This window comes from Platalea leucorodia (genome assembly GCF_965183815.1).
Source record: "Platalea leucorodia genome assembly, chromosome: 6".
NCBI lineage: Eukaryota > Metazoa > Chordata > Aves > Pelecaniformes > Threskiornithidae > Platalea > Platalea leucorodia.
This window is the reverse complement of record NC_138828.1, coordinates 50,718,598-50,983,365: the sequence shown is the minus strand read 5'-3', so window position 1 is coordinate 50,983,365 and position 264,768 is coordinate 50,718,598. Positions and strand designations below refer to the sequence as shown.

Below are 264,768 nucleotides of genomic sequence, written 5' to 3'. Positions count from 1 at the left end.
TATAGCCACTACCAGAGAAAAGCTCATTTGTAAGAATCACCACCAGCCATTGAGAATAATCTCGTGCTAACGTGCATGTTCTACGCCTATGGTTTGGAAAGAACAGGAGACAAGTCTCTTGATCCCACTTGATCTCTTCACCATCCCTTTAATAAATATGATAAGCTTTTCTCCAGAAAAGACAAGGAGGTTAAAGTTTCCATGTAGCAAAAAAAAGATTAAATGATAGCTAAATGCATACAATCACAGATGAAATCAAGAAATAGGACTAATTATTGTAGAAATACAAAATGAGACTTTGCTTTTATTAGCAGTATTGATGGGTGTCTGAAGAGTTGTGTTATGGTAGATACATGTCATTACACACCTAATGAAGTATTTTAATTGTTTTCTGAATGCTGCTCTATAATATGTACCATGAAAGAATTTCCATAAATCTAACAATTCTATGCATTATTTGTTCAGGTAATGTTGAATGGCAAGCACATCAGAGAGTTGTTTAACAGCCACCTTGCATTGGTTAAAACATTAAGTGCCAGCATGCTAATTTATGAAGCGTACTGGACTTATCTCCTGGCACAGAGCCTTGTAACTTCATTCCAACTTTACTCTTTTGGAATGAGCTTATTCAGTTTCCAGTGCCAAAACAGGCTTTAACTTTAAACCAAATAAGGCATCAGCTTGCCAGATTTGGACATGACGTTTGACTGTAGCTATTAAAGGGAGCAGAACCACTGATGAGTGAATGAGCTGAAAAGAAGAACAACAACTTCCTCACGGTCAGCTTTAAGATTCTCCATCAGAACTTCTACAGGCTGTCAGAACAGAAGGGCAAACTCTTTTCCACACACAACAGGAAAGCACATCCTCTCAGAAACCATTCAACTCTCATAAAAGTAATTAAGCATGAAACTTGAGAAGTGCAGCAGTTAAGCATGAATTTTGAGAATTGCTTTGCAACTCACTTTCTGGCTCGGAACCATAATTAAAATATTATCTGACATTACATCAGGCTCACAAAGAAACCAATAAAGGATAAAAAATTCCTTCCCCAGTCACAACAACATCTAACCCCTGTAAAATAGGCAAAAGCACAGTAGAAATACTATGGCAGAAGCAACACTTCAGGTAACTAATGCACTAATCAGAATCTTAGCAACACATATAGAAAGTCAATACATGCATATGTCAGTTTGCAAACAAGTTATAGGGAGGAGTTTTCAAAATGAAGGTGAACAGTACTTCAGTGCCTTAATGTGACTTAAGCATCTCATTCCATTCAAAATGCTCTTTAGATTTTTTGGAAACACCAGTCATTCCTTTATATATGCCCCCAACTCCTCCTCTACATTTTTTAAAAATTAAAAGGAAAACAAGAAAAATCAGTTCACAAATTTCAGATAAGATGAAAACTAAAAAGAAAACAAGCACATCTGTAACTGTTGAAACAAGTTTTTTAAAGTAGAAGATTCCAGTTTCTACTTTCAACTTGCTTAGAAGTTTATGAAACAGTTCTGAAATATACCACTTCAGTAAAAAAATTTCTTTTCACTTATTTGCTTGTTGATTTAGATCAGGTCCTTAATGTAGGCTTTAAAAGGCTCTAAGACGCCTACTCCCCACTTGCTAAGTAGGAAACTTCTTGGAGAAGGTGAGTAGGCTTGAGTCTTCAGTTTTTGCAGTATTTTCAGAACAAATTTATCACCCTTGAAAGATTAATGAGAAGAAAGAAGGAAAAAAAAGAAAAGGAAAAAAAAACCAAAACAACAAAACAGGACATTCCTGGCTTCCTGACCCTGCAGACAAAATTTCAGAAAATGCTTATCAGTTGCATTTTGAGCCTAAAGAGCAGGGAACAGTACCAGAGCTATATGAAAATGATAACTGAAAGTTTAAAAGGAGAGGACAGTTGAGCCAAATCACTGTTTCATAACAACCACGAAGCTGGGGCAGGTGGGGAGGGGTTATAGGAATGTCCTTCTGCACCTCACGTGTATTTCCAGCCTAGAAATTTCTAACGCCTGGGAGAGGGCTACAGTACCAGAGCTCCACTCCTCCTTTCTTTGCCCGGTGCACGAGAAGAATACCAGAGCTGCCTGTCATACCAGCTAGGAAAAGGAAAGAGGATTTCTCCTTTGCCAGGAAAATCTAAGCGTACTGCTAATTTATCAGACATCCACTAACCAAAAGCTGATATGAAAAGTTCACCAGGATCCAAGTTATTAACCATTCCTGCTCCCTGACTGTGCAATTAGGAAAAACTTCAAACTGTACATAAACAGTCATACCTTACTGCTTTGGGAAATTGTTTTAAAATAAGTAGTATTTATTATAAGATTTCCCATATACCCATGTGTTTTGAAATTGAAAGCAGGCTGTGCATAGGGAATACTCTGGCCTTTCACCTCTGGAGAGCCAGTTTAAGTACATGCTGTTCCACATGTGCAAGTGATTTTCAAGCTCCATTTGGTATCCTAAGCTGTTACTGTCTAAACTTCACAAACAGTGGCGTAGTCCAGTACAGTTTATCATGACAGAGACTAAGCTCTGAAATAGGACAGGAGATTTATGCCTTAGAATACACACTCTGGAGAGTTTTTTTTGTTTCTGCCTCTACCAGAGTTTATTCTAGTTCTGCAGCCTACAACAGAGCGCCCCATGAGTTTACAGAAGGATGAATTGGTGTAAGCATTTGCTACTTATAACTTATTTTTCAACTCTCAGCCTGCCAAAGCGTCAGGAAAACAACATTGCCTTCCATCAAGGCAGGGACACACTGGGAGAGAAAACAGAAAACTGACATCCAAAATATTCTGACATGAGTTAGGAAGTGTGCCTTTCAGTAACGCCAGAGGAAAATGATGCTGTGCTGTGGGCACAGGGCTTTGATTGCCCAAAGCTAGTGAGGTGGCACGGCATGCAATGATGACTTTGTACACCACGCTACTACTCTGATACCTAACTTGTGACCCCACTCCCCAAATCTCAAAAGCTTGAGTGATATGAAGAAAGTTCACACAGCTTACCCTGTTCCTGGGTGAGTTTGGAGAGAAGAAAAAAAAAAAAAAAAAAAAAAAAAAAAGAGTGGTTATACTCTTCCAGATTGCATTGAGTAGAAAGATAACGTTTGGCACAAAAATGAAATGAAATACCAATCTAGAGAGCAAGAGCCTGCTTCAAACATTATGGTTAGTCATACTACAAACCAAAACGCTATATTACGATTCTCAGAAGGCTACTTTATGTATAAATTCATAGCACAGCCATTAAATCAAAGGATGTATATCTGCAGGTAAGAAAAGTTGTAACACCAATGGTCTTATAGTATAACAAAACAATAAAAGCTATTAAAAGTAATTGTTTTCTTGTATGGAAGCTTCAATGGAACAAGAAAAAAAACCAACTTAAAATGTCATACATATTTACAAAAATCCATTTTCATAGCTAGAACTATTACAAAATCCAAAATGATGAGGAGAGCTACAGCTAGATACATAGTTTGAAATCTGTACTGTCATTATCTTAGAAGACTCGTCTTACTCGGTTTCATAGTGTTTCATTACAATGAATCTTTAATTTCAAGATTTGCTTACTTAGAAGCTACTCGGTATGTCTAGCAAAGCCTGCCCTAGGATGATATTCTTACATGTAAGTTGACTTAAAACCAGACAGAGGAAAAGAAAATAGCCTTTACTTTACTGATGGGAATATACCTTTATTAAGTGGATAAAAGGCTCTAGCCTCCATCCAGCTCAGCTGGTCTTCTTGGTCTGGCATGAAAAAACAGAAGGGCTTTAGGGAGATTAAACAAAAAATGTACGCATACTCTGTCAATGGGTGAAGTACTCTCTTAAAGGCAGTCACTGAAAAGAAACTAGGAAACAGCCTTATGTCACAAGCATCAATTCAGTATTCCCCTTAAAATCATATGGTTTTTTGAGAGTTATAGGGGAAAAAAAGTGTCAATAGACTCAAAGCTCAACCTGTGATACATCAATAAAACAGGATCTAGCAAGTGGTGTCTGGAATAACAGCACCTTGGAGAGCAAGTCACCCTTCCCGTAAACCAGGCAGAAAAAAAAGAAATCTTTGGTCCAGAGCTCGGTATCATGTGAGTATATGACTTCCACTGAAATTAAGAGCACTCACCTGCCTAGAAAAAGGTTAAGCCTGTCCTCCCCCTACATGTATCTGACAAGATTAGAAGCTACACATGAACAGATGTCAGTATAATAGAGACATGAACAAACTTTATGGACACTTAAGCAATCCCAAATTATTTTCACCAACTAATAGCTGCCCCTAAATGACCACCCCATTAGCAGGATTTGAAATTAAGGGGATTTCTAAAATAAAAAAATAAATAAATGTAAGGCTACCTATTAAGATATAAGCCAATAACTTATCAACAGGAATTTCAAAGAAACCTCCCAAGTGAGCAAGTTATTATAGAAGTATCTGATTTCTGACACTGGAAACTCAAGAGTCTGATCATGGGTTTGATGTGATACAGAAATTCTTATATTTCTGAATCTTTATCTATTGAAGTGCACTGAAGAATTCACTATTTGAGATAGCCAGTACTCAAGGAAAAAGAAAATGCAAATTGCACATGAAGGAACTCTTTAAATGAATACATCTAATATGCTCTGTGTTCCCAGCTACAAAAGACATCACAGGATTCACTAGGAAAAGAGGAGAGGAAAAAAGGGTACCAAACACAAGAGTGTTTTCACTCGAAACAGGTATCAGGGAGGAAGAGAAAAGGTAAGAAACTGCAGTACTACTAAGTGATAAATTGTGGCCCTGAACACACAATGCAATCCAGCAGGATGAACCACACAGAGCATCAATATATTGAAGGCATACAGTGAATCAACCTCAAAAGATGTCAGAACATATCAGAGTATATACACTGCTCACAATCAATATGAGTTTTTTTTCCCCTCAGCTCCAAAACATACAAAATACTTAAGCTACCAAGATTTATATACCCCTGAACTACATATCTGCCTTGCCTTATTTCTTTCAATGTGCCTGTCTTCCTTCACATCCCTAATGCAAGCTATGCCCCTACAAGCTCATGACAACTGTCACACTGCAAGATCTTTGTGATATAGGTATGTTTTCTGATAGTTTTCTTTGAAACAGTTAATACCATTTATTTTATTCCAGTGAGGATGTCAGATATATTCTAATGGTACAGAAGGTCTTTGAAACATTCTGGACAAGAACACAAATACAAAAGCCCATGATGAACATTACTATCTACTAGCAAGCCACAAATAAAGGACAAACACCAGAAGAAAATTCTGAGGCTAACCTTCATAATACTAACAAACCAACCAACCAACCCCACACCACTAAAAAACCACCACAACTCCCACCACAACTCAGGATATCTTACTGAGGACTTCAATTATATAGACATTAGCAGCAGAGACAGATAAAGGACATTCAACAAGTCAGAATAAGAGGTTTTTATTTCGAGTTTTATTCTTTCCAAGCTCTCACTGACTTCCTGTTGACTCGGGGGGGGGGGGGGGGGGGGGAGGATAAAAATAAGGGGAAAAAAAGAAAAATTTAAAAATCCTGCCTGATGAGAGCTGTAGATACTATCCTAGAATAGGCCAAACTTTGGGCAAAGAAATGCTTGAAGAACATTACCCATGCACATATTCACTTTGCTAACACCACATATAAAGAGAAATCTGTAACAACACAATATGAAAGTGAGTGAACACGTACACCATCACTGAAAAATTCTCCCTCTCTTTTTGAAGAGAATATAAGGGATATGGAATTCAGAATAAAGCTGATCAAGCTGATGCAAGAAAACCAAAGTATTTGTTCACTAACACCAACAACCAACAGAAGGTATCTGCAACTACCTTAAAAAAAAAAAAAAAAAGCTAAGATTTCTACAAAGAGAAGAGACATCATCAACTAATACTGCATTTCTTTTCTCAGTATGAGAAACATGCATGACATCAGTCCAGATTTTTCAAGCCGTTAGAGCTGGTGCATGCCATGGTCTCAAGTGACTGTAGCCAAAACACTCAGCTGAAGGGCTGGAAGGACTTTGTAGTGCAATAAACTATTACATTACAAATAAGACGAGATGTAAAACAAGAGCTTGAGAGGGGAATCTCCTTATCGATATTTCTGTTTACATGAAACAGAATCGTGTACAAAGTTAGAACTATGCATTGCATAGTTGAAATAGGCACCAGCAATGTAATCAGTGTGATATCAAATGAGCAACAGGGTTGCTTTAAGAAACCAGAAGGACACTGCATCCTGAAGCTTACTGATTGTCGAACTGAGGGGGACGCTGAAGCAGCAGATAAAGCTGATGTATTTGTTGTAAACTTTCCAGCATTCGGGCTTTATTTGTCCAAGTTTGATACTCCCCTCTGTGGGTGGAGAAGCTGAGGGACTGGCTGACGTCACCCCGAGAGCGCAGATAAAGTGCAGTGCCTGCAGCTGTGGGATGAGTAAAACTTCCTAAGAGGTACTCAAGGTCGGCTGCCCTGTCTGGCAGGTGCTCTACTGACGGCACCCTTCCTCCTACAGCTCAGCTCCTCACACAGACCTACGGAAAAAAGAACAGTAACCAAGAAAAACCTGCCCAGAATGCCACAAAACGTTATTCTCCAAGGACCGGCACCCTGGGGATTCAGGCTCTCAGGAGGAATAGATTTTAACCAACCCTTAATCATAACCAGGGTATGTACTCTTTCTATTTATTACATTTATTAGTGATTGGAGATTTTTGCCCTTTACTTTTCTGGAGTTCAGAGATGCAGATGAAGCTGTGAGTAGATTAGCAAATAGCCGCTAGTTCTGAGGAGAGCCAGCTGAATGCTAACAGTTTTTTACAAGTTTCGTGTGACGTGTTTCTGGGACTGCTTTATTGGTCTAAGAGACTTTAACTGCATTTCTACTTATGCCTCAAAAAAATTTAATTTAAGTGCCTTGGCGGCAGAAAAACTCTGGCATGATCTCCCCAGGCATTCAGATGAGAAAATTAATTTTGAGCCTACTAAAGGCCAGACCCCACTTTTATCATTTTCACAACTAGCCTCTGTGATCACCGGGGGAGAAGACTACTTGGCAGCAGCTCCTCATGTCTGGAAGTTTGTGCTTTGCAAACTCTGCCAACTTTTAATCTGACTCTCATTTAATTAAATCAAGTTCTGATTATTGCCAGCAAAGGCAACAGCACCTGTTTTTACATATGTAAAGATTTTCACTTTCATGAATGTTAAATCTGTGATTTATTAGAAAGTTATCGAGTCCTGAACATGAAGGGGAGAGTTCTTTGGTGTTTTCTGCCATATTTAGAAACAAACAATTTACCTTACCCCCCTAATAAAGGGCAAGAATCCGAGTCTTCATTTTTTCAAGGATTTTGAGCTATTAATTGCAATTTATTTAAGAAACCAGTTAATGAATGGAACACATAAAGCACTGTCAGCTGCCCTGCATCTACAGACATATAGACTCAAAAGACAGGATATGTATTTTGATAATTTGTATATTTTGAAAATTGTGTTCAATGCACATCAGATTAGAATTAGTTCTCCGTATATTTTTGCGGCTTTTCAGAACGTCAGACACAGTGAGCCTGTGTTCCATGAGCCTCCAAAGCACCAATGCTTTTGTTTTTTTTAAAGCCCTGCACTATGACTCAATATATACACTATGCCTGGTATTAAATAAACGTCAAGAGCCTTGAAGGATGCATACCACTGGTGATGCCTTGCAGTAAACATGCTTCTAAACAAGAGTCTGTAGAAAGTTTAAGGACCAACCTTTCACATATTATACTAGTAAAAATTAATTTCATTTATTCACTTAGTCCAGATTTATATAAGCATAAAAGATTTTACTGATTTTAAGCAGAAGTAAACCAGAATGCTATTATTTGACTGTATGTAGCTTCACAACAAATACTTCGTAGGACATAGCAAAACCTTTAGAGAAACAGAAGACAAAAACACTGAATAAAAAAGAAAAAAATCTCTGGATGTTTTGGGGCCTTCGTTGCCTTTTATGGGCCTCCAAAAGAAAAATAGTTTCCATTATCTCTAACGAAAAATATTTTAGCGGTGTCTGGTTTGTATTTTCTTTCTGTTTAGATTAAGTGCAATGAAGTTTAAAACTGCAATAACAAAGCATGTTACTATAAATGTAACTTTCTAAAGAATAAATGATTTTGCAATTGACTCATACCTACCAAATGCCTCACAAGACATAAGCCATTGGTTTCTAGTACATTACAGAAATGCTCAAAATCACATTTCAAGTAGAATTATGAAATAAAATATATAGGGGAAAATGGCATATTTAAATTTGCTTAGCTCAAGTTCAAGAATATTAATGGTAGATTTCTTTAAAATTAATATTTTTGTTGCCGGAGCATACATTTAGAAGAGTGCCTAAATAAGTATTCATGCAGTACCCTTTAAGAAGGAATTAATATTTTGCAAGATTCATATGCCTCGCTTTTTGGGACCTAGGCATTCCTTTCCTAAAGGGTATCACCAGCAGCCCATTCACATTTGGCTTAGCTGTCCTGGCAAGAAAAAAAATTATTAGCCATTAAAACAATAAATAGAAATTATTTTTAAACACATTTTGAATAAAATAATTGGACAGGTGTTAAATTTGGTTGGATATAGCCCTTGTTCAACAAAAGAAAGCTTTTACCAGGACTTGTCAAGAGACAGAGACAACATAGGAGACCATCATCCACCTGTCTAAAGAACAGATGTCATCTCAAAAGCCCATCTGCAATTTCCCAAGCACGGCAATTCTCTTGACTGTTTCAAGCAAATGCAAAAACCACAGATCATGATCACTGGGAGGGTAGGAAGAACAGGAGGGGACTAAAAATAGACATATTCAGATTCTATTAGGGTCGGAAACAACAAATTAACTAGAAATAATGAAAACATTTCTTAAAATCTTTGAAACTTTACATAGATGCAAAGAAATTACGTCAATGAAACTGATCAAAACCCTAGTCTTCATGAAACTGAATACCTTCAGTTTATTCTGACCAGAAGATAACATTTTGGGTTAAGTGTTTAGAGGAATGCAATCCTAGAATTTAAGTCATATTGAATAAAACATTACAGAAACAATTAAAACTTGTAGAGGTTGGAGGGAATGGTGAAATATTATCAAATCTAGATTTAAGTTCTATTTTAATATAAACCTTTACAGATCGCAATGCAAGTATTTATATTAACTCAATTTTATGTTTAGCCACTCTGTCTGCAGACATTCATAATTCTCTTCAGAAAACGGAGCCCAAAATATTTATGAAGGAGTGCCATGACGAGCTTCACAAGTCTATTAACAGATGCAGAGAGGTTTTCTTCAAAGTTTCATAGGAGACATTGCTCCTCATGTGGTTAAATAGTTACCTAGTCTCTGACAACATCTGAATGCTTGACACACATCCTTGCATTTATCCAAATCTGAGATACCTAGGATACAGGAGCAACAGGCATGCCATATAGACATGTCCTGAAGAGCAAGGCAAAAATTTTCCCAAAGCACCAGTAGAATCTACCTCATGCAGCAGGGGTGAGCAAGCAACAAACGCTACAGTCATAATATGATTCTCAGTGTTCACAATACACATTTAATACATCACTAATAAAGTTCTTTAAGAAACAGTATCACTTACATTATCAAGATACCCACAATATCAATATTATACCCATGATATGGTGTGATCTTGCAATGCACAACCTGGTCCCTTTCTATAAAATGTAGGCTGCACTACTTTTGTCTGCCCCCCTTCCCCACAAGCAACAGTCAAGATTTGCCCCCGAAATACTGAGGAGAGAGAAGAGCTGGCACCCGGCCATATTCCTCCTACCCCATCCTAGCAGCAGATCTCCAGCTCTTTCCACCAAACCCAGGAAGAGCAAATGAGGGAAAGGATTATACGAGGGCAGGTAGTTCTGCAGACTACCAGAAGGCCTGGGCAAGTAGAGCTCAGCACCCCCATCAAGGCATTAAGGCCCAACAGACACATCCCAGAAGCCTGGCAGTAATCAACTGAGCTAAGGAATAGGAAATACAGACTCCTGCCCCTTTCCCTCCTTGCTCCCACCAAACGATGGTAACCCCATCCAACCATATAGCGGTATCACTGTAGCTGGTGACAATATGTTAAGAAAATCCAAGGGATTGCACATTATTACCAGCAACACAGAGCGGGTTAGGTCCTGCTAGCAGCACAGCTGCAGCTGCTAGACAGATATGCTACTTTATAAGGTAGGATCATTCTCTCAGTACACTGCTGAGGTATGCCACAGATACAGCAGATTATGCTTTTTACGTGCCACAGCAAATTATCTGCTGAGTAACCTACATAATGGTTATTCAAGCAAGCTTACTCTTGAGAGGGAACCAAGAATGGCTGGTTTTGCCCATTTTGGGTATTAGAGCATCAACAGTTACACTGGAACGCTAGGACTTCTGCTGCAGTTTGTCACTCCACGCATGTCCACAACACGCTAAGTCAGGAGCCATTCCAGGTTAAAGGGAGAAGCATTATCATACCTCTACCCTGGTCTTATTACAATAATGAAAGTGGGCTCAGTGTAGTTTATTTACACTTACAGATGTTGAAGTTTGAGAAACAGAATATTTTGGAGACTCCAGACTTAGAATTTATGAGCAAATTCCTCGATTCATCCTCAAACAGATTATTCAGGCACCTTAACACTTACGTTAAGCACACAATACATGAGTCCATTCTTTTGGAGGGCGAGGGGGTAAAAGATTCCAGCTAGCCACAAGTACCCATTTGGAAAGTTCGCCTGACTTGATAATAGCACATGCATCGCAGCTTGTTACAGTGAAATAAAAAAACAAGTTTACAGGCTGGAATTCAGAAAAAAGCCCACAAAACAAACTCTAAGTTCTTTGAGCATTCAGACCCACCTAACAGAGATGGACAGCTGGAAAGAGGAGAGAATGACTCTATTTGGTTGATTTTTGCCATTGTTTCACTAATACAGTGCAACACATATCAGAAAGAATATTTCTATTTGACTTTTATGCTGATAGTTACTACCGTCACCTTCAGAGGCAACGAGTCTGCCAGGTTTACCATAGCTAGGGTTCAGAACATACTGGAGGTATATTGGGCAGCTTACTCTCTTCATCTCCTGGAAAACTGGGAAACATCAGAATTGAAGAACGTCTCCATAGCATGTTTTCCTGTCCTCCGTAACACTTAATTACTTTTAATAATTGAGAAAGCACTTGCTTTGGCTGTAGCAGAACCCACTGTGAGATAAATTCTCTCCAACAGCTTTTTTACTTCATACACGGCACAGATCAGAGAACTGCTCTTGTAAGTAAGGCTGTATTAGTATTTTTGTCCTTCACATTTACTTAAAAATAAGCAGCTAGTGTTATTTTAGATGAACCAACCTGTCCCCTTTGTTCTGTTCAAGAAGAGCTTTATTCCAGAAGCTTATGTGCTACATCCATCAATTTCACGTTGCTGTCTTGGTTATCAAAGGTCACCTAAAATGGCAATACACACCTAAGGGACCTAAATCCCACTCAGTGACCAAAGACCTGTTTAAATGGTGTGGTGGTATGAGAAGTCGCCCGTTTGCAAATAAACGCCTGCAATTCTAGAACAAGCTTTAGTAGCACCTAAGGTCGTGGCCTCTCTACAGTAGTGACTTTAAAACAGAATTATGATGCATTTCAATTATTTTAACTATGATGTAGAAGATTATCAACAAGATCAAAAAAAAGCTAGCATAGAAAGACAAGCTTAGGGCTATTTCTATGAATGTCACTGACATTGGTACATTTCCGTGAGGTATGAATTGCACCACGCAGATCACTTTGAAGGATCAGTGTCACTGTTAGTCAAATGCAATGGGACTCAAAGCTAAGCACTTTAAAGAGTTCACGGCCTGGATTAGACATGAAGAAAGAGAAAAATATCATTTCAGTATTATTAGCATATTTGTGATTATTTAGTGATACAACATGAGATGCCAGGCTAGCAGAAAACACACTGCTGTATTTGTCCTTAAATGTGGTAAGACCACAAGTGGCTTTCTATATTATCCAGTCAATGGCACATCATGCACACAAACATTAAGTAGCACAATTTCTTAACAGTTCTATTCTTCTGCTATTGCCTGGAGTTGTAAGGGAAAAAACTTAACTATTTTATCAAGCAAATTACACAATGGCAGTTGAGACAGAAGATTCAAAGACAAGTTACAGTAACTACAGAAATCAGAGTGGAAACTATTCAATGCAGAAGTGTGAAGATAATTTCCATCTAATTTGAAGTTATGATGAATAAAGCATTTATATGGTGATCTGACAACAGAACTACAGAGGGCCTGGCAGGATTAAGAACTCACTTTTTTTGTAAGCAATCATGTAGTTGTTTACAGGCCCACTCCCCCCCTCCCTCCCCAACCCAAGAGGAAATAGGGAAGTATGGTGAAGTTTATTTTCTCTATCAATTTTCAGGTATGCATGGTGCTTAAGCAGTTAAACTTTGGTTTTTTTTCAGATCACACCTGGAAGCAAGGCTTCAGCTGCCAACCTGTGTCCTGGTGATGTTATTATAGCTATTGATGGGCTAAGCACAGAGAATATGACACATAACGATGCCCAGGAGAGAATTAAAGCAGCTACACATCAGCTTTGTTTGAAAATAGAGAGGTATGTGTACCTGTCTGCTTACTTCCGAAAGAAGATACTACCCAACCAACTCATTATACAGTACAACTATTATATAGTGTAACTATTTTAAATAGTTTTAAGAATTTCACAAAACCTTTAAAATGACAAGCACACAGACCTACCTCACCAACTCCAGATCAGGCAAGACTCCCCAGAAGATATCTTCATGGGCACAAGAAGAATAGCTTCCTTCAGGCTACTCACCACATTTATTGAGCTGAGAAACAATCTGCATCTTCACATCTCCTAAATGAGTTTGCTCAGCCTTTAATCAGAATCACCTGGCACACTCTTTCAGGTGTCTCCAAGAATCAGACAACTCTGATTGTCCTGAGGCCCTCAAGGAGGCACAGCACTTTATTACAGCTGATCACAATACTCCTTTCCAAATACAGAAGGTTGGTTTTTGGGGGGGAAGGAGCATTGTCTAACTACTAGAGCACATACCACAGTTAAGAAATTCCTGCAGTTAATTCCAGATTCTGTTACAGATTGATATGTGCCATTTAGCAACTCTCTTAGGAAGTAATTTTCAAAATATAAGTGTAATTGTGCCTATGAAATATGTGCACATTTTAAAATGCTAAATATTTGTATTTATATAACAAACTACTAGATTAATATTTAGCATTAATATTACACTATTTTACAATTAGCTGCCAAATTTCGCTTTGTCAATGAAGACAGAATTGTAACTGGTATTTGTATGTTTGTTATCTCTGCTTCAGTGACTGAAAGAATCGCCTATGTGCAACTTCTATTTACAATTGCACATATACTTTGCATACATAGATTGCACTCCTCCTACATTGAAAAGCAAGCTTTGCATGGATATTGTGGTCATAAAAAAAAGAAATTTATATTGCTCTAGTTTAGGATTATTACTAATATATTCACTGATTTGTGCAAAATAGTCTGAGGACTCAACATTCCTTCTATCAACTATTAAAAATACAAAACTGTAAAAAGTTTGGTCAGCTCAGGTCAGAAAAGCACTAGTTTCCCTTTGCTTTTGGTAACTACTAATAAATTATTTCCCATTGTTCATATTATATGTAATTTTTTAAAAAGTAAATACACTTTTTATATCTTGTTCACATATAGTACACATTATATATTGTTAAAGTATTTTCATGTCAAAAACATTAAAAAAGCATAGAACAAACTGCAAATTTTCAAGCTGCATTATATTTTAGAGGGACATATACAACTCTCTAGGAATTCGAGTTATTTAAATTCTGCCTTTCTTTCTTTCTAGGGCAGGAACTAAATTATGGTCCCCACAAGTTTCAGAAGACGGCAAAGCACATCCCTTCAAGATAAATTTGGAAGCTGAACCACAGGTATGAACTCTTAAAAGTTACCTAACCATTTCCATCTGCCTTTTTACACTCTAAATGATCTCCCTTGTGGTCATCAAAATTCTTTGAATAGCACTTCCTCCATTATCTGCCAGTTTAAGCTAATACAAACCATCACAATTATAATATGTATGAACATCATTTTATCTGACTGGATGTTTTTGGTTTTTCAGCTATAACTGAAACAAAACATTAACAAGTTACAACACATTCCCATTGTTCTTTAAAACTGTACGTATTGCCATAGTTTTATTATGGAAAGAAAATATCTCCGTTTATTCTGATACCCTTTAAGTTGCTTTAACTTTTTTAGAGATTCTTCACCATATGAGGAAGTTCTTCAATCAAGAATAAACGTCAAGTACCAAAAGTCATTGTGATGTAACAGTCAGTTAAGATCCATTAATACTGGGTCTCTTTACTTCCGTACGTTTTTATACTACACCACAGAACTGGAAGTTACAAATTTGTACAAAACCCATGTACTGATCAATAAGCAAACCTTTCACCACTTCTGGCCAGCAAAGTCTTGATCCTTGTATATGAGCAAAGCAAATCCAATCAACTAAAATCTTCCTCTCTCTTCAAACTTGCACCCAGTCCCTTGCACAAAGCTATGAGCCAAAGTCTCCGTATTGTTAATAGTTAATTAGCTAGCAAGTGTTAAATAAAGTGTGAATAAAGCTAGTGCTTTATTCCTTTGTCATTCCTCTTTAACCTACATGAACATTTGCTGTTCTCTCAAGAGGGGGGAGGGAAGAGCATTCTGCTGATCCTGGCCTTCCAGGATCAAAGCAAGTATGTCAAAGTATTTTTTCTGTGCTATCCCAGAAAAATGTAAGTGCAGATTCCGTTTCAGTAAATTCTATGCAATAAATATTTCCACCAATTCTCTTTTCATGGAGACACTCCCTAACATTGGCATCCCTAAATATGGCATTTCAGTGTTCCAGTTCTCTCTCTTCCTTCCAATCTAAGTGATACAGCAAACTTCATCAGAAATAACATAGCCCCTTCAGCAGTAAGAGGTAGCATAGTGAAGAAACAAAATTATTTTAAATGCATATTTTTGTAGAATAGCTAGGATGTACATAAAATAAATAGCAATGGAACAAATTCACTAAAAAAGCTAGAGCGACCACGTAGGCATGTATGACAGGAGAGTAATCCGTTTGCGTGAAAGCTGCATTCCTAAAAAGGATAATTGCTTAAAAATAAACCACAAGATTTCACTAAGTGCTATTTGGCAGACTATTGAAAAGCAGTCTCCATTGGGCAATCAGAAAAACTATTTCTCCTAGATTAAATTGCCAACCTGTTCATTTTAGTATGTATCCCTCTTTCCTTCCTAGGAAAATCAGGAGTACTGAGTATACTTAATAAATAATAGGCCCCAGAAAAGTAGCAATGCTTGTAAAAATATATGCTAAACCATTCTAGGGATGATTTACATTTTAGATTAAATTCTTCCATCCAAGAACATCGATCACTCTGATCTCCCTGTGGAAAAAAATATCGCCTTTTTTTCTACAATTGCTGAAATTTTAAATTACATTTTACTGCATATTTAGTCACAACATGAGACCCAGCAACAATGTATAAGTATACTGTGTATACCAGTAGTGAAAACAGTACAACATCAAAATTTCTTTAACCTCAGCTGACAAATTATTGCACAACTATAACCTGTGCTGTTTAGGTCATATTACAGTTTACTGAAGTCCAACAATAAGTAAAGGCATTGAAGCCCAGACAAACGGAGAAAAATCCAAAAGCAGGATAGCATTCCTTCAAATGTAAAACACTTCTATCCAAAAGTATTGTACACGTTGACTGGTGTACAGAAATGGAAAATCACTCCATTCTATAAAAAGCATTTCCTCCATTTATGTAATAATGAAAATTACTCAAGAGGTCATAGATGTTATAAATGTAGTCAGATTTTTTTTGCTCTTGCCAGATAGACATTTTAAAGTTCACTAAGAAAGCTTCACAGAGGGACGTCAATAATTTAAAACACATTATAAGCCAACTAAATAACAATAATAGATGCAGACTTACAAAGCCTTCTTAGTAAGTATCTAATTTCTATTTGCAAGCTAATAAAAGATAGTTATAAATGAAAGTAGAACATATTTTAAATCGTTCAGCAATTTGGCCAAATATTTGGCCAAAGAATGCTTACTTTAGCTTAAATGAACAAAAATTATTCTACAGATGCTTGGAGATGCTTATGTGAAAACTGATAAGCAACTAAATACTGTGCCTACCTGCAGCTATGGAACAAGGAACCTTTACCACCGTAGCAAACTTTTGCAACAGGCTGAGCATCCCCAAAGAGTTATTTGGAGATTGATATAGGCAATTGTCATAGGACAATGAAAGCTCTATTTTTTCCTCTGGGAAGAGGAAACCGAGGCAACAATTCTAGTAAATAACTTACAGCAATAAGTGGCTGACAGAGAGCCACTCTTGAAAGCTACACATTCCCACATAAAAAACAGCCACCTAATTTCATTAGTCTGAAGCAACCTATAGCATGATGGATAAATAATAGGAAATAATAGGCTACTTGAAGTATTACTGATACAATCACATTGTATTCTCTATAAAAGCAATTTAGGACATAAGGTTCTCAAAGAACATAATTAGGAAATGAAAATAAAACAATCTAAATGGCAAACTGTATCTTATAAAATTATTTTTTAAATCCTTTCTGCTGTATTGTCAATGTAAAACAATACTGTGACTTGTAAATTTTTTCTCAGTTATAATCCCTTTAACCTCATCTAAAATGAATTTGTTTCCATAACCACAATTTCTTGATTTGTTTGTATTCGGGCTTTTCTTTTTTGCTTCTATCTTTGCCTTTGCACATTTTGTTCAGTGTGACTAGGCTTTTGGCCATGAAAAACATTATAGATTCCTGGGAGATATAAATATACTATACACACAGATAAGTATAAAAATCTAAAAAAAAACCCCAAAAACAAAAACAAAAAAACCAACAAAATCTACTGTTCTAAAAAGTAAGTTTATAGTCTATTACCACTTATAATCAAGTTTTGAAACATTAATTGTGCTAGTCTAGTTTTGAGGACCTACTCCCTCTTCCATAACAGCATTCAGAGATAAAGATTTTAGTCACATGATACCTCCAAAATGTAAACGTCTGTGTACTTTCATAGCAATTATGCCCAAGGAGTATCATCACATGGTCCATGTTGTATGCATTTTGACAGACTTTGGGGGCATTCATTCTATTCCTGATATCTATATCAATGCAAAATGTAGTTGGCCCTGCAAAAAGGATATTGGTCAGCTAGAAAAAATTTAAGAAATTAAATACTGTAATTCTCGACTATTCCTGATTAGGAATTTCAACAACCTCCAGTTCTCATTTAGCTTTTGAACTAAAGGAGGACTTTTCACAGATTCAATGAGATCCAATAAACACAAGAGCTGGACTATTTTTGCTGCTGTATGTTCTGTCACTGACATTTTGTATGAATAGCTGAGTTAAAAAGAAAATGGGATTTAAGTCTAACTAACTGCAAATACTTGTTTCACAACTGTTACATTGTAAACATGCTACTATGGTGCCACATGTCTTCTGTGCTGTTCATTTGTCAACAAGAAATAAAAAAAGAAGATGAAATTACAACGTTCACGGTTGGTTTTGTTTGTTTTGTATCATACATGGATTTAAATCAATTTTAAATACTTTTACATTAATATCTTTCATTAAGTAGACATAATCCTAAATACTAGTAGATTATTTCCATTTACTAATACATTTTTTTAATTGCAACCCAGTTCTATCAAACAGAAACAAGGAACTGCAAGTAAAATCTTTGTGCTGATTTATCTGGTTGTCGCTTTCAGTAGCCTCTTACAGTGCAATGCTGCTAAACATTTTCATTTAATAAAACTGCTTTTTACTGTTTGCATTTTCTGGTTGCACATTCTATATAACCATGACTTTTCTTTAGGTCTGTTCCTAAAAATATTTCTGAAACTGTTGTTTTAAATGAAAACAAAGGGCCAATTCAAGTTTTCATAATTTTTATAAATTATTCACCAAAACTTTGAACAGAGACTTGATATTGTCTGAGAAAGGAAATAATACTCTGAGAAATGAATAAAAATCTACAGATGTAAAGAACATGTCCATGCTTATCTAATCTGCTCTAATTATCTTGATTTATTCTGTGGATTTGAGTATTCAAATACTTATTTTGTTTTTTGCTAATAGGTTGTATTTGTTCTAACTGGAAATTTGTCTAGCATTCCTGAAGTTTACAGTAATTTTAAAAAGGCATTTCTGCATAAGAAAAACTACTTCGTTCAGAGTTTTATTTAGCAGAACAAGGAAACTAGTTTGTACAGCTTGCAAGACAGAAGTGAAAGACCACAATTGCACCTGAATAATTTTAAAGCTGAAGATGTTGGGTGTGTCACCATTAAAAATATGTGATAGCAAATACCAGACAGCGTAAACTGTACACAGTGATTAAGCCAAAAGCTCTGGTACCTAAGACACGAGTTTCAACCATTTGAAATAAATCTCATTCAGCAGTATCAGAACGTAGACTGTCTACAGGTCATATGACACAGTGGGATAGCAACATAAATACAGAAATGGTCGATAGTATTGTAGATGTATTCCTAGTACACCTATCACACTCAAAAATCAGAGAATTGGCAAAGATTTCTATGAAAATTGAAGTATTAATAACCTGTGCTGTCTTCTTTAGAGACTGGAACTTGCAACATTAAGAGATCAATTCAGATTGTAGAAACCTATTTGTTAGGAACAAGAGCTTTTTATTCCATATGGATGGAAGTTCAAGTGCTCTTGCAGTACTGTCTCCAAAGAGCACTGCAGGACATCAGCCAAAGGTGATGGACTACAACAGCAAAGTTCTTCACCCACTAGCTCAGAAGGAAAAAAAAAAAAACTCAGCAGATGACAGCACTATTTTTTCCAAAGTCTGCATTTCTGTGGATTAGGGATGGACCTGAGCAGGCAGGGACTCAAAAGAGACTGTACTCAATGTGTACAATACAAGTAAGTGAATTTTCACACAGTCAACAGTCTTTATCATTCCTGGCCAATCACCACAGAATAACATTGTAAGTTATTTGAAAGGTCATCACAGATTTTGTTTTCCAGATCTTATCCCTATGAATTCCACAACTGGAGGATTTTATCTGGGCCAACAGTAAACAAAATCGTATTCCAGAAATAAACAAACATAGGCAGAATGATTTCCAATTTACTCATTTCTGGGTTCTACCTATTTATGATGATTTCACATTATCTTTAAATTATACAGCATCACAATTTTTGATGCACAGGTATGCTTCAAAGTATGGAATAAATTCAGAAGAATGTCCTCAATCTGATGTACATTCAAGACTATTTCATTTAAAAGAAATGTTAAAAATTATGTGTTTTCTAGGCAAGACGTTTACAATAAAATCTTCATACTTTTGTGAGTCCCTCCATCAGTACATGACAAAAAAACAGAAGCCAGAGATTAGCACTAAAGTAAAGCAATTAAGTTAACTATACATCAAATGTATACTAAATCTACAAAATCTAGAGAACAATACGACAGGTTACTATAATATTCATCCCTCCCATTTCTTCTTAAAGTTGCATGCTATTTACAAATGTGGAATGCCTTCTCTTTGCCCTGAGGCAGGAAAATAATAGTGTCTGAATGTGTATGGCTGAAGTAGCATATAGAAAATTCATGGAAAAATATAGTATGCTTGCACCAGTTAAAAAATAACAAAGTCGCAAAAGTAAAAAATGCAGAGATTAACAATACTGATGTTGTCGGATTTACTCATTACTAGCTTTGGTGTGCATTGTAGCTTTGTGTATTTTGTCTGCCTATCATGTACAGGAATTCAAGCCTATTGGTACAGCTCACAACAGAAGGGCCCAGCCTTTTGTTGCAGCAGCAAATATTGATGACAAAAGACAGGTAGTGAGCTCCTCCTATAATTCACCAATTGGGCTGTATTCATCTGGCAATATTCAAGACGCGCTTCATGGACAACTGAGGGGTCTCATTCCTAACTCATCGCAAAAGTGAGTACTGGTATTTACTTATAATACATAGTCATTTGTGGTATATCACTATATGTTCTGTTTTCAATTTAAAAGTCCAGCTCTTGCTGTTTTTTTCTGATAATCAGGAGTTTATTGATTATCCAAAAAAATGGTGATAAATGAAGCAATTTTTTCCAACACAGGAAACTATCCATTTTCTCCGTAGCAGCAACGCTGCAGGTTGCTAAAATTTGCCCTCTGTGTTGGGCTGCAATACTACCTACCACCCTTCTCTCTTATAACTGCACTTTACTCTGAATGTTTCTGAACACTAAAGTGATTATATTTTGAGTACCAGGAATGTACAAACGAAACACAATTACTTCACGGTTACAATTTTAAAACCTCGTTAGCTACCTTCTAACTAGAAATAAGTATTTATAGGCCAAATAAAGTTATTTTAACCCTCTTTTCTTTACAGGATATGAACTACTTTGAACACAGGCATAATATTCGGCCCAAACCTTTCATAGTCTCAGGCCGAAGCAGGTTATAAACTCTGAGTGCTGTGCTGGATTTGGATGCATGGTGTTATTTTTTAATGGATACTCACTATTCACATTAATAAAGCATACTGATGCATTTGAAATTTGCTTATAGTAGTATACAGCCTAACACTGAAATAAAAAAAAAAAAAAAAAAAAAAGAAATGGTTGACTTGCAGAGATCAGGCTTGAAATTCAAATTTCTGTTTCCAAAAGAAAGCAGGTCCACACTCCCATCTCAGTTATACTGATATGAGTCTGAAGGAACTGTATTCATGAACCTGATTCAGTTTACAGCGTAGCACCATATATTGTATACTTATAAACCTCTGGCACTCTGAAATTCTGTCCAAATGCACATACATGTAATTTGTTAACCTGCTAAATAAAAGATAGCTAGTTACATGAGGTATCATCTAGGCTCTTCAGAGATTTTAAGTTTGCTTTTCGGCAGATCTCTATTCAGAAGGCAACCTAATGCAGAGCTAAAATAGGAGAACTATCTCACGCCACAGACATGTAAAGCTCTAAAATGCAGAAAAGCTTACATATTTACATCCATCATTCTAGTGTAATATTCCTCTGTCATAACTGGGGATGAAATGCCTCACTATTATTTATATTATTAAATACAGAGGGGAAAAAGCAATGGAAACTCTGTGGCTAAAAATGCAAGGAAGCTCAAAAGTGCCTGAGTGATGCACTATATTGTGATGCTACCCTTTATCCTTTCTAGCAGTAGCAGTTTTTACCAGTGGCCTTAGTGTTCTGCATTTCATTCTGAAAGTTTAAAATGCTTTCAATTATACTAAAGTCTGACAAACTAGACCAGAAAAACAGGATGATAATTGATACCTGCGTACAAAGGATTATCAGTTTTGTGACGTGTTAAATTTTTCAATGACCTGAGTGATAAAGCGGAGACTGTAGAAGATGGACAGAGTCCCATCCTTCTGTGAACAAGAACTATCGATGTAGAACACTGCCGCAGCAGAGAAAAGGTGCCCATCTCTCCTTGCAGTCTGATGTTAATACAGGACAAATGACAAAACAGGCTGCCTCTAACTGTAGGCAGCACTTGCATACTGTACCTAAACTGACTTCTGGACCACTAGGCACCATTTACAGGTATCTAATCAGATTTATGGAGATTCAAATGAGTCTATCAAGAGCCTAATCTCCTAATTCAGAAACCTCAATTACACAATATTTTCTGTGAAAATATTGAAGTAAATGGCCATTTTCCAGCATGTCAGATGGGAGAAAAGACCTGCAAAAATTAACCTGACAGTGATGCAACAAGTTTCAGAACTCTGGTTGGGCAAGGTCTCTCAGGTGTTCCAGCACTGGAGAAGTCTGTGTTTACAAACTGCAGAATCTCTGACAGAGGGTGCTACATCTGCAAAATCTGGGTTGTTACACTGTTTGTCTGCTACTTTTTCATCAGTTTGGCTCAAGATATATCCTCTGCTAAACACAGCAAAAACCAAACCTGTACACATCCCTTTAGGACAGAGAGCTGAGGCTAAATAGGACTTTGACTAAAAGAAAAGCTGATTCTGGTCTGTGGGTTTGAGCTAACGGATTTGACATTAGCCATGATATTGGACTTTACTCTGGCAAAACTAACTGGAAATTATATTTAATATATTTTATTTATACTTTATTTATAGTTTATTCTGTTTTAACATTCCTTTGGCTGCTCTAGCAAGAGTTTTGCTTTTTCTAGCCTTTTCCTGCTACTTTCCATTTACTAACACTATCAGCACTGACAAAACTTATTCTACTGCAGGATCGAAAGGTGGTCTTGATTCTTCTAAAAGAAAAGACTGCAAATTTATAAGTTGCCCTCATGTGATTTTTTTGGCTGGCTCATGCTAGGCGAGGATGCAGAACTGTGCTTTTGCTTTAAGGCTTGCCTACCATTTCTGGAATTAGGTTTCTTTTGATATGTTTTTGATGGTAGAGTATATACTTCCCTTTACATTTTTGAGAAAGTGGTCCTACACAAATTCCCTTCTGAATCAATGGGAGAATTTTGGGTATTCTTCTTCTCCACCCAAGAGTAGCTACTGGGCAGAGTACTGTACTATCAAACTGGGAAACAGAGTTTTCTTCCAGGTTTACGCAGAATCATTCAGCTTGGAAAGAACTAACCACAACCCTGATATGCAGGTTGAAGGAAAGAGATTAAGCATTTGTCATCTCATAGCTCTGAATATCACAAAAATGGTAGCCAATGAACTGTGGAAATCCTGGGTTATGTGCCGTTACACAGCAACAGCAAAGAAATATCCCGTAACAAAGAAAGCCTCTGAGGTGCTCTGGAGAAAAGACTGCGGTGTTCAAAATAGTGACACTGAAAAAGACTCTGGCCTTAACGTTCACATTATTTTACTAATCCTTTTCCAGAGATGTCAAATTGGGTGTGCAGTAACTTTACTTCAGTAATGTCAAGCAACATTAATATTTCTAAAAAACTGTACATCTTTTTTATGATATATAAATTATATGTAAAATCGACTTCAAAAGCAGTAAAATTAATTCTCTGAATACATATCCATTGTTCTTGTGAAGGACCACTTTACATTTTACTGGAAACACTGTAATTTAGAAATGCAAAAGTATGCCTGGCTAGTTTAGTATCTTTTCTTCTTTGAAATATTCAACAAATATTAAAAAAATGAAACATATTGTTAAATTAATTTTAAAAGATTAATAAATATCTTATTGTAGAATTTAAGGAAATCTAGGAAATGTCACACTTATTATTTTACACTACTTCACAGCAGTCTCTTCAACTGTGGACTAAGTTGGCTGTGAGGTACAGGACTGGAATGATGTGTCTAGGATTCCAGTACTGCAGGTGTTTATTCTGTCACTGACATGGACAACTCACAGAACCTTTGTATGCCACCCTTTTGTAGATGTTAAGAATTACTCATCTAGAACAAAGAATTTTAGGGAGGCTTAATTAATCCTCAATAAAATCTAGCATTAAAAATGTAAAGTAATATTATATTCTGAATTAGTCAATCTATCAAAGAATTATTACTATCTTGAAAGAAAATGCATGCCAGAATTTTAAGGACTGCTTTATAACTGGCATTGATACTTTTTACAGGAAAATAGTTTTCAATGAACACACATACTTTTGCTTTTCTACATCCGTTCTATTTCCGCTTTTCAGCCCTGTTAACATCACCGTATTCCTGTACTTTTGTCTCTATTCTCTATAATCTGACATGCGTTGCACACTCTTCTGTAACCTGGCTATTAACACAGTGGATGCAGCACTCCTTCGGGGATTGACTGTGGCAGTGGACGCAGTACCCCCTCTTCAATTAGCACGGTTAGCTCTATCTGCCCTACCGAGCTGAAAGCGGTGTCTAAGATGGCCCCTAACATTCCCTTGGAAATGGAGCTTCCCGGTGTCAAGATTGTACACGCTCAGTTTAACACACCTATGCAGTTGTACTCAGATGACAATATCATGGAAACACTGCAAGGCCAAGTTTCTACAGCTCTGGGGGAAACACCTGTAATAAGGTAATTAGAGCAGTATCTTTAATATTTATGAATATACAAATTTAGAATATACCAAAAATCATCAGCTTTAATAATATCCCACTGTTTCTACGAAAATGGGTAAAAGGGTTAGAGAGAACCTAAGTCATTTAAAGCCACTCAATATTTGCATTAAAATATTAGTAATTTACAATTTTAACCCAAAGTATTAAAGGAGTCTTTCAGAATTTACAAAAAATATTTCATAGGAAATAATCTTATATTTGTAGTTAATAAATAAAAACTGATGATACTACCTGGACTATTAGCTGACTGACCACTCCAAATCAAGATTCTGATTCCCTCCAAAATTCAAAGCTTTTTATTATTATCATAATTATTTATTTAATAGCTTATTAATAAAATATTATTATTATTAACTCAAATTTATTTTAACTGTTGAAATTCAGGTTATGAATCTTAGGAAATCTTGTAGATGTTTATAGTGTTCTAGATATTTAACTCCCATTCAGGACAACTCATTCAGTATGACTAGCTCTTGTCCAAAAAGAGCCAGAATTGACTTTGTAGGCCTACTAGTCCATCTCTGACTTATGAATTTTATCCATTACAACGACTAAAAGTCAGGTAGGAACCTTATGTATCTGGATAACAACGATGATTATACAATAAAAAGTTTTAAAGCACTATTTGTTTTTTCCAAGGGACAATTCATCATTCACGTTGCTTTATCTTTATTTTTGCATAATAGTAACTTATTTTTCTGTTTTACAACAGTACTTAAGTTAATAATTCATAATATGTAAGGCGTAAACTAAAGCTAGTTACTAATATTTTAAATAAGCAATAATCACTGGCACCAATGAGCCTTCTTCAGCACCTTGCAGAATTGGGCTGTTACTAACCATAAAAATCATAAGTTCCCCCTTTCTGATGAAAAGAAAACTGTAGTTCATGAAGTCTTTGCAGAGTGATGTTACTCTACTGCATGAATATTTATCCTCAATCACAACAATTAGAGAACAATAAAAGAAAAAATTGCTTTTTCTTTATTCTGAAATCACAGATTAAGCCCAGACTAATCAGATTTCAGAAATGCCTGTGGCATTCCCAGCTTGAGAACTGACTCTATGCAGGTTTGAAATGTCTTTTTTGTTGTGGGATTGGTTTTCACTATGTAGGCATTTAGAAATGTTATCTCACACCTTTGTGTCTGGTTTTTTTTGCCTTCTGAATGTAATTGTATTATCACTTGTTTGATGTTTAGAAATATTTTAGTAAAGACGAGAGAATCAAGGGTTTAATTAGCCGTTGATGAGAACTGTAAAAACTAAGCTCCTACTCATTAAAATCTTGCGACGAGAATAAAGCAGTAGTTTCTTCACCAGCTTAAAGACAGCTCAGAGAAATCTGTTGATTGATGAAGATGCAAACAATTAACATAAGCAACAGGGGTCACTGCCCAACTGCTGCTGCTCTTACTGTGCCATTTGACAGCTTAGATATTACCCTGGGAAACAAATCAAACTGTATAAAAAAAAAATCCAGTCTAATTCCTTGTGGAATTAGTTGCTGATTTCCAGTGGAAACTTAACTAAGGTTTAACAGACAGTAGGAGGCCAGTTGTAACAGGAAATTTAAACTGGACATTTATATATATATCAGTGAGATAAAAGACTTCATCGAAGTAAATTTGGACCTTTCTAATTAGTCCCAGTAGCAGTTTGAAATTTACAGATGCCGCACATTCAGTCTAATTCCTGCTAATGCATATAGTCATCTACTCTTCTTAAGATGTTAGTAATCATGATCAATTTAAAACACTCAGCACAGTTTAAAACAACGTGAAATATTCTTGGTAAAATCTTTGGCTCATGGGTCACTGGAAATTCAACTGTCAACTGTTGTTTGGACAATAATTTACTTTATATTTTTATCTTAAAATTGGCATTACAAAAAGTAAGCCACATCCCATTCTAATTAAATAAGAAACAGAATTTCCATTCATCGGTGTTCACCTTACAATGCTTCCTACTATGCAATACCTACTTCACTCTTTTTTGTCATCTCCATGAGTTGAATAAGTAACAATTATCTTAGCCAAATAATCACTATATTAACTACTGATTGAGCCAACTTAGAAAAGGAAGAACACCTTCATGTCATGATACTCTCCCAAAAGATTTGTTTGCTTAGGTTTTGGCTGACCTTATGTAAAGATAGAAGCTGTGATTTTAATATTCTCGCAGCCAGCTGCTGTGAAAATGGAACTTCTGGATACCGTACCAAAGAGCAGCTGGTAATACACCAGTTGATTACAGGAACGCAACTGCTTTGAGGTTAAACACAGGTACTGGCCTATTTCCAAATGCCATCAGAGCCAGAACAGTAATTATGGAAATACTTTCATGAGTTTGTAGATTTATTTTTGTAACAATTGCACAGATTTTTTCTTCTGCACTTTTTAGATCAAGAGGAGGCTATATAAAGCAATGCTACCTGGAAGAGTCTTTCAGTAGTTATAGAAACACATCTATGTGTTTCTTTATGTTTGTTTCCTGAATCACATTCTATGCCTGGTAGAGCTATTGCTTTAAAGTTATGTTTGTTAAACTGCTTTATCTGCTCTTCCTCCCTGTGATACAGTGATCCACCTCCCAACTCAGTGCCTCAGTCTGACGTGTACAAGATGCTGCATGCCAACCAGGAGGAGCCCAGTCAGCCTCGCCAGTCTGGCTCCTTTAAGGTGCTCCAGAATTTAGTCTCCGAGGAAGGTGGTTAATAATGACATATTCTACCTGTTCAAAGCATTTTACATGTTTGTGGGAAGGGGGAATCTGAGAAGAAAATATGAGAGATCAGAGCTATAGGAATTTCTGAAAGCCCAAGTTGTTCTGAATCTTATGGACAGCACACTAGCCTTCGAATGGTTTTCCCCCTTGGGGTCTCCTCAGTCTCCTGTGTGAATAAAATGGGGGGAGGGGGGTGTAATCACATTTTTCATAATCTCTTCTCAGATTTTAAGATTGTTAATGTACAAAGCTGACTTTAACTGAATGATAAAAAAGTTTTATGCGAGAGAAGTTTTGGGACAAGCTGCATATAGTCATGACACCAAGAAAGAAAACACTCCTCCACATCCAAGAAAAGAGAAATTTAAACCAACTCCTGAAATAAGTTTCACCCATCCCCTCTTCATTCTAAATAAAAATTGAAGAGGACAATGTAATTTACAGTTGTATTTCCTTCAAATGAAGAAGTTTTGTAAATAACATTACTAAAGGTTGCAAGTTTGTTATATTTACAGTAAGTGTAAAGAATAAAATACAACCAAAATTAACCTAAAAGGTAAGTATTTCAAATTTTAATTTTTATATCTCGATATTTGCCAGAGAAGGGATAAATTCATCTAATTGTCTATATATATCATTGTGGGATTTTGTTGGCATCTTCTTGTATTTTGCTATAATTTTGTATTCATATCATGTTGCTCATTTTTCTGAATTTGTTGTATGATTAGTTATACAGATAAGAAGCTTTCCAACAATAGGTCTTGACTATGTTATGTTGCTACGTTAAAGCCAAATCCTCCTCCCTCTCCTGCTACACCCAAGACCTCCTATGAGAGAATCAGATGATGTCTATGAGACAGAGCACTATATATATAATCATTTTTGTACTTGCTTTTTGGCTACAGCTACACAATATTTTCTTGATTCCAAAGAGGTGAAATCTGGCCACTAAACTTGTACAGAGAAACTTCATTGTTTGTTGATATAAGTGAAAGCCTGTACATCCAGAAGTGTATTTACAGGAAAAGTATTTAACTGCATCAGATGCTTTTATATTAGCCTGTACATAACGGGATTGTTTTGGTTCTCAGATGGACGCCCCATGGGTACAAGAAGTGTGAAAGCACCTGTAACGAAGATACCTACTGCCATGCCTGGTGCCCAGAAAGTGCCACTGTGTGACAAGTGTGGGAATGGGATTATGTAAGTTCTTTCTTTTTAGTTTTGGAAATCTCTAGTTCAAGCATATGTCCCCAAACACCACTGCAGACTACAGGAATGCTTTCCAAGTGATGGTCTTGGTCTCCATCTGCACTAATAGAAAAATGTTTCTAGAGAACAGAGATATAAAAATATATCGTTCTAAATCCCAAATTGTTAACCTGTACCTTAGACACTTTCGATACACATGATTTCAGTTTTGACAATGTACCATCAAGGCTTTAATTAAGGCTTCTCATGACCTCTTGCAAGTCAATCATTAACACATACATTGTGAAACCAGCAGTTACCTCTGATGCATTGTCTCGGGCTATGAATTCTCAAAAGTTCCTTGGTAGTGTAAAGCATCCTTCTCCAAACCCAGCGGGAGTATCCGGAAAGCTCTGTGGGCCTCTTTTAAAACTACCAGATTTCTATCTCGATGACATCACTAACTTCAGCAAAGAACATGGATAATGACAAGCTCAGAGAAGAACACAGTCACTGAGGAAAAGAAATGTGGTTTTTAAACTCATTTTGTCACCATTTTGATAGGTTAGACTGTACTTTCTGTGTTGTAACCGAACTAACATGTTTCTTCAAACTCTAGTTTTCCAATGAACTATTGAACTATGTGATCAACTCTACAGCATTTTATGTCACTTACTCAAACTCAGCTTCCAACCTTAAATTATATAGCAGTTGGCAAAACCACCAGACAAACAACCTAAAAGCCTTAAGATAAATGTCATACTTTGAGTCATACTGTAGTTTCTCCTCACTTTAAATTAATACGAATTAATTGTTTTTTTCTTTTCATTGTTTCCATATAGAGGAACAGTGGTGAAGGCACGTGATAAATACCGGCACCCGGAATGTTTTGTGTGCTCCGACTGCAATCTCAACCTGAAACAAAAAGGCTACTTCTTTGTGGAGGGCCAACTATACTGTGAAGCTCATGCGCGAGCTCGCATGAGGCCACCAGAGGGATATGAAGCAGTTACCGTTTACCCAAAATGCTAGTCTTATGTTAGCACACAAATATATGCATGCACACAAAAAGCCATTAACAGCTTAGAACTGCAGTACAAGTGTCAGGACTTCTGTCTGATTCCAAAGTAGCAGCTTTTAAACCTTTTCTTGTGGGATTCTGGGAGGTGGAAGTCCCTATTAGCCAGCAGTAGCATATTATACCAGTAAAATTCTGCTAAAATGTTATCTTTGAAGTTGCCAATATAACTCAATGAAGTATAAACTAAAACAGCTGTACTGGAATAAAAAAAGTGAAACAGCTAAGGTGTTAAATTATTACTGCAGCATATACATAAGTGCTGTAACCAAGACACTATTTTTAACATAAATTAAGTATCTGTGCAAACACCGAAGCCAAAGTGTTACAGGCTGGGCCCTAACAAATGTAGGAACTCGACAGATCATTGGAAAAGCAGTTGTTCATGTCTGCTTCCAGCATCTATTATTCAACTACCATTAATGTATGCCAAAAATAGATTTTGCTTACTTCGCTTGGAATTTGGGGTTACACTGACTTAATTTTCTGATGCAGCAACTGTGATAAGGAATAAATATCAAGTCATACAATAAAATGGCTAGTATAATAAAGACTGTTTAGTAAGAAGCAAAACAGAAGTTCTACCTTGTTTTAATGATTTGTAATGAAATCAGCTTTCACGTCACTTAGCAGAAAATTGTTCTGAGGCATGGACATACATACATTGTTTTTTAGGGGGAAAAAAAACCCAACACTAATAGGAACTCACTGCAAATTGAGAATGAAAGTAAATTTAAAAACCTTTCTGCAGAAAATGGTACTGGGTTTTTGCATCTTCATGTTTCAATTTCCATAATAGAAACAATGGAGAAATATCATCATAATATCTTTATTGCTGGTAAATTAAAACTTGGACAACTTTAAAAATAAATGTTAATTAAAATATGCAAAGGAAAAATCTTTTTTAAAAAGCCTGGTGAAGTCCTAAGGGAAAAAAAAGGCTGAAAGAATACAGTTTTAAATAAATTTCTGAAACTTTTTAAAGGGCTACATTGCTTTCATGTAGGTGCCAGCTACATATACACACCTGACTGACAAACTGAACCTTAGCATTTTCAAAAAATTTCAACACAATTCATAAATTATTTATTGGGGTATTTTGAACCCACTTTAAAGTAGAAATATCTACAAAATTTTATATCAACTCTACAAGACTAGCAGAAATTAACAACTCAGTGGGAAACAATCTTGTAGACTTTTCCCATTCTACAATACAAGAAGCTTAAAATGTAAGAAGAATATGGAATCAAAATAAGAAGCTGTACATACTTATTTTAAAAATTCAGATGAGTCCCAAAGCTTGAAATACAATATCCACATAGTCAAAGACTTTTCAAAATGTCTTAAAGTATTATTTCAGAATTTAAATGTTTTAAAAATGTGTGTGTCACTGCATTTATAATTTATGTCTGCATATCAAAAGCAGACATAAAAAAAAGTGTTGCACCCTTTTAAAGGTTAGTTCCTGAATTATTTTTGGGCACAAAACATAATTCTGCTCCTCATTATCATGGAGGCTATGTGTAGCATTGATATTTTTCCACTGATAAAGCCCATAAAATAAATCTGAAAATCTTTTTGAAAGTGAGAGTGCACATAATGTCTATTTTTACAAACCTAAAATGTCATCGGTATTTTAAAATATTTGCTTAATGTTCATTTCTTTGTGGAGTAACTGAAGGTAAAAATAAATCTACTACATATGATACAGATTCTGTATTTCTTTTCAACTGGTATGAAAAATGAGAAAGTGTGAGTGTCAAGTGACTTGACAATAATAGAAGTTTGGCATTTTCAGCCTGACAGAGGAGTATGCTTCAAATTTATCAAACCACTGGCAAGAATGAAACATAATTTTTGTTTTAGGTATTTGAGTATGTAACGTGGGCAAAATTAGCTTTCTAAAACTGAATGAGAGCATGTGCTTTCAAAACTGAAGACCCAAAACTTCCCTCTTTTGAACAGGGCAAACATACCAATTGTAAATGTGGGGAAACACTCAGAAATGTAGATACAAGAACTGTTAGCTTAAAAGAAAGTCATAGAACATGACCCGATGCCAAAACTTTGGGGAAAGTTCAGTGGCATTGCATCATCACATGGTGCTATTTTGAGAGGTTTGAGGTTGGACATGATTTTGATAGAATTAGAAGGTAAGCCTATCTAACTGCAAGTACTGACCTATGTGAAAACCTTTACGCCAATACAACAGAAAGAAAATGTTTTCAGTTAATGCAGATTCTAAAATCCTTGATCCTGATAGAGGAGAAAAACAGGAAATCTCATCCTACAGTCACTTCAGTCTGGAGGAATTGAATCTAAAGATTTAAATGTGAGACAAAGATAGAGCAATTCTCTCTATTGCATGCTCAAGGCCAAATTCTTTATTTCGGTAGGGTGTCAGTGGTTCCTGGCACTAATCCTTTACAAACTGTCCAGCTAAAGAACTATCCACTTTATCTTCTAGCTTAAGAACGGCATAGCCAGTAAACCATGATAGCTTAATGGTACTATGCCTCTCAGTTGTGTCCAGCTATTTTATATATATATTACAAGCTGAAGAGAGCCATGGCATTTATTTTTAGATGGAGAGAAAGATAGTAAGTGTGACTTCACATGCTCGTTATCTCGACTCTTCAGATGTTGATCAACAGGTGTGAAAAGCTTTCCTCAGCTATGCTACTGCTGTATAAAGAGCAGGGCTGTTCTGGGAGATGTTAAAAACTTATATGAAACTGCAATTATCCAAATGAGTAAGCCAAGAATTGCATCTGAAAATACACAGATTAATTTATATGGTACTTTTGTATCAATTGTTCCAAGACAAATGCTTTTGGTCTTTTAAGTAATGCTGAAGTGTTGCCAACAATTTGAAGCTTAAAAAGTTCTCTAAAGTAGTTAAAAGAAACTATGTTGTTTCCATCAACTCAACAACTTTTTTCAGTTTTTCAACCACATTTCATCCCTTAAAAAAATCAGACTAACACTTCTGTTCAGATCGGAAGTATGCTATTGAAAGTAAACACTCCGTCACTCGCACTTCTTGCATTTTGGTTCACATCACAGAACAGCTTCAGAGTGCACAAAGTGGTTTCCTTTACGATGAAATTCAACTAGAAGATGATCTTTGCGAGCACTGCTAATGCACACCAACCCCTAATGGGAATTCAGTCCATAGAATCAAACTAGAGCTAAATAGCCCCTCCCTGAAACACATACTAGGTAGATGCCTCAATACCAACTGATCTGCTCCTACTGCACCACGTTGCCTGCTAATGCAGACATAGCTTGAAGCATTTCTTGCAACTTTCATAGAGCAAAAGTTTCTTAACAGAAATTAAATTACTGACTGTTTAAAACTAAAGATATATCCAGTCTCAGAATTTGGACCCGGCTTCAGATGTTCCAAAGTTCAGAGGTGTTTGATCAAGAATTTTGGTTCAAATTTCTATAAACCATATAAAAGGGAACAACTGTGCAGTCGGGTATACACCTGACTTGCGTGTAAAACACATGCACTTGATATAACTTTATTTTGGGGGGAGGGTTTCACAAGGCCAAGATTGTTATTTACGTAGTGGGTTTATGTATTTATAAATAAAATGGTGGGAAATAAAACATTTTTGTTGGCATATATCCAGCAAAATTTATCTCTAAAGGCAACCATACTCTCCAGATTTGCCCTTTTGTGTTTCTTTTTTTTCCTGCTCTCATCCAAGCAAGCTATTCAGATAGCTTCTTTTGAAATTGTTAACAAGAAGCTTCCACAAGGAGATTATTTTTTTCTTAATACATGAAGTTTTAAAATAAAATGCATACAACAAGCCTTCAGCATATGCTAAGTACCACCAACTAAAATCTTTGTCTCCACAGCATATGCTTGATAAGTAATATTATCTACACAATGTCCAAGTTCACAGAGGATTTTGTTTCTATATATGGTAAAGCACACATTTGTTTTAGCATACTGAGCAAGTGTTTTTAGCTACACTCGGTCTACCTAATCCTCCCTCTCCCCACACCAGGGCATGATCCAAAGACCAGTAAAGCTTTTAGGAGAGTCTTGAAAGATTGTATACTATATTACTCTGAAAAAAATGCTGTCTTTGGCACAGGCTAGGACAGTTGTCCAAAATAAAACTTCAAAAAACCACCGTTTCATACAGTCCGTGTGCTGACAAAATTACAGCTGTGTTGGAGTGACAAATCCAGAAACACAGTAAGTGTAGAGCAGTTAAAGATTATTATTTATTAATCAGAAAACAAAATATTCAGTAAATACCAAGAGGACTCTGAGAAAGAGGAAAAATCTCTTGCAAGCTTTTCACAGTCTTTCTTTTCCAGACACTGTTCATAAACAGATTTTTATAGATGTCTCATTCTCTGTATAATGATTTTTCTAAAAAATTCTTTGTATTATATTCTTGATTTAAGAGGTTTTTAATTATCCTGCTAAACCAGCAGCCTATAAAAAGTTAAATATGAATTAGATCAGGCACACTAGAGAGAGATGACTGGAACAATATGTTCAATGGCAAAAAAAAAAAAAGAGAAAAAAGAAAAAAAAGTAATACATGCAGCCAAATTGTCAGCACACATTCAGGCCAAAAACAAGTTTCTATATTACAACAAAGAACAATGTTGTTTATGATTTTACGCAAAACCTGTAGGGCGTCAGTAGCAACACCTTACACTCCTGCCACAAGGCATAGAAATATTCAGTCCATTTGCGTATAGAAAGGAATCTAAGTTTCCCAGCACCAGCTTTGCAGCCAGTGTAATTACAAGGTGCTTGCAGGTTGTGCAGATACACAAAGCACAGGCGCAGGTAGTTTTCTTTCACCAAGAGTAAATCCCAAAGAGAATCCATGATTGCACAAATTACAATCAGTCTTTTGGTCTACTTACAGGTAAAATATCCTTTTCACATATTGAATATTCAGTTTGTGTATAGAACTCATTCAACTTATTAACTATAAATGAATGCTATCTACTTACTAATCATATTTCTGACTGAAATTTCTCTAATTGGCAGTGTCACAAATAATTCTCACCACTGCTATACATTGCGGAGATTGGACTTGTAATATTGTCACTTCTACAGCCTGCACATTCAAGAAAGTTGGGAGTCGGTTAAAATTGTCAAATATGAGACACTTAATTAAGACGCTTTTATTTTAGCTTTCTAATATTTTCCAAGAATTGCATCCCTTTCTGCTGTTTTACTTTTGCAAATTCCCTCAATTTCATTTTACTTTCACTGCAAGAATACCCCTGCCTTCCAAACCCCAGTCACTTTTACAGAGAGCTCCTGTTCACTGCTCTAGATTTCTTGCACCTCTTTGAGCAAGCCAATTCAAAACTATACACAAGTAGGATGTATGAAGTGAAAAGTATAATTGTTTCAAAGTGAGATTCTTCCACTGTCTACCTTATCTCATTTTATTGCTTATAAGAAAAGCATGTATTACAAGAACACTCAGAAGCAGAGATGGCCCAACTGTATCAGCCACTGTATAGAGAACAAGAAATAACTGGTAGCCCACAGTTTAAAATTCAGACTAAGAAGACAAGGCAGTTACAGTATGGCAGGGAAAAGACACAATATGAAGGATAAATGGCATGATAATTTATAAACATTTTGTTCTTTTGCTTTTTTTTCACATAAGGTTGGTGGACTGAGGTTGAAATAAAGAAGCTGTAAGAATTACAAAGTGAGAGAAAAAGGCACAAATAACCATCCAGCACAAAGAAAGAACACACAGAGTAAAACGTGTAACAACCAGTCATACACCAAGACACCAGCAAGATCTTTTATCAGCTGATCCACTTGCTGGCTGGCTCATAACAATTTCTCTCTTCCCTAAACTGAAATGAATTGGAAAAATGAGAGATCAGGTAAGGATCCTGCACTGTGTTAACAGGACTGGTTCTTTACACTTCTGTTCGAGCATAAATTAATTTATGACTACACAATCTCAGGGATTTCAGGACATTCTTTGACCCTAATACAGGACTATAATTCTAAAAATGTTCACTTATCTATTCTCTGATTCATCTATCCTTTTCCATCCTCACTATGACTTGTTATGAGATTCTTCTCTATGAATACGTACACCACACAGCTCTGTTAGTTGCCTTTCCTACATACTTCCTATTCACTGCTTATTAACAACCAGCCTTCCTGAATCAAGAGCTACTCTCACCTTTGACAGAGTATGAAAGTGTAGTGTTTCAGAAATGAAAGTAAGGGTTAAGTAAGTAATAAAAGTAAGGACTGAGTAAAATATGCTTTACAGTGGTAGCATCTGGGCAAATAACGAGCTGTCAAATCAATCATGGTTCTACTGTGGCATGTAAGGAAAAAGGCAAAACCTTTGAGGCATTCAGACTGCAGCATTGCACTGGATCTCATTGCTGTTTGCCAAAAGGCTTTTCACAGCAATTAAATTTCCTGAAAACAACCCCTCCTCCTGAACGTTCAATGGGCTCAAACTCATGTTCTCACCACAATACAAAAGACAATATAGTAATCTGAAAGGAGGACAATCTCTTTTTTCCCCAAATTCCAAGGACAGACAAAAATGTTAAGCATCTAACCTTATATCCTAAGTACCAATAACAGAGGATACTGGATACACAGTAAAAATGCAGTAAGGTAGAACAATATAATAGTTACACTCAGACAGATTCCTACACATAAAAGTGGGCAAGTTTGCCACAGTGGTGATAAAAGAATCCCCTTTTGAATTTATATCTTAAATGACTCTGCCCTTGATAGTTCAGACCTCCCTGAAAGACATCAATTTATGTAAACTGACAGAACCAAACTGACACCTCCAAATATTTAACGTATTCTGTCTCTACGATCACCCTGTCAGATCCCAATGCCTCACATACTTCTGTACTTACTGCTATCATGTTTTAATAAACCTGTCTAGGTTGCACCTGTTCAAAGGTTCATGGAACATGTCCACTCATCGTCTCACAATAATCAAGAGGTGACAGCTGTCCCTGTAGCTGATTCTAACATTTCTATCATATTTAGGAACACAGACAAATTTAATTAGCTGTTGATATTTAGCCCACATTTCCCTAAGAAGATTCATGGGGCTATAAAGACCTGAGCCATACAGTCTCAAGATAGGTTGGCATCTGATACTGCAAGTTATAAGAACAACGGACTGTTTCCAGATATCTCTCTCTCCTTTTTTTTTTTTCCTCTTTTTTTTTTTTTTTTTTTTTTTTAATAAAAACGGTTAGTGAATGCTGTTGCTGACTCTTTCTGTGAAAGCTTTCTTTAAGGAAGAGACAATGTCAAATACCAGTTAAGGAAAACACTAATAGTCCTTGGCACTACTTGCACCCTCATATTAAAATAGCAATGCCTGTCATTTTTCTAAAGTTTTGCATTAGATGATGTTGAAGTGTTTTGTAAAATAAATCAGTACTTTTGCAATATTTTTAAGAGCGGGGAATGTATTCAGCATCAGTTTTTAAAAAGATAGCAGTTCTGATTTTATTCAAATTATTAGCCTCTAATCATACCTGCTCATTGGAATCATAAAAAAAAAAAAAAAAAAAGGAAAAGAATTCTCCTCAGATCTTCAAGAAGAAACCATTTACCTTCATCTTCAGCGAATGTCTCTTCCATCTTAAAATGACTACCTGTAAGAGGTAAGAGAAAGACTTAACTCATATTAGCAACCTCTTCCAAAGGTTTATTTTTCCTGCTTAGCTCAGCAACTCAAGACAGGGGCCAAGCAAACACAGGGTTTTTCCCAGGCAAAACATTCACTCAAAATATATCACTTTCCCTTCCCCCAAAGAAGAATGTTTCAATCCAATAGAGATTCGCATTTTTCTAAGTTATCAAAGAGTTTTAGATCTTCACATCTAAATGACTATAGTTGGAAGAGGCAAGGATTTGGTATGTAAAGGATGCTTACTTTCTGCTCCTTTGAGATGAGACCTAAAGACTTCTCCCATCCCTTCTTTCTATCTGCTCTTGTCTAGTAAATCCATCAAGGGAATCACTTCATGACAAACAACTGACTACTTTGTACATGTATTTACCCAAAAAAGGCATTTTGAAATTGATCTTCCTCATTTATTGGAACTTGTTCTACAGTTTATGTACTCTTCCTGAGGCCTGGAATAGGTACTCTTTGTCAGAAAAAAGTTATTTACTTTCTGTTTTCAAGATCAGGTTTTACCTCCACATCCAATTCGCCTACCCACAAAGCAGAAATTATTTTCCTGTGATGTGACCAAGCAATTACATACTTTCATCCCACAACTCTTTTTTTTTTTTTTTCACCAAACCCTTTAATGTGACATTAGATTTCACATTCACGTGTTGTAGCACTTCCCAGCTTAAAAGGGATCCAGTCAGCAGCCCTCAGCTCTTAAGGCAAACAAAGGGGAATGAGGTGACTAGGCCACCCTAGGTACTACACAAGCATAATGGCATCCACACGGTCCCGTTCAGAAACTAATGCCAAAACCATCTTCTGGGGCACAAAGGGAACCTCCACCGCTTGTACACAGAGAGTGGGACTGTGCAACAAGGGTTCTGCTGAGAGATTTCTCCCCTGTTCCTGCCTTGGTGGCTACAGAAGTCCTGGTCCAGCAAGCTCTCTGAAGAGCCTCCACGTCCCAAGTCATGGGAGAACACGAGCAGCTGGGAGGTCCAGAAAGTTACCTTTGAAATATTCTTCATCGCACAAGGTGCTGTACATTGTTTCTTTACAGGTTTGTACTGTTCCTGTTTGCTGGCTTTAAGATGGTTTTTGCTCTTGTACACACCAACTGGTCACTGCGTTTGTTTGTTTACTTCCATTAAATGCAAGCCCAACTCTTCCCTACAGTGTAACCGCTTGCATCATATCATCTCCTCCTTAGTTTTTACTTTGCTTTGCCCCTGCGTATTTCAGCAGATTTTCTTTTCTGTTTTCTTTCCCAAGATTGCAATCTGATAAATTACTGATAAACTTAATTTATCAAGCCTAGCAAATTCCAAAATATCATCTTTAAAGTGAACTTTAGGCTTCTTCTACTGGACTTTTCCCCCAATTTTTACTCTCTGATCACCATTAACCTTCGGCTGGTGCTGCACGGCTAGAAGGCACGTCCCCTGGGTGGTGGATAGGGGATCCCTCTCTGGAGGGTGCACCGGATAAAATTGAAGAAGGTGCCGCGAACCAACACAGCCTAAGGGAAGGCCACCCTGACAGAAAAACCACTGGCCCTCCAAGTCATGGGGGTTGGGCAGGAGGCCAACTACCTCCTCCCGGAAAAAAAATAAAAAGTTGCAGAAACGACGAGCATCAACTTGGAGATGGAGAAAATCAGTAATGAAGTGAGGAGGAGGAGATGGAACTGGATCGGTCATGTCCTGAGGAAAAAACCAACAGAAGACTGCGCTGTGGCCCTTGGGACTCCAGAGCACGCAGCCGCAGACCGATCGAAGTGGAAGAACGATGTTCGCGCCTTGTGTGCCTCCTGGCACTGAGAGAATTCAGAGAGAGAGAGAGAGAGAGAGAGAGATCACCATTAAAATTTGAGCCCAAATCATGGATTCTATCCGCTCTTCCAAGCTAGCTCAACAGCCTGAAAATTGTTAAGAATGCTTCATAAATGTCTTCATACTTTAAATCTGTCATATAAAATTGATACCTTTTGGAAGTGTGGTGTTTTTTCTTTCCTCAAACACTACATTATTCCTCAAACTTAGTAACACAATCTCATAACTAATTGCCTTGTCCTTACTCAGGTAACTGCATGCTGCTAAACAAATCCTGTATCTCAGAATCCTGACTACTCCTTTCCTCATGTTACTTGTCAGTGCTTCCTGAACGTCATCCACTCATTGCTGTTTCTGGCAATTTTCAGATGCACTGAATTTTCAGCTGCCACTCTGTTTTACCTACTCCTTGGGTTTCAGTTTCTTTTCCCTCCGCATCTCTTGTGAAGATTTTTGGGTGGTTTTTAATAAGAAGCCTGTTGTGCTGGAGCTGCAATTTAGATGCGTCTTTATCTTAAAAACAGGTAACTAAAATATTAAGGAAAAGAGCTCATGAGAGAAGGAAGGACAGCTACATATATCTGCACTGAGTGCTAACACAGAACTAACTCAAACTGGCTAAACCAATTCTTCATTTGCAGCCAATTACCTAGTGGCCCACTGTTGTTTTCTGTGATTTCGTGCAGTGTTTAACTTCCTGGCACTTTTTTCTGCACTGGAAAATTTTCCTGTACATTGCATAAGAAATTGAAAAAGAACATTCTGCTATTTTTCACTGTATTTCTTGCTGGAGCAATACAGACCTCTCACGGATCAATTTCCAGACACATGTTTATATAAAATGAAGCGCACAATATAGTTTATTTCTAAACAAAACAAGGTACTGGTCTTGTTTCAGATAAACATCTATATCAGAATGTTACAATGATCACATTGTTTTCAGGTCAAGACTTCCATCTCCATTTGTCTCAAAGGCTTTTTGTCCACCAGGCTTTCATTGTTGTCCTTACTGTTCTTAATGGCTTTTCAGGAATCCTGGAAGATCACAATGCAGATATACTAAGAACAGTCTCTGTAGCACACACACTCACTGATGGCGCGAACAGGCATCAGAATACCATGAAGAAGCTTCCAAGTAAATGTTCTTCCATGAAGAAGCTTCCAAGTAAATGTTCTTTTTCAGGGTAGATTTATAGTTTCATTATTTAGAACCTTTCTTTGGTCTTTAAACTGGTAGTATACCACAGGATTTACTCTCTCACTGACTGAGATTCACACACAGACTCCTGGTAATACTAACTTGATGTGTTGTACACGCCAACTCCTACACTATCAGTGGCAGAACTCACTGGTCTTAATGGTTCTATCTTCACTGACAAAGAAGATGCAATATTCTGAGAAATTTCCACAATTTGGATGGCTTATACCAGAATCATGAAGGAGCTGAGCCTGAAAATTATTTTTACATTTATTCAAATGGTGAATTTTTCTTGCATCACTAGTTCATTCTTCTTCCTCTTGCACTGCTTGGCAGCAAAGCCTTCTGCTATCTTCCAGATCTTTCACGGTATAATATGGCCTTTTACAACTTAAAAATATTTTGTAAGTTATCTTCGAGGAAACAGCCAAATGTAAAAAATACTTGATTTGCTAGCATAGCTTAAGCACAAGCTGAAAGGCCCAATTCAAAAATCAAAAACATTAACCGTTAAAAAGCCATTCCTGAAACTTTAAGGGCAAATTTCTCAATCAGTGACTCCTGGTAAAAGGTTCTGATTCTAGTTCATGGAAGAGTACTGAAGAAAAACCTCTGGAGACAACATTGTCACTAATATTAGAATAAGACCCAAAAAAAACCTCAAAAATTGTAAGCGGGGGACAGATTACAGTGACAGATTTTACGTTCTATTAATTATGGATTGCAAACATAAGCCAAAACTTGTTTTTCCCCTTATGATGCCACAAAAATGAAAAAAATTCATTTCTGCATTGGAAAGTAAGTAGCTAAATATAAGATTTATGTTTGTTGGTGTTGCGTAATGCTGCTGGACTAATTCCAGCCACTAAACTCTTCAGCTGTCCCTCGACAGGTGTAAAATGGTTTCACTAACTTTGTACTTCTGCAAAAACACATTAGAACTATTTGGAAAGCCTGAAAACCTTGAATATTACAGTTATGCCATTCCTAAGGGCTGAGAGTCGTGATCCCAACTTAAGTCTTTTATCTACGTAATTGCAAACTATCTTTTCAAAATGATGTTCAAATGTACCACTATCAATGTCTTTGCTAGCCTGTGGAACTATAATCTTCTGATACTATAAGCACATGTGTAAACTTTTAGCATAAGCACTGAACGACAAGTCCCATGACTGAATATTAAAAAACTCAAATTTCTTCAACATGTCCCACCACTAAACTAGCTAACCAATTATATTATAGATTTCATCCACTTTCTCTCTATTAAAAAAAAAAAGTTAAAAGAAATAACTACACACAATTTGAATGTTAAATAAAAAGGTTGAGGTTGAATTTGTTCTTTCATCAGCAAGTCCCACCAGATCTTTAGCTTTTATGCAATATTGGGTTTAAAAAAAATAGATAACTTTCACAAATTAACTGTTATACAAGCTTTAACTTAAAATCCTGGCACAAACCAGAATTAAAATAAAATTAAGAAAAAAACCCACCACACTTTACCTTTGGTAGTACTGCTTTCCAGAATAATGTCAACGACGTATGTTAGCAGTTGCTCTTGCAACCAGAAGTTTCCCATGTACCTCAGCCTTACAGGTGCTTTATGAGAAGCAATCAGCCTTAAAAACTGGTCTCTAATATTACAGACCTGATTCACCTGACGCCCCTAGTTACATGAGGCATCTTTCAGTGAGCCTACTCACGCAAGTACAAGTTACTCATAGTGAACGTCTGGCTTTTGTACTTCAAGCACAGAAAACACTAACAATGAATATTGTTCACATACATTTTAAGAGCTCCAAATATTTTGGCAGGGAAAGTTTTTTTTTTTCCTGGCAGGATGAAACTACACCCATGCCATCTGTCGTACGGCAGAATATTACTTTTAAAATGTAAACGACAAGAACATGTATCACAGGTGTGACTGAGCTATAGAGCAAGCCTGCTCAGAGTGACACCACATGGAGGTGTGTGCAGTAAAAAGTAAACAAACAAACAAACCACCGACCCCCCCCAGCCGCACTTGGCGCACAGGCACGCTCCCCTCAGGGCTGCCGGGCTGATCCTGGGCAGGCGGCGGGGCCGGGCCGCCAGCGAGGGGCGGCAGGCCAAGCGGGCCGCCGCGCCGAAGGCGCTGGCGCCAAGGCCTCCCCGGGGCACTCGCTTCCCGGCCTTCCTCCGCCACCCTGCGGGGTCTGCGGGCTCTCCGGGCCGCCGAGGGGGGCTCACGGCCGGCTGCAAACGGAGCGCGGGGCGGCCCGGGCCGCCGGAGGGGAGAACGGCGTCGGGCAGCGCCGCCGCGCGGGGGCGGCCGGACTCGAAACCGTTGGGGCGCGAGGGGCGGCTCGAGCGGGTCCCCTCCGCGCGGGCGGCGCCACCGCAGACTGTGATGTCATTGTCAGCGAAGGGGGCGGCACGTCTCGCTGCGCCGGTGCGGTGAGGGGACGGCCCGCTGCGCTGCCCCGGGTCGCCGCCCCGCTCTTCGGGGGGCCGGGGATGGTGCGGCCGAAGCAGCCTCCTGCCGAGGAACCGGCGTGGGCGGGAGGAAACCAGTGGGGGGGGCGCTGGGATGAAGGGCGCTGCCGCCTCCTCCGGGGGCCAGCCCCCAGGGGCGGCCGGCGCGGCGCGGGCGGCAGGCCCTGGAGGTACGCGCTCACCGCTTTCAAAGAGGCGGCCGCTCTCGGCCCAGAGCCCTTCCAGGCAGTAATTCTCCTGTAGGCGATCCTGCCCTGTGCCAGGAACTGCAGCAGGGCTCGGACAATCCAGAGCGGGAGAAGCAAGCAATTCTGTCCTTCCTCAGGCTGAATAGCAAAGCCGAATTCTCTCCGTTTTCCCTTGTTAGATCTGAAATCGCTCCTCCTGTGAACTTCAAGCTCTGCTAATTGTAGAAGTGTCTTTTTTGTTTGCAGATAATCACACAGTAGGAGCAGAAGACCCGGCTGACCCGCAAACATTGGAAGTAAGCTGATGTGATTCTGGCTGCAGACGGGAGCAGGATGACTGGGCGTAAAGAGCCCTAGCTAGCAGAATTCCCATAGGGTGCATTTATTTAAGTATATGGATGTGCCTGGTGCCAAAACCCCACTGACGAACTGGCCTGCACCAGGCTTCCCCAGAGCAGCAAGGGCAGCTCAGGCTGCTACTGATTACAGGCCTCATTTCAGGAGCCGCTCCGGTGAAGTGTTAATTCTTGGTATTCCCAGACTTCTCTAATTTAAAGGTAGTCTCTTTTACATGGCTCAACAAAGTGAAGTGGTTAATATGAATATAAATACAGTGATTGTTTGATTGTTTCAATATAATTCTAACTGTATGCAGGGCTAGGACCATACAATAGCAGCTGTCACTCTTCACTGATGTTTTCCAGTAAGAAATCAGACTTGCTGAAGTATTCTGAAATTGACAGCGTGACTTGCAAACTACAATTTCCACGTGAATAACGACTAGCAAAGTACATTTGGGTTTTGGCTTTAATATCAGTATAGTTGCATAACTCAGGTATATGATGTACAGGACTTCTCTGTCTGCCTCTTTGCTTCCTCTTTTATGTTTTGGGGAATTTTCTTCCAAAGCAGAATCCAGAGAAGGGTAGACAAATCTTGCTCTGGGCACGTGCTCATTCCTTTAGCGGAGATTTTCACTGAGCATCTGAATTCCTGTGACCCAAGAGCGATTCATTCAGAGAAAAATCCTTTGATCTATGTAAAGAATTTGCACTATTTATGTTAAAGCATTTCTAAGTCGTTAGAGCTTAGTCAATATTACTTCTGTTGATGCAGAACACTGGGGTTTCCCTTTACTAATCCTAGAGACAGTCCAACTTTCTTACGTTGTCCAACCAGTACACTGCAGTCTAAACCAGAAAGATGATTTTTGGAACTGGAGTATGAATTCTAACAGAAGCACATTTGGTCTCACTGCGAAGACTAAGATCTGATGTAATGCCAGATGTGACAGTGCTTTCTGTAACATGAGCAACTGTCTGTGAAGAGCTATGCTGAAATCCTTCCAATACCGCAAATAAGTTTCTAAATGGCTACTGAACGGTGAAAGCAGCATTTGATGAACTCCCGTTGACTTAGGCTGGGTGAAAACAATCTTGGGACTGGAAAAGAAACATAATTTCAACTGAGAAAACATCCTAACTCATCTCAATATTTAAAACAAAAAACAACAACAAAAAAACCCCTACCAACCAATTTTCTGATATTTCTTTTATGCACTTTAGATTCTTCAGCAACAGCTGGAATCATTTCAGACATTTCAGCAAGAGACTCTGGAGGATATTAACACGGTAAAAGTAGAACACAAATGCTCTTAAAATACAAAAGCCTCCTCCTGCATTTTTAGATACTGCCATAGGTGTTTTAAGTAAGATCTATTCTCAGACTATTGTGTACATTAAATACACATTTAATCATCTGTCCATCTTAAAATAGCTGATAAGATAATCTCACTTCTAGGTTCTTTCTCTTTCTTAGTCACAGTATTATTTGGGGGCTTATAAAAACTATTTTAAAACCTCCGAAAAACAGAGGAAAAAACTGAGTTAGGAAAAAGAAAAGAGGAGGAGTAAATCCTTCTCTCATATCACTGTAAACTCAAGGAAGCTCTGTTGTTTTCAAAGAAGTTAATTCCCCATTATGTCACTGTCAGCAGAACCTGTTCTATTGTTGCAAACCGCCATGTTTCACAAAATGCTAAGCCACCTTTTCAGGAGCATTCTTCTGCCATCGTTTTATCTGGTTCTTTATATAAAAGCTAAATATCTGATGCTGGAAGGACATTTAGCATTACACTTTGTTGGTTATAAACAATTCCGTATTCCTACATGCCACTTTCATCTGGTCTGTCCTTCCTAAGAGACAACTTCTTGAGTAAGAGGATATTTTTGGAAAATGAAATATTTCTACAGTTAAATTTTCTGTAAACAATCTTTTCCAGGTACAGTCTAAAATCTGTGAGATACTAAATACAAATATATTTGAAATGAAAACTCCACTACGTAGTTCAGACAAGATTCTGATGACTTGCACACCAAGCGATGCATCTCTGGTATGTTTAACAATCTTTACCTACAAACAAGTTATTCTTTAGCTGGACCTTGGTTTTTGAGAGTGACATGTTTTTTTGGAAAATAACCCAAGAGGTATTCTGGATTTAAAAAAAAAAAAAAAAAAAAAAAAAAATCTTCTTCCTGAGATTTTTCTGGGTAGCAGTACTTTAGCCATAATTACATATACTATTCCCTCCCACCCATTATGATTAAAACCCAGTTTCTCTTCTGCACAGGTAAAACTGTAACTTGGTCTTCCCCAGGTTAATTTGGATTATCTTCAGTGGGCATGGAATGCAGTGCAAACCATATAAGGAGACAGGGCAGAGAGTCAAGGAGAGAAGAGAGAGAAATAAGGACCGGGAATAAATTTTGTCCCTCTCCTATGAAATGCTGCATAAATCCCACTTTTTTTTGGTCCTTATTTCACAGGCACTGGGATAACAAAAACAATCAAAGACAAACTATATTCTCCTTAAGTCATCTCTCCTCTGCTGGAAGTATACTTAATCAACTTAAGACACTTACTTGGTATTTTGTGCCTGCTCCAAAGCCCAGTACTGAATGAAATGGGGCCTACGATAATTGTTTACATTCTTTTAATGGGTAAATGGCATTGGCAGAGGTAAACTGTACAAGTCTTGACTGATAAGTGGCTTTGGTAACAATGTAGTAGTTTTATGCTTCCAGTACTGCAATGTTTCACAATTTTTACAGAATGACAGTTTTTTGTACATTTGTTTTTAATTTTGTGGGGTAGCTTATGGAAAATCCTGAATCACTGCCTTCTAAGAGAAAAGTTCATCATGATCAACAACCCGGTTCAGATGAGCATGTGGAAGCAAATTCCAATACTGGAAATTTCGTCAGCGATATAAATATTCCACACAGGATTTTGCTTAAAACTATAGCAACTGAAAAGGTTGACAATTCCAAAGATCTGTGTGGAAACAACAGGATACTTGCAACAAAAAACGAACGTAAATGTGGACATTTACTATCTGGCACTAATTTGGAGACAGAAAGGTTGAATGCTGCCCATGAGAAGGTCATTTTGAGTAAATCTAATCATCATATACCTTTTCCCAAATTTGGGGAAGAATTTCATAAAATAGATAATACCAACTATCCTACCAAGTTGCTGAAACAAGAATTTCAGAAGTCAGTCCGTAATGATTTGGATTTGTTAGCAGATAATACAGAAAAATCTGGCTTTTTATCCAGAGAAAAATTAACTAACTTAAAAGAAAGTGCAGAAATTGTGACCTCTGTAGAGGAATCACATATTGGTTTAGTTCCAGTTAAAGAAAAAGGCCTCCATTTTGATCAAGAATTTTATAAAGACTCTGAATGTGCCAATGTATGGGGTGGTTCTCCTACAACAGTAGACAGTGAAAAAGCAGAATCTCAAAGCAAAAATGTACATAAAGAATTCAGAACCAATTACAGTGAAGGTGACAGATTCCAGGTTAATTCTTTTTCCGAGATGGTGAAAGATAAGCTACTAATGCTTGATAACAAAGAGCAACTAAAAAAAGAAAAAGAACAACAACAGACTACTTTAAATCTAATGTTACTGAGACCACGAAATCAGAAGTTCAGCGAAATCAAAGTAGCCTCTGAATATGATGGCAAAACTGAAGCATTGCAAAAGTCCCTGAAAAATTCTGGGCATTTGCAAAAAACAGTACATGATCTTCCGAATGAAAATTTAGCTCTCAAGAACAAAGTGGAACCTCTTACCATTACCATACAGTCTTCGAAAGAAAAAATATCAAAATGTAATACGCAAATTAAGGATTTAGCTGAAGAAAAGAAAAGTGTGCAAATCCCGTTGGTTAAATCACAAGAAGATAACAAGGAATGTATTAAGGAAGCAAAGAACTTCCTAAGGAAATGTAAAGAACTCCAAAACCAGAAGAACATCCTTGAGGAAGAGAGGAATCAACTCCATAATGGAAACCAACATTCAATACAGACACAACATGATTTTCCAATTGGGAACCAGAAAGAAGAAAAGGTGACTGCCGTTACCTGTGAAAGAAAGAGGCTCAGTGCAACCCAGAAGTTCTTGCAAAAGGAATGCTTCAAGTTACAAGAAACAAATAAAAAACTTAAGATGGAGATATCCCAGCTTACAAAAGAAAATAGTTCCCTAGAGCAAGAGCTTGAAAGAAATCGGAGTGAAATGCAACAAATAAAAGAAAAAGAAGCCACAGCGAAATCTGAACTGGAAACTCATCTTCAGTTAATGCAAACACTGGAAGCCAAAAAACTTAACCTTGAAATGACCCTGCAGGAATGTTCTGATGCTAAACAGATGCTGCAGAAGGACTTTGAGAAAATCCAATCGGATAAAGCTTATACAGAAAAGAAACTCATGACTGAACTCAGAAATGCAAAAGCAGATATTGATCTTTTAAAGTCTAACTTGACCAGTGTAAACAGAGAATGCGAGAGGTTATCAACAGCAGTAACAAACGTCACAGAGGAAAATCAGTTACTTAAGAAAGAACTGCAGGAACATAGACAAGACACTTCCAAATATGAAGGTGACATTAGAAAATTGACCGAAGACTGCTTACTATTAGAAAATCTCCTGTGGACTACTGACATGAGAGAGATGTATTACAGGTTGAATTCAGCCACTTGCATGAGGATTATATTTATCTCCAATGCCAAGTTACATCCCTAGTGTGTGGCAAAGGAAACCTGGTTACCAGGTACTATGGTACTCGTACCTTGCAATGTAACAGTTGCTCTGAATATTCCACCAGAATTTGTACAGAAATTTCTGTTCTAAGTATAAAGCCTTGGAATATGATTCCCAAGGTATGAGCTTTATTCTGCAATATCTTATTAGCTGATTTCCTTTTCCAGGCAATTCCTGGTAACCTACAACAGTCTATTGCTTCAAATAAATTGTAATAAACCATTTTCTTTTGCAAAACATTTACAATTCTGATGTCCAGTCATTTCCATGTTTTTGTTATGTTCTAAAAAGAACTGCCTGATTTTTTGATACTTGGCTGAATTTCACAGATTCACAAAAGCAGATCCTTACACAATGTAAGTAGTATAAAGAACTTTAATGAAACTGTGACAGTTTACAAGAGCTAGAACTCTGTCCCTAGGATTTCAGAGTCAGAAGGAAATCTTAACGACCTTTTAGCTGAACAGCTTAGTACATGCCACAGCATTTCACTGGTTATTTCTGCAAGAAGTCCTAAATTAAGTTTGATCTATGTTTACATATGGTTTAGATGACATCTAATTCTTGTCTATGGTTAATCAACACATGGTGCCCTTTATCTCTTTATACTAGATACTGACTTAGAAAACTTATTAAACATGAATTTTAAGATTTTCAGTGTAAACATTTTCAGAGAGCATGGTCATAGCTACAAAAGATGCAAAAATCATCCTCTTGGATATAATCACTGCACAAATACTCTGATTTTCTCAGCCAAGGGACCATAGGGAGGAAGAATTTCTCAAAAATACTGCATGTAATATTCTGTGAGGTTGAAGCTACCTGTATGCAGTATCTCTACAACACTATTATTAGCACTATTTTTTTTAGGAACTTCTTTTTTTACTCCTTAATAAATCAATCCATGAAAGTAAAACCATGTAATTAGTTATTCGTGTTTCCAGAACAGACTTAGAGGTAATTATTTATCTCCACTTTCCTATTAGTACAACACTAGGTGTACAAGCTCCTGGCCAATAAAAGGCATGATCTCTTCAGAGACATAAAAGTAATCCAATTCTTCCTATTTCCCCAGTAATTAATAAAGACTGATTGCAGCAAATCAACAATTACTTATCTGGTTTGTAATACAAGATTGTAAAGGTAATAGAGCATGTTTTTCTATCATGACTGATACATATAGTAGGCTAAAAACTACATTAAAGATCTAAGTCTAGTTCTTAATGCTTTTTCCTGTAAAGAATGTTTAAAAGATACAAAAGGGTTTGTTGTGGTTTTTTGCTAGAGATAGGCAAAAGTATTATGCCACAATTTTGCATTGCACACCCAAAGTCAATAAGGACATTAAAATGGTAAATACTTGGGCTATTGAGTAGATGGTCAGGTCTTCAATTGCATTTAACGCTTGCATAAACATGAAGTTGCTTCAGATTGTAACTATTAAATTGTGGTCAGAATCAGTTATAAAGGTGACTGGCTGTATCTATACTATAAGAAAAGAAAGCTCTTATTATGAAAACAATGTAGGTAATGTCTAATGTCCTCCTTACATTAGATAACTGGGTAACCAAATCTAAGGAAGTTCTAAATTCCACCATTACAGTCAAAAGTACTGCCAAGAAGCCAAGGGACAAAATTATCATTTGTATTAAAACAGCATACTGAGGCCCTAGCTAAAATTGGGTGTCAGCTCCTTAGGACCACGCATTTTCTAGTGCGGACTTAACAGGTGAAGTTATTGGCTCCCAGGATGAGCACACGAGGCTAGTCCACATACACTAACATCTTCTCAAACAAGCTGGATTGTTTTTTTTAATTAAGCTCTATACATTTTAATCAGCTTTCAGTATTTCCATCTTGTTACTGAATGAAAAGATTATTGAAATACAGAAAATAGAAGAGGAGGAATTGCAGAAAGAGAAGAGACAGAAGGACATAAAGAAAAACCTCATAGCAGTCTTCATCAGCTATGCTACATCAGAACAGCAGTTAGGAGGAAGTAAAGTACAGTTCAATCTACCTAGGAACACTGTGTCTGCAGACCTCACAAGTGAACAATATGGAAGATGCTCCTGATGATACTAAGGTACCTAAGGTCAGCACCAGTACCATTATCTAATACAAGGTATAAACAAAGAAAGAATGAATTCTGTTATACGTCTTTGGATAGAGAAAACATCGAAATTCTTGTATAAATTAATATTTTAAAATATTGTTGGGTCCTGTTGATCTCAAGGCAAGAGTTTTTATGCTTCAACACATGCTGGAAGACCTGACCAACAGTTCTTGGTTTTATTTTTCTTTTCATTGATGCCAAGAAATGTGAGATCCAGTCTGGAATTTGTTTAAAAAACTATTATCCTGTGAAGAGCAGGAAGGATACCATTTCATGAATATTCTACAGTAGTACGATAAATCTGTAATAAAAATTAATAAAGAAATTTTGTCTTCGTGTAAAAATTTGGATAAATAAATGATGAATATTTTTAAAATTTTTATAATAAATTAGCTTTGATTTACATGAACAAATTTCTTGGACCACATATAAAAACCTGACAAAAATAATTAAGATGGAGGTAAGGTGTACATTTAGGATCACAGTTCCATCTGAGAAGCAGCAAGTTTGAAAGACGGATCATATTTGTTAGGAACCTTTCATGTACGCAAAATTAAGCTGCTCTTGGGGAATATGGCAGCACTTACGGTCGTCAGGAAATTGAGGAAGGGCGGTAAATAGACGCTGGTAAGTAGAGATGACTCCTCCCTTCATACCAGCCTGCTTGTGGTCTGGTTTTGAACAATGCTTGATATTGGTCATTTTGAGAAGGTCATCAAAACTAAAAATTATATATTTTTAAGACAGCTCTTACACAAAATTATAGTTGAAATAAAGTACAAGTCATAATTTTACTAAAGGGAAACAATGACCTTAGTTTCAGTGTGGGCCACATGTGACTAACTTGGTTAATACATACACTGATACTCACTTTCAAGTACATGTCCTTTCTTCCACTGCAATATATAGTCAATTTGCAACCCAAACTACTCATTAGAGAGTATGTTTTCTAAAAGTACATTTCAAAAGTCCTGTTAAGCAATAAGATGAAAATTTATATAAGAATACAACCTTGGACTTAATGATCTTAAATTATTTATTATAGCTTTATACTTAGAAACAAAAGATTGCATTCTCAATAATTAAACAGATTGGATTGCCCTGTATACTTGAATTCCACTTTTCATGTTTATTCGCTTTGTTAACATTTTACAGAGTCTAAAAAGTGTACCCTTCATTTCACCTTTTGTACCTAATAAGATGTCAGCTGTGCAGTCTTGTAGTTCTTTACATTTAATGATCTGAAATGTAAATGAAGAGAAACTTATCAGATTTTTGTAGAATATCACTGTACAAATTACAAGAGTTTTTGTAAAAATGAAAAAACTGTGGTACATCCAGTCCTGTGATTAGATGCAATGACTTGAATCCTCGTGAAGTCAAATTTATTTCAATAGAGCTCTGCGGGAGAGGAAGAATCTACACTAGCAAATCCAATCATAGGATTATGGTCCAAATATCAGAAGATAAGCTTTCCATTGGAAAGTACATAAAGAACTGTAATTCAGTGGGGAAGCAGATGATTTGAAAAATGTCTTACCACATTTCTTAAAATTTATGAGCTTCATACTTATAAAAAATTTCGTTCACGATTCTCATTCTATTAAACCTAGATATAACGAACGAAAAATAAATACATTCTTTAAAATTCTTAGGATGGAAATAGTAGTGGAGAATACAAAATACTAGTTTTAATTTCTCTCTGTGGAATTCCTGTTGGATATGTGAAATTTTTTGCTTTACAAATATTTTTAATGAGTCCATCCTAACTGTATCTGTGAGCACATAGTGATACTTCACCATCAGTCCCCCCCTTTCAATTTTGAAACCTACTTCACATACAGTTAGGGTTCTTTTCCAATAAACACATTTCATTTGGGAACATGAATTTTTATTCTGTTGATAAAACAGTAATACAATTACACTGATAAGAAGGCTACTCAGACCAATATACCATTCTTTTTCCCTTTTACTAGTTTAAAAACACCAGTGCATACGTAGAAAGTTGTACTTTCTTACATTAGTGTTGGTAATTACCACGCTTTTTGGTGTACCAAAAAGTTACTTTCAATTCTTTCTTACTTTCCATTAGTAATGAAAAGCAATGTGGAGTAATACGTAGCTTCCGGTTCTGCCTTGTCAGGGTAAATAAAAATGTCAGACTATCCCTGCAACTTAAAAAGTGATCATGCAAATGCCAATACGTGGTGAAATAAAGTCAATAGAACAGCAATGGGTGAATAAGGGAGGTGTATTTCTTAGCCTTCACATATGATATGTCAAAGACAAATCACAAATGTGAAGCAGATTCCCCTACAACAGTTTTTCAAATTTTAATCAAGTATTTCAAAAATATTTCATGTTACTCATGGAGTATGCAAAATAATATGCTTAACTGTTCTACATGCAATCTTAGAAGTTTGCATTTGGAAGTCATTTCTCTAAATAACTCTAAACACAGTCTTGATTTTTTGCTTGAATTACAACAGAGCCAAAACCAGAAAATAAATTTGTTTAAATATAAGGGTTATAGCTTAGCAAGATAAAAAACAAAATAATTATGTGCTTATCTACCTACATACAGACACTGTGTACTATAAATCTACCATTGCACAGTGACATGTTTGTAGTTAGGAATCCAATTCGAGTGCCATTGTTTCAAAAGCTTCACAGGCTTAGATTACCTAATATTATGTCTGCCAGCAGAGGGAGCCAATTTTATTCCATAAACATAAGGGAAAACAAAACCCGATTTTGTTTTTAACAGGAACATTCCTGGTCTTTTTACATTTATCAAGTCAGAAAAGAATAAAAAATTATAATTTTCAGTAACATCTGTACAGCATGATTTTGAAGGTCTCTATGATACATATAGCCTTATAAAGTAACCTGAATTTACAGAAGAGAGTAGGAATAAATTTTGAAGGCCAAGTTCCTTATACATTTCTTATCCTTTTGTTAATAATTCGTTCCTTCATTTATTCAATTATTTTAGATGGTAATAAGCAGCTGTGCTAATGACTTTTGGTAGACAGCATACATGAAACATGAACTCAAATTAAAGGAGCTTACCTTGTGACATTTAAAGTTATTATGCTTGTAACAGGTCTGCTTTTTGGTCCAGGAGGAGGATGAAAAATCTGTCGTTCTTTATTAGTTGTGACAGCCTTAGATTTTTTCATTACATAAGGGTCAGCGGAATGGCTTGGGTAAGGATCAAATGTACCTCCTTTCATGCCCCCTGACTGAAAAAACAAACAAACAAAACAAAAAAAAAAAAAAACAAAAAACAAAAAAAAAACACTTTTCAAAGTTTCAGTGCTTTCTGACATACAGGATTGAATACAGCATTGGCTTTTCCTGAATCGTTATGTCCACTAGAACTACAAGAGTGGCAAATTTTAGTTAAAAAACATGCAGAGACCTGATTAATTCTTTGCAATCCCCTAGTACAGCTAAACCCCACAGTCTGCTGAGGCTGCATTCCTGCAAGTGTAGGAGTAAGCGATTCAGGCAACAATAAAGCAATTTTTCCCGTAACAATTTATACAGCAGAGAGGGAAAGCGTGCAGTAGCTTGGGAAGTACACATAATTTAAATATACAGGGAAAGCATATATGGTGTGAAGGATGGGGAGCCTGGAGCAGGATCACCAGCATTGTTAAGCAGATGAGGTGCTGACTTTCTAGCAGCTAACATTTCTGAACAGATTTCCATTCTGAAAGATCTCAGCTGCCTCATCTATGAAGCCAAACATCCAACACAGTTATTTGTGTGTAAGCATTTTTGCTGTCTCTTTCTGAATAGTTCTATTTTTCCTTGCTATCATCATCTTCCTCAGATGAATCAATGTCAGTGAAATAAGTTGAGGACATAATAATAGGAAAATAGTGGTTGGCAGAGCACAGAATCAAATGACTGACAATCGAACTCCAAAATGAAGAGATGAAAAGTGACAGATTAAGGGGTGTTACTGTATTAGATATCTGGAGTCATTTAAGAGAGAGATTTATGCATCTTAAACCCATTCCAAAGTGAAATTAAAGTTTAGCCTAAGGTGAACGGCATAAATTTAGTATTGCGTCTCAAAAAAATAGATCAAGATGGAATGCTTTATGGAATGGAAATATATCCATCTAGATGTTAAGGAATAATGACAAAGCAACTGGAAGTCATGAACTATGTTCCTAATATAGCCTTCATACTAACTCCAGGCTTTATTTCTTATGCCCTCCAAGCCCTTCCACGTATGTTTATTCCCATCCTTTTCCTCCTCTTCTCCTAATGACTGAAGAGTTGGCAAATTCTAAAGCGGATTCCAAATCTGTGTCTGCTGATGGACAAGCAACAGATAACTCCTGAGTTTATTCTGCAGCCTCTCCCTGAGCAGAGGGACTAACCTGAGGTTTTCTGCTCCTTCCACCTATCTATTCCCATGACACTTCTAGGAATTATCTTTTAGATGTTTGTGTATACAGGCTGAGAGTAATTAGCAGGTTCAAAACTGGTATGAGTGGCTGACAGAGTCCAAAATAGGAGAGCATTTCATTTTGCTACAGTAATCTAGTCTTACTGTCATTTATTGCATAACCTCTGCTTTGTATCTTTTTGTGATGTATGCAGTCAATTAACTGTATGTTAACAGCACTATGCAGATTTTAAAGAGAAACACTTTTTAGGTTACTTGAAACTGGTTAGCAGTTGTTCGGTCAAAAAAGATTTCATTGCTTTGTAAATTGAAAACAATGTAAATGGAATAATATATTTTGTAGGAAAAATAAGAAATTAATAGAAAAAACAAACATCATGTATCGTAAGCAAAGCTTTTAACAGGAAATATCTGAATATTTATCTTTTGCCTCCAGTAGCTATAAGACAAACTAACCTTTTTAGCAGGAGAACTCGGTTTGAAAGGTGGTGCAATTGGCTTCTCTGCAGGTGGTTTCTTCACAGGTGGGAAAGGTTTGTCATTAAAATAGGGATTCATGTCAAAATACTCCTGGGGATATAGATTTAACTTGAAAGGCCCTCCTTTAACCAACCGTTTATGTTCCTCTTGTGCTTTCTGTAAAACAAATATTTTGAAAGAAACAATCTTGAGGATTTTTACTGTATGTTATTCTAAGAGAAAAATGGAAAGCATTTAAATTTAGTCTTGGAGAATGTTCACTCAAACTTTCTTTGCTCTTGTCTTATGATCGAGGTATTTTATATACCCACCACGTATAACGGAGCATAGATTCACTGATCAGGAAGCACAACAATCACTATGAAGGTATAGCAGGAAAATGTCAGGAAAAGCACTATGCATTTAAGATGTGTCTAACAGTATTGTATACCGGTATCTTGGGCATACATGCTTGAAAATTCTGCTTGCATGCATCCCAGCTGCTCACACTTGTGAACCCTGGCCACTACATTTCCCAGATTCTGAGCATCTTACTAAGCTGAGCTTCCCTAGGAATTGGTTCTTTGTACCATGGGAGATGTTGACTATTCTTCCCAGATTCTGTTTTAAAATAAAATAGGTTAAAACATTATGAACAATTAAAAGACAAGCATAAACTGTACCATCAATAATATAGTATCACCTAGTCATTCATGCCAATGTCTCAGAACAAATTCCTTTTTTTCTATCCAGTGGAAACAATCCTACCTCCCTCCTTCCTCTGTTGTTCTCATTTTCTGCACCGAATGCTTAGCTTTGGCTCTGAATTTGTCTCAACTGCAGTTAGCCAAATTGTTTCTTCTAATCTTGTTCTTACCCTAGACCAAAACATGTCCTCCTGCTGCTGTTTTTCACTACATATGATGAAAATATATAGAACAACTAAAATAATTGCAAGCAAATTTATGAGTTTTCTTAGATTTATGAACTTATATGAAAAAAGGAACAGGTTTTTTTATATAGCATCTAGGATAATGAGGTCCCATTCTTCTGACAACAACATAGAAATATTATTGTTCTTGCTGTTGGCATTGTTTGGTCATTATTGCATTGTAGCTTAAGGTCTCCAAATAAGAAATTAAGGTAAAATCCTGAATGGTAGAACTTGTGTGGGATACTGCCAGATGTCTCAAAGAAAAACTAATAAACGAACAATACCTGAATCTTTTTTATACAGGATGGTCATTAATTTGTTTTCCTTCCTCTGCTTTGTAAATAAACATTAGTGATTTCAAACTAAAGGAGACACCACAGGGCACAAAAAGTTCATGTAAATTGTAATAAATATTCCTAACACTAACATACAACAAAGACCAATATTTTTACCTTTGCATTTATTCTTTCTACTTCATACCCATCAGGTTCATGCGGATATTGTTCACCTATGGTAAGGTTTGCATAACTGTAAAAACAAAATTAATTACTTAGGTGTTCAAAACTCAAGAAACATTTAATAAAATACTCCGCAAGAAGCAATATTGTGAAGTTACCCATATCCAGTTCCTTTCTTTCCTGGATTAGTATAAAGATTCTTTCCAGGAGGAATGTATCTTTCTTTGGCTTTCAGTTGTGGACTGAAATATGCATATGAACCTCCTATAGTTCCATAATAGCTGCCAAGCCCACATCTAAAAATAGCAAATGAACACATTAATTAATGTTTTGCAAATATTTCAGGCTTTCCATATCTAGCATGCTAAAATGACAGTAAGTAGAAAACCCAAACAATATATACATCTCAGGAGTTAAATATAAAACCAGATCAGATCCAGTATCCATGGTTCTACTACTACAGCAATTCCGTGCACAGTGTTGTGGACAAAAAAGAAAGAAGATGGCAGCAGAGATGAAGTTTTAAGGTATCTTAATAATATAAATATGCTTAATAGAGGTTGTTTTAATTTTGCGCCAACAAGGTAAAGTAACACTGGTAGAGACAGATTCACAAACAGAGACCCGGAGGAATAGGTTAAACAGACATGCTGCTTGATGACAAGAGGACAGTCTTTCCCACAAGTTTACAGAGAACAGTAAGTTAGCGTTGGTATGATAATGAAGTGGCAGGCAAAGTGGGGTACTTGTCTGAAACGTTTTTTTTCTGGGAGATGTTAGGACTCGCTAACTGTCTTGTCACAGAAGGAAAGTAAAAGGAGGTACAGCTCATTTAGGAGAAATATCTCTGCCTACAAAGCTGTAGGAGTTCACAAAGACTGTTTTTAAAGACAACTTGAAAATCAGTATTTGCTGACAACCGTATGTCAAAGTACACGATCATACAGCTGCTAAAGGAGAAAAGGACAGAGACAAACTAATGAAAAGCTGAATGGCAATTTGGTCCACTAAGCTGCATCTACAGTGGTCCAAAAAAACCCCCAACAACCAACCCTCTGTCCCCACACCCCAAAAACCCAAAACAGAACAGAAAAAAATAAACAGGGGCTACTGTATGAGATCTGTCAACTACTCCAGATAGCCAAGGCAATCTGCTTTGCCTGTACTGTCTGCAATTATTGTGGGGAGGGAGTAAAGTGTCTCAATGAGTTCCTACTTAAAAGGGCCATTAATGAATACTGACAGGTTTAGGATGCCAAGGTAACATTTGTCATCTTTGCATAGGCGGCTAACCTGCCTGTTCATTACCCTCCCTTTATTTAGGGACTTCATAAACTCATACATAGAAAAAAATGGGCAAACTGACAGTGCACAGACAACCTTTATCTTGGTATTTCCTAGTTCTTAAGTGCTTTATTTCATATTCTTTAAATGTCACTTCTGTGTGTAGGCTTTTTATGTGCCAGTAACAAAATAACAGAGAACAGTCACATGAAGAAAATAAATGCCCAGGCTTCAGTCAGATCTTCAGAATATGACATCTTTGCAACCTTTCCATTGGCAGCCAACAACAAATGTGGCTCCAATGTAAACGAAAGATTCCCAAGAGCTGCCTATCGTTCAGGCAGCCAAGAATAACAACTCAATGAACAGCAACAGAGCTCTGCCCTAGTTCCTTAGTTACAACGGGAGTCAGTTTTGGATGTAAGAAACGTATAATCGCTCACCATAATTGCTTCAGGATTCCATTAAAAGACAACCTAACCACTTTCCCAGCCTCTGCCAGTACAGATTTAGGGGAAGATAAAGACAATAAAGAACCTGTCCTAAAGTTCATACCTAGAAGAATTCAAAAGTCTTACAACAAGAATAAGAGCATGAGCTGCTGCACCCACAGCCAACAAGTGCATTTGTGGAGGCAGTACGTGGAAGAGAGCACATCAGCAGGTCTTCGTTGTAAGCAAGACTCCCACTGTTGGACTCAGAACCCAGAAAGTAAGTGAACAGGACTCTCATTGACTGACATGGATTTGAAATCAGTGCCTAGGTGTTTCTAACAGTTAAACCCTTATAAATAATTTGGTTGCTATAAAGTCAAGTTGTAGTTGAAAGAAAGTTTTGAACACATTGTCTGTCCCATCAGAAATAGCACACGTATATCCAACAGAAAGCCTACACACCATGTCTTACATTCCTATTAAAAGCTAAGATGTTCCTGTAACATATAATAGAACATAGCTAATCCTTGCATCCTAAAATACATATACATGAAATAAACAAGACATTACTCTGCAAACTTTCCAAAAGCAAAGCTGGAGAAAGATATGACTAAATAAAACCATGAGACTGTAAGAACTAGGCCCTGTACACAGACTGAATCCTCCTGTTTCTTATTGTAGCAACAAGAACAAAACAAGATTGCATAGTTATAAATGAGTAACCAGGCTCTATCTGTTTTTTACATGTGAATAACAACAGTTACGTGACACCAACTGCATTGGTGTCATTCTGTCATGCAATTAATGTTGTGCAAATAGCAAAGATGCATTTATTTTAATATTCTGCATATATTCCTCAGCTCTGTAACATCTTCTGATCATCCTATAGGATAATTGGTATTTTTTCTAGCAAAAAGATAATGAATATAGATTCGCTGAGAGGAAAACGTTGCACCTGGATAATGGCCCCTTTTCCTACTGTTTATGCAATATATATGCCATCTCTATTTTGGGAGGCTCAGAACTGGGAGGGAGAAGATACTGTATTTGGCAAGTTCCAACGGATTTCCTCCTGAATTAAAATGAAATATTAATTTGTCAGTTATCCACACCCTTTTCCCATAGCCATTTTCATTGAAAATAAAAACCTAAAGGGTAATAAAACTGCTTACAGCAAAAAACAGTATTTGAGAGCAAGCATCGGGACCCTATTTCTACCTGTGTTCAGCCTTCCCTGTACTGCTGCTCAAAATTCTTTGCTCAGTACTGACTAAGACTACATTGTATAAAACAACACTATTGTACTCTTACTACAGGTTTTATAAAAAATAATCTGTGAAAATCATCTTTAGTGTACAGAAAAGAAAAAAGGTCAATTTAAAACATTTTCACAACACTTACGGCCATTTGTCTCCATTACTGGGAAGGAAAGCTTTGCCCAAATTTTTCTTTGATTCTGCCAATCTGTAGCGTCTTCTTAGCTGAACAGGGTTTGAGTAGGCTTCACCATCAAAAATCCTCACAAACTGGGGCTCAAAATAACCTGCCTGCAGAGCTGACAATGCTTTGGTCCCCCCAGGTAACATCTGTCTGTTCTTGCTTGCAGCTTCATTAAAAGGGCCTTTAAAAAAGTAGGCACTGTAAATAACTGTTTGATGTTAGTGCTTCTCTTAGCCTACATTAAAAAACTAAGGTCTGGATCTGGGTGGCTCAAAGAATGTAATACAGAGCATTTAACTTGTAAATCATACATATAATGGTTGTGTCTTGAGGACAATGCTATGAGAAGGTATTCACAGCACCCAGTTCTAGTTTTCTAACCCCTGCACTTGCTTTACAGGTAGTAAAGAGAGATTGGTTACCGCAGACTAGAATTTAGAGCTAGAGCTGACGCCTATTTATACACTATGAGTAATACTTCAGAGAAGCATCTCTCTCTCCCACTGATTACAGATCAGGTTGAATAGCTTAAGTGCCTCCAGCTGGGTTCTGAATCCCCAGCAGCTCCGTGTGGTAGAACTGTATCAGCTGGGGTTCTGATGGACATGTTCTTCACTGACACAACAACACAGCAGAAATGTCTGTATTGAGAAGCCAGGATTATTTTTCTTTATCACTTCAAAGCAGCTACTAAGGGTTAACCTCTGTAACCTTACTAATTACAAAAATGACCTTTCTCAATGAGTAGTCCCATTAAACAAAAAGGAGAATATTCTTTAAAAAGACAGGATGGGGAATCACACACCTGAGTCAGATCAGAACAGAAAAAAAATTGCAACACTAATTTAAAAATAATGACAACATAATTGTCAATAACGGAAAACCTGCTGAAAGAGCACACAAAAAACACAAAAGCAGGAGAATACTGGTAACTTGCAGATAATTAATATTAAAAATAAATGTATACGCTAAAAGATTTTATCAGCCTATTATGCATACATATTTTTCAGTTCTACTGGATTTTTCCTTTCTGCGATATATTCATTCCAACATATCAAGCCTTTCTTTTAATAATACAGACCTGAGCAAAGAATATGCATGAAAAAGCAGTTCCCTCTAACAAAAAAAAAAAACCAAAAACATTAGAAAATAGCGATTCTGAAAGTAGATGGATACTAGAGGTGGTCCCTATCACTAAATAGTGATTAGAATTAAATGTACTTACGCATATAATGTGTTAGATATTTATCTCCAATGGTAACATAACCCATTTCACTGAAGAGGCCAATCCTCTCCATATCACTTTTCCCTTCTGCAGGCATGGCTGGATCTGTGTGACAGTGCACTGCACTAAAAGAGCTGAAGTATCTTTGTTTATTTGTTCTACTGCAAAAGTCTATGAACAGTCCACACCTGTAAACCAAAAGTTTATTTAAGTAAAATACAAGAAGTTTTGGTTAAAAATATTAGCAATAAATGTAATCTGAGGAAAGCAATCTACAATATGATTGACAGCTTTGGTGCTTATAGGACAAATGGACTACGTAGGATTTAGACACCATCCTCTGTTAAACAAATTCAAAACATGAGCGGAGAGAGAAAATCAAATGCATTTGTAATACAACTGGAGCAACTCTTACTGAATTTACATAGTTTAGGTCAAAAATTTATAACCAGTATCTTCAGAGTACTAAGATGAGAGGTTTTGGTGGCATTAACAGCTAGTGATAAAACATGCTGAGCAGCCTCCTGCTTCATCTTGTGGGTTATCTCTAGCAATCGTTTTCAGTCACCTTCTAATAATGGTATAGAAGGTCAGTGTATGGACAGATCTGGGGTAAAACATAAAAGTGGAATTTTGGAAGCCCTCTAACTAATCCAAGACCTGGTCATGGTAAATATCTCCAATTTCTTCTTGGTTTTAATGCAAATGATTAAAAGTAAATGTTAGTTTTTCCTCATCATCACCTTCATTGGAGCCTGACAGAACTAAGGAAAATGCCTAGTCAACAAGTGTAAGGAACTCAAGGGCTTGAAAAGAGAGCAGGCTTAGCACTAGGATTACCAGGGATCTGATTCCCAGAGTGAAAGCTTTGTTTAAAATATGTTAGGAAAGCTATTTCTTGAAAGTAATGAAATATAAGAATTATTCAAAAAGTCAAGGGTATGCAAACAAATAGTTGAAGTATCTGCGTCCATACAGCTCGAAAAAGAGCAGGGAAGTTAAGACATTAGGGTGGAAGACAGATTAAAGACAATGTAGATCAAGTCCCATGTTGGTATTAACTATGGGGGCAAAGGCAAGATGGAAGATAGGAATGAAAATAACTTAGAGAGCAGAAAACTCTGAGAGGTTAATATCACACATTAGCTGTATCTGGCATGTGGGTGCAGAGTAGAAAAGCAGCAGCAGCACAGCAGTGGAAATCTATATAATAATATAGATTTTATACATTCTATTATAAAAAATAATATGCTGGAACACTGTGTACGATGGAAGGGCTAGCCACATTTTGCTTAAACTCACTCAGCACACAGGAGGGACAGCATGCAGAAGTTTTAAAAAGTTTGAAGCAAATTGGTTTTGCAACGTGGGGAGGTTCACACAGTGTAAAATGCACCATCGCTTCATCAGGTAAACTCAGTACTGTTCTTTGATTACTGGTAGATCTAGACATTGGGTAAGAAACCAAAGGGCAGGCGACGACAAATAGCACCGACAGAAGAGATGACAGAAAACTGACCCTTGGAAACAAACTTAAGGCGTCGCTGTTATGAAGCTGGTTGGCATTACTGGTGAGGAGGATAGGAATAATTTATCGAAAATGAACAGGGCTGGAATTAAATTCTACAGTGTAAAGCAAAGATCGTCGATCAAGGGATTAACGGGAAGGATTTTTGGACCGCAGCAGTTCGATGCGACTGAGGAGATGTAACAAGGTGGACGAGCCCGGCCTTGAAGCAGCAGCATTGCGAGGCAGCAGGCGGGCAAGCACGGTCCAGGAGCGTCTCCCAGGGAATTTGTAGGAAAGGTGAGGAAATACCAATATTTTGCCACAGAGCGCTGATACCACATAAACTGGATGAAGTACAGCTACGGCTGGTTGCCCAAGCTAAAGAAAGCTCAACTCTACGCGCTGCACCACAGCGCGCCGGCCCACCGGCAGGGCACCAAGAAACCGGCCGGTGAAACCCAGAGGGAACCGAGCGGCGCCGCGGCACCTACTTGCCGGAGCCGGCACCTCACTGGGATGGGACCGCCGCCGACAGCAGCGAGAGGCGGCCCGGCGGCGGGGGGAGGCCGGCGGCGGGGGGCGCCCAGGGCCGCCGCCCGCCCTCTGTTGGTGCCGGTTGCTCCGGAGGCGGGAAAGTCCAACAGGCAGAGCGGGCGAGTCTCGTCTATCCCCCGCCCCCCCCCCGGCTCCCTGCAGTGGTACGGCCCAGAGCCGTGGCGGCTGCGCAGCACCGCACTGCGGGGGAGGTGGGGCATCGTCCATCGTTTCTGCCGGGGGGGAAGCGGGCAAACTCTCTCCCCGCCTCTTCAGCGTGCGCCTGCGCGGGGGGACGCGGCGCAGAGGGACGTGGTGAGTCCGCCCGCCCCGGGGACCCGCGGCTGGGGCGGCCCGTCCTCAGCGGGGAGGGGGGGCTCCCGCTCGGGCTGGGCGAGCAGCGGGGCCGGGGGGTGCCCCACAGCCCCCCTCGGCCGTTCCCCCCCGCACCCGAAACGGCCGCGGGGGAGCGGTCTGAGGCGCTGCCCGGTCCTGTGGGGAGCGGGGCGGGCTGGTGCCCGCTGCCGGCTGGGTGCTCCGCGACGGCGTTCGGGCCCCCAGGGGCTCCTCGGGGGGAAGGTGCCGAGGCCCCCGGGGCAGCTCAGGGTGCGAGGCCCTTTCTGCAGGGCCCGGGTTGTGTCGGGCCGGGCAGCGGCAGCTCCCGCGCCCCCCCCCTTCGCCCGCCCCTCGCGGCGGCCGTTCCCTGCCCCCCGGCACCCTGGGGGTCTCGGCCTGCGCGGCTTTCGGCGGGCGTTCGTCGGGAGACCTCCTCGTCCGTGATGAGCCGCTGTCAAAAGGCCAAATCCTCTCTTACTCCTTTTGCAGAGCTCTCCTTTTCATTCGTGAGCGTTATTGTTGCCTTGTAATAATTCAAATGAAAAACGTCTTTCACGTCAGCCCAGGCAAACTTCGTATCACGTGCTGGCGCCTGTGGGTCCCACACTCCAAGGCCTTTTTAACCGTGTTATCTAAAATAGTTCAGGATTATGCACTAGACATTTCAATCTTGCCTTTTTTTTTGTTTCTTGGAGCAAATTTTAGCACTCTAGAATCACAGAAACCCAAAAACCCTTCGTCCAGCGCTAAAAGTGTAGATGCTTATATTTCTATCAGGCGTGCATATTTTTTAATATATTTCTGTTTAGAATACTCTTAATGGAAAGAAAATGAGTCCTATGTTTTGATTCTTTTATTTCATGAATAGTGATAGCGCTGCACCTGCAAGTTTCCCATACATTGTAAGCAAACAGGTATGCGATAAGTCTTTCCAAAGGGTCTTAGTGTAATTATTCTTACAGGTGTTTGCTGGGGGTTTTTTTAGAGCAATTAAGGCTGTGAAGCATTTCTTTTTGTGCACTGTTAGATTGAGCAATACCCACACTCTTCTGGCCTGTCGCCTTTTGTTCCTCTCTGTACTGGCACAACTGTTTTTGTAGTGGTATGTTGAACTTGGCTGGGAGTTGATCTGGCTGAAAAAGTTATCTCTCAATAAAAGGGTGGTTTTCCATCGGGACGAGTTCTCTGATGAATTTCATGTTAAAATGTCTGCAATGAACAGTTGCAGGGACACAGGGCAGGGACTTCAGAAGGGGAAAAAAAACAGCTGGGTGGTCTCTGTGCAGGCAGAAGCAGCTCTTCTGTCAAACATGAAACAGCCTGGGTTCTAGAGGTTGTATTCCCCCTTCCCCCCCTTTTTTTTCCTTCTCCTTTCCCTGAAGCTGTGATTTCCTAACCAAGATGAATGCACACTTACAGATGTGCGTAGTTAACCTTTCTGCTCCACTGCTCAGAGCAGTCCTTGGTTTACTTGAACTGAAAGAAGACGCATAAGAGAAACACATTTGGATTGAAACAATGATATTTTACCCAAAATATTTCTAAATGGTAAAAGTACAGGATTAAGACTTTCTTGTTTAGGTAGGAAATGTGTTTTAAGGACTGTTTGTAGCAGCACTCATGTAACGGAGGTACTGGCTCTGGCAACTATGCGCTGCTGTGCTGCTCTGTTCCCTGTTTATTCACTGGCCTTTCGTACAGCAGCTGCAGTAATTACCGGTGTGCTTGCACGCTGTGGCATAGTAACAATCAATTGTAACTCCAGAGAAAGCATGTTGAAATAACTATTCATTTTCATTTGCTCTCTTTTTCTCCTTAGGTAATTCTAGAAGCTATGGACATACTCTTTAGAATAAGAGGAGGCTTGGATCTTGCATTTCAGCTAGCAACTACTGATGGTGTGTCTATAAGACTCTAATAGATTTCTTAATAAAAGGTTATTTATATAAATGTTGATTAACTAGCTATGATGTTTGTTTTCTTGGCGTTTCACCAGATGTTAAGTGCTTCTTCCCAAACCTGTAAATATTAAGTACAAAAAATGTTATTCTTTATCTCCATTAATTTTCGGACAGTCTTTTTCCATCATATGTTTTTTATTTTAATTTGAAGTAAAGTGTAAATGCCATTTTTGGATTGTTTTATTCACGTATTTTTCCTACTTATTGATATGGTATTGGGATTGCTTTTCAGTTTGAATCCAAAGTTGTCCCTGAAATTCCAAACAGAGAATAACTTGATGAAAATGAATTCCTTATAACAGGATTATATTAATAATACAGTTTTGAGATTATGGTCCAGTCTTTCTAGAGAAATAGAGAAGATGAACAAGCTAACTAGTTACTATACTGAATTTAGGTGGGATGGGCTACTGCAATTCTACGTGGAATTGGGGCTAGACCATATGGTGTTAAGAGGCTCCTCTAGTCCCATGTTCTTACAGTAATGTGACTTTCACTTCAGAAAGTCTGCTCGAAGCTGCCCGTGGCTATTGAGTATCATAGGGCGGAGTGGGGAAGGAGGGTGTCTTTAACTCAGCTGTAGCTCATTCTGCATTTTAAAAGGATGTGTCTTTACTAGGAGCTCTGAATTCAGTGCTAGTGAACCTTGGAAAGGAGCTTTGGCTCATTACAGTTCATGATGTGGAATAGTAGTTTTGAATGGGTTGGCCTTATGCATAGCGACTTTTTGTGAATTGCGTCCTTAGAGGAAGGCTATTTATTTGACTTTGTTTACAGTGTAGTGAAGTTTAACCACAGTGAAGCAGAGTGATGCTGAGGTTGTCCAAGTGCAGCATAATATTCTACAGAGAAATAGTTAGTATGTGAATATGGCAGACCACTCCTTTGAAGGCAGTGAGGTTTTTCTTTTGGAGGAGATCTAGCTAAGTATGTTGGGATTTGTTTAATTTTGCTAATACTGTAGCTTTTATAGACTTCTAGTGCAAAAGTCAACTAATAGTGGCCAAATCTAAGTTAATGTGTTAAAGAAATACAGTTCGGCATGGTCTTTGGTAGCTTGTTAGGCTTTGTATAATAGCTTGCTGCATTCTAAGTAATGGTTGTTAACCTCCTTGGTGAGGAAAGCAATGCTGGAAATGTGCAAAAGTTGCTCTGTCATATCCAGTATTGGTTCAGGTTGTAAGGAGTGGGTGAAACTTAAAAAGACAAGTCAAGCCCTGAAAGACAGATATCTATACCAGTAACAACGATTCAGGCTGACCAGGGTGTGGCTTACAGTTGCAGGCGTACATTGGCCAAAATTTGCTCTGCAGCTGGACTGTAGGCCCTGCTTTTCCAAAAAATTAGTATGTTTTTGGTTTGTATTTCTGGATAATGATATGAAGTCAGAAACATGTGACTCAGATTGAATCTTTCCAGTATTTACTCAAAAGACTAAACATAACCATATGTAGAAGTTTGTCTGTACACAGAAGCTTGTTTGCAACTGTAGGCTTGGTTAAGAGTTACTGCTGTGAGAATCGACTGTGGTGTAGGTTATTCTTCTGGGATTCATTCAGCTCTTCGTATTTGACAGCATCTGAGAGAAACAGTACGCTTTTGTTCAGGCAGCTATGAGTGTGAATGTTTGAGACAGACCTGCTAAGTGAAATCTTATCTCATTTTTTGTTTACGTGGCCATTTTTCTGATCATAACAGCACTTATGTTTTTATTCCAAGTCAAAACATATCTTTTTTTTAAAATGTATGCCCAGCAGCTGTAACAAAAGTGATGGAATTTTCTAGGCTTATTGTGTTTGTTTTGTATCCTTATTGTGTTTCAGAAGCATCAACAAAAAAGGCATTAGGATATGTTTTCAGTGATCTTGCAAACAAACTGTCCTCGGATGTTCTTGTATTAAGAATTTGCCACAGTTCAGTCTACGTATGGCCTAACAACGGTATGAACACTGTTCCAGAGCTGACTGATGATTCTGCTTGTAAGGAGATAAGACGATTTATACAGTGAGTATATTTAAAAATATATAATTTTTTTAATAGATTAACTTCATATTACAGAAATTTCTCTTTCTGTTGACACTTCAGATTTGATCAAGATGATGAGACCAAACGAAAGCTTGGCAAAAAAAAGGATAAAAAGTTACAAGATACGGTATGTGTCTCACCACACTAATAAATTATATCAGACAACCTATCACTTAAAAATTTTTAGATCTGCCCTCTGTAGGCTTTTCAAACAGACATTGACATGACTTAAAGGAATCCTTTTAAAGTCACTGAGACTCGGTGTGAATGCACAGATCCATCTGCAGTAGATCAGCACATAGAAGTTTGTCTTTAACGTTACTAGCTTCTTTTAAACCCAGCTATTTCATTACTGAGTTTGATAGGAAATATCTACAATCTTTCTTTTGCCTTCTTGGTGCATGTGTTGTTGGAAATGTACTATTGGTGCCTGTATTCTCTGCAGCAGCAGATAGTCAATATAGACCTCATGTTGGAAATGACGTCTTCATTGGCTGCTTTGGCTCCAGTCATTGAAAGGGAAAATAAGGAACACCACTACGTTAATATGACGTTACCAGTTGATGTTGTTGTATCTGTTTCTCCAGAAGAAACGTGGGGACAGTAAGTGTTATCCTGAACTTGAAATTTTTCAGCTTCATTTCTGCTTTTTCTTGAAATAATGAAGTAAAGCTATCATATCATATCATTAATCAGTTTAATGAAGTAGCATATGGTATTTTTGTAATGGAATTTAACTGTGTAAATAATAAAAGCTCCTGTAGACAGCTGTTACCTTTAATAAGCTTGAGGCACAATCCTTCTGCTATCTACAAACAATTCAGTTTATCAATGTCTGATAGATTTGATAACTCATAACCATTGCTTAGCCTGGAATTGAGAAAGTCAGGAAGATGTTCTAAAAATTCTTGTATGTACATGAGTGCGTATAAAAGTGAGAGCTGGAGTGTATTTGATGAGTCTTTGTAATCTCAGTACTACGTGAGGGGCTGCAGCTGGGTGGGTGCAGGCGAAAAACATTAAAGTCCTCCTCTGTGTTTTTTCGTTGCATTTTTTCCATAGGATTTGACTCTGAAGGATGCTAAATGGGGTGGATAAAAATGAAAAAAAAAAAAAACAAAAACAAAAAAAACCACAACTATGTATTCATATATGTAACTTTTATTTTGGCGAATGCTCATAATGGTTGTATTTCTGATACGAGGCCAGGGTACCTGCGCTTTGGAGGGTTGAATCACTCGGGAGTAGCTTCTGTATGCAGGCATGCTTTGAGTAAAGCACGATGAGGTTCTGTCTCTCTCTCTGGGAGTGGAAGCATGGAAGTAGCAAGTTCATCAGACCAGGGGCAAATATGCATATAAGTATTGCATAACTATCAGAGCTATGAGAGAAAATGATCCACTGTCACTGTTCTACTTCTTAATTATTCTCCCTTTTACTTTGCAGGGTACAAAATCTCCTGGTGAAAGCAATTCACAGGCAATTAACTGACATGGAAAGATGTATCATGAAATATGTGAAGGGAACATCGATTGTTGTACCAGAGCAATTTCATTTCATGTTACCAGGAAAAAATCATCTTGTAACAATCTCGTATCCTACAGGTATTTCAGATGATCAATTGGAAAGTTACAGAAAGGTAAAGCCAACAAATACTAACAGAACCTGATTTCCTAAGTATATTATTATTACTACTGAAGTAGTGGCAAAGCTTTTCATTTAGCCAACGTAGAATACATACTAACAGATACTGCTCTTTCTTTAGTTTATTTTTATTATAACTGAAGCAGTATAGTGAATGTGGAAGCTTGATTTATTAGAAACAATTTTATAAAATGTATCAGATCTCATTTTTGTAAGGGAACAATAGAAACTTTAGAACTACATAGGATTTGTCTTAGGTTTTATCTAAATTATACTTCTGGTACTGTATTCTTTGAATTTCTCCACTTCCATCATAGAATATCAGATTCCTTGTAGCGTGTTGTTACTTTCAGGCTTTAGCATGTGTCCTGAAAGGGTCAGGGTTGGGGTTTTTTTTGTTTGGTTTGGTTTCTTGGGGTTGTGCGTTGTTGGGTTTTTTGTTTGGTTTGGGGGGGCGCTGCTTTTTGTGGCTCACAGCTGACCAGCCTTAGCTAGCTTTTGCCTGTTTTTTGCCTTCTGGGTTGGCACATGTAGAAAAAGCAGTATGGATGCGGTGGAAAAATGTTCTGATGTGGCAGTCCTTTTGGATTGAGACGCGTACCTGGGAGATACCAGTTCAGATCACACAGTTACACATACCGAGAGTTACACGTACTCTTCTGCTGCCTTAGAGGTGTAGAAGGCGTGGGGATTTTTCATTTTCATCTTCTGTGTGAAGCATTACCGGGTATCTAAAACCCAATCTATTTTGATACAAAAATTCACAGATGCTTCTCTCGCAGCCCGAATCTCCCTGAGGGGGAAACGGAATATTCAGAGTCCCTGAAATAAAACTCAATGGCAACAAAGTTACTGTTAAGCAGGTATCCTTTATTGCAGCTCTGGGGATTCTCCACCATAAGTGCTCCAATGAGTTAATGAACTTTCAGAGAATATAGACTAATACAATCATACATATTCATAGGATTTCCGGGAATTCGTTTACATAAACATGAGATTTCCAGGGACTTATTAACATATGTAAATATCCGATCTGCATGCGCAGTCATCTCCCGTGGTGGTCTTCATGTGGTCTTTGGGGGTCTTCAGATGAAGGCTCGTAGTCGTCTTCACTGTGTTCGCTGATTGACCTTTGCTTCTGCGCAAACTCAGTCCCAGGATCGCGTAAACGGTGTCCTTCAAGGCTGTTGCTGTCATTCTTCTGTGACTTCCCATCTTCATGGTTCCGTGCATCTGTTCTCCCAAGGCCGAGTTGTCTGTAACGAGATTATCCCGGAGCCCCCAGTATCTTAGAGCTGTTCTTCTAGCTGCTCCCTAAATCACATCAGACCGTCCTCTTGTCTAATAAGGTATTCACAACATCCTTAAATCACAACAGGACCTCTTCTTATCTAATTGAGTAACTAAGGCATTTACAACACCTTTCTTACTCTTGTGGGTTTTAACCCTTTCAATTCCTTGCATTTGCAGAGGCCTCGGGCACTGGTGGCACATGAGCCTGTCCTGCTCTCTGACTGCTGCTCGCTTTTATCCACGACTGCTCAGTGTTACTGTAGCTAATGTAGTTGGGGTCAGTGTTAGGCTGTCTGTGTGACATGTATTACCTGTGTTGCACACGTTATCCTAGATGATCTCATCATTCCTTTCGCTCTTAAGCTCTGTAAAATAAGACGATGTATCTCTTTAAATGCGGTTGCTGTGTTGTAAGCAGTGCTTAAAAGATACAAAAATGGACTGAATCTGTTTAAACCATAAGGTTGATATCTTTACTTTGTCTCAGTATGTGGTATATTTGTATGTCTTCAATATTAGTTAAGATCATAATTCAGAGTGTGTATATCTACGCTGCTACATAGGTAGAACTGTAACCCTTTTCTGTTATGGTGTATTTTACCCTACTTTCATGAGACACTTGTCGCTTATGATAACCTCAGTGGGGCTCCAGCGGCAGGTGTTGTGTAACAGGACTGCATAAAATAGGGGGCCCCTTGGACAGGAGGTAAGCCTCCGTGAGCTTCCTTTTGAGAGGTGAGATCTAGCAGCAAACATACCCGCTGAATATTAATATATTAAAATCTGCTTAAATTTACTGAACTCTGCTCTTAAAATTGTTCATGTCTCTATTGTTACTTACAGTGTGGTGTTTCTCTTAATCCAAAATTTGAATTGCGGTCTTTATTTTTATTCTAACTTGTATGTAGGAATTACATGAGTTATTCAATCTGCCTTGTGACAGACCATATTTCAAGAGAGCAAATGCTTATCATTTTCCAGATGAACCATATAAAGATGGATACCTCAGAAATCCACATTTACATCTTAATTCACCTGGTACAGAGTCTGGTACGGTAAGTTTAAATTGAAACATTTGTAAGAAGTATTTTTTACTTTTCTTGAGATTTGTTGTTTAAAAAAAAAAGTAATTTAGACGGTCAGTATTGTATAGGTGAGAGGAAGTGAAGGAACAGACTTGGCCTTTTAAGCAAAAGGGCTTCTTTGCGCAACATGGCATTGCTTTAGCTATATTTGTCCCAAAGAAATCATATTTTCTTGGAAAAGAATGTACACACTTTTAGCGTGTACTTTAAAAGTTTCTCAGAACCAGGGCAAGAAACTAAAACTATGAACAGAGGTGTTTAGGAGACAAAAACAGGAGGAGTAATCGTGTATGAATAACAAACCTTCAATTCTTCCAAAGATTTGCAGTCCCCGACCGAAAGCTTTTACAGTGCAAGTGACATAGGCGCACGACTTCTCTGAAAACTGATGCGAGTGTGATCAGATTAATTTGTATTATCTCTTTCTGTGCAGGTTTATTTAGTACATGGTGTATATAGTTATCACCACTATATGCAGGATCGGTTTGATGACAGTGGTTGGGGCTGTGCCTATCGGTCTTTGCAGACAATCTGTTCTTGGTTCAAGCACCAAGGTTACATTGATGCACCTATACCAACACACAAGGAAATTCAACAGGTACCGAACACTTAAACAGATTAATTATTTTATGCATATTTGTCTAGAAAAGTTTATCTAGATTATTTTTAAAATATCAAATTCATATATTTTAGACTTCAGATTTGTGTGATATTTTTAATTTATCTCTTAAATTGAGCTATAGTAGTTCTGAATTATTATTTTTAACAAGTTTTATTATAGTAGATCTGTCTCCAAATGTTTCAGTGTCGGGTGACGTTATCTGTACAAATAAGACTCATTAAAATAGTCTTCTAAATATTTCCTTGGACTGATGTTCTATTAGAAGCTCAGATTATGACATTTTCCCTGTTTTTGCCAAATGAAAGAAAACAAAGAATCCAATGTGTCATATTTAAAATCAGTTTTAAAACCGACTTTTGTATTCAGTGACAGCTGGATTAGTCCCCAGATGCTATGCATTGATTTACTGCTTTCTTTTGCTACTTTGCCTTTGAGAGTAGTGGGCTTTTCCGGTCTTTCGAACTCTCCTTCACTTCTTTTTCTGTTGTGAATTCAAATGCATACCTGAACATGTTCATTTCTGTGAACAGCACTGAAGGAAGACTGTAGGCTTGGGTAGCTAATATTGTATGCCTAGCAAGAAATACTGCAATGATCTTCAGTCTTCTAAAAATAGTTCTTTGCGTTATATTTATTTACTGAACATTTTTAGCAAAGTTCGATTCATTCCATAAAACAACTTTCATCGTACCTAAAAGGGATGTGAGCACTAAAGTTAAAACTGCATTTCCTGAACACTTCTCAGTCCACACCTAAACCTAACAGCAACTGAAGTCCGTGCGCTCCTGCAGTGTTTTGAGACACCTAGAAGAGGGCAGTAGCCTTCAGGAGACTTTGTGGGCTTTGTATCCTGAGCGGAAAAGGCCCCCTTCAAGCACTGCATGTAATGTATAAGCCTCAGAATGGAGAAGAGTTTAAAATAAACCACAGCCCTCGGTGTCTTTCAGTGGCCTCTCCCTCAGAGCACTGTTTTATGGATCCTTTTCTGAGATGCTTTGGATGGGGATGCAGGTACTTCAGTCCGTGAAGCGGATTCTGCAGTGCAAACGGTGCGCTCCAGTGCTTGACAGCTCGGTGCTCACCATCCCAGCCTGAAGTCTGCCTGTGGACCTGGGGTTGTATTCTGGCCTTACAGGCACTGTTGGCATGAGTGACAGTTCCCAAACAGAACTGCAGTGAATGAATTCAATACCCGTTTGCCTGCTTTTGACCAGCTAGGGTTAAAACACGTTCCCATATATATACAAACCAACTTTGTTCACAAAAAGTGGTAGAATTGCCTGCTAAATGTTGTTGATGTTTGTTTTTCTTCTTCATCATGATGTTACAAAGGCACTGGTTGATGCTGGAGACAAACCTGCAGCGTTTGTTGGGTCACGGCAGTGGATTGGTTCAATTGAGGTACAGCTTGTTTTGAATCAGCTTTTTGGAATAACATCAAAAATACTATTTGTCAGGTAAGAATCAGATCTGTTTAATAGCTCAGTAATTATTAAAAGACTGAATGCTGTAAAATGCAAATTACGATTACAATACATGAGATAATAGGGATAATAAAAGAGATAATAAATCTTTTAAGAGTTCCTTGTTCATAAACCCTGTATTCCTGCCTCTGGTTGTGCTGCGGTAAGTGCTTACAAATGAAGATATTGCTAAACTTCCTGTGGGCTCGGGGTTCCAGTTTACAGTTGCTGTAAATTGCTTAGAGATATGCAAACTGATGTGGAATTCAGCCTGTTCCTTTGCACCACAAACATAATTTTTGAAGCAGGCACGCAGTCCAGCAGTCATCATGACCTGAACGCACGCTAACAGTGAACGATTACTTCGTCCGCAGAGCGGACATTCAGGATTGAGGCAAATTGCTGAGCAGCCTGGAAATAGTGTTCTCTTTTCTGGATTTGTGTGACAGATAAAACAAGGGATTTGTTTCCATTCTGACATTCTCATACACAATGAAGATCCCTAAAAATATGTTTGGGAGAAAAAGAATAACGTTCAGCATTTATCAGAAGTAAAATTACTTGGATTTTTGCCATTTAGGCAGCACTAAGCAGACTAAAAATCCCTGAATGTTTTGTGATAAATACAATAATGAAATAAAGAATATAGACTAATTTAGCAGTATGAAAATTCTAGTCAAGTAGAATACTACTCATGTTTATTTAGACTAAATTCTACTGTGGATACTCTAAAAGAGCGTGCGGTGTTGGTGATTCTTAACAGTAGGATAATAGTTCAGGTCTTCAATATTTTGTAGAGCTTTATACAGCCAATTTTAATCGTTTTTGTTCCAGAGCTTATATTTGCAGACTGTCCACCTATTATTTATAGCAGCTGTGACAGGCCGTGCCAGTATGAAGGTTTTTATTCCTGCACATAAGAATATCAAATAGATTCCTTTGTGAACTGGGTAGAATCGCTCATAGTGCTGCTACAAGGGAGCACCCATGTTCTTCAGGATTACGAAAAGCCAGCATCGCTGCCACGCTGAGAAGAAGTGTCATGCATCTTTTTCAGCTGGTCACTGGCAGAGGATAGCATTTTTGTCGGGGGCTTATTTCCAGCTAGCACCTCTTAACTCTTCATAGAAATAAGACTTCACAGCTGCACCAGCAACACTAGTACTGAATCCATTATAGTAAATGCACCATTTCCCAGAGTTCCAGTTTCGTATTCTGTCTGCATTTCATCCATCTCTCCAGGAACTTGAGAAGCAGGCCCACAGGCTTTCTTTGGGTTTGCAAAAGGTTAACCACTATATGGAGAAATCTAAAGACAAGATATTAAAAATATCTGTATTAATTTCCTTGCCTAGCTTCTGTCACCACTTTTGGGAGTACTGTCGGTTTTCTAAGGGGAGTATGAGTCTCCGTCAGACACGTCTTCTGCTCCGAATCCTGGAGTATGTGCACATATTGTGTGCGCGCACCTTTCTCTTCCATGTAGACTTCTCTTGTCTGTGGCTGGTCCCCGTAGTTGAAAAGGAAAGCGGGGAGATTATAACAAAGCTAAGTTCAGTGTTGCTTTGGACAGATTACTAATGTTATTTGAGATTTGATTTTTGTTTTTTAAAAGCCAACTTGGGTATAAGTACTGCAATTGCTCGTGCAGTTACAGTGGAAACCTATCTTAAGAGGCGTCATTATAAACACCTTTATCAGCACCTTGTTTTTGTTACGTTTCTGATGAAGGTCTGTTACTTCGGACTCCCCCTTGCTGACGGATGTAGCCAGCCTGTGTTTCAGCCACTTGTAGGGAGCCACTGGGGCTTACCAGCTGTCCCCACTGTGGGAGGCAAGCAGCAGACAAGTTACAGAAGCTGGCCGACTCCAGGTGCTCCAGTGGCAGCTGGGCTTATGGCAGGTTCATTGGTCCAAGCAGAGTCTCTAAGTTGCATTAAAAATTTGTTTCCCAGTTGTCCCAGGATGTTTACACAGAAAAACTCCAAGCCACTTTCAAACCAGTTACCTGTGCAGTTAACCAGTATAATGGATAATTAGAGAATTAAGCCTAATGAGGATGACAAATCGATTGTTGTTTTTCTTACCTAGCCAGGGTTCTGAACTAGCGTTGCAGGGAAGAGAGCTTGCTAATCATTTCAAGACTGAAGGAACTCCAGTTATGATTGGTAAGTGCTCGAGTATGGAAGAATGCCAGTGAAAGTGTGTGGACTCCCTATGCTAAATTTCATTTCAGTTAGAACTCATTCCGTTTACTGTACAAGAGTTAATCAAAACTCTAGGTGAATTAAAAATCATGCTTTTCCCAAGGGAGCCTGGAAAACAGTACAGTTTAGTCTGGCTGGTATCTTTTCACTCAGTATTTCTCCTAGGCCTAGTATCAAACCTGGTAACAAAAGTCAATCCTAATGGCGTTCTTAAAAACTGCTGTTAAACTCGGAACTCGAGAGCTGACTTCTGCTCTCTAGAGGAGCAGAGGTTCATACAGTTCCCCAAAACTTCCCATCACAGAAGAGCAGTGTTTATCTGGCTTTGAAAAGAAGGTTGTTATCCAAATTCTTTTTAAGACCAGTTTTAATAAGCTGAAATGTTGGTAACATAAGAAATGTCATTCATAAGAACGCCATAACTTTGAGTTATTTCCAAGACAGCTGCGGTTTAGAAAATGAAGAATATTGAAAATACCATTTTCAGCTTTAATAAAATCTTAATTTTAGCAATTTTCGCAATCTGCATTTGGCACTCCATAAAGATAGTGTTACTCTCTCAAATGAGAGGTGCCAGAAGTCCAGATTTTTGGTATGAAATATTTTTGGCCTTTCAGCATCCTTTTTGTCTGCATTTCAAGAATTTAGAATCCTGTGTTGAAAAATCTTGTAGTCTGTGACTTACCCTTCCCTGTAATGCTCTCTTGTGGATTGGTTTAATTTTTGTTGTTGTTGGGGGGGCAGAGGTTGGCTTTTTGGGGTGGGTTTTAGGTTTGGGTTTGGGTTTTTGGTTGTTTTTTTTTTTGCTTGTGTTCTTTTGGGATTTTTACAATTCCTATTTGTTGTGTGGAGTCATTACAGCAGTATCCCAAGGACGTAAACTCCTCATGCTATCTGAAAGAAACATGCAGGAGTCGACCTATGGCCAGCGCATCAAAATATCCCCTTTCCCTGTTTGCAGCCTAGAGAAAAGGGAGTCAGAAATTGCTACTCTGTCCCTAACATCCACTGATGGAACTTAGTAGAAAACAGCAAATAACCCTTATCCAGAAATTCTGATTTCTGTTCTAATTTTAGTCCTTTTACAACCGGCAAGTCTTCCAGATTACTTTTCTACAGTTAAGTTTCTTTAAAGAAAAAGTGAGCAAAACAGATGTTTGAAATATTCTTGACTTCATTGGGTGGAAGTGCTGAGGATTTAACCTGCCTTGCTGACAGGGAAGAAATTTCAAAAGTAAATTCTCTAGTTGTAGTAAGTAAAGTAAAATAAGTAACCTCCCCTAGTTGTAGTAGAGATACGTTCTTTAATAATCTGAAGAATTTTATGTAGGACAGCTTCAGAATCATTTTGATAACCAAGCTAATTGGTTAATAGAAAGTGTTGATATACTTTTATTTTAGGCTTGCATGTTTAGCCAATCTCAGTGAAAAATTTCTAGCAATTTGTGTTCCTCCTGTTTTAGGTGGAGGTGTTCTGGCTCACACAATATTAGGAGTGGCTTGGAATGAGATTACAGGGCACATAAAATATTTGATTTTAGACCCGCATTACACTGGAGGAGAAGATCTGCATGTTATTTTGGAAAAGGTGAGGCTTGATGCATATGCACATATATATATACACACGCACGTATGTATTATGTACATATATTTTGGCATTATACAAATAATGTACAGCCAAATACAAACTGGCTGTTCCGTAGCTTCTCCGTTCTGTATGGAGGAAGTGCTGATCCCGGTTAACCTGTATGTACACTACTTATTCTTAGTTTCTGAAACTTAGTGTCTTTGGAGCAGATGTATTGGGTCAGCAACTACATAAAGTTATTAAGAGTACAAAGAAATGTTCTTCACTTCTTCTGCATTAAACCACCTCCCCTTTTACCCAGTAGTATATACAATAAATGCGTTTGGTATTTTGAATGGAACAGAAAAACCTGTTCAGCCTGTAAAATGCTGTTACTGAAGTAGAGAAGATAATCATTTATTCAAATTTTTTTAAAAAATCCAACACTAGGCATTCTCAAATCAGGCCTTTAACTAAGGTTAAAGGGCAGGTACTGAGCTGTTTTGAAAATCTGGGAAAACTAAAGAACTAGAAGGCATGCAATATTTCCTTATTTAAAGCTACTAAAAGGGATGACATAGCACATTACAAAACAGTAAACGTAGTGTCAGAAACTTAAACTGTGAAAGTGGTTAAATCATCCTATAGGTGTTAAGTAATTAATTTCTTTTCTGTTCTTCATATCAAGTTGCAAATAGCAACTTTTATTTCATATCTTTATTTAACACCCTTGGGTTGGACCCAACTAGGAAAGCTGTTGAAGAAACATTTTGCTAGCCCCATAATGATCAAAGTTTGAAATGAATACAGAAAGAAGCAATTTCCAAAGAACGTGTAGAACCAAAGGCTGTTACAGCTCCAAGGTGTTCAGGAGGATAAAATACATGCAGAAGCCCCTTTCCTCATCAAAAGTGGCAGGGGAGGGGAGGAACTGAGGTGGACTTTAAGTTTGTCGCTCTTTTCTGCAACAACACCTCGTATAATTATGTGGTACTCTGCAAACTTAAGAGCTTCGTTAGACTGTTTTTCTGCTAGATCATGATGACCAGCACACCTTCTGATGTGAAGAGCTCTGTTTGGCTTTGAAATATCAGCCATTACCAAGGAAGGCAAGGGTTCCTCAAGACGAGAGAAATGGCAACTGTGAGAATTGCAGAGTTTCAGGATAATATTAGTCTCTCTGTAGCAGCAGAAGGTAGTGGGATGTGGGGGGAAGAAAGAGATGCTACTTTTCAGGAACTGAGCTGGGGTGGGGAGGGAGGAGGGGGGAGAGAGACTGTAAAGTGCTTTCCGTCAATGTGTTTCCAGGCAGGTAGAGAACTTTCTGAAAATTGTGTGTCATTGCATTCTACAGATATTTGAAAAGAATTCATACAGCTTGGATTAAAATTAGTAAAATAAAATAGAACCAATAGTAGTAGATAAGAAAAACAGAATTTGTGGTAGAGTTAAACACTATCTTGCTTTTTCTTGGACAGGGCTGGTGTGGATGGAAGGGCCCAGACTTTTGGAACAAGGACGCCTATTATAATCTGTGTCTACCTCAACGACCAAAAACTATTTAAATTCCAAGTTTATGCTGGAACATGCTAAGCCAGAATACGAGCTGATCTAGATATAACTGTCTTGTTAATTATCAGAATAATGCTTTAAGTCAATCAAAACCCTGTTGAAATAGAAATGTTGCTTGAGTAATTTAAATTAAGAAATATTTTTTTTTAAATGAAACCTCTAAAAATAAGAGTTATCTGCTGTGAAGTGTATTTCTTACAAATACATTTATTAAGTAACTAATACTCTTTTCTTTTGGCTAGGACAACTTTATGTTTATATAGCATTTTTTATTATGCTAAAATCTTTGCAGATTTTATTTTATGGAATTTTTTCTTGCCAAAAAGATGAACTGTCCTCTACCTTTTAGGTTCCATATAGCCAGCTGTCTTGTGCACTATGAATCTGTTCAAAGGCATCGTTTGCTGCCGGTACTGTTGATAACAGCATTTTAGAAGAGGAGTGGGAGCAAAATGGCTATATGTAGTGAATTTTATGAACTTTGTTCTCATATTTACACAGAAAAAATGTGAGAGAATTAATTGTTATATGCCCATTTATTTATAGCTGTATGAATACAACTATTCTAGGAGAGAAAAAAAAAAGTCTTCTGTAAGAAGTAAAAATAAACGAGCTTTCCTCCTTCTCAGAAGGAGACAATGTACCAGCATACATCTGGCTGCTCAGTGGACAGTCCAGTCATGTTTCTTCAGGCTTCGGCTTCCCCTTGATTTCATTTTGGGATTACAAGACATCTGTCATATGAACAAACAAGAATAAGTCTGTATCTAATGCCATCAAAACATTAGGATACACCTGCGGTCCTAGTAACAATGCTGTCTTTGTGAGCTACTCCATCAGTACAAGTACCAACCATTTCGGGTCTTATTTCCCCCATGTTAAAGTAGCCTTTTCAGTGGCATTCCCCATACACTATGCACTTTTTTATAAGACCATAACCTTAAACACCTATGCAAGTTGATCCTTACTGGCAGGCTTCTAAATCTAACTGCTACATATCTAACACCAAATTTATTTACTTAAATGCCAAAAGCATTAAAAAAATGAAAAATATTGTATTGTAGTAAGGCAAGGGTATTACACACCATCTGATCTTCTCCTCTTCCTGCTTATGGATCTGCTGGTTTCACTTTCTTGTTTCTGTGCAGCTGGATCCTCTCTCAGCAAGCCCCGTTTGTTGCTCAGCGAGCAGCCAGACCCTCCTCCCAGTTTCATTGTCTGAGTGTGCTGAATTGTCGTGAGGAACTTGGCGCATTCCAGAAAGCCATAAGCCAGCGCCAGGTCTGCTGCTGTTTGTCCACTGTTGTTGCACAAGCTGAAACACAGAATTAACAATACCTGTTCAATTAAATTGGAATATATATTATGGGTGAGCACTGGTCAAGATTAGTTTAATGATAACTTTAGACAGAATTACAGAGAGTCACCGAGAAGGCTTGTCAAGGGTAGCGTGGGAATCTGCTGGTATTAAATGCAGCAAGGAATAATTATTTTAAAATAAAATCGTCACCAGACTATGACTGGCTTAGTGTATCAGAAAGGCAAGAGGAAGGTGAGCACAGCTTTAATCAGAATGGGAATCTAACAAGGAGATCTTAGGGTCAGGAACGTTCTCTTAGCAGTTACTATGGAGGTCTTTAACATGGAAGTAAACAACAGCATATGCTCTATGCTACTTTGGTGTTTATGGCAGTTTTTAATACTCCTCTTAGGACTACAGTCATGCTGTATTTACAGTCTTAGCATGCGCGCTCTGAACAAGAAAAAGTACCGTGTAAAATACATGTATGCTTTGATACTGTTACTGAGGTGACTAAATGTCGTTCAACTTACTCAATTTTGGCATCGCCAGCAACAAGGAGAGCAAGACATTCCAAGCTCCCAACTTTTGCTGCTTTATGAATCGGGGCTTCTCCAAGGCAATCCTAAAAACACAATTTACACGTAGCAGTCATTTGAAAGAAGGGGAATAGGATGAAGCCATCTTGTTCTCCAACATGACTGTGATGGAGTGTTACCCTGTATACCAGCTGCTTGTGAGCTGAGAGAGAGATTAAAGGAATATAGCTAGCAAAGTGTACTCGGTGACTACCATTGCATGTTTAGTGTATTTATCACAGCAAAGCAGAAATACTGTCCCATGCAATAGTCAGTGTTTAACCTTTACCTTCTAGAAGATTATTTACACAGAATACACTTTGTACACTGATGAACAGCATCTTTCAGCACCGTTCAGGGATTCCTGTGAGCAACAACTTGCTGCTACCAGCTCAGATGTATAAGCAAATTAAACTTTGCAGCTAGAGGAAAAATCCTTTTGTTTACTGGAAGTAGAGGTAAAATTTCAGGGGAAAAAGGAATACCCATTTCTGTAAGAGAACTAAGGGGTTTTTTTACATTGCATGCAGCACTCTAAGTGTAAAAATTGCATTATAGGTAGCAAATGAAATAGCTAATGCAATATAGGATTTCTGGATCATGCTAGAATAAAGTTACTCTAAAATAAGCGAACCTAGGTACCTCATGCAATACACCTGTGCACATAAAACCCTTCTTAAATAAAAAAATATGTAAATAATATAAATTGGATTTACTGACATGCCAGATTAGAAGTGGGAGAAACAAAACAAACAACTGTATTTTTACCTGTTGGTTCAAATTCGCTCCTGTCTGCAGTTGCCAAAGTAGGAAAAAAGCTTCACCGCCACAAGCAGCCAAGTGAGCTGGAGACTGACCAAAGGCATCTGCAGGTGCGTTCACACCGGTTCCTGCCTCAAACAGATTGCTGAAACTACCAGACTAAAATAAACAAGATAGCAAAAAAAAAAAAAAAAAGCACACAATGTTATTGGCAGTCTAAGCCACAGCAAGTTTTAAGAACACTGTATCATAGCAGAAAACAACCCCCTCGCAAATCATCGGACCTTCATGCTCCACGAGACTGCCCTTTTACAAAAAAGCAATCCAAGCATGGCTTTTTTGGCTTTTCATCTCTTAACCAGAAATGCTGATGGACATCGCCAGCAGCCCAACGTATCTAGCAGCAACTCCAGGCAAACTGCACTTCATACAGCCCCGTGGCTGGGCGCCCGGCACGACAGGAACAACAGACCCACCTTCCCCAGACCTCACCTCTGAAGTGCAATCCGGCACCAGCATCGCCGCCCTTTTGCTGAGCGCGCCTGGCTCTCGCGGCTCCGGGGTGGCCGAGGCGGCGGGGCTCGGCAAGCAGCTCTCCCTCCCGTCACCCCGCCTCGCCGGCCGTAGCAGGAGGGGAACCCCTGGCTGCAGCCCCCGCCCACCGCCGGCAGCCGGCCGCGGCACGTACGCAACCGGGGGCGCAGGGGCGGAAAGCCGCCCGGCCGGCCTCCCCGGGGGCGCTGGGGGGCCGGCGGCAGGGCCCGCCCCGCCCCGCCCGGGCTGGCGGCGCGGTGCCGGGAAGCGGGCGGGCGAGCGGCGGGCGGGGCGGCCATGGCGCGCGGGGCGGCCCGGCACGTCCCTCACACACTCGCGGCGCGGGCCGGCGGCCGCGGGAGCGCGGGGCGGGAAAGGCGGGCGGCGGGGCCGGCGGCGAGAGGGCGCGGCCAGAAACCGCTGCGGGCCTCCTCACCGCGGCTGCCGCCGACACCCGGGGCGGCTCGCTCACCGCGCGCGCAGCAGCGCGCTTGCTTCGTGTGCCCTTGCCGAGCGCAGCCTCCAGCGCGGGCCTGCGAACGGACCGTAACGCTGGTCCGGAAAGACGACGTCGAGGCAGGCTTGGATCTAGGACTGAAAAACATAACAGAGAGGATTAACTTGGAATTCTTCCCCCCAAAAGCTTCCCCGCTACCTTCCTGCCGGAGCCCTGGCACCGGGGGAAGGAGACCGAGCAGGTGCCAAGGTCAGCCGCCTGTGAGCCCAGGGCTCCGGCTCGGCGCGTGCGTTCCAGCAAGCCCATCGCCAGTGCGAGCGGGGCTGGGCCTGGCGGCGATGGCGGAGGTCAGGACAGCCGCCTACTGCGTCTCTGTTCAAAACATTTGCAAAACCTGAATTTTCATTTTCCCTTCCCTGAGCCCTGAATATCCCAGAGAGGGTCAGACGTACCACATGGGCCAAGGTCACCAACAGAATTTCCACCTATAGACCGGTCTGTGCTGCAAACCAGAACCAGCCGCAGCCACGCTCACAGGCAGTTACCATCAAAAAGAATTACTTGACATCTACTTTGAACATGGCGACAGTGATGTTTCATGGCGAAACCCGCTTTCCCCCCGCAGAGCTTTAGCGCTCAGCGTCCACGCTTGCTGGGGGAGGCGGGGGGAAGAGGTGCATGCTCTGCTCACGCGCAGAGAAACCGCAGTCCCCATCACTGACTGCTTTGCGTTTTAAAGAACAACTGCATTAACTTCTTCCTGCATGGACACAGTGTTTCCTCAGATTATGTTTAAAAGCAACTGCCTGTCCTTTCCATGCTATAATATCCAATTTAACAGAGGATTCAATTACCACTAATCATGCTTCACAGTTAAAAGCCTGCAGAGAAGTGAAGAGCATCTTAACCCAGTGTCCAAGGTCTACGATTCTGTTTCCTTACCACTGCAGTATTTCCTTCTGTGTCAGATGCCTACGTGTTTGTTATGGAAGTTACTCATAATCACTACCATCATTTAAAAAAAAAAACGGAAATCAAAAGTCATGTGTTTAAAAAAAAAAATGCATGGTTTTGATAAACAGAGTTAAGGGAAAAGAAGCCTAACAGTGTTCCTTTAGGGGACATATAGTTCTGAAATAAACGCACAAACATTACAATTACCTCCTGCTTCTCCCTTGGGAAAGCAAATATAAATCATTTAAGTAGTGGAATATGAACATACACAGTATCATTCTTAAAGGGGCAGAAATCCAGGTAAAGAGGCAGTGTATCAATTCAGCAGAATTATTTAGTAAGTGACAGTTCTCACCTCTCCTTTCATACAGAAAGAAATACACCTGTGTAATTACCACATGGGTTTTTTTTCCTGAGCAGCTAGCCAAGCAAATTAGTTAATAAACAAATAAAAACCCTACACTTCTACCTATGCATTGTTAGGGATGAAATACCCCTGCATAGATGCCAGAAATCCACAATCATTGTTTACGCAACTATAAAGACTCTTCTGAAAACACACATATCCAGGAGTAGCTTAAAACTAAATAGTCTTGGATCGCCCAAGAGGTTTTTTTTAAAGGCCTTCCCTCCCCTACATTACCTCAGCGATTCATAGGTTTCAAGCTGCACCTGAGGAATCCCATTTTTCCAGCCTAACCACCCACACAAACTCCTGCATCCTGCCAGCCGCAACGCTCGTCAAATTCGTGGTAGTAATTAGTTCTTGAGCTTCGTGTCACATTTTGCTCATCTCATTAGTGCCTGCAAAACTTTTCTGCCTGTGAATAACTGATATGTATATTGGTTATAAACACAGATGCAACAATTTTGATCTAGTTTGTATGGCTCAGCCCAAGTGCCAGTTAAGGACAAGGCTTCCAGGCTACAGCTGTTCTGGAACATAACTCGCTGCAAGTTCCTCTGCGTTCCATATCTCAGACCACACATCTTGCATAGGTATCAAGAAAATGGAATTGGAAAAACTGGTCCTAATAAATGTGTGTAAGCAATTGGATAAACCGAGGCGTGCTGTTGAATCTCACACCCTTCAGCATCAAAAGCAGCAACGCGGCCCGGTGTTAATTGCCTTTGCTGAAGGGTATCGTTGCTTTCATAGGCTGTTGTTCGCTCTGCCTGTTAAATCAAGTAATAATTCACTGACGCTTTACAAAAAGTTTACTTTCCTGTAGACTTCTTAGGCTGCATCATCTACGCAAAATGAATCAGGATGAGTTTTAGGAGTTTTTTGGCACTTAGGGACTGTTGGAAAACATCATGCGGAGCCCACAGGTTTAACCACACAAATCCACGAGCATTACTCTTCTGTTTTGACCGTTGCCTCTGTCCCTGTTGCTACAGAAACAGATTGCACTGCCAGAAATGGAACGATGATAACCATCGGGGGGGGGGGGGGGGGGGGGGGGAGAAAGAAAAAGAAAAAAAAAACTGGGAATGCAGCTAAAGATCATTTTAAAAGCACTCTCGCAGCATTTTGGTATTGTATCCCTTTTTGTAAGAGAGACAGCCAGAAGCTCTCAACAGAATGGAAACAATGCCCTGCATTTCAGGAGAATCAGCTTCAAACAGCATTTTCCCTCAATTATCCTTCTAAGTTTTGTAGTATCTATATGGGGAAAACAAACTACATTACAACATACAGTTTCTGATCACTGGAAGTAGTGAAGTCCCATTTGCTAGACCGAAGTTTCACGGCCTATTGCCCTTTTAACTGAATTGCCTTCGGGGTTTCTGTTATTTTTGCCTATAATCGCTTTCTGCGGAGCATTTTGGGCTTCTGTGTTTAATTTGCAACAGGACTGGCACGTAGTGGGAACGATCCGGTGGATGCCCGAACCGCAGCCTGTCCTATCCCGTCACGTATTTTCACATTGTTTGGCACCGGCCAACAGCTAGGAACGTTACCTCCATAGACCCCTGGCCTACATGACACTGTCACTCTCCTTTCCTTCGGAAAATGGACCAAAAGCCAAAGGGAAAATGCCAACGTTACTTTCCCCACCTTCCTTCTGCTGCCTTGTCGAAGGCCGTGGCACCCCCAGGCCCAGCCACGGAGCGGTGCTTGATGCCACCTCAGTCCGGGCTGGGCTGCGCGGGGCTCTGGGACAGCGAGGGGGACGACCGCCAACCGCCGCCGGCCAACCGCCGCCCCCCGCCGGCGGCTCCCGAGTCACCGTTACCCGGCGGAGCCGGCGGGGCGGGCCCGGGCTCCCGCCGCCTGCCAGGCTCGGCCCTCGCCCCCTCCCGGCTGCGGGCCGCCCGGGAGGCCGCTGGCCGCCGGGGCGAGATGAACCTGCGCAGCGACCCGCTGCCCCGGGCCGGCAGCGCCCAGCCAGCCCCCGGGGGGCCAGGTAGGGAGCCGGCCTGCGGAGCCGCCCCCCCGCCCCTCAGCGGGGCCCCGCGGGCCGGGCGGGAGCCGGGCCGGTGAGCTCCCCCAGCCCCGCTGCTTCCCGGCAGGCACTGAAAGGTATTTTGTGATGTGAGGGCCCCGCTTTTGTTCAGGTCGGCTTTTAAGCTCTTCCATGGCAAATTTCACGTTCACAAGGGTCAGGTTGTCTTCACTGAACTTATCTATTTTATAAAATAGCCCTCTCTTTCACCTTAGTCTTGTAAAAAAGGTAACAAAAAGGGGGCACTGCCAGCTTCAGACCTTTAGTGTGCTTATTGATGCTGTTCCGTCTGTTTTGGGAAAAAACCCAAATGTCTGTCTATTTTTAAGCAGAGAACTGCAGCCGTGCTGCTTTATTTGCAAAAGCAGAGGAGCTGTTGGCGAAGAGAACGGCAGGTGGAGATCCTCTGGCACATTTTCTGAAAGGACAACTGTACTACGAAGAGGTTGTGGTTTCCTTCTTTTAAGTAAATGTTAGAAAGCTGACACTTTTCAGTACCATTGCAGTGCAGAAAGAGACACCTTAAAGAAACTGCAAGAGATGCCTATGCCTGTTTCTTCCCATGAAAATCACCAGGTGTTCCCCCTAAATATGCTTTTCCTACACATACCCCAGGCATCTAGCGGTGTCTTCCAGTTCCCTCTCGGGTCTGCAAAGGACCAGATAAGTAAGCGGCAGCCTACCCCTACAGCTAACTTCCAAGCCAAGTTGGTTTTCGGCCAGCTGACTGGCCAAACACACCACACTCTGTTTTCAGTTACGTGGTACGGGTTCCTGACCCAAGACACAGCTTTTGATCTTTGTTCCCTACCTAGCCACCAGTTTTGATGAAACCTGTTGAAATATGTTATCTTTTGAGATTCGTGTCCCTGCCCACTTCGGCTGAAATTGGTTGCCCACATATTGGAAAGTAAATGCTCAGGGAACAGCGTACGGCTGGCTGGCAGGTGAACTTAAACTTCAGTTTCTTAGGAAAATTAGAATAACTCAGTTCAGGAAGATGGACAAGAATGTAGCACAAGTACTGATTCACGTATTTTCAAATGTGACGTGCATGGATTCAGTACTGTTTATAATGCAGCTAGTGGCACAGTGTAAATCAGTCTCAGGGTTTGCAGCAGGAACAGAATTAACTCACTCAGGGTTTCTGTTTTCTGGGCCCTGTCCTTCTCAATGCTTTCGTTAATGCATGGCCTGATTTTGGCACGATGAAGACTGGCCCCATGGAGCAGAAGACCTGTCTGTTTCTTGATGAGCTGGCTCGGATGTCCATGTTATATATTGCTGTCCATCCCTGAATTTATTCTTCGAACGGGTTTTTATTTCCAGATTTTTGGACATACATCTGTAGTGCCTAAAAATGCATGTTCTCATAGTACTGTGATTTCAGATGTTAGAAAAAATCACTGCCTGATCAGAGCCATATGACTCCTTCTCATAGCACTACCTTCTCAGGAAAGGTGAGAGTACAGGTGCCTCCCCTACTTCTTTTTCTGATACTCATGACAGCTGGTTGTAAAAAGGCACCGTTGTTTTTTTTTTCCCCCAGAGTTCTTCAAAAAAACAAAGCCCACACAGTCATAATGGCTAAGCTCCTAAGCCAATTAGTAGTTTAGACAATTAATAGTTTGGACAGTATTAACAAGGGGCATTTTGTCATTGTGAGGATGTTTGACGGCCTGTCAAACTATTGCTCAGTTCTAAGTTTTTGCAGTCTGGTATTGTTTTATCAAAACATACAGAAAATTTGAAGAAAAAGTATAGAGAACACAATTTCAATACTGTTTTTACTTAGTATGCTGATATGCATGCATAAAAAAATTTTAGTAAGGACACCAGATGCAGTTAACTGTTACATTACAGTTGTTCAACTGTATATTTTTAAATATAGTTTCTTTGACTTAATGCAGAAGCAAATGCTCTCTAAGATTCTTTCTCAGAAGTGAAAAGTATCTCTGCTGTTGCAGGTGATGCCTTCATAAGAAAAGCAGGACAGACAGGTGGGTCTGTAAAGTCTTCAGACACCTGAGTTAGTCTTTGTGAAACCAACCCTTAGCTGAGATGTAAAAGCAGACTCAAACCCTCTGGGTGTAAGAATAGCTCACCTAAGTTAAGGGATGTCAGATAGATAGGACAGGGCATCTGAATTAGACTCTAATCTCCTCAAATTAAAAAGATGGCATTTGGGGGGAGGGGAAGAAATGTTGTTAGAACATCTTTTGGGTTCAGAGATGGTGTTTGTATGCCACTACTCATATTTAGTTTCTTTTTAATATATATAAAAACAATGAAAACTTGTTTGAAAGTCCTAAGTGCTTCCATCCTGTCTGACTTTCTTGTGGTTGTTGACTTACTCTATTTCTGTTTTCTGCCACTTCTGTGGTTGCAATTTTTTGTTCTTTGCTCATGAGGGAAGTGCTCCAGGTTGAAAAATTGCAAGAGAGTATATACTGGAGAGTTAAGCTGCCGTACGTACTCTTCGTTCTGTGCATTTCATTGTTTTTTCTGTCTTTCCCAGGGGTTGTATGAAGAAGCATTAATACAATTTGAAAAAATCAAGGATACGGATTTTCAAGCAATGTATCAGCTTGGTGTAATGCATTATGATGGACTAGGCACTAAAGAAGACCCTGTGAGTAATCTAGCTGTACACTTTTTACTTTTCTTTTAATATTAGCTGATAATTACCAAGACCATCTTTGTAAGCTTGATTATTTAGTTTAAAATAAACAGGTCTTTGATTTAGAATTCATTTCATAAGTACAGATGTTTACAAAGCATCATTAAAGAGGGAGGGTTCTGAGCTGAAGAAGTTTTCAAAAATAGCTATAATAAAATAGGTCTGAAAAATATGATAATTTGTATTTTAAAATACAACTTCTACGGGTTTGTACTTTGTGTGGAAGTGATGTTTAAAAATAGCTATTAATTTATTACTTTTTAATAAGCAGTGTATATAAATGAAAATAAAATGTGTAAAAAGGGAAATCAACCAACTGTATTTGAAAGTGTAAAACGTTTGTTGCACAAAGATGTTTTTTAAGGTACTTTCTATTCTATTAACATGGATGCTAAAGAAGATTGTGCTTCTGCCAGTGGTTGGCAGTAGCATTTTTAAATTAGACAAATGAAGAATTACATTTGCAAGAATTTGAGAAATTCAAATAGAAGAATTACATTATAAAAAAGGAAGACGAATGAATGAATTGCTACAATAAAAAGAGGAGAGTTAATTTATTGGAGAATGTGATCCTGAAGAGTGGTATGAGGAAGGAATACAAAGAGGATGAAAGAAAGAGTAGATAACAAGACAGGAAGGCAAGAAAATGAACCAAACAGTGTATTAACGAATCAGATTCTTGTCTGGTGCTTAGAGAATTGTCAGCAGAGCAGAAAATATTCTGCTGGTTTTTAGAGGTGGTTTTGCCTGTATAATTACCTCACTGGTTTACTTGCATTTTAGTAAAGTTTCTTTCTTTTTTGTGTATTACAATATGAGAGGTGAATAAAAGAGGAACCTTTTATAAAGGACTATTTCTAGTGTATTTAAACTGGGTGTCCATGCTAAATCCTAACAGTGTAAATCTTGTTTCCAAAATACTTATGAGGTCCTTGGATGATGCACCATACAGCTGCTCATATGCAATGTTGTCCGTTTGCTTATTTAACGTTATAATTTCTTGTCCATTATGAAGCTAAGGTATTTTTAATGGGGGAACTTCAGAGTGTGCTATTGTATCACTTTGCCTTCTGTTACGGTTGTTTTATGATTTCAGATACATCATGCAATATGAAAAGATCACAGAAGTCTAAAATTGAAAATGTAGCAAGTTTAGGATGTGACATTCATTTATGTAAGCACAAGACTATTTTTGAGAAAATTGTTATTAATGAAGAAGAGTAATATAATAGCAGATGAACATTTATAAGGAAGTGTTTCACATTAAAAATATGCTGGAGTCAAAAATGTAGGGGCTGTCAAGTAACCAAAGATCAGTTCTGCTTTGGTATGACACTGTTCTCCAGAGTGTCCTACCAGTATGCCTCAGCCTTTCTTCAAAGTGGAAAAATTGCCTGTCTTGCAGAAGTTAGTGGATTCTTAGATTATTTCCCCCTCTTCCCAGCCCTAATGTAATAATTAAAATATCTCAATTTTAGGAAAAGGGAGTGGAATACATGAAGAAAATACTCTACTCTGATTCCCCAAAAGCAAGACACTTGAAGTTTGCGGCTGCATACAATCTTGGCAGAGCGTATTATGAAGGATATGGTGTTAAGCAGTCAACTAAAGAGGCTGAAAGGTAACGGCAGTCAGTAATTTTCCTAATGAGCATAAGATGCTGTGTTACTTAAACTTTCTTTGTCCCCATTTCCTTAGGTTGTGGCTTATTGCTGCAGACCATGGGAACCCAAAAGCAAGCGTGAAGGCCCAGAATACTTTAGGAATGCTTTATTCTGCGTCAGTTCTAAAAGATCTGAAGAAGGTAAAGCCCACTTGTACCTTTTGAGTTTCATGAGTCCAAATTAATTTTTAATTTCACAGGAAGAGTACAGTGATATATTTGACTCTGACAAGTGTATTTTAAGTACTGCTAGGCATTATCATCCATTTAAGCCAGATGGCCAGAATCCCTCATTTTGGCTCACCTGACACTGCTAGGTGAGATTTTTTTTTTTTTTTTTTTAATTGGGAATATCAGGGAGAGGGAAGTTATGGATTAAAGTTTTGGCAGCCTTGGTACCCTTCAGAAATCAAGCAGGTGTCACTGATTGACAGCTCTGACAGTAAATGAAGCAAGTTTAAAAGCCTTACAAGGATTCTACTTTGGTTTATGTGTAAGCACTTATAGGCTGGTTAATGCAAAAGCTTTTATGGAAACAGTATGCAAGAAAAGCAGCTGAAGTGAATATATACTCCAACTTTGTGCCTCTTGTTTAGGCCTTTTTCTGGCATTCAGAAGCATGTGGCAATGGAAACCTGGAATCACAGGGTGCACTTGGTGTTATGTATCTCTATGGACAAGGTATATGTCAAAACACTAAGGCTGCTTTGGAGTGTTTGAGAGAAGCAGCAGAACGTGGAAACATCTATGCTCAAGGCCATCTTGTGGAATATTATTACAATAGAAAATTTTACTCAACAGCTGCTGCAGTAGCCAAAAGGTGAAGTCAATTTCACTTTATTTTTTATTATAGTTCTTCATGTAAGACCATGGAACTCATTAAAAATTATTAAGTTCATGTTCTTGTCTCTCAAACTCAAGACATTTGAGATAATGAATTGCAAGACTTCATCTTTCAAGAGGGAACAGCAAACCAGACAAAATTAGTATTATAAGGTTCTCAGTTATTCAGTATTATTGAACTTTTCGATCCTCTGAAGCAAAACAGCCTTGAACTACAACCCCAAGTAGAAGCCCACACTCAGCCCTGCTTTCCTGTCTCCTCAATCCCCAATCTGCTCTAGGCTCCTGGCTTCACCGTTCCCTTTTAAACCCCTACAAGTATTCTTCCACTCTCCGCATCCCCCATCCTACTGTCATGTCTACCCACTGTCTTCCACCCCATCACTTCCTTGCTCCGTGGCTCAACGTGCTTTGGTCCAATTCCTGTGTCCTTTACAGGAAATGCAAGTATTTGCATTTCTGGGTGGGATCCTGCAGTAAGCGCTCTGAGCTGCACGGCCTGCGACCCAGAAGCAGCAGCTGCACACAGTGCCAAGTTGCCACCCTTTAGCTTTTCATCAGTTGCTGCTTATGGGGATGCATACTGCATAGGCATTTTTAAGCGTGGACCACAAAATAGGCATCTGCACACAAGTGGTTTCTGGTGATTATCTGCTTGTGCTGGTCTGAGCCACAGCTAGGCAGCACTGACTGGCCTTTTCACAGGCAGCGACTGGGGGACTCGCCACTCTACCTACATGCTCTGGAGTTGTTTGTGTATTGCAGAAATAGCGACTTCTGTTATAGGCTACAATATTTAAAATAGCCAGTCTGTATCAAGTTTCTGTGTCTTGAACTAGTCACGGAGGAGAAAAGCAACGTCGGTGCCAGTTCTATAGCTGATAAACAGCACATTTCTGTGACAAACCTCCAGAGCTGGCCACTATATGTTACAAATTCAATCTGTCAATCAGATTATTGATTTGCTGGAAATAGGATAGACTAACTGACTACTTATACAAGCTGCGCACAACAGCATTCGTGCTTTTTGTGGTATGTTCATGAAGCTGCTGCTGCTGCCCAGCGATAAGCGTGTCACAACTTACCATCTTACAGAAGCTGCACCCTGTACATGCCACTGCATAGCAGCAACTCTGGTAATTCAGTACTTCAGCAATGAATGACATTTGCTATACTCATTGCTGAAAAGGATTGTTTTCTCTCTGAACAGCAGCTTTTCTTTCTCTTGCACTGTAAGCAGACTGATAGCTATGCAGTCTAGTCTCACTCTGCTTGCTTGGAATGCATCCTGTTCAATGATGCACAGTAGATTATTCAGACAAGTAAACAGCGCGCTTCATCAGCTGCAATTGTGATTGCAGAATATAGCAATGAAATCCCATACTACAGCCAGAAATTACAGCTTCTGAACCAAAAGATACTGCCACCATACTTGAAACAGTTCCACTTATAATTAGGATTGCAGTTGGCCTTGAGGCAAAAATCTCATAGCAGTTCAACCAGTTGTATCAAGCATCAATACCTTTTCTGCTAAAATTTGTTTGTCCTTCTATGTTCATACCAACATTATGTGACTATGCACAGTATAACCTTGCCTAATATTTGGAGTCTAGATTAGCTACTGATACTTCACTTCAGATAACAGTTTTGTTATCCCATACAGTTCTACTTACCCATTGCCATGGTATGTTCTTGAAGTCAACTGTGCTGAACTAGAATTTTTGCCTGACTGGGTGGTGGTATTTGCATCAGCATCCTGTTATGTATCTTTTGGAAAGGAAGGCAAAAATGCTGTATCAGGAAAGATAAAAAGAGGTAATAGGTTACTGTTACTATATTTGAATGATCTTGCTAATAAGTCTGGGGTTTTTTCTGTTGTGTTACTGTATTTGTTAATGGGACTAAATCAGGTGGGAGAACACTGCTCTCAACACATTCAAGTGATTTAGCAGGCACTGACTCGCAGAGGGTTACTTCAGAACAATCTTTCATAAACACTGATTTAGAGTGAGGAGCTATAAACTGAAATGACTTGCACTTTTCTTTTTTCTGTCAAGTCTGTGACTATTTGACACAACAACAAACTAAAATGATGTGTGAAGAGGCACGTAATTACTGTTTGGTATCTAGAAAAGATATGGGGCTTGGGGGTTTCTGTTTTAAGACAACAGTTCGAAAAAAAAATCAATTCCCACTTAGAAAATGTTGTACCTAATAATATAGTAACAGTACTAGGTAATTATAGCCTGATAGTTAAAACAACGTTTGCTTTATCCCTCTGGTTCTTAAAATGGTTCTTAGTAAAAACAACATGCTGAAAATAAGGTGACAGCAAGCAGATGCATGCAGAAGAAAGAAAATAATCAAGCTGAAACAGTCGTAATTTTTCATCATAAGTGGGTGTTATAACCTGAGGCTCTCATGTATGTCCAAGACCTTCAGATTACTATGGCTTGCCAATATCCTAGTAAGAACCTGGAATTTTAGAATCTTAGAATCATGGAATGCTTTGGGTTGGTCCTTCAAGATCACCTAGTTCCAACCCCCCTGCTGTGGGCAGGGACATCCTCCACTAGATGAGGTTGCTCAGTTATATGAAATAAGAGCTTTGCCTTTCTTCCACATATATATTAATTTCCATGAAGTATTTTAATAGGAATAATTAGCATAAAATATGCTGCCTTTTATAACTAGTGTAACTACAGTGGAAGTGACTGCAAAAGTTAAATATTTATTTACTATTTAATATCACAATATTCAACTAAGAGTAACTTCAAATCAAATACTGAATATAAGAATCATCAGGCTGCTGAATACATGTAAACTGCAGCTTATTTTGGATAATGATATAAATGGAAAGGAGGCATTGTCAAGTCATATATGGTCAACTTCAATTATTGCTTGAAATAGCATTATCTAACCTAATGCTGTAAATTCCACAACAGGATTACAGAAAATGACGACATCAATACACTAGCAAAGATAACCGATTGTCTTCCTACATATGTAGCCAAGGGGGTTGCTATGGCTGCTTTCTACTTGGCTAGGTGCCTCCAGCTTGGCCTAGGAGTACAGCAAGATCAAGCTGCTGCTAAGAAATACTATTCTAAGGTAAGCTGGGTAAGTCTTACAGACTAATTTACATCTCATGAAATTGAGTGATACCTTGGATTTGAGTCTTCAAACTTGCTGTTTGGTTAAAGACTCCAACATTATTTATGTTTAAAAAAAAAAAAAAAAAGAAAAAAAAACCTGTGCAAGAAAATGAAGAGTGATAAGAGTATATTGAAAACGACTTAAAACAGTCTTGAAAGGATACTATCTACCAACTTGCTTAAGGAAACAACGCATTCTGCCAAACAAAAAAATCTGTGATAATCACCACAGCAAAGAGCTTGGTAACTTGCAAGATAAATTAGTTATACAATTTGAATAATTTTATCCCCAACTGATTTGCTGTCTGTCATTCTCTCAAACTGAAAAATCGTTCTAGAAGAATCTCCTACCTGAAGCAGTAACTTTAGAACACGTAAAAGACAAGAGTTGTGGGTGTGTTCATTTTCTTTTGTACCTGGAAAATAATTCTCATGTTAACTGTACAGTTATACCCACTTAAAATTAAAATCATGTTTGCTTTTTTAATTAACTGCTCAGCTGCGGTTTTGGCCTACCATCCTTAGACCCAGTCAGTTTTGAAAGAGGTGAGAAAGAGAAGATAGGTGTCCCAGAGGGTACTGAAATAGAGGATGGAAGTGAATGAAACTGATCCAGTCTGTAAGCAGATGTATGTTTCTGACTGTGGTGCCAGCACATGCCATACCAACAAACAGAATAAAAAAAAAAATAAAACCAAGCCTAACACTACAGTCAAGTATGCTCATGTCAAATACTGAATTTCTCTTATGTGGCATCAGAAACAGGGATTTAAAGCTGAATATATTCAACTCTCTAATATTTTAATAAGTTGATTATCTCAGATAATGCCAATAAAACTTAAAAACGTTATTAACATTACATTGACAACATACAATTTTATTTTAGCTATAAACTAGAACTCCCTGTTCTTTGTTTTCAAAGGCATGCCTTCTGGATCCTGCTGTTGCTTCTGACCTTGAACTGGCAGCTAATCTTGGGAGAATTTAGTGTTTCCTTTAACTGTGCCTGGTATACAAATGTGCTTCCTACAATAAACCATCTTTAACCTCCAGCAATTACAGACTGTTCGTCACTTACTGCTTGCTTTTCAACCTTCTATAAATCATTACTTAAAGCAGTTTACTGATTCTTTTTTATCTAAAAAAAAAAAAAAACGCAAAAAGCTCACACTCTAACGGAGATGAGGCAAAGGCAGACTTTTTAAAATGGTATTGAAGACTTAAAGTTTATTAAGGACATTTTACTGGGACAGATGTCCTGTGTTTTCTTCATGTTATACTGCTATATAGCACATGAATCAAACCAAAACAAAATAAAAATGGTGGTTTCCTTTTCTGCACTTTTAGTATTTAAACATTAAATTTTAATATTCCGAAAAGCTTGAACCCAAACTTGCCTGGTTTTTACATACAACCCATTCACAGGTCACGACCATTTTTAAATCTTACCTTTGTTAGTGGTGTGCATACTTTCTTTCACGTGCTTTTCTAATGCATCTAGATCTACTTACATGTCTTAACACATTTCACTCTCAGACTGCAGAGATTCAAAGTTGGAAATTGGCCTGTATGACACTAAGCTTTACAGTTCAAACCACTCCAGCTTCTAAAACTAGAAAACACAACTTACAGAACTATGGGGGAAAAAAAAAAAAAAAAAACATTAGTATGGAAACATTCAATATACATGTCCTCTGCACAAGGCCTGTTCTCCTCAATCCTCCTTCTTACTGCATTTACACTGCCTCTGCTTGTATTAGAAGTAGTTGAAAACCTTTTGGCTAGGAGTGTGTATGTCTGAGCAATGTTATGTTGAATCTTTTATCAAATGATACTTTGATTAACCACTAGTAATTTTTACTGATTGCTATGGTAAGCTTGCACATTTCTAAATACCTATTTACTTGTAAAACGTCGTATATGCAGAATTTGGCTTGCTTCTTAGGAGTGTGCCGTGACTTGAAAACTCTTTTGAAACTGTTGGAAGAGAAGGCTAGTTGTTACTAAAAACATTGATTTAAATATAGCATATGCATTTTATGTACCTTACAGTATAGCCAGTCTTAACTGCAAGTAGTTTTTCTAAGAGCACAACTGTACTGAATTTAAAAGAAAGTAATGAGTGTCACCTAGGGATTTTTTATGATGTTTAATTGTTTAGATGTGCATTAAGATCATATTTACATATTTTTTACATAAATTAAAAAAAAAAACCACTGAAGACATCGTTTTCTTTCCTTGTATAAAATAAGGGAAAGATTTGAAGGTTGTTTGAAATTGGGGTATTTGAATAAAACAGCCCTGAGTAGTATCAGGGAAGTTATTAGAATGGTTTAATTAAATGTCTACTTAATCATTCATAGAAGCAATTCATAAGCACGAATCTCTGAACTAACGCTTAACACAGGCATTCTGTTAGGACATACCAGTTTACAATACGTATTTTCGACACAGACTTCAAAGTAACGTAAATATTCCTTACAAAACCAGCGCTGTCAAACTCATTTGTTAGTTGTCACAACAGCCTCATTATCAAGTACTGCAATCCAGTTGTGTTATTTATTGCTTACAAATGCTTCAAACTACGGGAAGTCTTTGGTAAAAACAAAATTGATAAAATTTTCACAATAGCTTTACATGTAATATTGCACGACAAGGCTTTTTCAATACACAAGAAAAAAAGGAATGCTCAAATCCTCAGTGAGGAGATTAGAACTGTACAACATTCATTAGTTTACCACTATAAGCAAAATTTCTTTTCATAAATGTTTAAAATATTTTCTGGTTTCTTTCAGCTTATATGAACATTTATTTTTCAATCTATATTTGAAACAGAAGAGTAGTCAAATAGAACAATTTAAATAAAAATTGGCAACTATACAGCATTGTTTTGTCTACCCTACTACAGCATCAGATCTTTTCAAGTCTCTTTACTTCACAAAAAAACTCAAGAGGAAAGAAAAGCGCTAAAAATAATCATAGTCCTCAGCCCTCTATGGAAAAGAGGAAATAAGTTTCATGTCTATTATTGGACATAGACATTTCTCTAGTGGTCCAATTGTGCAGTTTCAAACCTAAGTGGCATTAAGCTGCTCTAAATGAGCTCTGAGCTCAGGACACAGTTCAGTTAGCAGCAGTTCCAGCAAAACCTGAAAAACAGAAGAGAGTTAACATGAGCGCAGGTGCCAATTGAGAATTTCTCTTTCCTTTCTGACATGTTCAGAGCATCACAGGTAACAGAAGCACGCAGGGTCATTCCACTCGTCATTCGCGCAACTACTTTTCTTTCACCCTAAAGTTAGCACGCGCCCTACGGATAACATGGGAAATGCCTGAAGGCTGAAAGAAGGCACGTGCCGCGGGCAGCTTCAGCTTTCAGGTGGGGATTTCCCACCCCGTAGAAACTGGTGCTGTTCTGTCAGAGCCGCGGTGGCTACCCAAGCAAGCACCAGGGCACGCGCCTCCTGAGCGGGCTGCCTCCGCTCCTGTGCAGAGGCTGCGTTACGTGACTGGCTGCTGAAGGAAACGAGCCAGAAGAGACTGAGAGTGAAGGGCTTGTACTTGGATCCAGCTGCATGCTCGACCGGCCCCGACCAGCCGTAGAGGAGCGGGACTTCGGGAGGGCTGTCACGTCCTGGAGCTCTCCTTCCCTAGGATTCTACAAGGTACGTTTCTTTTTCTCAGCTATATGAAGAAATTAGTTTGCACCTTATGGAGTCAGGCAAGTTGGATGTGGTAGAGGATCTCTTTTAGACAAAAGTGATACTGTTTTTAAACTTGAACAGCTTTTTGTTATTCAAAATTAGTCAAATGATGGAACCAAGTACGTCTTTTTCTGACTTAATAACAAACGAAAGTTACTTGCACACAGAATAATAGTCCAACATAAATCTCTGCAAAAACACACACCCCAGGCTTTAATATTGAGCGAGCAGATCTCAGCAATTAACAGGATTATAAAGTTAAAAGGCTACTTTTCTGGTTACTCACGTAGAGTAGATGCTTGTTCGCCTTTCTTTCTTGCAACGCATTGAACACTTTCACTACACCGTGACGGGCATTTTGTTGTCCAACAAGACTCTGCAGCGTATCTGCAACAAACCTTACTTCAGCTTATATTGTTTCAGTCGCGCTAGGCAAAACCTCCAGCTGACACTACTGCCCGTAAAGGAGGGGAAGCAAAACCACTGCACTTCATGGCCCTCGGTTACAAGGGACACAGTCCCCGTTCACCAACCTTTAAAACACAGAGGTAACTCGGGTCACAGGTTGAAAAGATACCCTTATTCTCCAGTTAAATAATAGCGTGTGCATCTCGATGACAACATTTTAAGTGTTTTAACATGATGTATAGTATGCCTTTTAGGTAGTTCACCTCGCAAAGTCTAATCTCATACATCATTAAACCATTCACTTAAATACACTTTCAGCCACAAAGACAGAATTCCTACAACAGTTCTAACAGATTTAGCACTCTAATTGCCTCTCAGTCTTCACAGAAAATACTTCCCACAAGTAAGCAGATAAGAGAATTCTCTTAAGTCAATTGTTCACATTTTGGATTAAATTAGAGAATAAATAGTGATTCAATGCTTCATCATTAATTTAAGGTGCATTCAGCTATGTGCTGACATCTCTCTCCAAAGTCGGAAGCAAAGAAAGAAAACCACAAACCAACTATGGAAGGCTATTCTAGGCAAGTAGGTGAGTATAACAGAGAGGGTAAATGGGCGGTTGTTTACACATCAAATGACGAATATTTTGCATGCATATCTGCTGCTATTTTTGCAGTAAAAGTTGATTAAACAACCTAGTGCAAGGGGGTATATGAGATCTCAGTGAAGCCATAAAATAGCTCATTAAAGTACATTCTATTCAGATGGAGGGGAGATAAAAAGCATTCAAGCTATGTTTAAGCTCATTTCCAAGGGCTAAAGGGAACGAATTTTGGTTCTTCCCTGTTAGGTGCCTTTGGGTTTACGTGATCTCTGGAGTCAGAATTCTGTAACTGGACTCCCTGCCCTGTGAATGGGACGGGCGGGATGGAGCATCTCGGAATGGCGCCCCAGAAACGTGCATGCTGAAGAGGAAGCTGCCTGGGCTTGGGAGGCAAGGGTAGGCAAAGGACAGTACTGGGAACCCCACTCAACCTAGGACGCCTCTGCCCAGGCTGCAGGTCCCTCTAACATTCACTGCCCTGAAAGCTCTTATCAGAAACAGACAGCAACACACAACACTGACAGCCTGGGCAGGCCTCCCTCTTCAATTCTGAAATGTAAGAGGAAGAAGCAATTGGGGTAGTGCCACTCTCCCTATTTGTCAAGCAGTTCCAGGTAGCAGAACCACCTGGTGTTTGCTCGCAGAAAACCAGCAGAGAGAGGCTTGACTTAGGTTCCTTGTTGAATACGTACAGAAGTATACAGTGATACTGGATTTTGCATCCACCAATAATACCCCAATCCATGCCCTTTACCAGACAGACAGGAGAGGCAAAGAGTAAGGCCAAAGTTATCCTTATTTATGCAAATAACCATAATTTACAACTCTACAGGAAAAAACTAAAATGCAGCAGAACAGTATTTGATTAACCAGTTTCCTTACCAGTTATTAAATCCATGATTAAGCAGAATGAAAGTGATCTCACCTGGAATGTTTTCAAGTAGTTTTTGCTGTGCTCTCTGTTTTGTCTCTTGCTTTTGTTCATCGCTCTTGGCTCTCAGTGGTGGTGCTAACTTTCCATTTGGCCAAAAAGCATCTCGAAACACACCAATGTAATAAACCAGCATCGGTTCACTGAACATCCAGTGTACAGTGTCACGGATTTGCCTGTAAAGAAGTGTAAAAGGGAGCAAGCACATCAGAGCTGGTCTTTCACATTTTATGCAGATTTATTCTTTTTACTCCTTAAAGTAGTGGAAGCGATGCTCGTTTTCATGTAATCATCCCAATTTATATGAGCTGATTTGACCAGCATCACAGCAAGTCGTATTCAGCTCTGGGTGCTCCAGGATCTCGGTCACTCAAGATACCTGACTGAGATGTGGAGAAGGCTACATTTCAATGTAATCCACAAACATGTATCACAAATTACAAGTACTACAACTGAAATGTGTATATATTTCAAGGATGGGCAGTACAAAGGCTCCACTGGGTAAAGACATAAAAATCGGCTAACTAATTGTAGCGAACTCCAAACTAGTTGCACGCACAGATGTGCCTGGTGAGATAAAAACAGATGAAGTTTTGATAAAAGCATGGCAGGTTTCCTCACAGATACCAACAGCGCATTACTGAAGGGATTACAAATGGAAACAGCAGCCTCCTCCTGTGGCTGCAGTCACTTACTGTAGCCTTCAGCACAAAGAGTCTGAGGCAGACAGCAGGCTCCAGGCAGTACTGCCTAACTCTGCCACAGTACAGCCAAAACCCTTAAAATCAATAAATGCAAAAATTCAACCAACGTGTAAAAAGCTATATAGGAACTTTGCACGCACGCTGTGCTCACACACACTCTCTCTCAGGTGCCTTTCATGTTAGTTATCAGCAGTGTGTGAACAAAAGAACCTATCAATTAAAAACTCGGCAAATGGATACTGTCAGAGACCATGAGTTCACCAGGAGTCAACTGCGTGACTTTCCATCCCTTCTTGTCCAAGTTACGGCTACATAACATATGTGAGAGGTTTTAAAAGCCAGGCTGGCATGTGCAAATTTAGTCACTGACTGGACGAAGGAACAGCCTGTTCTGCTGGTAGATTTCTGGGCTGTGACACTTACCTGAGTAATAGTCCCACTGCTACGGCAAAGCAAAATAATGCATTTCATCAGATTCTCAGTGGCCCTTTGCCTTTGTGATTGTGCTACAGAAATCACAGATTCACAGACTTTCATAAGAACATCATCATCTTGCATAAGAGCATCAGTACTGACCGAAGAGTCATGGGAAAAGTGTTTGTATCAATCATCTGCTCTATTGAATCCAGTTTTACTGTAGGCCTTTGTATCTGACAAAAAAGGGAATGCTTTCCCAAAATTCTTCTGACCAATGATATAGCTTTCCACATGAAAGGTGTGCAGGCACGCACGCTTAATTCATAGCCTCCTTCAGGCCTTACTTGGCAGACATGTCATCAAATGATACAGAAAAATACCCTTATGAAAACACATCACTGTTACACATGTACAGGCTTCACGTATAAATTAATGGTTCTCGTCATGTATAAACATTATTTCAGTCTCTTTAGAGAAACATGAATGTGATTTGAAATTACTTAAAACAGGAACCTAGTTTCAGATCTGGCAAAAATCTTCATGGGATTTTAAGATAAATCAGAAACTAATAAAAGCCATTCAGAGCCAGGCCATTCAGAAAAACAGGATAACAAGGCTTTATATATCTATCTATCTATCTTTAAAAATATTAAAAATTTTATATATATATATATATATGAAAAATGAAATGCCATGAAATATTGTGTTCTTCCAAAAACAAAGCCCTGCGTAGGGAGAAAAAGTAAGGAAAAAGATAATTCACGTATCAGTGTCTTCCCTAATCAACATATTTGTAAATTGAGCTGTGGAAAACAAATGCAGATTATCACCTACCACAGAATGTCCAGATTTTATTTTTTTTTTAAACAATTCTGCTCTCAGACTTTTTTTTCATAGAACAACAATGCAGGTTCAGTTAAAGTAACAGCTACTTACTTGTTGATAGTTCTCCCAAAAGTGACTTGTACTAGTGCAATTAATGTTTTTCTGACCCACTTGAACACTAGAACAATGAAAAATCACAGAAAAGAAAAGATCAAGAGAGTAATAACATTAGGGAACCCATGATCATGTCCGAAACCTTCCCCTCTGTGCCCCCCCCAGGAAACACATCTGTTATAGTCCTTTATAAGATTTCACTAATTGTACGTGGTTCTCATTTTTCTTGACTGCTTTCCCTGCACTGTTTGCTATATGGTTTTTAAGTCTTGCAGATTACATAAACATATCTGTAATATGCATTTGCAGTTTATACTGTAAACTTTTATGTTTAAAAATATTTCAAGTTTACTGAGCCATACAACTACCCAAACCCCTTTTTCTACCAGAAAAAAGAAAACCCCTCAGAATTCACACCTTTTTCATACCTACTAGTATAATGTACACACAGCAGCATCATTAAAATTCTGAAAACATTTTCACTCAAATAAACCAAGCAGTTAGCTTTTCATTACAAATAAAGGAAACAAATGCAAGTGCTTCCTAGTAATTACTGGTTAATCTTTCTTTTGTGCTGCTCACATGCACAAGAAAGTCTATATTTGGAAGATACATCTGCCATTTTTGGAAGGTGCTGCATTTTGTAATAGTTACCCTGTAAATAATTTTATAGAGCATCAAGTGCAACTGCACACTCAAATAGCAACAAAAGTACTTTTCTTTATTACCATCACTCAGTTATGTAAAGGAGGAAAAAAAATCTGGTACTGAAAGATGCCACAATTCTAGAATCTTTTCCACTATAGAAATTGTAGAACTAAAATGCATACATAATACACTTAAAATGGATATTAAATTTATGTTGCTTTTTCAGTGACATGTTCCATAATAAAGCCGTCCTTCCTTCCTCATAATTCATACATTCTAACATGCAGCCTATTTACAGAAAACATGCCTTTGTATTTTTCTGTTTTTCCCCAATTTTTTTTTTTTTAATATTAAAAACTTAAGCATATTGAATGCAAATGTTCTCCCCTACCAGTTACATTTTTACTGCCACGTTATATTGGAATTTCACTATTGAATGAAAGCACCAAAGTTATGAACTACTGAAGAATAGCTCTGTTCCAAACAAACTGGCTATATAGATTGCAAGAAAATTTCCACTTATTGAAACATCAGAAAAATCCAAATAACAAAGCACTCCAGATTTCTTGGCCAACAGATTCCACTAGCAAATAAGCAGGTATACAGCTTACTTCCTCGCAGCTCAAAAATCTCTCCAATCAGCATGAAACATGGTTCAGCAAGAGAGTCCCTTTTCCCATCCACCTCCTCTCCATAGTCCGACAGGTCACTATCCTCTTCCGTTTCTTCCTAGGAAGAGAAACACAACACAGGTATGCACTGCAGTTCCCCATCCTTCTTCCAGAATCGATTTAGTTACTGCCATGCTCTGGGGAAGGAGCACAGCCAGCCCTCTCAAGAAAGGGCATTAGAGCTACCAACTCTGCTGCTGGCAGGATCTGGCAAACAGGAACCTCCTCACCAGGGATTTTTGAAAAGGGATTGCACTTCCCACCGGTCAAGAGTGATGGGGACATGCTGCACTGCTGGAGTTATCACCACTGCCAGATCATCTTCCTGCAGCCCTACCACAGTAAGCACCTCAATGTTGGGTGGATCTGCCCAGATTTGCAAGGTCCACTGCCTATATTGCCCTGCCAACACTAGCTGGATAAGGGAAAGCAGGTGATGTGGGAGCCACGTACTGCTAGGAAGCAGGTGAGAGCTGTAAGCAGGAGATGGCACTCAGAGGCATTTGTGATTGCAAAGCCTCCTCTGACACAACACCCATGAAGGACATCCAGGATGGGGAGCTAGCCAGCTGGAGCTGTTTGCAACCCAAGCAGCTAGGAAGAAAGGAAGAGAATCAGGTTATTGCACAGGGAGAAGCAGGTAGCTGTCTCTCCTGGAGAGCAGATGGTGCCTTGCGCAGCTGAAGCCCCTCAGTGGAATCAGGCACCAGCAAGTTGTCCTTGCAGCAAGCCAGGAGCCAAACCCGGCAGCAGAAGAGGAACTGGCCACTGCAAAGACAAGCACCATTAACGAGTACCACTCCCAGGCAGAAACATAATACAGTGATAGTTAGTGACCTGAGCCTGAGGATGCCCAAGCTGAGGGTACCTAAGGGAGTAGAGTTATTCAGAATAGGCTCACAGGAGAAGAATGGATTAAACCACGTCAGTTTTGGCGGTACCACTTATTCAAGAAGGAAGAGCAGACAACACGTTGTTTCTCAGTGTCATGAAGATCTGCTTCAGCATCAGGATTACACCACCTACCATAATTCATGGCAGCCAGCACATCCCTTTGCTTTCCTGCATCTTCCCCTGCCCACCTACGGTTAGAGCAAAGCCGCAGTGAGGCAGACCTGACGCCCACGGAGACTGGTGCAATGTCGCAGTCTCTGGTTCAGGAATGGTCAGAATGGCGTGCAGACAAATTTTCATTCTTTGGCCCTGGTTTTCAAAGAAATCCATCATCTCTTCCTTTGCCTTCCTTTCTTTCTTATCATTCCCTCATCTAATACTGCCTCCCCCCCATCTAGTCTGGAAAACCTGCTTCATGGCTCGCTCTCTTGCATTATTTTGGTGTCTTTCTTGGCCTTATTCTTACGGTCACAATCTGTCAATCATCCCTTGCCTGTCATTTGAACCCTGCTATACAGAGAGTATCCTACAGTCCCTCAGCTGTACATCAGTTTGTCTGACTCCTTCCTCACACCCTCCAAATCCTACCTAAAGCCCATCATTGACTTCGGGTACATTTCCAGTCCCTGAATATTCTCCAGTCATGGCCCTGCATAGTACTCTATACGTAAGTAACTCCACAGCGTTGCATATTCCAACACTTATATATATATCATCCTGTACCCTTCACTTCCTGCGTCACATTTGGCATTTTCTCTAGCACTGCTTGAGATGCTGCTTCTCTCCTCATAACCAGAAAAACAAAAGAAAAGAAAAAAACCCACAGCGCTGAAGTGCACTGTAAACGTCCAGGTACACTCCCCTGTTTACTGACTTCCACAGCTTGATGAGTCCCCAGCTTTTAAAGCTTTCTGCTAAAGATAGGCTGAGCTGTGACTGAGGGCAGGGAATAAAAAGGCACACCATACTGACACGAAATGCCACACAAGGAAACCACAAATCATTGCCCATCTTACCACACAAGCACACAAATTCACTGATGACAGAGTTTTCTCCAGGGATGCAGCCTAGAGCAAACTCCAGTCCTGCTCGCTATCTTCCTCTGGTCAACAGGCTTCTTGGCACTTTGTTATTTTAATTATTCAAGATACTATGTTTTATTTAATTTTTCATAGCAGATATCATTCCATATTTTCATTAAGCAGTTGGGCAACACAACAGAAAATAAGCTTATGAGTTTGCAGGTGAGCTTACTGAATTTGTCACTGAGCCCACAGGGGCAGTTTGATAAAGACAGATGCAGAGCAGCAATAAATCACTGTAAATGCAGGAAACAGAACAACTGATATTGATAGGACTACAGAAAAAGATCCCAGGGCCACACAGCTGTGGAAAATGCAAGTATAATACCATGATGTTTAGGCACGAACATTATTTGTATGACATACATACGCATATAGATATAAAAATTATTTTCATACATGGGAATAGGAAAACATAGTGGGAGCATCGTGTTTCAAATTTTAGTCACCACATTTCCAAGAAAAATATGAATAATCGGGTAAGTCCAGAGCAAAACCATAAGAACTAAATAAAACATAACCTAAGAAAAACTAGGAGAAATTGGGGCTGCTTGGTCTAAGAAATAAAAGAATGAAAGACAAAAGGAAAGTAGTAACTCCTGATAACGGAGATGATTCTAACCCAAACTGTTCTGTGTTTGCTGCAGACAAGAGCTAGCTGGCTAAAGAAAGGAGATTTAGGCTAGACAGTAAGAAAAGGTTTCTAACCATGACAATAGCTGAGAACTGGGATACGCTGCCTTGCTTGGCTAGAGAACATCAGTTATCAGAGGTTTAAAAACACGTTAGACGAACGTGTGCCAGGAATTTTGCCGGTACAGTTGAGTCTGCTTGGAGGAGGAAGGTAAACCCCATGACCTCTCCGAGGTCCCTGCTCTATTTTTCTCCTGTTCAGTGAATCCCCTATCATTTAGAAAAACGCGATGAGAAGAGTAAATTCTTACACCACACTGCATTTTCTATCCATTAACACTTCATCAACATAAAAGCCCTTCCTCTAGATGATATCAACTGAGTTTTTCCCTCTGATTTGGTTTTGGTCTTGAGAGCTAAGAAATATGTTCTAAAGCTAGCCCTGTCCAAGGAGCGGTATATATGAGAGATCTGAAATTGCTGCGATATTTAATCCTGAAAACAGCACTCAGAGGTAATATTGTTGCTCTAACACATATTTGAAAAATGTGAGATGAGACCTAAGAGGCAAAGAGAGAGCTGTATCAGAACATTCTCTTCTATAAAGTCCAAAAATACGAACTTCACCAGGAATTGTTAGTTACAAAGGGAACACAACTGTAACAGCTTTGTAACGTGTGGTTTAACACAACTAACTTCATTAATGACCTTGTACCAAATGATTTTATCCTAGTTTAACTGCTTTAGTTAAATTATCCAAAATGCCGTCACTGGGCAAGACTGAGCTAATCTAAAGCTCACACTGAAAGACAAGGGTGTCCAAGAAAAATTAGAGCAGATCCCAGACTGCCTCACAATTCCCCTCCCTCCACTTAATTTTATCATTATTTTTAAACTCGGACAAACGTTTGCCATACTGATTCAGAGGGTCTAACAGTTTCCTATACTCCGTCCATCTGTATTCTGTTGTCTCATCTCATGTTTAAGCTTAGGGAAGGAGAGGAGAGGAGAGGAGAGGGAAGGTGGATGTGAAGCGGGATGGTCCTTGTCTGCATTTGCGCAGTGCCTGGCATAATACAGTCTAGCCAAAATTAAGCTCCGAGTCCCACAAGTAACAAATAAGAAATAGTATTAAGTTTAAACTGAGTAAGAAGGTATGTTCCGACTCCTCTGATGCCACATTCTGCGGGCATTTTTTGCTCTACTTCCTTCAGCTTTTCAGTACCAGTTGCTTCATTTCTGCTTCATTTCTTTGTTCTCTGTCCTTTCTCACGCACTCTCATTAAAAACTCGCTTTCCTTCTCCCATATTTCCTATCTCCTCCTACGCACTCATGTAATACAATATACGTGCAGTCTGGCTTTTTTCCTCGAGGAAGTTTTTCAATTAAATAGCGAAATACAAATAGCTTCATGCTTCTATGCTTTTACGCTACTTCTACCTAATAGTCATTTTAGTGAATGCACTTCTGTTTTTAAAACTGCAGTACTTCTATCGAAGTGTAAAATTGGTTTCTCAAACTTTCTTTATATTTATTACTCTGAAATGAGACATATGCATTCAGCTGCTAGGTGCAAATACAGTGCAATTTTAAAAAATGAAAATATATAGGATTTTTTTATTCCCGAGATATGTTAGACCACCTTTTTGCCTATTAACAGGCTAGAACTGTACAAGTTCCCCAAACTCCATTTATCCTGCCCAAGGCCCATCCACTGCAGACAACTACAGCATGCAAGAACAGAACTATATCATATAACATATAACCAAAAAGGGGAATAGAATCAGCTCCTTGGAGGCTGCCTATCTGCAACATGAACCACACAGAATAGAGAGCCATGGAATTATGGTAAATTTTAGTCAATAAGCTATTTTAGTCATTAATCTATTCTTCACTGCATTTTGAAAGACAATGTTTTTCTATGGCTTATTATCAAATTCTCCAACTGGTTTGCTCACATGGGCTCCCGCCCGTATTTGCAAATTCCCTCAGTGACCCTGTACCATTTGCCAAAATTCTTTGTCAAAACTAGCTTTGCTTCAGAAGTTGTCCAGGAATTAAGGACACACAGCTGTTCCCTACCAAGAGAAGCTTCCTAAGAGAGAATTATTTTTACCTGTCAAGACCCCTCTGAAATACACGTCAAGAGCACAAAAAGTGGGAAATTCTGCTATAAAAAAAAAAAATAATTCCACATGGGCTGCAATTTGTTTATTTGTGAAAGGTTACACATTTGCCTATATATATTTATCAAAAGGCAGGAAAATTATTGTATTAAGAAACACCTTTTAAATTCATAGACAGCTCTTATTTCTGACTCTTTGTTCACTTACAGTAAATTAAAAATGACCTTTGGAAATGCCTTCCAATATTACCTGCCATCCAAATGCATTATATTAATGGCTCTCCCTGCTTACTTTGGATAAGTAATTTAATTTGGGAAGATTACTTTTCTACCACTTACCTCCTGATGAGAAAACAAATCACCAGGAAGTCGTTCTAGAAACGAGGAGAGTGAAAAAGATGACTTCTTTCCTTGCACATCGATAACTTTGAGATGCTCTGGGGAAGGGCTCAAGAAGGCGTAAAGTGCTTCACTCTGGCAGAGTCTTTCATCAGAGAGCAATTTCTATGAAAGAAAAATGATGACAGAAACAACACATCAATTAAATATTTCTTGTTAAGGAACAAGATGTGTCAAGGCCATCCAATAAAACTGATCAAGACATGGCTCAGAGGTAGAGTGAGAAAAAAAATCCACATCTCTCAAAGATACTTCAAGAAGCTAGTTCTAAAGTATTAGAATTAGTAAGATTAAAGTTTTTAATCTTATAACTTACTTTTTAAATAAAAAAAGTTCTAATTTTTAAGAAATTTGTTGTGAAATGTTGTAGTTAAAAGTGGCAATTACAGGATTCATTATTTACTATTTCTTAATTAACTGAAGTTTAAATGAACTTACCACTAGAGGAATGGTTACTATCAGCCAAACTCATCTCAACTTGAGGCATTTTAGACAACTTTGACATTTACAGCATCAAACCTTACATCTGACCTATTTGTTCTAGGCTCTCTCTTCAGTCAATAGAGAGGCAACATACACTCCAGAGGCATGATTCAATTCTCCTGTTTAGACATCTGTTGGTTTTGTCTTTGTTTTCTTACCTGCAGAAAGTTATTAAGCTGGTTCTTGGATTTCTCCATGAATTTCTGGTCTATGGATTTGAAGGGCAGCTTGCTGAGGGAAGGCAACTGAACTTTCTTTAATGATGGAAAACACTGTGTAGAAGAAAAGAGAGCTCACGTAACATATATGTGCAGAAAAACACAGGTGGTTCAGAACGGAAATGAAAAGACTCCTTTGTACTCTTCTCTCCCTTCCACAGCCCTCTCAGCACCTTGAAACACACCTTCCCTTACTCACTATGGGCTGACACATCTAAACCCTTTCCCTTGACAGCACCATCATTATCTGTCCCTTATCAGACAGAAAGGTTAAAGCACTGTAAAAGGAAACCTTCTCTGTCCCCAAAAGCTGTCTTTTCCAATACTTCCTTGGAAGCCAGAGACAAAATCTAGTTTTTAAAGCAGGCTCTTGCATGACAGTGCAGAGCATATACAATTTTGACACTGGGTTAGTCCAGTAAAACATGCGTTATTAAGAAAAAAAAAAAAAATTTATAAACACATTTTATAAGCATCTGGCAGAGGCCAGAGATATGCAGATAGACAACTATCTCTAAAAGGCTAAAAGCCAAAAGGCTGGCATAAAAACTGGCAATATTCATTTTTTTTATCTTGTTTTCCCCTCTCCAAGCAGCCTTCTGACAAATTTTAGCAATTTGCATCTTCTCCCTCCCCTAACTGAGATTCATACCTCGCTGAGCTTCCGGTGTAGGTTCTGAAACTCACTGAGCTTCCTGGGAACAGTCCAGTTCTTGGTTTCAGCTCCACCAACTTCTTGTAAACTCACCATGACAGAGTAACAGGGCACTTGCTCTCCATTCTCTTCTAAAACCTTGTGGGGAAGAAACCACCAGATAAGGTATACTACTGTGAGAGCAAACAGTGGAACATTTGGGCTGCCAGATGACTGGCTTGCGAATTCAGTCATCATCACTGTCCCATGCTTCTCTTGCAGTTTGAAGGCTACGCGTGGAGCAATTCCCTTAATGGACTAAACTTTACCCAAACTGCTATGTCAGTCCTGAATCAGTCCTCCAGCTAGCCACTATTACATACAGTTTTGCAATGCTGTCCATCAGCAATCAAACCTCCCTGACATGTCTTCTTCAAACAGCTGCACGTATTATTACAGTTTTTAGAGTACCTACCATATAGCTTTTGGATTGCTTACCAATACTCCATCTCTCCCATCTGCATTTTCCTGACTGTTCTCCCGTTATTCCCACCTCCTTTCCCAGCGCTTATGCCAAGGCTCACCCACACACCAGGCACAGCAGCTCTGCAGCTGGGCCCTGCAGCAGCTGGTGCTGTCTCGGAGCGATTTCTCTGCTCACTTGAGCTATTCTGCATACACAGAACATGTGGCATCCATGTGGTGTTTACTTCAGAGGGGCTCACAACTTTACAAAAATACTAATGAATCAAGCTGTACAACAGCCAGAGGAAGGAGGAGTGATTAACCACACGGTGCAAATGGGGAAACCACAGCAAAGAAATTAAATGATTTTTCTTGAGACAACAGCAGCAGTGTGACCATATTATTTCTTAATTTGAGGAGCCACCCAGAATTTCACCCTTATATGTCCTAATAGTAACAGATTTTTGTTTACTTATTTTAAGGAGACAGCCAAAGAGATTATGAAAGGCAAATGAGGGAAATGCACAAAATACACAGCTTTTTTTGGCCAAGCCAAACTCTCAAATGCTTGTTTTAATATACATGCAAATAACAGGTAATTTTAAAATATCACTCTCACACAATCTTTTTGAGGAAAGTAGTAATTTTTAAGCTTTTGGAGCCTTTTTTTTAAAGAATATTTAACTAATCCAATTAGGATAAGAATAAACTTTAAAATTTATATAATTATGACACATTTTCCGAGAAGCCTGTACAGGTCTGATAACACTTAAAGCCAGTGGCAGATAATTTGACGAGCAGCTACATCACCATCATAAAAGACACACAGCTAAAATGTATCTTCGTATTTTACAGCTGTTCAGAGCTGTACATGGAGAACATTCCCTGCAATGCACTCCTCCTGAAGCTGCACATGGACCACTGGGAAACCCGATTTGAGGCCTAAGTTTCACATCTCTCTGTAAAAAAAGCTGCAGCAGCACCCGGACAGAATACAAAGCACCAGCTTGAATGCCTGAAAATGTGCCTGGTTCCCAGCACAGCTATTTGGGGAACTGCCTTTCTCCTGCCAGACTACCGCAGAAAGAGATGCTTGAATAGCCTCCAAAATGTAGGTCAGAGGGAACGGGGACAGAGGGACTGGGATCTCCTGGGACAGTCCCTGCCCTGTCTACCCCTGAGCTAGATTGGATTTGCGTTTGCAGGTGACTCACAAACACCTCCTGGCAGCCGCTTCTGAAAACTGGGAGATCCCTGCTGAAAATGCTGACCTGAGCCAGGCGCATCCTTCTCCGTTACACATTCGTCCCCAGGGCAGGGATCTGCCCCTGCGCAGGGTCATCTGAACTGTAACTGTCAGGAGAGAGTCACCCCTCTGGGTGCACATTCTCAAAACGGGAGGACTTAGTACTCCTCCTGCTTTCAAGTTAGGATCCACGTTCAAAATCATTTAAATTCCGATTACTAGATGGAGACACATTACAACTCCCTTCAAATACCCTCATATAAATATCAGAAAGTCTTCAGGATTTTCTTAAGAAAGCAAAATTTTTGACCAGCTTAAGTACTTGTGCATTTGTTTTTCAAAATTAATGAGATAACTGGAAAATGAAAAGAAAAATGGGATGTTAGGGGGTCTTCTAAATCAGGATATCTAGCCCCTTGCTATAACAGGCACCATCTCACACAATTGCTATCATGAATGAATTCAAACTTGTGAAACAATTTTTTCTTCCATCCCCGTTACACTAAAAGTCTGCTCTAGACCCTCACCCTGGTCACTGGAAGTTTCATTTCAATTTCCAAACTCATTTCCCATTTGTTCCAACAACTCTTCACCCCTCCCTTACCTTTACCCTTATTGATGTGTTTTTATAGACAGGCTTATTCCTCTGAGTCTCCTTTTTGCTAAGCTAAGCAAATGAAAAGTGCTTTCACAATCACTTCTCATGGGAGAAGTTCCTCATTCAGCTCCACCCTTCTCAAACCCAACAGCCCAGCACCTGCAGAGCGACTGTAACACTTCCTCATCTCGAATGGAAACTCCTCTCCTGATGTATTCCAGGGATGCATTTCCCTTTTTCACACCTGCAGACCACTCAAGACAAACCGCACATCTGACAAGCCACCAGCCTACCTACTGCTTCCAGCCAAAAGGCGCTCCGATGGGTCGGAGCCGAAGCCCAGAGTTCATGCTGAATGCCAAACCTCACATGCCATGCCGTGAGATCTCACCACGCTTCTATTACTCCCATCCTAAAAATCATCCAATTCTTTCCGAGAACCATCCTAACCCTCTTCCAGCTCTCATTCTTCATGAGCATAAGCTTAGCATTTGTACTCTGGTTTGGTTTTCCAAATCCAAAAGTCCTGTGATAGTCTCAAGCTCTGATCGCTTCACAGCACTGGCGAGGGCTTCAGAATCAGCCCCTGGGATGGAATTTCCACAAGCCGCCTCCTCAGCCCTTTCTCAGTCCCTTTCCTCAGCTTACACATGAGTCTTTCAGGTTATTCACTGCTACTTACTTGGCAAGGACAGAATCAGCCCTCAAGTACCCAAAGCAGCTTCAGGCTTTTTTTTTTTTTTTTTTTTTTTTTTTTTTTTTGCATTGGCAGCAACTCCATAGCCTCAAGACAATGTAAAGATTAATTATTTCAGAACTTACTGTCTACTAGCATGCCATAGATACCTAGGCCACAGAGGGTAAAGATTTCTGCCTTCTCCCTATGAGGCACAAAGTCCCAAAGCGGACAGAGACACGAATGAAGATGACATACCTACACCCATTAATAAAACCTACAAGGCGCACGCCAGAAGCAAGCACCTCTTACCAGGGTGTGTGGTGTGGTAACGGTAAGAAACATTCAATGAAATATTGCAAAAACAAATGAGGAACAAATATTATTAAATACTTCCCAGGAGAAGCTATAGCTATTAGCTGCAGTAGGTAAAATGTACACTTAGCACTAACAAAAACTGTAATAATAGTTCAGTAAAGTAACAAGCTGCCAAGGAAAGCCGTTCAATCACCTGTTAGAAGCACTAAGGGCTGGTCCAGACATCCGTCAGGAATGATTAAACATTAACAAAAACTAGCCCAGTCATTAAGCCAGCAAAGAACTGCATGACTCACCAGAAACTTCCTTCAGTCAGGGCAGCTCTCTGAAACAAGCCACCCAAGCTGTGCAGGAGTGAAATAGGGTCTAACCAGACTGCTGTTAAAAATAAAAAGTCCCTTAGAAGTCCCTTTTAAACACAGAAAGGCCACGTAGAAGGCATATTGGGCACACTGTTCTTTTCCTCAATGCACAAGAAGCTAATTTTCTTAACTTCCACTGAGCAGAAACATCCTAAATTCCAAGATATTTAAATGAGTAAGACAAGCTATTTTTTCACCTTATTCAAATCTACAAACTCCATTCCCTACGAAAGTAATAGACTTTTAAAAAGATGTTATGCTCTGAAACATTCTTCTTTCTTCAGACAGAGGAGGCAGAACATCTGCTACAATACAAAACAAGGCCAAATACAAATACAATACAAGGCCAAAGCGATTAAAGCAAGTAGAGCAGGATAGGTTACGTAGCTCTAAGTTTTATACCTGCTGGTATAGGGGCAATATACCTGTCATGGGGAAGTGACTCACAGAATTAGACAAGTCATTATCATGGCTCGCTCCCCTCAATCTGCACGTTCTCACTGTCTTTTTTCAACCTCTACCAACCAGCCAAAACACTGAGTCTCCAAAGACAGTTGTATCAGAAATATCAGTTACCAAAAGACACCTGTAGGTTATACCATTTACATTGATTTTTTTATATATTTCACACACACAGAGCTAGTGCATTTATGTGACTAAAAACTATAAAGACTGAAAGATTCAAGCTAAGAGAGTACAAACAACAGTTTGGACATGCAATTTTTTCCCCAAGTCTTAAGTAATTCTAGTTTTTTTATGCACTATCTATTAACTGGTTTAGTAAATCAGTTTAAAAGGTCAATGACAGGCTATTACACTTTCAGCTCAAATTCTATAGCAAAATTTACTTTTACTAAGCTTTTCTGCAAATAGGTCCACCAAGTTTTTCTCTCTCTAAAAATCAGAGCTACGTGCTAGGATTAGCAACGGCGTATTTTGCAGATAGGACGACAATGTCACCTACTCACACCCCCTGAAATCATCAACTGCAGCCAGAACATTCCCGAGCAATTAATTAACATGGATAACTACAGCATTAATGTTTTCTCCAGCCTACCCTTTGAAGCACAGAGCTGCAAACAGCACAATTAATGCAAGCCTGCATTTAATTATCTAATCCAGTACTACTTATAAATTATAGTTAAGGCAGCAAGTAATGAGAAGCCTCTCCCAGCCTCCCTCTTATTTAGCCAAACCACCTTGGCATCTGGTAGTAAGGGAGATGCATAGCAGTTCTGTGTGGTGCCCCTTACCAGAAAGCTGCTGTTCTGCAGTTTTGCTGCACATGGTATTGCTGTTTTTTAAAACCAGACTTCAAAAGCTACAGAGAACTCTTCAAGAGAACTTAAAGAGTTTTACTGTTCACAACTGTGTCACCTGCAAACAGCATTAAAAAAAACAAACCACAAACGCAGATGCTTACACATTGAGAATCTGATTTTCAAAATGGCACCTTAAGTTTTTAACCTGTGGGTTTATTTCTTCTTTCACAAACAATGAGTTTAACTGTTGACAGACCTATTAATAGTTTGCAAGAGCTCAAAACATAAGCAAATAAACTCAACAGCATATAATTTTTAATTCCAAGAAAAATTACCTCAAGGAAACTACTTATACTTATTTAAGGAATATTTTATTAATAGGACAGGAAGGCAAGCCAGTAGAGATCCAATTAATCTTTAATTCTCTGAAGTGATACTGTCAAGAAGATTGCTTATACACAGTGTGAGCCTACAGTTACCACATAACAAGCATTTGTTGGGTTCCTTTCATGGCAAGTGTTAGTAGAAAGCCATGAGATGGTAATAGTTTTTAGCTCCATTACAAATTTTTTACATTCATTCTACAATTGTCTGCCTACACCGAAACAGAAGAGCAGATCAAGAAAAAAAAAAAAAATTAACTACTTCAACTCACTCACAGATTTAAAGCACTTTCTGGGTATTCTAGTCCCTTGAAACTGTACTGCCATTAAATATAATAATACAAAACACAAACACTGGAAGTACTGCATCTTTGAGATATAGCAGAGACACAACTGCACCCAAGTGTGATAGCGTGGTAATATAACAAGAGACAGTTCTCATGAAAAACAATGCCCCCAAGACAGCAAATTGCTTTACCCAGTGCCAAAACCAGTTCACGTACATGCAGGTATTTTTATAACTCCATTACAACAGTCTGAGGACTAGAAATTTTGTATATGCATCGTAGTAGTCACTGGGGAAACAGAGGAGTTCAGAAGAGGTTAAGGTTTCCTCCCAAGTAAATATGAAGTATACGCAGTGTACACAAAGGTGTAAGGAAAGTAAATACAGGTTTTATTCTTCTCTTCATGCAAGTTTGAACTGACCCAGAAGATAAAAAGCCATAAAAACCCCATACCTCGCCTGAGACAATGAAGGCTTTCCACATGCCAAGATTCTCGCACCACCAGTCCGTTCTTGCAATGTGCAGCTGAAGGTCATTGTGCTCTCTCTCCATCAGAGTAATTTCATCCTTCAGCTTAGAAACAATCTGTGGAGGAAAGTTTATTGATTACAATTGGTAAGAAAAAGCTTGTGCAACACGCCTCGTGCGTTTAGGGACACTATTTGGAAAGGAGAAAAGGGACAAAAGCAGGGAGAGAAAGAACAATTCACATGGGGAAAAAAAATTATAAGAGAGAGAATCCATGATGCCTTTTAGAAGCTTTTAGAACACACAGTAATCTTAAAGGTCAACCTCAATACTAAAAAAAAAACTAGTTAGAAAGACATGCTACTATCACATTATCAGCATAAAGGCACTTTACATAGCATTATGTATTACACACATATTACACATTATGTGTTTTATACAAACTTGAAATTGCAATTACTGAAATATGAATTACTAAAGACACCTTCCTTACCGTTTTCAGATGTACACAATGTGACTGAAGAACCTGGGAATAGACTTCATTTCTAGGAACTTAGCTATGTTAACAAATGCTCAGAAAGTTACTACTTAATTCATTTTCGTTTTGGAAAGGAAAGGATTCACTATTGTGGAAAGCACACATTTAAAAAGATGATCTCATCAAGACATAGCTCACCATTAAAATCTCATGAAAGAGAAATAGTTTATCTTACCATATAGGCAAAAAAAATAAGTAACCATACATACTACCAGGAGACAGTATGACAAGAAAAGGTGGAAGTATACATAAGATGTGACATTAGAAACACAGCAAAAGCAGCTGACACTTTTTTTAAAATATGATATGCCACATAGTCAAATTTATGAGTCTTAGTTGTACCACTTGCACAAGTGGTACATTCTACAGACCTACAGTAATTTTGTCTTTTTCAGAATTTCTGTCTCATATAAGATGTGAAATATTATCTACACAGCAGCTGTGTAACAACCTTCTAGCATATGCCTAACCTTCAGAATAATTTTGTATTTTATTTTATTTAGTATCGACATACAGATTGCTGTGCAGTCACCCTACATGGACTCCTATAATGACATCCAGGAACAATCCATAAATACAGAAGAACAGGTAAGGTTTCATCATAAGTAAATAGCTGCTACACTTATAAAACAAATACTGAGACTTTAGAACGATACTGGACCATTTTATTATTCTGTTTCAAAGTTGTATATATTTTCAAAGGCAAAGAATATTTTAGGAGAAACAGGGAAAAAAACACTACTTGAGACACACACTGAAGGTGGCACCACAGTCGCAGACCTCCAAAGATCAAGCTATCTTCTACGGCAGTGGGCGTTGTACGTGAGAGACATTGCCTGAGACTGCTCGTCATCTTTTCATGTCATTTAAAAAAAAAGGGGGGGGGGGGGGGGCGGGGAACAACGGGACGGACGACACACATCTGTCCTCTAACCGCTCTGAACAGTAGTGGTTGGATGACAAATAAGAGCTATCTTCTGCCAGCTGAGGCCACACACACAGCAGAGCGGCTGTGAGCAGGACACCCCAGACCAGCCGCGGACACATTTCCAGTTGTCTGCGGTAACCTCTGGCAGAAGGGGGATGTGGAAGGGACACAGGGAATTAAGGTAGCCAGGGCGGCTTCAAACGCTACTGTCCGCATCTTTCTCTTAGAGGTAGCTATCCCCAGAGCTGGGACAGCAAAGAATGAGTGGCGTGTCCACTTCTATTCAGACCAGCATCTTAGCACTCATCCTCAGCGGAAGAACAAATGTATGAAGAACCCAGGTCCTGAGCAATGACTAATGCCCAGGTACATTTATGCCATCCCTAGCAGGAGGCCATTTTAGGGAGATGCCTTGGCTACTTGTTCGTCTCACCCACGGTCTACCATTTGCAACCAGTCTCATTACACCTGAAAAGCTTGGCCCAGCTGCATCTGAACAACAGTCCTGTAATATCCTCCTCAGTAGCAATGCAAATGAGTTGGCCTAAGCCAAATGCAAATCACTTGCTTCTGCCTCAGCGCGTTCTTTAATTGCTTAACTGTTGCATTTTGCAAAAAGAAATTTTTTTTTTTAATCCAAGCTCAGAGAGCCAAAGTTTCATATCCCTCAGAATTTTTAGTCTGATAAAAGTGTGCCCTGCAGATTTCTCCTAGCTCCTTATAAAGGAAATCCGTCACTTTTATAGGTTTGGGGGTTTTTTTTCTTCCCTTTATTTGAGCAAGTCAGTCACAACCGTAGATTATGAAATTGTGCTGTGCTATTTCAAAGCCAGCAGAGGGAGCAGAAGTTAACGAGCACATCCCTCCCCTGCAGTGCTGCAGATGTGGCAGGGACACAAAACCAGCTGCCGTGAATTACACAGATACAGGTGGGTAGAGATATAAGGAAGAAATACTATTTGCCACCAACAAAGCAGCAAGACCACTGGGAGAGAGGTCGTTATTCTATGACAAACAAAGCAATATAAATCATATCTGCAATTTTAGTTACAATAGCTTTAAAAAAATGGAAAAAAACCCCAAACAATTAGAACTAAGCTCTGATTTCACTTTCTATAACAGGCTGATTGAAATAGCAATCGGACCTGTCCAAAAAGAGCCTGAGACAAGTGGGTATTATACACGCACAATATTAAAAAAAAAAAAAAAAAAAAGACTGAAGACACTAAAGGTACTTACCTTTTTGTCAGGTTTTGGTGAATTACATATGGAATTTAGGGCCTGTTTCTTATACTCAAGCTTGTCATTTAGCTGGCGAAGTTTATTTACAGCATAACTGGCCTGTTCATTAATTCCTGTGCTGCATTCTTCAGTGGCTTCTTCACAACCTTGGCTCTAGGAATAAAGGATGGGAGTAATTGCATCATTAATATGAAAAAGGAGACAGTTATTGTTTGCTCCATAAGCATTTTATGTATAAGAACACTTATTCTTGATATAGATGAAAATGTAGGTATAACAGATTCTAACAGATATTCCAACCATCAGATCCAACATGAAACCTAAGTCTGTTAAAAAAAAAAAAAAACCACCACCAAAAAACCAAAAAACACAAAGACCAAAAATGGACAAAGCCTCATTACCATTTACACTACAGCTCTTCGGCACTTCTTGCCAACTGTGTAAAATGACCTTCAAGCTAAAGGCTTTAGTGTAAATGAGAGGAAGAATCAAAGTTTATTTTAAAAGCAACAACAGCTTAGTAGTCATGATCAATATTCTGAGCCAGATAGAAAAGCAAATACTTAGCTCTGAGCCGAAAGATAATGAGATGGGGGGGCAACAACAAAACAACAAAAAAAAATCACCGTTCTAACAAAGTCCTGCCTCCCACAAATCTTCACAAAACGGATTTATCAGCCTGCAGAACAATCTAAACCAAGTCCTTTCTCTTCATAAACAGATTTTACTGCTGTTTTTAGAAGTGTTAATAAAAATGTGCTAAAAGCCCATATGCATTACCCTAAACTTGTACATCATTTTCTTACATTCATTCAGATAAACCAATAGCTTTTTCCATCTTGTGTACTACAGGCATGCAAAAAAATAGAAAACTTCACACCTTTCAGTGACATTATCTTTAACATCTTTTGGCATTTGCCTCAGCCTCCCCTTGCTTACTGTACTTCCCCAAATAGGTATGAAGACCTTGAGATCCAGCAAACACAGCACTGTGATGTTACTGTTGCCATGTTCAAAGATCTTTGAGGTCTGTTTGTGACTGAATATATCTTAATTTATCTGTGGGAAGCTATGAATCTAATCTCATGAACGAGAGTTCTGTGTTACTTAATTATATTCCCACTAAGTAAGCTGTATCTTTATATAATTAAGAAAAAAGGCTAACAGAAGGAAGTCTCATACTTTACTAAGTTCTGTGAGTTTTAGAAGAGACAATCAATCCTACTGTAAATTCTGCAGTATTTTACATCTTAGGAAAAAAAAAAATCTGAGAACAGATACAGTAGCAACAATAATTATCTCCTTAGTGTGAGCCTCATAAGGGAGGGTAACATAATGAGAAATCAGGAGTTGAAGGCTAAGAAATCCACGCCCTTTTCCAGCTCTGCATTTGCCTGCTACGTGGCTGAGCAAATAACATTAGTTCCATGCCCCGTCCTTTCTTCTGTCTATTCTGCATGGCCTGTAAACCCCTCAGGTCAGAGACTGCCTCCAAGCATGCGTAGCATGGAAGCTTATTGTCGTCTCCTGGCACTACAATAATACAAAAAATAATAATTAACAACACGGGGCATTATTCGAGACACTATAGAACAGAATCACAAAATAAAAACTCATACTTGCTGGGAAGCACAGAGGTCAAAAAGAATCAAAAATGCTATTTTCAATGCTGAAGAATTAAAAGACTTTTCATATGAAGTTTGGTTCTATTTATCAAAGGATTGCAATTAATTACAAATCAGTAAGGCTCTGCTCCAGAGGTAGGCTACATGATTTTTCTGTCATTAACATTTCAGACACTTACAGCAGAAAACACTGCTGAATCACTAGGTTTATCACAAAAATGCTAGAATTACAAGATAACAAGTTGCCTGTATTCAAATTATCAAATAAACAACCAAAACACTTGAAGTTGAGCTCATAAAGGATTGTGCTATTTTCCCCTGATTGCTAAACTGATAATGACTTCCATTTCTGAGAGGGCTGCAGAATGCAGACTTTGGGCTTATTTTAGCCATCTGACACATGCAGCACCGACGCAACGACCAGGCTCTCTTTCTCCGAAGTGCTAAATGCAGGCACTGCTTGCCTCTGTATGTTTACATCTACTCATGACCTTTTAAAGGAGGTTTGTCCAAGGAGTGAAAAGCGGTGAGTGAATGGAAGGAAGAAGAGCGAGCTTGTTCCACGGGCAGCAGAACCAGCAGAGTCTGGCCTTGCCCCAATTCCTATCTTCTGATTTGATTTTCTCACGTTTAATCAGGGCTTACCCTTTTGTCCTCCCTTCCATGAGGACACTAGGTGGCTTTTTACCTATCCAGCTGTAACAGCAAAATTTATAGAAAATTAACATAGGTGACTCCCACAGCACCGAAGGAAGTGAGGAGGTAGACTTCCAAAACCCAAACTAAAACAAAACTGATTAGTGTTTGCTAACAATATGGATCCCTCCAGAAACACCAAATTTCTCAGCTGTGGTTTTCTATAAATGGGGAGGAAAAAAATGTATTAGCCAGTAGTGCATTTTCACCAACATTTGAAAGCCCACTGGAAGCTTCAGAAATAAGAATTTCTTATAATTTATTTCCACCTCAAAGACTCTGAAGCGTGGCACAGAGCCATTAGGATTGCTCTATTCAAGAGATGCTCTAACCGTATATGCAACTTCATACTTAATTTGTTATTAAAAATGCAAAAAAACCTTTAACCATATAAGCAAACCTGGCAATGTATTAGTCTTTAAGGTTTCAAAGCAGATGCAGCCTTCAAATCTGGCACATAGGTATCTAAGGACTCAGAGAAAGGACAGATGATGCTGATGTCAAAAATCTAATTTTTCAGCAGCTATAGTAAATGTTATCTGACAGAGGACAGCTACCCCTTAAGTGTTGTGTCAGTTTTCTCACAGTTATCTCTGTTAGACTCTGAATAAAATATATAAAGAGATTAAAAAGCACAACATTTAATACTTAGAAAGTTCTGGATAAAACCAGTAGCAGCCTTTTCTCAAAGTCCCAATGACTGCAAACACAAGGACAGAAAGTCTTTGAAGTACCTACCACCCTCAACACAGCTGAGTTAGCAGTTAGAAAAGCAGAAAACGCGTCTTGAATCTTTTATCAAGGAAAAGAATACAGGGAGAAACAAACAATGAAAAATTCAGCAAGCTCTAAAAGTTCATATTGGAAGTAATTTACTTATAACAGCTCATCTCTGCAGATTTGCTGATATGCAGACTACAGAGACTATAATAGCTCACCTATAGAAATGAAAGTCATATTTAAGCAGTAAATACAAAAGCCTTAGGTTCTGGAAAAACTGTTTCTAAATGGCAGAATGCAGATCAGCACCTCAGGATTCTGCCTCTTGTTTGTCCATTTAGATCCAGCTTTAGACAAGCTATCACACTTCATTGTGTTCTGAGCAAGTTCACATGTAAAATGAGGATATCCATGCTGATTTGAAGCGGCAGCCTCACTGAAAGATGCTCACTAGTCTGAGAGATGCTCTTGTCAAAATGTTCTCAGATAAACACAACACAAGTTCCCCCAACATGACTGATTTAGAGAACCCACTGAAAAAAACTGCCCCAAGAAAGCTGCTGTTAGGTTATTGCTTATGACATTTGGAATGCTCTGTTTAAGTATTTCCAGTTCTAGTGCTATTTTAATCAGTTTTATCTTCCAACATAGCCTATTAATTTATTCAATAAATTAATAAAAAAGCACTAAGATTACATTTTTCAGTACTTTTTCTCCTCTTTTGTGAACTTTTAATACCTATTCAGTACCTAGAAAATGCATGGGGGACAGGGACAGACACTGTCTAGACAGAAACCTACTGATGTTTCAGTGAGATTTCCTTCATTGAAAAGCAGAGCAGCTGAGCTTGTATGAGGTATGTTTTGCATTCTCTGATACTAAGGAGCATAACAAACGATACAGAATATAAAAAGCTTAGAAATCTGAAATATCTGCTTTAACTAATTTAAAGTAGTCAGTCATTTTGTATCATTTTGTTTCAAAGAGCTTGTAAACATACCAGGTTTACCTCATGAAACTACAAGACTGATGATATCTACAAATACATCAGAAAAAAAAAAAAAAAAAGAAAAGTAGTCCAAAGCTCAAGGACAGAAGATCCTACAACATGCTTTACCCAGGATTGTCTTCAGATCATCTTAAAATAACAGTGAAAAAAACCTGTCCATGTGACTCACCACTTCATCTTTGTCCTCAGGAGTTAGCTGAGCAGAACTTCTTTCTTCTTCCTTCTTGACTGATCTCTCATATAAATCACTGACAATGAATGAGGGGTAGTATCTGTCCTTTAGAGTTTCATAAACATCTGCTTGAATTCTGTAGAATACTTCAATGCCTTTATTTCCCACAAGACTTTGCTGTATTTCTTTATAAAGGGACTTTTCCACAGGTATTTCTCTGCTTTCCACAAAAAAATTCTGATAAATTTCACTCACCAGTTGAGGTATTTCAGCCTAGGAAGCAAGGAGAGAGAAGGAGGGAGAAGAGAATAATAAAAAAATGCTAAAATTACTAAAAAAACCAGGATGCCTCAAGATCCAGGTACATAATTTGAAGGATAATCAAGCTAATTTCACACCCAGATGTATCAGAACATGTCTATTAATCTCTTAAACACTGCCTACCTATGCTAAGCAGTCACTTTCACAAGATAAATATCGGTATTTGTTAAGTGAAGAAACAGCTGTGCTCTAAAATTACCATAGGTTCCACATCCACCACTTTTAAAAGTATGCTCCAAAAGCTGGTATTAAAAGGGAAAAAAGTACTAGAGCAACATTGTGGTCACCGTTTTAAGTTCAGGTTTTAGAGTTCAGCTGTATCGGCTCTCCTGTCTTCTGCTGGATAGGATCAACTCACTTTATACGTGACTATAATTAATTTTTGAGGGGGAAAAGGAAAAAAAAAAAAGGAAAAAGAAAAAAGCACACCTGAAGAGACATTTAGTGGTACGTGAGGCCAGGTATTTTCACTGAGCACAGAACCGTGCACAGGATTGAACTTTGCAGTAATGAACAGGAAAGAGAGGTAGTAATGCAGCACAGCCCATCATCATCTCTCTAAATTATCATCTCTCTGAACCGACCCCAATTAAAAAGGTTTTACCCACTCCCTTAGCATGGCACAATGTGCTTGCCTGCCTGCCTTATGTGACAGTATCACAGCCACATGGCTGCATGATGCTACTTCGTTGTAATCAAAGCTGCCCCTGCAGTGGCAGACAACCCTTATGTTCCATGGAGCAACAGGAGCACAGTATGTTAGAAGCTCTTTAAAAGAAATGGGAAGTCTTGAATAAAGGCACTATACTTATTGTTTTGAAAGCAAGGAGAGAAATTACAGCTGAAAGGTCATAAAATGATTTTAGCACCTTTTCCAATCACGAGCAGTTTGCAAATCAAAACTGATTTATACAACTCTCTTCACAGTGCCTGACAAACCCTTTTCGTGAACACCTTCTAGCCCGAGCTGGTTGTTAGCCATTTCTTCAGATCATATTAATAGCTCACTACTCATGCTCCACAATTTGCCACTTTTGTTACAGGATGTTATTTGTGTTTTCCAATGGACTAGAATCTTTTTACATAGGAGAGTAGTACAATTACAGTGAATAAAAAGTTAACTGATACTTAATAATGAAATTTGTATTTCATGCCAGTGTGAATCCTGGAGATTTAAAACAGTTTCCCCCCAAAATCCACCCCACTGCTCACAAACAGCAAATTTGTCCTCTACATTCCTGCTCTGCACCATTGCTCCAGGATACCTCTTGCAACTTTAAGTGATATTTCTCATTCCTACTTTATTTTAGCACAAATGACAATATAGCATTGTTTCTTCCCTCTAGCAGTAATGCAGCATTCCTGGAGAAACTTAGCTGTTTATGCAGCAACAGAACAGGGAGAGGAAGGGATCTTTTAAAGCAAAATCTCTCTTTCAAGAGGATTTTAAAAGCATACATACACAAATTTTCACGGTTTTGGATTGAATGGGCTACCTGTAATTGGCAAGATAAGAAGTTTATGTACAGACTATCAAACTAATGTACTTTTAAGTTTCATATTGGCTTTAGTTGTATCAGCTCATGTATAACTGCAAGTTTTTCCTCCAGTGGAGGGGAAAACAGTTCTACTACTTTTGCACATCAAGTATCCTTTTTACAGGTCATGTTGCCACGCAACAGTAAACCATCATCGCAACAGTCCACAATTTTTAATTGCCATTTATCCCAAAACATTAGAAAAAAACCAAATCGCTTAGCACTCATCCTATGCTATTGCTATTTTAAAAACATAAATACGAAGACATTTCCTAACATCAAGATCACAACAAGCAGAGATTCCCATTAATGTACAAGCCACATGGACTTGCAATTTCTTCCACCTTGTTAGCGTTCTTCAGATACTCCACAGACTCCCAAAGACCGATCAAAGCCATCTTGTCCATCCTTTCCATGTAGATTCGGAAGTGCTCTCGGTATGAAGGGTTGGCCAAAATTTCTTCAAACTGAAGAATCTGAAGAAAGGAAAACTAAGAGTAAAACCTGGGAAAATACCTAACTCTAGCTTCTCTCCATCCCTTATGGGGAAAATCTTTTCACTTGATGTGCCCCAAAGCACCATGCATCCCACAAACATGTAAACTAGATTCAACTGCACAGACCTTCTACAGGAATAGTTCTGTTTCATTTAAACAAATCAAAAATATGAGTTGTAAGTATTTAGAAGATAAATGCATCTATGCTCCTACCAGACAGAAAAATGTTTCCACATGTTTTCTGTCCAGGAGGTAAGACTACATTTCAAAGGACTAAGATGGCATTTCAAGTCATTCATGAAATGCTATTGCCAAAAATTTAACTTCCAACATTCCTGCAAGGCAGAGGAGCCAAGCTGAAAGCTAACTGGTCTGTTCTTTGCCTGATTCAAACAAAGAGCAACACCAGCAGTTTCCATGCCACAGGCCACAGAGCTTTGAGATGTATCTCAGTTATTCCCAGGGACACAGAAAAGATGGAGGGCAGTTCTTCACCCTGGCAGCTAGGGCATTTGGTGGCCAGTTCCCATTAACTGAGTGTTATTGAAAAGCATCTATCAGAAATGAAGCCAGGGAAGAGTACGGGCTGTGATATAATGCTCAGGACTCTTCCCAAGATGAGAGAGGAAGGTGTACATCAAGCAGAAAAGGAAATGAAACGCAGACTTCCCACACCCAAGCAGATGTTGCAGCCAATAAGCTGTTGGATTAAAAAAACCGTTATTGCTTCCTTCATCCTCTACTGTTTTTGTGAATCCAGGCCTTTTCTTTAAGACAAACACCTGAAAACAAAATACCTCCCTGACAAAATGAACGGATCTTCCCATGTTGAACAAAATGAACAACCTTGGCTTTCTTTGAAAAATAGGATCAATTTTCAAAACACCCTATCAAAACTAAACACCCCTTCCTCTCCAACTTTTCAGTCTAGCAGCTGAACTAGTTTTCATGTAGCTCATTTAGTGCCATTACTTATATCACCACGAATCCAAATACACCAGAGTGGTCTTGGTCTCTTGCTTTGTACCTCACAGACACCAACCAACCCCCACTTTTTCCTTTGAAAAGAAAAGCACGTCCTTAAGCACTGGGGCTAATGAATCTCAGCTTCTTATGACTTTGCATTTTATAGCAAAGATAATTTGGTACAGAGCAAAATGTGAATGCCAACCAATACTGAGGCGTTAATAATTTCTCTAATAGCAATACAATTACCTAATAGTAATACAATTCAGGTCACGTATCAGCACCTCTCTCTCTGGGAAGGCCACCTATTTTCCTAAACCTAATACCTGGGAAACTCACCATCAAGTTACATTTAGGAAAAACAGTTTGCCGGACTCAAGCTGTATGGGAGGAAACCACATACACGTGCATGTACGCAATGACTAGCACAAGTCACTTCCTTAATGAACCAAGCTAAAGAAGGTTCTTTAAAAACTGCAGCCACCTATGTTTTGTCTGAAACAGCTCCCCCAGATTTTGGGCAGTGTTTAAGCAGATTGTGTTTGTCTCAGCTGAAATGCTCATTTTCATCTTCAAAGTTCCTCAGTGACAGTCATGTGCCATTCCTCTCCATTCTTTACCCTACCAGTATCGTCCGGACATGGCTTGCTCTTAGCTTAAGAGCTATTCAGGTATACGAACGTAAACTTCTGTCTTTCAGAGCTCACTCTATAATCCTCACTGAACAGCACAGAGGGAGAGGCTTGCTGAAGCTAGGCTTATTACAGAAACGGTGATCCGACTGTCAAAGAGAAGAATACAGAGATGACAATTCAAAGGCCAGTCTTTGTTTTAGCCTCATTGTTGTGCATCATCATACTTTCTATTCAATCATTTTATCAAGGACAATGATTTAAAATACAAGCGGAAGAGGGTCTTCCAGCCTCTTGAACAGAGATCTTCACCATCTCCAGGACCGTCAGCTCTGTAAATTATAACAGAGGTAATAAATCACTCCCAGTGCAGAGCATGTGCTGTCACTTCTTGAGCTAGAGGTCACCTTGGTCTCTATGCCTCTGTTATCCAAGGTATCCCCACCCAGGCTGCCAGCAAGGAGGATAATTAGCAAACATCCCCTCTCAAAAGTAATCGTGGGTAAGCACTGCTGCAGGGAGCACAGCAAGTGCAACCATCCCTCTTGCCTGAGAAAGGGCTCATTGCACAGGTGCCCCAGGGTAATTAAAGTGGTGGTGCCTAATAAATGCTGTTACACAAACCTCCTAATAGTTACCTTGCAAACTGAAATATTTTAACAAAATAAATTAATGGCCAGAAAAGCTTATTTAAACTCCTCTTGCAGAAATGAGACCTCACAAGCTTTTTTTAGGTTTTTGTTTGTTTGTTTAAGCCTTGACTATCCTGGAATTATTAAATATGTTACAAACACTGTACTATAAACATTATTAGGACTTCAGTGACAACAATGATGGACAAAAGAGGTTTTTAGGTTTGAGGTGATAAGTTATCATAAAATGCATGCAATCTGGGAAGTATTCTGTGGACGATCCTTCCTTCTCTGATTTAAAGAATGAGATTCTGCAGTAATTTGTAATCCTCAGCAAAAGACCATTTTATGACTCAGTCTCACCATAGATTAGACTACAAAGCTGTAAGCTATGCTGGCACATACGCCCACATTAGGGCATGTGCACACCCTCAAATTTAATATCCAGTTAGCAGATATAATTTAGAATTATCAGCCTCAACAGCAACCCTTCAAGTCCTTTTAACTCAAGAGCAGCTTCTGGGTTCAGAAAAAACAGCAGCTTTACTGCCGCCACATCCATTCCCTACTCCAACAGGGAAGTTACTAATGTACCACAGCTGGTCACAGGCTCTGCCAAGTACTAGGAAGGGATTAGATTCCCACTCCCCGCCAGTGGAGAGCTTTAACCAGCGTCCCTAGCATATGCACACAGAATAGCCTTGTTCCTGGCCTTACAAAGCAGAGCCCTGGGCTTGGCAAGACCCTAAAGAGAGTCACAACCTCTCTCTGAAGGGGAACATAAAACAGCTACTTGATTTGGAAGGGCCTGTATAGGCACCAGACATGGCATAGGTGCACTGTACTGTATTTCTTTGCAACACACCAGGTTCCTGTTCGCTACCACCACACTGGCCTATAATCAATAAGCACAATACAGGTAGTAACAGCACTGCAGATCATGGGTAGGATGAACAGAATTTGGGTCAGTAACGGAGGTTTTCTGCTGGGATGATGGCACACAGACTGAAGCACTTCTGTTTTCATTTGGCATTTTTTTTTCTTTTTTTATAGAAGACAGGAATCAGAGGAACATAAAAAAATATTACTGGAAAAATGTGTGTGTCTTTGCAAGCTGCATTTTAAAAAACATTAACTAATGCTTTGTCTATACGCTGACTAAAATTAAAGCACATATTCTTCTTATTGTTTTTTAGAAAGAGGCAAGTCATCAGAAGGATATCTTTGTCATATACGGCAATAGCTGAACCAAATGAAATGCTTAGTTACCTATCAGGAAGTATATACTACAGAAGGTACCTGGCTATCTTACTGCACATACACTAATAGAAAAATCCCTGCCTTGAGACTCACATGTTCATGAACATACTTCTGTCATAAGACACCCCATCTTCAGGCAACAGGGGAACAACAATTGAAGCTCGCTTTCTTTATATCCCCAAATCCTGTACCAAGAGGTATCCTGACATAATGGGATCTCACAACCTGAACCTCGGAAATCACAGTGAAAATCTGATCAGTCACCAGTTACATCAGCATCTACCCACAGATGTGGTGCAAGTAAGGTCTTCTGCAGCTGTTTCAACTTAGTCCTCATCAGCAGGATTATGAACATGAACTGCCTGTGCCTCAGAATACACCAGGTGGTTTCCCTGCAATTTCACAGCTAGTTAAGGATCAGATCCCCAGAGCTCCTCCTACCACCCATGGTTCACAGAACAGCTCCACTAAGGGGATGCTGTGACTCCTCCACAAGTCAGCTCTCACAGATGTGGTGATGTGGCTGTTGTGCAGAACACAACAGATCAAACAAACGGTTTGCTGAATAAACACAGAAAACAAGAACTCAATTAGTTACTGCAGTACTGTGCAGGTACAGTTTCTAAGAAAAAGGATTAAAACTGCACTGACCATAAGCAGATTAGAAGAGATGCTTTATATATTACACTAATTCAAACTGCATTTTCTCTAAAAGCAAGTCTAACACCCAAGGCAGAGTATAACTCTGTATCAGAGCTAATGACAGAATTCAGATTCAGAGAGTAGCTGGGATTTGTTTGTTTGTTTATAAACATTTGATTATAATTCACACATTCAGGATTTCCCTAGAGAACCCGGATTCAGGATAATGAGGTGAGTGAAACATGTGCAAAGTCTATACAGTCCCATGACTTTTATGTATTTATCAAACAGAAAACTGACACCATTTTATAATGAGCTTCTGCTGTGAAAGGAAAAAAAGGTATTTGAAAGCACATAATTTTTGTTTCTTAAATCTGTAAGAGGAAAACATTGACAGCTCCAAATAATCCATCTCCACATTTAAGCCCATAATCAGAACATGCATTAAAGACTTTTACCAGCAATGCTATTACTCCCTTACTACTGCAAGAAAGAGAAAGTTTTCTGTAGGATGCAGAAGTGAAACCAAAATACAAGTTTAGGTCACTAGTCAATTTGCTTGTTGTTCAACCTGTACCAAAATTCCCCTAAGTTAATAATGTAGTCAAGCTTCTGTACTACACTTACACAAAATAATAATTCAAAACACCATTGCTGACCTATTTCATGCAAGTTGAAGAAAGGAAGGCAAACTTCCAGTTTCTTCTAGGCAAGCTAGTTATTCTGCAGGTTAAGCACTAGCTTAACAGAAAAGCTGGCACAGCCAGACTCCAAAGAGAAGTTATGGGCCACCAGCAGCGACATACCAACATACCTTATCTACTAAAGCCCAAACAACTCCTTTCCCTTTTGCTTAGAAAAAGGCCTGAGTGTTCAGTCAATAATGCCCACATAGGAGGGGCCAGCATGCAAAATAGCACCGACTGCCTTGAAGTAAGCCAGACTGCAGCTAAAACAGTGCAGGAAGAGGATGGGAAGAAGCAACAGTGAAGAGAGCCCCCTTCCTCGGCCAGAGCACTGGGCATTTTTCTGTGCTCAGAAGACCACAGCGTGACCTCTGTCTCTCATCCAGCCTCCCTCAGCCTCTTTCCTGGCAACAGAGAGGTGGGGACAACAGGAGAGGGAAGCAGTTTTACTGTTTTCTACACTGACATGGGTGTGGAGGGGTTCTACGGCTTCTTCATAGAAACACATCAAAAGCTTAGAAGCAGAGCAGCCCCGGATCCCATTGTTTCCACCATCACTACAACAAATGCCTGTGCAAGGAGTCTTTGTTCCCATTAATAGTACCATTAACTCAATATGGAGCTGCTCATGGGTATATTTGCAAGATATAACCCTGGGTCAGCAGCTCCCACCAAAAGAAACCAAACCAAAACAAAACAAAAAAAACCAAAAACCAAAAAACCTCACACAAACCAAAACCACACCATCAGTTCATAAAACCTGTAACATTAGCAACAGGAATTCCTTTGATTTTAATTACAATACTACTATATTTTTTTATAGTTTATTATATTTCTGACCAATCCCTGCCCCTATCCAGTGCAGCTTCACTACTTGACCCCATTCCTGAACAATCTTATGTCACCGTGGATCTATCCTGGGAAGCCTGTACCATCTCAGCAGGCACTGAAAGTGGCACCAGCAGCTCACGCGGTGCTGCCACATGCTCCCCTCTTCCCTTTTCTCCTTGGCACCTCTCGCTACACCCAACTTCAGGAAACAGATCAGGACTCCTTTGGCACAAACGATGGCACACCATCTGAAAGCATGCTTTAAGGATGAGTTGGGGGTAGGGAATTGCTCTCTTTCAGACCTTACTCAAGAAGGACCAAACATAAACAGTGAGAACTATTTCTCAGTCAGGCAACTTTTGCTTACATGCCACTAAGTTGCAATTATTATAAGGACATAAGGAAAATTAAAGATGAAGAGAGAACGTCTTCTACCTATATGAAAAAGATAAAATCTTCTTTCTAATTTGAATACATCAATTATTGTGCTCTCCCCAGAGGGGACAAAGTAGATTACACAAGGAAGATACTAAACTTACTGAAGTTTAGCAACGGTAAGTAGCCATGATTTTCTTTTTGTAGATTCTGGCTAATACAACTGTAGTTTTTTCAATTCCAGACTACAGCGATGTTGAAAACCAGCATTCAGTCAACAGCTTTACCAGAGTTTTTCTGCAATGACTGCCCTAAATTTTGTCAATTGCCTTCCACAAGTGTTTGCTTTTGAATAACTCAGTATTTGCAAAACCCACAGGTATTTCCTACAGTAAATATAACAAGGGCCAAAGAAACACTGCACATATGTTGGCAATCTTTTACTTGAAAGCAAGTTGCTACCTTCAGAAATACCGCTACCATGTCTTTATTAACCCCCTACATGCAGTATGTCTGAAAAATCACACATGCTTACGAGCCACTCGATTCTTTATGAAGTTTCACATTTAGCAATATTCCAAGCTGAGTGATCAGTATGTCTTTTCGGGTACTTCAGTTATCTTTTCCCAAGATAAATAAACTATGCAGCAATTAATTTATACTTGACTCCTGGGGGAAGGGAGGGATTAATGACAGCGAGGCTAATATGATCCAGTGCTAATAGATTTAGAATGACCTTTAGACAATGTACGTGCTATTCGATTTATACCTTCTGACTCTGAGGGCCATCGCCTTCATCAGACATGCCATCTTCCTGCTGATCATAAGCAGGCCCTCCCAGGAGCCTTATTCTCTTCTCGCATTGCTTCTTTGCCACTGTCAGCTGATTAATATACCTCTTCACATTGCGAGCCCTCAGTAGGTCAGCTTTCATTGCTGCAGTTTCCTTTCCTTTTGAATCTAAGAATAAAGCAAATCAGAGACAGTCTTTTACAACATGAAAACATCATCACACCATTGCCCCTGTGACCTGCCTGATCAAAGCATTTGTCATTCAGGAATCAACTATGCACATGAGCACATATACTGGAAAGTTTGTATTTGAAACACAATGACGATTTTGAAACATTCTCCAATGATACCTCAAGGGTTTAAATAAAAGAGTTCAGAAAAGAATCCTGATTGAAATGTCCAGTGAAATCTGACCCCTCCAGCTCTCTTCCCATACCTTGTTGTAAGACACAGGCCCAAGACTTGTACTACAGGATGTACATTTATCAGATGGTGTTAGGAAGTTACCTACAGCCACGGCGTACGATAACACATGGAGCTAATGGCTTATGTACCTTACTGAACATAACATTGACTGCCTATAGTCACGAGGGACCAGACTCAATCCCCTCCAGCGCAGCATTAAACGTTCCCACGCATCTTATTTGCAAATCCAAATTTCTTGAGCCTGCTGTGAACAGCACATCATACAGTATCTCCTCCAGACAACAACACTGACCGAAGCTCACTCAAAATGGTCAGATGACTAAGAAAAAAAAAAATCTTATAATGTCACGTCAAGACCGCACAGTACTGTTACATAGTGAAGTAACATGAAGATGACAGTCAGTTGAGCAAGACTTGGTAATAAAAGGTGTCATGTTTGTGCATTCTACATTCCAGCCTCTTCAGCTAATTACCAGGGCCCAAAAAAAGAAGCATCAGATAAAGCAGATTAAAAAACCCTTTTGCCTTGAAATCATTCCTGTTTTGGAATGATTCAACTGATTCACATTTATACACTGGTTTTATTTTCCTCTTGTTCAGTGATAATACTCCTGCTTTTGCAGGCTGCAACTAGAGCTCAGTAGCAAAGTACCTGGCTTGTACTCGGCTCTGGATTAATTGATTGCTCAGGAATAAATAATAGAGATTTACTCTATGTTTTCAAAACATCAAATGCTAGCAAAATGATGTAGATAAGAACAGTGTTCTGTTTTCAAAACAGTTGCTGGAAAGAAACAACTAGACAACTAGGTTTGTTAATGGATAGACAGAAAAAGGAAATCTCTTAGGAATGATTTAAAATACGTATTTTAAACACATTTCTAATACATTAAAGTACCTTCTCCTTTTAGAACTGTTTTCATCCTTTTATTTCCCTCTCAAAGCCACATGTAACTACTGCATGTGACCATAAGCTTTGTCACTTGTGTACTGAAGGACAACTCAAGGTATATGGAGCTCCCTGAATTTTTACATGTAATGTGAGTACAGATATTCTCCCAGTATCTTTTACCATATTCTTTATCTCACTTTATTCACTGCATGTATTTATGTATGTTGGTAGGGAACCTTCCTGGTTCAAAGACTGTTAGTGTTTTAATGGATAAGTATCATTTGCATCTGAGCTGCCACATAATAGTGAACTATAGCGATGATATTCGCTGAAGCAAATGATAAAATGAGTTTACCATGAAAAAAAAAAAAAAAAAAAAAAAAAAAGCCATCTGTTTTCCTGGCATGTTATCTCCACAGGGAAGTCAACAGAGCATTTAATTTAGTGTTTCAGTTCCCTGACCAGAGGTACCAGTATTAGTGAGAGAAAAAGAAAGGAGAACAACAAAAGGCAGGAAGAGACCTTAAAGACAAAATAGCTCTCCCCCTCAATTTAAAACATTTACAGCTAATACAAATACACAGACAGTAGTTTAAAGTGAAGATTAAAACTCAACATTTCCCTTCCTGCACTTGACTCTTAAGATGATTTTTAAAAGTTCTCAGTTCTCTCAATATTTTAAATACTTTGGGCTCAAAATGCATACCTGAAAACCCACACTTCGAAAGCCCATGACCGGTGTTACACAACGATCATTCAGCCTTCTTAAAACGAAAGTACCCTTCTAGTGAAAACAAGGCATTCTTGGGGGGTTTTCAAAGTAAGCATGTCTACTTTACCTGAAGTCTTATCATCCTGTAATTCATCCCGTAATTGCAGCAGGCCTCCAGGAGAGACTAATGAGCCCTACATCCCACCTGCTTCCAGTGATTAATTACTTTTTTAGCAAAGATCCTTCAAAAACAGTTGCCTCGCTCAGCTCTTCATATCCATAAGGAGCCACTCCCTGTGAAGATCACACTGCCAGCCTCTTCCTGCTCCATGGGTAAGCAGGAGTAGTCACCATGAACGCCTGGCAGCCATGTCCCTTCACAAATAAACAAGAGGCTGATGAAGAGCTGCCCAGCATGGAGCGTGGCTAACACGCTGCAGCGCAGGAGAGAGACAGTGTGGACAAACACTGAACACGACCTCCCTCTTCCAAAGTATGAAAGATAAGCTGGCAAAGATCAGGAGGAGCATTTTCAGGTCAACTGGGGAAGGTTAGGAGGATCCTTGGTTTTTCTCCTAACCCTAATCTCCTTTTGAGATTTTTGAGGATTCTCAGATTTTCAGATCTAAACTGCTCCGCTTTTTTTCATATTAAACCCTACAAAAAAAGGTATTTTAAGCTATAAAGATAACTTATCTATTTTATCCATTCTTGCCTGATCCCACCACCACCAAAGTACTGAGACACAATTAAGAGACTTTTTTTGCCATTTCTAAATACCGGCGAAGATGATGTTCACTACATTCAGGTATCACTGCATAAACCAAATAAAACCAGAAAGTTACAAAAGAGGTGGCTTGCATTTACTTATGTACCCTTCAGCAAGCTCCAATAAATGGAAAAGGAATAGATACATGCTACTAAGACACTGTTTCATCACTATGCAAAGAAAGAAAATGCATCCTTTGGACAATTTTTTTTTTTTTTTTCTAGTAACAACTTTACAGTTTGGGGATTTTTTTTTTTTTAAACTATTACTAAAGACAAACAAAAATCACTCCTCATCAGCAAAACAAGATGTTTCTTTGGCACTTCCTCCCTCTGTAAGCTGCATACATGTTTACCAGCAGCTGCTGAGCAGGGCCTCCATCCCCAAAGGAGCAAAGGGTCCTTTAGTAACTGCCTTCAAAATAATTCTCCTTATCAGGTGAAATTTTGACAAGACATGCACTGCCATGGAGGTGCTCCAAAACCAGAGGGGTACTGTGCACCCCTCCCAAGGGCATCCAAATGCAATTAGTACCAAAAGCAGAATTCCAGACTCTGCTTATCGATCCACAGCTGTGGATAATTCAATTTGCACTGAACAATATTAAAATGCAAATGGCCCAAATGAGTTCAAACTTACCAAGCAGTCAAAGCTAAGTTAAGCTATCTGTGCAAATCTTTTTTTACTCCACACATTTTTGCACATCTCCAGTGATTTCTGACAAAGCTTCCACATTTTCTCCTGAATCACTCATAACTACCTCAATTTGAACCAGGCCGGGAACATATCCTAGAACCCAGCAAAAACATTTTTGAGAATGCATTCCTCAGACCTAATTTTCTTTCCTCTTCTTTTTTTGGTAGTTTTGCTACTTGGTCAAGTTTATATGCATGAAATACATTAAACTGCAATACATACTCACACCATCTGTTTTTCAGTCTGCCGGGCCTTGCAAACAATAGTCATGCCAACAAATGTCACACACAACTTTATTACCATAAACCACAGCAAAGGATACAACAAAAATAATGTAAATGAAGACATATGTAAAGCCTGCTTAAAGCGTAAACTAAATTGTATTGTAGTACTTCATGAACTGTCCCCTCTCTTGATAGTAGCAGCATAAACCAAAGATTTCTCATTTTAACTGCAGTTATATATGGCAAAAACATGATTAAAACTGAAAGTACAAGTTCTTGTTCCTTTACAGCTTCAAGAACTACAGACACCTGACACCTGGCAGCACGTACAACAGCACTGACTCATCTGAGTAGTCTCTGATGGAGCTGCACACATGCACACCACCACAGGCGTTGCTGCAAGACTTTTTGCAAGAGCCAAGTTAGGCATGTGCAGTGCCTACTTAATGCCACGTTGAAGCACTTAAGTAGCAAACACTGATTTAACATCTTCATATAAACAGTAACCGCAACCTTATATATATATAACATATATATATATATATAACATACCAACCATTATAGACCTCTTTGAACTCTCAGAAACTTTGAATTACACGTTTTCAAAGCCTACATAGGCCTGGAAAAGTATTTGTTCAGTTCTGCAAGAGCAGGCCAGACTGACAACCGTACACACAGTTCTTCTACTGCCCATGGTACAAGCAAAGGGAAAACCAGCTCTAACACGGTCAGACAAGAGAATGAGTAAAAAAAGGCTAAATCCCAAACACTTCAGGCAACAGATCTGGGGGAAGGCATTTAAAAGGGAGATCATGGAGAATTTAGGCACTGATCATTAGCAATATGCAGTGCAATACAGCCTTCCACGTCACAGCCACAGCTGAGCAAAACAAAAAACATGGCAGCAGTAAGATAAATTTGAACACAGGAGTAAGCATGTACTATACAATAAAATAACACCCACCACATACAGCCTCTGTAGGTCCCTGCATTCCCTTTGGTCACTTCTATCTGACCAGTCAGCCTCTCCCCTCCCTCTTTCACTGATGGGCATCTCTCCAAACCAACCATGGACAAGATGCATTACCATCACTAGCCCACACAAAGGATCTCAGGAAGAGAAAGAACTTCCTCTAAGATTGATCTGAAAATCACAAATCAAAATAAACAAGCCTATCACGATCAGAGTCAGCGTAACCTTCACCTTCATCCACAAGGGTTCCCTCCACACTTACCGCTTGAGCACGACGTGCAAGCACAACATCAGCTCTTTAAGCCTTGCCAAAAAGCTACGCAAAAATAATTCCGTATGCGTGTTTATCCCTGTGTTGAGGATGGGGGAGGATAATACAGTTTTGTCATAATTAAGTTAGATGACATCTGTAATGCACTGGAATGCAGAAGTATCCATTTTACTTCACTCTAAATTATCACCTTGACAAAACCCACACATCACAACCCACACATCCAAGTTAGCTTGAAGCCCCAGTTTCTAAAAGAAAAGTCCCTTTTTACAGCCAAACATTCAAGCCTCTTTTGGAACCACAGTACCCAAGAAGCCTGCCCACAGACAGTTCTGTTTCTGTACCAGCTGTCAGCTCCACTTATAAAAGCAAATATCTAGACGCACAGTGGGAATGCTCAGCAGGAGAAGTCTTCTACTGCAACACAGCAGATCTCGCCATACAGAAATGGCTGCTTGTTCGATCTGTCTCACAATCCCTGCTTGAAAAGGAGTAGTTTTCTCAACAGGGATGCCCTGGGGTCGACTACAATGTGCCATCTGAAAAACAGCCCCATCCCATCATCCAGGGGTGGTTTCCAGTGCTGTCAAGTCCCATATAAAGGTGGGGGGCACAGAAAATTAGAAGACAAATCAAATAAACCCCTTTACAGTATTGGGGGGGGGGGGGGAGGATCTGCTGAAAGATTTGCTCTGTTTTGCCCTAAGACAAGGTACATGCCTCTGTGGGTTTCTGTTTTTGTTTTAAACAGCAGCTAGTAAAAAGGGATCCTTGCTAAAAATTCTTGGAGGATCCTGTACTATAATATCAATAAGAAAAGAAACAAAAATATATATGTTAAAATTAGAACTACTGTATTTAAACAGTTTCTTATTCACATTACAACACATATCAAATTATTATAGCAACTTAGTTTTGTTGCTATTTCATGACTGTTTTTTGAAGCCCTCTCTTTAGAAAAATTAAGATCTACTCTTGCTTCTAGAAACTCAGGTCCTCTCTCACTCATGCTACAATGTCTGATCTGCATATTTGTCCTCTTACAAGCTGCTTTACTAGATCAAAATGCAGTAAACATTTTCAGATAAGCATTTCTAGTCCTTCAAAGTCTAACTCAGATTGGGTTAAAAAAAAAAATCACAAAACAAAACTAAAATTTAGCTCGAATTTGGTTCAGTACTTCCAAGGAATCCTTATCAAAAGGCAAGATGAGAAGAGTTTTACAGTTAAAGATGTAGAAAGATGTGATTCTTCTAGCCAGAGCACATGTGACTCTAGAGAAGAGCACAGTCCAAAAATACCAATAGGAAGAAAAACCAAAGATGAGTAAAAAACAAACCAAAAAACCCAAACAAAAAAAACCACCACCAACAAAAAAAACAACCGAACAAAAAACACCACACAAAAACCAAAACCAAGCCTCCTCTTACAGTCACTCCCCTGGCCATTTTGGAAGGGGATACATAGGAGGACGCAGTTCTAAGAAGTAACGCAGATACACACACACATCAGATTCAGCGGTTTTGTTCAAGTGTAAATGAGGGAAGTAGCATAGCGTCAGCATGCAAGATAACAGCTTCTATTTACAGTGGCCTGCACTGCTCCAAAAATAAACCATCAACACCTCTGAAAACGCTAATGCTACATTAAGTTTCTTACTCAGCTTTAGCAATGACGAAAAGCAATTCTCCCGGCCACAGAAGTTATATCATCCACCCACAACAGGCATCATACTGTGAACCTCTCAGATTATTTTGTATCTCAGCCTTTTAGGACATTTGACTCTCTCCGGGAGTCAAATGCAAAACTTACTGCTTAACATGAATCAGATGCTTTTGTACGTTTTCTTTTGCTCTCCTACGCTCGCATGCCAGAAGATTCAAGTGATAGAAATCTGAAAAGGAAAGAGACCCTGTAACATGCCATTTTTTTTTTTTTTACTCCAGAGGGTTTAATACAATGATGTTTAGAAGTACTTTAAAATATTTTCTGCTTTTATTAGAAGGCCCTAACAGCTAAATATTTTGCCAATAGGTGGCACCAACACTAGTTAAATCAAGTATAAAGAACCCTGTCCTTGCTGAGGGATAAGCCTTCCGCTCCAGCTCCCCTGGGCACCAACATTAAATGTAGACTTTTTCTATTGAAAACACTGCCCCAAGAAGCTCCCATGCCTCAAACTGATGGAGACTGAGACTATATCCCTGTACATATTATTCTACACTTGCTCTATGCTTTGAGTCTGAAAGCAGATACCAGGCTTGACAGACTGCTGGCCAGCTGAAGCTCAGCCGCTCTAGCTGAACACCCAGGCACACAAGCAGCAGTTAAATTTTTAGGACCTAGCTTTGCCATAGGAAAAAGAAAATAGCTACCAGTAAGACTATCTCTTGCCAGGCTGGAATCAAAGCTAAGAGACGCCCATGACACAAAAGGCAAGAGCTCATTCACTAGCAGGAAAGGGGAGACTGTCATATATACATCAAACACCCACACTCACACACATTACAGGCATGAAGCAGGTATTGGGGGAACAGATTAAAAAGAGAAAGATAGAATGAGATTGTGGAAACACACTCATTTTGCATAAAGCTTACATTTAGTTATTCACCATGAAATCCAGCTGTTGCAGGGGTAGCAGTATGCTGTGGCATCCAGAAAGGGAAACATCAAAAGGTGACAGAAGTAATGTGGTGGTCTGTTCTACAAGAGTTCAACAATCTTTGTATCTGCAGTGAGCAGTGCTGTGTTTTTTGTTGGCTTTGTTTTGTTTTAAGGAAGGTAGCACAGCTTTTTTCCTTAAACTTTTCCTCCTAAAATTCAGGAACACGTTAGATACATTACCACATTAGAAAAAACGTCTCCACCTCCTTCAAGAAAAACAAGACACAAAAAAGCCTTCAGAACTAGATTTTAACCCTCTGCAGTTTTGATAGCCCTCTTAAAGTTTACTGCACATAGACTGAGCCTGAAAATTTTCAGTAGACAAAAACCTTAGCAAAATAACTCAGAACAGATGAGAAGTCTGCCTTAAATTTGCGTGAACTACAGCAAGACTGTACTGTATGCCTCTGTTGGACATACTGTTCCAATGTCAAGCAAAAAATGTCACCTTTTTCTTCAGGCACAATACGAATAACCATTGGCTATTTAATAAATAAAAGGTTCAGCCACAATACCCCACAGGCTAATACAGCCAGCAGTGGTAATCAACTCAAGTGACATACAACGTTGCCATAGGACTAAAGTAATAATAAAAGTCAATACCTTAACACAAAACTTCAGTGCACCAGCTAGTGGAATTTCTGTTGGATTTTTTTTAATACAGGTCAAAGTCAAGAGCCCATAAAAATGCAGAACCAACTTCACCACAGAATAAGCGGACCAGATCTACTTTGGCAGAATAAATAGCAATAATCTTTTTACATCTATTTTGCAGTACCAGGCACTTGTAGCTTCAGAAAAATATCTTCTATTCAGGGTTCAGAACAGTGGATAGTTAACTAGATAAAGCCAAGTGAGACAGAGAAGAGTGAGACAGTAATTAATTGTACGAACCTAAATTGTATAAAAATATTCCCCAAATCAATTCCTGTCACAACAAAGACCAATGGCAGCACAAATGGAAATACAGGCACAGCAAGATTGATTTTTCATAATGTACTCAGAGTTAACTTCCCTGTTCTCATTTTATTATTTTATGAAACAGACGTTCCATTAACTTTCATCTGAGAAATATTAATAGCTCTTTCTATAATGTACACTCGAGTAAAACAAATGCCTACTTTTCCTTGGTTTGACACAAGCCATTTATCCTATAGGAATGCACATCTAGCTCTATTTTAGAATGCAAACAAAAGGTGTACCAGTGTTGACAACCTTATGCTTTCAGAGACTTGAGCATGGACCCCAAACTCTTCAGACTGACCAAAGATTCCACACACACCCCCCCATGGTGTGTTTGTTTTCTGTTTCTGCATTTTTCCATTACACTTAAATCACTTCTAAAAGACTTCCTTTGTGATACAAGGAGCTAGAAAAGGATTTTTTTTTGTTAACCTGACAGATAGATATTACAAGAGAACCTAAAACCAAGATCTTTTAGATTTGTTTGTTGACAAACAAATTAATTTATATAGTCCATTGCTTTTTATTAGGCTTTAGTATACCAAACAAAAATTTGGTCTGTAGTTTTGCCACCAATATGATCTCCTGAGATATGCCACAGTGTTTGTACATTTTGAGAACCATAAAAAGCAGTATATATAATAAATATAAGTACAAATGTAAGATGCACGTGCATTTTAAAAGGCAGGCGTTGCCAAAACACTGAAGAAGGATTTAAGAGCACTCTGCATTGCAACACAAAAACATAATACAATGAAGAGTCAAAATAAAGTCTGACTGACAATTATGCTGTATCATTCGTTCTTCTGTGTTTTGAAAGGAGAACAGACTGAGACTTTGAAGAATGGATTGCATGAAAGAGGAAGCAAGATTCTCAGCATATGAATTTGTAATGCCAAAAAACCTAGTTGCAGCAAGTTCTGAAAATAAATGCATCATAGATATGACCTTTCTCACAATCCATCAGCTTAAACGAAGATGAGGTGGGGGGATAATCACACCATGGGAGCTTCTGGAAGAATCAGACAAATGAAACAGAACTGAAATACTAAAAGCATAGCATTCCTAAAATCTGTCTAAAAATCCCACACACACTGATTGCATATGTATGTCGCGAGTTCAAACAGCTTTTCAAAATGAAAACAACAGATGTGACTTAACAAAATGGAATCTTACCTTTCTGCCTCTTCACTTGGGGAATATTGCTGATTGTGGTTGCCTGAACTATTTCCACTACAATCTGATACCTAGTTTTAAAAACAGTAGGGGATAAAGGATGAAGAGGGAGGAGAGAAGAAAAAAAAACATGGTATTAATTTTTTACAATGTGTTCTTCATACAGCACACTTAAGAATTAATAAAAACCAAAACACTTCCACCTCCTCCTCATCTGGAAACAGAACCATTTCTCAGTATATCTGCAACCTAAGGAGCAGTGTGCATATGGAGTAGAGTAGGAAAAAAAAGTTTATCTTGAAACAAAAGCAAAATATCCAACTAACAATAATACCGCCCTCTTTTCTCAGCTGCTGGCACTGCAGAGCCAGTTAATAATACTCAGTGAACACAATGTAAAGTCATGCTCTTAACATTACAAGTAAATGTAAGTTATCTGTAGGAAACTAGGATGGGAGTTTAGTTCAAAAGCAAAGAGCTGTCTGTAAGGTTCTTCTAGCTAATGCACTCAATAGATACATGGAGCATATAACTTAGGAGCAGGAAAAAAAAAAGTATTACACTAAAATAAGTAAAACACTCCGGGAATAATTAAAACTTGTTTATCACCTAAACTATACTACACATAATGGAGGACAGCTAATGCAGTTAGTAAACTGAATTTTAAGTAAAACCAATCTTGTAACTGAACAGACACTGTGCACTCAGCAAAGAAAATGACTGCCAGTTAAATCTTTCATAAACATCAAAGTTCTGATCATAACAAACTCTCAAACTCCTCTTAGTGCATTTACTTTGGCAGCTATTAATACTGGTAGTAAAGCAAGTATACTAGTGAATTTAGCTAATTCCTGTAGGAGTTCCCCAACCTCATCTATCAAGTTAACGCCTAGATGAAGGCTGAAGCCTCCTGGAAAGTCTGCTATTTCCGTGACTACTTATTCTCTGTTTAAGAAAGAGTCTACGATCCTTAAAATATTTCCCCTTCTTCCATGTATACTTCTTTCACCAACCAATTATCCAATTCCCCCCATTCCTCTTGCCTCCTATAACTCTTTTAGGATTTTGATTGTCTCTGCTTCTTTGTATAGACATATAGTTTTATGCCTACAGCATATGCTCACTTACAACTACACTTCCAGGGTTTATTTAATTTTTTTTCTGCAATAGTCTTTATTCTACCCAACTCCTTCAATGACCAAGTTGAAACCTGAGAACCCATTTGCAAAGCTTTAATTTTTCTAACCCTATTTCCTTCTGCCATTACAGTATCTTGGTTGTTTCCCATCCACCACCACAGTTCTTGCCCAGTCCTTCAGAGGAAGGACAGCCCCATAAGCGAGGGTGGTATTTTGGTGCATAGAAGTCCCACAGTTAATTCCCTGCTCAGACACAGACTTCCCAAATGACTCTGGGCAGCTCACTTGGACATTTGGTGCCTTGGTTAAGTCATCTGTAAATGGGTTATAAAAAACACTCATTCACCTCACTCAGATGTTATAAGGTGACTGTGAACATTATGAATTTATCAAATAAGGTACAGACAATCAAGTAAATACTGGACACAGAAGGTAGTTTCCACCTTTACCTTGCAACTTTTTTCCTTCCAAATTTACTCCCATCTGTTGACATTCATGGTTTTACATGTTTTAATTATCAATACTGTAATACAGCATCTCTTTTTTTCTGTTCCTCATTATATTACCTTAAGTAAGGGAGATGCTCCGAGTTACACCCTCAAAGATAGAATTTAGTCTGTTCCTCCTAAGCACTGGGCTCTGGCTGTAACTACTCCACGAGAGTGCTGTACATCACTGCACCACAGAAACTCAACCCTGGCTACGGTGCCAGACCATGACGCTTTCTCCCTGAAAGTCTGTTCGAAATATTCTGGTTGCTATGTATTCTGTGGTGCTGGTGAGTAAACATCTAAGGAAGTTTTAAATATGATGTATTAATTTTATTTTCAAGAAGGGAACTGTACTTGATAAACTGGACCAACTATGGGATTACATCCACATTATTTCTACCTGCCCACTCGTAGCTCTTCCTTATTCTTATTATTCTTATATTCATCCCTTCCCTCATTTAAGTGAAAAGGGCACAGAGCCAGCAATAATGGTCTGTCTTGCCATGAATTGCGTAGTGACCTTTTGCTGCTATACTAATAAATAACAGAATAAGTATAATGCTGATCTTGAAAGCAGAATGAAAACTATCCACCAGTTTATTTCCTTATCACTATTTTTTTAACTCATCATGTCTTTTATCTCTAGTCATCTTCTGACAGAGCAAGTAAATTTATTTCACATTTGATGTGGAAGAATTAATCTTTTCTTCCTTTTTTGTACCAGACTTTCAATTTATCCATGTTAACTTAAATCTGAGGGGAAAGGAAGGTGAAATTTCACGGTGTAACTTTGTCTTCTTGAAAGAAATAGGGACAACACATTTTGTAGAAACTTGATAAAAACAGGAATAAAAACTCTGCCTCCCTTCACGACAAGGAACAACAAAGGCAAACATAAAGAGTGACTCTGAAGTGTGTTCGTAGATAACCATATAATGGTCCCTTCTCTGGAAGCTTTATTGGTTTGGGGTTTTTCCCCCCCAAAACAAATTCAAATTTTCAGAAAGCAAAGGAAGGAAAGAAACAAAGAAAGAAAAAAACAAACAAGACAAAGTAGCTCCTCAGAAATCAGCAAATGACTTTTTATGAAAACAAACATCAGCTCCCCAAATGTCCCTTATAAAAATGAAGCGGATGTTTCCACAAAGCAATAGAGAGAAGTTCTGCTAGGAGATGTTAGATGTTAGAGGTCCACTATAGATATTAATGAATAGTGAATTCAAAAGTATCTCCAAAATTAATAAGTACCTCCTGCATCATTTAAGTAAGTTCTAAAAATAAAATCCACAAAAGCGATGCAAAAAATCAACACAATATTTCTTTGTAAGGTAACACTTCTAAGCAAGGAGAGAAAAAAAGATTTAAAAATTCCTAGTACCATTACTAGCCTTTCAGGGAGAGCTATTTGCAAGGCAGAGAGCTGGTACGCTTGCTTACAAGGAGATCCAACATACACAGCCTCCCACTCTCTTCTGATTTCCTGGCCAAGAGCAACAACACCCTTCACCCACAGGTTTCCACTGATCCAGCTGGGGATTTTTCCTTACTTACCCCATAACAAATATCTGGTTCTAATCACCAGAAAGCCTAGCAGATTTCTTTTAATGAAATAAGCCTGGAAGGATGCCTTATGGGACTTCTCTCCTGTAATGTCACGTGCATACATCAACGAGCACCTAGGAGTCCGAGCGTTCTTGACTATAGTCAGTCAAGACTCTGAGGAATTTTATCAGTGCCTCATGGCCTCTTTCACTGAGCAAGGTATTTTATGTTTATTTTAATAAATAGATAGTAATTAATCCGCAAAGACAAAGCATGGCAGGGATGATTCAAAAAAAAAAAAAGTTTCCCAGCAACTGTAGTGCCTTGGGATAAATTTCCCTCGAAGCTAAGCCTACACAGAAAATTGTTACTACTTATATCTGTTCTTTACCAAGATGTTACATGGCAACATTAGGAGTAACAGGAGGAGGCTTACAGTTCATGAATGCCATGTGCTGGCTTAGAACATGCACTGAAAAATTATTTTCAAATAAAACCACGAAAAGGAATTTTTTGATAAACAGAATATTATTACCCAGTATAGCATCTAACTGGGAAACCTGTTTAAGTACAACATGCCAGTAATTTATTTGTTGTAGGGAGAGAACTGGAAGCATTCTCCCTACTCCCATCACTCCAACAGACTCTAACAGTGTTTCTCAGTGATAACTGCACAATGGCTTATTTGTTTCCTCCTCTTTAATTCCTTCTTTATAGATTTTCCCTGTGGTTCACTGTTGTGAATGACAAGCTGAAATACCATTTAGTTTGTTTACCTAAAACATCACCTTTTTTCATCCATATAGGGACCACTGTTTGGTTTCCTTGACATAAATCTGTAAACTTTCACTGGTACGTGACTTTGAGGTGACTACGGGTTGGCCCATCTCTCTCTGGGTGCTCGCAGTGCTGGAGACCAAACAGAACAGGAATCCTTCCTCCCACAGGGGAACGCTCTTTCACCACCTTCCCAGAGACTGGCCCTATGCAAGCAGAGGAAGGAAGAACGCTGCCTCCAAAATCAAATACTATTCCTTTTTGGAAAGAAGATACATCGTCAGGCATTTTCCATTCAAATACTGATCAGCTCAGACTGATCAACATTACGTAGGGCGCAGAGGAACACATTTCAAGATGATGGTAGTTGGACTCCACAGGCTAGAAAGGAAAAACCTAAGTGCAGCCAAAACCACATTATTTCATAACGCAAATTTGCTATCTGATATTGAAGAACACAATTTAAAGTGACCTATCAGCTAAAAAGAGAGCACATTGAGCATTAATGTGCCTGAACAACAACAACAGAAGAGTTGTGTTTCTTTTGAAACAAGCAGATCCATTAGTGTGATTATGCTAATAAATATGATGTCAATTAGGTTTTAGATAAGAGTCTAATAGAGACTAATTTCTGCTCTCAGGAAAGGCACACTGGCCCAGAGTAAAGAGCAAATTTTACAGCAGATGAACAATAAGTAGCCAAGCAACAAAATCATTTCACCGTCACCTAAATGCATTTTCCTATCTCAGAAACTCAAGTGGTTTCAGAACCAAAGAGAAGTATAGCGAAAGTAAGAAGTTATTTATGCAGCCCACATACTCCATCTCGGTAAACCATCGCTTGGCCTGATCAAGCCAAGTCCAATAGAAGGTCTGGGTCGCAACAGATGACACAGAGTGCACCAAATGGGATCGATGTGCTCATGTCTTTCAGATGGTGCTGCAGCCATTTAGGAAGGCAGAAAGCTGACCTGCAGCAGCAAATGAAGGGAGTCAGGGAAGAGGAAAAAATACCAGTTCTGGTTGGTGGCAAACAGATTAGGACAAACACTCTGGAAATGGCTTCAACAGTCTTCCAGAGCTTTGATGTGCTCAACAAAACCAACTCAAGGACATCTAGGGAGATCCTACAACAGTAGTATACCTGCTCCCCAGTCACTTATTCCTTATCCTTTCTCTTAAATCAGAAATCAGAGGAGAACTAGCTCAGCTATAAAGATAAGGCAAACAAGCATCTTGTACTTGGGCAAGCAGGCTTGAGTTCCAAGTGGTATCTTATGTTATGATAAAAGATGGAAGGAAAAAAAAAAAGGGGAGGGAATCAGAATGAAAGTAAGCAGGTGCTATTTGCATTAGAAAACAGGAACATCAAACAAATTCATTACATGTAGGAGCTCAGTGTTTTCCTTCTGTCTCTAAGGAATTCTTCAGAGTACATTGACACGTTTAAGAAGGATGCAATTGGGAAACACCCCCTGCAACTGTCCAGGAAAACCTCTGACCCAGTGGTAAAATGTGCTGGAACTCAAACGCCTCTTTCCATGTCACAGAATCACAGCGAGCTGCTCTGAACACCCAGTCTCCAAAGGGTCACTACAGTTCACAGTCACCAGACCACCATGGCCAGCCATACTTCATAAAGATAATGAGGAGATAACCACACACTAGTGGACATTCAACATATTATTTCACCTAACTCCACAGAGGCAAGCTGTAAAAGAAGGTTCCGGTATGCCTTTCAATAATACAGTCATCTCCAGTATACTACTAAGCGGATTTTTTTTTTTTTTTTTTAACATTTTCTGCCACCAAACTAAAAAGCTTACTATATTAGAGATTTAACAAATGTTGTGGCTTATCGTCCTTACTGTCTCTGCTTCACCAAAAGAAAAATAAATCTAAAATTGAATTTAAAAAGGAAAAAAAAAAATCACAGTTCATTCAAATCTCAGTAATGGGCTGTCAACAGAAGCAAGTTTTGAATGAGATACAGTGAAACATTAAATACCTCAGTTGTTTCAGGAACTCAACATCGGAGCTGCTGTTAATGAGCTTGATGAACTCCTCATAAGAAGGAGCATATGTGTAGTCTTTCTTCTGATGCTCATTCATCTGTTCTCTGTACTCCAGCTGGCTGAGTAGCATTCGGTTAATATAATCTGGATCACTCAGCAGTTCCACCACTGGTTTCAGTACTGGAGAAGAAAAATATTTTAAAACAAAATCCTTATGCTGAAGAATAACTGCTGTCCTTCAAAAGAGAATTGCAGATAAAAGGCAAAAATAAATATACAAGTTGATAAATATCCAAAACCAGTCTCCTGGACTACATAGTACATTTGAGGTTGGATGTACCTTCCTGATAAAACCGTTTGTTTATTCTATTACCCAAATTGATGTACATTGACAAAGCTGAGCTCTATTTGGAAAATTTCAAGTGTTTTTGTTCTTTCTGCTGTGTGCCTTGAAGACTATGACATTACAGCCACTATAAATGAAAATCAAAAGTAAACTGAATCACATAATATACTTGAGACTTCATAATTTCTGAATTTGATTTCAGTGACATAAAAAATGACTAGTATATTTATAATCAGATTAAAGTGTAGCTGATAAAATAAAAAGCAAATTAGAAAACCCTCAATTAAAAAAACCACACTGAATAAATCAAAGTCTGAAAAAAAAAATAATTAAACCTGGTATCATGATTCAGTTATAATCACATGCTTAAGTGTATGGATTCTGTGTAGCTGAATAAAATATAAAAGGCCAGAATTATTCATATAATCACTAAAAATAATGCCATGGAAGACCACAAAAGTGTTCCTCTATGAAAAAAATAGAAGAATGGCATGGACAAATTGTGTTTTATCCTGAAAGGTGCTAAACAGCCTGGCATCAAGTCAGGAGAGTCAAGTAAGTATATGCTTGATTTTGAGAATATAAAGTGTCTTACTGGTTATCACAGAAATTACATTTCAGAATTTAAAAGCAGAGCATGAAGATTTACACATAATAAGTCTGTAATTACTAATATTGTACAGGTGCAAATGGTTAATCATCTCTGATCTTTGATCTACCTTTTGTTGCAAGTATTTCTGCAAGGACTATGCGCAAGCTGACAGACTGGACATCCTTTGAGGGTAGGAGACAATACACCAGAATTTGAGAACATTTTTGCAGGAATCTTACTTCTTCATCAGAGCTCCTCAAACATTGGTGCAGCAAAAAAGGTCTCGGTGGATCTTCCTGCCTAAGGGCGGGGAGGAAAGAAAGGGAAAAAGAGAGAGAACTTACGATACAAGTGGTATGTGATTAGTCGCTAATTGATAAAATATCCAAAATCCATTATCAGGTAAGTAACTTGAGTAAAGAAACACTTTAAACCACGTATATTTTTCAAATCCTGCTAATTTTTCTTAATGATAAATTTCCAAATTTCTTTGCCCTGTCAATGTTTTCACCTGCCAAAACAGAAATACAGTATTTTAAAACTGCATCAAATAGAGAGAGCCCAGCAAGTGGGAGCAAAAAAGTTTCTCTGAATAAAAACCCAATTGTTCCATCATTGAACTTACAGTGAAATCTTGTCCCATTTTTCCAGAACAATTGACAAGACAAATTCAAGAAGCAAATACATTCTTGTGGAGCAAACTAATTATAGACCTGAACCTTTAAGCAGAGGATTTGGGATCTCTCTAGTTTGAGAAACAGGTCTAGCTGTTAGATACTGAAGTTAACATCTTTCCTCTGTTACTGGCAAATAAATCTCCCAGTAAATAACTGGCCTGTTTGACCTGACTTTTCCTAGAACACCAGTTTTCAACTTGCCACCTGCAGGCTACATCAAATTGGTCTGTGCAAGATACCTATATAGTAACAGACTTGGCATTAGCAGCCACCTACATTATAAGTGGAAAATCAATTTAGAAAAAGATTAAAAAAACCCACCCACAGATTTAGAAAGAGGGTGGAATTGTGATGACAAACAGAGAAGGGTGAATTGACTCTCAAAGTGCAAAGAAACTTGGCCAGACAAGTCCCCTCAGTAATTCAACAAGTGAGAACCAACCATATTGTTACCAGTGTCAGTAGGGTACATAAAGCATGAAACTGTAGGGGCTCAGCATGTGTGTGCAACCCCACCTTTGGGGCAATACCCCTGTGGGCAGCATGCTCAGCCCAGAGGGGGTGAGAGGCCCTGGAATTTAGGCCACTCAGTCTGAACTTGCATCTTCCAAGTCCCATCCGAGTCACCTCTCGGCCAGATCACAGATTTGGTGAGTCACCTCTTGGCCAAATCAAGTAACAACACTTGCTTGGATCTGAGCATCTCATGCATGGGGAGATCACATAACCATTCAGAGAAGAGACAAGACAACTTGCCTCAAGCCAAGTCCTCTGATCAGCAGGCTGAAGCTGGAATATGCTCATGTTATATACTAATAAATCACCACAGATAAAAAAATAACTAGGGAACAAAGTCACAGTTTTCCTCCATCATCCTAAATACTTCAGAGTCAGGGTCCATCTTGCCTGCCTTTGGTGGAGTCAGATCCTTGCCTCTGGCCAATTCTGGTTCAGCTTCAAGAAGGAGCAGGAGAATACTCTCAGCCAGAATCGTTTTCAGCCTGCTGAGGAAGGCATTGACTATCATCCACTCGCTAACTGTAAGGGTTATGCAAGCTTGATACTAATGGGTGGAAGAAATCCAAAATTTCTTGCTGGTTTCACCTTGCCCTTCATGAAAGAATTAGGCTCCTAACTTAAAGAAAGTACATCAGGCCTGGAGTTAGGACAGGTATAGTGTGCAATACTATATAGTAACATATTATACTAATATACACCTTTTCCTGCCACTGAACAGGCAAATAGGTCCTCCCTGCTCCTGGCAATCACGGTAGGTGCATTTTGGGAAGATGGCAAGACAGAGTCTTGCAGAGCTGACAGCGAAGGGGTGGTTGTGCCTCTGCTGCAGCATGAAGTACTGGGTGGGCGCTGTGCACCACTGAATAGGCACGGCAACGTGCTGCTGGATGAGCAAACCCATGATAGCACAGTCTGTGTTGTTTGCAGACTCCCCACAAACAGCTCTTCTGATCACAGCTCTGAAAGAAACAGGGAGCAGACCTCTCTCGCCTTGATTTTGTGCCCAATACTGACCAGTTCACCTCCTCACAGGTGCCAATGGTTTTCCAGACTTCTCAGAACATGTTTGACTCACCATGCCAAGGGAACTCCTTAGTGCAGGTCACAGCAGCACCTTTTCTTTATACAAAAACAGCTGTAGAAGCAGAGACGAGGTGCCCTAGCAGTTCTTTCACGGCCACGTGCCTGATGTGCTCCATCCGCAGATTTACAGTTTAATAGCAAGGCGACCATGCCAGCGGTTACAGCAGACAGAGGCAGTGTCACTTGAGAGGCACCACGGTAATTTCCAAGGGCAGCCAGGACTGGTCTTCAGCAGAAGGCTCTAAGGAGTTACAAAGGCTCAGATCTGCCACGTCTCATACCAGTGCCTCCTCCCGTCGTCTATAAGGTCTGCTTCCTTCCCAGAGCTGCTAGTTGCTGACCTGGTTAGAGTCAACTGACTGTTACTCACAGAGCTGCTCCAAGCCCATTGCCTCTGAACGTGAAAAAGTGGCCAAGAACTGTATATAGTCAAACCAAAAGTTTTTAGTTAGACACTGGTATATGGCCACTAGTGACAGGCAGCATTGTGTAACAACTGATTTTTGCTCGTCAGTCCAGGAGGGAACAAATAGGCTGGAATAGTAACAATACTCTAAGAACAGCTCTAATTCTGTTGTTATAATAATACAAGTCGGTTGTCTCAAGGTGATCAAAATTACTTTTTTAATTAATTTTCAGAACAACAGGAATGTAAAGATGACATTTGGTTTTGATTTGACTGAAGCCTCTTATTCAATCCCAAATCAAGTGTTTCGTTTTCAAATGGGGATCATGGGGGGGATTTCAACTGTTACAAGTAAGGCAAATTTCAAAACAAGTCTCTTGGAACAGCTTGGATGTAAATACTCTGTTCTTCTGAGAAGCAGTGGTTTATGAAGATAATGTGTAATCTTCATTATCAATCAGCGCAGGTGGTACAGCTGACTGAGCTCAGAAAGCTGTTCATCTTTTTTTTCCTCGTAGGATCTGTTCTCTCTGGCAGCTGAACACCTAGCTATTTTCTTCAGTGCATTTCCATTCCTCTTGCATATTCCAGACATATCCTACTGCCTTCTCTACACTGCATCAAACATTCCCCATCACACGCTCTCCCTAAAGGCATTCATTATTTATCCAAAACCAGACATGTCCCAGGCAGACTATGGGCAGACAGAAAGTCTGGGTCATTTATGTACAGCCACCTCTTATTGGGGAAGTAGAGTCTTCCTTTTCTGGACAGGTTGGTCCACCCAAAGTCAGCCACTTAGAAACACAGCTGGAAGCATACACAAAATGCTGGCAAACAGGATGACTTACACTGAACATCAGTTGACTAGCAATAAACTAACCTCTCCTAACAACCGATTCCTGTGTATTAACAATAACGATACAGAGTTAGATTTAAGAGCAAGTGGCGATTGCTTTTTTGCCCGTGAACACACAAACCTCATCCTTTCTGGACACTCTTACCTTATTTGTGGGACATCCCACATACTGATTAGATCAAGCTATACTTCCATAACATGTGCAAAGCAAGAAACAGAGCCATAATGCACATAAAATTTCACTAAACTGAGATTAGTCTTCTTTGCCTTCAATATCTCTCTACAAGTCTCCTGAGGAATGCCAGTCTGTTTGGGACTGCAAACACACTGGAGCATTAACTGCACCTATACTATCATCCATGCAAGAGAAGTCATTTCTCATAATCTGTCTCCCTATTGTACAAATTTATTCCCAGTTAACAGCCAACATATACAGCTTGGCTGAGTGGACCTATGCCAGTATTCTTCTGATACACAGTCAACGGAACACAAAGGGAAAAATGGAACAGAGTAAACAAGTAGAAAGGCAATATTTGATTCTTACCCTTCTAATTTATCTAATGTGTTTCTGCCTACAGGAATGCAAGGGGGGAGCAGAGTTGCATACTCTCCAGTTGACAGGCCATTTAAAAAGAGTTTCAATTTTTTCTGGAGTTACCTCCATTACCTAAGATGACATGAGTCTCTAGAAGAGACTTTCAATCTCTAGAAGGTTCCTAGCTAAACTGTACCCAGAATGTGACCTAAAAAGCAAAAGGGAAGGCACAGAACCCCACCAAATTCTCATGAAAAGAATAAAGAAACAAAGTCTTCAGGAAATTCAACTCTAAACAAGCCTTGCATATCAGTGCCAAACAGTTGTGTTAACAAATCCTGCAGTTTTCATTGATGTTTGAGCAAGAGAAATAAAGGGGAGACTGAAAGCAGGAGAAGAAGCCTGGGGGGAGGCCTAACAGCTACAAAATAAATCAATATGCCAGTGGTAAAACAGACAAGACAAGACATCCAGGCTTATATCCTCCTTTGCATTTATACATGAAGCATTACACTTTGATTTGCCTTAATATAACCATTGATCAGCTTGCAGGGAAAATATAGCGTGTCAATGAAAGGTCTGCCCAGAAAACAGCATCCCTTGTAACCTGGGCTTCCCCTTCACTGATACCCATGGGAAAAAAAAAGGAGCAGTGAGCAATCACAGAAGTATTAACACCACTGCTCAGCTACCAAACCATGTCTGTTTACTATCCTGGAACAGGAGCTAAGATGTCCTGATCAGGCACATTCTTAAGGCTTGATATAAAACCTACATCTCCAACTCTGTGGGAATGTGATCAAGAGTAAAGAAAGGCACTGCTTATTCTGCAGAGACCAACAGGAAAAGCAGAAACTTAACTGCAATCTACACGCATGTACACAAAGCAGACTGGTGCTACATCTCTCCAGTGTCAATAAAGATATTAAGCACTATTAAATAACCCAAATAGTAACATAGGCATTATTTCTCTTCCTATCCAATTTAACATGGGTTATTAGGACTGTGTGGTTGGCTTTTTCCAAACAAAAGGTCACTTAATAATCACAGAAACTCTTAAGTAAAACTGTGTGCAGATATTTTTAGAGAGAGCTTTGAAAGCCCAGCCAATTATCCATAAATTCTGAGCACAACTCTGTGCAGTGAACTAATATAAATGTGGCACTCCAGCAAACAGTTCCAAAACAGGCATGATACAAGCTCTGTAAACTAGGCTCATTTCATCTGCTTTAGGCACTAGAAAAATAACTGCAAGTGGCAACTTAATTCGTTTGTGTCTTCTTGAACAATCAAGACTGAAGTAATAGTGACATATATTGGTGTATCAAGATGCAGGTGACTTCAGAGATTTAAAACAGTAGACAGGACTCATGCTTTACACAGCATGCTTACAGGTCATATCCCTCTTCACTCCCCCATGAGCTACAAAGCCAGCCTTAACCTTGCCTAAGTTTCTTTTCCGTAATTTTCATTTTATGAAATCTTTAAGCCTGCTCTGAATTTTTAACACTATCCAATGCTATTTCATAGCATCAGAAAGCAAAGGGTTTTCCTTATGCTGCCAGTGGAAGATCAGGCAGTGGTCTGTGAATTAGATCCATAGGGAGGGCCTGCCGAAAAGAATTGCTTTGTACTGGGTCTGTTCCAAGCACTACTTTTCTTTGGGACCAACTGACACCTACTGTAACTATTCCCTGCTCTGAGATTGCTTCGTGCAATTACTGAATGTGTATCCTGCTGAACGCCACTGATACTAAGACTTTACCCATTACTGCTGCAAACCTGCAAGTTCATCCAGCACTTTATAAAGGAAAGCAGAACAGCAGATTTGCTTTGGTATTCCTGAAGACAAGCAGTTAAAACATTACCAATGTTATAGAAATATCTTTTCCTTTCCATGCTATAACTAGACAACTCTGAGCCAATATCCACAGCTCTTTAACAACAATTCCTCATTTCTCAGGAATGCAGGACCCACAGCAGTTCTGTAATACCAGACTATTATCTATGACTGCGCTTCCAGGTTTCTCAATACAGGGACCTCATGGAAATATCTCATTTTGTCTAGGATCTACTCTAGATAATCACAGTTTTAATTAGGACCATCTGGTAACTCCCTGTATTGTAAAGGCTCATTACAGTCAGGAGTATTAAAAGACTCCTGGTATTTGTGGTTGGGTATATGCTCCTGACGCGAAGCATTGTCTTTATTTTTATACAGTCTCAACCCTCATGACGGAATGGAAGAGCTTAAAAATGAATGCTAAAAGGAGTGAAAAAAAATTAAAAGCCAACCTCAAAGTTATAATTTACAATGCCCATGCAACTTGGGACTTGGCAGGTTTGGGGTTGGCAGTACCACTGGTTCAAGGTCAAGAGACCTCAAAATAAGTACACTGATTAGGAGACATACATGACCAGGAACTTAATGATGACAAACAACATAAATCTGTCTGCTTTGAAAATAGGAAGCAAGCAAATAAATGGTATCTAAAACAAAAAGAAAAAAAAAAAGCCAGAGAGTCCATAAAAACATTAACAACAACTCTACAGGAAATTACGTAAGGATCCTTTCTCTTTAAATAAATAAATCACAAAATGTTCCCTTCAGCCTTGCTATTTCTTTAATTAGTCTTTCAAGAGAGAGTCTTGCAGAGTTACATTTAAGTCTCAATCAGTGCAATTGTGAGCTGAAGTGCACGTGCAACTCACTCGAAATGACTTTAATCAGCACATTCAACACTCACCACGCCCTTTCATTAAACTGATTCTGAGAACTACCAGAAGCACATGCAGCCTGCATCTCTTCACCTGTATCACCCTCAGATCTCTAAGCTTCTTGACAACACAGCAGAATGAAAACTGCTCGATCTATTTGAATCTTCTAAGAAATACAAGAAACAAATTTAGACCTTTACAAGCCAGCATCATAAACACACCTGAAAAAAGCACCTACTAAAAAACAAACAAACAAACCAAAAAACCCCACACAAAACAAAAACCCTCTGAAAACAAACCACACTAAAGCCAAAAATCACAACAAAAATTAAGGACAAAGCCAACACCAAAATTTCCACAAGCTTCCATTTTTATCAAGATACATCAGCAAGTTTTATAAATCACTTTACCTAATATTTACTGTGAAGATAACCGTATCATTTATATGTCACAGTTACCTCTTTCAGGAAAAAGCATTTGACATGTCACGTTGATAACAGACTGAAAGAACATATGAATGGCTCACAAGCTGTGGTACGACCATATCAGCACCAGGAGTTCCTGATAGTTATCGTGGTGTCTAGGTCATACTCAATCATTAACGGGAAACAAAAACTTCCCACACTGAAGCTTGAAGGCAATGGTGAGCTTTAGACCTGGTGCTACCCATGAGTTGACTTTAATAATGGGCTCAGACCTTGGCTTTTTGTGGCTGTTTTGTTCTCAGCACTTTCATAAAGCTGCTCCCATTGCAACGAACCTCTACAATTTCATACTAATCCTCTTGCTACTCCTTTCCAGAGGCTGAGTGTGATAAGCTGTTCTTGGTATTCCTGGTTTGTGGGTGGCAAAAGAATTATAAAAGAAAAACAAGAAGTGGGAGGTGTTTAGTAGCTATCCTGACAACTTGGATGCATCTATAGGATTAACCAAGTTAAATATCAAGTGCTTAAATTCCCTTTGCATCAGTCTGCTCTTGATCAGTTTGTGGTGTCAGCACCTTTTATTTTTACTGAGTATCTTATTGCACTACATACTGTAGTCACAAAAAACACAACAGTTATATATCCTATCCTTCGGCTGGTGCTGCACGGCTAGAAGGCGCATCCCCTGGGTGGTGGATAGGGGATCTCTCTGGAGGGTGCACCGGATAAAATTGAAGAAGGTGCCGCAAACCAATGCAGCCTAAGGGAAGGCCACCCTGACAGAAAAACCACTGGCCCTCCAAGGCATGGGGGTTGGGCAGGAGGCCAACTACCTCCTCCTGCAAAAAAAATAAAAAGTTGCAGAAATGACGAGCATCAACTTTCAAAAAAACCGAAATGGCGGAGATGGAGAAAATCAGTAATGAAGTCAGGAGGAGGAGATGGAACTGGATCGGTCATGTCCTGAGGAAAAAACCAACAGAAGACTGCGCTGTGGCCCTTGGGACTCCAGAGCACGCAGCCACAGACCGATCGAAGTGGAAGAACGATGTTCGCGCCTTGTGTGCCTCCTGGCACTGAGAGAATTCAGCTTCAGATATATCCTATACGTGCAAAGGTATATTCACATGGGCCAAGAAAATTAAGTGAGCTGTCAGTAATACACAGGAAACAAAAGGAATATTATCAAAACACGTACAATATGAACTTAAATCCCCAAATTGCTTGTCATACTGATCATTCAAACAGTAATTTCCCCACAGCACTTCCCCCCCACACACACACTTTCCAAGAGCTTTGAGCCCTTAAATATGGGTTCTGAATCAGCACTGAGAGTAGCCTGCAACCCCCAAGCATCCATTTTGCTAAGTCATGACTTATGCTGAAAATCCAGGCACACACAAACACTTCTGAGCATCCCATCAGATGTCATGCAGCAGTCAACTTGCCAGGAGCAGCCTGCAACACCACATATCCATATCTGCAGAAACAAATTCTTCCTCTACCTTTGGGATCAAGGTGCCCCAGCAGTAGGTTAAAGACAAACAGAGAACACTCCCAACCAAAAGACAGGGCAGGGGGAGAAAAATCAGTGTCACTGTGACCTCTTCTCACTGAGATTTGTTGAAAAAGCACTGTTTCTCAGGAGGTTCAAGAAGAGGCAAGGATTAACTATCTTCAAATCCCATTTGCCTACTTATTTCATGTAGGCAAATCTCATTTTGCCTACACTGACGTTTAGAGACGACTAGCACAGGGTGTTACCTATCAAATGTTAATAGTTCTGCAGTACTATCTGATGTGGTGGTACTTAGCCCACAATAAGCGTAAGGGAACTTCCTCCTCCTTTCATATGGACAGCTTCGCAGAAAGATGCTTACTATTTGTTTTCACTTTGTTAAGTCCTTCCAATACTGACTGTGCATTTCATCCAGAGGAATAGCTGCCTCTTCCTTTCAACAAACAAATCATGTTACCAGAGTTAAGACTACATACCCAGGATCAGGTAATTCTAGTCCCCAGAAAGTATATTGCCACCACAGACAACACTGCACCCACATACCAACATGAGTGTTTCCAGCATTACACACCACCTTACCCAGCTCATGGTCCATCCTTGATCACATAGAACGGCACTGCCAGTATTCAGCTTGCTTATATTCTGCTTAAAGTAGCCAAGGAAAGACACTCGAACAAGATATAAAGGAATGAAGGGATAAAAGCTGCTATAAAACAAGAATGGCCAAATACTACCCCGTCTAGCCCGCAGGATGCACTTGGCTGATCCTGTTATAAACGTGCTCCTGATTCGGTACCACATAGGGGAAAAGAGCAGTGGCTTCTACCAATAAATCCAAGGCTGATTTTTCTTCCATATCTCAAACTCACGAACTAGCTAACACTGGACACAGGGAAGTATCATATTCCATTTCTACACTCTGCTAATATTAGGAATGAAATTGTTTCCTACCTAAAATATTCTGAATTGCCACAAATTTTGTAACTGAAAACGGACAGGACCCTTTGGAGTCCCAACTGGACCTCAAGGTACACCCCAGAGATGCCTATACAATGAAAAAGTTGGGAGGTGTCTTGCTTACAGCTTGCATGGCTGTGTGTCAACCCAGACCGTTCTGCCCATGGCTAGAGGAGTGTCTCTGCCCTTATTTCACTCTGTAAAAGTGTCTGGCAGGCGCAGGAAGGACAGTCACCGTTAAAGCAAGCCAGGGGATAGAATGAAAGAAAGGGGAAACAGACTTAACGCTGCCAAGCTTCCCCCTCCCGATTCCCCACCTCCCACTGGCCAGCATGGAAGCGGCCTCTCCTCTTCTCATGCTCTCCCTCATTCAGGGAAGCATTTTTCCTCATCTGTTGGCCTCTGCTGGCCATTTACCTTGAGCTATTTATTACTAATTGGAGCCTCACGATGACTAAGATAAGCCAAGGGGAAAGCAGGAGCAAAGGGAAGGACCACAGGCAAGGACTTCCTCATTCTGAAAGGTCACAGCCTATTTTCATCCCCTCGGACATCCTGATCTATCAGATATCACAGGTTGAAGTTAGTCAGCAAAAGTAGAAAAGTAAAGGGATTTCTGTGGCTGACATGCACCCGGCGACAAAACACATGAACTTCACACTGAAGAAACAGACATCTCTCTCCTCCTGGGCACAGGCAGTTTCTTTCCATTACTTTAGTGGATTTATTTGTTGTCATATAGGAAAACTGAGACAAAGTGGCTCAGGTGGCACATCCTCCAGAGAGGGTACAAGAGGTATTTAAAACTCCATAAGCCACCAGATAACAGACAAAATGCCCTTTGCTGTCATGCTGCAGTATAAACTCAGTGGCAGAAACGAGATGCGGTGCTCCAACAGGCATCACAATAGGAAAGATACCTTGCTCTAATTACAGTCTCTGTCCCACTGTATTTATCATCCAAAACCAACTGGATTCAGTATTAGAGACACAGAGGGAAAGATATGAATGCCAATTTAAGTTTACTACCATCTTTAAAACATTGACAAAGGTAGATCAAGAAGATCTGTGTTCCTTACCTTAGGAAGAAGAATATTCTGTGTTTGAACTGTGGCAATAAAGAAATAAATTGAAGGCTTTCCAAGAAACTATCTTCCAAGCTAGAAGTGACACACTTTGTAGTACTTAGTCTATAGCTTAAAATGTCAGCAGGTTCTAGCACAGTGAACTCCAAAGCAGTAGGCAATGTAGTACGAAACTCAAATTATTCCTAAAACCACAAATTCTCTTAAAAAGAAAACAGTATCAGAGTCTTCAGCTGTGCTTCCAGGTTTATTACATGCATTCTCAGATCACCGGCAGCACAAATTCAACCTGTACCGTATGAGCACAATGTCACGCTTCTGCTGACTTTTGCCATAGTACATACATAGCATTTAAGCCCTCTCTCCATCTGTCAAGAAAACGTGAGCCCTGTGCAATTTCCATAAAGCTTCCTGGACTTTTTGAGCAAGTTTGGATGAGCAGCACGAGGATATGCTAGTGCTTCACATTTTGCATCATGCAGCATCATGCCACTGATCAGCTGTGGGGCACCTTAAAACCAGACCTTCCTCCTTGTAAATTCACAGCCTTGCAGTATGTGAAGAACAGTCAATGGGTCCAATTTCAACCTATACAAAATCTGCAGTTACAGCTGTGGGATTTGTTGGGTTTTTTTTAACCCACTATCACATTAATTCTTGATAGGATTTTTTTTTATTACCATCTTAATGCAGCCTGCCTTATCCAGCATTGACTAAGGTGCATTTACCATTCCAAAGCAAAAAAGTTAATTGGAAAATACCCAAGAGAAGTTATTTTAGCTCTACATAGTGGAAATAACAATGCAACAAAGACCTAAAGGAAGTGGTCATAACTCTCAGTAGATAAGGAACCTCATCAAGAATCAGCATTAATAATAATTAATAATTCTGCAATTGTAGATTCTATATCCCCAGCTTCAAACAGGAAAACATTTACACTTAAAAAAAATACCATCCTCATCCTTCAACTGTTCAAATCAAACTCTTCCCAAAAGCAAGCGTTTTACTGCGATGAAGGGCAGGGCAAGCATAATGCTTAAAAATCAGGGAGCACACTTAAGAGATTTACCCGACAAAGATTTCTACCACATTCCAGAGCCAAAAGAAAGTAGTATCTAGAATCCAACGCAAGATTTACTGCAATGTGCATACACCTTATCTTCTTTTCTTGAATGGAACCACCCTTTGGTTTCTTTTTTGTCTTTATTTCCTACACATTAGCTTACAGAAAACTGGCATCTACTACAAATACATTAACCCTAACTTCTGCTCCAGAACATAAAAAAGTGTGCATGGCAACACAGACTGGTCACTGACAGAAAACAGTTGCTCTTTTTTCTCTGAAGGGGTGTTAAAAACATGCGGATCTAACTGTAGGCAAAACAACTTCATAGTACAAAATGTATAGTCTAAATCTGAAAGACCAAAGCATATTTCAGTTAGGATAACTGAAATGCAGGTAAGTGCAGACATAGGCCCAAATTCCACACAATTACACAAACTGTGCGTTCATATCTGGGAACTGCATAGATGAAAAGTTCCCATTCGCAATTACAATTTGGGTGCAACTCTAGCATTTAGTGGACAGCTGACCTTTCTAAGTGGGCAAAGAGAGCCTTGCCAAAAAGAAAATTCATGGAATTAGCGAGATAACCTAAACAGAGGGAGAAAATTCAGCCAACAATTTTTCCGGTAGAAAAATCTTGTTACTGCAGGACAGGCCACTTAAAGAAACCATGAGGCTTTGCCTCCCAGGGTTAGAAGAAATGGGAAACTGAATGGAATTAACTCTGGTGCTGTTCTGGGAAAAGTGCAAATAACTATCTTCTTGCCTGTTGACTGCTCTGACAGCACCTCCCCTTTCCCTTGCAGGTTCACACTACTTGCAGGAACTGCTCATGCAGCCTACCTCCTACCGTGAGCAAAGGATTCAAGGATGAAACTGAAACAGCAGTGAATCTGAACTCTGAGAAAAGGAAGACAAGTATTTCCTTGCACAGGTCTTATGGATGCCCTGAAGCTTGTTTGATCTCTAAAACTGGTAATAAGCCTGAACTGTTTTCTTTATCAATTGCCTACAAAAGCATTACACTCTTCATTGCTTTGAGATAGCACACCTGAAAGTAAAGAGAGAAGCAGAAAATTCCAATGAAATGCAGAGTGTTGTTTTTACCTGGCATTGGCTCCTTTAAGGTCACAGAAGTGCGAGAGTAAAGCTTTCACTACATCATTGCAGACAACTTTAACTACATCAATGTGACTCAGCCTCTGTCGCAGCTGCTTGGCAATCTCCCAGAAGTCTTCAGATAGCAGCTGGTACAGCTGCCCTTCATCTCTGCTGAGTTGCCCATACCAGGACAGGATGTAGTCTCTATAGCTGTAGTCAAACACTGAAAGGAGAAACAAAACAATAAATAGCAAAAACTCCAAAAGGGGAAGGCACACCAAGATAGGAAAAATGTAATCCTCCACCCTTCTGAAAAATTAGATGGGTAATAGGTTTCATATCTCCTTCTTTGGGTTTTAAATTCTTGCCAAACAAAGTAAGGTTGGCAAAATTACAGAAATCTGCACCTAACAGGTTACTGGAGGTCACTTTGCAAGGCAAAGCCTGTAAGTGGATTTGCTCAGTCAGTCAGGTTACTAGCTACACACAAACCTCAAACTAATACCTGTTTCTCAACAGTGGATTTGATTATACAAACTATCATATAATCTGACTGTCTAGGCTGTTGCAGACTGAAACCAGGCTTCCTTACATAGGAATTCAACAGTCTCCACTCCAAAGTCAGAGTTAAAAAGGGAGGCGGTAATATTTTTGGATTTCAAGAGACAGACAATACTAAACAACACTGCAGAAAGTAAATTATAGGATCGGAAGAGCTAGAGATAAGAGAGAACAAGTAGATTAGTGAGACAGCGTGAACTTAAAAAAATGACAAGGTATTCCAAACCACATCTACAAGCGATAACCAAGATTACTGTAATTGCAAGTCCCATGGCAACACTATCTTCTACCATTCTGACTTTTCTCTTTGACAACATTTGTGTGCTGCCAGTTTTACTGATGTTTCACTACAGCAGACGTCCCTGGAGGTCTAGGAGGGAGCAGGTCGTGTTCAGGGAGCACGCATGAGCCATGTTTAGCAGTTACAAGAAGGTGGGGAAAAAGCTGGGGTGGAAAGAGCAGTCAGTTCACATCTACCAGAGGGATAACTGAACAAAAAGGGGGAAAATAAGTCATGTGCCTGATAATCTGAGCAGCTTCTTTACCAGACATCCTGATTTCAGACTTTTTATATCAAAAGTACATCTCATTTGTCAGTGTAAGCCCTGGTACAAAGTAATCATGCAACTCCACTATTTCTTACTTTCCACTTTGATGGAAGTTGTTTGTTTGGCAGCTTAGTAAACTATAAAAAGTTCCCTGGCAATGTGACAGTGAACTAATAACATAGTAATAGCAGAACAACTTAAGTTGAATACTTTTGCTTGACTGAAAGCAGACCTCATCCTACATCACCTTGTCAAAAACATTTCAAAAGAAAAGGCTAAAATGATAAAAGTTTCTAGTCAAATGCTTCATAAATCAACTTCCTCAGGTTTATAAAGAAACTGAGTCACTTCACCGAGTGTGCTGAAATATAAAGTTAAAAGCCTTCTGCTAAGTCATTTCAGGGCTTTTAAATTAAATTATTCAGAAAAAACATTTCAATCAATCAATAAATGAATAGAAGTTTTGAGTCTTTTCTCTGATCCAGGAGAGGAAAAAAAATATGCAAAGCCATATTGCAGGATAGGAACTTTCAATGTTGAAACATATCCAATTTCGTTACTTTTCTGAAATAGAAGAAATCATATTTCATTGAAAACTGCCACCCACAAATACTACAAAGTGATAAAAACAGTTATAAAAGGTAGTGGTCTTCTGATAAACAAGCTGAAGAATAATCCCTTGATATACTGAAAAGCAATTGGGAACAGCATTTTAAAAACTGAAGTTTATTACGTATCTCAAGTCTCCCATGACAATACACATTTTAAGTATCTATTTTTCTACAGCTGTCCCTATGGCCTTCTACAACCACTATTTTTTATAGCTTGGTTACTCTCTTCTGTTGCAACATGTGAAATGCTGTGGAAAGCTGATCACAGCATGCATTCTTCCTTTTCATCTAGTCTGTAAGAGACCCATAATTTCTCAAGTGCATTCAAAACACACTGTATTGTGATATTTGTTATCATCGTCACTGGCAGATGACGACTGACTTTTTCAGATTTTCTTACAGACACCCTTTCTACCCTAAAATGAACCAAGAGTGCAAAGTAGCATACTTCTTCAGCACCTTTTGCCTAAGAAGCCAAGTCATACTGTAGGGTGGTGGCTCCTACAGATATCTATTGGACAGAACTCTACAAAACAAGAGTACAAGAGTAGAACTTGTATCTCAATCCATTAGACTATATTATCTTTCAGAACATGTATCTATTCCCACCAATCCTTAATTTATAACTGTATTTTTAGGAAACTCCTCTCCAAAACTAGCTCAGTTCCTCGTTCACTCCATAACCAGCGTCACATCCAATGTTAAGTCTCCCTGCTCTGGTAAAGCACAACATTCAAACATGTAACAATGCTAATTAGTAAAGTATTATGAGAGCACAACTCTTGCAACTTTACTACACTCCCAGTTGAAATACTTGAAGCAAGATCTATTGCGGTGGGAAGACTCCTGCTCAGACACAGCAAGGTGACGGTACAGGTCTTCATCTAGGTGCACCAACATGAAAGAACCATAAAATCTAGCGGCAATATCAAACTAAAAAAAAAAAAATCACCAGTCATCACCAAAAATTAAGCTGTGCAAGTATGAAATACTTCACTTCTGTTTCTCTCTGACAGGTACGCACTTTCAACACGTTAAATCGATTGCCCCACTTTAAACCATATTTTCCTACACCTACCTTTCATAACTCTCGTCCTGTACATCCTTTCTATAGTTTCCTTGTCACCTCTGAGCTTTGCTGTCCTTCCTGCATCACAACAGTTTAACCATGCTGTTCGCTATAAAATTCGGGGTACTTTAGAGCCCAGAATGTATGCCCAAATCAGCAATGAGACAGCTTCTAGGACTTTAGAAAAAAAAAAATTAAAAAAAAAAATTAAGAAGGACACCAGCCATAGACACTAACAGCAGTATGGGCTGGCATAAGACACTGCCTTATCCATACGTGTCATCCTGGCCATGATGCGCTGTCACTGCTTTAGTTTCATGCCTACTGATGCAGCTGGTGCCTCTTTCAGCACTGGAAAGAAATACAGTAAACAAATGTATAATTTTATAGAGCGCAGCTTGCTTCCTTCAGAGGAGAAATCTGCTCGTGTCTCTATTCTCATTGTTTTTACACTGCATATTCTCCAAAACATTGAAAACAACCGGTCAGAAGACAAGAAAGGAATAAAAAGAAGAGCAGAACACACTTTCAGCACAATACCTTACTACCACTAACTCAGCCGCGACAAACATGAAACAAATTTCTTCTGATCGAATCAGATACAGTGAGCAGAACGAGTCTGGTGCAAAACTGTAGAAACTTCTACTGGGTTTTCTAAATTAGTTCAGAAGAACCAAGGCTCCAGTTGTTATAATCTGATTAAAAGTCATTCCCACGCGAATGTGAAGTTGAGCCTCTTCAATTACTCTTTTTAAAGACTGTAAACTAAAAGAGTGTTGGGAGCAGAGAGGCAGAAGCTTGTGTGGAAGTTAGTGAGGACACCCCTCTAGACCCTTCATTCCTAACCCCACATAGCTCTACAGCAACCGCTATCCCTTCTTCTTCCACATTCATTCATTCAGAGGTTCAGTGGCACCACAAGAACCAGTGGGTCAGACTGGTTACACATCTGCAATTTGCAGAGCTTCACGTTAGACAGTTTTTACACTGCTAAGATTCGTTACCCAACTTTATGAAAAATAACATCGAAATCTGAATAACAAGGACTAAATGCCTACTCATTTTCTCAAAGCACCATTAAAAAAAAAAAAAACCCAGACCTGAAATATTCTCCCTATTCAAATGCATACACAGACTCCCAAGTTTCAAACAAGAAGTAAATAGCCTTTCCTGAAAGAACTGGAAAGACCAGAACCATTACATTAAGTTATGGTCAAATCCAAAACTCTCCTGTGACTATATGAACAGCAGAAGAGAAGGTACAGCTACAACCCTGGCTTGAGTTATTCTACAACAGCAAGCATCATAATCTGTAAAATAGAAATGCAACAGTAATATAAGTTGTGTTAAGATCCTGCATCAGGAAACCACCGAACAGCCAAGAAGTGTTATTATAATGCTGTGCTACTACAACACTAGATTTAACATGCATGATATGGTTATCACAAGCTATACTTGAAGCAAAATACTTTCAATAAAAATTTAATGAAAAAGACGACAGACTATACCACCATTAAGTACCTGGCAAAGAACTGTTCTATAGAAGTAAATGTTAAATGCTTAGTTATTTGTACAGCTACTACTTCTTCCCCCCTGCCAAAAGCCAGTTTGCGGGGGGGGAAGGGGGGAAGCCTTATCTTCATCCTCAAAAATCACACTAAAGTATTAAAGCCCCTATATTTAACTCCCTAAAAATTACTAATAAGTACTCTGAATATGCAACTCTATCATTTCCAAGACATTATTTTTTAAATTTAAAGAGAGAAAGGCCATTATTCACTTACTGTATTTTAGATTTTATTATGTTTTAGCTATACAATACAAATTAAGATGATGAGGTTTTATATTTAAAATTATCTGTATTTATTGAAGTTTCTCGTTCCTGCTAAATTTTTATTTAGATCCTGGTGTTAAAGGCTGGCAAAATGTTGTGTAAATGCCCAGACTTCAGTGACTGGGAACCTACCCCAGTCACTAGGAACAGTGATTTATAGATTTCAGTTCCCTTGTTAAAGTTTGTGCTTGGAAAAACACTAGCATTTCTTGGTTTGCTTGCATTTTACAACATTATTCAAACTCTATGAAACTGACATGTTTCTTTAATAGACTAGATGTTATCATTGTGCATAGATGGATAGCCCCTGTGCAAAAGGAATCATACCCTGACAGTCTCCCATTCTACACTGTTTGGTTTATTTTTATTAAAATTTTCTTGACATTTGATTCTTTAATAATTCTTATGAATGTGCAGAAACACATGGAAATTTCCAAATATATAAACAATAAAGAAAAAAAAAATGTGTTAAAAAGATCTAGGAAATGCATTAAAAAAAAAAATCAGACAAATTTCTGTTGAAATAGTTTTGCCCATGTACCCTTTGCCAAGAGTTCTTAGCTCCAAGTGTTTGAATCCCAGTAGCAGAGAGAACATGAATTCAAATTAAGTCTTGCTCACATTTTGGACCTAAACAACTCATTTTTTGAGAACTGTGGGGAAAAAAAAAAAATTACAGCTTTTCAAATAGAGTGACAGAAGCTACTGCAAATTTTTTTCTAAATGTCAATGTGTGGATCTTAAGTTGGGAAGTGAGATAGATTGGGAAAAAACTCCTGTAAAGGGAAGTCCTGCCTTACATGCCTAACAAAGTTCTTCTAAGGGATCAACAAGAACACAGACAAGCAAGACCTGATCCACAGGTACAATCTAATTGAATTCCCAAAATATTTCCAAGGTCACCTCAACACAGGGTTGAAGGAAGATAAGCCACTACAAAAGAAGAGATGGCTCTCTGGCATGAAATATTTTAAGAGCTAAGAAACACAGGATATGAATAATTAGTCAATTTTCACAGCAGAAGAATTTCACCAATGGAGTTCTGCTGGGATTTTTGCTATGGCCTGTGCTGTTTTACTTACTCATAAATGATCCAGTAAAGCAGGTAAGTAATATGGAAACTAATTTTCCTGGCACTACTAAAGCAGTAGAGACAAAAGACTGACTGTGAAGAATAACAAAAAGACCACAGGATATGGGGCAATAAAAATGGAAGATGAAATTCAGTTCCTGGGAGACCAGCTACACACACGGCAAATAATCTACTGACAGCTACAGCCCTCAGCCCAAACAGTACGCCGCACAACAGCAGCGTGAGTCTGACTGAGCAGAGTCTCTCAAAAGACGTGTTCCTAAACTACCATGAGATATGGACTGAAAACATGAACTTACCAGATAAGCAACAGGAAGCATTAAAAGGCTAAAAGTATTTGTAAAAGTGGGTCATCTTTTCTTTGTGTAATATAAATGAAGGGCAAACAAGAATCAAATCAATCAAGAAAAGGCATGAAAAACACTGAAAACAACACATTTTAGTGTGCAAGCATGCTATAATTAAGCATGAAGCAGCACTCTGAAGCACCATCCTTTTATACTGCTCTGTTGTCAGTGGGAGATAGGAAAGAAGTTTAGAACTGTGCTGTAAACCAACGTAAACAGAAGTTCCTTCTTGGTGGCACTTAGTGACCAACACTGTAGAAAGACAATTCCCAACAACTCTGTTACACTGGCTTTGGCAAGACGAGAAGCTATCCAAGACACAAGCAACTACTGTCAGCCAACGACCACCACAGGAAAACTATCTAAGCACCATAATGTTTTTAAGATTATAGAAATAAGGCTGATGGTTGAAATGGAAACATGCACGACTCCTCCAATTAAAACTAAGGATGATCACCGATATCTATCCTTCCAACTACATTAACAGACTATGATGAGAACATCAGGAAAATACAGTAAAGCTTGTCAAGCGAGAGACACCACAGAACCTCAGGGAACGGTGCAGTAACGGAGAGCCACTCTAAACCCAGAGAGAAAAACCCACACAGACTGGCTGTAACACCAGCAAAAGCATGGCATGACTCAGTAACAGTCAACAGGCAATTCTTGAGGGGTGCAAGGTAGTTAGCAACTAGCAGTAAACCCTAAGCAAACTTAATTACACAGACGATGAAAAAGAGGTGAAGAAGTCAGAATTAACCAAAGCGCTGTCTCTTCATAACCAGCAATAGCGTTTCTGAAATTAGGTGATGCTGGCTCCTCCAAAAATGTTATCCTTGCATCTCTGAGGTACTGTAAAGAGAAGTAAAATCTGATTAAAAAAAACACTGCAAAACCCCATTGACTGTGATAATCTGACAACACCTACTGAAAATCTCAGGCGGTGGTAGGAGTCTGAACTGGTCCCCAAGATTAAAACCTCAGGAGAACTGGAAGTCTCCTAACTAAATGAATGAGATTTTTTAAAGCATTTTGTTGAACAGCATGTTAGATCTAAACAGCAAGAAGTTAGCAAAAATTCCTGGGATTCACAAATACTTTAATCCTCATCAGTGTAAGACTGATTAGCATTAGAGTATGGCACTAATGAAACAGAAATACAGACAGTATTTTTTATCTCTTTAGTAATGAAGTTTTATTTAACCATGAACTTGTAAAAAAGCATTCATAATATCAAGACAAATACAAATTTCAGAACTGTCACAGGGCAAGGAATGCCTATTTTCAGACAGATTGATCATTTGATCATTTTACTCTAATAAAAAGCTAATATGTTTCTTTTGAGGATTCATTCAGTATCTCAAACTTAAGTTGACTCGGACATCTTCCAAAACCAAAAAGCTTACTTAAATCTACATGTGGTAGAGTGAAAAGTACAGTCTCATCCTTGTCAAACTGCATAACAGAGGAGAAGTTGGCTTTGTTAGTCACTCAGGCCTGGAAGAAATACAACCAAATCTGACAAGTTTGCTCTCCAAAACTCAGAGTGAGAATGGAGGGTAAAACCTACTCTGAAAAGAAATAGCAGAAAGGCAAGTAAGCTGTCACAACAGAAGGTCCTCAACTCTGAAAAATGAATCCCTTAAATATTGGTAAGTTTCTTTCGGCTTTACTGAGTAAGGATGGACTCATGCATCCAACTGAACGGTATCTGTGGGATAAATACCTTAGATGAAGACAGCTCCCATATTTTTCACAGACACGAGTCACTCCTATGTCCAAGTAACAGGAGGGAAGCGTAACACAACTATCTTTCCCACAGTATTCCACAATACCTGTTGTCTGTCTCCAGATAACACCACTACCTCTGACTCTCTGCTGACTATGTCAGGGCTTCATTTCAAACTCCAATGCAGGTTATCCAACACGTGAAGTACACGTGAGAATACAGCAAATAACTTGTTAGTGCTTGTTTCATACGTGCAATGTTAGACTCCACTATCTTTTTCACGTCATCGGGAACCCTACAATCTGACAGATTCCAGATGAAAACGGTGCCTAAAACCAAATAGTGATATATTATAATAGTTCACCTTCACAGAAGTGTGACGTAGTAGGTGAAGCGTTCTAATTTTACATTTTAGCTACATATTCTGCTAACAGCTATTCATAAAAATAAATTTTAAAACATTACACATCCCAAGAAGTTTTCATAAGACAACCAACCTGATTAAAGCAATGTTAATTTTAAAATACACTCTCCAGATGTGAAAAAAGGGAAAAAAAAAGTGCTGCAAAGAAATCTTAAAGGAAAAGACATTCAAAATTAGATAAAATATTTACAAAAGACTGAAATGGCATCAAATTTTATAAATATATTTTAAAAGCTACAGTACACAACTCTGTGTTCTTCTTTTCTTTTAATATGCAAGCCAGGTGTCCCCCCCACCCTGAAATCGTCTTTAAGTTCCAACCCAGCATAACCTTTTAAGTAACAAAGCAAAAAATTTTTGCTTCAAACTCTGACACTATCCCAAGTTCTACAACATTTTGTATTACCAGGAGTCAGTTGAAAAAAATGTGTGCAGAAGTAGTAGTTATTCTTTATTTTAAAGAATTGTAAACAAGGTATTTTAAATCCATATGATCATAGTACACATTTTACAATCTAAAGCCCAGTTACTGTACTGATGATTTCAGACTGTATCAGCCAGAAATACAAATGTTGATTTTAGATTCAGTTTTCACGACAAGCATTGCACTAAATGGGAAGACTGTTTCCAAGAGTCTACATGATCTATCAGTTCAGGAAAACCGAATCAAGAATCTTTGAAATGTTACCCTTTTGTTTCATGCACAAGTATTAAGGACTCTGTTTTAATTTACTTCTGTAAAAAACAGCCACTAAAATAACAAGATATCAGTTAAATTGCAAAAGCAACGACACATTAATTACTACAGTGGATTTCTTGGGAAGACCAAAACCTCGCACTTTTACTTTGTATCAAGGAATAAATCAGGGTCATGTTCTAAAATCCTGGAAAATTGTGCAGTCATGGTTTGCTAAGAGGACAAGAGATATTCAGAGCCTAATGCTCCTTTGTCCAAGTTAAGACTCACCTTCTTTCAGTGCTTTATCCATGTTGTGAGAAATGACCACTCTCCTTGATTGGACTGAATCATGGGAGCTTCCAGACCAATTACTCTGAAATTCAAAGAGAACATTCATCATAAGAGGAAGGAATAAACCAAAAATGACAGAAGAAATAAAACTGGAAATCAAGGGGATAGTACTATATAATTTGGTTTTTATACAAATATTGTCACCCCATATGATTAAAACAGGTGAGTGTCAATTGTATATGAGGTTATTATACATCATTCATTAACCACAAATTAATACCCACTGTTGCGTACCGTACACTGTACAACTTGCCAGTCATCTTAAGGTGGGTTTTTTGGTAGAAGGGAGCAATTCAACGCATTAAGAACAGGACATGCATTTAATAAAACAACTGGAACTCTTCTATTCAGTATTTTCACAGCTTTTAAGATCTCCAAGAGATAGGTCAATAGCAAATATAACATCTTTACAGCCTACTGTCACGATGGACTTCACTTAGCCTCATAAACCACTTTTAAAATAGAAGCGAAGCCCTTAGATCTCCTACAGTAATTTTGGTTCACATTGTTTTGGGCTTCTTCCTTCAAAGACACTTCTGGCCACTGCATTTTAAGCTGCTGTACTATACAAACATTTGTCTGTTTTGAAGTATCAGCTCTTATAGTGTCCAAACAGGCAGGCGGACAGAGAAACATTTTTCAGGGTATGGACAAAAAAGAAGTGATTCATGCTGTCCTTATACAGAAAGGAGTGTAATTCAAACCAGAAACAGAAATTGTCCCCACTGCCACTCAGCTTACTTTGCTCCCCTTGATGTGAGCTCAGACTCTCCTTGGTGAGGAGGCAGTGCTTCAGAAACATCCCAATCCCTCCAACATTCACCAAATAAAGAATAAGAGAGCAGTACAAACTTTAAGGGGGGGCTTAAGTAAAAACATTCTTTAATGTTTTTAAAGGTAGTATGCCATTATTTCAGCCAATCTGCAGGCTAATAGTGTATTTTGGTGTAACATGTTTTCCTTCTACTGCAGACGCATGCGCGTAGAGTCTAGTATAAAGCATGTCTAATGGGACACAGATGAAGAAGTCTAAGCACTACTCCAACAGCAAAATAAAGCTGTCCAGGCTCTTCTCACACCTAACACACAGCACTTCTATGAATACTTTCTAGGACTTGAGTGCCCTCCCTCCACCCACAGTTAATTTGTTCCAGCTTCTGGGTGAGTGCAGCAGCACTCCCTAGACTTCTTCCAGTCGCTACTTTGAGACCATGGCTGTGGTCTTGCAGCCATTTTCTTCCCCCCTTGGTAACACTATCAACAGCAAGAGCAGCATGATTTCAGCACGCTTGCCTCCATTTGCAGCACCTCTTACTATCAAAACTATGCTAAGGAGGGGTAAGAACAGAGTATTATCTGATTAGTGAACCACTACAGATTTTCATGGCCCCCTTTTACCTGAACACAATGCTGGTAAAAGCTTAAGCCATACCCACCTAAACGGCTGCAGAAAGTATTTTTGCTCTTTGGAAGAAGACCTAACAGCAATATTTGTAAGGCTCCAATACATCACTTCTGACTGCTAATGTTGTCGTCTCCCTCCATGCAAAGCTGCGTTAATGCTAGTCACACAAGTACTTCAGGATTTTTCTGCTTTATTTGCAGCAGGAAATCAGATGATTCATAACCACTCCAATTTAAAAAGAGAAGAGACAGACTCAGAGACATTAAACATCCCAAATACATTTGGGAGGGGGAAGGATTCAGAAAGCCCTATTAAGGCAAGTCAATCAGGCCACAATCCTAACTGAAGCTCTATGCTCAGCATAACCCATCTCCCTTAACACCCTCGCTAGCTTGGGTATCCTACAAGACTAATCCTACTGCTAAACGGAGTCATACCTGCATAGAGGTCAGTAACCTCAAGCCCCTAACTTAGGCATCAACAGTTCTCATTTGTAATCATATGTACTCTCATATAAGTATCTAGTTTGCAGGAAGTGTTTTTTACGGCCTAAAGCATCAGCAAGCGCTCTCATGAAGCGCTAGCCAAATTACTCTTTTCAAAATTAGTTTAAACACAGCCTGGGACAAGAAAATAACAAATGCTGAACTCTTACTTTTGCCTCTCTACCTGCCTCAGTTCACGACTTCTTCACAGCAGAGGGAACAAAACAAAAAAAAAAAAGGCCTTCAGAGAGGATCCATGGTTGCAAGTAGCTGGCTCCGCATCACCACGCTACGATCCAATCTACACAATTCCACAAAGCAGGAACTGATCCTTTTATGTTTCTATCTTGAACACTCATGTTAAGAACAAGGCAGACCATTATTGTCTCAGTGAAATGCTGCCTCTTAAATAACAAGATACAAACTCATATTTCGGCTTGCAAGAAGATATTTCATTGAGAACATCCTCTGCGGTTGGTAGTTTGACTTCTAAAAGGCACCAGCTTTTCATTTAAAAAAAAAAGAGTAACATTGATGTTGAGCATGGAGGAGTTCAAGTAAGACAAGTGATCAAAAAGAATTTAAAAGGTAAGAAGTGAATACCACCACTAGCAATGGTGATTTTGCTGCTGCACAAATGTAATTACTGAAGGGCAAAGGAAGATGCATGGTATATTGGATTTTCTGATAAGTTTTCCATACTCATACAAGTACTGCATACACCACCATGGACAGCCAGAGAGAAGCACAGAGCAAGACACAAACCTTGTTTAAAAACAAGGTTTCAACTTTCTTTAAAAACAGATTTTCAAGAACAGATGAGAATCTAACATTCGAATAAATAGGAATGCTTAAATGCATTGGAGTGATGTTGGTTGGGTTAGTTCAGGCTTAAGAAAAAACAATTCAGGGGAGACCTTATTACTGTCTCCAGCTACCAAAGGAGAGGGTACAGAGAAGAAGGAGCCAGACTTGCAGAGGCACAGGACAAGAGGTAAAGTTGCAACACAGGAAATTCCCGTCACTTGCAAGGCAAAACTATTTTAGTTGAAGCTGGTCAAATACCAGAATGGGGGCACTGAGAGGCTGTGGAGTCTTCATCCTTGGAGATATTCAAAACTCAACAGGAGAAAGCCCTGAGCAACCTTACCTCGTTGGACCCACCCTGGGCAGGAGGGTGGCCTCGATGTCCTCCAGACATTCCTTCCAACCTGAACTGTTCTGTGATTCTTGATGATACTTCAGAGGACTGTGAATTTAATTTAGTGACTGATAACAGATCAGATCTTAAGCTGCTTTCTCTAAAACAGCTGATCAAGCTCCTTTTTCCTTTCAGTCTTACGAACCTGCGTTTAGCAGAATCAAGTCTTAAGTCTTGTTAGCTTTGATCTGCTTTAGAGAATTCTGTTTCTGTGAGAACAGTAACGATGAATTAACAACAACAACCACCCTAAAAAACTAACAGGCACCCCTGAGCTGCCTGACATATGGCAACAAACACTTTAAAACCAAGAGTAACAACCTGGTAACACAGGTTTACCAGCACCTGTGATAACAGAAGGATTTCAGAAAATTCACAGTCCAAACTCAGCTCTAACAGCTGAGAGAATGAAAAATCCAGCAGATTTCACCGGAAGATTTTCTTCCAACCCCTGCCTCAAGTCAGATGGAGGACGTACGCAGAGAACAGGTTCAGCCAGAAAGCCTAGACTTAAACGTTTTCACATTTTTCTTCATGTCGCTCATCTAAAGGAAAACAGTGCTACATTTCATGAAACAGTTGGCATAACCCTGACTGAGCCAAATATGTTCGTAAATGGATTTAACACAGCCAAAGCTCTAGCTTAGATGCTTTTTTATACTGATTAAAACCTGGTATGTTCCCCTTTACTCCTGACTTGCACTATCTTAGCCTTTAAAAAAATCAGGCTCCACTCTATGTAGAGTTTGTTGTTGAAGAATTGCAGAAACCAGACTGAAACTTAAATAAGGCTTGAAGGGGTAGGGGTGGAGCACATTTGGAAAGTACATGCAAAAAATGAGGTTGCTAACAAACAGGGAGGCCTGTTTCCTGGAATAGTTCAAGTTTTCCCCAATTTCGACTTTGTTTATAGGCTGAAAAAAAGGATGTGTGTACTTCCTGGAGGCATCTGAATAATACTCATTGTTTGGTACTTTTGAGAATGATTTAAGACACAGACAACAACAGTCTGAAAGGCCCAGGAAAAAAAAAAACCAAAGCTGGCATTGAGCCTGAAATTTTGTCTTAGGTTCAGTCCCCTACAGATGCAAAAATTAAGTTTGTGTCATTTATTGCTTTAAACAAGTTAAATAATTTAAAATTAATTTTGAATAAAACAATAAATGTTAAATAATAAAGAATTAGAAGGTGTTTCAACAACTACACTGAATAAATGGCAAAGCACAGAGAACACAGGAGTATCTTCCACTATCAAGAGATCCATCTGCAACACTCAGTCATCAAATGCAATTCGCAGAAAGCCAGGCACCTGCTATCGGCACGCCACACACAGACTTACTCTGCCATGGAATTAAAGCCAGAAGCAGAGAAAAATTAACAATTATTTCTATTACATTACCTCAATTACAACAAAACTAGAACAGAGCTCAGGACAGACCCCAGAATATAAATGGGCATTGTGCATGAGACGCTCAGTTTAATCACTGATTTAAAAGGCAAAGACTACATCTAATTCAGCATACAAGAACTATCCAGTTACTCAGCTACTTGCTCCACCCACTGCTGCGCTACTAACTTTCATCTTTTCTTTGTAAAACATACATTAACATCAGACTGGACTTTGATAATAGAGAGTCACAGCTTCAAATAATACTTCACTGAACTCTCCATAAATTCAGCTTTAACTGAGCTGGACAGATGTTTTCTTATAGCAGTAAATATTACTTCAACTTATGATGCAAAAATAACTCTTCTATTCACAGGAGTTAACATTTTTAATTAACACCTATAGTTCTATTTTAGATTACAAAGTACGTGTGTCACATTAAGCATTAATCTACATATATTAAGGGAAACCATAACTACCAATTTAAAAAATCAACATACTTAAAGCATGTTAATCCTATTATGTTAAGTATCATTATCTCCATAACGATTTTATAACATCAGCATATCTTATTTCCACTAACACAGTAGCTTCTGGAACATGTAAACTGTGTTTATTATATGGGGATCTTCTATCTTAAATGTACCATGTTCAAAACTGATAAAACTGTACAGGTATAAAAACTTTATAATCAGGGCAGAACTTCCTTCACTTGAGACTTCATATAATACTAGACAGATAAGAATATGAAAATGAAACTTTTCTCAGGTGATACTTTCATTCCCATCACTACAGCTAAGAAATAATTGGCAAGTTAGCATGTAAATTGCTGCTCAGCAAGAAATACAGCATTATACCTGCTGGGATCTTTAATATCACCACCAAAATAAAGGCTTACGTGAATTCTCAAGGTACATGCACAACCCCGTTCTACTGAACATCTCCACACTCTCCTCCTCTGTTAAAAACACACAACAAGAACCTATGGCCTATACTTCAAAAGCCAAAAGAGCCATGTGCTATGAAAACTGAATTGCTGGCAAGCCAGAAAAACCTGCACAGGCTCATGCCTCAGCTGCAGGGTCTCAGCTTGACAATCAGAGAGCAACTCCTGCGTTGTCTACTGCTATACCCTCCCTCCTGCATGACTTTTCACCATACAAAGGTAGGGTGTTCTGTCTTTTTAACAGAGCATCACAAAACATGCAGAATGAATCATCATCATTAATTTTATTAACATTACCTTGTTCTTTTTCACTGTGCATGCTTAATAGCGGAAAAACGGTACAGAATGACTGGTCATATAAACCTCCCACAGACACAACGCAAATTTGTTCCCCTTATGACTACACAATTTCTTTTTTTTTTTTTTTATCACTTAACAAGGTGGCAACTTGGGAAAGGCTATAGTATCCTACATAACTGCCTCTTCCTTGGGTAAATTTTGCTGCTCTCCTTTGCAGAGCACAAGGAACCAAGACCTGGCAATAAGAAGGAACCTGATCAGATTTTATTTTCAGAATGTTTCCAATACACATGTACAGTGTTTTCAGTCCCAAAGCATACCTTGAATGCGAGATGCTTTCACTCTTGACCTTATTACAGAGGTTTTGGTTCCACCTATAGGACTCCCCTGCCAGAGACTTGGACAGCAAGATCCCAATGAGCCCACCACCCACCTTTCTTATTGACTCAGCACGGCTCGGTTATCAGGACAAATGAACTAGCTCCCTAGTTATGTTGTCAGTCATAAAACACTTTTGAAGTGAGAAGCATTCCCTACAAAGGTAGTAGCAGCCTGATTCACAGCAAAATCTGAAATGTCAATCTAACAGAATGTTGAGAAAATTAAATGTCAAGCACAATACAATGCAGAGCTGAAGACGAGACAGGATACAATGGAAGGAAACAGAAGGGGTTACACGACAAGACAAGAAATCTCTCAATACACATGATGGATAAAAGGCTGCGTGGAAAACTACGTCTGCTCACCACTAAGGAGTTACGGGACAAATAAGAGAGACAGTCTGAAAAACATTTCATTTCTGAGATCAGTCTCCTGTGAGAATGAAGTTATCACTTCAAAGTTACGCCTGCAGGTAATCAATGCACGCAGTCCTAACAAAACTTCAATTCTGAAAAAGCTTATAAATCCCTAAGGATAACAGATATTCCACTGATCCCTAAAAATAAACTGTAGCAGAAATGTCCAAATTACCGGCCCCAAAGTGTAACAGGCCCCCACTGAACTGTAACTGAACATTTGAGATTCATGCAGCATTCTCTTAAAATTTTAAAATATTCCTGAAATTGGTAGGCAATACTATGATATCTTCATTATTTTAATTTCAGGACTTGCCTAGTAGTAAACTCACCTGCATCATCAAAAGCTGATTGTTAACCTGCCTATATAAGAGATAGCACTAAGAACAAAAGTATCGGACTCTCAGTTGTTAAAAACAAACCAAACTTAAACATACCCTCTCCTTTCAATCCAGGAACAATTGATAAATTAAAAGAACAGCAGTAGATCAGAATATTTGGTTGCAACCCCAAGAGGGTGTAAAACAAGCATGACAGAAGAGCAGCAACCAGAGACTGGAATGACTGGCAGAAGCAACAGCAAAAATCCTGCAATATCAGAGCTCTCAATATTCCCTAATGGACCAGAGAATGAGATAGACCGTAGAACGTGCTTGGCTTTAGGTTGATATAAAACCCCATAAATACTTTTGAAGACTTACTAAGGTGTAAAGATCAAGACTGAAAGGAGTTAGGAAGTTCCTCCTCTCCCTCACAGCTGCTCGAAACTTCTCATTACCTCAATAACTCATTTGCATCATGCTTGCATTGATGACCACAGATGACAAACCTTCCACTTCCTACAGCTGCTGAGGCTCCTGCAAGCTTACCTTCACAAACTTCATCTGATAGCAAAAGTCCAACAGTGAAGGAAAATAAAACTGCATGTCCTTCCTCTCCACTTCCCTTATGTTCCTCAAAAAGAGCAGAGCACTCAGCTTGGACACCACGGCAGATACTCAGCCTAGGTTAAGCTGCCATCCCATCTGAATCACTCAGACCATTTCCAATAATCTCACTACTCATCCTCCTATGGCTCAAATAAAAATCAGTACTATCTTCCAGGACCCAGAGATTTCACTAATTACCTGATCCAATGAGAAAAGACTTACCCATGCCCTCCCATTAATGCCAGATTCACAAAAAGTCCATGTTCAAGAATGGAACAAGCCTTTAGGAGCATGAAACACGGTCTCATGTCTCCCTCAGGGCCAGAAAGTAAGAGTAAACTATTTCTGAAAATGGAGAGCCACTAAACAGAAGTGAACAAGAGTGACCAAATATGTCAGGAGCTGAGTTTTAAAGAAATACTCAAAATCATTGGCAACTGTTAATCATAGGAAACTAAAACCGGGACACTGGAACCAGTGTACCCTTTTCACTGGAAAACCACACGTTTATTACCTTTCTGTTAGTGCTGCAAGACAGACTAGGTAGATCATTCTCTATACAGGGTATCATTCGTTTAATCTGAATTTAAAAGGCGGCACTTACTTAAATCTGATAAACTAATCCTTGGGTTTTGCATTATTTAAATGAAGTTGACAACCCAACTCTCTACTATTGAGAGTTTTTGCTTTGATTCAGAGTCAAAACACTATGCTGAAAAGAAAACTCTGTCCTGCCAGTTTTTTTGGCAGAGAAACAACTCACACTGGAAATGTGGGAAAATGTGTTCTCCTTCCCCTTTCTACTAACTTGGTTAACATGGTTCTTCATATGAGTCAAAGCCATCACTCCTACAACCACACAAGTTAACAGCCATGGAGGGAACAAGCTTGAATTTAAAGGGGTGACACATCTTCTAGCAAGTCTCTTCAAGGTCTATCTTTGGTGCGAACACGTCCACTGATACTTGAAAAGTGAAAATCCCCTTTGAGTTGTACTTTCGTAAAAATATCTGTCTGGGTCACCATGCCTTTTTGCTGTCTTGCATTTTGCTGTCCTCCTCCACCACAAATAATTTCGTCCTAAAACAGCACCTGAGAAGCACTGAAAAATACCTGACAACAACATAATGTAAAATTTCAAGGTGTCGTTCAATTCCCATTATTTCAATATCAACAGAAACTATTTACCAATATTATTAATGCCTGCAAAGTACTTAAACTAGTAAGTAAAACAATATTGTGAGTTGCCTGTACACCTCTCTGCCCTTCTCCTTCCAATGAAAATATAAAAGAACACTGGAAGAAACACAAAGCTTTATGTGGAAGCCAGAAGACTGCCCAGATATACCTTGTGATCAGAACTCTCACATACAGTAAGACTATATTGAAACCACACCTCATCATGGCGATATAAATTGCACACCTTGCTTTGCAGTTCTCAGCAGATTTCAAATGCTCTTGCTGAGATACCTGACTTTAGCAGAAAGTCTTCACCTTTCAAGTCCCAAAGGGGTTACACAAACAATATTTAGGACAAAGCACAGCTTCACATTTGGAAAGATGGCTTCTCTAGTAGCAAGGTCAAGCAAAATGTAAAAAGGCATACACCTTGCTCTTCTGAAGTCCGAACCTGCAAGACAGCACTTCCTCGCCCAAGTTATTCACTTGCATGAACAGGTCCATGAAAATCAACAGCACTAAACTCATATTGTAAGTGCTTGCAGAATTGAGAACTTACTAAAAACTCTCTTTTTTCAGCACAGCATAAAGAACTCGATCCAAGTCCCTTTGAAGTTGATCAAGAGGACTCCCACTCACTTTCCAAGAGTTGAGCCTGACTCCCACTAAGTAAATATTTGTTATTGAATATGTAGCATTTCCTCATTTGTTAACCCCCATGTGAAAATCACTCAAAGAATGAAAAAATGAACCTATGTGCCTTGAGTTCATGTACATACAACACATGCAGAGCAAGATGCCAGCCATAAAACTCCCTCCTAAAGAAAAAAAAAAAATTGTTAATTATTAGGCCAACAGAGGGTTCTTCCCTATTCTTGAGGAAAAGCGCAACAAGGCTGAAGAAATTCTAGCTTTACAGTCATCCTACTACTGGCTCCCAGAAAAGAAACAACAGGATCATAAGGCTCTATGAAAAATGGGAGAATAGCAACCGAATGATAATAAGCGGTGTAAATACAAAAGGATGTATAATAAAAAGATTAACCAACAAATTTTTCAGAAAGAAACGTATGGAGGAAACTTTGCAATAAACGTCTTACTGAATGGCCTACATTTCTATATGCTGCCTATATAAACACTATTATTTTCTTCACCGACATGTTGCTGAAGCACCAATTAGGAAATCTGCTAACCATATACAAAATTGTGTTCAGAAAAAGTACGTCAAGGAGCTTTGCAGCCCTGAGGCCATTTTGTATCAGAAAGAAATCAACAAAACTGTAAATTGAAGGCATGAGAAACCCAAATAAAATGCCTGGAATTACAGCTTCTATATAGAAAGGGTAAAATAGCTCGCTCCCTTTTTGACAGTCCCTTTCATATAGCCAGGTTAAATTCTGAGAACAGTGCAAAGAGGGAGGAAAAAAAATTTAACTGAATCCGGGAGAGGGTAAAGAAACAATCCGTAAAAAGGGCTGCAGCAGGTACTGCTGCTTTAGGAGTGCCTTTTAAATACCAGATTTCAATTCCCTTCTGAAACAACGAACACATACCATAGAGCTACAGTAAATCCAACCACCACGTACTAGACCACACAAAGCAAAAGCAGGTGTGCACAATTTACATATATGAATCCAATGGATGGACACAATAGGAGAACATCTTGAAGAGAAACGGGCAGTAACATATCACAAAAAGGAAGCGCATATGGTATAGTAACTGAAGTGACTGTACTTGTCTCTGGACAGTTCTAGTTTCACTCCTGTTCAGTGGGCTTATGCATTACGTTCTTCACAAAGGGCGACAGAAAGAAAGCAATAAATTTAATTTTTTTCTTCAGTTCTTGGCTTCCCAAATTAAATCAATTTTCATTGTTTGGCTGTTTCATGAATCTGAAAGTTGCTCTTCATTGCGGCAGCAGGGAGATTTCAGTTACTAAGTTTATATAAAAGATTTTTTTTGTACTATGTATATAATACATTCTCCTAAAAGTAAATCAACACACATCCAGATGTTCAGATAAGTATACCAGCACATAAATGTCACTGGAGCTATGGCATTATCACTGAAATATTTAATCTTGCAAATCTGAAGGCAATGGGAATTTATTACTAATGCAATTTTCTCCCCCCCCCCCCCCCCCCCCCATTTTGTGTAAGGTAGTTGAATGGTGAAATATGAAAGCATATAGTCCTTTACTACTGAGGTGCTTATGCACTTAATACACATTTGTTCCCCAGCATTCATACGACAAAAACCAGCTGAACAATCCCTAGCTGTACCCACTTAATACAGTACATACAGAACAGGTACCCTCTGCTTATCACTTGACTTCGTGCGTTGCATCTTCTCACTTCCCCATTTCCCACTTCTAGCGCTCATACATACTATTTATTCTTCACTCCCTTCAAAAAGTTGAGTACAATTGTTGAGTCTTCAAAGGAAAGAGGATTTTAAAAAAGTCTACCAAGAAGACAAAACGAGTATCACACACAACCACTGACACAAACAGATCCTGAGTGCACCTCTGCGAGTTGTACTATTCATTGAAGTCACCAACCCCCCGGTGGTCAAACGATCCCTTCTCCTGACAATAATATCCTGCCAGTTTCCATTAAATGCAGGCCTGGAAAAATGTATTGCTCACAAACGCAGGCTCTTTCCCTCCGCAGGTCAAAGAACGAAGGAATAAACCACCACTGCAGGTCGTTAGCTGACTCGATTGGCAAGATAGAAAGACAGCCAACTATATCAGCAACTGATTTCTAACAGGTTCTGTGCCCTGCCAGCACCCTCTGCTTTCTGCAAATTCAGCTGCATAGACTGCAGCCCCAGAAACACAGAAGTAACAGCATTATTTACTTGCTGCTAACAAGAGTACACGTACTAAACGTAACGAACTGGGTCACCAGAACAGCTAGGCTGTGCACCAAGATGGCACAAATTACGCTCCCTTTTCTTTGCAGAGCGTCCTCAAGTATCCTGCATGACACTATCAAAGCCAAATAGCACTTAGGTGGTAGCGTCTACTGCTGCAGCACTTCACGTACTAACACACCCCACTACGGTCTACAACTCACTGGTGAAGGGCCAAGGGCGCCCGACTGCAGTCACTGCCTCTGACGTCAAACCCCACATCCCGGGACCCATGGGCAGAGCGGGAGCGCAGGCAGGTCCTCACCTCCAGCAGTAGTTTTTCAGGCCTGTCTAGGATCAGCTCCAGAGCATTGGATGGCTCGATGGGGGGCAAGGGCACGGATGGGAGGAAAGTTATTTTGACCAGCACCTGTAGTCAGTCTCTGAATACCTTGTGCTACCAGTCCCGTTCAGAAGAAACCCAAATCATACTAAGCAGTAAGCTTCAAAGAGCTCATGGCCATGAATTAGTACATTTTAGAAGATGTACAGAAAATAAATTTGTTTATCTTTTGCATAGAGTTCTGCAGCGGTTTGAGAACACGCTGGCACTTCCTCAAGGCATTATGATAACACTATCTGAAGCTGCCCAACTTCAGAGCATGCATTTAAGCAACGCTACGCTGGCTCTTTGAGCACGTCTCTCTCTTTTACTAATGACGCTTCAACCAAAGGAGCAGAAAAGGATTTGAGACACAGCCAACAACAAATTGCCATACGAGTGCTCCCACAATCCGAAGCTCTCTCTCAGAGAAAAGTCTTGATTTTTCCTGCACGCCTGCTACCCTCCAGCACAACTTTTCCCATTTACAGCCCCGACGAACAGCAGAGCGGGCAGGCTCCTGCGGCGGCGGGAGGCGAAGGGGACACCGGCTTAGGGTGGCCCGGCGCCCCGCGGCGGAGCGAGGGCCGCGCCACCGCCGTCCCCCCGCTCGCCGCTCTCCCGCAGGCGGGAAGGGGAGGGCGCGCCGCGGCCGCCGCCCGCCCCGCCCCGCTCCGCTCCGCTCCCGCCACTTACCCCCGCGACCCGCAGGACCGGAGCGGCGGCGGCGAAGTCCGGCGGCGGCAGGCGGCGGCGGCCGCGACACATCAGGACGATCAGGGTGCCGAGCGCGGCGGCGGCGGCGGCGCAGCCCGCGTAGAGGGCGAGGCGGAGCAGCAGCAGGGCCAGGCACGGCGGCCCGCCGCCCCCCGCCTCGGCCCGCTCCTGCCCCAGGTGGACGACGGACACGGCCAGCAGCCCCAGCCCCGCCGCCAGCACGAAGCGGGACGAGCCGGGATCCTCGTCCTCCTCGTCTTCCGCCGCCTCCTCCTCGCCGCCGCCGCCGGCCACAGCGGCGGCCGCCGGGGCGCTGCGGCGGCCGGCCTCGCCGCCGGGGCCGTGCGAGCCCAGCGGGCCGGGCGCGGCGGCCCCCGCCGCCTCGGGCTGCCCGGCCGTGCTGCTAGCGCTGTCGACACCGGGGAACATGCTGCTCCTGGCGCCGCTGGCAGCAAGAGCATCTCCCGCCGCGGCAGCCCCCTGCGAAGGTCGCCGCTCCCGAGGCCCCCCCTCTCCTCCTCCGCCGCCTCCGCCGCCGCCCGCCGCCGCCACTGGCACCGCTGCGGCCGCCGGGGGAGCCGGAGCTCATGCCCGGCGGCAGGCGGGTGCACGGCGGCCCGGCCGCTTCCTGGCGGCCGCTGAGGGGGCAGCGCTGCCGGACGGCGGGAGGCGGGAGCCGAGCGCCGTGGCGGCAGCCGGGGAGGCCCCGCCGCGCCGCTCGGCGTCCGGCCGGGGGAGGGGGAGGGGGGGGCGGGGCGGCGCCGGGCGGGCGGGCCCGGGACACGTGCGCCCGCCGCGCCGCGCCGCCCCACGGCGGGGCCCGGCCCGGCCCGGCCGCCCTGCGCCGGGGTCTGCCCAGCGGGGCTGCGCCGTGGCGGGGCGCGGAGGCGTCCCCCCGCAGAGGAGGGGAAGCAGCCACGCTCGGACGAAACGAGGAGGGGACGGTGCCTCCCCGCGGGGATCCCCGCCGGCTGCGCTGTGGAGCCGGGACCCGCGGAAGGCTACCGGGCGCCCCTCGCCACGGGCAGCCCGGCGGGGCTGGGGGGCTGCGGGCCGCGGCTCGGCCCGGCGGGGCCCGGGAGGGTCTGGCTGCAGCACCGAGGCCCTGGCCTGAGCTCAGGACAAAGCCTTGACCTGGGGCATCCCTGAAGTCCAGCCCCCCTCCTGCGTGAGCGCCGTACGCACCCCTCTGCCGACACCCCTGTCATCAGCCACAGGAGACCATACCTAACTGGATTTCAGAAGTAAAAAGTTGGTAGAACAGCGACTGAAATGATACAGAGGTGGTTCTGGAAAACCCAACCCCACGACCCCGAACGAGGCCTGCCAGCACTCCCGTCGCTCCCCCCCCCTCCGCTGGTCTGGCGTTCTATGGCTGCTTGTGGCAGATTCCGAGAACAAATTCCTCGCATGGCAAAAGCCTTGCCGTATTGCAGCCGTGCTCGGGATGCACGTCCACCTTGCCGTAGGCGTGGCGCAACCACAGCTCCTCTGAATTTGCAGGTTCACAGCAGCTACCAACCACAGCCAAAGTGGGAGGCAGGCCTCGGTCTGGTCTCTTCGTAGTGGGAGTAAAGGGCAGTGCTTTCCTTAAGGAAGCCAGGCCGTGCAAAAGTGGATTTACAAGCATTTACTCACGGGCTTCATTTTAAGAGCAGATATCCCATTAAGAAAGTTAAGCACTTTAGAAGTGTTTACAGGTATTGAGACTTCTGGGAAGCACTTTTCAGACTGGCGGTCTTAATGTGCAAAATAGCCCTGAATGTTGTCTTTTAAACAACAGCTATTGGTGCTGAGGTTGGAGTCCTTTTGATTTATTCACGTTCTGTAAAACTTATGTAAAAAAGTTACTTTTGTAAAATGAATGATACTAGCCTGATGAAGGAAGAGTGAATACCAAGGCCCTGATTTTGTGAATGCTTACATTTCCGTGTAACTTCAAGAGCAGAACTAGCACCGCTTTAAAACCAGACACCAAACCTTCCCAAGCTTCGGCGATACCACGCGAGCCAAGGCACTCGGCATGAGTAGCACGGGTGTGCAAAAGGTTCGCCTACAGCCCTGACGCTGCGCCGTAGCAGTGGGTCGGGTGTCAGCTCACGGTGCAGCGCCGCAATGGAAACGTGCGCGCTACAGGCACGGAGCTAGCCAGGAGTCTGAGCTACAACAAATGTTTTGCTCCACCACAGTATTTTCTAAACTAGTTCTAAGCTAACGCACAGTGTCTGATGGTATGGCCTGAGTTGTACACGAAATCGCCTCCACAGATACATGGCTTTATCTACTAGAGGTTTGCGTAACAATGCATTTCCTCTCAAAATCCCAAAGTAGTTTTGGAGCGATATTAGCTCCCATTTTAGTCACTGACCAAAAGAGACACTGCTCCTTAATCTGATCCAAAATCCTTACAGTAACTTAAATGTAATTTTATTACACGGTTCATTCTATTTAGTGGATATTAAATTGCACAAAGACCTTCTAAATGCTAGCTCAGACCATTCACAGAGTGTCCAAAATCGATTATTTAAGTAATGTCTCTGATGTGATTAAAGGTGAAAATCATCATATCATAATAGTGGAAATACTATTGCAATGACAGTCCATTCCCATGTGAACTACCATGTGCCAAAACATCCTGATGCTTCACTGAAGGGCTTGGGGAACAAAGTTCTTCCAATACATCTGATCATTTAAAACCAACAGAGAGATTCCTGCAGAGTCTGAAAGCTTTTGGATAAGGCCCAACATGCCAGAAGGTTTCCTATAAAGTTATTTTATTCTCATCAGGTAGAAAACAAAAAGCAAAGATCCATCTCCCAGCACACACTTTATTCCTCAAAGATATCAGAAAATACAGGGCTTTGGACTGAGTTCAAGATCTATTCTGGGATCTTAAGAAAGATCCACACAAGAAACCAGACCGAGTGTGTAGAGGCCTCCTACTGCAAATGCATTCAGGAAACTGCCTGGGCCCCTGTCAAAACTACTTAAGGGAATTGAATCTCTAAATTAACCTGAAGCAGAGCATGTAATATTGTTAGTCCTGTGTAAACAGATATTATTTTCTTTAATTAGAGTATTAATTCTCAGAAGTGGAGAGGAAGATAAAAAAATAAACCTACCTGCAATAACGGTTTAGTCCTGCAGTGCTTACGCACAAAAACAGTTCTTGTCTGAATGAGTAATCCAACCAATTTTAGCTAGGATTTACACATCATACCCTGAATTAGATATGTCTAAATCAACTCAAGTGTGTATCCATAGAGCTAGAGGGATATTTGATGGCTTTTCTTTTAGTTTTTAATAAGATTCTATGACTTTTCAACCTGAGGTACAACTCCTAATATTCTAGATGACATCCTGGCTCCACTGAAGTCAACGGCAATTTTCAAGTTTACCTCAGTGTTATTTGAACTTCCCCTTTTGTACTTTAAAAATTACTTTTCTGTACAAGACAAAAGGACTTCAGAGGTCAATTTTCTGAAAGGGGGGTTATTTTATTCTCTTTCTGTAACTATTTACTCAGGTATGGAACTAGTTTATGAGATAAGAGATTCAAACTCTACCTTATTCAAGCGTTACAGCAAATATCTTTCCTACAAGGATAAGACTATTTTAATCTCATTTTAAAACAGAAATGATGTCTGATTTGGGGGAAGGGTCAGCATCTTAATTTTTTCCTTTGAGCTAGGATTGTAATTTACCTGTTTACAACAGATCCTAGACAAAGCGCCACTGGTCTGAACACGCTTTTACATCTGTCTTTAGCGACAGTCTTGCAACTTTCACCTCCCCAGTGCTGCAAATTTTAAACTTCAATAAATTTGCACCTTTAAAACGTTTAGACAAGCTTAAAATGAATACTTTCCCAAGGGCTTTTTCACATTTACTTTCTGTTTTGTGAGCCTTTCTGGCTGAGATCACATTGCTATAAAGGTTAGCAATTTACCATTTCTCATTAAAACAGAAATTTACATTATAGGCAAAAAAAGTTGTGTAAAGCGCATACTTAGTTTATATTTTCAGTGTACTTACAACTTTGAATGAATTACATGCTTTTTTATAACCACTGTGGTGTTACATTGTAGTTACAGCCATGTTAAGAGTTTATAGAAATTCCTAAAAGCCTCTCCAGCACAAAACCCCATAGTACTCATGAACTTTTAAACCTGGTGGTATGGAAGAGTGATAACTAACACTGTTAGAAACAATCATAGGAAAGAGAGCAAACAAATTTACTGGATAGTGGATGCTGTTCATTTCATGAACCCTAGCTAATAGAGCAAGAGAAAAGGAGATTGTCTGTTATACGTCTCAGTATCCTAAATCTTATCTCACACCTTTCAAGATACTCAAGAAAATGATTGTGATTATTTGTCAAAGGCTTGTAGAATGAAGGGGTTCAAAATTGTCAACCTTTTTTGACTTTTAAAACTTTCCCTGAAATGGTAGATGGTTTGGACTCGATTGAAAACGTAAAATGCAGACACGTTTCAGTGGAAACCATATAAACAATCTGTCTCTATAAAAGCAGACATAGTTTGTCTGATAAAACTTTACCTCGATGTTTATACATTATGACTGCAAACCTTCTACTTACACTTTTTTTTTTTCTCCTTACAAGAATGTAATTTGTAAAGACATTACAATACAGACTTTACACAATCATATCTTTCCATTAGGCACCATTCCTCCTTTACTGAAAATTAGTTGAACTGCTCTCAGAAGATAACTGTCAATTTTGTTGCCCACATTTCTACAAAATATGTAAGTTACACTAATATTAACTGATTTTATTTTTTGCTCTGACCTTTTGAGACCATGGTATTGTATTTTGCCTATTTGCAGATAGGAACCTGACACACAGGGAAAAAAAAGGACAAAAGCACCCATTTAGTGTCCAATGTGAGGTACCTAAGACAAAATTTTTTGAGTGCTCAGCATTCTGTAGCACTTGATGTTTTCCAAATACAGCTTCCATTGATTTTAGCTGCATTTGTGATTATTCAACATTTCAACAGTGAGTTGAGTAAGGTTCCAGAAAACTAAGAATGAAACACATGATCAAGTATGAAAAGTTAGTCTACATAATTTGCAGAACCTCCATTAAACACTGTGTAGCACAAGTAGGACTAGATTCTGGTTAATGTAGAAACACTCAGTTGTCTTAATCAAGAGATTTTATTCCTTTTCTATGTGCCTTTTCTATGTGTCTTCTGACACATTCACTGTATGTATTTAAAAATATGTGTGTCTATACATACACACACACACATACATACATACGTGCCTCTGTGTGTGTGTGTCTGTGTGTTCATGTGCCAAGTGAACTAGGGCCATATACACAACTGTTGTCTTGGCTGCACAGCCTCTATTCAACTCAACATTCAGTACGCTCAGAAAAAAACATGTGATCATGTAATTAAATCTTTTTCATTATGAACAATGGGGCCAAAGTAAAGTTGAATTTTTAGTTTTGAATGCGTGGATCAGTAATCTAGACGTCTTTCTTTTCACATAATTCTTTCCTACTTTGTTAAAAAATAACATTACTATTATTAAAGAAATGCCAAGGTCTGGTATTGCAACTGACCCCTTCGAAAGAGCTGAAACCTTTCCCACCCTTATACAGGACACTACCACTTCCCAGTGGCAGATCACTAATAGGTAGTCACCACTTACCTAGTCAGTGCTAGAAGTAGTGAAACTCTCCCCGAAGGCTTCACCCATGTTTCTGCAAAACTCATACTGAGATTCAAGGATGCTGCAATCAGGTTCACTCAGGGAAAGGTCCTGATCCAACCCCAAAGATTTGGGTCAGATGTCCCTTAGAAGCCCTCCAGATTAGTTTCCCCCCTCCATTTCCTCAGGATATGTTACTTGGTGCCGCAGCACTGCCACTGTAATGTGGGGGCCCATCTCCTCGACCTGGGGTCCTGTTGCCTTAACATGGGTCACCATCCCCTCCATGTGGGCTGTCAGCATCTCAACCAGGAGTGCCATCATCCCAACCTGGGGCACTATGATCTCAACCTGGCGCACCATCACCTCAATCTGGGGCACTGTTACCCCAACATGGAAAACCATTACCTCAGCATGGGGCCTGATTGCCTCAACCTGGGACACCAGTATCTCTGTGGGATGCCATCACCTCAAAATAAGAGTGCCAGCACCTCAGCCTGAGGCACTATGGTCTCAACCTGAGGCACCATCTCCTCAGCATGTGGTGAGGTTGCAGGGCGTCACCTCAACATGGAGCCCCATCACCTCAACCTGGAGCCCCATCTCCTCAATCTAGGGACCATCACCTCAACTTGGGGCACTATCACCTCAGCAAGCAGCCCCATCACCTCAACGCGGAGCACCACCACGTCAACATGAGGCACCATTACCTCAACCTGGGGCCCCATCACCTCCACCTGGGGCACTGTCACCTCAGCGAGAGTCCCAGCGTTCCCCCCGCTTCCTGCGGAGCCGAGAGAGGCGGGAGAGAAGCGGAAAGGCGGTGCCTGAGGTCCCGGCCCCCGGCTCCCTTCCCGCCCCCCTCAGGCGCCGCCTTTCCCCGCCTGACGACGCGAGGGGGCCGGCCGGGGCTGCGGAGGAGCCTGGCATCTAGACGGCGGCCACAGCGCTGCACGGTTCCCCCTTCCCTTCCTCTGCCTTTCTCTCTCCTCCCGTGCGTGTGAGTATCCGCCTCGGCTGCCTGCGCGGTTACCACAACTAAAGCCGGGGAGGGGGAGGCGATGGCCGCTGTTTCCCGAGGGCTGCTAGCCCGGCTTGGCGGCAGCGGGGCCTCCGGCGCTCCGTCGCGGGACTCGCCGGTGCCTCCTCCCCACGGAAGGCGCCCGGAGAGCGGGTGTGTGGCGGTTGGGGGCGGCGGGAGGGGGCGATAGGCATTTTCCTCCCCGCCTGTGGTAATTTTTGCCAGATCAAAGAAGGTGGGAGACGCGTTTTGTTTTTTTGAGAGAGAGCTATATATATATAAAAAAATTAATCATTATATAATTTGTATTTTTTACTGTTTTTTAATTTGCTGTCTTCCTGCTTGGGTCCCTGCCTGAGCGACACGTATGTAGGTGTCTCCCGAGCATGTCGCGCGTGCTATATTTGGAGGGCTTCAGCTGGTGTTGAGCCGCCAGAGTTTAGTCATGCTGCTGTGAGACATATTTTATGCCCCCCTGCCCTCTCTGCCCCTCGGGGGGATTGGGAAAGAGGTGGCACCGGCCCTCAGCGTCGTAGTCGTCGGCTTTGGGAGCGAGTTACTGCGTCGTGCGTGCCATCCTTAAAGTTACTGGGCTAGGAGGGATTCATTGAAGTGATGCTCGAATAGAGTTTAGTGAAGTGTTTTGGTTGGGTGTAATTAGTGGGAATTAAGTCAACTGAAATGATCGTTGTAAATAGCTTGCCTCGAGCGTGTTAAATCATGGCAATAGTCACATCTCCGCAGTTTCCTCAGGACGATAGTGTTGTGGCAGCCCCTCTCCTGCACAGGGCTGTGTTCTGCACTAACGGTTCCCGAGGTGGGGCTGTAGTTTGGAAAAATAACCAACCACCAAATCTCTTGGCCCCTGTGGATTTGTGTGGAAGTCACAAAAGAGGTAACTGTAAATCCTGGGCCTTTCTTGGCTGTCGTTTGTGCAGCCCCTGCAGCAGAGCAGAGTACTGAATTCATTCCAAAGCGTCTCAGAGAGATGATACAACAAACAGCAACATATTGTCATGCTCACGAAGCTCTGTTTTTTTTCTGGAGTTTTCACAGCGCGTTAGGGAAATTGGCATTTAAAAGTCTAGTTTAGCATGGCTTCTGGCACAACCGAATCTGAGGTCACGTAACTTCTATGCCTTGCTAAAGTTTTTCCCTTGCAGTTGTGTTAAACACAATTTTTCAGAAACTGGTTTTATTATAATATGCAAATGTTTACACTTGTTCATTCTTACTATAAAACATAAAAAGCATCTAGTGTTTGCATTTGGACATTTATATATTTAAAAATTGTGTGGCTAAAATTTGTATGCAACATTCATAGAAACAGAAGGAAAACTATATGGGATGGAATGAATATAACACAAATAGCAGTGCTAAATTTCTTTTGTATCTGTGCTTTTGTCTGTTATGAGGTGCTCAATGTAGAGCATCAAGTGCACTGTGCACATTTTTCCTTCTATGAAAAAACAGTTAATCTCTTTTTTCCTCGATAGAAAGCGATTGCTGGAGTTGTCAACGGAGGGAGAACAAAGTTCCACAAAAAGTTAAATTCTTCAGAGGAGCTATCTGAAAACTAAAATGAAGTCATCATTGCTAGAAAATTAGTCACTGGATGTTAGCTTAAGAATGGGTTTGTAAAATAATTGGCATTTTAAAATATAATTTCATAAAATTTGGACTCGGCTTTTGGAATGCTTCAAGCTCTCCCATGACTTTTTGCTGTTTGATTTTGGGTTTTTTTTGTGGGGCTTTTTTTGGGTTTTGGTGGGGGTTTTTCTGTATTGCAGACATTGTTCCTTTGTATTTTCTCAGCCTAGATAATGCTTGTAATGGTATGAAATGGAGACTGGAGAAAAGGAGAGACCAAGTAATTTGGGGACATTCTTTTCCTTTTCTTGGTATTTAAAGCTTTTATGACCTACTGGGATTTTTGTTTTGGTTTTGTGCTTACCCATGTTTAAAAGGGCATTCATAGGGTCCCGTGTTTTTGCGTAAGATGTACATGGGCTTAGAGGGCCATCAGGACTGCAGAGCACATTGAGGCTTTGAAAGTGCAATTGGCCCATCCCTTTAGAGACTTGACCCAGTAGCGCATGCAGGTGCTTCTCTAAGGAGTATTTCAAGATTTACGGGATAGGTGGCATATGGTCTTCTGTGGCGTAGGTGATTGGAGCATCTACAAGCTTTTTAAAGTCTGCCCAGTCAGGAATCGGGTGATATAATAATATACCTGGAGTTTAGAGGTAAGAGCCTCAAAAGTGAGCCAGCTCCTAGGTGAACCTAGGTATCTCCTTAAATTCATGGGAGATAGGCAGACCATTATTGTGATGGATGTACCTTAGTGGTTGCACCAGAGCTGCTTTTTAAAGTTTTTTCATTCTTTTCTTCCTGGTCTTATGCTTAACCAAGACTGGTGATAGTAACGGTCTAAAACATAAGCTATTTTCCTTGGCTAAGGTTTTTCCCATCCAACAATTTCAACTGATGTTTAGGTCACAATTAAATGATGGGTATCTGTCATTCTTGAAGCGTTTCATTGCAATAACATAATAAACACTGGAACTCCAGGAAACCCATATTATGTTGAATTTAAGAGAGCCCTATATGTCAGCATTTTATCTGCTTTCCATACTGATATTTCTCATCTGAAGAAATGAAGAAGTCATAAAAATATAATGCAAGAGAGAATCATAAGAGGCCTTTACCTCATTTGCCCCCTACACACATTCTGAGGAGACATAAATATACTTGGACTATTCCTAAGTGGTATTTGTTGAAGCTGTTCTTTGTATACTGATGCAGTGACTGAACTTCTGTACTTACCCCTGCTCATCTGTACCAGACAGTGCTTGTTCCTCTTACATAGAAATATATTCACTGAAAATTAAAAGAATTACATCTTACTTTCAGTGGCTGTGGAGAATGTGATCACTGTCTCTGTAAAACTGTATGTGTATTTTCCAAACTGTGATAATAGGAGTCATCTTGTCACAAAACTCACTTCTCTGTGATCTGTGTGGAAGTGCATCTATGCAAAGTGTTGAGGGAAATGCTGATGACATGCCTATTTGGGCAGTCAGGTCACTAAGCATGCTGAATCCGTAACATTAGAAGCATGAACAAACTTCTAGTGCAGTGAGCATTTCTGTTGTTGGAGACAGTTCATGTGTTGTGCAACTTGGTAAGGATGGCCTGGTATTCTGGAGTATGCTGTGATTTATCCGCTGCTGAACTCTGTCAATAGTTTGTGAAATGGTATAGTTGCTTCCTTTGTGGTCCTGCCATCTATTTCAGGACTGGCACAGAGGCAAATCCAGCATATGCCAAGGTTAAGTGGCATGTGCACAGTATAGATGGTCAGCTCCTGGATGAACGTTTCAATGCTCTTGAACTCTATTATGGCTTTATTTCTGAGGTCTGTCTTCCCAACAGTAGCAGATGGGTATCTGTAGATTCTAATAATTTCTGAGCCATACCTCTACTGCATGCAATGAATGAGGCAGGAGCACAGTCTGAGCACAACTGGTCTGTTACAAGGTGAGAGTAGGGGGAAAGTTACTGTACAAATATTGGTGAAAGAATTGTTGTGTCTTTATGCCTCCATGTAGCTTCAAATGGGGAATGATCAATGGTGGTTTGAGAGCTTGAAGTTGTACACAGAGACCATTGCTGAGGTCTGGGCCACCCTTGGGCTGTATTTGAGACAGTTGATCAAGCAGGGGAAGTGGTGTATCCGTTGTCCTTTGGAAGATGGCAATACCTGACTCCCAACAGTTTGCAGCAGCTGCTTGGATTAGTCTCAGCAGATCCCAAGGGATCTGATGTTTGAGTGGTGTGCTTAGAGCTTAAGGCAGGCACACACAGGTAATCCCCTGACTGGTGCACCAGGATGACGGCACACGTAACTCCAGCCTTTATGTGGCAGATATGCTGAAATTTTGCTTTAATAAGAGGAGTTGTTTTCCTTTTTATTGCGTGCCATCGTGGACTACGGTGCCAGATTCACCACCTTCAGTTGTGGATAGCCTGGTTGGATGCATGTTGCCCCAATATCTAAATCTTTATGCCGGGCAGAAATAACTTTTCATAGATATGCACCAGCACAGCAGGAGCAAGAAAACTCAGCTTTCTTTTACCTTGCTTTTCACCCTCAATACCTGGCAGTAGAGCCTGTCCTTTTCTGGGCTTTTCACACCTGTACATAATTAACTTTGCGGCCAGGAATTGTTGAACATCTGTCTATATTACTGAAAGACTGTGGCTATGGGTCACTTTTGGGAAGGGTCAATGCCCGTGACCAGTTTCCCCCTAGCATCTTGCCGCTATTTGGTCCCTGAGGTAGCTGAAGGTAGGACTCTTCCAGGTCATGAGAAACATCACTTATGCTTATAGAGATGGAGGGTCTTAGGAAGGAAAACCTTCCAGAAGCTGCTGATACTTTTTTCAAACAGCATATGATTTGTTATCTTTATTTTTTATTTTGATTGTAAGCTGATTCTGTTCCCTCTGGGTTTGGAGGGTGTGCTGGTCATTTTCTTGGGATTCTCAGCAATGAGTGAGTAGCTGTGGCCTGTTTAGGCAGGCCTGGTGGGCATCATCACTCCCATCATTAAACCTCAGTAGTCTCTGACCCGACTTTCTGCTTATGAAGTCACAAGATGACCTTTGCTGAAGAACAAACATGTAGTATGTGAGTGAAATCCTGGAGCTATAGATCCACCTGTACCAGCATAATGTATTGCAGCTTTTCATAGTAGGGGAATGGCTTGGTTTTGGCTCAAGAGGAACTACTCTTTCTTTTTTTTTTTTCTCCTTTTTTTTTTTTTTTCTTTTTTTCCCCTCCCTTGTACATTAACTTGAAAGCCTTTGCCCTGCAGTCATCTAGGGTTCTCTGGCAGTCATGTGCTTTCATTTGCTCTGACAGATGATGACAATTGACTCTGTTCCAGGACTTTCTAGTGCCCATTTGCTGAACTGAACCCTTACATCATGAAATAGCCAGGAGACTCAGGGCTTTCTGTTGGAATCCTTTTAAAAGGAATCCAAAGTACTTTGGAGCATCTCCAGTGGGCCTACCTCTTTGGAGACAGAACTGCTGTTCTGAGGGCTAACCTGTCACAGGTTTGCGAGATTCTAAACTATATCTTACAGCATACAGGGAAAAATCTTTTGCTTTGTGTCCAGCAGAGAGAACCAGGACAAAAAACAAACAAAAACAAACAATGAAAACAAACAAACAAACAAAAACCAAGGGAAAACAAACAAACAAAAACAAAAAAAAACAAAAACAAAACAAAACAAAAAACAGAGGAAAAAGGGCAGCAATGGCTGTGTATATTAACTCCATAGATTTGAAGGAGCAGGTCTTCCCTCCTTCCTCTTCTCTAGGTAGGAGAGAGAAAATGACAGTGAAAGCATTAGAGAGCCAGCTGAGAATCAGCTGAACAAGTGGTTTCAGATGCCTTAGAAACAATGGCCGTTCTGATCTGAGCTTGAATTAGGTCCTGTCAGATCTGGTCTGTGAGGGACAAATGGTGGTTCCATGCCCTGTTCAGCTTACTCAGTTCAGGTGCAAGTCTGCTACTGTCTCATGAACCAACAACAAGAAATTTGTCATGAATCAGCAGTAAATACTTATATGTAGGTTGTAATCTGAGCAAAGGTATTCACCCCCACGTAGTTATGTCTAGGTGGTTGATCAGCAGCAACATGGTTACCTGTAACTGAACAGAGCCAGATTTTTCTTGGAGGTACACTATGAAAGGACAGAAGCCAATAGCTGCAAGATGTGATATAGGAAATTCTGATCAAAGAAAAAAAAAAATCACAATGAGGGTTGTTAAGCGCTGGAGCAGATGCCCACATAGGATGTGAAGTGTTCATCCTTGGAGTTTTTGAAAACTTGGTTGGACAAGGCAAAACTAGATCCAACTTTGAAGCTGACCCTGTTTTCAGCAGTGGACTGGACTGGATAATGTCCAGAGGATCCTTTCCAACCTAAATTTTTCTGTGATTGTAGTTCTAGCTCCTGTCTGCTTCGTAGTGTTTTGCAGAGTAACTTGCTTGTGCCTCAACCAGCCCTTCCATCTCAGGGTGTAGGAGCAGGTCCAGCGCAGGTTGTGTAACTGTGTGGAGGAGCAGAGCTTGGCTAGATTTGTAGTGTTGGAGTTTATTCTGAACTGGGGTTGAGGCCTTGTGTTTTGTAGATTGGTTATGGACCAATCGTGGTTTGGATTGGGGAAATTGGTAGCCAAGTTTGGAGAGCATATCGTGTGCAGAACAGCTGTAGCAGGTATTGTGCTCTGAGCTTGGAAAATTAGAATATCTACTAAACAGACTGGTTGTTTCATTCATTGGGGGTTTGCCTCAAGGGGCATAGTTTCCCCAGAGGTGTATTTCCCCCTTTGCATGCTTTGTTGTTTCTTAGCAGCAAAAATGAAAGCTTTAATTAAAGAAGAGGTAGGTAGGGCTGGGTATGTGTGGTTTGTCACAGGGCTGGAAGCAGCTGCACTAGTTGATCTTTACCACTGGTGATTGCGTCTGAGAACAAACTAAGTCTTGGGTTAGTCTGTTTTACAGATTTTAAGACTTATGTTTCCCTGTGTTTCCCCTCTTTTAAACTAAATAAGCCCTCAGAAGTTGGAGTTTTCCAGTTGTCTTAATTTTTATTGCTCTCTTCTAGACATTTTCAAATTTGTCTCTTTTTTTTTTTTTTTTTTTTTTTTCCTTAAAGCCTCAGCCAAAAATGAGGAAGGGAGGGAGAAAGAGAGGGGTGGGGTTTGAACTAGCATATTTTTACATGGTAACTTGTTTAATGATTATTATTTTTGAAAATGTTAGTCAGATGATATGTTTAGCATTTTTACCCTCTCCTAAGTTCACCATACAAAGAGGTGATTTGGCAGTCAGCAGGTTTAACGGGGCAGGATCCCTGACCCAGGTCCAATAATGAGTAAACAGAGTCAGAGGATTTTGGAGTGTCCTAAAGAACATCTGCAATTGATAGTATATATCTTTTTAATTAAAACACTTTAACCTTTCAACTCCTTAGCTCTCAAACACTTGTTTATGCTCTCTGAGATCAGGAGAGTGGCTCCCTGTTCTGAAGAGGTAGAAACTTCCAGCTGAAAGGAGAGGTGCCATCTGTGGGAGCGCTAATTGTATGGGCTGGGAGAAGGTTGCCTGCTTGGTTACTTCTTTCAGTATCAATTATACTTACAAAGCAAAATTAATAACCCTAAACCAGAAGGTGCCTTATTGGAGCTGAATGCAACATTATTATTACTTCTGATACTTTACATATATGTTTGTTAATACATCCTCGATGATGTCTGTTCCTTTTTGTTGCAGGAAACATACTGTTGACTCATCTTGAGTGTACTACAGCTGTGCTGTATTATGGCCTTTGTGGTGATGCACAGTGTGCACACAGTAACGTCAGAAACTTCTGATTCAGCCCACAGCATGCTTAAGGGGCTTGTTTTCCACTTTTATTAAATACCCGAATCTTAAGACATCCTGAAAGCACTTAGGGCCTTCAGAGGATGTATAGCATACAGATTCACAGTGTGGTGTGCAGAAGCATGCTAGGAATTTGGATGTTAGTAGATAGAAAAAACCCCGTTTTTCTTCTCTCTATGAATGATCGTCTTCCTTGGTTACAAAAGTAGAATACTTAAAAGAAAAGGAAGTTGATCACTGCTTGTACTTTAATGTTGAGGGTTTTTTTTTTCTGTGATTTATTTCAGTACTCTGATGCATGTGTTTCAGATGGTCTGCATTTTAAAAAGTGAAAGATTGATTGGATAACCTTAAGGTTTAATCAAGGTTAAAACACCTTGAATCTTTCACCAGGCACTTAATGTACTTAATAAGTGTTAGTTTCTAACATTCAAAAATTGTTATCAAAAGGCAGCATATGTTCAAACACAAAACCACATCTAAGTCTGTACCCTCACTATATCACTTTTTATGTACTATCCTACCTTTGTATAAGATACTTTATATTGCAGCCATGCCTGAAGGCCTGCTGTTAGGCATTAACTACAAAAATATTTCAGGTGGTGCTGTAGTTGGCAGGTTTACAGGGGAAAAACACTCAATGTGTTTAGCGTGAATAAGGTCTTGATCTTTGTTTAATGTGAAGGAGGATGTCAAAATGCTTTTTGTCCTTTGGGCAGTGCAGCAGCAGGCAGTGGTTGGCCTGTACAGGAGCTGAGTGGTCTTTGCTCTTGCAATGGCTGGCTGGTGAGAACATGGATACGGTCTAGGTAGGTAGCCAGATGCTGAGTGCATCAACGTCTTGATGAGAAAGTGTGGGTCCCTACTGCCCTGACAGCCAGGCTGCATGTTGTCCTTGGCTGCTTGGCCACTGCTTTCTGATCTTAAATGGGTCAAGCTTGGTGTTTACATGTGAAGGGATTAAACAGTGGTATAAACTAGGAGGAACTGCAGTGAGGAAGAGACAAACACGAATGGATGTGCTTGGCTGGGGTAATGGGTGGGTGTTACAGTTACAATAAATAGGGGGAGGGAGGTAGAGGATTAACTTGGGGAGAGGAAATATTACAGCAAAAAAAGATCTGACAAATAATTAATGGCCGACCTGCTCATTTGAGTTGATCATATTTGGGTTAGAGGGTTTCATGGCAGAAAGCCACAGAAAGCATGTATTTTTTGTAAATAAATATGGTGGTCATCAGAATGAACAGTTAATAATAAGTATTTGACTCTAGTGACAGTTTTCTTGGGATTTCAGAATATCACTTGTTGATTCTGTATTTTAACAATTGATAATGTAGCAGAACTCTGTACTTCTCACAGGAATAGAATTTATACTCTGCCCTGTATATAAAGGGGGTGTGAGTGTGTGTGTTCAGTCACAGCTAATTTATTAATTAAGGCATGGTTTATCAGCAAAATTGCTTCTTCTGTGTTACTTCTTGGCAAATTCCAGCTCCCTTAAAGACATCCTAGATGCATGAGGGGAATAGGAACCAAAAATACCATATCTTCATCTATTTCCTCTTGTTTGTTTTTAATGGAAACTACAAAATTAATTGACGTTTATTTTGTGAACGATTAAGAATGTCAGTGAGAAAAATTGACAAATGCAGCATGTCTGTTTTCCATTAAGATGAAGGCTGAAGTTGTTAGGGGGTTGTGCCAGAAAAGTGGAAGGAGCATTTGGCAATGAAATGACTAGTGTTACGACTGCTGCTCCTTAGGCGGAGTTAGACTGCTAAATTGCATTTCTCCTGGTAACAGTGGTTGCTCTCCATGAATCTGTTATGGCTCAGTCTTTATGGAAAACAGCCCACTGGCAGGTAAGCTATTCCTAAGTCATGCAGAGTGGGAAGATGTGTACTCCTTGGCTGGTGCTAACGGTGGAAAGGAGTGTACAGGCTCCTTGCTATCTTTTATCATGTTTTGCCACCTCTACTCTGTCCTTTTGCTGCTGTCTTGAGTTAAATCCTATCCTTACTTAAGAGATTGTGTTCAGAAAGGAGACATCTGAGAAGTTGTGGTGTGACCGCATATTATGTTATAGCCAATGAGATACTGTTAGTTTAGTTTCCTTTGCAGAAGTAATGTTCCATAAACTAAAAATATATGGATGTGTGTATTACAGTCAACAAAATTTATATTTCAAGCTGTATGTGTTGGTCTGCATCCACCTGCAAACCTGTTTTTTGCCTTACCATCTTATGCTCTTACATGTAGAATAGTGCTAACAGTATATCAAATCTATGTGTTTGATACAAGTGAAATATGCCACATGCCTACTTTTACCAATCAGCCATAATTTGTCTGAAGCTACAGACTGGTGAGATAATAGTGCCTTAAGTAATAAAAACCTTGCATCATGGAGAAGAAAAGTTTTTGTTTTCATTTTAACACTGTACTTCCTATGTTCATTTTCGTCATAGAATTGACTTTGCCCAAGCTGTACTTGTTAAATAAATAATTCATCATCTATAGTCTGCAGATAATGCCAAAAAATTCTGCTTGGTTCCCTTCTGGTTCAGGTTACATGAGGTAGAAAATTAAATGCAAATAATGTGTTACACTCTTCTGATTTTTTTTTTTTTTTTTCTATTGTGCATGTTTTGATATATTAAAATGCATTATCCTTTTAGGAAGCTGCTCTAGGAAAACTTCCAGGAATTCACATGACAGTTGGGTATTGCAGACTACACAAGCTGCCTGAACCCAGGGATCACAAGAAGTGACATGCATATGAAAAATTTCCAAATTCCATGTAGCATTTTAAATTAAGAGTTCCCAGGTGTTTTACTCCTTTGTTCTGTTGCTGTTGGAGGAGCTAGGTGCTTTAATGAGTTTCTCTTCATGGCACCAAAGTTGACCTCTGCTTCTATTGTTTAATAGCATTTTCAGCTTTATACAACGTCTAACCTTATTAAGTCTCTTTTCAGTTCTTTGGCTTTGTGAATCTTAAAATCACAGGAGATTCCACACCTGCTTTTAAGGTTTATGTTGTGCTTTTTGTATTTGGGGTGCATATTTCAAATTCCCCTAAAGCTCAGTATTATTTGAGAAGTGGCAAGATAACCTAGTGACAGACCTTTAAAAATTCCATATTTTGAAGTAATTTTAGCTAGAAGTTTTCTTGGGAATAGTCTTGCAGTTTCAAAGCAAGCTTAGGAATTCCTTTTTCACCTTTGTTTGCCATGGCAACAAATTATACGTGGTTTAAGGGAGACTGTCCATCTTGTAAAATATTCTGATTCTCCTGCCTTGTATAGTGGCTTCCACTGTCTTGGGCTGCCTTGGCTCTAAACAATGTTACATATTTATTGATCATAGATTACAAAATCTCTATAAAATATCTGGTAAATAGTAAGAGAAAAATACTGCTGGCTGGCTGGGAACAGTAATCTTTGATACTGGCTAATCTTGTTTGGTTGTGGGGTGGTTTTTTGTTTTGTTTTGTTTTTAATTTTAACTCTGTATATATACTACTAATGAGTGGAAACTTTCATATCCACCCTGCCACATGCATAGGATCTAACACCATATATTTCTGCGAGATGTAGGGCACAATAGGAGCAGATGTGTAGAGTGTAATGGTTAGTGCTGAAGGACCCGATATCCACCCTATATGTATTTGGGGTTTTTCCTTTGGGCTAGCCGTAATCTTGTCCCATGGACTGAATGGTGACTGCTGGTTTAAATGCACTAGTTTCGTGCCTGGAGCACACTTTAAAGGTTAGTTTCATCCCAAAGAATCAAGGTTGCTCACTGTACTATGCTGTGTGAGTTACAGAGGACTGTCAGGAAAAGCAGGCTCCTGATCCAAACTAAAACATTAACACTGACACACCCTACATCTATTACAATTTAACCTATAGAGCCATGGATCTTTTGATGTAAATTGAACTTGCTCCAACTTTAAGTGCTGAAAGTCTACAGTTTGAATGGCTGTGTCAGCCAAGATGATGACCACCACATACAAACAAGGTTTTTAATATAAAATCCAAACTAATGACAGCTTATTAGTGGCTCTAGCTTAAAATGGCTCTAGCTTAAAGGAACAAAAGATGACACTTCAGTTGCTTGTTTTTCTTAGTTAAGACTCTTTAGCTGCTAACAATGTTTGACTAATTTCCTTAGGAGTAAAAGTTTTGAAATTGTGATGATGATGGATTGAAGTAAAGCTTTTCGGTCTAACATGTAAGCTGCGTACAACAAAGTGGCACTAAATTTCTTTATAGAACTCGCTACAGAGTTGACCCTAGCAACATAATATAATTAATTGCAGAATTATAAATTACTAGACCTAAAAGAGTAAAGAACAAAACTATTATACTAAAAGTGTACTTGAATCTGGTTTTATGCTAACCTTTGGAAAACTTTTCTGATGGTTGCAGGTGGCACTTCATATTTCAGTATGGACCGGTTTGAAGATGTATCAGATGGTGAAGTGGATCATGCTTTCTTTGACAGTGATTTTGAGGAAGAGAAAAAGAAAGCTGAAGAAAATGGTGAATGTATAGAGAAAGGAAGTACAAAGGCAGCTCTTGCAGCCCCCGATTTGGTTTCGAATTCAAAGGATGCAAAGCATTGTGAGGAGGAAAGTGAAGAAAAGCAGAAAGATTTGCGGAACGATCAGTCCCTAGAAAATAGCACAGATCATCTTGGAGATGCTTCATCTTTGTCACGTTCTCCAGTTGTGGAGAATGCAGGTACATCTGGAGTGACATCTGCGGCAAGTAGGGGAGTACAGGAGAATGTTCCTGCTGGAATCCCCAAGATAGTTAAAGAAGGTGAAGAGGATTATTATACAGATGAAGAAGATAGTAGTGACGATGGCAAAAAACAGAAGGTTAGACCAAAGTCAGCTAAGCAGTCAAACAATATTAAAAAGGCTAGCAAAAAATATACTAATATCAGCTCCTCCTCCTCTTCCTCCTCCTCGTCCTCCTCATCCTCATCCTCAAGCTCAGATACAGATTGTTCTGATACAGATTCTGATAGCTGTTTATCAGATTCATCTCATTCTTCCTCAAAGAGGAATGCTTGTAGAAATGCTCTTCTGTCTCCAAAACAAAAATTCAAGTCAGCAATGAAATTAGCAGAAGGAAAACCAAAGCTCGGTGACTACTTGGAGGAGTCTGAAGACACAGTGACTGACGTAACACCTCTGTCAACTCCAGACATCAGTCCTATCCAGTCTTTTGAACTTGCAGCATCAAATGACAAGAAACTAAAAATAAAAAGACAGGAAAATGTGAACCAAGAATTATATGGTAATTTTGAAGAATTTAAGTACAACACAAAATTTGTAAAACCTGCAGGGCTGGCAAATCCAATCTTATATCTGTATTTTTTTCATTAGATTCCGAGTTTGATCGCAGATATAGTCGAAAAGTCCTGCATGATGCCATGGACCTGAATCAGCTTTTGAAAGGTGACTTTTAAATTTTCTTTTTACAAAGTATGACATCCGTACATTGTTGAGAACAATTGAGTTCTATTAGAAGAGAATGAGGTTTGAATGTCCCACACGTATTTTTAAAACTGGTTTGTGATTAAGCTGTGTTGATCTAATTCTTTGAGTTCTTATGTATGTAAATAGTACTGGTTCTACAATGGAAAGAAGCAGCATGTATATGAGCATGTGTTGGTATGCATATACCTAAAAGTAAGATCTACAGATGGGGTGAATCCCTAAATAAGATTTGATATATTAACAAATTGAATAATAAAACTGCACATGCATTTTGAGAAGTCAAGGTTTACTGGACTATGCCACAATTTACTATCTAATTTAAAACACCAACCTTTCTGATAAAATGCTGGGTTGTTGCCCTTCAAAATTGAAAGGCAGTCCAAAACTACGTTGCATATTCATATATTTAAACTTCTGGTACCTTTCTGATAATTAAATGGAATTATTTGAAATTCTTTTTTTGAACTAAGTGCCTGCCTTCTAAAATACCATAAAGTTGAGTAAAGGTATTTTAAAGAGAAAAATAACAGATAATCTTTACTAAAACTTGAGTGGTTGCTTCTTGCCAATAGCTTTAATAACTCTTAATAATGAAGAGAGAGAGAACTTGGTGTCTCTTTCACTGCATTATTGGAAAACTTCATTGTATGGGGTGAGACACTGGTTGATCTCATGTGCGTATTTTAATGTCTAGACAGTGCTTTTGTGCTTGTTTTCATGGCCCAGAGTTTTCTGTAGTAAAATCTATAAAATAAGAGAGGCTTAGCTCAAGAAATCTGCTGATCTCAGGTGAAGAAAGCTTCTTACAGTCTATGTCTGGTACATTTCAACCCAAGTTTGCTGTATTGCGGCAGAAATGGCATGACTAAACTTGCATGTGTCATCTTTCTTCACTTTGTACCTTGCCAGACTGAGCCTATTGTGAGTAAGGATTCAAAATACATTGTATTTTGTATCATTTAACTTTCCTATGAGTAGAAATGAGGATTTTACTTGTATGGAAATCCTGATTAAGAAAAGTAGAGCTAGCCGTCAAGAAAGGTAGAGCTGATTCTCATCTCTGACGGTCCTTGTGCTCCAGCAACTCTTTTGTACTAGAAAAGGCTCCAACCACTTGTCAAAACAGGTTGTTAGAAGAGTTGTTGCTAGGCAATTGAAATTATGATGTCCTACATCTTTATTTGTTCCCTGATAGCAAGAAGCCATTTAATAACTGATGATTATGGAAGGATTCATCTCATCCCTAAAACAAATGGGTACTATAGCTCAGAATAAGCATTCTCAGAGATTAATCTCGGGGTGGGTGGGGTGGGGTAGGGTGGGGTGTGGAGTTTTTTCCACAAACTGAAAAACAATTCTAAATAACAATAATAAAGATTGAGTACTGTGAAGTAGAATTCATATAGTCTGGCAGCTAATGTTCCTGATTAACATGCATATTACTCCCAAATGCCTCTCTAAATTGGCAAGCGCAACATAGCTTAATTACTTTGGGTATTTTGAAGTTTAAATGGGGCAGGATTGTTAATGGTGGAAAGTAACTAGTCTGGGAAAATAGGAGCTAATCTTATTCTGAGTTATTGCTTCCAGGTTTTTCTGTACTCATTTAAAAAAAAAAAAAAAAGTGCAAATCATCCCTCCCCATCCCCCCCCCCCCGTCTGCATGAAATGTTCATTAGAACTGCATAGGCATGAACATTGCTTCAAGTGAGAACAGTATAAGGCCAGACCTGAGTGCATGAAAGAGTATTTAAATGATCATCAGGATATCTCAGATTTGGTTTTAAAGTATAATATTCTTCCAGTAATCTATACTGATGCAGCATTTTGTTTAAAATTTTTGTCAGATATGCTTGTAATATAGCTGGGCCTAAGCATTTACAGCAGTTACATATTTTACAAAGTTTACTTTCCCCAGAAACTTGCAGAATTTCAGGGTGATCTGTTACTGTGTTGCTTCGGGGGGGGGTGCAGTAATTAATTTTGTCCAATTCTACGCATTAGTAATGTGAACATTTGGGAAGACTAGAATCTTTTGTATTAAAAAAGAATCACAAGAACAAAGAAAGGGAATAAATCTGTTAAAAGTGCATGATGTTCAAAGAACAAGCTTTGGACTAGAACAAGTGTCTGGTTATTAAGCAACGAAGTAGTTTGTGTATCTTAAAAGAATTAATTTGAAGCATTTAGAAAAAATGTTGCAATTAAATTAAAAAGGAGCTGAAATAGTTTTTCCTCTATATTATATGCCGTTGATACATATTTGTGCTCATATAGCAAACTATTCATTTTTATAAGCATATAAAAAAATCATATTTAGAGAAAAAAAAATTTTCATGCCCTTACATCTCCTAAAAGTATGCTTGTTCTTGATAGAAGGCAAATTTTAAGTTATGCTATTCTGAATAATTTAAAATCTCACAAATAACATAATTTTAGTTGGAAATCTCATGGTGTCCGTGCTGTATGTTGCGCTTTGAATGCTTTTTAGGTGGGTATTGCTGTGCAGCTTTATCACTGATTTTAGAAATATTCTTTAGTGACCAGAACTCTGAACAAGAGATTGATAAAGATCTGTGATAACACTTGGTTACTCCATCTGAAAGTTGTCATTTTATGTATGCTGTTACTGAAGTGAGCATTACCAGGTACTGCAACTTGCTGTGCAGCCTCCGTTCACCCTATGGAAAATAACTGAACTAGTTGTAGTCAAAATGGCAGAAATCTACTTGGTAACAGTATCTGGGGGCAAAGTGAAGATTATGCTTGAAAACTGGAGAGAAGCAGGTTTTCCATGTTGCCGAAGACAAATAAAGCATAGGAATGTAGTCCTTATATTGGCATTCATTAGACAGGAGTCAAGCCCTGTTTCAAAGGGAAGGAAGAAGTACAATAAAATGTGCAGTTTTCAGAACGTGCAGGTTGTATGGCTGTGTTGGTGTGGTTTCTCATGCACACTGATGAAAGAGGGGCATGTGAATAGTAGAGCACTCTCGAGAGCAGATGCAGCATGAAGGAAGACAGATAAACATATGCAGTGAAGAAATTGTGAAGCCCAGGTATGCGTAAGCTACCATGTTAAGGTATGGGGTGCACACTCACACTGTTAGAGTTGTAAGGAGCCCACAGTTTGCAGTGGAACAGTATTGCTAGAAACTGCAGGCCATAGCGAGAGCAGAGGTGGTGCAGGGTGGACAAATAAACTCGGAACTTCTTGGATCGGTCTCTGTTTGTTTGTTTCCAAATCAGTCCTGTGGCAGTGTCTGATGCTCAGTTCAGAGTGGCTTGGAGTTGAGGTGGAGGGAGCACCTCTCTGCAGCACCCTCCGCGAGGAGCAGAGCCTGCCCCACTCGCTCGCACTGAAGCCCTGCGGCTGCAGAGCCTGCAGTATACTAAGACCGGCCTGTGTCATGTTACAGTCTAGGTCCACCTCGACCATGTTGTTCAAGTTACTAGACTTAGTGATTACTTATTAATTATCCCTGCATTGTACGTAAAAATTCTTGGGTTTATCTGTTCTGGTAGCTGTGAACTGCTGAATTGTTTAATTGTTCTTGGTAGTGCTTTTTCCTTGTGTTCATGAAAACCACTTGCTGTTTGGTGGCCTGCTTACTTAAAATGTTTATAACTGCTAAATATCTGACACTTGAATCCTCTCATTTTTACAGACCTAGAAGTTGATGTTTAGGAGGCTTACATCATTTCATTGCAATGCTAAGACTGATGTCATGTAGCTGTTGTCATTATGGTGTATGACTGTAAGAACTATTGTAGCACTGTGGAGTCAGACAGCCACACTACTTAGGAATTTAAATATCTTATCAGTTTGGCCAAGAACATAGGTACTGACAATTTCAGTTACTCAAGGTTAGTGGGGTTTATATTTTACAGACCTCTTCTCACTCTTTACCTCTCTTTTTTTCACCACCCGCATGGAAAAAACCATAGGTTTGATTATAATTTTTCAGGTCAAAATACAGTTCTTGTTTTTTTTCATGATGTTATATGGATTTTTGTATGTAATAATTCTGTGAGTCAATGCTGTTTCTACTTTGCTATAAACCTTAAAGATCTTTCAGAAAATTAAAATAATAACTAACTCAGAGCAATATTCAAAACCCATAATAATAAATGTCAGTTATCTCCTTCTCTGCTGTACTCTCGAGTGATCTGAACACAAAAAGGAAATTAAATATGATAATGCAAAGAAATAGATTGCCAAAAATTGATTTTGGAAGTGCTTTCATAAAGCTCCATGTTAGAAAGCTTGGAATAAAAAACTGGAAATTTTTCTGGTGCTGTTTTGCTTGATTCTATGTCTTGATCCAATGTCCCATGTAATTTTAAGGAATTGAGGTTACGCAGATAGAGATGGGTTAAGCATATGCATGTGAATTAAGCACTCATCCATTTCCATCCCATTATGCTACAGACTAGCTCTCTGTCGTTAGACAAGTCTCTTGATTTCTGTAGTTCAGAATAGAGTTGTATGTTAAAAATGCTGTGTATCTCTTTATCTGAATTTATGTTGGGCATTAATACAGTAGTAATGGGATTGCACAAGGTATATAGAGTGCTAAAGAATTTAGCACTTCATGTTTTCTTCTCTGTAAAATGGGGTTGATACCTGCTTCTTTTACAGAAGTGTCTTTGAGAATTAGTCTGTAAATCCATGGTATTAGCTATTATTAACTTGAGGAGGTGGTGTGATGGGGTAAGTGAAGAAGTGAAGAACTGAATTCTACCCTTGAAGCTCTCGCTGACCTATATGCTCTCTAATAAACCTTTTTGCTTCTTCTGTGCCTTAGATTTTCTATTGTAAAATAGTCAGAGCTCACTTGGTGAAAAGCTCTCTGATATAAATATAATTATTATGAAAGTAAAAGCTCTGTGTTTCTGAATAAAAGCTATTGTAGAAAACTAAAGAGCAGCTTCAACTGAACATGTAGCAATTGCTTTAACTTTTTTTTTGCTATAATTTGTCACTCAGGAAATAGAATAAGTTTTTTTTTATAACTGAAAATTCTCCTCTTAGGCATATGTTGTCCTCATGTGTGCTCATTCATGCTGAACTAGTGTATTTGTAGAATAACTGCTAAACAATATCTAAATTTAACGTAGACTCTTACATATATACATAAACACCCAAACTCTACAGTTGAACTAAACATGTATAGTTTTTTCACTAAGTTTTGTTTAGTTTGTATGCTCATAGTTTGAATTAATTGTGTGTGCATGTGAATACATGTGCATCATTTTCACAGGTCTAGTAACTCATGTTGATGCAGATGATGATGATGAAGAGCAATTATTCAGCTTATTCTTATATTTAGAGTTTGAAAACAGATTGAAAATCTTTAAGATTGTAAAAAGGTCCAGACTTTCCCAACATCCATAAGAAAATGCGTAATTTTGGGAAAAAAACTTCTGCACCTGTAAGGTATCTGTTGTCTTTCTCATGACATGAAGAAATAACTAGCAGCCCTATTTAAGCATACATTTTTCAAGAGGAAAACTTGTACTTGAAAAGCACGTTCTCCTTTTCTTGAAAAACCATCACCTCACAAATTCTCCAAAATCATTTTTAAAGAGTTCTGTGACATGAAATAATGGATATTCTAGGAAATATCTGTTTAGAGATGCTACAGGGAAATAGTTTTAGATTGAAACTATTAGACATTGATGAAGAACTGTGACTTAATCCTTTTGTATTTTTCAGATATGTCACAGATGTGGTAGTGGAGCATCATAAAACAAAACACCAGGCAAACTCAAAAGTGTAAGCATTGAGGCAATTTAATGCATTTTCCTCTTCTGGGATTGCAACAGATACACTGAAACATGCATGATTTTTAATTTTAGCCTTAATGCCATTAGGACAGCTGTTATCATCCTGTCCTAATGCATTTGACTTGCTAATTATCATTTGTATTTTATATAAGGTTTGGCCTTACTTATTTTGCAAGGTCATTTCAATGCTTACAAATTGAAAGCAATAAACAGCTTGTTTGTTGCTTAAAAGAAAGTCAGGTGTCTCTCCATGGAAACCAGCTTTCATAGAAATTCTGTGAATACCAGAGAATTTTCTTTTCCTGCTTACCAGTAAATGAGAAGTAGAACTGCACACTGTGCAAGTCTTGATGCAAACGCTGCTGCTTGTTTATTGCCCTCCCCCAAAGTATTGATTTATGGTCTGGCTGTTAATGAAGTAGTATGTAGGGATTTAGTTAAATTACTTATTACCCACTGATAAAGTATGAAGCTACAGGTAAATAATATTTAAATGTTCCAAGACTTAGAAACTCTTTAGAACCTTAAATCATAACCTCTTAACTGTCGTGTTAACCTCATGTTATTGGCCTCAGCAAAAATTGTCAGAAAAACCATTCAAGCACTTATGCGTTGTGATTAAAGAGTAGTGTGGGTGCATTGTTGAATAAATAATTGAAATTACTTTGAAACTCAAATATTTCAGTTATATAACACCAACTGTACCTGAAATATTTAATAGCATTTAGAATACGTGCATCTACCTCTTACATGGGATCTTGATTCTTTTTTGTCTGTTGATGGTGAATTGTCCCTGGTTTTGTAGGCTTGTGCTGACCTCACTTACGCACCTACTGCCTTTGCCATGAAAGCAGTGGTGTTGCCAGTGAATGTTGAAGCGCATTCAATGCATATCGGACATACATACCTGCTGTGGATTACATAATTTTCTGTCATAGTAAGCCTGTGGAGAATAGGAATATGATGCTGTGTAAGTGGTGTTTTGCAGAGTGCAGGTTGGACAGATTTTTAGTCAGGTAGCTTTGGAAGTAGTGGAAGCTATTACTGCTCATTTGAAGTTCTGGGGTCAGAAGCCTCATGCTGGACTGTGGAAATAGTGTCAGCCCTGCTTCAGGAAGACCTGCAGAACTTCTTGCTCAATCCTTCATTAGATTGCTACTGCGGTTTAATTGAGCACTGTTTAAGGAGCGGTGATTTCATGGATGTCTCCTGCCCTCTGCTCGTTTTGTTAGGAACAAGCACTTACCCTGTAGTATTAGTAATCCTCTTTCAGTAGGTGACACAGTATGCATTCTGTTGCTTGTCTTTTTTCTACTGAACTTTAAACTCTCCTGTCACAGAGTTCCTAAGGAGATCAGTGTTGCATTTGCAGTGATTTAGAAGAGGTTATCGATGGATAGGCTTCAGTCAGTTACGGTTTGTTTTGAAGTGGTGTTTGCAGCTTAAATGCTTCCTTAACATAGATCTTAACTAAGTGAAACACAACTCTAATTTATTAATTTATCAGCTTGAAGAACAACAAACCAACTGCTTTTAATATACTATCTGATCCAATGCCTTGGTGTATGGTAGCACTGTTGCTGCAAAGAGCTACTTGTGAAATTTCAAATGTGGTTTATACAGAAGGCTAACTATAAAAAGATCGGTTTAGGAACTGAAGAAACTAGTGAGGAACTAGAGAGTTTTAGATTGATCTTTTCACCCCATCGCCTTGAAGAAAACTTGCTGCTGCCCATGTTGTATTGGGTCTGAACTTTTGGTGCAAAATTAATGAGTCTTCTGTAATTCAACAACGTATCGAGAGATTAGTTACTGGGTTTTGGCAGTCTCCTGCTCAGGCTTCACCGAATAACTTCACAGCAGAACTTTCATGGTGATCTTAACAATTCTTTCACTTTATTATGTTTCTTTTGAGTTGTGACAGATTTGATATTATCACTCTTAGCAAGCCCTTAACTTCAAGAGTTGTCAGAAAGCTGTTGGCAGTAGTAAGGTCAGTTTCTACACTAAGTAAGTATAAATAATAGTGAGGCTAAGAACGAACACCATACTGAAGAAAGTGGGCTGGAGTCTCTTTTCTGCCTGCCACAAGTGGGAAAGGCTATCTTTGTGGTGAGGTGATAAAAGGTGTGGATGAGGCACTGTAGAAGGAAAATATACTGAAAGGAGAAAGACTTACGAGACGCTAAGGAAAGGAGGAAGAAAGAAGAGATGAATGTAAAAAGAAAAGTCTGTGTGTTGGGGGGATGTGACTGAAGAAGCTGGACGGTGACAGTAAAGTTAGTCAGTAAAATTTTGTCATGCTTTACTCTTATGTAACAATTAGTATCCAGCAGAGCAATGCATGGAAATGTACATAGATATGTATTCACACTAACTGCCTGAGAGCTGCTGGTAAAATACCGGTGGCGTTTAATGCTACAGAAGTTGCATACCACTGCCGCCTAGGAGATCTGAGTGACCAGGTAACACAGCGCTTGTTGAGCCCCGCCTGTAGCAATTGCTGCAGGGCTCCTTGAATCGTTATCTCTAAAAGCATTTACTGACCGGCATTGAGGGGAAAGGGAAACGTGTTTGTTCCATGTCATTGCTCTGGTTTGGTTTTTTTTTTTTCATCATCACAGCTGACAGGGGTTTTCCAGAAAAATGAGCAAATCAAAAGATAAGTAATTACCTTGATGCTTATTTATGCCTAAGCATTTTTAATCTGTGTTTACCGGTTATGGTTCATAGCTGCATCATAAGATTATATGCTGTCCACCAAAGTACAGCCAGCTACCTTATAGAGAATTAAAACAGTCATGTACCAGTGAAGACATGAAACCTGTATTTCTAATTAAAAATGCCCTCATTCAGAATGCCATTGCTCTAAATGGAATTTGACTAGTTCACACCTTTCACAAAAAGAAAAGAGCTGTTTGGAATTTGCACTGACTGTTATTCAGAAGCTTAAATGTCTCCTGTAAGAGACTGCATAACCAATAGCATTGGTGCCACAAAGCTAGGTCAAGACTTCAGTCGAACCAACTGTTCTTTGCAACAACCTGATTTCCACTCTTGCATATGAGGGGCAGTCTTGTTTAACCTGTGAGATGCTGTGGATGTAATGCAAAAGATGAAATTATCTTTCATAGCTTTGTAATAATATGATTATCAATTATATAACATGATACATAATAAATATCTTTTTCAGATGGTTGCTCAAAGTACTTTCTTCCAGCTGTTCTACAGTGCTGGTTTTGCATGTTTCCCATAAGGACATATTTAATTATTTTTTTACTGAGAAGTACACTGCAGCTTGATGTTATTGTGTGAATTGTGTGGCTCTAGTTATTTTCTGTGCATTTCTTTTTGTCCCTTGTAGGTGTATCCAGATGAGTCTCATCCCAGGTTTGTCTCCTCAAATGGTGTTGATGGCTGTACTAGTTTTCACTTGAGAATAACTTACTAAATTGTAAAGATGCTTTTCAAGACATTTATACTTTATTAACCTGTTGATTGGCACACTTGATCTGCACTAGTTTGCGTTGTATCTTGGTTTTGAGGTGATTTGCATCTTCTCTTGACAAATTCAAACAGTATTTGCTAATGCGGACAACCTCACAGTCAGAGCTGCCCAGGGGCAGTCCTTGCCTATATTGGCTAGCATACTGATGGTGCAAGTTTACTAATTTCCAGAGGGATTTTGAGAAATTTAGAAAGAGTATCCAGAACTCAAAATCCAAGCAGTTCATTAATTTCAAAGACAGTAGCAGTATTTGCTTGCATCACTTCTGGAATAAACTCAGTTGAGGTACTGCAAGAAAGATTTCGTTTTGAAGTAAGAACATGCTCATCATTCTTTGAGGTTTTTAAGCTATTAAAGGCTGCCTCAGACATCCCTCGCCAAAAAATTGCTGATGTGGGAGTGTTTGCTAAGAAAATATTACTGCATGCCTGTTTGGGTTGTGGGTTTTGTTTTTTTTTTTTCTTTCTGCTTTGGATGCTTGTTTTGCTTGTGTGGGGCTTTTTGGGGTAAGAGTGAGGGGTATCTTCTGGAGGCACTGGGATATTGGAGGAATGTGGGGAATGGCTTGAGTAAGGTGTCCTCATCTGTGTCTCCACTCCAAAAATCTCTTTGATCTAACCTGGTACCGCCATTCCTGTACCATCGATAATGCAATGGTTTGATGGGGTAATACCACGACAGCAAAGCTCCTAAAAGAGTTGCCAGAAGATCTACTGCAGAGCTTTAGAAAGCAAAGGCTTAGAAATAGGTCAGTAGCAAAGCTCCAGTGGAACTGTAATAAACATAGCTGGCTCTGGCTGCGAGTGAATTTTTCCAGTTATTATCTTATCTTGCAATTGTGCAAGTCTGCCTTGCTGGGTATTTTTAAGTGTGCATTCTTTGTGCTTTTGTCTTGAAACCTCATACCCTGGTTTAATTTGTTGGGTTTTTACTGTTTTAAATTGCTAGGCCCCAGTAATTTTTCTTCTGTTATATATGCTCACTCATTTTTCTCCATCCATTAGATTTAATTTTCATCTTTCCCTTTGCAATTCCTGCACCAACATGATGTGGGATTGTTTCAGGAGCAAAGGATCGACAAAATCACTTCAGGCAACGCGTTTTGTGTCTCTGAGTCATGCTTCCCCAGTGTCAGTTTTCTGTCTGAAACATCATTTCCGTTCTGCCTCTTAGCTGAGACAGATATTTTAGATATCTTAGGAGCAAAGTTTAAATCTCTTTCCATGTGCAAACATCTAAATACTAATTTATGATTTAATTCTTGGTTCTGTAAGTTATTTTTAGTCCTGGCTTCCCGAAGCTGTATTTTCTATTGCTTGGGAAACTTCTCTGATGCTTGTATTGGTGCCACAAACGATACCACTGTGATGATGATTATGTTCAATGTTGCTTTAGTGCTGTGTAATGGTAGCTCCATTAGCATATATATAATTGCCTGTGCTGATTGCTGGTACCATAGTAACTACAGTAAAAATATTTGAGGATGGAAGCCTGAGCATATTGTGTCAGTGTCGAAGCTGGGCAAGCATACTGGTAAAGGTCGATATCAGGGGTGATCAGAGTCAAAGCGGGGATCAGGAATACTGACCATGCAGAATAAATGACTGCACGTAAGGCTGATTCATATTCTGATTTCTAAATAACAGATATATTCTACACAAATGCTTACAGAGTGTCTGTGTGCATTTTGCTGATTCTCTTGTATTGCTCAGTTGTTCACTGCATCTGTTCAATTCTTCTGGTTACCAGTCATAAATGGGGAGGAGGGGGATTCCTAGTGAGAAGGGAGCGGATGGGTTTTAACTAAGGCCAAAATTAGACCTGATTTTTGTGGTGAAACTTGTGTAAAATCAATGTACTGAGGACAACTGAGCATCTCTGAAAAATTCTGAAATGCATAAATCTGGAATTCAAGTGGGGGGAGGTGAGATGTACCTTGGTTTTTCAGGTCTGTAAATAAATCCTTATAATAGAATGCAATATTTGTATTTGGTTTGGTTTTTTTAATCTGAGTATTTTACTTTTTACCATTTTAAAGCTTTCCTACAGTTGGAGAAAAAAGAACAAAAACTAACCATCGATCAGCCATCTAAAGGAACAAGGAAAAATTATTCTTTCACAAATGAAGAAGTAAGACAGATTGATCGGGAAAACCAAAGATTGCTAAAAGAACTGTCCAGGCAGTCTGCAAAACCAAGAAGAAGTACCACATTGAAGAAGACAGCTGTACCACCTCCTAAATTGTACCACAGTGCCCTCAACAGGCAAAAGGAGCAGCAAAGAATTGAAAGAGAAAACCTGGTAAGTTTTGAGAACTGATTTGGATCAGTAAATTGAGAAGGACTGTTTGTTGTCAGATGAACTACTGCTAAATATTTAAAAAACTGATAAGGCAGCACTTGGAGCTTTACTGCAGTAAGTCTGCAATGAATTTCCTTTACTATGCTGTTTGTATAATTGTTCATATGGTTTTCTGGGGGAAAAATGATGCTTTTTTCAGATGAAAATAGATTTTACTTTATATGAGTTTGCTCTACTATAGTATCATTCGATTGAAGAGGAACAACCATTATTAACATGCTCATAACTTTGGATAGCAGTCTAACTCTATTCATCCTGCTTCATGCATCATGATTACTAGTCTCTCAAGAACAGGGTTGCAAAAAATAAAGCAATCAATATGATAGCATCGAACCCATTATATTTGAAATACAGAGGATACAATGTGAATGTCAATTTTGTTTGTTTGACTCATTTTATATCTATCCGTCTCTTTCAATATTTGTAGCACTCTGCTTATCACAGCATTTGAATGTAATGGCAACTGCAATAACTTACTTTAGTGGAAAACAGAAATTTAGACTCATTTGTAAGGATATTGTCAGAGTTGTCAAATAACAAAAATAATACTGATTTGAAGAAGATATTTTTAGTGGTTGAATTGTAATACATATAATGATATTTTCGTATCTCCTAGTTGTTCATTAGTGTGTTTGAAAAGGAGATGAAATATAGTTAAAATACTTGGAAAATTTGTAGTGGAAGTAATTTATTCACTTTTTTTCATCTGTGTAAGTGTAGGTTGCAATTTCCTTTTATATAGCAAGAGATACAGATTCAACACGGAGAAAGTCTAATTGACCTATTGTCGTGCTTTAACCACAGCCAGCAGCTAAGCACCACACAGCTGCTTGCTCACTCCCCCTGCAGCGGGATGGGGGGAAGAGAATTGGAAGGGTAAAAGTGAGAAAACTCCTGGGTTGAGATAAGAACAGTTTAATAATCGAAATATTATAATAATAATTATTATTATAAATTGTAATGAAGAGGAAAATAACAGAGAGAAATAAACTCCAAGAAAGACAAGTGATGCAAATGAAAACAGTTGCTCAACACCAACTGACCGATGTCCCGCCAGTGCCTGAGCAGCAGCCCCCTAGTTTTATTATTGAGCATGACATCGTATGGTACGGAATATCCCTTTGGTCAGTTGGGGTCAGCTGTCCTGGCTCTGTCTCCTCCCAACTTGTTGTGCACCCCCAGCCTACTCACTGGTGGGGTGGTACGAGGAGCAGAAAAGGCCTTGACTCTCTGTAAGCACTGCTCAGCAATAACAAAAACATCCCTGTATTATCAACACTGTTTCTAGCACAAATCCAAAACATAGCCCCATACTAACTACTATGAAGAAAATTAACTCTGTCCCAGCCAAAACCAGCACACCTATTCAGGAAAATCCATTAGGTTTTAGTTGTTCCAGCTTTCAGACATCTAGATTGTTAAAACTTTTCAAAGTAGGAAACTTTCTCCCCAGCTTCACTAGACTACAGTTGACCAAAAGAACATTATACTTCACATACTGAAAGAATTTGGCATAAATACTTGTTATAGATGTGTGGTACTTCTCATTGTCTGGGGAAGAAATGTTTTTAGGCTTCGGTGGTTTTGGGTTGGGAGGAGGGCTTTCTTCATGTGTTGTGGCATTGGGTTTTTTGTTGTTTTTTGTTTATTTAAAACGTTGAAAGCAGGACTTGCTCTTGTACGTGAACCTTGATAATGAGAGTGTATTCGTAGGCGGTGGGGAGGAAGTGCTGTGTCACGGTCACGACCTAATAGGAATATGCTGTACTACACAACGATAGAAGATTACTGTAATATTAATGTATATGATGTTTTACGATACACTTCTGTTCACTCAAAGCCACAAACCTTTTCTCTTTTGATATATTGCAATATTTTGTCCAAGAATGTCTTGCCTTTGCAACTTTTGGATCAAGAATTCAGCAAACCTAAACACAGATAGTCATTTCACATGTTGCTGTTTTAGTACATGTTAGAGATTAATGGTGGTTGCTTGTAGCCTGAGAAATAATATCCTTCATTTACTTATTCATTTATGCTTTAGTTGTTGTCATCAGCAATGTGAGTGGACACGTTTGACATCAGAATCATTCCTTGGAATTTATGTTAGGATATCATGCTGTATTAGACTATAAAAACATATTGGTTTATTCTTTTCCCCAAACTCACGATGATATATTCTGCTCTTCTTTTCAGAAGAGTGATTCATCAGTACAGTTCTTATGTTTGGTTTAACATTGTTATCATTTTTGAGCAATTCTGTTTGCTTTTTTATTCTGTTTGAAGTATATGTGCACCTAGAGCATCACAGTTGTAACATTGATATTTCTAGTACTACCTTTTGGGATTACAAGTATGACACGCTTTTTTCAGAGACTGTAAATGGAAGAACTGCCCTACTCTGCGCATTGCAGGCTTTTTGCTTTATATGGCTAAAAATATGTGCTTTATGAACTTGTTGTTTTTTTTCTGGTCAGCAGCTTTCTTCACCTTGGAGTTTCATGGAACTTCCTTATCTATCTTTCTTCTATTACTTGACAGGAATTTTTTTTTTCTTATACAAGGTCTGAGGTGCTCCATTCAGGATATGCTGCTTGATACACCTTTGTGAAATGCTTGTTGGAGAAGGATGCGGGGTTTTGTAAATAATGCAAGAATAGAAATCTACAACAGTAGTCTGTGCAGGGGGTCAAAGAGTTTTGATGCAGAGATTCCCCCCCCCCCCCCCCCCCCCCCCGCGTTGGATTACAGCTTTTATAATTTCTTGTCCCGAGGTTAACACCTTGTCTAGGGAAAACTTTCACTTGTTCCTCTAGAACATTCTTGGAGTAATGCCTATATTTACTGTTATCAGAAAGACAGTTTGATTTCTGGTGCAGGCATTTGGCATCAGAGGTGATGCAGGGGAAGTAATTAAAATATTAGGAAATTAGAGAGGAATCTAAACAGTTTGGTGCTCTCTAGCTTTGTGAAAGGGTGCAAAGAGGTACAGGGATTATATGTTGCTCCCACAGACTCTGCTAGAAAGACCTATGATGGAATAAAAAGGTGCATTGCTCTTGTAACAGTAATGACAAGGTAGTGATTAGCAATTTATGGAAAAAGCACAATTAGCAAAATAGATTGCTGTTAGAATTAATGTCAGGATTTTGTACTTGCTGCTTTTGACTGTGTGCTTTCGTAAATGGAACCTGCTTTTGATTGCTGATCTGAGCTAGCAAGACCAGAGTGCGTCTCTTGCCGATAGAGGATGCTGCTGATTCAGAAAACATTCTACTCTTGTGTTTGAAGGTACTGTCAACCCCATCTCCTCTCCAGTGGAAAGGGACATAAGTGTGACTGATGTGTTATGTTTTCCCACATCTGCATATATCTGTCTCTGTCTGTATTGACGTATTAATAATTATTTCTGCTAGTATAAATAAGATACTCAACTTCATAGACTGGACACTACACACCATTTAAACTTTTAATGGTTTATTGCGTGATGCAAAAATCTATACTGGTATATACAGGTAAGTATTTGAGGACCTTGAAATACAGATTTGCAGCCACCACACCATTTTTCAGTCACTTCACCTAAACTTAGAAGTAATCCATATCTCTTTGTTGGTTTTTGTTTTGGTTTGTTTGTTTGTTTGTTTTTTCCCATCATTTTTATTAATTCTGACTAGGATTTAGGCATTAGATGACCTTAGTGAGCTAAGCTGCTGTGTTCAGCCAAGTTCCTAGGGAACAAGTGTTCACACTGAAAGTTCACCAGAAGATCTCAGCACGTCTAGGACAATGATTCTCAAACCTTAGATCAAGGGGGATGAGGGTGTTCTCCTTTTCTGTGGATATTTGGTCTTCCCACGCATCCCTGTGCATTCTTCCTACCGCATGCCGTTATGACTCGCTGCATATAACCCTCCATGTTGTTCATTCCCCAACCTCATACTCCCCCAAAATGTACCCCAAGCCCCAACAGATCCAACTCTGATCCCAGTTCCAGACAAGTAAAAAAAAGCACTTACTGTGTTTCTCTGCAAGGGCTGTCTTTCTCTTTTCACCTACTTGGTTCCCTGAGTCATCTGTGCTGCAGATGTCATTAATGCTTCTCCCCACCACTTGCTCTAATCATTGTGGCTTCTACCAGCACAAAGATCCTTCAGCCAGACTGTTTCCTTTCTCTTGCAGTCTGGGTTGCCTTTGTCTTGCTGGAAAACCTGAACCTCCTTTAGAAATGCAAGTACTGTACTGCTATAAATGACTGTATATTCATTTGTCTCCGCTTGATTTAATGGTGCTGATGGGCTGTGGTAATTGGGTGGGGAGAAAAGGGCAAGGGAGGGAGAGTGCCCCTGGCCATCCCCCTAACTGGCTGCCACCACATAGAAAGAATATACCTTATCTTGAGTCACAGCTTTCAATCCTGTGCTGCACTGCACCTGCCCTGCCATCTGTGTCATGCCGCAACCAGGCATGACAACTTCTAGGCATGGAAAGAAAGAGGAGTGGGAGGGCACTGGTCCATCAGGCTTGTGCCTGGGCACCTTGTACTTTCTTCCCTCAGTGTATTCCCCACTGCTTTTTCTCTGCCTTCCCTTTGTCCCATCCTCAAGGACCACCCCCAAGTCTGAAAGCATCAGGCCTCCGATGTCGCATACTTACATGGCTGTAGAAAGAATACCAAGGTTGTTCAACCTTACTGGTCTCGGTCTGGAGGAGAAAGCTGTAGGGAATGCAGTTGTGAAAGAGAACGTAGTCTTCTGGTTCTCCTTAGGAGCTCAGAAATATTTGTGTTGAGTTGGTGGCTTCTTAGAAACTCAAGAACACATGGTTTTATAAGGTATTTTCAATTACTAGGTTCAAAGCCACTTTATGCCAAGGCTAAAGACAAAATGTTGGTAGTTCATGAGATTACAAAGTGCAATGAAAAAAAAAAAAAAGATACTTCTATGGCCCCTCTCATCAGGGGAAGCTGTCAGGATGTGGGATTGGCACGCAGATGTGCCTGGCTAAACTATACTGCAGTATGGTGCAAATATAGTGCAATTCTGTGATCGTAGTGTTTAGGCTATAGGTTCTTTGTGGTCAGATTTTTTGTGGCCTGCTGATTCCTGACCCAGACTCGAGATTCCTGAACACAGCTGTGATAATTATAATAAAGACTGACTAACTGTAAGGTTCAAGGAAAGTTTTGGTTATTTTGCACACTGCTCAAATTTGTGGGATTTTTTTTTTTTTTGTACTCTTAGCCTACTTTTTTTGTGGTGATGCCAGCCACATGTAAACTTGATAGCTGTTCAGTTAAAAAGACTTTTCTGTAGATTGAAGAACTTTAAGAGGTTTTTTGACATTTAGAGTTTGTCAGGTTAGAGCTAATTAATGCAACTGGCAATTGAAGAAAATTACAAATACTTGTATTGGTAAGAACAGAAACATGTCCTTGAATGCACTGTTATCTACTTCCCCCTCCCCCACCTGGACTCTGCAAAGGGACAGTGTGGTCACTAACATCAGTGACATTAGAGGAGGCATAATATAAATAAATTTGAACAGCTGTCAAGGCACACTAGTCAGCTGGTTAGGATTCAAAGGAGGTGAAACTGAAGCCTTCATGCATTTAAAAAGCAAAGTAAACCAAGAAAAAGAAACGTGTTTTACCTTCTCTCTCAACTCAATTTAGGAGTGCTGCATTTTCAGTGTTCTTTCTTTTTCAGCATAGCTGCAGAAAAGTGTGTACTGATCTTTTTTTTTTTTTTCTCTTGTTCCTTTTTCTGAAAGAGAGCATTAGAATTAGCTGTAGTGCTCTCCTGATATGCCCAAAGTTGAATTAGCAGCATTTGTCTTGGCCTATTGTATAGCAGCAATCTTTTGATACAGTGTCAGGTTCCTTTATTCTCCAAGTGCTGGCAATCTGACATTTCCTTCTGTCATTGACAATATGTATTTTAGTGTCTTTATAGATACTAATCTATGTCCAGATGCCTAGATTTATAAAGGATTATCCTATTCCTAGAAGGTAATCATGCAGAAACATCTTCTGTGATTTTTTTTTCCTTTTCTTTATATTATTATTCTGCTTTTATTGTAAACTTGGTATTATAATAAAATAAAAGAAGATAGGAGAAATAGAAGCCTTGGGAGTCTTTTCCCAAGCTGGGAGGTCATCAGTGATATGATATTATATATGTATTGAGCTTGAATCAAGAGCTCTGAGGAGCTACAATGCAATTTAGAGCAACTAATGACATTCCTGCCATTAGTGTCTGTTACTCTTTTATTCCTTAAATCTGATCAGGAACGTATATTTGGTTCTGAACACCTGGGTTATGATATGTGATCTAATTCTTTGGTCGTTAAGATCAATGACAAAATTTCTATTTACTCTAATGGTGTAGGATTAAGGCTCCAGAGATTTAGCACTTCAAAAGAACAAGGCAAGTGGCAGTGTTCTTCAGTCCATTTCTCAAAAGGAGAACATAATGAAAAAATCAGTAGATTGATACGTATAATTGGGAAAAAAAAAATTTGTTCAAAGTACTTGTACCATTGTACAAGGTAGTTCCTTGGTTAAGGACTGCAAGATTGTAGGGTTGGTAATAAAAACATAAGAATCGGATTAGTTACGGGTTACAGATTTAGTAGGTCAGGACTGCCATTTTGATGTGTTGATGAGTTCATTTCTGTGTGCAGCAGGCCGTTCTCCAAACTGCAAAATTCACAACCGCAAATAGAGTGTAAGTTAACGTGCCCTTGGTACAATTCACAGCAGAGGGCAAGGGAACCACAGGAGCTGTTCTCTCATTCTCTAGAAGAGCTTTTCTTAGAACACTTCTGCACCACAGAATCTATATCTGCTTTTCCGTAGCTCAGGGCTATATCAAGTCCAGTGTTAACCTGTTCAAAAAGTAGTGTGTTAGTACTGAGAGAGGTCTGGGTTTTTTTGCTTTAGTAATGGGGACTTTATACTTGTCAAAACACAGGCATAAAAGCAAAAGCAGAGAATTGTAATTAAACTAAAGTGGACATATGTAAATACTTTATGTTCAGAATCAAGCTTGAAATTCTGCAGTGTTAAGGTATGCAAATTCTATGAGGCTGTTACAGTTGGAGCGCAGACTTGAAACATGCTCGACTCCCATAGGGAAGTCACTTCTACAATTTACCCGATCCATTTGTGATTGAACTGAACGTGTTGAGAGCTTCCATTTTAATACTGAAGGTAAATAAGTGATCTCTGCAAGTCTACATGTATGTAATTGCGTTAGGAGATGCAGGCGAAGTTGTGAGTAAAATGTTGGATGTAACAAGTCTACCACTTCACGTTCTGCAACTGGCTTCAGTGAAGAGCTATTTCTAGCTGAAGTCCTTCCTTTGACTTTTGCTTACTTAGGTATTTCCACTTGACGATGAACTGACTGGCACTTGATGCAAGCACTTGTGACATATTATGTCTGAGCCAAAACCACTTGTCCTTTCTCCCATGTGCACTCGTGCAGGTTTCCAGTGCCCACGCATGAACTACCAAGGCTGTGTAGATTCCTGTTACAACTAGGCAATGACAACTGACATCCTGTGAATACTATACTCCTTCCTAAGTCACTTTCTGTAAATTTTTGTATTCTTCTTTAAAAAAAATAAATGAATAAATTAAAAATCAGTACCTGATTGGGAGGCGGGAAAAATGATCGTTTCATACAAAGTGCAGTTTAATGGCTATACAGACACATTCCTGACTTCTACCATGTAAGTGTGCATCTAGAAAATACATCCTTATTAACAGAGGTATTTTTAGTATTTTGGAGACTTCTGTAATTGCAGTTTGCATTGTCTCTCATTGATGGGATGCATGTCATAACCCTGACCAGCAATGGTTTTGTCATTGCCAAATGTTTGTAGGCCATCAAATGAATTGAAATTAGTTAGCAGAGGAAATGTATAGATCTATGCAAGGCAAGCACTGGAGGTGAAACATATTAAAAATGTGAAGTTGTTAATTGGAAGTTGTATGTAGCTGGGTACTTCCAAATTTGTCCTGCTATCAGGTTCTTTTTTTGGATTATGGAAATTTCTTAATCCTGTTTCAAGTAGAAGTAGTTATGCAGAATGGGCAACTCTGTATCTTACAAATACTATGTAAGTAGCTGTTCTAATTTAATACTTGCTGCATGATTGTCAGGGTTAATTTCAACAAGAGGAAATGATGTCTATAACAATAATTTCAACTAGAATTTCTTAAAATTACATTATTGTTAAAGCAAATAGTGTCTGGTAGACGTTTGTGCTTTTCTTTTGACATTACTTTCACAGAATTGAGGTCGGTAATTCTCTCTGGGGATCCTGTAGGGCAATATAAAATGGTCTAAGTATGTTTGCAAAGCAAAGATTAAAAAAAAAAACAACTTCTCATCCTTCCAGAAATTTAGAAGAGAGAAGTAACCAAAGGTAGGATTAGAAGAGCGCAGCCCGTCTTCCCACCACCTTTACTATCGCCAAATAGATGTGTTGTTTCAAGTTATCATAAAGTACAGAGAACTATGGGGTACTGAAGATGTACTCAACATAGAATTGATGATATGTAAGGGATACTTACTATTTGTGTCATCTTCTAACACTGAGAAAAGAATTGAATGTGAGCAGACTAGCCTATGCTGGTCACCAGTGGAGGAGTTCATGTTGTGCAATGATAAAAATTTAGGATTTTCTTTTTTCAGTTCAAATAAAAATCAATTTGTGAGTGTTTGTTTTGTAGCTTCTTGTTCGTCCTTTCTCCTTCTTGATGATATTTTTCTTCAATATTAAGGCTTTCCTGAAAAGACTGGAAGCAGTGAAACCAACAGCTGGTATGAAGCGTTCTGAACAATTGATGGACTATCAGCGCCAGATGAGTTATCTAAATTCTTCACCGTCTGTAAGAAGAGGAAAATCTGCTTTCAGCCAGCTTAGTCCTTCCAGTAAGTACTTTGAAGTTGCAGATTCTTGCATTTCTTTGCATGTGTTTATCTTTTTATAATTCAGAATTGTGAAGCACTTACTGCTAAGAACAGCAAGTAAGTTCCTTTCTCTGTCTTCCCTAGGTCGATCATTTATCACACAGAAATCATTAGAGTGATTTTTTTATAATCATACCAAAAGTATGATGACCATATGAATTGTTTACTTAACACCCTAAATTTCTAATAAATTATCTTGTTAACCATCTTTTCCAAGAAGGTAAAAAAAAAACCACTGTTGTAAAGAAATATTTCTTATTTTGCTAGTACCCTTTACTGAAAGGAGAAGAGGAAAAAAAACCAACACAAAAACCCCAAAGAAGTTTCAAATTCTCATTCAGAAAATGTAGGTCTACTGATAGTAGCCTTGTTTCTCTTAGAAATTGTGTGTCTAATACTTGGAAGTAGATCATGTGTCCCCATAGATCCATACGTGTCAGGTTAAAGAACGACAGCGCTATGGCATAGGCTTCAATTCTTTCTCCTGACCATTTACAAACAACTCATAACATTTTGGGTTTGTCTTCAATTTATTGTGATTTGTTTTTTTTCTGGAAACTATGGTAATGAGTCTTGCAGTGCTAATACAGCATGAAGTTTTCTGTTGTACCGAGCATAAGCATTCTCACTCCTTTTTTTTTTGTTTGTTTGTTTTGTTTGTGTGTGTGTGTGTGTGTGTTAACAGGAGGCACTTCAAGAGCATCCGCTGTACCAAGTACAATGAGCCAGAGGAACGAAAAACCTGTGTCTGATTCAGCCAGTGGGGCATTACAGAGACCTAAACCCACTAATGTTCGTGCTGCGTGGTTATAAGTGCGTTCTTTGCCTCGCATTCTGAGATGATCCTCAGACTTCTATTTTTAGTGCTTTTGTAAATTCTATGTGCAAAAATATTTTTCTGCATTGTTCAGTGACTAAAATGCATTGCATATGATATAATTGCTTATAAAGTGGTTTTCAGTGAACACTTTCACTTCAGTCAGTGTTTTCCATGGCAGGAAGAACTTATGAAAGAGAAGGAGGTATTTAAACGGACAAGTTAAATAGAAATTGCTAATTATTATTTTATTCTCAAATCATAAGTGGAATTTGTATCCGTAACATGGAAGGACAGAATTGCTGCACTGTAGGCACAAGATATAAAGAAAATCTTTAAAATAATATTTTAAAATATTGCATTAAACTCATAAGCGTATGCTTAATTCCTAGATTGTCCTTGCTTTTCATCCTGGCTTTAGGTAAGCCTTCTGAACTTTGTGGGTCATGTTCTTATGACTGGAAGAATCTTCTTTTTACAGCAGCATGAAGGAGTGGAAAGCAGATTGTGTATTCCTGCATGGTTAGCTAGAATACGGAGGCTGCAGAAGATGTCCTGCCACACTTGCACTCCAGGTGTTGAACATTTGTTTTGTACTCAAGGCTGTGTCTCTTCCAGATTTGAAAGACTTTTGGAAGTTGTATTGGGACCTTTGTGTAGGGAAGAAGCATCTGATGCTATTTGAACAAGAGTGAAGACTGAAGTGAACAACAGTTTCAGATTCACTCTAAACAAGAGTAAGTTTTAGCTACTTCTCAAGCTAGAGAATACTAAGCAAGGGAAATATTTCATGGCCCTGCTTTTGCAGATCCTTGCCCTTCTCAGTGGGGAGATATAAACTTGAGCTGCAGGAAACTTGATTTTGAGAGTGACTACTAAGCAGGATTTTTTTTTTTTTTTTAAAAGGACAGTAGAAAACAAAATCTTGTTATGCTTCTTAACCTGTTTTTTAATGTCATGGTCATACCAAATATTTGTAGTAGTGTCAGATAAGCTTCAGTAGCTACATCCATTTACAAGGGGAGCAAAATGTAATGGAATTGGTAATGGCAAATAGTAGGTGGTATGCTTTATTTCCATACATAAAGGCAAACTTTCAGTAAGCTTATTTTGTAGGACTGTAGTCTTATAAAGAGTGTAAATTGTGATGCCACTATCCATGGATATTGCAGGAACCCTGCTTGCTTCCCCAGCTTCTTCCCAGGAGAGATACAGGAAATCTCTCTGTATTATGCATAAAGGAAAAAAAAGCTGTATTCAGTAATGCTGGGTCTTAGCCCTGTGAAAAGGAAAGTTTCTTATTCTTTGCTTGTGCTTGCATGAGGGCTTAGGCTTTCAGGTATTCTGCACTGTAACAAACTTTTTACATGGTCCTGTGTGATAGTTTGGCAGAGCTTCTGCACCTGGTGACCTGCAGATCAAATTTAGCTGTTTGACAATATTTGAACTTTGAACTTTAAGCAGCATTGTGGCAAACAGATTTTTATTGTAATTATTATTCATTGATAGGGACTGTAAGGAATTTTTTGCATAGTGCTGCTGTATTTATTTGTACTATTGTGCTAATTAAAATTATTCACCTATTTAAAAAGTTTTGTCCTTGAATGTGAATATCAGGGTCACATTTTAAATACTTTTGAATGTTCATATGATAATTTTTTTTCTGTGAAGGAATTCACGAAATTGATTACTTTTAATTACTTCATCTTATTTTATTTAACTTTGGTATGAAAGACTGTCAATTTTGTATGTCATTTTTGTAAATCATAAAAAATAAAATATTTAACATGAATTGTTAATTTTATGAATTTTATAATTGGTATTACAGTGCAGAGGAGGTCATGGGAGAAGTGTTTTGTACTACATGTAGTGGAGGAAAATGCAAAGAATCAGTTTATTCATTGATATACTTTACCTGTTAGTGACTTTGGTGTGGCTTTTTTTAATAAGCCATATTGACAGGTCTTCGTTAAGTTAGATAATCTTATCAAAATTTTATAGCAAAAAATCCTGTTTCTAATAGACTTGGTTTTTGTCTTTTTTGTAAGCTGCCACTTTATGTTCTACCTCCCCCCCCCCCCCCCCGAAGATATCTTTGAAAGAAAAGTGCAAGCTGCTTGGCTTCCTCCTTAAAGTGAACCGCCACGCTGGTTTGACACACGGGTTCAGGCAGGAGCCAGTCTCCCTGTGGAAGTGACAGGATTGCCAGTTTGGGTGACAGCACTGGTATACTGATCTCACTGCTATGAGAAATGGACTGTGATGCCTCGGTCATGTTTTTGCTCTGGAAGTGTCCCTGCCTCATTGTGGGCTCTGTTTCTTCCAGGATAAGGTTCTGCTCTCTACAACTACCTGAAAGGAGTCTGTAGCGAGGTGGGGGTTGATCTCTTCTGCCGGGTAACAAGTAATGGGACAAGAGGAAATGGCCTCAAATTGTGCCAGGGGAGGTTTAGGTTGGATATTAGGAAACATTTCTTCACTGAAAGGGCAGTCAGGCACTGGAACAGGCTGCCCGGGGAAGTGGTGGAGTCCCCATCCCTGGAGGTATTTAAAAGATGGGTAGATGTGGTGCTTAGGGACATGGTTTAGTGGTGGACTTGGCAGTGTTAGGTTAACAGTTGGACTTGATGGTCTTAAGGGTCTTTTCCAACCTTAACGATTCTATAATTCTAATACTGAAGTTCTTAAAGAAGGCTCTAGTTCAGATCATTGACTATATGAGAAGAACAGGGTGTGATAATGCATCCCTCTCTGGACAGGTGACATATGAAGGGCATTTTCCCAAGCAGACCACTAAATGCTTTAGAACTCAGTTTTAATCGTAGTGAACCTAAGAGACTCAAGCTAATTTGGAAGACTCACAGAAGGCCATTTGTCATATAGAATGTATAGGCTTTCCCCTGTGCCAGAGCCTGTCTTCTATTGATTGCTTGCAGTCGTTACTGAAGATCTTGAGGCATCTCTGCTGTCATCTTGCCGCTCAGATGAGGGTTTGTCTGATTGTCCTCAATCAAATGGTTGGCTGGATTTATCTCTTCCATGATGTATGTAGACTTTACATTGGACTGTATTTTCCTGATTGTCATCTAATGAGTTTCAGGATAAACCCCTGCAAAAAGCCTGAGACGCTTCCTTCTAACAGGTCACCCATAACATTTCTATCCCAGTGCTTTTCCTTCTTCTCTGTGGTCAGTAGACAAAGATAACTTCCTGCCTTCCCACCTTGGGCAGCTCATTGAGTCGTCTGACAGGTGAGAGCTTGTGGTTTTCCCTGGAGCACAGTCTGCACATCAGTGTGATGGAGATGAGGGCAGTGACTTACATCCAGCCGCCTAGCTGTGCGGTCAGTCATGACTGTCACGTGCAGGTGATGATGAATACACAGTGATATATCAAGAAGCCAAATGAGGGAGAAAAAAAGGCTTCTTCGGTACCAAAGTGGTGTATCTTATGAACCCGGTACACTGAGTACATCTTTGTGGTGTTTACCTGCTCGAAGTCTTGAGCAAAATGGTGGAGGAACCATGTAATTGTCACCTGATAAATGAGGAAATACAGAAATACAGAGCTGCATGTGGAGCTGTCTTCTAGGACTGAAATTATGCTGAGGTCATCCTGTTTCAGATATTGGCAGGGATTGCTAATGCTTGTGGTACAGATCTGGTTTGTCTTCAGGAGGTGTGGTTCTAATACCTTGGTCAAGAAAGCTGCGATCTGTCTCCTGGTAACTCTCCTCCTCGCCAAGATGAGACAGGATTTGGCAACATTGATCCTTGTAGCTGGCACCGCTCGTTCCAGGACCACCTGTGTTATTCACTACAGAGTCCTAAAATGCTGTTCTCTGTGATTTTTGTTCGAGGCTCTGATTGTGTACAAAAATCATAGTTCACTGTATTATGTGAACAGAGCTTGGAACAAAAATGTCGGGCCTCGGTTCTCTCCGCACAGTGGCTCTTAGGACTAGAACATGCTATTGAGAGATTTTTCTGGTTTAAAGTGAGAGGGACTTCACAAGGGGAGCACGGGTGGCTGAGATTTGCCACCTGGGGCACGATGCTTCTTTCCCTGACATCCTAGGTTGGCTAGTGGGACTCTCCATCTCCAGCTGAGATTATCCAGTAACCGTCACTGTGACATCCATGCAGATGGAGTGTTCTTCTGGTTTTTGAACAACTTAGCAGGGGTTTTTTTTCTGCTATGCTTCTTGCCATGTCTTAAACTCTTCTCTGTGGCTTTTAAAGAACTGATGGCTGCTTCTTCCATGACAAGTGTAGGGCAGAGAGTGGATGTTATCACCTTCAGAAAGGTAGGGAAGGTTCAGTCTGCTGTCATTGATTCTCCCAACTCTCTGTAGTGGGCTGTGCTCTTTACAGACAGGTTTATCTTTCAGACCCACCTGAAGTTCCTAACTTCACCTCACCCAAAAGATCAGTGTACCTCAGTTCCCTCCCCGGGAAGTGTCCTTTCAGAGCTGGGCAGTACAGTATATGCTGTAGGCGGGCTTTGTCTTTGTCTATTAGTAGGATATGTTACCAGGCTATTCAGGGCAGGTTTCCCAGTGTTGAAGTGTGAGATATAAGGGAATAATGGTTTTGATGCAGGCTTTTGCCTGTGACTAACTACTGCAAAGGTGCAGTGGTATCAACTGTCTGTGACTACCGAGGTTCATTTGACTCAAGTTCAAAGAGCAACTGGAGACTATCTGCAAAGTCTTCTATTTCCCAGCTTTGCAGAGCTGATGGCTGGATTTTAGGTTACACTTTCAGCAGGTGTTACGGTGAGTGCCACGGACTCAGTGCAGAGCTGCTTTCAGGTGAATGGTTATTTAATTGACAGTTTTGAACTCTTAGCCCAAGTATCTTCATGGAGAGTACTGCGTGGAATCTGCCACAGGGTGTGCATGTGCACAAGCATTCAAGCAGAAATAAGGAGCCATTTACCTCTAAGTCTTTTCCTTCCCCGCCCCCCGCACTGATACTCCTCACCCTCCTTTTTAATAGTCTTTATTCCTCCTTTGGTTTTTGCCTTTTTTTTTTTTCTGGAATATAGTAACTTCTTTCATTTATGCTTATCTGAAGTTTCTTTTGCTTCCTCTTAATTAATTCTGCTGTTGCTCACTCACATGTACACTTTCCCCCAAGGTTTGGTACCTCTGCGTATTAGGATCTGTCGTTGTCTCTGGTATCTTTGTAGCCAACTTAGATCTTCTCTAAAACATCTAAATGCCATATGCAACCTTGTCAGTGAGGTAAATGTGAAATGAATAGCTGCAGAGTGTTAGCAGGCTTCTCATAAGGAGCCCTTAGGAATGTGTGGAGGAAGGAGCAAAGGAAGAGAAAGGGCAGAAGCAGGCAGGCAGTCACAAGTGGTGTTCCCCAGGGCTCAGTACTGGGGCCAGTTCTGTTTAATATCTTGATCAACGATCTGGACAAGGGGATTGAGTGCACCCTCAGTAAGTTTGCAGATGACACCAAGTTGGGTGGAAGTGTTGATCTGCTGGAGGGTAGGAAGGCCCGACAGAGGGACCTGGACAGGCTGGATTGATGGGCTGAGGCCAACTGTATGAGGTTCAACAAGGCCAAATGCTGGGTCCTGCACTTGGGTCACAACAACCCCATGCAACGCTACAGGCTGGGGGAGGAGTGGCTGGAGAGCTGCCTGGTGGAAAAGGACCTGGGGGTGTCAGTCAACAGCTGGCTGAACATGAGCCAATAGTGTGCTCGGGTGGCCAAGAAGACCAACAGCATCCTGGCTTGTATCAGGAATAGTGTGGCCAGCAGGAGCAGGGAGGTGATAGTGCCCCTGTACTCGGCACTGGTGAGGCCACACCTCGAGTGTTCAGTTTTGGGCCCCTCACTACAAGAAGGACATTGAGGTGCTGGACTGTGTCCAGAGAAGGGCAACGAAGCTGGTGAAGGGTCTGGAGCACAAGTCTGGTGAGGAGTGGCTGAGGGAACTGGGGTTGTTTAGTCTGGAGAAGAGGAGGCTGAGGGGAGACATATGGCTCTCTACAACTACCTGAAAGGAGGTTGTAGCGAGGTGGGGGTCGGTCTCTTCTCCCAAGTAACAAGGGATCGGACAAGAGGAAACGGCCTCAAGTTGTGCCAGGGGAGGTTTAGGTTGGATATTGGGAAAAACTTCTTCACCAAAAGGGCAGTCAAGCGTTGGAACAGGCTGTGCAGGGAAGTGCTTGAGTCCCCATCCCTGGAGGTATTTAAAAGATGGGTAGATGTGGTGCTTAGGGACATGGTTTAGTGGTAGACTTGGCAGTGATAGGTTAATAGTTGGACTTGATGATGTTAAAGGTCTTTTCCAACCTAAACAATTCTATGATACGTAAAGCTTTTAACTAAGACTATTGCAATAAGCACTTTGAAAAAGAGTAGAAAGGTTTTCTTCACAGATTTATGGTTCAGCAGGTTGCAACCTTGGGTATTTACTACTGGGAAGAAAACAGACCAGGTATCTAGAAAAGCAAGCATCTAAGATAGCGACCATAAAAGGAGGAGATGAAATGATTAGGCCAGGTTGAAAGAAACACTATCTTCATGAGACAAAAAATAATTAAATTTAGATAATTCAAATATCAACTATCATTTTTGGACCAATTTTTTTCCCAAATGCTTCAGTTCTAGCTGTTGCTTCCAGATACTGTTATAAGTAGCTTGTAGCTGCCTTCAGGGAGAACAGAGCTGCTGCTCTGAACCTGTAGCAGGTGCACACAGCCCATCATACTAGGGGACAGAGCGAGGACTACCTGCATCTGACAATAAATTAACTTCAAATATAGGAAAGGGCTAACTGGAAGCCAAAGCACAGAACTTTTGGAACTGATCAAAATGTGAATCTCTCCATTTACTGCTACTCACGAAACCGGTTAATCCAGAGTTCTCATCTGCATACTCAATTATGAAAAAGAGAGTAAGTAAGTGTGCTCCCAGTCCATGAGAGTAACTGGATAGTTCCGTGATAGTCACATGCAACATTAACAAAGATAGTATCTACAAATACATTCTTTTAGGGAGACTTGTTCCATTTGTACTCCAGAGTAATCTATTTTCACAGCACAAGGGATAATACTCTCTGCATCAGCTTGCTTTTGCATATTGAATTGCTCACAGCAATGCTGTGAGACCAGGTGTCAGGGAGAGGCAGCTTACAGCAGTGACAGCACCGTGCCCCATCTCAGGCAGGGACAACCCCTTCACTAGGGCAGTACTGTTCACTCATCAATTCTACTAGCCCAGGCATCACCTACTCTGCAGTTCGTATTCAACATGGAAATTGCCAGCTGTGTAAGTAACTAGCCAGCCTTTTACCTTCAAGTACAGCTAGTGCAACTCCAACATTTATGTTTCCACAGTTGCTTTTCATTCTAGGGCACTAGAAATGACAGCCATTCCAGAATTTTTATCAAAAATCCACTTCTACATATGAAGAAGGAAAAGATGCAGCTGAAATAAAAGGTTGAGTATTACTTGCTTAGTCTTACCCCTTTTCCTAGGTGGATACATAACAAGCATTTGTTTATATGTAGTTTAACTGAACCACTGAAACAGACACAACTCACTTTCCCTCCTTTGCCTGTTCTTCAGGGAGCTCACAACCACACAGCATCTGAAGTTTAAAAACCTCTGTATTGAGCATGTTCTGATCTCGCTGGTAATTAATAGCTCAAGTTGTTAATAATGGTGTAGTTGGAAGTATAGTTATTAAGATAACTCAGAAGTATTCCATTCTAGAATACTTTTTCAAGTAAAATAAGCAGCGACGACTTCATTATCAAATACAGACACACTTACCTCGAAGGTAAGGGTAATACAAATGAATTATCAAAGCAGCTAAGGCGATAGGGTAGTTTACCTGTAAGACAACTGGCTGCAGCACCCTCAAGCTAAATCCACTTGGTTTTCTATTGTAGAATTATCAATAACCATTCCACCTACCTAAAGCGCTGCTGAAAAACCTTTCAAGAGGCTTAGGCAGTAGCAGACAATCACTAATAATATGCCGATTAGCACATCACCTTAAAGGACATGTACTTGTAATGTGCTCAGTGTACTGAAAACAACAGGAAAAAGTTCATTAATATATTAATTTATTTCATTATTTCAGTTTTAGTTCAATTGAACATCAGAGCAGACAACTTTTTGCTTTGTGAAGATACAGGGAATTTTTGAAACACTGTATTTCCATATTCTACAAAGTATGTTTGAAAAATCACATGGTTTCAACCATATGATTGTATAATTTGTCAGTGAAGAGGCTGCAGTTAGAAACTGAGCCTGGTGCTTTAGTATAGTTTATATTTTCAGACATGCTTTTCACTTGATACCATACTAAAAAAAAATACAGCTTTAGAAGAAAACATGATTTCAATTCATGTTATAAATGTCATCACACTGTTGGGTAGCTAGAGACATCACTTAGTAGAACAGGTATTTCTGAAGATCTCATTTGATTAAGAGTTCACAATACTAGATTTTAAACTAGCTATAGACCACCTAAGTTTTGCCTCTAGACAAAATATATTACCTGAAATTTGAAGTATAATATATACACAGGTTCCAATACAAATGTTGGAGGAATTTTCATACAAAATGTAACTGTGATGTAGTGGACAATTTTTAAATTAATGCATCCTCATCTCAACCAGATATGTTACTCAAATTTTATTCTCTTTCCCTAGGAAATATTTTGTTGTCCATTACATCACAATAGCGTATTTTTAAAAAAGTTGATTGAGAACAATTGAACTACATTATGATGTTAAGTTTTAGACATATTTCTTGATTTCATCATAAAGTACTAATACAAAAGCTCCGCCCATGCCTCTCAACACATTCGACCAGGCACCTTTGAAGAACGCTTTGGATCCTTCATCTTTAGCTATCTTCTTCCAGCAATCAATTGTGCCCTTGTACATAATATCAGCTGTGGAAACAGACATAAAGGTCAGAAGGCTTGAAGTTATACAGCAAGTCTGTTTCAACTTTCATATATTTAAAACAAGGAACAAGCAAGCTATAGCCAAGAATTTAAAATTAAGTAATCCATTAATGAAAAGTAATTTTAGTTCTCCACATGGAAATCAAAACAAATCAACTCTGAGCCTCTTAAGTGAACATGACAAATAACCAGCAAGGTGTTTCCCATAGCTTGCTTTTTTTTTTTTTTTTAAGGATTCTAATAAGAAGGTCATTACTTTTCCGTAAGACAAAAAATACCCAGCATCTCCCATCATATCTCAATGAAGAGATACTTTCTGCTGCCAGAACACCACAGGAGCACTTATTCTTACCTCCCTTTCGGCCAGACTGCATCATCATCCTACGTCGCACAGTATCAAAAGGGTAAGAAACCAGCCCTGCTACTGCAGTGACAGTCTGGGCAATCATCCAGCTCACTACGATATGCACATTCTTTGGATCAGGCAACATACCTGCCATCAAGAACAAATGAGGCGAGTCAGTACAGAGGCAAAGGGTTGTGGGAAAGATGGCTGTGGAAGGAACAATCACCCACCGACCCCAGGAGTCATTCAATCAACTCAATCACGCCTGCAACTTCTACCTGCATCCATATTTGACTATTAACAGGTACTATGAGTGAAACAAGTTTATAGGACTGTTGGACTTTGGGATCTAAGCCCTCTTCACGCTCCCTGACCAAAAGGTTTCTCATGCAGAACCCTCCCAGGCTTGTGTCATGAGCTGCAATGAGTAACAAGCTACCGTACAAGCCCATCCGTACAAGCCTTAAGACACAGAAACTGGAAAGTGTCTGAAAACGCACTGCAAACCCAAGGCTTCTGCTCAGAGCAGCAAGTTGAGGGAGGCAGGAATGCATTTCAGAAACACCTGTGCATATTCTAGCACTACCAGCCTGAACTGGTGCTGAGCCAAGCCCTGCTTGTCCTTGTACTGCCAAGTGCCCTAGAGTGCCTTTACTGGATGGATCTTCCTTGCAGTCACTTCTCCATGCACTCCTTACCCTTGGCCGTGTCGTAAACCCCAAAATAGGCTGCTCTGTAGATGATGATGCCCTGGACAGACACACTGAATCCTTGGTACAGGCCCCTCAAGCCATCGGACTTGAAGATCTTGATGATGCAGTCGCCCAGCCCAGTGAACTCCCTCTCGCTGGCTCCTTTGCCCACATCAGCCGCCAGCCGGGTCCTGGCAAAATCCAGCGGGTAGACGAAGCAGAGAGAGGTGGCTCCGGCGGCGCCCCCGGACGCCAGGTTCCCTGCGAAGTAGCGCCAGAACTGCTTGCGCCTGTCCACTCCCCCCAGGAAGATCTGCTTGTACTTGTCCTTGAAGGCGAAGTTGAGGGCCTGGGTGGGGAAGTACCGGATGACGTTGGCCAGGTTGCCTCTCCAGAAGGAGATGACGCCTTGCTCCTTGGGGATGCGGACTATGCAGTCGATGATGCCCTTGTACTGCTTCTCCGCCGTGATCTGTTTGCTGGCATGCTGGACCTGTAGGGAGGAGGAGGGGTGGGAGGGTAGAAAGAGGGACGCTGCAGGGGTGACCCCGCACAGCGGCCCGCTGAAGGGCAGGGACGGGGCCTGCCCCGCCGCCTGGCCCGGCTCCCGCTCCCCCGAGGCGGGAGGTGCTGAAGGGCCCGGGCAGCTCCCGCGTAACCGGAGCCGGCCGAGCTCCTTCCCATATTTAGTCACGCCGGCCGGTGCCCGCCGCGCCGGCACCCACCTGTGGCGCAGCCCCGCCGGGCTCCCGCCGCCACAGCCAGCGGGGCCCCCGCCGCCGCCCCCCGGCCCCGCCGCCTCCTCACCTGCAGCAGCAACTTCACTCTCTCGATGGGGGCGACAGCCGTCTTGGAGATGGCGGCAGCGACGCCACCGGCCAAAAAGTCCTTGAGGAAGCTGAGCGCTTGGTCACCCATGCTGGCAGCCGGTCCGACACCCCCTGCCCGGAGAGAGCCAACGAGCCGCGCACCTCCCCACCCGGCCGCCCCCGCGCACCGCCGGCCAAATGGCCCCGCGCCCCGCGCCGCCCCTCTTATACCCCGCCGCCTCTCGCGATAGGAGGAGGCGTCCCCCCGGGGCACGGACATTGGCTGGGACCCCCCCGAGCCCGCCCCCGCCGGGGGGCGCGGGCCGCGCCGCCATGTTCCCTTGTGGAGGGAGCGCGAGGGCCACGGGGCTCGGGACGTTTAAAGGGCAAATTAAAGTTATCTGGTCGCTGCCGGGGAACGCTATGTCAGAGCATGTGCCTGCTGTATTAATAGCTCCGGGAGGCACAGGAGGGGACTGAGGAAGCTGGCAGCAGTACCTCAGGCGACGTTAACTGTTTCGTGCAGGCCGGAGGCTGGTGCTGGGGGCGGAAAGCTCGCCCAGAGAGGTCTGGGTGCGGCGACCGGTCAGCTCGTTGACTGAAGTCAGCTCGAGGAAGCAAGAGTGCTTTAGGCCTTGACTTTGCGGGCGCGGATTCGCGCCATGAAGGGCGAGGGGGACGTGGATGTTGGGCAGGCGCCCTGGTGTGGATGTCGTGCCCTACGACGAAGGTCACCGGGGATGCACGGTCAGCTTGGGAGGTGCTGCAGTGGTGCAGCGAGCATCGGTAACCAGAAATGGGCTAGACCTCTCTGAGTCAAGGACAAAGAGAGCTGCTTCGTGTTTGATACACTGTGTGAACTTGAAGGCATTGAGGTCTTTAAATACCCTGGCATGCTCCAGGACCTGGCTTTCCCGAAGAGGAGGCAACGTGCCTTCCCGCGTTGTACCCTCGTTTCAACCCTGCAAGGTCAGACCCTCACCAGAGCCTCAGTCAGTCCCCTCTGAAGGAGGGAGGGAGGGAGGGGAAGAGACTCTGGGAAGCACGTGCCCAGGCACGCTTAAGTTGCTTGACTTGCACCAGATGTGAAAGAAGAGTAAAGGCTGTAGTGAAACCCTGCCTTCATTCAGTGTCTGGTACTTGGGGAAACGTTTGAGTCTCAAATGAAGATTACATGGCTCCCTCACTGGTTTTCCTGTTTCTCATCTGTTCTTTCTGGCTGACCCCCGTAAGAAAGCGGGAGCTTGTGATTCACTGTTGGGTGACTTTGTTGTGTGGAATAGTTACATGAAAGCCAATGCAGCAAGTTGTAGTTGCATACCTAGGAGTTAGCCTTAAAAAGGCATTAAGATGTGCCCCTAGGACAGCGTTCTACTGAGGAATGCATAGGGTAATGGGATCTGCTTTGATTTGGTAATAGGGTATCAATAATGGAAATAGGATTCATGTTAATGTATGTGCTAAAAGATTGGCCGTTCCATGAAGAGACATTCTTTTCAGGACAGCAAATCTCTTCTCACTGACGTGTTTGTTAGCACGAGTCAATGAGACTGTAAATCTGATCCCCTGTCTCTCTTGCCCTCTGCCGCTCTTAGGTCTGTTGAGGTAGAGGTCTCGTCTCGTGAACCTCAGCTCTGGGAAGCGGACGACAGCTTTAACTTCCAGGAGCACCCGTTGCACCTTGGCCATCCTGAGCAGATGGAGCCTTTCCCCAGCTTTGAAGAAAGGGGAAGAGAGCCCCCATGAAGAGACCTTTTCCCCGAGCAAGGACCAAAAGCAGGTGCAAGCAGGAAGCATAGGGGATCCCTAGAATTAGACTGTGAGTTGAGGGGAGTATTGTTTAACGTATGTAGCTGCCTGGTACCCTTGACCTTTCCTTCTTCTTCCTCATACGTCACTCACCAGGTCTGGAGTCTCCTCTTTTCACGGGAAAGTAAATATGCATTTAACCTCTCAGGGCTTCTGCTGCTGGTTTCGTACAGACCCGTGGGATGGTGGTGCTCACGGTTGCTGCCCGACTGTCCAGACTTGATAAGGTCTCCTCAGTGTGTGCACTCAGGTGTCAGCCGGTGCCCCACTGACTGGTGTATGGTGAGTGAGAGGTGGGAGAGCGGCAGTGGGAGTGGGAGTGGGGGGCCTGGAGTGAGACTGTGGTGGAGGGTTCTAGCCTGAAAGGGTCTTTTGCCTGCCCCTCCCCTACCATATTTGATTTACCTCATTTGAATTGCTTTTTTTTTTAATGACATTTTTTAGCTCATTTAAATTGCCTTTTTTAAAAAATGATATTCAATAAAGTCTTTATCATAAGAACCAGTTCATTTTTGAAGTTATTGTGTATCATCATCCCACTCCACAGAGGCTCTTTGGTTTAACAGATATTTCTGTAGCACTAATACTATTTATCCATGACTGCCAGTATTTAAAGAACGCAGTGCATAGAAAGTGAATAGCCACTTTTTCTGCTTCTGCCCTCCTTTCCCTGAGCCCAGATGTCTATTTCCAGGAGATACTCGGCTTCCAAACAGTTTTAACAAAAGCAGGGCTGGACCAGCGCATGCCTCTGCTACTCTGAGGGTTATTCTCCATTTGTTTGATTTTTGCTCCAAATGCTTGTTTTGGATCTTTCCTGTGTATGACAATGAGGCTTTTTATGCCACTTACTGTAGGAGTTCAAATGTAGCCTGTAAGGAACTTACAGCTAAATCCACCAGTACCACCAAGTTTGACGAAAAGCATTTCCACTAGCTGGAAATGCCATTAAAAAAAAGTGAAAGGAACTTTGGCTTTTCATACAGTTAGTTGGTGTTTGTGTTCTATATTCAGCATAATTACTGTTACTTTCATGGATAAATGGTTAAAACAGTTTTGAAAATGCAAGCTTTCCGTTCTGACTTATTGAAAGCCAGCTGTTAAGCCTCACCTTCCTTAGATGTTTGCAGTCTGGGAAGGATTAGCTGGCTTTCTAGGCTGAGTTTGTGGGTGCTCTGTACTGCTGACATAGCATAAAGACACTGGTATTTGTTCCTAAAAATTCTGAGCTAAATGTAATAACCTAGATCTACATTTTCAGAAGAGATTAGTGACTGACTGCATTGTTCTTTGATGTGTGAATAGCCAGCTTGAAACACTACAGGAGATCAACTTTTACAAAGTATTGTGTACACTTGTTTATTTGCATTTGCAAGACACTGGGAACCCCAGCGTTGAGGCTAGGCCAGACACAATAAAAAAAGCTTTTTCTCAAAAGTCAGCAGTCTGAGTCTGACAGGAGACACAAGGGGGAGCACAAGGAATCAGTCAGACCATCCTGACCCCCAGCATAGACAGTGATGCCAAGAATTTTTTTTTTTGGGGGGGTGTCAATAAAGATTTGTAGGGTTGTAATAAATTCTCCTTGTATAAGATCAGTTTATGTTTGTGGTTGGTTTCTCCTAAGTAAGAGGAAAAGTGTGGAAGAAGTCAAAAAAGTGATGGTTTGAAAATGTGAGCAATAAATAATGAAGACTAATTAAATGGTCTGGTTGATCTGGCTGTAGGCATGAGCCAACATTTTCACATTAGGCCATGCAGGGCTACAAGAATAAACAAGGGTTGCTCATACTTGATGTGATGGAGAACCATTAGTCAGTGGAAAGACACAAAGGTAACGATAGTATGGTAAAGATGGTGGGTTAGGTCTCTGCACCATAGTCTGGATGTGTAATAGGATTGTAAGACAGCATTTTTCAGACCAGAAAAAAAGAAATGTTGTAACTAAAGTGATGAGAGCTTGGATCAAAGCATTATGTGTGTGAATGGATAGAAAGAACCACATTTCAGCCCTAATATGTAGGAATGGATCAGCAGGATGTGCAACTGATATGTGAGACTCTAGGAAGAGATCCAAGTCAGAGCTGGATACCCCCTGATAGGCTTAGAGAGTGATCCATAGTGATGAAGAAAGCAAGCAGCAGGAAGGATGGAGAACTGGGGAAAGACTAAAATCTCTTGGTTTTATCCATACTGAGATGCTTCACGGACTGCTTAGGTTTTTAGCTAGATTTTAGAGACAGTGTTGATACAGAAAAGTTGGCTCTGAATTGCCACAGTAGGAATAATAGCTGTATGTGTGCCTGTGGAGGAGGTAAGAGTGAAAAATGTACAGGGAAAAGAGGCATGTAGCAATAGCAGATGTCCTAGGACACAGAGGAAGCAGCAGATGCAGCTATTTATCTTAAAATAGCAATTTTACAAGTAGAAGGAGAGTAAGAGAGCCCAAAGAGGCTAAATGGGGATGAGAGTTGAGGAGAAGTAACAGGGTTGGTAGTGACAAAGATGATGAAGAAGAATGAAGGAGTGTGGATTCTGAGTTTTGTCTTAGGCGGATATTAGTATTAAAACCAGGGTAGGTGGGGAGAGAAAATTAGAGGACTACAGAAATAAGCTGCAGCAAGAGGGCAGGGTGAGAGATGTGGAGGAGTAGCCCACGAGCAGGGTTAACCAGGTTAGACAAGGTCTAACCTGATCTCTTCTTCGTGCGGGTGTGTGGCCAGGCATGTTTTACTTTTGACATTCGCTGTTGACTGAACTAGTAAAGAAAGTATATGTGTTGGCTAAATGACTTCTGCTGTATTAAGGATTACCCTGGTGAAAACAACTAACCCAAGGGTAATACATATTTTTCAATTTTCAATGCTTCATTGACTTCACTAGTGGCTGCTTTGAGGTAGTGGAGGAAAAGGCAAAGGTCACTGGGAAGAGCACGGCCTGGGGACCCAGGGAGAAAGGAAACAAAGCAAGGACCAACCTTGCAGGATTTGGTTCCTCATCAGAGGTTTATTTCACACAGTTTTCAGAACCTTACTTTCTTGCTTAATTCTGTTGCAATATCAGATATGACAAAACTGCTTTGAGTCAAATAGTCAAGCTAATTCCTGCTACACTAGTTGTCTGATGAGTTGAAATCACAGTCTTTACTCTGAAATTAATTTCACTTCTCTATAGAACTGTATAGTAAATACTTGATATGCTCCAGAGGGAGAGAATAGCAACATTGCTAAGATTTAGAACTTAGGTAATTTTTCCTCATAGGGCTCAACATACCTTGAGAACAAAAATAATGTTATATGTCACAAGTGTGCATTACAGTAAATAACGAATGGATGCTACAGGCTGTCATGAGCATTTACAGTAGTCTAGAACATCTATGCATTGTTTGACAATTAATGCATTCTTGCCACAAACATAACAGTACACATCACAGGTTATGGTAAGCTCATTAATCAGAGTCATTGCGGACAGTTTCCAAGCCATGGATATAAGCAAATTAATGACCTGTTAGACTCCATAATAGTTGATTTACTATTTATTAACTCTTTTTTGGTAAATACATTTTTTATATCAAGTTTATCTCATTGTCCTCAGACTATATTTTGAAAGAAAAAGCAAAGCAAAGTGAAGTGACTTGCTCAAGGTCATTCTGTCAGCATGTGGCAGAACAAGGCATGAATGCAGTTTTCCCAGTTTTGCCAGATCTCTCTCATACATGCTGTTTGTATATATTTTTTAATTTCCTTTCCCTCTCCTCTAAGCCAGAAGCAGAGGGAGTTTTATCAGCAGCAGGATCAGTTTGCTGTCCTAGTCTGGAACACGGCTTAGAGCTAAAGTGGATGAAGCAGGAATCTACTCAAATGCATGTAAGTAGGTAGACGGGGTAATGTACGTCCCGAAATCTGGTTTTGTATTTAGATAACCACTGTAAAAAGGGTAACTTTAAACAGTTGCATCCATTGCTTTCTGTTTCCCGTCTGTTTTGATGTATGGTGGTTTGTGATGCTCTCAATCAAACAAAAAAGGTTAGCTGGAATAAATTTGTACAATTCAGTTACCTAGTAACAGTCTGTTACAAGTATTCGGGCACAACTGCATAGTGTTACACACACTACTTCATGGTTATTACAAAATTAATTTATCCACACTGAACCATGCCCTCACCCAATCATTATTCCTGGACAAGACCCACTGAAGACAATAGAAAAGGGTCTGGGAAGGAACTAAGTAAGGGTATCAGAATTGGGCTAATAGTTAATCAGTTTTCTCAAAATTGTAAGCTGGCAACATAAGCTATGGCAATAATATAAAAAGTCAAGATCATATTTATTTCAATAGTACCAGTAAAGCTTATTCAGAACAAGCATAAAGCAGAATTTGAAAGCCTACTTTGCAGCTGAAAGGAATATTGTGCTTTTTATTTTGATGTAGATCTCGGCAGAAAATAACTTCTTTAGTCATTGCCAAACATGCATAATTTCAGGGTGAAGCGTATATCCCTTCTTGGATTCAGTGATTTTCAGTTTTTGTGCTTCCAGGAAAAAATACATGCTGAGAGGATCTCTGATGTTTATATATATATATATATATATATATATATATATTTTTTTTTTTTTTTTTAATTGTAGCTGGAACATATTTTGCATGTAGAAATGAGATCTGGAGATCGTTTTGCTCTACAACAGCGATTAAAAAACTATGACCTTCAGGACAAAGGGTTCATTTCCAGGGTCCTAACCTTTGTGTTTGATAGATACTCATAGCTTCATTTTCCTATTCACTACCTTGAAATCTTCTCTTTCCTATCATTTTTGTCTTATTCTTCCTGAAGATAGTAGTTTGCTTTTGGTTTTGAAATCGGTGCCGAGAGATTATTAAAATTGTACTTTGCTTTTCTGCATGTTCCAGTTCATTCTGAGATATGCTTCTCATGGTATTGACCAGATTTCTTGGAAGGTATGGCAGCTGCAAACAGTATCAACAATGTCTGGGCAGGTATGTGATCAGAGAAAAGCTAAGTTATGGGCTGAAGCCCTCCACATTTTCCATAACACACAATAAAAATTCTTCTTGCTGCTAGTGGGTGACATTTCCCAGCAGTAGCATTCCGACTGTGTTTTACATCCTGATCAGGAAAATGAGTTCTTCACCTGGTTCTCCTGCTGATCTACTAGTTTTTTTAATGTTTGTTTGTTTCCAAATTGGAGAAACATTGGCTTGTGTGAATGCAGAATTCAGATGCACCTTCCTAATTTGCATGACCTAGAAAATAGGCCTGAGTTGTTTTCAAGCCTTAGTAAAGCAAAGCTATTAAAAAGCAAAAGTATGAAAATAGATTTTTCTGACTCAAAGTTTGCAACATGCCCTTCTTCAGACAATCTTTTGGGTTGAAAGAATGTCTAGCAGGTCACCTAGCTCTCTCTGCATAGTGCAACATTGTTCTCATCATTCCTGCAGCACCCGGCGTGACGGCTCTCATGTTCAGCTTTCCATCACTCTCCTGACTCTTGCATATTGTTCCATCGCCTGCCTCATCTTAGAGTTGCAGGGACCTATTCTTTCTTCTTATGTTCATGTAACCAGTAATTAGTCCTTTTGCATCAGTGATACAACATTGGTGCAAATCAGTGTATGTGAAAGAATCTCATAGCTTTTTTTAGTTTGGGGTTTTTTTTTTACTGTTTTGCTCAAGCTTACTCTTCTAAACATTTTTATATCAGTCTTAATGGGATAATAAAAGTACTCGGTCTTTGCTCTATTCAATTCATTTTTTTATCGTTCTTTGGGTTGCGGTAATTTTGGAGTGTCAGAAAGTGATTTAAGTTGATCTTTTTATGTTTGTAGTCTTTGCTTCTGGGTTTTATTTGCTAAGTTGCTTCTGTGTGTAATTTTACTGTTCTGGATATTTTATCTTTTAAAAATCCATTGTTTCAGGCTGACAGATTTTAACTAAATGAAATAGTTTAAGTGGTTTATTTGGTTTCCGTCTGCTATTCCTGACAATACATCCGATTATAATATCATTATTTTCTTTTTAATAACAGTGTCAATATTGTTAGCTCCTGCTCAAGTAGTTACCTCTTCCCGTCTTCAGATATTCTGTAGAGTTTCTTATTCTGTGATTGTACTTTAGATTAGTCTTTCTTTTGTGAACTAGTTCATAATTTTCTTGCTGGCAGTAATTTTCATATATTGTAGGACAAACTGAAATGATTTCCGACAGCAATATATGTGTAGCTGAATCACAGCTTTGTGGTCAGTCAGATAACCTGCACTGCAATAGCAAAACAAGGTAATCATATTTTTATATTACAGAAACAATTGCAGGCATTAAGTGTAGATGTCACTGTTACACATACTTGAAACAGCTATTACCACAACAATTTTAACAGAAATTCAAGCTTATTTTCAAGTAAGTGAGAAATGAACAAATTATATTGCTCAGTGGCTAAATCATCAATTTCTTCTCACCCTACATGCTGGTTCACAAATACATTGTTATTATAATTCAAATACCATTGATTATAATGCCAGACGTGTTTTTATAATAAATTGAAGTATTAATCTTTCTATACTGTGCAAGAAAATGGCAAATTAAGGCCAGGTCCACACCACACATTATTAAAAGCGTAGCTATATTCATCAAGACTGTGGGGAAAAATCACACGCTTGGCTTACAGAGCTACGCATGCACCTCTCTATCCGTTACGGAGATGCAGTTTGTATTGGCAAAGGAGTTTTTTTTTTTATGATACAGCTTATTTCATTTGAGGTGCTTTGATTATGTTAACAAAAATCTTATTTTTTTCCCCAGATTAGCTGCCTCTCTGCTAAGGGGCTTTGTTAATAGAGAGATGAGCCTTCTCAGATATGCCTGAGCATGTAGCAGTTTTCCGTATTTGCTCGGGTGTTCACCCTGTCCCTGTGCACGGGTACCCCCTGCGGCGGGTGCGTTCCCCCCACCCTGACGATCGGGGCTCGTAACATGGCGACCGCCGCCTTTTCGCGCCTCGTTTTCGCGCCTTTTGTGCTCTGCCGTGCCCCCAGGCAGGGGGCGCAGGAGGAGCGGGGCCGCTCGGTCGCCAGGCGGGGCTCGCAGGCAGTGAGGCAGCCTGGCTCCGAGAAGGTTCTGGATCATGGCCGGCGATGGCCACAGCTCAGATCCGACCCGGGGTATAAATGGGGCGCCGCCGTTGACCCCCTTGGAGCCGTCTTCTCAGAGGAGCAGGTCCGTGTTCGAAACCTCTCCCCTCGGGTTGGGACGCCGCCTGAGGAGACTTCCCGGGGTTGGGTGCCCTCACCTCCTTCGGGTGAGTGATTTCTTCTGGATACCCTTGAGCGAGCCCTCACCCGCCCCGGGGTGAGCGGTTGCACCCTCTGGGTACCCAGGGGAGGGAGAGAGAGTTTTCCCGCTTTGTGAGTGAGCGTGTCTGTGCGCGCACTTCGGGTCATCGTCGTCGTGCGTATTGCTGTGCCGTAACAGCACCCTGCCCGACTGGCACCTCGAACCTGTTACGTGTTAAATGTTACCGGAGTGTCGACTGATTTCGGTTTACCCCTGTTTCTCATTGGTTTCTGTTGTGCGGTTTTGGTTGTTTTGTGCAATGAAGTTGTTTAGAGTTTGTCCTTAGTTTTGGTTAGTCTTAGTGTACCTCTGTGACACCCCCACATTGAAGCAATAGATAGGTAGTTGTTAAGGACAGATGTGTGTAATGTCTGCAGCCTAATTTCAGGTCATGTTGGAGATGAAGGAGTGGGGCCACTGCTGCAGAAAATAAGATACTCTGATTTAACTGATCAGCTGAGGTTGGTGAAATGGGACAGTGAAGTGAAGGGCCTAGATTCCTTTTAAATTATAGGCACACTAGTAGCAACTTTTATTTTTTCCCGGCTGGGATCCTTTGTTATGCCAGTGAGTTTTCCTCATGAACCATTTTCCTCTAAAACTACCTGGAGCAGAGCTAATCAGGACTTTGCCAAGAACAGCTTTTTTTTTTGTCAGAAGTTATGCAAATCATTAAAGCATAAGCAAGAAGTGTATTTATGTCAGCAAAAAATCCTCAAGTCCAGTGTATATGCATGAAGGAAAGAAAGGTGTGCAGAACAGCCAACACCTCAGCAACTGGGAGGCCAGTGTTGAAGATGATAACCATACCTCTGAGGGGAGAGAAAAGTGGTTGAAACAGTCTGTAGATGTCAGAGTTTATTCCTTCCGCCTTGTGAACAAAATTCAGAGAGGAAAAAAATGGGAAAAAACCCAGTAGAAACAGAAACTAGAGAAAACGGAGAGAGGGCTAAAGGGGTGGAGGCTGGGGAGAAAGTACTTGAGAGTGGGGATGACAAAGGAACACCCAGACAAGGCTGCACATGTCCTAATGGGCACCTTTCTTTGATTATTCTCAGCATTGTCTTGAGACCACTGTGACAGAGATTTGTTCTCTTCTCTCCACTCTGGCCTCTATCTTAAATTATGTTAGGCTGAGGATTGTAAAAAGTTTTAATTGGAACATCCTTTGTGTGCTTTGCTTGTTGGTTGGGCATAGTTTCTGATGGATGAATTCTGATTTGTTAGTCTGTGATATTTAGCCTCATAGTCTCATATTTGGCTTAATTAGTCTAATATTTAGCAGGTATGGTCTTCATTCTCTCTGCGAGTGGTATTGCTGGGCCTTTTTGTTTGCAGTGGTCTGGTCTTTTTTGCTAATTTTTTCTAACTTTGTAAAAAATTTTGTGTAGTAAACTAGAATGTCTGTTATTTTAGAACATGCGTCCTGTATAGATGACTGTCGGTAAGTCATTTTCATGCCCTTAGTGTCCATGTCACTGAGGAGAATACAGGTAAGAACAGATGTTTCCACTTCTGCACTGTAACAGGCTGAAACTGCAAGACAAAACCATTGTCAAGTTGAAGAATTATATGCAGTAGTTTGTGACCCTGCTACTTCTTTTATGGCTTGATCCAGTCAGCTGCAGACCTGTGGCCAGTCATGATGACTCTGTGGCCAGTTGGTGGACAGCTGAAAGAAACAGCAAAGCAAAGGTATAAGTAGCTTTTGCTGCTCTCCATGAGTCTGACAGTTAGAAAGTGCTACTCTGTGTAGTCTAACCTGTTCGATATAGGATATACCATCTGCCAAAGGCTTCTGTGTCCAACTCAAAGCTTCATGTTTAAACTAGGCGAGAGGTATCTTTGAAGAAGACATCCGAGATTGATTTAAAATAGCAAGTGGTGTCAAATCTGTTGTGTCCCTTGATGGGGTATTTTACTGCTTAAGAACTCACTCTGGAAAAGATCCAGTTCGAGTCACAGTTCCAAAAATTCCTTTGGATTTGAATTTGCCCAGCTGAGCTGATATACAGAATATGAGAGGGAAGAAATGATGGGGACGGAAGCAGAAGTCAGGAAATAATTAGATTATGTGGTATGTTACCTCAGCTCGACAAAAATCTTTTAATACTTTCTTAGAAGTCATAAGAAAGGAAGGAAGATACTGTATTAATATACATTCTTAGATGTTGCTATATTGCTTGAAATTAATGTGTATAGTATGTACAGTTGTTTTATAGGTAGGTATGAATTAATATATGCTGTAAAAGGTCAACACTGTAGGAAGAATTGTCCTTTCGCTCCATTTAATTTCTTCTCATTTATAGTAGGATGCAGTAATGGAAGAAACTGAGCTATTCTTGACCTTCCATACAGCTATAATGGGGAAAAAAAAAAGAGAGGGATGCTCTGAGTATATATAGTGGGGAAAATGGAGATTGTGGGAACAATCATCCAGACATGAAGCAGTCTTGAAATAGTCAGACTGGGATAAATTATCTGGACCTGCTAAGTTACCTCCAGGATCGTAGTGACAGAGGGATCACCCACAAGCTGTATGAATCTGCTGCTTGTATATTATTTGCTTTTCCTCTCAGGTGTTACAGTGTTGTAGGCTGGCACCCATTGTCTGTACATAGAACTAGACCAGTGACTCAGGTCAGAAGTAACAGTTCAAATACAATAGATAGATCTTTATGTAATTGAAAATAGTCTCTGTGGCTTCCATGCATTTCCATCAATGCCATGCTTCATTTTTGTGAGGCATTTTTGAAGTTGCAGGCTTTCTTGTTCGCTGGTAATAATCCACAGGCAGGAAGAGCTGAAAGAATGAGAAGCTGTGAGACAGCAGTGTCCCTGGTACCCAGCAGGGGTATATTATTATACACTTTCGTCTCCTGTTCTGCCCCTCCCCTCTACAAAACAAGATAAAAAAACACCCTTAAGCAGAGCACTCTTCTTTTCTTCTCTTTCCCTTTTTCCTCCACTTCTAAAACACCCTCGCTTCCAGAGAAGAAGAGATCCCATTGACACGGCTTTTGGGAAAACTGCCCTGAAGCTGTGCACTTTCTCCTACTGGGCACTGCTCAGCAGGGGAGGTTGTTCTCAGCTTTGAGCAGTAGTAAGGGGGGTGGGAGGAGGTTGGTTATAGCAGGGGATGAGAGGCACGCCTTTACATAGGCTCCTTTTCCCTGCCACCTCTCCACTCTCCAGTAAGCACAGGTTTATTTTAGCATTGGCCTTCTGAAGCAGGATTAATTTTCCCCTGAATAGGTCAGCCTGGAACAGAACCAGGATCCATGGCCTTCCATAGCTGGGGTGACTCGGGAAGCCGGAGATACCTACTAAGTAGACAGGGCTTCTAACTGCTGGGCCTGTGCCCAGTGCAAGAGAAGTATCCTGGAATAACCTTTCTGATAAAGAGTAGAAAAATCCGTATGGGTCTTTTTTCAGAGGCTGGTGTTAGGCTGAACCAGGCTATTGTGCTGCCCTCTGCTGTTGGGATTCTGGAAAAACGTAAAAGTCGGTGATAAAATCTAGCAAAACGTTAACAAAATATAACTAGGAAAGCAGCAATATGTGACTACATGAATTATTTCATCCTCTCATTTCATATAGTGCTTCAGCCAGCTGAAATGTGCCGTCACACCTTCACTAGAAGTTCAGTTCGTAGCAACAGAATATAGCTAATAGTTCTACTGTTTTTTTTAGCACTGGTAGTGTCCTCATGGCTGTGCAAAGCATCTTGTGACCCAGAAAGCATACTTTCTGGCATGTTTGTTTGTGTTTCAGTGTGCAGGAGAGATGCAGAGGAAGGAATTTCCATCACTAAGTCAGATTTTTGTAACTTTGTTATTTTTCTTCTTATCATATAGAATTATTAAGTTCCTTACTTACAAGCACTTGAGATAAAGTTGTGAGAAAGCTACAGCCATCCAAAATTACTGTTGTTCAAGTACAGGATACATACACGTGTCTAGGACTTTTTTCCATAGCTAATCTGTGAGCCAGTGTGGAAGCAAAACGGAAGTAATCTGATATTTCCATCAGAACTGGAGAGAAGTGCCATCGAGGGGCATTTCCTAGCCTTAATGCAGTACGCCCCTGGTAGACTTGGAGCATGCGTAGCCCTGAACGCTTGCACAGCTGCAGATATCCCTGGCAGCTGTAAGAGCTGTGTTCAGGGCTCTGTTCTGGAACATAACAGCCATAATCTGGGCTAATTTCACGGCCCTACAGGAGTAAATGAGCCTGTGGTATATGATTCAGGAAAACCACTGCTTCACTTCACAAAACATGTTATAATGTTAAACCTTGATTCTCACCTTAATGTTTGTATCTTTAAATGTGACGTTCATGTCTCACTTTTTGATACTGATTTTAAAATCCTTGCCTTCAGTTTCTTTGCCTCAGACATACTGCCCTGACTGTGTGGAGTTCTGATTTAGCTAGCAACATGCCTTAGAGAGCACAAGTGATGGCTCCCTTTCAAAGAAAAGAAACTTCTCGCTTTCTGACTAATTAAAAAAAAAAAAAATCTAAATAAAGGCAGAACTGATCAATAACCCTGTGACTCAACTAATGTTGTGCGGTGATAAATAAAAGCAACTGTAGTCATTAATCCTGTTAGCAACTCAGCAAATTTTTGTACAGTGTGCAGAGGTTTGCAGTGGCTTGTTTATGCAGGCAGTTCATGAATGATAAAATAAATCAAACCTCCTATCAAGAGATGTGAGTTAATGAATGATTTTTCAAAGTGTGATTTCACTTTGGGAAGTGACTGTAACAGTGGAGCTGTGAGGCTGTTCATTGTCCCCCCCTGCCTTCAGGAGTGAATATTTTTATTTCTGTTAGAGAAACCCTTTTGTAAAATTCAGGCCTGCAACCTCAAGCTGAGCTTTAAAGGTGAGGACTTTTGTGCTTGTGTTGTAAACAATAATCAGGCCATAACTCTGGGCCCATTTTGGGGCAGACACAGAACCAGTAAAAGTGCCTGTTTAACCTTCCTTTCCACTTGGTTTGCTCTTCAGTTTTGGGATCATTTGGCTTAATTTCCCAGGCTCCCAATAGCAGAAGAGAGAGGAGAGAGACTATACCATTGCCTGGCTGGGACGCTGATTTGCACAAGCGATATCACATCTCAGCCAGGGTGGCAATGTTTGATTAGAAGTCACATTGCTCTCATATTGCTCTCTACATAGCCCAGGTTTTTCGTTGGCTAGTATTTGATTCCACCACATCAGCATTTGCCAACAGAAAACAATTCTAATGGAAGATAAAAAAAGGATCAGTTTTACTTGTAGTCTCAGAACTTGAGGATATGGGTTGAAAAAAGTGGGAACAGGTAAAATCTGATTGAGTCTTTTCTTTCATAGATTTCACAGCAAAATGGGAGATGGGAGAATCAGTCCAGCATCTGGTGTGACTGCAATTGAAGCCGAGTTGGCAAACTTGGTTCAGTCTGATTTCATTTCACTCTTGGCCACATTCTAGTAAGCATCTGTCCAATCACATTTATTTTGTTTAATTTGCGAGCCCTTTGTGAGCGTAAGCTGCTGGAGTCTGTGAAATTCAAAAGACAGAAAAATCACCTGTGATAGAAGAGAGGGATCTTTTTCCAAAGACAATAGTCTTTGGACAGGATCCCACAACTTGATGCTGCCACATGGGCACCTTCTGAGATGTGTCAAAAAATCACGTATTAGAAATGTCTGTATCTCTCCATTATAGTTAGCTAGTTGACGTGTAGATAAGGACTCTGTGAATATCTGCATTGGGACAGGTGAACTGCACACCAGTTTCCTGCCTGCAGCAGTCCTGCGGCGTGAAAGGAGAGCTGCTGAGCATTTGTGGGCTCCATTGTGTGGAAAGCGGCAGCATCACTAAGTTCATTTCAGGAAGGGACATTTGCACACATTGCAAAGACAATCGGCCTTCTTTCATTAAGTGGCTTTTATAGATCCTAGGTGTTTGGATACTAGAGTGGATCTTCCTGATTTTTCCTTTCCCCCCCCCCCCCCCTTTTTTTTTTTTGGTTCCTGTGAGTTGCTCTGCAGAGCCTCATCCATCAGTGTGCTCTCAATCCCTTACAGAGGCAGACAAACTACAAGCAGTGATCAATGGAGAAAACCTCAGTGCTTACCACCTTTGCACTCCTCCTGCAATACGAAGCTGACTGATAAATGGTTTAAGGAGCCAGGTGGAAATATCCCTTGTGGAAGAGAATCCCTGGTAGCTTAGAAACCTTAGCATCTGGTTAACTGTCAGCTGGTGGGTGTCTGGCATGCTCCATTCACTGCCTACTTCTGCCCCTCGGTCACCAGAAACGCTAGCCGCTGGACCCCAGAATGATGCCTGCTCTCATCTTTGCAGAATGCTGTATCTGCCCTGCAGTTGGGGTTTGGCAGTGTTAGCAAAAATTGTGCGTGGATCTCATGCTATATGTTTTTTGCTAACGCTTCTTAACTGGAGACTGGGGTGTTTCTCAGTGCCATTGCCTGTATTCTGGAGGAGTTCTGGTCGCAGAGGGCCCGTTCAGAAATAAATGTTTACTTTGAAACATGCCAGCAAAGTGTCCGAAGTGATTCACTACTGTGCTCAGTTGGTTGTTTCAGATCTCTGATATGTTGTTTATATAAGGCAGTATTTTTGTAAACTCCGTTAGGTCTTATGCCATTCCTGTACAGTGTGGGCTGGAGCTATATACTGGGAGGGGGAAGGGAGACAATTTTCCACTTACCATATAGGGTAGGCAACATATTTGAAATGGAATTGGACCCTTTCTCCATGTGATGGAATGTCTGGTTAAAACAGGTCAATCTTTTCACTAACCTAGGGCACATTTTCAATGTGTATGAAACAGTGTTTTCTTAGTATTGTTCCATCTTTTCTACATTTTTCTCAGAAAAAACTGACACATTTAAGAGAAAGGTGATTAGTCAGCAGGAGTTTCAGGCAGCAATTGAGTTCAGGTAAGAATGATTTTCTCTATCCAGAACCATCCAGCTGTGGGGAGATAGCATTTTAACTTCCTAGGAGTGTTTCCTTAAGCACCCTTTTTCACAGTGCCTGCAGCTAAGTGCATTCAGGGCACACATGTTGTGTTTCTGTATAAGGGAAACTATGTGAAGTAGCCAGATTATTCAAGGGGCAGGGAAATAATGGATTTTTTAGTTGATTTCTCATTTTCAAGCCACAGCTGGATAATCCTCTGCCACGTCCCCATCCTCAGTGTGCCCAACATACTGACATTCTGAAGACTAAAAAGCTGACAAGCTTTTCATTATTTTTAGAATGATTATTCTTGCATGTCCCAGTCAGTTACAGTAGAGATTCTTGTCCTTTGTCCAGGGCAGTGTGGTATCTGTAGCTTCAAATGATTGTACACGTCGCTAAATAATCCTGTATCTTTAAGGGGAATATTGCATGATTACTTGGTTTTATTTGCACTTCATTCAGAATAGTTACAGAGAGCAGTTCACCCCTACTACCAAGTAAGCAAGGCAGAGATGCCTCTGAAGCTTCAAGAGTTGTCTTCCTGGGTACACATTTCCCACCATCCGTCTCTGACAGGGAGATCTCAACACTCTTCAGGAATGCGTTTGACAGCTCTGTGGTGGTGCATCTTAGAATCATAGAATGCTTTGGGATGGAAGGGACCTTTAAAGGTCATCTAGTCCATCCCCCCTGCAATGGGCAGGGACATCTTCAACTAGATCAGGTTGCTCAGAGCCCCATCCAGCCTGGCCTTGAATGTTTCCAGGGATGGGGCATCTACTGCCTCTCTGGGCAACCCGTTCCAGTGTTTCACCACCCTCATCGTGAAAAATTTTTTCTTTGTGTTCAGTCTCAATCTACCCTCCTTTAGTTTAAAACCATTACCCCTTGTCCTGTCGCAGCAGGCCTTGCTAAAAAGTCTGTCCCCATCTTTCTTGTAGGCCCCCTTTAAGTATTGAAAGGCTGCAATAAGGTCTCCCTGCAGCCTTCTCTTCTCCAGGCTGAACAACCCCAGCTCTTTCAGCCTTTCCTCATAGCAGAGGTGTTTCATCCCTCTGATTATTTTTGTGGCCGTACCACTCTTCCCCCCCTCCCCTCCTGGACTGCTTTATGATCTCAGTAATTCCCACCAAGACTTGGCCTTTGTGCAATGACTGTGGCGGTTAAACATCCCTTGACCATATCAGAAACTATTGCATGGCTAAGGTGGGAGTAGCACTGACTGTACCAGGAATAATCAGTCGCCCCCGACAGCCTTGGAACACATCTTATCTGGGTCGTAACTCAGGCGAATCAGTACGGGTGGATCTGTACCAGCATCACTGGAATTTTTGAGAACTGCAGTAATTACCGACCCAGATTGTGATGACAGGATGGAAATTTACTGATGCCTAAAGTCAGTCATCTCGCGACCCTGTGAAACAGTGGTACCAACTGAGACCCTTTGAGCTCTCCTAGACCGCAGTGGGCTGTGCCCAGCATCCCCCTCTGAGTGGGAAGCCTCTCAGAATTTGCGAACTCTTAAGTTTGCAAAGTACGGAGACCTGGCAAGAGGGCCTGGGCTGAACTCGGGGTGTCGTGTGTGTGTCCCCCCCCCCCTCCTTGAGGCTCAACCTCCGCCTGTTGAGACAATCATTTCAAGTGAGTATTTCACTGAACTCGAGGGGAATTTTTAACAGGTACCTTTATATGCATATTGTGTGAGTGTGTGTGAATCGATTAAAATATTGTAGTAAATCCTAGCTAATGACTTTGTAGGTGCTAAGTTATCCAATGATTAATTGCTGCTAAATTCCTGTGATTCTCTCTTTAACTGTGAATAAACCTTAAACTGTCGCTAGCTATTTTCTTTTTTTCTTTACATATATTCCATTAATTTAATAAGTAATAGAGTGAGCCTGGTCGTTGAACTTTGTTAAATCACACTTTTATAAATTTCTATTAAAATCACTTTTTGCAAATATCTTCGACAGTGATTCTTTAAGGGACCTCACCACTCATCTGTGACAAGCTCCTGGTAACGCTTTGATTGCAATCTGTCTGAATGCATGGAGGCATCAGCTTCATGGTGGTTATTAGCCACCAACTTATATTGCTTCAGCACAAATTTTCTTCCTCTTCAGCACTTTCCTGTAGGTCAGATTTATTTCAGTTATGGCATTTTTACTGCTGTCAGTGTTTTCACAGCAACAGATACCTTTAAATAAGGGCCCTCCTAATCCTTTCAGATGGAAGCCCAGCTTCTGCTTTTTCTGGCCATGGCATACCTGTGGATGGCTTGCAGTGAGTGTCCAGGATTCTTTAGCCATTTCACCCGTTTCACTAGTGGGCATTTTTGGGTGTTGCCCTGGATAGAGGGGAGTCACTCTGAGCTGGAAAGTGACAGGGGATGGTTGGAGGAGATCCCACTTCCCACACCCCAAGTCTCTCCAAGGTTGTGAGGGATGTGAAGCTGTCCTGTCAAACAGCTTAGGAACTGGTGTTCACAGAGAGCTTTCTTCTGTGTTCGTCTGGGAATAGATTTCTCTTTTGCATTGCTTATTCCGGGCTGGGAACAGCAGGCTCTGCTGCACCTCCTACAGTCTCCTTTCCACAAGGAAATAACAGCCGTCTTGGTTGTCACCAGAAGCTATAATTCTTCACTGCCTCTTTCTACCTCACTTTTCCTTTGGGTACATTTAAAGACCTCCTTGTCTTGGAGGTGCCATTTCAGTACGTTGTTGCATTATCAACAGAGCAGAAGACTAAAGCTGGACCGTCAGCTCTGAAATGTCTGTGGTATCTGCTATGAAAAGCGAATTGGATGGATGTGATGAGTTGGTCCTGACCAGCAGCTAAGTACCCACACAGCCGCTTGCTCACTCTCCCCCAGGCGGGACAGGAGGGAGAACAGGAAGAGCAAAAGTGAGAAAATTCTTGGGTTGAGAGAAAGATGTTTAATAAGTGAAGGGAAAAATACAAAGTGATGCAAAGGCAATCACTCACCAGCTCCCACAAGCAGACTGATGCCCGGCCAGTCTCTGAGCAGCAGCTACAATGGCTACCTTGGAAGACAACCCCACCCCCAATTTTTATTGCCGAGCATGGTATTAAATGGTATGGAATATCCCTTCGGCCAGTTTGGGTCAGCTGTCCTGGCTCCGTCCCCTCCCATCTTCTTGCGCCCACCCTCCCCAGCCTACTCACTGGAGGGGGGTAGCATGAGAAAAAGAGAAAGCCTTGACGCTCTGCAAGCACTGTTCAGCAATAGCCAAAAGACTGGTGTATTATCGACAGTGGTTTATTCACAAATCCAAAAAAGCAGCATGTGGGCTGCTATGAAGTTAACTCAGTTCCAGCCAGACCCGGTACAACAGAGCTGCTTAACACTAATGCATAGTAGGTGAGAAATTGAGGGTACAGTTTCATAGTTGGTGTAAGGATCCTGGTGACTCAATGGCAGCTCTCAGCTCCTTCTCCCTTCCCATCCCATGTTCCGCATCTCCTCTCACGTCAGCGCTAGCAATCATGCAGCCTTGCAAAAATGCTTGCAGCACGTCCTCAATAGTGAGTTGAAGCTGTTACGTAGGCGGGGGGCTGGGAATGTCTCGCTGGGGCTGGGGAAAATGACAGAAGTGACCTTTCCAGAATAGACATGTGTCAGTTTGTGACATAGCTGGGTGGTTGTACTTCATCATTCCTATATACCCCTAATTAATCTCTCCCACCTCCACTTACTTCCTTCTAAATGACTGCTATCACCATGCAGTCTGTAACTCCTACTTCAGCTTTAGAGCAATTAGCTAGAGGAAACTGCGTATGGAAAAAAGTATCCAGTGGTTTGGTTCTCTGAAGCTGTGATGCACGAATTTCTCATTAACAGTTACCTAGAAAAAGGAACTTAATATGTAATGTATGCTACAGAACTAGGTATAAAAGTTGCTCATACATTATGTATTTCAATGCAATATGGATAGAGGAGATGATTAACTTTTTACTTTGTGTGTTTTTTCGTAGTGGCTCTCTCCATAGGTCTTTAGATTGTGGTATACAGTGTACAACGTTTTGCATGTTTTTTTTTTAGTTAAATTTGAAGTAACGTACAACAATGTGGGAAGGTTTCCATCTGTAGTTCCTCCTCTGAAAAACCGAAGTGGTATTTTTGGCGTGTCCTTGCCACTAGATGGCAGGGCGCCCTTTGGACAAAGGAGGCGCTCGCTAGGCTGTGTTCATCACTCGTTTGCTCTCAGCCCGGCAAATCTCTCGTTGAGCTTGTCGAGAGTGAGGAGCGGGTGGAGTGCTGGAGACAGCTGTAATTACGTTATGACCCTTTGACAGCTCTGGCATGCAGTTTTAAATTTTCTCCAGTACAATAGATATCTTAATTGAATTCCACAGAGCTTGACATAATAAGATAATAAAGAAAAGCTGTGTTTTAACCACAATTAAACCACAAGTCAGTGCTGGTGAATTTGTTGGAGAAATCTCTGCCTCTTGTACACGTGCTGCCTGTGCTGTGCCAAGTTCTGAAGGACTCAATCAGTCCTTCAAGTGAATTGCAAAGAGGAGAGTGACCCAAGTCGTGACCTCGGGATCTGGCTTTAAATAGTTTGGGCTGGTGTTTGCTGCAGGTGGAAGATCCAGTTAGCATTTAGAAGAGTTAAGAGTTCTAATTTTCACTCTTTCACAGCAATTTCGTCTTAGCGTAATCCTAATAAATGCAACTGAATGAAATTTGTGTAATGGTGCTAAGAAACAGGATGCTTATGTTGAGGCTGGAGTTGTTATAGTCATCAGAATATTAAGATGAGGAAGTTGTGGGATTTACTGATCCCAAATATACAGGTGCGTGTGGGCAAAATGGGTGTAACACCCCTCCATTCTCACATGGAGCGTTACGCATTGGCAAATGGGAATGACCACACTAAGATCAGGTCCACATCACTGAGCCTGGGAGCTAAGGGGCGTCGAATGTAAAGATGTACCAAACTGGGTGCTTTGTCAGGGTTTTTGTAGCATTACACTTCTCTACTAACACATCTAGAAAACTTGTAGGGAAATGCTCAAAATTTTGAACTCTTATCTTTTTAGTTGATAGAAAGCTAATTTTTAAATTAGTTGACTCATTTAAAAAGTATAATGACAAGTTAACATTGTCTTTATCAGGACATATGATACTCAACACAATTGCTCAAAACAAAATAAACTGTTTCACAAAAATGTCAGCATTTTCAGGTTTATATGTTGTGGTGTTTGAAATTGATTAATTTTTCTTTTTCTGGAATAGGTTTTTATACTTTATTCCAAAAATCTAAAAATTGGCTTTAAAATATTTAAAATTAGTTCATTTATAAAAGGGATGTGGTCGACAAAATGGAAGGTGTAAGTTCAGTGAAACAAATACTTTGTGAAAAGCTGTTTCAGAGAGGGCATTGTTCAACATGTTAACTTGTGCAAAAGATATTTTCAAATGGTGTATGATGCGACATGTTGTGCAATTTTTTATCACATTTTCAGAAGCTACTTACTTGTACTATTTGCCACTGGCTAAGCTTTGTTACAAATGACATTGCTTAAGCCTGTTGGATTATGACTTGGATCTTTCGGCTTTAATGAAATACAAGAATTTTTTGCCAAGTTTTGCCCACACTCAGTTTGGGAAAGATCTACATCTGCTTTCAGAGGAAAATGGTATCAGCTTTCCTAGTCTGTTACACAAGGATATAGCTCTCTTGAGGCTGCCTGCATTGCGCATACACTACTCATACACTACTTGGTTTGCGCTTAGCCGCCTTATCCGTCTTACTCATCTGCATGCAAGGGCAGATTTTAGAGCAGGCTGGTCTAAGTGGCTGACTTCCAATCACATCTGGACTGGAGTTGAACATGTATTTTTCCAGGGTATCAGACACGAGGTATCTCTTGTGCTGCAGCAGGAGATGCTGTATTTTTATATTTGTGGGCATGAGGGAGCAGCTGCAGTGTGCAGATGCCAGCTGTGAGGAGAGCAGGCAGCCCTGGGCGATGCTGGCAAAGCTGCAGCTGGTACACTGCTTCTTGGTGGTATTGCCCAGGCAGCCTCAGTGAAAATGAATGGAGTAGCAACTGCTTTAGTCTATATAATGTTAAGATTTCTGGTTTGCTGTAGCAAAAATACCTCCAAGTTAGTTGCAATATTTTTAAAGTTCTTTTTCAGAGAAAACATCTTGTGTGGATGAAAAGCTCCTCTTCTTTTTTATATCACTATTTTTTTTGTTTTGTAATAAAGACTCTTTTTTGCTGCCTGCACTATCTGGATTTTTTCCTTTTGCTGTGTCTGCATCTAACTTCAGAAATCTGCCGTAACACCTCCAGCTGTTCTTCAGGATTGGGAAAAGGCACCTCCTGCACCCTCCAGGTACCAAACATTGCAGTTCTTGAATGAGGAAGCTGCTTCTGAAAGGAGCCCTTTTCAGCGAGAAATAATCCTTTGTTCTGTTTGATAGCCTGTTACCCAGCCTGGATTTTTCACCCATGGTTTATAGGTGTGGCAGTGTTCCTATGATCAGCCAAAGCAGTTCACACCCTCCATTGCATGTAACGTCGACAGTCCAGATGAAGAGCTGGGGTTTACATTGTCCTCCTTCATAGGTCTCCCATAGGTGATGGGAGGCTGCTGGGCAGCTCTTGGATAACACATGTTCTCAGGCCCCGGTGGCATGAAAGCTAGACCTGAGCACAGTGTAAAGCCGCCCTGAGAGCGTGTGTGGGGGACACGGCAACGGTCCTGCGTGGTGTCCCTGCTTATGACATCCTCGCTGAGCTTAGCACCCAGAGGAAGATAACTGATAATTCTTGATCCTGTGTTCTGGCAGAATCCCCATGAGGCCTCTCGAGATGGTTTTTTGACTTGTTACCTGTTGGAGCAGTTGTGAGGAGATGGGACTAAGGCCTTGTACTTCCCATAATTAATGTACAGTTGGCAATGTAAGTCTGCCGTTGTCATTTGGAAAACTGACTGACCTCTTGGGGAACGTGCTACAAGACACAACCCCAGTAGCCGAGAAATGCTTGCAGCGGCAGATCGTTGTAATGCTGTTGTAGGTGTCGGTTTTACCATGGAAAGGTATTTAATAGTCAAGCACAATTACTTGTTTCCATTTTCATTTTCTCCCAATTCCTGTTGTTTCTACTGCTTGTTCAGCAGCAAGGGAGACTGCTGCTGGGGCACATTTAATACAGACAGGTGGTGACAGCTTGCAGCATTTTAACTGCTACTTTGCTTAGACCTCCTCGGAGCACGAGTTTTACAGTACTACAAAAAACATATGGTAGCATTGAAATAGCTTTCCCTGAGGGAAAGATGCACAGAACTGGGATCTGGGAGATTCCTTTGGTAAGTGTAGAAAGGTACTGGACTAAAGAGGTGGTTTAAGAGGCATCACATGAGAGTTCATGAGACCTGGTTTTATTTCCTAGCGTTGTGTGACTGTGGACAACGCATCCCTTCCCCTTCTATGGCAGGCAGAGGGCAGTAACTATAAAATCCATCAGTTTGTGAAGGGCACAGGTACTAGCGGATGACAAAAAGTCATATAACTATCTAGACATGCTCAACAATGTGGTTTGTCTGGAATAATCCAAGATACAGAAGGGAAGGACACACAGCAAACTGGTCAGTTCCACAATTATTGTACACAAACCACATGCTGCATTGTTAGCTCTTAATAACAAACATATATTTGACACAGTATGGACTTGCCTGCGCTTTCTCACAATGTATACAGGGAATAATAACAGGGAAGTATTTGCCCTTTGCTTCTTGGTTTTTTACATTAGCAATACCAGAGCCTTTTCCTTGAGGTGTTACTGACGGGGTGGGTAGGAGAGCTGTGGTGATTGTGAGACTATAGGGATCTCAGCTTGCAAGTGATCCAGAGCCTAAAACATGGTGGCCTGTGCAACCCCTCTCCCCAAACTCTGTGCCCTCCCCTCACCACCCTGGTGCTGTTGTGTGCTTACCTAAATGTTAGACCTCTTTTTTTATAGGGAAACAAAAGGGAGCCAGGCACTCCTGGTGCTACCTTTCCTTTTCAAACTGCTCCCACGGAATGAATTTTTCTTGCTTTGATTGTATTTAAATAGTAAAAATTACAAGAGACTTTTGGGCCAAATTTTAGAAGGCATTTAGTTGCCCCGCTCCCACAGGGAGGAGATCAGGCTCTGAAGAGCCCATGGTGTGATCCAGTATCCCTGGCAGTTTGTTGCCTACCAGCAGGGTCTGAATGGTAGCATAAAAACAAGAGCTGGAAGAACTTGAGGCTGTAGGAGCACCATGTCACCCAGAGCACTGGGTTAAGCCCTGCTTTGCTGCTGAAGTGCACATCATTCTGGCTGATGCTTTACTGGAGAAATTGTGATGAAATAGGAAAGTAGTTTTGTTATACTGCTGTTTGCCTAAGTGGCTGAAGGATCTGGCTTTTGAATTAAGCACTCTCTGAAACAGCGTTCCAGTATGTAAACCTAAATGCCAAGAACGGAGGGGCCTGGTTCATGTGACATGCTGGGGAATAACTGTGAAAGGGGGAAAAATGGATTAATTGGAAAAACATCCTGCAAGAAAGGTATTATGGCAATAGCATGAACTAATGATGACTTGGAGTTGAATTGCAGTACCTGGGTTATTTGAAGCATTACAAACCAGAGGGACAAGAACATAGAAGGAAAGAATGAGGAGGAGAGAATCTGGGTTTTTTTTCCTTTCCCTGCCTCTATATCTTGCAGGTCAGTTTTCCCAGGCAGTGTTCCACACAGAGATTGCAGTGGCTCAGCCTTCTGAGCCTAGTTTTTACATGTTAGGTCTCTCCTTCAGGAAAGCTGCCTGCCAGATGCAGACTGGTGAGATACATCTGGTGTCTTCCTTGAGAGTGATGAGAGGATCGAAGGGCCAAATAGGCGTAACACCACAGATGAGGACACGCAGATACTTTTAGTGTTTGTGCCATGAGAGGTGGAAAAAGGAAGATTTTCTGGAGGAAACTGGAACCTGTGATTTATGCCAATAAAATGTCATTTTAGATTCCTTGAAGTCCATTGTTAAATTCTCTTTTCATAAATATTTAAGTACTTGTCCAACTTCTTGTTGCTGGTTCCTTAAAAAATTCAAGAGAGAGAGATTGCTTCTGACTTTGTGACTCTGACTCATTAATGTTGCTTTCACAGGTGAGATACCTGGTGATCTCTTACAAATGCTCAAGAGGTGATGAGGAGGGGCCATATTTTTATGAGCAATGTAGTGCATTCACGCTCTGCCTGCCAGCAGAAACCATGTTTTCCACACACGTTTGCACACAGGAGCTGTATGGCTGTGCACCTCACAAGTGCCTGCTATTTCTCAACAATTGCAAGTACCTCTGCCTTGCCCTTGTTCCCTGGACAGATCTGAGGTCACGCTGCTGGAATAATCCCCTTAGCTTATCTTTCTGGCTATATCACACCCTGTTTGAAAATTCCTGCCACTTACTTCTCCTTACAATCAGATCACTATAAATGTCTCATTCTTCCTTCAAATGTCCATCAGAGTTTTAGGCTTGCTTATCCCTCTGACCTGATCTGCTGTCTTATTTGCCTTGCCATCTCTACTCCTGTAGCATGCTGCTCTTGACACCCTATTAAGTTCTTCCTCTCTGCTTTCTGTGCTTCTTCCCAATTGCTTTCTTGCAGAGGATGTTTTTTTTTTGCATCTTCTCTCTTCCACTAATGACCTCTAAAAAACCCACTGTTACCTTGGTACCTAGGAGTGGTGTCTTTATAGATGATTAAAAGACACTTCAGTAACTGACTGAAACAGTTACTGAATTTCCCAAGGTACATTATCTTCCTCTTTGTCTCTTTGATTTAAGATCTGAGAGGTGAGAACTGCCTTTATTTGGGGATATTGCAGATATTAAATATATGATAAAATGGAAATGACAATTTCCCAGTTTCTATGTGCATTGTAGGTATTGGTATGATAAACCACATGTGACTTTTCGCAGGTGCTCCCTTTGCCAGGGTTCTGGGCTTCTTGCCAAAGCATTTTCTCTCAACCTCGCTGTTAACCAGTCCCTTGCGTTTTGTGTCAGCTTCTGTCTAAATAGGCTTAGCCCTCCAGTTAATAGATATCTTTTTCTCAAACCCTGCCCATTGCACCTGCCTTTGAAAATGTGCCCTGGAGAACCCAGTGATTCATCTGTTGTGTGCTGTTGCTGTTTGATTAAATCATTGCTTAGTTTCAGGTGGCTGCATTTGCGTGCTGGAGCACTTGATCCTCCTGTTTACTGCTTTTGTGGAAGTGGAAGTGTTTGTAAAGCTTGAGGGGAGGTTCAGAATGAAAGGTATAATATCAGTGTTTGGGGTAACAAATGGTACAGGCCATACACTCTCTTCATTCAATGCTTTTTCTGTTTCCACACCAGTGAGCACGATGGATGTAATGTAGTCACAGCATGTTTCCAGAAATCCTGAGATCAGTAATGTAAAATAGGTCTTTGGAATTTTAATAATGGAGAAAATGTCAGTATGCAAAGTTGGTGCAGCCGTGTTCCTCCCTTCCCCCAGTTTTACTCCTTTATACCAGTCTATGTATTTGCTGACCTTGCAGATACGACACAAGGCATAGGGAACCCTCCAGAATCTTGCATTGATTCTGCTCCTGTTCCAATAGGATTCACCACCCTACAAAGTAAATGTATACAGGCGTACTTTTAGACCAGACCTTCAGGATCAGCTCCCATCTCCCTGGATGCATTTGGGAAGCTTGGGGACTTTCAACACTGAAACAACTTCAGGCATCTCCTAAGAGGGACTGCGGCACCCAGAGATCACTGGGTTCTTTCCAGACTGCTGTTCTTCCCCAGCCGCCTTCAGGGACGAGTTGTGTGTCATTGGCAATGCTTCAGTCAAAACAGGTTTGAAGGCTGTTCTGTACTACCAGAGGTGAACAGTGAAGTGTTGAAGAAAGCATGATTCTGACCCACCCTCCTTGTAGAGATGACATTATTTATTTAGCTCATTAAATGATGGTGGTGTTTTTCTCATAAAATATATTTGTACACTGTCAAGTATATGTCTGGGGTTTCAGAGATCAGCTGCCCAGATCAGGTATCACAGATCACAGTTATAGGCTAATGCTGGGAATGGGAAATGATACAGAGGAAAGAGATGGTTAATTCTTCCATGTGGGTATAAATAAGTCCATCTTGGCAGTTGACAGTTCAGTAACTTTCCTGAGCATTAAACTTAGACAACCCTTTTTTTTTTTTTTGTAGTCTCTCCATGTAGCTGATATGGAGAGCAGTTTGAGACATTCTTCTTGCGAAAGAAGTATGATCAGAAGCTCTCGCTGTGATTGCTGCAGTGGTGTGGGTCACTCTGTGTTAGAGAACTGCCTGTCTAGCTCAGGCCACCAGCCCATAATGAGTTATCAGCCTCCCTAAGGCAAATTAAAGGAGCAGTTATTCAGAGCTATACTGAACCTATAGAATGAGAAATATTCTCAGTAACAAGTCATGATCAGATTGGGTTCAGTGCCAAGAAAATCCTTACTCATTTGCCTATCAAGGATTGGTTGGGTTTGTTGTTGGTTTTTTTTTTCCCCATTTGGTTACCAGAAGTGAAGATTTTTCTCCCTCATTTTACATCAAAAATCTTCTTGGTCAATAACAAAAAACCATAGTTCATGGTTTTTTTCATGGAAACACTTATATTGGCACAATCAGAACACCCATCTTTTGCTATGGAGAGGGAAAAATAATATAAGCCAGAGCCCACAGAGAAGTCTGCCTAATTAGTGACTGAAAGATTATTTGCAGCTAAAAGTGCTGGAGTGATCTGTGTGTGAATTTCCGCTCCTTCTAGGCTTCACAAAAATTCTTGTACTGAGGCAAATGAAGTTGCCAGAGAAGCAGGGCCTCCCTTCAGTAATTATTTAGTCTTACTCTAAGAGAGGACAAAATTGGTAATAAACATTAAGACGTAACTTACAATCCCATGAGCCTATTTTCCTCTCCTTATTCCTGTTTTTTAGATCACAGCAATTCTTTGCCGTTAACTCCAGAACAATGTTCAAAAAGCTTCATTTTGCTTTTTTGAACAGTTTGTGGCTTTGTTGCTCTCCTGCCTATTTGAAGATAGTGATGATGAATATGAAAAGCCATTTGCTTTACCCCAGATACGTATGTTTGTTGCACAAAACCATAAATGTTGCACGAAGTGCTGTTCTTTTCGTTCCTTGGATCTCGTGTTACTTTACGTGGAACCTGTTTAGCTTTCTTTGTGACTATGGTTATACACATAGAAGTAATATAATGACTAAACATTCTATCTGTTTTAGTTGCAGAGCTAGAAGTTGGCCAATTTACCTAACTTTTTGGTTCTCAGCATAGACTCCCCACTGCTTATGCCTTATATACAGCCTAAACTCCTTTCTGGGATGGCATCCCTTGATGCAAGTGATGGAGAGAAGGATTAGGAGGTAGCAACAAACAGGAGATTTTGTTTAACCGATCATGTAAGCAAATAGATTTTGTCCATTGATACGTATGCAAATAGCTAGTCTTCTGTTGACCTGCGCAACGGTGTTTAACCCCAGAACAGTTATGAATTCCTGAAAAGTTGTTCTTGCTGACACTCCCCAGCCAAGTTAGGTTTTGTATTCTTCATAGGTAAAAAATGCTGCAGGTTTGCGTTGTTTCTGTGTGGTTTTATGTGTATTGACGGAACTCAAGCTTCCCTAAATGCACGTGTATAAATGAAAAGTGAATGTAGATAAGTGAAGTTGAAAGCCAGTAAAATAAGATACTGTCAGCTGAGGGCAAATGCAAAAGCAGCTGTATCTGCCCTCCTCAGCAGACTTCCTCAGAAATAAAGCAGGGTAAAGGATTCTACAGAACGAGCCATTCTCCGTGCTCCAAACCTCAGAGTCAGAAATCCCCAAAATAAGTTAAAGGCAAATGGCACTCTAACAGAAGGGTTTCTTGAGTTACATAAAATAGGAAAGCATGATGATGAAACCAAAACAACAAATAAATACTATGGTTTGTATATCCTTTCATTGCCTTGCCAAAAAGAAAATATATCCCCTCAAAAGTCAGCTGAGTTTTATCAGCTTTGCAAAATGATGAATGAACGCCTTGTTCTTTATTATTGCTTAAGTCATTCCTGTTTATGCCAGTATTTCAAGGATTATGTTTTGATTGTTCTGAAGAGGTGAAAACACTTTCTTGCTGATGAATAAACACTGCCACTTTTAAATATTTGTATGCAAAATGTCTTTAAAGCCATTATGAAATGCTTTCCAAAAGCACTAAGAAGCTGTTTCCCGAAAAGACAGTTTTTCTCTACATTTTCTTTCATGCTAAACAGTCCAAATGAAAAGCCTTTCAGAGTTAACTAGTTTAAGCAATACCAATGTTTTAGTGTAATGAATAACTTTTTATAGAGGACAATTGCACACAGTTCAATATGCTAGTATTTCTATTTCTGTGCCCCACCAATGCCGGGATTCTAGGGTAGAATTTCTTTCTTTGAGAAAGCTGAAGCGATCAAAACCCTGATTAACCTCTGATATTCACGTGGTGCTCTTGATCTTGAGGACCGAAGCAGTAACAAAGAGTTAATGGCAGCCATATGCTCAGGGTATTGTGGGTACTGTTGACCCAAATGTGAACTCCGCAAGCCAGTGCTGCTAACTGCTGTTTGTTTCAGGTTTGGCGTGGAGATTACTGATGAAGAGTTTGAGCTGCTACTTGACAGAATCCCCCTTGATGAAGATGGAAATGTCAGATACCCCCAGTTCATGGCCAGGTTTGA

At 39.9% G+C, this 264,768-nt stretch overlaps 8 protein-coding genes across 12 annotated transcripts; 4 read left to right on the top strand and 4 right to left on the bottom strand.

Moving 5' to 3' along the window:
• The first annotated feature begins 6,528 nt into the window (after positions 1 to 6,528).
• On the top strand, positions 6,529 to 31,024 carry PDLIM3 (PDZ and LIM domain 3). 2 transcript variants are annotated; one of them, XM_082315001.1, is made up of 8 exons: positions 6,529 to 6,729; positions 12,584 to 12,735; positions 14,015 to 14,099; positions 20,666 to 20,733; positions 24,015 to 24,278; positions 26,904 to 27,031; positions 28,141 to 28,252; positions 29,083 to 31,024. In XM_082315001.1, the coding sequence occupies exons 1-8, from the start codon at positions 6,637 to 6,639 to the stop codon at positions 29,270 to 29,272; spliced, it is 1,092 nt and encodes a 363-aa protein (XP_082171127.1). In that variant the 5' UTR covers positions 6,529 to 6,636; the 3' UTR covers positions 29,273 to 31,024. The 2 variants fall into 2 exon arrangements, with proteins under 2 accessions (XP_082171127.1, XP_082171126.1); XM_082315000.1 differs by lacking the exons at positions 20,666 to 20,733; positions 24,015 to 24,278 and adding an exon at positions 20,036 to 20,223.
• A 20,092-nt stretch (positions 31,025 to 51,116) lies between these two features.
• Positions 51,117 to 60,696, bottom strand: CFAP96 (cilia and flagella associated protein 96; the record flags this gene model as incomplete). Its single annotated transcript, XM_082316515.1, has 7 exons — positions 60,588 to 60,696; positions 59,324 to 59,543; positions 56,363 to 56,500; positions 56,199 to 56,274; positions 54,810 to 54,989; positions 52,997 to 53,169; positions 51,117 to 51,165 (listed from the first exon to the last, which is right to left on the bottom strand). The coding sequence occupies exons 1-7, from the start codon at positions 60,682 to 60,684 to the stop codon at positions 51,117 to 51,119; spliced, it is 933 nt and encodes a 310-aa protein (XP_082172641.1). The 5' UTR covers positions 60,685 to 60,696.
• Positions 60,697 to 62,877: 2,181 nt separating this feature from the next.
• On the top strand, positions 62,878 to 79,116 carry UFSP2 (UFM1 specific peptidase 2). Of its 3 annotated transcripts, none has more exons than XM_082315631.1 (12): positions 62,878 to 62,946; positions 64,787 to 64,865; positions 66,752 to 66,932; positions 67,014 to 67,080; positions 67,399 to 67,556; positions 68,400 to 68,592; positions 70,872 to 70,940; positions 71,409 to 71,573; positions 72,930 to 73,054; positions 75,152 to 75,228; positions 76,731 to 76,855; positions 78,313 to 79,116. In XM_082315631.1, exons 2-12 carry the CDS (start codon positions 64,802 to 64,804, stop codon positions 78,397 to 78,399), a joined length of 1,311 nt encoding a protein of 436 aa, XP_082171757.1. In that variant the 5' UTR covers positions 62,878 to 62,946; positions 64,787 to 64,801; the 3' UTR covers positions 78,400 to 79,116. The 3 variants fall into 3 exon arrangements, 2 of the variants coding, with proteins under 2 accessions (XP_082171757.1, XP_082171756.1); XM_082315630.1 differs by having other exon boundaries at positions 70,799 to 70,945; positions 78,313 to 79,114; XR_014228554.1 differs by lacking the exon at positions 78,313 to 79,116 and having other exon boundaries at positions 70,799 to 70,945; positions 75,156 to 75,228; positions 76,731 to 76,754.
• ANKRD37 (ankyrin repeat domain 37) lies at positions 68,621 to 81,676 on the bottom strand. 2 transcript variants are annotated; one of them, XM_082315632.1, is made up of 5 exons: positions 81,539 to 81,676; positions 81,053 to 81,205; positions 80,240 to 80,331; positions 79,492 to 79,721; positions 68,621 to 69,853 (listed from the first exon to the last, which is right to left on the bottom strand). In XM_082315632.1, exons 1-5 carry the CDS (start codon positions 81,563 to 81,565, stop codon positions 69,609 to 69,611), a joined length of 747 nt encoding a protein of 248 aa, XP_082171758.1. In that variant the 5' UTR covers positions 81,566 to 81,676; the 3' UTR covers positions 68,621 to 69,608. The 2 variants fall into 2 exon arrangements, with proteins under 2 accessions (XP_082171758.1, XP_082171759.1); XM_082315633.1 differs by lacking the exon at positions 68,621 to 69,853 and adding an exon at positions 79,016 to 79,140.
• A 6,343-nt stretch (positions 81,677 to 88,019) lies between these two features.
• On the top strand, positions 88,020 to 94,893 carry LRP2BP (LRP2 binding protein; the record flags this gene model as incomplete). Its single annotated transcript, XM_082315535.1, has 6 exons — positions 88,020 to 88,073; positions 89,600 to 89,742; positions 89,820 to 89,925; positions 90,381 to 90,604; positions 93,573 to 93,738; positions 94,705 to 94,893. 6 exons carry the CDS (start codon positions 88,020 to 88,022, stop codon positions 94,768 to 94,770), a joined length of 759 nt encoding a protein of 252 aa, XP_082171661.1. The 3' UTR covers positions 94,771 to 94,893.
• A 1,114-nt stretch (positions 94,894 to 96,007) lies between these two features.
• SNX25 (sorting nexin 25) lies at positions 96,008 to 183,029 on the bottom strand. Its single transcript, XM_082314959.1, has 19 exons — positions 182,875 to 183,029; positions 170,249 to 170,333; positions 161,072 to 161,288; positions 148,243 to 148,415; positions 147,171 to 147,357; positions 141,214 to 141,284; positions 131,425 to 131,615; positions 124,479 to 124,610; positions 122,273 to 122,548; positions 118,051 to 118,206; positions 115,331 to 115,462; positions 109,299 to 109,439; positions 108,587 to 108,700; positions 107,886 to 108,050; positions 102,752 to 102,869; positions 101,490 to 101,556; positions 99,427 to 99,608; positions 97,773 to 97,873; positions 96,008 to 96,931 (listed from the first exon to the last, which is right to left on the bottom strand). Exons 1-19 carry the CDS (start codon positions 182,944 to 182,946, stop codon positions 96,857 to 96,859), a joined length of 2,655 nt encoding a protein of 884 aa, XP_082171085.1. The 5' UTR covers positions 182,947 to 183,029; the 3' UTR covers positions 96,008 to 96,856.
• Positions 183,030 to 201,482: 18,453 nt separating this feature from the next.
• Positions 201,483 to 224,517, top strand: CFAP97 (cilia and flagella associated protein 97; the record flags this gene model as incomplete). The annotated part of the gene is made up of 5 exons (XM_082315010.1): positions 201,483 to 202,371; positions 202,461 to 202,532; positions 213,911 to 214,173; positions 223,025 to 223,175; positions 223,900 to 224,517. 5 exons carry the CDS (start codon positions 201,483 to 201,485, stop codon positions 224,025 to 224,027), a joined length of 1,503 nt encoding a protein of 500 aa, XP_082171136.1. The 3' UTR covers positions 224,028 to 224,517.
• A 7,595-nt stretch (positions 224,518 to 232,112) lies between these two features.
• SLC25A4 (solute carrier family 25 member 4) lies at positions 232,113 to 235,008 on the bottom strand. Its single transcript, XM_082316423.1, has 4 exons — positions 234,826 to 235,008; positions 234,025 to 234,511; positions 233,333 to 233,473; positions 232,113 to 232,965 (listed from the first exon to the last, which is right to left on the bottom strand). The coding sequence occupies exons 1-4, from the start codon at positions 234,934 to 234,936 to the stop codon at positions 232,808 to 232,810; spliced, it is 897 nt and encodes a 298-aa protein (XP_082172549.1). The 5' UTR covers positions 234,937 to 235,008; the 3' UTR covers positions 232,113 to 232,807.
• Between the last annotated feature and the right edge of the window lie 29,760 nt (positions 235,009 to 264,768).

What these genes read in the sequence shown, in the direction of transcription:
- ANKRD37 (XM_082315632.1), bottom strand. Translation starts at nt 81,565, where the DNA reads ATGCTGGTGCCGGATTGCACTTCAGAG. An exon ending in TGCCGGATTGCACTTCAGAG is followed by an intron (nt 81,206 to 81,538) that starts GTGAGGTCTGGG and finishes TGTTTATTTTAG; the next exon opens with TCTGGTAGTTTCAGCAATCT. An exon ending in GCTGGCGATGCCAAAATTGA is followed by an intron (nt 79,722 to 80,239) that starts GTAAGTTGAACG and finishes TCTGTGTTTCAG; the next exon opens with CTTGTGCAACAACAGTGGAC.
- UFSP2 (XM_082315630.1), top strand. Translation starts at nt 64,802, where the DNA reads ATGGACATACTCTTTAGAATAAGAGGAGGCTTGGATCTTGCATTTCAG. An exon ending in TCAGCTAGCAACTACTGATG is followed by an intron (nt 64,866 to 66,751) that starts GTGTGTCTATAA and finishes ATTGTGTTTCAG; the next exon opens with AAGCATCAACAAAAAAGGCA. An exon ending in TCAAAAATACTATTTGTCAG is followed by an intron (nt 73,055 to 75,151) that starts GTAAGAATCAGA and finishes TTTCTTACCTAG; the next exon opens with CCAGGGTTCTGAACTAGCGT.
- SNX25 (XM_082314959.1), bottom strand. Translation starts at nt 182,946, where the DNA reads ATGTGTCGCGGCCGCCGCCGCCTGCCGCCGCCGGACTTCGCCGCCGCC. An exon ending in GGATAAAGCACTGAAAGAAG is followed by an intron (nt 161,289 to 170,248) that starts GTGAGTCTTAAC and finishes TTCTCCTTTCAG; the next exon opens with TGTTTGACTACAGCTATAGA. An exon ending in CACCAAAACCTGACAAAAAG is followed by an intron (nt 115,463 to 118,050) that starts GTAAGTACCTTT and finishes TTTCCTCCACAG; the next exon opens with ATTGTTTCTAAGCTGAAGGA.
- PDLIM3 (XM_082315001.1), top strand. Translation starts at nt 6,637, where the DNA reads ATGCCACAAAACGTTATTCTCCAAGGACCGGCACCCTGGGGATTCAGG. An exon ending in ATTTGGAAGCTGAACCACAG is followed by an intron (nt 14,100 to 20,665) that starts GTATGAACTCTT and finishes TTTTCTTTACAG; the next exon opens with GATATGAACTACTTTGAACA. An exon ending in GAATTTAGTCTCCGAGGAAG is followed by an intron (nt 27,032 to 28,140) that starts GTGGTTAATAAT and finishes TTTGGTTCTCAG; the next exon opens with ATGGACGCCCCATGGGTACA.
- SLC25A4 (XM_082316423.1), bottom strand. Translation starts at nt 234,936, where the DNA reads ATGGGTGACCAAGCGCTCAGCTTCCTCAAGGACTTTTTGGCCGGTGGC. An exon ending in GAGTGAAGTTGCTGCTGCAG is followed by an intron (nt 234,512 to 234,825) that starts GTGAGGAGGCGG and finishes TCCTCCCTACAG; the next exon opens with GTCCAGCATGCCAGCAAACA. An exon ending in GGTTTACGACACGGCCAAGG is followed by an intron (nt 233,474 to 234,024) that starts GTAAGGAGTGCA and finishes TCTTGATGGCAG; the next exon opens with GTATGTTGCCTGATCCAAAG.